General features: G+C 42.9%; 1 protein-coding gene and 2 pseudogenes across 3 annotated transcripts; 1 reads left to right on the forward strand and 2 right to left on the reverse strand.

The window, feature by feature from the left end:
- Window positions 1-22,302: 22,302 nt before the first annotated feature.
- LOC308524772 (proliferation-associated protein 2G4-like) lies at window positions 22,303-40,933 on the reverse strand (annotated as a pseudogene). The gene is made up of 2 exons: window positions 40,847-40,933; window positions 22,303-23,652 (listed from the first exon to the last, which is right to left on the reverse strand). The product of its transcript is annotated as a proliferation-associated protein 2G4-like (transcript).
- Window positions 40,934-88,245: 47,312 nt separating this feature from the next.
- Window positions 88,246-214,567, forward strand: CCDC3 (coiled-coil domain containing 3; the record flags this gene model as incomplete). The annotated part of the gene is made up of 3 exons (XM_081094874.1): window positions 88,246-88,625; window positions 90,975-91,149; window positions 212,634-214,567. 3 exons carry the CDS (start codon window positions 88,246-88,248, stop codon window positions 212,907-212,909), a joined length of 831 nt encoding a protein of 276 aa, XP_080951000.1. The 3' UTR covers window positions 212,910-214,567.
- LOC308528081 (ankyrin repeat family A protein 2-like) lies at window positions 126,913-129,592 on the reverse strand (annotated as a pseudogene). Its single transcript has 2 exons — window positions 129,461-129,592; window positions 126,913-127,811 (listed from the first exon to the last, which is right to left on the reverse strand). The product of its transcript is annotated as an ankyrin repeat family A protein 2-like (transcript).
- Window positions 214,568-288,358: the final 73,791 nt, after the last annotated feature.

A 288,358-nucleotide genomic window follows, 5' to 3' on the forward strand; every position in this document is an offset into this window, starting at 1 on the left:
TCATCTCCTTCAGTTGCCTGTGGGAGTGGAATTCTTGCGATACCCTGAAAAAAAGAATTTTCTGAGACTTGCACAGGAGAATGAGTGATTTTTATTTCTGTGGAATTACATCCCTGAGTTTCCGAGGTCCCATTTTTCTTTGTCCAGTCATTTAAAAAGTGTAACTGAGGTTTCAGTAGAGCTAAAATCAGAGGCAGATGTCCAGAGTTTCCTTTCCATGTTGGAGTAGTGTTGAGTCAACATCAGGCTAGTTCAGCTTGTGTTTTCTGCTGCAGTCCATTAGTCCACCATGTGTGGGGGTCACAGGGCTACAAGGCTATAAAGGAAACATGGGCGAGTGCAAGGAAGCCAAGAATGAGCCACAGTCAATAGACACAAGAGCAACAAGAGAGAAAACTCCTTTGTTTAGGAGATTATGTATTCCCAAATTTTTGCATACTTGCAGTGGCCATGCCATTCTGGCCAACCATCTATGTCCCTGGGTTTGACTGATAGGCAAGTACCTTCCAAATGTCACCCCAACTTTACTGGGCCTGTGTCTGTCTTCCTTTTGTTAGACCCCTTCCCCTAGTGTTTTGTAGGGAATAGGCTGGTGGTTCCCGAGGGAGTGCAAAGTTGTGGCTTCTTGGCAGGCCTGTAATGGTTGGCTTTCCTGTTTTGCCTTTCCTATCTACACTAATAAAAGAGAAACATGCAAATTGGTGTCACTCTGCTACACTCACCAGCCAATCAGATGAATATGCAAATTAACCCAACAAAGATGGTGGTTAATTTGCATACGTAGGGGCCCAGTGGCCTGGGTCCCGGGAACATCATCGGCACCCAGGTCACTCCGAGGTAGGCCCTGTTTGGGCTCTGAGCAGCATAGGAAGGGCCTGAGCCAGGGGGCTCCTGGGCAGGGGCGGAGCCAGCCAACAGAGCTGCGGGGGGGGGCCCCTGCCCAAGCCTAAAGCCTCGGCCAGAGGCGTCAGGCCTGGGTGGGGGGTGGAGATGGCAATCGGTGTGAACTACAGAGGAAACACCTTTTCTGATCGCTCATTGGCTAAGCTGTATGCCACTGGTAATATTTTTAGTAACTTGGGTAATAAGAATCCAAAAAGGTGATCTAGGGTTTTTCACCACACTCCTGGTGAAAAAAACGAAGGTCTGTTGCTGGAGGGCTAAGCAATGTCATATCCTGCCCTAGCCGGTTTGTCTCAGTGGATAATGCCTCAGCCTGCCGACCGCAGGGTCTGGGTTCAAGTATGACCAAGGACATGCACCTAGGTTGCAGGCTCCTCCCTAGCCAGGGCCCAGGTCAGGGCTCATGCAGGAGGCAACCAATCAAAGTGTTCCTCACAGTTTGATGTTTCTCTCTGTCTTTCCCTTTCTCTTCCACATTCTCTAAAAATCAGTGGAAACATATCCTCAGGTGAGGATAAAAAAATAATAAAGAAATGTCATATCCTATGAAAAACACATCTTGAAAATGCCTAAAGAAAGTTGTCATTTTTTCATGGTGAAGGGACTAAAGTCTGTGTTGATGAAAAATCCTTGGTGGCTGCGGTGACTGGCAGTGGCTGCAGCAGCGGGGTGATGGGGCTGGTGCCTTCCCCTGATCAGCCTGGTCGCCTCCCATTAAGGCAGGCCAGACTGCAGCTTAGGCCGCTCCCCAAGGGGATCAGGGAGCGGGCCTAAGCCGTTAGTAGGACATCCTCTGAGGGCTCCCAGTATGTGAGAAGGGACATGCTGGGCTGAGGGACCCCTCCCCCCACCAGTGCACGAATTTTGTGCACTGGGCCCCTAGTTATTAATAACTAGGTAATTACAGGGGGACTCAGACTATTGCATGCACAGGGTGGCCCATAAATCACTTTACCATTTATAAATTTAATAACATTTTTGGCACTAACTTTTTTAAAAATTTATTTTTTCAGATTTTGAAAATTTGTTCCCTGGAAATGTAGTATGGAAAACTTCACAATGGAGCAACACATAAAAATCATTGAATTTTATTTTGAAAATCAGCACCCCATTGTTCTAACACAGACAACATACATGTGCTATTTCCATGTCAGAAATCCACCCACAAAACCAGCAATATGTCACTTGGTTCAACGTTCCAGCAATAGGGGTCTGTTAGTTAGCCTTGATCTGGAGATCACATTTGTACATGTGCAGGAAAAGACTGAGTGTGTGCAGCAGAGCATTCAGGAAGAATCAGCAAAGTCCACTCAGAAGACGGTCTCCCGAGCTTGGAACCTAACAGACTTCGTTACAGTGCATGGAAACAAATTTACACATGTACCCATACAAGGTGCAGTTGGTGCATGAATTAAAGCCCAGGCTTATCCAGCAGCCTAAGGACAACATTGAGGAAGAAATCCAAATGCTGGAGCCAGTTATAATAAGAGCCACCATGGAAAATGCCATAGAAAGAGCCTGTGCTTGCAACGCAGAAAATGGAGGTCATTTATGTGACATTTTTCATACATAGTTTAAAAATTCCCATTTTCTGTACTTTATATTATAAAAAAATAAATAGGAAAAATTATCAAACAAAAAATTTATTCAATTTTTAAATGGTAAAGCGACTTATGGGCTACCCTGTATAAGCTCTGACAGGTCACTTTGCTCTTACAGATATCTGGCATCTGCTTGTGTGAGAAGTGAGGTTGCAGTAAAGGCTTCCACCAGAAAGAGGCTCTGGCTTAGGGTCTAACCTGCCACCAATTTGCAGCCTCAGCAAAGTATCTTGGGACAGAGGAACAATGGCTCTGCTGTATGAAAAGCCAGAGCACAACATGTGTGCGGTGTGTGTGTGTGTGTGTTGGGGGCAGGGGTGGGTGATCTTCCTTCTTCTCCTTTGTCCCACTTCTCTAAATTGTGAAACAGTAAACTCACTGGGAAGGAGTCCAGTGTTTATCCTTTAGGTGATTGTTGGTCCTCTGTGAATATTAAATAAAGATAATGTATTACTACTACTACTTATTAATTACTTCCTACTCCTTTCCTATTATGTATACACAGAAGCTTAGTCCCTGCCACTTTTTACCAAGTCAAAGCAGAGCATAGATTACATATTAAATCCTTGTTTCCTTGTTTTGCTGTAAAAGTGTTAAAAGTTCCTGGAACAAATTTTTCTGATAAGTATTAATTAGCCAGAGCGAGTGATTTGGGAAAGTAATCACGTAAGACACTACCATTCTTTGTCATGGTCTGAAAAGCATTATCATTATCTTCCCTGTGTGCTTGAGGAGTGAGAAATAGCCTGGGTATCTCATTTTCTACATAGTTTCTTGCGTCTGATTAAATAGTTTATCTGTCAGTGTTGACACATGTGATTTGTCTTTTTTCCATCTCAGTTTTTGTTCAAAATGAGGTGTCTCACTTCTCAGAAGTGCATGATGGAGTGGAGGGCGCAGGCCTGTGTGTCAGGCTACCTGAGCTCAGCCTGAAAGGAAGGGACAGATTGCCCTGGGCTTGACCTCTTCATTAATGAGGTGGAGGGGCTGGGACAAATGATCTCTTAGATTCCCTCCAGCTTGAAAAAATAGGAATTCCTTTTGGTCCATTATATTTGGTGTCCTATTTTAGTGGATGCCAAATTACCTTAATTTCAGGCATCTTTACTTTTGTATTAATCAGGGTTCTTCAGAGAAACAGAACCAACATAGTATATATGTATACTATATACTATGTTATATATAACTAGAGGCCCGGTGCATGGATTTGTGCACCGGTGAAGTCCCTTGCCCTGGCCTGTGGGTATTGAGCCAAAACCAGCTCTCTGACATCCCCCGAGGGGTCCTGGATTATGAGAGGTCAGTTCTCAGCTAATTCACCCCAGAATCAGGCTCTCTCCTCCCTGGTTCCAGGTGCATCACCCGAGAACCACAGCTGCCAAGTCACCGCAGCTTGGCAGCTCCTGCGTTGAGCATCTGCCCCCTGATGGTTAGTGTGTGTCATAGCTACCAGCCGTTTGGCTGGTTGGCCGGTCACTTAGGCTTTTATATAATAGACTAGAGGCCTGGTGCACGAATTTGTGCACCAGTGGGGTCCCTTGGCCTGGCCTGCACCCTCTCACAATCAGGGACCCCTTGGGGGATGTCAGAGAGCCTGTTTTGGCCCGATCCCTGCAGGCCAGCCCAAGGGACCCCACCAGTGCACGAATCCATGCACTGAGCTTCTAGTATGCATATAAGATCTTTGCTTAATCTCTCTCTGCCCTCCCCTCTCCCCCTTCCTTCTGAGATTCATCAGTCTGTTCCATGTTTCCAAGCCTGTGGTTTCTGCTTCTGCATTGAGCATCTGCCCCCTTGTGGTCAGTGTGCATCACAGCTACTGGCCAGTCAGTTGGCCGGTTGGTGGTCGGCTGGCTGGCAGGCCGGTTGCTTAGGCTTTTATATATATAGACCAGGGGCCCAGCACATGAATTTCCTGCACCTTGAAAGAAACTGTTGGCTGCGATGCAGCAGTGGGCACGGGGCGGGTCTTGGTCTATCCTCCATGCCCCCATCCAGACCCTCCCATCGTAGCCCCCAGTCCCTGTCTGCCAGCAGCTTCACTCTGGCTGCCACCGCTCCCACGTACTGACGACACTGGCCCCACTCTCACCTGCTGATGGCGCGGAGCAATTGGGGCCGGTACCAGCAGCAGGTGCGAGCGGGGCCAGTGCTGTCAGCGGGTGCAAACTATGGCTGCTGCCCCGATCGCCCCTCAGGAGCAGGGGGATATAGAGAAGCCCTGAGGGGCAATTGGGACCGGCAGTGCCGCTCGCACCCTCTGACAGCATGTGGGAGCAAAGAATTTTCAGTAACCACCAGAGGCTCACCCCAATGACAGCAACCAACGACCCACCTTGGTCTGGCTCTCCTGCTCCACCATCCTGCCTTGGTTGGTGCCCACCATGTTCTGTGCACATGCCCTGGTGGTCAGCGCACGTCATAGTGACTGGTTGTTTTGTTGTTCCGCAGTTCGATCTATTTGCATATTAGGATTTTATATATATAGACTGGAAACCCAGCATGCGAAATCGCTTGGCCCTGCCACTTGCATGGCCTTGCGTACTTGCAGCCCCACCCACCCTGGTGCGCCCCACAGCGCTCGCAACCCTGCCCATCCACGTGCGGTTTGCTGTGCTCACAGCCCTGCCCACCCGCACTGGTCTTTGGTCATCACGGTGTTAGGGACACTCGGTTTTTATAATATAGATTATAAGGAATTGACTTGTGTAATTATGGAGGCTGACAGGTTCCAATATCTGCAACTGGCAAGCAGGGGACCCCAGAGAACTGAGACTGTAGTTCTAACCCAGAAGCCAGCAGGCCTAAAACCCAGGAAGCCTGCAGGGGGAAAAAACTAATGTCCCAGCTCAAGGCAGTCTAGGCAGAAGGAAATCCCTTTTATTTGAGTGAGGGTTAGCCTCTAGTTCCATTTAGGCCTTTAACTGATTAGATGAGGCCCACCCATTAGGAAGAGCCATCTGCTTTATTCAGTCTTATCAATTTAAATGTTAAGGTAATCAAAAACCACCCTCACAAAAACACCCAGAATAATGTTTGACCAAATATCTTGGTACCGTGTGGCCCAATTCTGTTGAAACATAAAATTAAACATTGTACACATAAAATTAACCATAGAGACTAATTTTATGCTTGGCTAGTTAAATTGTCACAAATGATTTTGCAATTTTAAAAGTACCATGTTTTCATCAGAAAATGTATTCATATAGGCTTTCAAATAGACTACAATAAACTTGGATATAAAATCTTGGATTGCCTGTGACCTTTGCACCCACAAACCTCAGCATTCCTCTCACCAGGCTACATTAACCCTTTTCTGGTCTTGTGCATAGAGTTCCCATTTCCTCTGTCATAGGCCAATAGACAGTTATTAAATTTATATACATGTTGCCCTGATGAGCAGTAATACAGGTTTCTCGGAGGTTGGTCTTCTCAGATCTTCACAACTAGATGCCAGGGACACACTCCTCCCACTACCTACCCCCACTCCAAGGTCCATGGTTCAATTCTCCAGCAGATATGGCTTTAAATCTTGCAACTACTACCCATTGTTACTCTCAACCTCATTCGTTTCTCTTTCTGGTTCCAGTGGGAACTAAGGGAGAAAATGACTTAGATTACACAGGAGTTATTCCATTGTGGAATTCCCATAAAGCAACGATTACCAAGTTAATTTTCTGTGAACCCAGGGAGGCAGAAAAATGTCCCAACCAAAATACAAGTCTTGCAGAGACAGTTGGATATTCATGGAATATTGTGGCAATGCGGGCCAAGTTTTGAAGAAATGGCTGTGAAAACTCCAAGATGAAGGTCTACTTGTGAACTTGGAAGTACTGGAGGCAGTATTTCCCACATAAATCTAGAACTTTCCCATTCATTGGGTCTTATTGTAATTCTGAGAAGCTGTTCCATAGAAACAAAGGAAGAGTTTCTGTGAATCGTTTTATAAAACAATTTTCTGTCTCCTTTGGCTCCCATCTCGTGAATTTTTAAATTCACCTTCAGTACAAAAGTATAGTTTGGTTGATTTAGGCTTGGTTGGCTCAAGTGTACTTTCTTTGTGCGCGTGTTCATGAAATGTCACCCAGTGACTGCTCTCTTCCCTCTGCATCTTTTCTTTCCTGCTCTTATCCTTCACCTTCCAATCTCTATTTGTCTCTTCAATCTTTCCACTGGAAGACTATATGATACAGCAGTAATACTTTGGTGTGCTTTCAATGTAGCCTTTTTCGTTTAAGATTATTTCTAATTTTGTAATAAAAACCTTGTCTGTTAAATGAATTTCAGGGATCCACAGCCAGAGGGATTTTTTTTTAGGATTGAGTGCTTCACAGTACACTTCATATCAGACATAGAGGGGGCTGCCATCTCAGCTGCAAAAAATTCATGTACAGTCTTTGGCTATCATGGAAAGGGACACACATTAGGGAACTTTTAAATAGGTGGGGTGGGCAGAATTTCAGGATGACTAGATGTGACAGGTGAGAAGAGGAGAACTGTGGAAGACAAGATTTTCTGCCCTGGGTGACGACTAAATAGATGTAGGACCATTAACTGAGTTGGGATGGGCAGCAGTGTTGGCAGGAAGACAATAACTTCCTTCTGAGAAACTTAAAATACCTGTGGGATAGGCATGTGAAACAGCTGTAGGATAGGTGTGTGATGTCTACTACTATTTGGGAAAATGGGCCTGAGCCTCAGGAGAGAGATTAGGCTTGGAAATATGGCCTTAGGATTCATCCTTAGAGATCTCATCTCTGAGGGCTGAATTATAGAGAGTTCCTCCAATTTGAGAGGTACTGAAAAGAAACAAAAAGTTGAAGAGCAAAGCAAAGTGAGCAGCCAGAGAGGAAAAAAGGAAACTGTGCTGTGTCCCAGAGGCAAAGGAGAAAACTTGTAGAGAAGAAGGGGGCCATTTAAATCGTCAAAGTCTATAGAGCCATCAGAAGGACGGGAGCAGAGAAGTAGGTTTGAGATTTGGAGACTTTAGTCAATCAATTCCCATTGACTTAAAAGTGTAAAAGGTAACACTAAGTTGTTTGTGTTCTTTTTAAAAAAAATATGTTATTGATTTTTTTAAGAGAGAGAGAGAGAGAGAGAGAGAGAGAGAGAGAGAGAGAGAGAGAGAGAGACATTGATGTGAGAGAGAAACATCAATAGGGTGCTTCTGGTACACACCCCAACTAGGGATTGAACCCTCAACCTGGGCATGTGCCCTGACCAGGAATCGAACCAGTGACCTTTTGGTGCATGGGACAATGCTCAGCCAACTGAGTCACACTGGCCAGGGCCATTTGTGTTCTGTATGTGACTAAATATGTTCATAGTGTTATATAATAAGCTCATTATGTAAAAATTAGTTTTTAAAGAGTGGGCCATTATATGTAAGCTGAGATGACATTGTTCATATGGTCAGCTATGTTTTTGTTGGGCCTGAATCAGACCCTGGAGAATTTGAGAAGAAAATTTGTTCTAAAATAATTGTATAGGTAGCTCAATATTCAGTTAATAATAAAAAAATGCTTTTCTCTTTCCCATCTTGTCTCCTTGATGCTGCTTAAGGCCTCATTGGCTCTTTTGTCTAATTTTTTGGAGATAGGGGCAGGCAGGTGAGAAGCAAACTGTCTTGTGATATTCATTCATGTGCCATTTCTGGGAGATCTGTAGCCTCGTTTTCATCCCTGCTTCTCATGTGACCTTTGAAGATCAAAAACCTGTTTCTGAATATGATTCATCCTACTTGTATGCTTGTGCTAATTACAGTTGATATGGACTCTGCTGCATTTTAAGGGATACCATCCTATGATGTCCCTTTCTTGTGTTTATAAACACTGGTTTGCTCAATTCATATTTCCCCCTTTCTTTTTGCTTTAAGATTTGTATCTCTCCTATGGAATTGGAATCTTTCCATTTTCAGAACATCATGTAAATCCTTCTCAACACTATTTCTAAACTATGAAGTCTTTTTATGATAACTAGGAACCAACACTAATAAAAATTGACTAAATGGCAAATAAGCCTGCCCAAACTTACCTTACATAAATTTGCTAATATGAATTTACTGTGGTTTAATCTTGCTAGGACTTGGCTGAGCCGCTATGTACAGTTGTGCAGGCTACCCAGAGGCGCTTTGCCATAGGGGGTGAATGCATGCTGTAGTGCAGTGGACATTTTGGAGTGGGGTTGCATCTTCCCAGGGGAGCAAGGCCTTTATCTAATTATACAAAGGCCCTGTATCAATCAGTGAGTCCTGGATTTGATCACTTCACACAGCTCCTCAGCCCATGATGCTGTCATGAAAGGAAAAGGGCGGTAGAGACCTTGCCCAAATAGTCTTAATGTGGAGACGCCGAGAAGGTCTGGAAGAACATATACCTCTGACCGCCAGGTTCCAGTTGTACATTCCAGCCCATTACAGAGTCCACAAAGGTGTTGCAGCCATGGCTCTTCTGCTCTATGTGATCAGCTGCCTGTCCTAGTTTCTCCACTGGCACTCATATGTGGAATCTAATGAACAAAATAAACTGATGAACAAAATAGATCCAGAGACATAGAAGCATGGAACAGACTGATGAACTTCAGAGGGAAGGTGGGGGTGGGAAAGATTAACTGGGGAACTTATATGCATATATACATAGCCCATGGACACAGACAATAATGTGGTGAAGGCGTGGGAGGGGTGGGTGTGAGGCAGAGGGGCCAATGGGAACAAACAAACAAACAAAGGGACATCTGTAATACTTTCAATGATTAAGATGAATTTATAAAAAATAAAAAAAACCCATTACTAAATTAGTAAGGCCTCTCTTGGTTCCACTTTTCTCATTACAACCACTTTTTCTAGCTCATTTTCTTTGAGCCCTAACATCTTTAAGTGACATTTGACCCTCTGACTTTCCAATGTTTTATGGTATGGATAAAAAAAGGCCACATACTAACCCTGACAAGCGTAGGGGAGGCCTGCATGGTGGGCCTTACAAACTCAGAGACCTAAAGTAGCCACATAGGATTGTCTGAACATAAAAATTCCTAACTAAAAGTGAGCCGTGGCAGGTAATCACATCCTAATCACACCCTTGGAATGTCAGCACAATCCCCCTTTTTAAAGAACTTCCCCAGGGCACAATCTCCCACCCTGGGAGGAGACCACAGAACCCCTCATCGTTATCTTGTTTCCAGAATACCATCTCTGTGTGCTGTAAAGGTTAAGTAACTAATCTATAATCACCAATGTAAAAGAAGTCTCTTTGTTTTAATCTTTGTTCAGTCTCAGAGGTTTCCCAGATTTGCTTTCCCCTGTTCCTTCAATTTACAACCAATGAATTTTATGTAACCCCTGTTTTATGTCTCCTCCTTTGCTTCTAATGTATAAAATGAGATGCAAAACTGCCATTCTCTGGAGCATTTCTCAATCCGTTGAGATTTTGCTTCCTGGCAATTGTCAGTCTGGCTCAAACTCATAAAAATTCTCTATAGGTTTGGACATTTCTTAGTTGGCAATGGGAAACTCATAGGTTTTTGGCCTGAAAAGGTAAAAAGGCTCTGTTAAACAAAATTTAGGGGATTCCTTTGTCTCCTTTAATATGCTGTCTTGCATTATTCACATGCAGTTCAGTACTTTTTTTGACCAGCTGCTAAATGAAATAGATGTGTAATAGGGTGTAGAATTGTTTTTAGCAGTAGAGCTGACATTTCAAAGTTGCTAGCCATTTCTATGTGGTGTGGGGACACTGAGTCATCTTGGAGCAGGCCATTTTTATTCTGGGATGGGCCATTGGAGTGGACGGTTTGAGTTCCAGAGCTTTAAGGTTTTGGGGGTGAGTGGTCACTAGCACCCTTACGAATTTTCTCTTGAGAGCTGTGATGCACCTTGACCCAAATCTAAAGGTTGCCAGGGTGGTCCTGGCAATTTGCCTGGAAGCCAAAGAGCTTTAGTGGTGGAGAGGGGATATTGACATTTCAATCCTTCCTCTGTTTTGTTAGAGTCTTTGAGGGGGCTCAGAAAATAGCCCTCTACCTCCCTGCCTGGCTTCTGAAATTGAGAAACAAGAAAAAAAGAGAAAGGTTGATGATAGGTTAACATTTTCCTCTATGTGGGGATAAGGGCTTGGTTGGAAGGTGTGGCTTATCCATTGGAGAACTTGGCCTGCTAATGCTGAACTCCAGAATTTTACAGCCCTATCCCCCCAGGAAGGGTCCCATTCCCAGCTCCTACACCCCTGCACTCTGAAGGAACAAAGCAGAGCTTATGCTCTTTGGGCAGCTCATTCCCAACAGGAAGGACTCAGGGGATGGAGGTGGGGGTGGAGATAATGTGCCATTTATTTTTCCCAAATTTACCAATCAGATAAGTCAAGTCACACGGTGGGTAACTCCCAAGTTCAAGTAAATAAATGGGCAGAGAGATCCAGGAGGTTGGCGCCTATGAGCCTGCCTACCCTCCTTCTGGTGTGCAGGAAGATGTGTCCCCCTAAAATTTTTAGCATAACTAAGGAAGCAGGTAGACCTAGGCTACGGTAACCTGGAGTGGGGGGAGCTTTCTTTGCACAGCAGGCAACTGATGCTGTGACTGTTGTTCCTGTCCCAGACACCCCAACATGATGGGGCCATTAGGGGAATGGCTGTGCGTGTGTGGCTTGTAGCATGTGACTCAGGTAATACTGAGGAGACAGGCACCCTTGCCTCCTGCAACCCATATTGTTGAGCCCATAGTAGCCTCAGCAACCCTTGGTTTCCACTGTTTCCTGGCATAGAACTGGTGTCTTTTAGCGGGAACACCGTGAAGGTCGGGCCACTGCTCCTGCGCTTCTATGTAAAATGACATTTCCTGGGATGGATAGCTACCCAATGTAAGCATGTCTGGGGTTCTTAGACCCTACATGAGATAGAAACTCTAAGAATGTTAGAATGGGCTGTTGACACTTAGGGGGATGGGAGCTTAAATACTAAAGAAATGCCACTTTTTGTACCTCAAGATGGTATAATGGGATGCACACTTACAGATACTCACCCTTAAATTGTTTAATTGACCCTCTCTGCTACATGTGACACCTGTGACCATATGCTTGGCTTCCATGTGATTTTCATGCTGCTCTGGGTGCTCCCTTGCAGCTGAATGTGTGTTCCCAATATTCCTTCTTAGCACCCTTTAATGCTTAATGCTTCAATGTTCTCCTTCCCCACCCTAGACAATCTTACTCACTTTTACGTTTCTAGACCCCTCCCCAAGCTTCAGATCTCTGTAATCAATTGCTTGCTGGCATTTCAAAATCAACATGTTATATATAATCCCCAAATTCATGATCTTGGCCAAACTGGCTTGTCCTCTCTATTCTCCATGTCAATTCATGTCATTGACATTCACTCAGTTGTGTATGTCAGAAAATTTGGAGGCACCTCTGACTCTTCCCCGCAAATGCCCCTTTTACTTCTTAAGCTTTACTGAGGTTATTTGCATCTCTGCTTCCATCAGTGGTGTGCTGGTAAATGGTTAACCACCTGTTCTGTGAGGATGGGGGTGGGGGTTAAGCCTTTATTTGTAGCTTTTATTAGTTTCTGTAGAGTAAATATTACTACCATACCTGATTACAAGATATCAAAGGTTTAATATTCTCTCCCTCCAATTCCTGAAAAAGTAATTGGCTTTTGTGAGATGGTAAAGGCCATCTCCAGTCCATACTGGCCCAGCCCTCATTGGTGCTTGCTCAGCCTGTGGCCCTTGCTCCAACCTTCTCTCCCCTCAGCCATTCCGTAGCTAGCTGCCAAAGATATCTCAGCATGACACGCCCCTGCTGAAATGCCCTGATGGCTCCCTGGGTGACTCAGCCCACGCCTCTTATCAGCTTACCGACCTCTTGGTGACACATTCCTGTCTATCTCTCCTGTGTCATTTCTGGCTACCCTGCGGGGTTTCCCTGTCCACATTGTATGTGTCTTCCCTCCTTGCCCTTGTGTCTGCCCACTCCCACTCCCACTCCCTGTGTCATCTCCTGGCTCCTGTTTTTCTTTTTTGAGTCTCAGCTCAGCTGAAACCTCCTCCAGCCATTTTTCAGGTTGGGTTGGGTGCCCCATCCCTGTGTGTCTATGAAGACCTGAGCAGGCTTTGCTCACTGCACTTACAACTTTGTACTTCTGGGGTTTTGTCTGTTTGTTTGCTTTGTGTTTTTTTTCTTAATAGTCTATATGCTTCTTGAGAGAGACATCATGTTTTGGGGTCCCCCCGCAGCTTTCCTAAGACAGTGGCTCTCTCATTGAAATCAGTCAATAAATGCTTCTTAATTACCAAGGTGTGTGTGTGTGTGTGTGTGTGTGTGTGTGAGCGTGTGTTTGGAATGTGGTGGGGGCTAACAGTTGTCCATTTGTCTATTGCATAGTAACCAACCCCCCCTCCAACACACACACACACACACACATACACACACACAACTTTTGGCTTAAAACTATTAAAAAACAGAGACCAACTTTGAAAATTTCCTGAGCAGATGAAACTAGTTAAGTTATACAAGCTAAGCGTAATTTAGCTGATTTTGCAAGTCTAACATGACCAGGGTCATTTCTTACGTAAGCCTCTGGAAATCAGAAGCAAAACTTGGACTATTTCCCAAGGTTGATATGAGGTAACTGCTGACCAACTCCCTATCAGTTAAGAAAATTCTAATAACCAATTCCTGTAAAGAATAAACGGTGATTGCTGTCTCACTAGATAGGCTGCTTTATAGCAATACACCTCTGAGCGTCATTCTACTAGTATGTTTGAGTTGGAGTGCTCCTGGTTTGCAAACTGTCTTTTGGTGTGCATTCACCAAACTTTTAATTTTACTAATTTTGGTGTGCATTCACAAAACGTTTAATAATTTTACTAATAAATTTTTACTAATTTCTATTTTGATGATTTGTTGCTTTTATTTCTGAACTTTTGATAAGATTTTTGGCAGATTTTAGGTCAAGAAAAAATATGCATGAGGTTTTTAAAATTTTATTATTATTATTATTATTATTATTATTATTATTATTATTATTATTGTGTGTGTGTGTTTTTAAACTATACTATTTTCTTTCCTAGTTCCTTTAGGTCCAGATCTCTGACATTTGAATGGATTCCTCTTTTACTTTCCCCCCATTTGTCACAAGATAACATCATCATCAATAATTTGCAACAGTTGAGTAATTTTTTGGCATACTATTTCAAGCAATAGACTTTTTTATAGCTTCCAAAATTATTTGTTTTATTATAACCATTATTCTTTTCTTTCTTTTTTAAATTGAATTTCTTGGGGTGACATTAGTTAATAAAACCATACAGGTTTCAAATATATAACTCCATAACGTATCATCTGCACACTGCATTTCTCTTTCTGCCACCATTTATCCCCGCTTTGCCCACTTTCACCTTCAACTACCCCTCTTTCCCTCTGGCAAGCACCATACTGTTGTCTGTGTCTGTTGTTGTTTTTTATTTTTTTTACTTAATTCCTTCACCTTTTTCACCCAACTCCCCAACCTCCTCCCCTCTGACAGTCTGTTTCTATATCTTATTTGTTCATTTATTTTGTTCATTACACTCCACACATAAGTGAAATCATATGGCATTTGTCTTTCTCTGACTGGCTTGTTTCACTTAGATAATAATCTTCAGTTACATCCATGCTGTTGCAAAAGGTAAGATTTCCCTTTTTATGGCCGAAAATATTCTGTTCTGTAAATATACAACAGCTTTTCTATCCACTCATCTATGGATAGGCACTTAGGCTCCTTCCAAATCTTGGCTATCATAAAGAATGCTGCAATGAACATAGGGGTGCATATATTCTTTGAATCATTGTTTGGAGTTTCTTCAGATATATTCCTAGAAGTGGAATCACTGGGTAATAAAGCAGTTCCATTTTTAATTTTTTTAAGGTAACTCCATACTGCTTTCCAGAGTGGCTGCACCAGTCTTGTATTCCTACCAACAGTGCATGAGTTTTCCCTTTTCTCCACATCTTTGCCAACTCTTATTGTTTGTTGATTTATTAATGATAGCCATTCTGACATTGTGGTTTTAATTTGAATTTCTCTGATGACTAGTAACGTTGAGCATCTTTTCATATGTATTGGCTATCTCTATGTTCTTTTTGGAGAAGTGTCTATTTAGGTCATTTGTCCATTTTTTAATTGAATTGTTTGTATTTTTGGTGTTGCATTATTTAAGTTCTTTATAAATTTTGGATATTAATCCCTTATCAGATGTATCATTGGCAAATATGTTCTCCCATTCAGTGGGCTGCCTTTTTATTTTGTTGATGGTTTCCTTTGCTGTCCAAAAGGTTTTTAGTTTGATATAATCCCATTTGTTTATTTTTTCGTTTGTTTCACTTGCCTCTCATGTATCAGAAAAAATATTGCTCCGCAAAATGTCTGAGATTTTACTGCTTATGTTTTCTTCTATGACTTTTATGATTTCATGGCTTACATTTAACTATTTAATCCATTTTGAGTTTATTTTTGTATATGGTTGTAAGGAGGTGGTCTAGTTTCATTTTATTGTACATATCTGTCCAATTTCCCCAACACCATTAATTGAAGAGACTGTCTTTACTCCATTGTATATTCTTACCTTCTTTGTCAAATATTAATTGACCATAAAGGCATGGAACTATTTCTGCACTCTCTATTCTGTTGCATTGATTTATATGCCTGTTTCTATGCCAGTACCATGCTGTTTTGATTACTATGGCCTTATAGTATATTTTGATATCAGGTAGCATGACACCTCCAACTTTGTTCTTCTTTCTCAAGATTGCTGAGGCTATTTGAGGTCTTTTTTGGTTCCACAATAAATTTCTGGAATATTTATTCTAGTTCTATGAGATATGCCGTTGGTATTTTAATAGAAATTACATTGAATCTATAGATTGCTTGGGGTAGTATGGACATCTTAATGATGTTAATTTTTACTATCCATGAGCATGGTATATGCTTTCATTTATTTGTATCTTCCTCAATTTCTTTCTTCAATATCCTATAATTTTCCAAGTTCAGGTCTTTTATATCCTTGGTTAAATTTATTCTTAGGTACCTTATTTTTTGTTGTTGTTGCAATTGTAAATGGGATTGTTTTCTTAGTTTCTTTTTCTGATAGTTTATTATTGGTAGAGTACTTTCTATCAGTCTTTATGCAATTTCTACTTTCCATCCTTGGTTATCAGGTTCTCTCTAGTTAGTCTTCTGTTGATTTTTCAGGGTCGTTTTCCTGTATTTTAGTTGTATTTCCAGTTTGGTCCTGGGAGAGTGTCAGTGTCGCTTTCACTTACTCCACCACTATTTTTAAAAAATATTTTTATTGATTTCAGAGAGGAAGGGAGAGACAGAGATAGAAACATCGATGAGAGAGAATCATTGATCAGCTGCCTCCTGCACGTCCCCTACTAGGAATCGAGCCTGCAACCCAAGCATGTGCCCTTGACTGAAATTGAAGCCAGGAACCTCTAGTCTGCAGGCTGATGCTCTACCCACTGAGCCAAACCAGCTAGGGCTCCACTGCCATTTTAAATCTCCATTTCATTATACCTATGTTTCTCTCTATTTATTTACTTATTCATTTTTATTTTTAAAAATTATATTTTTATTGATTTCACAGAGGAAGGGAGAGGGAGAAAGAGAGGTAGAAACATCAATGATGAGAAAGAATCATTTGTTGGCTGCCTCCTACCCACCCTCTGCTGGGAACCAAGCTTGCAACCTGGACATGTGCCTTGACTCGGAGTCAAACTATTACCTCCTGGTTCATAGATCAATGCTCAGCCACCAAGCATACTGGCCAGGCTCTTTCTTCTTTTCAAAGAAGTCCCTTTACAATTTCTTGCAATAATGGTTTAGTGGTAATAAACTCCTTTAACTTTTTTTTTTGTTTTGCCTGGGAAACTCTTTTTTTTTTTTTTAATATATTTTATTGATTTTCTACAGAGAGAAAGGGAGAGAGATAGAGAGTTAGAAACATCGATGAGAGAGAAACATCGATCAGCTGCCTCCTGCACATCCCCTATTGGGGATGTGCGCGCAACCTAGGCACATGCCCTTGACCGGAATCGAACCTGGGACCCTTCAGTCCGCAAGCCGATGCTCCATCCACTGAGCCAAACGGGTTTCGGCGCCTGGGAAACTCTTTATTTCATCTTTAATTTTAAATGATAGCCTTGCTGGATAGAGGAGTCTTGGTTGTAGATCCTTGCTTTTTCTCACTTGAATATTTTATGCCAGTCCTTTCTGGCCTGAAGTGTTTCTGTTGACAAATCAGCTGACAGAGCTATGAGAGCTGAGAGCTCCCTTGTAGGTTACTGTCTTTCTCTTGCTGCTTTTAAGATTCTTTCAACCTTTATAATTTTAATTGTGATGTGTCTTGGTGTGGACTTCTTTGGGTTCATCTTTTTGGGATTCTCTGTGCTTCTTGGATTTGTGTGTGATTTTCCTTCACCAGGTTAGGAAAGTTTTCAGCCATTATTTTTTCAAACAGGTTCTTGATCCTTTGTTCACTCTCTTTTTCTTTCTGGTACCCCTGTGATGCAGATGTTGTTACACTGGATGTTGTCCCAGAGGTCCCTTAGACTTTCCTGTTTTTTTAAAAATCATTTTTTCTTTTTGTTGCTCTGCTTTGGTGTTTTCTGTTATCTTGTCCTCTAACTTACTGATTTGATCCTCTACTTCTTCTAACCTGCTGTTGATTCCTTCTAGTGTATTTTTTATTTTAGATATTGTATTCTTCATTTATGAATGTTTTTTATACAGTTTCTATTTCCTTTTTTTGTTAATCCTCACCTGAGGATATTTAAAAAATTGATTTCTAGAGAAAGAGTGGAAGGAGGAAGGAAAGAGAGAGAGAGAGAGAGCGCAACATTGACGTGAGAGGGACACATCGACTGGTTGCCTTCTGTACATGCCCCCACTGGGACTGAGAAACCTGTAACTGAGGTATATGCCCTTGACTGGGAATTGAACCTGAGACTCTTTGGTCTGTGGACTGATGCTCTAACCACTGCACAAAACTGGGCAGGGCTCTATGTCCATCACTTTAAGTTCTCAGTGAGATCATCCATTTTCCCCTGAAGGTTCTTGAGCATCCTTACAATAATTGCTTCAAACTCTGCATTTGGTATATGGGTTGCTTCCATTTTGTTTAATTCTTTTTGGGGGAATTTCTCTTGTTCTTTCATTTGGGGCATATTTTCTTTGTCTCCCTATTTTGTCTGCCTTTTTGTGTTTTTCTCTATGTATTAGGTAGATCTGCTATGAATCCCAAATGTGTTATGATGGCTTTATGATATAGGTATCTTGTGGGGCTCAGTGGTGCAAGTTTTTATATCACCTGAGCTAGGTGCTCAGGAATGTTTCTTGTGTGGTTTATGTGCTCCCTCTTATTGTAGTTGACACAGCTCAATGACTATCTGAATGTCTGCCTAGAGCTTCTCCAGAAAAAGAGCACACTAGAAGTCTGTTAGATTCAGCCAATGGAATCCCTTTCTGTTTGGCAGGTTAGTGTCACCAGTAGTTGGAGGTCTGGATTACTGCACTCCCCAGGCTGGTGCTATAAGAATAGGAGTGCACGGCCCTGGGAAGATGGTGCCTGATGGTGTTGTAGAATAGGAATTCAGGATAAGGACCTCAGTGGCTGACCTTCCAGATCTCTCCTTGGGGCCACACCAGCCAGATCTTCTATTTATGACTTCCATATATCCTGGGAGTTTCCTTGCCTCTACTAAAGCTCCAGGTGAGTGTCCAGGTGGTGTTTTGGCCCTTTAAGAGAGCACCTGGGTTGCTAGCAGACTCCCTCTTCCAGGTGGACAGAGTCCCTGCTGATTTTCATTGCCAGAGGCTATGCAGGCTCCTCTTTCTGACCCCGCTCTGGGTTGGGGACCCCTATGTGGGGTTAAGACCACATACTGCTCAGGGGGGACTTTTGCAGATGAGATATCTCTCTGGATTCTCAGCTGCCACACATGGGTGCAGAGGCCTGCCCTCTTTGTGTCTCCACCTTTATTACCAGTTCCTATGTGGCTTCTTCTGTAAATCTGTGGTTATAATACTTCAGCTTTCCTTCAGTTGGTTATTCAGGTTGATTGTTTTGTAATTTAGCTGTAAATAGGGTTTGACACCAGATGAGATGAGTGTAGCTTCCACCTATCCCACATCCTTCTTGGAATCTTCTAGATGCTAAAAAAAAAACAATCCCAAAACTTAAAAAAATATATATGTTTTTATTGATTTTTAGAGAGAGAGGAAAGGAGAGGGATAGAGAAATAGAAACATCGATGAAAGAGAAAGAGAAAGATCATCAATTGGTTGCCTCCCTAATGCCCCTTTCTGGAGATTGAGCCCACAGCTGGGCAGGTGCCCTGTCCAGGAATTGAACCGTGATCTCTTAGTTCCTGGGTTGACACTCAACCACTGAGACACACAGGCCGGGTAAGACAAGCTTTTTGATGATGATAAAGAAGTCATAAAAATGACCTTTAAGGGTTTGGCAACTAAGCAGAAAAGATACTCAGCCAGCAATCTGAATACTTGGGTTCAGATCCTGGCTCCATTGTTTAATAGTTACTTCACTTCTATGAGCATGTGTTCTCATCTGAAAAACAGATAACACCTGACTGATCACTTTCTAAGATCATAAAAATCAGCTAAGCTACTATACACCAAGTGCAATGTTTCACTCTCCAGACACACCAGAGGAATGCAGCCAGCAGAGTGGGCGAAGACACTGGATCTGGATTATTGACTGTTGCCCTGGCTAGGTTTTTATGACACTGTCTCTCTTGGTTCTCTTCGTGCTTTCCTCAGTGATCCCTCCTCCTATTGATCTCCAATGGAAGGAGTTCTCAGGTCTCCATCCTGGGCCCTACCCACTGTCTACGAGTCTCTCTTCAGGTGACCTCAGCATGTCTTTAAATCCCATCTATCTGTTGATGACTCCCAACATTATATCCCCATGTCAGACCCCTTCTTTGAGTTTCATACTGGAATGTCCACTGTCTCTTTGAGATGCCACCACTGGGATGCTGCACAGGAAGCTCCAATGTAACTATACAAAAGCAGTTCTGATGGCGTCTTGTCCAGCAATGCCTGGGATGCCATCTGAGCCCACGCACCTTGTTCTTCATTTGGCTTTTCTTTAGGTCTTAGTGAACTTACATTTCACCTTCTCTGACTTACTTAAGGGGGGATCAGTCTCACAATTATTCTGTCACTTCACCTTGCTCATTTTCTTCATTTCACTTTTCACATGCTCTACAATGTTCACTTGACTATTATTGGTTATCCTTTCTAGAATTTTAGCTCCATGAGGGGACAATGTCTCTTATTTACTTTTTTATGCCCAGGGCAGGTAAAATGCCTGACCCATTGCAGCTGTTCAGCAAATATCTGATGAATCAATGAAAGGGTATCCAGAGCAGGGTCACCTAATCTTGCTGATGTAATTCAATCTGTTTTATAATATTAGTAGAATTTAATGGAATATAAGATAATACACTTGGGTCCAGCTGGTGTTGCTCAATGGTTGAGTATTGAACCATGAACCAGGAGGTCAGGGTTCGATTCCCAGTCAGAGCACATGCCTGGATTTTGGGCTCAGTTCCCAGTAGGGGATGTGCAACAGGCAGCCAATCAATGATTTTCTCTCATCATTGATGTTTCTCTCTCTTCCTCTCCCTTCCTCTCTCTGAAATAAATAAATAAATAAATAAATAATAAATAAATAAATAAATAAATAAATAAATAAATAAAAAAGATAATATACTTGGAAGAGCCTGGTCTGCTACCTGGCACATAGTAGGTGTTTATTAAATACTATTAAATTTAAATTAAGTATTAATTCCTTCTCCCTTTTCTGGGCTATACATAATAAGCATATAATGTGCATCCAAAAGCTCTTAATCAAATCAGATGCACATACCATAGTTCTAAACTGAGTGTACCAACTATAGAACTTATTATATGTACAGAAGCGCTGGACTGAACTTTCAGAGACAACTGTAATCATGTTTATCTTGATTCATATTAAAGTTTGAGATCTAGTTATGTAGAATATACATTAAAGTACAGTACTGTGTGTATTAGTCAAGACTCTCCAATCAAAAAAGACAATAGAAGATTATCTATCTTTCTAAAATCTATAGGGTACACTGGCAGGTTGGAAATTCAGGTAAGACTTAAAGTTGCAGTCTTGAGTGAATTCCACAGGATAGCAGCCTGGAAATATGGACAGGGATTTAATGCTTCAATTTTGAAGAGAATTCCTTTTACTTTGGATGAGGCTCACCACATTATGAAAAATAATCAGCTTTACTCAAAGTTACAGATTTAAATATTAATCATACTTAAAATATATCTTCACAGAAACATCAAGACTGCATTTTGACCAAATAATTGAGCATCCTGTCAGACATCTTAACACATAAAATTAACCATCACACTGGGCAAATATTTTAATGATCAATTTTAAGAAGACTGCTGAAGTGGTCTGGCTCAGTGATTGAGTGTCAACTTATGAACCAGGAGGTCACAGTTCAATTCCCAGTCAGGGCTCATACCCAGGTTGTAGGCTTGATCTCCAGTAGAGGGTATGCAAGAGGCAGCCAATCAATGATTCTCTCTCATCATTGATCTTCCTATCTCTTTCTTCCTCTCCCTTCCTCTCTGAAATCAATAAAAATATATTTTAAAAAATTTAAAAATAAGATTGAAATATTCTAATATTTCTTCAATTCTAGGCTAGGTTTCATGGAAAATCTATAATACAAAATCTTTATTCTTTCCTGAAACCTGCAGGAGTTTATTGATTTGTTTTTCTTTTTTTTAGTGTCACACTCTATTCTCTTTTGTGTGTATGGTTTTTTTTTAATGAGAAAATCCACATTTATTTCAACTCCATGTCGTTTTCAGTTTAAAAACCTCCTAAGTTAGCAGGAGCCCTAGTTCCCTGGGACAGCATGCCAGAGGTGCTGAATGAAATTCATCACCTTTCTCTCCAAACCCCTAGTAGTTCATCCAATTCAAGTCCACACAGCGTAGAAAGCCAGGAGTTGTCTCTTCAGTCAGTCTGCTCCTCTGGTTCCTGACCTTTCTTTCAAGGGAGGGAGGTCAAAATATTTCATACAGGGAACAAAACCACAGTTGAGCTTTCAGCTCAGGTTTGTAAGATGGAGCAAGGGAAGACCCCACTGACTCCAAAGAAATGAACCGATTAAAATGAATTCCTCCTTTACAGTTTTTTTTTTTTTTGGGGGGGGCGGGGGGAGTCCTACAGAACAAAAATGACTATAAAGATTTACAAATGAGGATCCGTTGCATAGATGAGAATCCCCTGGTAAGTGCAGGCTCCAGCTCCTAAAAAAAAGATGGGGCCTGACCAGATAGCCTGGATCAGAAAAGGAACCTACCACATGTGAATAAAACCATCTGAAGAACAGCTCCTCTCTACTTTGGGTCCAAATAAAATACTTACGGAGAGTGGGAAAAGAGAGGAACAAGCCCCAACAGAAGAGAAAATGCTGACATCAGAGTGTGTAAAAATTACAGCTCAATCTTTAATGGTGGTAGCTCCTTTAGCCTCCTCCCTGTTTTGTTGTAGGGCCGTAAACCTTTACCAAGCAGACAGTAGTAGAAAAAGGCTAGAAAGAGGGGCTTGAAGACGATGGATTTTGATTCCTGATTTTATTGTTCAATTTCTCTTTTCTAGTTAAAGTAGTCTTCGGTGGCTGGGAAGCCTGGCCTCCCAAGACCAGAGCCAGTTGGAGCTGGTTCTTGTTGGAAGGGGGTTGGGTGGGGGACTGGGATTGGGCAGGGAGACCCCTGATGTGCTGGTGGTCCTGGGTGGAGAAGAACTGCACTTCACAGAGCCTGGGGTGTGGTGGGAAGGGGATGAGGCAGGAGCGGCTGGCTGGGGAGATGGGACCCACCTCAGTCCCCAGCTTCATTCTCTTCTAATGTTTCCCCACTGGTGGCATTCTCTGCAGTCTTGGAGGCCTTTTTTTTTTCTTTTTCTGGGTTTTCCGACTTGCAGGACTCTGGAGGAGGGCCTTTAGCTCTGCATCCTGGACCTCCTTGTCAGACTTGTAAAGGCCAGGCTCAAAGGGACCACTGGTTGTCTGCATGGGGCCACTCGGCATCAACAGAACTGTAAATTTAAACTGGGCAACAAATTCTCCCTCCTTCTCATAGAGAACATTAAATGGCTGCAGCAGTTCATGTTTGGCGCATTCCACCACACCCATCCGGGCCTTCTTCTCATCTTCAAATGCTCTAAAGTAAACGGCATGGCATCAAAACGCCTTCCAACCTCACTGAAGAAGGCACGTGAAGTTTTCATTTTCAAGCCATATTGTTTAGAAGGATCTCATTTATAAATGGTGGCTCTGTCCTGCATCCTTGGCCTTGCCCTCTCCTGAGCTGACCAGAACATCCACAGCATATACTTCATGTACCTCCAATTCAGCTTCCTCATGGTCCTGCTTCTGCTGGTCTGTGGGATTCTGGATAATGGTTTTCTCTCCATCGACGACATGCTGCTTCAATTGGTGTGACAGCATACCTTCGATTGGCGGGCAATTAAATGAATGGGCAACTTTCTGCCAGGCTTCGGGCACTTGTGTGTTCTGGTTTCCAGGTTTGACCAGGCGTAGGGCAACTTCTGCACAAAGGTGAGCTGCCTTAATGACACCTGCTTTCCTCCCTGTCACCTGGGTCCACTGAGCCACACCAGCCACAAAAGTGTCAGCCACATTAGCGATGAAGCCATCCACATGGACCCCAAGGTCAATTGTTACCAAGTCACCTTCCTTGAGAATACAGTCCTGGTCGCTTTTCAAAGGGGAGAAGTGACACACACAGTTATTTACTGAAATACTGGTGGGAAAGGCAATACCTTTCTTCATTTCTTTTCCTTTCTTGGACATTTTCCCTGTCTCTTCCATAATCATGGCATCACCTTTCTCACACAGGCTCAGCACGACACACCTGAGCAGGATGTTTCCACCAAAGACAGAAGTCCCCGGTTGGTGCTGTCTCCCCCCATCTTATACTTGGTCACGACCAAGTCCTCAGCGATAGTTACATCTTCCCGCCGCCACCACCACTGCAGCCTTGTTCCCTTAAGCGGCCGCCTGGGTCTCCCTCCCTAGCCACAAGTTGTGGCCAGAGCCCCTTCGATTCGCGAGGAGAGCGAGAGCAAAAGCGCGAGCAAGCAAGGGAACGGTCGGGCTGAGGCGCAGGGCACGCTAGGACCTCTTTTGTGTGTATTTTAATCCTCACTGAGGATATATTCTTTTCCATTGATTGTTAGAGAGAGTGAAGTTGTGGGAGAGAAACATCAATGTAAGAGAGACGAATCAGTTGGTTGTCTTCTGCACATGCTCAGACTTGGGCCACGGAACGAACCTGCAAATGAGGTACCTACCTGCCTTTGACCAGGAATAAAACCTATGACTCTTTGGTGCCCGGGCCAACACTCTAATCATTTAGCCACACTGGCCAGGGCTCACCCTCTTATTCTTAAGAGATTTAATACTTTGGAGGTGGGAAAGGGTTCTTAGTTAGAACTTTATTTATTTACTATTTTTTTATTGGAGAGAGAGAGAGAGAGAGAGAGAGAGAGAGAGAGAGAGAGAGAGAGAAACGTCAGTTGGTGCCTCCCATACATGCCCCAATGAGTAATGGAACCCAGCATAACATAGGTATGTGGCCTGATTGGTAATGACCCCGGGACATTTTTGGTGTATGGGATGATGCTCAACCAACTGAGCCACCTGGCCAGGTCCTAGTTAGGAATTTATTAATCACTACCTACCCAGACTGGGCAGTATAGAAATAGCTCTCTCCTCAAAATAAAGACATGTGTGTGTCACATTCCCCCATCTCAGATATTAACTGCTTATAATTTCATTTAAAAAGCCACAAAACAAAACAAACTAAAGCATACTAATTCCAGAGCTCTGATCACTATGCTGGATACTAATTGCAATGATAAAGAAAATGTGGCTTCTGCTTTCTAAGTTTTTTTCTGGTTGTCACAAGGCCCCTTAATTCTCAAGATTTGTTTAACTAAATAAAACAAAGCCACTTTATGAAACTGCAAAGGCATGACAAGGAGTAATAGGAAAGACCCCTTAGTGGAGGAGAACCAAGATGATCATGTAGGTACATACTGGTACTTGCTGCCTCCCACAACCACATCAAAATTACAACTAAAATACAGAACAACCATCATTCAGAACTGCCTGAAAACTGGCTGAGTGGAAGTCCTACAACTAAAGAAGTAGAGAAGAAAGCACATGGAGACTGGTAGGAGGGGTGGAAGCCTGGAACTTGCTAGTCCGACACCCACGTGTGGGCCTTGTTTTTAATTGGAAAGGATATCTTAGCTGTGTAGGTATCCTGTGAAGAGCAAGACCCACACCAGCCCCCCAGCCCAGGGTTCCAGAGCTGGGAAGAGAAGACCCCATAACTTCAGGCTATAAAAACCAGTGGGGATATGGCTGAGTGACATGGAGGCTGCTGGAGTTTCAGTCAGTTCCTCTTAAAGGGCCAGTGCACAAACTTACTCAGACTTGCTCCCTCTGAACTCCATTGCTGGGGCAGCAGCTTGGTCGGGGGATAAGGAGGGGATACAGGGACAGACAGGGAGGAACTAGATTGTATGGCCTTAGAGCAAGAACTTGGGTGTGGCTTTCTCCAAGATAAGGGTGTTTGCAGGGTCATTGTTCCTATGTTGACACCTCCCCCATCAGAGAGCAGACTGGCAGCCATACCTGAGTTTCCATCAGCATGGCCCACACTGTTTGCTCCACCCTGGTGGTTCCCTGAGACCCTGCCCCATCCAATTTGCAGGCCCACCCAAGCTGTTTGCAGTAGCTTTTCCATATGAATGGCCAGTCCTGGCTCAGGCTTCAGACTTTGCTAAAATCTCTTAAACAAGCACCTGGTGTCATCATACCCTATACCTATCAATAAGAGGCCCAAGACCTGTCATTAGAAGCAGCCTGCCTTGCTTCACAGCTTGGCCTTGCCTGGTCACTTCTAAGCCCAACACAAGTAGCAGCCATCTACAAATCACTCTGTAGCTCCTGTTGGGTGGCCCCAGGCAGTGGCTGTCTTTGCATCTCCTGGGAGGCCCCAGAGCCAGTGAACCCGGTGGACAGCTTCAGACCATACCAGATTAAAATTCTACACATCTATGAGCAATAATCTCAAGGGGCAGACTCAATGAGCAACAAAACCCCACTGAAGCAAGTCCTTCTCAATAGGGGTATCTCTTGCACAGCAGCTCTTCCACTGTAGTCGCATCTGGTCCTCATAGCCAATTGGCCTGGAGGCCAATTCCTTCTAGTGATGCCAATAGTAATCATAGCTCAGCTACAATAAGACTGTGCACATGGACTACACAGGGACACACCTAGAGTGCTGAGCTCAGGTGACTGGGGAGGCTGAGCCACTGGGTCCTACAGGACACCTACTATGCAAGGTCACTCTACCAATTCCAGGAGACACATAAAAACAAACACAGGGAAGCAGCCAAAATGCAGAGACAAAGAAACACGTCACAAATAAAAGAACAGAAGAAATCTCCAGAAAAAGAACTAAATGAAATGGAAGCAAACAAACTACTAGATACAGAGTTCAAAACAATGACTATAGGTTGCTCAAGGATCTTAATGAGCGCTTCAATGGACTTAGTGAGAATTTCAAGAACCTTAGTGAGAACATCAAGGGCATGAAAAAGGACCAATCAGAAATTAAGCATACACTAACTAAAATAAGGAATAATTTACAGGGATTCAACAGTAGAGTAGAGCATTCTGAGAATCAAATTAATGATTTTGGATATGAGGAAGCAAAAAACACCCAATCAGAAGGACAAAAAGAAAAAAGAATTTAAAAATATGAAGATAGTCTAAGAAGCCTCTGGGACAACTTCAAGCATACCATCATTTGCATTACCAGAAGGAGAAGAGAGAGAGCCAGATATTTAAAACCTATTTGAAGAAATAATGACAGAAAACTCCCCTACCTGGACTTATAAGTCCAGGAAGTGCAGACTCCCAAACAAAAGGAACCCAAAGAGGCCCACACCAAGACACATCATAATTATAATGCCAAGGGTTAAACACAAAGAGAGAATCTTAAAAGCATCAAGAGAAAAGCACTTAGTTACCTACCAGGGAGCAACCATACGACTATCAGCTGATTTATCAACAAAAACTATGCAGGCCAGAAGGGAGTGGCAAGAAATATTTAAAGTGATGAATAGCAAGGATCTACAACTAAGATTGCTCTACTTAGAAAAGCTATCATTTAGAATTGAGGGTCAGATAAAGAGTTTCAAAGACAAGAAAAAGCTAAAGGAGTTCATCACCACCAAACCAGTATTACATGAAATGTTGAAGAGTATTCTTTAAGAAGAGGAAGAGGAGGAAGAGGAGGAAGAGGAGGAGGAGAAGGAAGAAGAAGAGATAAAAAATATGAACAGTAAAATAGCAACAAATATATATATATCAACAATTGAATCTAAAAATAAAAATAAACGAACAAGAAATTTAATGAACAAAATACACTGATGAATAAAATAGAACCAGTGGCCTGGAAACATGGAAGAGACTGAGGAGTCTTAGCGGGAAGAAGGGCGGGCTGTGGGGGGAAGGTGGGATGAGATTAACCAAAGTGCTTATAAGCATATATGCATTACCTATGGACAGAGACAATAGGGTGTTGAAGGTCTGGGGCCAGATGGTAACTGGGTGGAAAGGGACAATGGTGGGGAAAAAGGGAGACATCTGTAATACTATAAACAATAAAGATTTTTAAACAAACCCTTTAGCTTCTGAGATATTTACTAGAAGTTGGATAGATCTGTTATAAAATGATATATACTATAGCATTGTTCCAGCAGGAAACAATTAGTTCAGAACAGATCCAGGTATGTAGTGATGCTCATTGTCAAATCTGATTTTCCCAGCATGTGACTGTGTCCACTAGATGGCTCCAAAGGACTCTCTGCAGCTAGAATGCACTGGCTTCTATTCAGAAAACATAAAATGTATTTATGTAAGGCCAGCATCTTAAACAAAGCATCTTGTCTGAAATCTTCCTTTTTCTCTATGTTAGTGTGACATATGGATCAAAATAAGTGGACATAGGAATGGTTTTCTCCCATGAAATGTGGCATACTAATAGTGTGGAATAATGGAAATGTAGGTCAAACACAGAGACAGACCAGTAAAAAGACACTCAGACACAGAGTTGACAAGGGAAACTCTCCGTGTGAGTGTGTGTATGTGTGTGTGTGTGTGTGTGTGTGTGTGTGTGTGTGTGGTGTACTCATGCTTCTGAGATTAAACAGTCAAGAATGGAAATGATAAAAATACTTCTAAAAAAAGGTAAAGAGAAAGTATTGTAGGAAAACCTATAAAGAAAATAAAAAGTTGGAGAATATGAGAGAGAGTCCTCAACTGAGCAGAAGACTAGGAACTTGATTTAAAAGTTTTAATATGGAAATTCCAGAAGAAAGGTAACTTGAGTTTTAATGAATTTTATGTAAGTGAAAGCTTAGGGAAAAAGACACCAAATCATCTAGAACCAATTTAAGGGAATTTCTTCATTTCAGGGGAATGTAACTTATTGTTCACAAAGAGTATTCAGTACCTGCTGGGGAAGCTGACAGTTGTATGGGCGCGCCCTTGTAGGTAACTAACTGCTTTTCTCTTGATGCTTTTAAGATTCTCTCTTTGTGTTCAACCCTTGGCATTTAATTATGATGTGTCTTGGTGTGGGCCTCTTCGGGTTCCTCTTATTTGGGACTCTGTACAATTCTTGGACTTGTAAGTCTATTTCTTTCACCAGGTAAGGGAGTTTTCTGTCATTTCTTCAAATAGGTTTTCAATATCTTGCTCTCTCTTTTCTCCTTCTAGCACCCCCATAATGTGAATGTTGGTATGCTTGAAGTTGTCCCAGAGGCTCCTTACATTATCTTCATATTTTTAAATCCTTTTTTCTTTTTGTCTTTCTGATTGGGTGTTTTTTGCTTCCTCATATTCCAAATTCTCAAAAATCCTCTACTCTACTGTTGAATTCCTATAAATTATTCTTTATTTCAGTTAGTGTATACTTAATTTCTGACTGATCCTTTTTCATATCTTTGACATTCTCACTAAGATTCTTGAAAGTCTCACTAAGTCCCCTGAAGCTCCCATTAAGATCCTTGAGTAACCTTATAACCATAGTTTTGAACTCTATCCAGTACTTTGCTTGCTTCCATTTCTTTCATTTGTGACATCTTTCTTTGTCTCTGCAGTTTGGCTGCTTCCCTGCATTTATTTCTATGAATTAGGTAGATGTGTTATCTCTCCTGGAATTGGTAGAGTGGGTTTGTGTATTAGATATCCTTTTAAATAGTCATTTCAGATGATTCTGATGCAGAAGATTAAGAGAGATCTCTTAGAGAAACATTGCCCTAAGCAAAGGCAGGATTGGTTAATCAGAAAGGCCTTCAACATGGTCAGTGTGGCTCAGTGGTTGAGCATCAACCTACGAACCAAGAGGTCACAGTTCGATTCCTGGTCAGGGCACGTGCCCGGGTTGTGGGCTTGATCCCCAGTAGGTGATGTGCAGGAGCAGCCCATCAATTATTCTCACTATTGATATTTTTCTCTCTCTCTCCCTTTCCCTTCCTCTCTGAAATAAATAAAAATATTTTTTTTAAAAGAAAGGCCTTCAAACTCACGTCTCCATACATTCATTTATTCTTTTATTCATTCATTTTCACTCTCCTAAAGACATCAATTCAACAAACATTTCTAAGGCCTTAGCATTGTACTTGGTGATGTGGGACATAGTAAATATAAAGAGATTCAGTTCCTGCCTGAAGGGAACTTAGACATCTATCTCAGGCACTAGATTTATATATATCAATATCAGATTTATTTAATATATATCTATAAGGAATTAGATAGATAATATATGTATATGCTTATTGGTATTAGAAATACATGCCCATATGGATCGGGCATTAATCTAATATAGTATGTCCTCCAAAAATATATACACACACTTTGAATAATTATAAAGGCAGTGATTATTAAAATACATTTCATTTTAAAAACTGAGCTGCCAGCTGTCAAAGTGTGTGTCCATGTTTGGGACACCCTGTATGTCTAATGCTGATGTATATATGTGAATGGCAATGTCAGGTGGTAAGTTCTGAATTTGTAGAAGGGATGAAGAAAGTGTTGAAGGGATTTAGAAGGAAATCATGTTAGTGTGAGATAGTGTGATGGGAAAGGAGGAGCTGCCCTTGTAGAGGAGCGGGGGCACTGTCCAGGCCCTGAATGATGAGAAGCGAGTGGGATATTTGAGAGGAAGGAAAAGTATTAGCTTTCTAATATACTTATTAAGCAAGAATGTTATTTTATTTTATTTTTTTAATTAAATCTTTATTGTTCAGATTATTACATTTGTTCCTCTTTTTTCCCCCCATAACTCCCCTCCTCCCAGTTCCCGCCCCACCATCCGCCCTCACTCCCCACCCACTGTCCTCATCCATAGGTGCACGATTTTAGTCCAGTCTCTTCCCGCATCCCCCACACCCCTTTCCCCCCCAAATACAGTCAGTCCATTCCCTTTCTATGTCCCTGATTCTATTATAATCAACAGTTCATTCTGTTCATCGGATTATTTATTCACTTGATTCTTAGATTCACTTGTTGATAGATGCATATTTGTTGTTCATAATTTGTATCTTTACCCTTTTCTTCCTCTTCCTCTTCTTAAAGGATACCTTTCAGCATTTCATATAATCCTGGTTTGGTGGTGATGAACTCCTTCAGCTTTTCCTTATCTGTGAAGCTCTTTATCTGACCTTCAATTCTGAATGATAGCTTTGCTGGATAAAGTAATCTTGGTTGTAGGTTCTTGGTATTCATCACTTTGAATATTTCTTGCCACTCCCTTCTGGCCTGCAAAGTTTCTGTTGAGAAATCAGCTGACAGTCGTATGGGTATTCCCTTGTAGGTAACTGAGTTTCTTTCTCTTGCTGTTTTTAAGATTCTCTCTTTATCTTTTGCTCTTGGCATTTTAATTATGATGTGTCTTGGTGTGGTCCTCTTTGGATTCCTTTTGTTTGGGGTTCTCCGAGCTTCTTGGACCTGTAAGTCCATTTCTTTCACCAGGTGAGGGAAGTTTTCTGTCATTATTTCTTCAAATAGGTTTTCAATATCTTGGTCTCTCTCATCTTCTGGCACCCCTATAATTCTGATGTTGGTACGCCTGAAGCTGTCCCAGAGGCTCCTTACACTATCCTCGCATTTTTGGATTCTTTTTTCATTTTGCTTTTCCGGTTGGGTGTTTTTTGCTTCCTCGCATTTCAAATCATTGACTTGATTCTTGCGCTCCTCTGTTCTGCTGTCGGGAGTCTGTATAATATTCTTTATTTCAGTCAGTGTATGCTTAATTTCTAGTTGGTTCCCCAATATAACATCGAGGGTCTCATTAGTTTTCTTGTAGATCTCATTAAGTTTATCGGCGGCTTCTAAACAGTTCTTGAGAGACCTTAAAAGTGTGGTTCTGAACTCTATATCTTCCATTGACAATTTTGTCCTGTTTCTTTGTCTCCGCATTTTGTTATGCTTCCTTGGTGCACCCCCTAGTGGTCTTTGTGCGCAGTCTTATAAACCTTGATTGTTGTAGCTAATTCCAGGGAGGGTTTGACCTCCAGGCCAAGTGGCTATGAGAATCAGCTGTGTCAGCAGTGAGAGAACTTCTGCCCTCTAGGGAGGTGCTAATCTGGCGTTTGCCTGAGGCTATCCGGCAAATGCCTCTGTGCAGGGCTTGGGCGGGGCGGGTCGCACAGGATCAACAGGGTGGGCCGGAGAGAGCAGTGATGGCGGCTCTCAGTCCTGTCCCCAGGGGCTCTGCCTCTCTGAGTCCCAGCACCCGCTGCAAAGCTCGGAGAGAAAGCTGCACTCGCTCTGACCGAAGCTAGGCAGTCCCGCTTCTCCCGTTTGAGTCTGGGTCCCTAAAGACTCGCCCGGATCTGGAGCTCAGAGTCTGCGACTCCCTCCCGATTGAAAACGCCAACCGCGCCCTCCGCCGCCAGCCCGCTCCTCGCGCGCACTCCGCACCTCAGAATTTGACTTCAGCACTGCGCCTCCTCTGAGTGTCCGTATGCGTTTCTCTTTCCTCCTAGTTGTAGGACTTCCACTCAGCCAGCGTTCCAGTGGTTTTGGGTGATGTCCGTTCAGTCTTTTAGTTTCACTTTTGAAATAGTTGTTCAAAGCAGCAAACTCCGGCGTTAACCTATGCCGCCATCTTGGTTCTCCAAGCAAGAATGTTATTAACATCTTTAAGCCAATATGAAAGATAGCAAGGTGGCAAAGCATGACCAGGGATTGAAGCTATCATCTTGTTAACTACACTCAAAGGAGAAATAAAGGATAAGAGAAGCCAGAAGTTCTTGAATTAGCAACATCATCTTCAATACCCTGATGCCAACTGGGCCATTTTTTACTTTAATAAATTGATAGATGATAGGAGTGCTTGACATAACATGTTTATATTATACTAGAGGCTCAGTACATGAAATTTGTGCATGGGTAGGGTCCCTAGTGGCTGCAGGCTGCTGGATGCCGGCTGGAGCCTCCCTTTCCTGCTGCTGGCTGCCAGCTGGGGCCTTCCTTTGCTCCATGCCACTGCCTGGTGGTCAGCACACATCATAGCTAGCAATCTAACTCCCAGTAGGTCGAACTCCTGAGGGGACACTTTGCATATTAGGCTTTTATATATCTACTAGTCACCCGCTGCACAGATTTGTGCACGTTGAAAGGAAATTAATTAGAAGTTGGCCAGCAGGGTGGGACTGGGCAAGATGGGCCAGACACGCCCTGGAGCCAACCTCTTGTAGTTCCTTCCCGGCATCTGCAGAGTGAGTGGGGTCCCTCTTGCAGGGGGGTCCCTCACCTGGCCTGTGGGGATAGGGCCAAAACTAGCTCTCCAACATCCCCTGAGGCAGGGGTCCTCAAACTTTTTAAACAGGGGGCCAGTTCACTGTCCCTCAGACCATTGGAGGGCCGGACTATAGTTTAAAAAAAAAACAAATTCCTATGCATACTGCACATATCTTATTTTGAAGTGAAAAAACAAAATGGGAACAAATACAATATTTGTATTTGCATGTGGCTCGCGGGCCGTAGTTTGAGGACCCCTGCCCTGAGGGGTCCCAGAGTGCGAGAGGGCACTCTGCAAAGTTGTTGTCATACAGGGTGTAGAACACAAATTCAAGTGTGCAGTAAACCAGATTCAAGGCCAACAGTGCCCAAGATACAACATAACCCACAGCCCCGTGAGGAATCAGGCTCTCTCCTCTCTGGTTTCAGGGTGCATCACTCGAGAACTGCCACTTCCAAGTTACTGCAGTTTGGCAGCTCCTGCATTGAGCGTCTGCCCCATGGTGGTCAGTGCACATCATAGTGACCGGTTGGATGGTTGAACACTTAGCACATTAACCTTTTATATATATAGGAGATATATATAAAAGCCCAGCGACCGGTATGGTGGAATGACCAGAATGACTGGTGGCTATGATGTGCACTGCGGCAGCCAACCAGCTTGATCCAGGCCCCCATCGCCTCCCACCTCACAGCCAGCCTGGTCCCGATTGGCCCTCAACATCCCGATCAGGGGCGGGGCCAGCCAACCAACTGTCTTCAGCCCCTTCCCCCCGCCGGCCCGGCCCGATGGGCCCCTATTGGGGTGGAATGGCTGAACCCCACCCATGCATGAATTTGTGGTGCACTGGGTCTCTAGTATAGATATATTTCTGTTTTTCTCATAGATTCATATCTATTTCATCCATCTGCTTTCAAAAGTTAAAACTATGATTATAAGACACATGAAGTGTATAGACAATTTGCACCTTAGGACTGTTTGAGGCTGAGGGAGAAAGAGTAGTCTAATTAAAAATCAATTTTTATTTAACAAAGAGATCTGTATTCCTTAAATTTATGCTATATTTGTCTATCTCATTACATGAAAGAAATTTAATCTAGTTATCTTGTTCTTTGTCTCTAGCTCTTCTTGCTAACATCTTACAAAGCATCAAAAACAAAATATCTAAGCAATTTTGTCTGAGTTTCCTCTGAGCATTGCTAGGTCTGATTAAATTATTGAATTGATACCCCCTCTCCTGGGATACTAACCTTTAGATCATTTCTCAACTGACATTCCCTTTCACTTAGGCCACATTCCATTTGCTAAGACCATCTGGTTTCCAGATGACCTAATCCTATATAATAAAACCCTAATATGCAAATTGACTGAACAGCAGAATGACTGGTCACTATTACGCACACTGACCACCAGGGGACAGACACAGGATCTGCCCCCTGGTGGTCAGTGTACTCCCAAAGGGGGAGCACCACTCAGCCAGAAGCTGGGCTCATGGCTGGCAAGTGCATTGGTGGTGGCAGGAGCCTCTCCTGCTGCCTCTGCTGCAGGCGGGTGGTAAGGAGCAAGGGGTCCTGGACTGTGAGAGCACCAGACTGCGAGAGGGATGTCTGACTACCGGTTTAGGCCCAATCTCCAGTTGTGCACAAATTCGTCCACTGGGCCTCTAGTAAATTTATAAGTCCTTACCACTTTTGGCCTCATGTATTCCTCCTTCAATGACCCTAACAAGCATGTAGACAGGTGGTATTACTATATCGCCATGCTAGATGGGAAAGGGCCAGACTCAAGCCAGACAATTGGGTTTTTAATCTTACATATATGTCACTTACTATCTGTGTGGCTTTGATAAGGTTATTTAACCTTTATGTATCTTGGTTTCCTTATCTATAAAAAGGACATAAATAGAAGTTCTTATGATGATTAACGGATCCATACATATAATGCACTTGAAATAGCCAAACCCATAGTAAGGGATTAATCCATGTTAGCTATTGCCATGAACTCTGATGTTGAGAATGGTACACAAGTGCAAATTTCATGGGATTATAGGTAGACTGAGAGGTATTATGTTAATGTATAATGTATATATTTATACATTATAATATGTACTATTAATTTATATTAATATAACTAATTTAAACAAATAATTTATATGTATACAGTTTTTTAATTTATAAATAAATTATATTAATATGAAAATTATTCAACACTCCACCAAGAATCTTACCTAATAATAGACAAACATGTAAATTGACTGTCCCTCCGATATGCTCACCAGCCAATCAGGAGAGCATGCAAATTAACCCAACAAAGATGGTGGTTAATTTGCATACGTAGGTGCCCAGCTGCCTGGGTCCTGGGAACATCATCGGCACCCAGGTCACTCTGAGGTAGGCCCCACCCCATGTGGGCCCTGAGCAGTGTAGGAAGGGCCTGAGCCAGGGGGCTCCTGGGCAGGGGCGGAGCCGGCCATCAGAGCTGCAGGGGGCCCCTGCCTAAGCCTAAAGCCTCAGCCAAAGGTGTTAGGCCTGGGCCGGGGGGCGGAGCCAGTGATCGGAGGGGTCTGGGGGGTCCCCTGCCAAGGCCTGACTCCTTGGCCAGAGGTGTCAGGCTTGGGCGGGGAGCTGAGCTGGCGATCGGAGGGGTCTGGGGGTCCCCTGCCCAGGCCTGACTCATTGGCCAGAAGCGTCAGGCCTGGGCGAGGTGCTGATCTGGCAATCAGAGGGTGATATGGGTTGATGCCTCTGGTCGAGGCGTCAGGCCTGGGCGGGGGGCCGAGCCCGCGATTGGTGTGAACTATAGAGGAAACACCTTTTCTGACTGCTCATTGGCTAAGCTCCCTGTATGCCACTGGTAATATTCTTAGTAACTTGGGTAATAAGAATCCAAAAACGTGATCTAGGGTTTTTCACCACACTCCTGGAGAAAAAAACGAAGGTCCACTGCTGGAGGGCTAAGCAATGTCATATCCTGCCCTAGCCGGTTTGGATCAGTGGATAGAGCTTCGGCCTGCCCACGATAGGGTCTGGGTTCAATTCTGACCAAGGGCATGTACCTAGGTTACAGGCTCCTCTGTGGTCAGGGCCCAGGTCAGGGCTCATGCAGGAGGCAACCAAAATGTTCTTCTCACTTTGATGTTTCTCTCTGTCGTTCCCTTTCTCTTCCACATTCTCTAAAAATCAATGGAAACATATCCTCAGGTGAGGATAAAAAAAATAATAAAGAAATGTCATATCCTTTGAAAGACACATCTTGAAAATGCCTAAAGAAAGTTGTCATTTTTTCATGGTGAAGGGACTGGAGTCCGTGTTGATGAAAAATCCTTGGTGGCTGCGGTGACTGGCAGTGGCTGCAGTAGCGGGTGATGGGGCTGGTGCCTTCCCCTGATCAGCCCGGTTGCCTCCCACAAAAGGAGGCCAGACTGCGGCTTAGGCCCACTCCCCAAGGGGGGCAGGGAGCGGGCCTAAGCCATCAGTAGGACATCGTCTGAGGGCTCCCAGTATGTGAGAGGGGGCAGGCTGGGCTGAGGGACACCCCCCCCCCCCCCCGCCGCCACCCAGTGCATGAAATGCACCGGGCCCCTAGTGCATAATATAAAATCATATGGCATAGGTTGTAGAGAGCACCTGGGAAGGCACATGGGCATTTCTTTAATTATTGTCAGCTGAATCCAGTGGCCTTTGGCAAAGCCACATCCTGGAAACACGCTTTGCCAAAAGGCAAGGAGTGCTGTCAGCTTGACCTTCAGCCCAGGTGCCAGGAAATGGGTTTTGTTATTTAAATCCAGCAAAGCACCAGGAATGAATATGACTCTGGCCCACCCAAGAATGCACATAATCTCCTTTGTCTTGACTTTTAGTAAAACTTCCTGGTTTTGCTGTATAAAATAAACATGCTGTATTGGCTCTGGGTCCCTGTCTCTGTCTCTCCATCAGAGGACAGTGGTCCCAGCTGGCCCCAGCTTTTTCCTTCCATCTCTGTGTCTGTCTCTTTCTTTAATTTTCTCAATTCCCAGCCTCCCCTACTCAGGAACTGGACTGCTCTCCCGCTGTGCTGGGTGTGGAGAAGAGAGAAATATTTACAATAGGTATTAAATATGAGACTAGCAAGGTAGAGACATAAAAAAGAACTGGAGAAGAATTTAGTACAAAAATGCATCCATGATCTCTTATGTATATGCAAAGGGTGATCACACATTTGCCTCTAAGGTTTCTGCTAACCATTGCAAACCTGATAAAAAGAGGTCAGTTGTTCAAGAGAAACATAATTACTCACACAATTAATTACACAATTAAGACCAGAGAGGATACTCCCTACAGTCATCTATCGGATGAATCTGTGTAATATAATAAAAGACGTTTTCAACATCTTTTCAACAAATGAGCCAAAGTGTTTCACAGGGCTGCTCCTGTAACATTCTTCAAATTGTCACCCAAGCGCATGTCAGCAAAAGCAGTTATATGAGAAATGGAATTGTGTGACCCAGGTGCCCAGCTCTCTGTTGATTCTGCTTTATGGAGAGAAGGATTTTGGAATGCCTGGAACACCCATAGCTTAAACTCATTCCTAGTTGCTTGATTTCTTAAAACACTCAAGACTGTCCTCTCATTTCATCTTTAGAATTAAACCTATTTTACAGATAAAGAAACTGAACCTGCCCTAAGCGGTTTGGCTCAGTGGATAGAACATCGGCCTGCAGACTCAAGGGTCCCAGGTTTGATTCCAGTCAAGGGCATGTACCTTGGTTGTGGGCACATGCCCAATATGGAGTGTACAGGAGGAGTTAATCAATGTTTCTCTCTCATCGATGTTTCTGACTCTCTATCCCTCTCCCTCCTTCTCTGTGAAAAATCAATAAAGTTTACTTAAAAAAAAAAAAAAGAAAAGACACTGAACCTGAGAATGGTGGGACAGCTAGGAAATTTGAGGGGAGGATTTGACCTGCTAACTCCCAAACTCTCCCTAGCCTCTGGCCTTCATTCCCAGACTTCTAAGAACCCTGTTCCCTCTGCCTTATGTCCCATTCCCTTTTCTAATCAATTATAATCTGATTTTTATTTCTGCAACTCCATTGAAATTTCTCTGGCAAAAGCTGTGAATGATTATATGCTTATTGATTTGAGAGAGAGGGGGGGAGGGAGGGAAGAGGAGAGAGACAGAGAGAGAGAGAGAGAGAGAGAGAGAGAGAGACAGAGAGAGACAGAGAGAGAGAGAAAGAGAGAGAGAGAGACAGAGAGAGAGAGAAAGAGAGAGAGAGAGAGAGATCAATTGGTGCCTCCTATACACACTCAGACTGGAGATTGAACCAGCAACCTAGGTAATGGTCTTACCTAAAATGAAACCCTCAACCTTTCGGTGTATGGGACAATACTCCAGCCAGCTGAGCCGCCCAATCAGGGTGTGAATGATATTTTTATTGTCAAATCTGGTGACCCTTTTCTCAACTTTTTTGGGGTTGTTGTTTAGTTTGAAACAATTGTTCCGTTTTTGGCATTCTGTCTTCTTCGGCTTTTGGAGCACTCATTGCTCCTCGTCCTCCTCCTGCTTCCTGTTTCCCAGGGAGCCACCTTTGGTCCTCTCCTCTCTCACTCTATGCATTCCTGCAGGAGACTCAGTCCTCTCTCATGAAGTCAGCTGCCATCCTGGAAACATTACTTCCTAAACTTACACAGTAGGGTCACATTTTGTATGAGGTTGAGTTCTAAGGTCAGAGTCTGAGGTAAAAAGTAAGACGTGTTCATTGTTTTTTTCAGTTGAATAAGAGATAAGACAGCAGGCTCAACTTGGGAGCCATTATATAGGAAATAAGATTTCTTTAAAGACCAGAACTATATTCAGAGTGTTGATGTGTTCATATTGTGAGGACAGGTAAGGGAAATGAGACCGTATGGAGGAAGAACAGGTTTACACATCCCATTTCATAGTCAGTTTAGAGTCTACAGCCATGGGGTGAATTGGCAGAAAGAAAAAAAAATTATTTATTTATTTATTTAAGACCAAGTACACACAGGTTAATTTACATATGTTAATGTGACTCCATGTGTCCCTACAAACTCTCACTGTGTGCCTGTTAGCCATTGTCATTTGGTTGTCCCATAAGATTTCAAACTCAACATGTTTAATATTTAATTTATTGTGTTTACATCACACTGTTTTAATTATATGTAGCAAAATATCCACTATTATTCCTGTAACAAAGATACTCCCAAGTTTTAATGGTTTAACCAATAAAATTTTGTCTCTCATCTGTGTAACAGCCCAAAGTAGGTTTTCTGGGCTAGGAGGTGGGGGTGGGGAGGGTGAAATGGTTTTCTGGGCCAGGAGGTGGGGGTGGGGAGGGTGAAATGGTTTTCTGGGCTAGGAGGTGGGGGTGGGGAGGGTGAAATGGTTTTCTGGGCTAGGAGGTGGGGGTGGGGAGGATGAAATGGTTTTCTGGGCCAGGAGGTGGGGGTGGGGAAGATAAAATGGTTTTCTGGGCCAGGAGGTGGGGGTGGGGAGGATGAAATGGTTTTCTGGGCCAGGAGGTGGGGGTGGGGAGGATGAAATGGTTTTCTGGGCCAGGAGGTGGGGGTGGGGAGGGTGAAATGGTTTTCTGGACTAGGAGGTGGGGGTGGGGAGGATGAAATGGTTTTCTGGGCCAGGAGGTGAGGGTGGGGAGGGTGAAATGGTTTTCTGGGCCGGGAGGTGGGGTTGGGGAGGGTGAAATGGTTTTCTGGGCCGGGAGGTGGGGGTGGGGAGGGTGAAATGGTTTTCTGGGCTAGGAGGTGAGGGTGGGGAGGGTGAAATGGTTTTCTGGGCCGGGAGGTGGGGGTGGGGAGGGTGAAATGGTTTTCTGGGCCAGGAGGTGAGGGGTGGGGAGGATGAAATGGTTTTCTGGGCTAGGAGGTGGGGGTGGGGAGGGTGAAATGGTTTTCTGGGCTGGGAGGTGGGGGGTGAAATGGAGCACAGGAGGACCTCTCCACAAGGTCACTCACACCCTAACCTTCCTCCCCATCTTTAACTTGTTCTTCCACCAGTATTTCGTGTCTCAGTTCCCTGTTTTGTGAAATGGGCCAACATTAGTACTCTTCGAAGTGGTTGTTGTGAAAATTGAGATAATAATCTGTGCAAAGCAATTGGAATGCGCCTGACTTAGAGTTGACGCTCAAAAGTTGGTTAACTATTGCCCAGCTAGTGTGTCTCTGTGGTTGAGCATGGACCTATGAACCAGGAGATCATGGTTCGATTCCCAGTGTGGTCCCCAGTGTGGGGGGCTCAGGAGGCGGACAATCAATGATTTTCTCTCTCGTCACTGCTGTTTCTCTCTCACTCTCTCTTCCTCTCTAAAATCAATGAAAGTATATTTAAAATATAAAATAAAATAAATTGGTTAACTATTATTGCTCTTAATTAGTTGCAGGATTTCATCAGCCACCAAGTTGCACTATGCTAGAAACTCTCTTCTCTCGTTACTGACTCTCATAAACACACATATTTATGTTTCTTTAAATGCAAGAAATAGGTTTCTGATATAGAAATCAAAACAGTTGGATTTGGTTTTTTTTTGAAAAGAAAGCAAAAGCCACTCTCCCTGGGGATCCAATGGGCCATGTAATAAGACTATGTGGTTGTGTTAGAACTCTTAGTTGAAAGGGATCCAGAAAAGTTTTCTTGTCCCCTCATTTTAAAACAGAGGAAACTACAGCCCAAGTAATGACAGAGCTGAGACTCAGTTCTAGTTTCTTTTTTTTTTTTTAACTCCAATCAAATGACTCCTTCCTGTGTAAACACCTTCACATAGTCTTCTTGATTTTCACCTCTTAGTTTAATTTCACAGATAAGCAAACTAAGCCAAAACCAACCAAACAACTCCTCTCCTCATCTTCACAATCTTTGGTTTGTGTCTATTAAATGAAGATGCTGCTGTATGAATTCCCCCTTATCTCCTATGGTTACCAAACCACTTAAGTTTCCAGAGTATTTACTACCAGGTAAATTCTGATTCTCCTAGCCTGGTTACTTGGATCCCCAAGCCCAGTGCCATCTCCTTTCCTGATTTTTACTCTCAGCAGCAGATGGCACTGTGAGCAAGTCTGGGAAGATGTTTTCCTTCCTCAGGGAAAGTTGAGGGAAAATGTCCTCAACCCTTCCTTGATTTTATAGGCATGCTCACCTTCCTTTTTCTGGGTCAGAGTGCTCACAATGAGTGCGAGCTGTGTACTAACAAGAATAAGTAACACTGTGTGTATAATTCATATGGTCTGGGATGCTGTGGCTGCTGATTCATCATTGAACTTGCTTTCACTCTTCCCTGGGCACACAACTGGACTACATTTCCTGGTGTCTGTTGTTGGATTTGGCCATGTGACTGAGACATGACCAATGGAATTGATCTGCACCATTTCCAGGCCTGGCTTATAAAAGTCTCCTGTGCTTTTCTTCTTTACTAGCAGGATGTCAATGCTCAGGATGACCGTGGAAGTCATGGGCCAATGGTGGCAGAGTTGCCACTATGCCAGGTTCCTGAATGACTGCATGGAGGCAAGTACCCCATTGACTTGGACCCACATCAGGGAGTTACATGAGTAAAAATTAAATTAAAATGTTAAGTCACTGGAATTGTGGGCTTTGTTGTTGCAGTGATTAACCTACCTTTACTGACACAAAATTAACTACTGAAACCTCCCTGCTCCATGTGTTGTTCCTGGGGAAAATGTTTAATGATATTTTATCAGAAGCATCCAAGTTTCTGCACAATAGGGTGTCTTTTTTCCACATTAGACTCCAAAGGGGAAGTGATTGTTCTTTGTCAAAGAGGGTCTTAAAGGCCTCCACCCTCAATTGTTTCAATAAAACAAAGAGCTTGATCTGCAGACTGGAAGGCAGGCAGCTAGCAGGGAGAACGTAGATTAGCTCAGGATAAAGACAGACTGAGCCTATATCATGTGGTCAAGTTTGTTTCTAAGTAAATCAGGTACCTAACAAGTTACCAAGCACAGTGGAGTGAAGTAAGTCCTTCAGTAGAAATAAAGGCACTGTCATAACCACTCAGGGTGGGAAGATTGTCTTTAATGCGGGCCACCAGCAATTTCTCCCCTCCCTGTATACACAAGCTTCTCCTACATCAAGGGGTGGATTCTGTCTCCCCTGTTGAGTTTGGGCTGGCCTTGTGACTTGCTTTTGCCAACAGAATGCAGGGGAAGTGATGTGGTGCACAGGCGCTTCCATGGTTTTGGAACTCGACTGCCATGCTGTGAGGAAGCCCATCTGAACTGTGTAGGAAGAGGGCCATGTGGGGAGACCTCAGAGGCCCCTGACAATGGCCAACACCAACTAACTGCCTGTCATCGGAGTGAAGTCTTCTTGGCTGCTCTGGCTCAGCTAAGCATTTAAGCCAAATGCAGCGGCATAGATGACCACAATCCAAACCATGTGGAACAAAAGAATTATTGATGTAAGTCCAGCCAACCCATAGAATCATGAGAAATACTAAGTCATGTTGTCAGGCACAAAGTTCTGGGGTAGTTTATCATGTGTCAGTGGATAACCAGAGTACAGGATAAATGCTCTTCAGCAAAAGGTAGATGCTGCAGGCCTGGCAGGAAGTAGAACACGGTGGGGCAGAAAAGACAAGCATTTAGCAATCAGTCACTGTCTCCTAATGCAATTTGTTAGGCCAGGGGATTCAAAGACCACTGAGATGCTATCACTGCTCTCATGGAGCGCCTAACAAAGCTGAGGGAGACTTTCAACATTTAATAAATAAATAAAAAGCTGAGGTAGGGGGCAAGCTCAAAGGGGTCAATGGGAGAAAAAACAGACATATGTAATACTTTCAACAATAAATTTTTTTTTTAAAAAAGCTGAAGGACACAGAAATGCAAACAAACAGCTAGTTATTGGAGTTGTATTGAGTAGGGGACCAAAAAATGGAAGAAATCCATTTTTTTTATTAAAAATTTAAAAAACATATTTTTATTGATTTCAGAAAAAAAGGGAGAGGATGAAAGATAGAAACATCAATGATGAGAATCACTGATAGGCTGCCTCCTGCACGCCTCTTATTGGAGGTCAAGCCCACAACCTGGGCATGTACCCTTGACCGGGAATTGAACTGTGGCCTCCTGGTTCATAGATTGATGGTCAACCACTGAGCCATACTGGCTGGGCAGCAATCCAGTTTTTCGTTGTTGTTTATTTTATTTCTTATTAGCAATCCATTTCTTAAAAAAATATTTTTTATTGATTTCAGGGAGGAAGGGAGAGGAAGAGAAAGATAGAAACATCAATGATAAGAGAGTCATTGATTGGCTGCCTCCTGCACTCCCCCCACTGGGGATTGAACCCATTACCCAGGCATGTACCCTTGATCAGAATCGAACCCGGGACCCTTCAGTCTACAGGCTGATGCTCTATCCGCTGAGCAAAACCGGCTAGGGCAGCAATCCATTTTTAAAAGCTTAAGCTGAGTTTACAGGTGAGTAGGATTTGTTGAGTCGCTGAAGGGGATTGCAGGAGAGGCGCAAAAACATTCAGCGTAGGGGTGACCATGCTCAGAGGCATGGAGTGGTGAATCGTGGTCGAAAGAAGGAAGGGAAGCAGTCTGAAAAGCTGGGCTGAGAGCAGGCAAGCCAGGTGAGGCCCCACTTCCGCAGAGTTTCCTTACACTCCACGTGCTGCCTGGCTGTGCCAAGACACCGGGAGTTGTGCAAGCTTCACGCTTGCCCAAGGGGCTTACCAGGGGCAAATGAAGCAGCTCTCACTTTGGTCTGAGTGGTACACAAATGAAGTGTCAGGTTCAGATTTGTAAGTGACAAATGAATCAAAAATCAGCATTCCTACTTGGAAAAATGGTAATCCTGTTTCTACCACCTCCGACTTTTCTCAAAAGCATAAATTTGGGCTCTGTATTACATAAATCAATTGTCGTCTGAGGATATGTTTATTGATTTTAGAGAGAGAGGAAGGGAAAAACATTGATATATGAGAGAGAGCGAGAGCAAGAGAGAGAGAGAGAGATCTGTATGTGCCCCAACCAGGGATCAAATCCACAATCTAGCTATGTGCCATGACCAGGAATCAAACTCACAACCTTTTGGTGTACGGGACAACACTCCAACTAACTGAGCCACCTCAGCCAGGCTTTATCAGATGTTTTATCTCTCTGATTTTAACCCTTTGACCTACAAAGCAAAACAAAAGTTACTCTACTTGCACTCTTTAAAGATTGCTGGTATTTAAGAAATAAAAATGAGTTATCTTTCTGAGAATGGAGGGGTAAAGCCTTGACCCCTGATCCATCTCCTATTTTGGAGGCCAGGAGTGTCCAAATTGGGTACACAAGTAAATCCATTGAGGGCCAGGAAAAAAAGCCATAGAAACTTTATTATTTATTTATTTATTTATTTATTTATTTATTTATTTATATTGTGGTAAGAACAGTTAAGTTAACATGAGATCTATCCTCTTGACAAGTTTTTTTTTTTTTTCTTTAAATATGTGTTTATTGATTTGAGAGAGACAGGGATATGGAAACAGCAATGTTGCCTCCTGCACGCCCCCTACTGGGGATCGAACCACAACCCAGGCATGTGCCCTGACTAGGCATCAAACCCGCCACCCTTTGGTGTATGGGACAATGCTCAACCAACTGAGCCATACTGGCAAGGGCTCTTGACAAGTTTTTAAGTGCATAATGCAATATTATTAACTATAAGCACAATGTTGTACAGATCATGTAGTGATTGCTTTTTATCTAAGCCGTACTTCATATGTTATCAGTATAGATGAATAGCTTACAAATAAGAATATGTATATGGAAAGTTCCTGATCAAATCAGGTAGCAGTCAACAAAGTTTGAAGAGTATACCGTCCTAGTAGCTTGCACCTTCCACGCTACTGCTGAAGTCCCATAATTGGGGCCCTCCTAGCCTTCCCCTCAGGTGAGCAGCTTCATACCTTCCTCAGGAGGAACCTGGGAAATGAGCCTCTCTTGTCGCATCCCCCAGCATATTCCTTGGCTCAGTCTACTTCTGTTTTGTCTTGTCTAGGCAGAACTTTTTAGTTCTGAAGTCTGCTCCTCCCTAGGTGAGAACTTTCTGTGTAGTCTGACGATACCATCATTTCCCTTCCACTGTCTCCCTCCCTCTCCCTCTCCCTTTGAGTTTGAGGCACTGATGCTCACCTGCCCCAGTACACCACCTCCTCTAGCACTCAGCTCCCCCTTCCACGCCAGCCTGGCCTCCAGGTATCTATAATCCATCCTCAACAGGCAGTGCCCGCCGTGGGGCAGCGTCTCCCTGGTTTTGGAGGAACAGTGATAATACAGCGATACCAGTAGTGACAGCTCCCACTTGGGTGGCTGCTGGGTGCCTGCGTTTTGCATGGTAATCTTCCACTCTCTGTAAAAATCATTGGAAAGAATATCTTCCGTTGAGGATTAACAACAAAAACCTAATTTGCAGTCTATTTGTAGATAGGTAGAAAAATAGATAAAATAAGTTGTTTGCAAATACTTGAGGTTTATTTGGGGAAGAGTCAGAATTAAAAAGAAACTCCAATGTCTAGAGCTTTGTCTAATTGCATATTACTGACATCACTCTTCTCAAAGCCCAGGGCTGAGAAATGACCAGGGGTTCTGCCCTCTTATAGATATTGCTTATGTAAGCTTTTAAATACCAACATCAGCCCTGGCCAGGTAGCTCGGTTGGAGTGTTGTCCAATGAGCCAAGGTTGCGGGTATGATCCCTGGTCAGGGCACATACAGGGAGCAACCAATGAATGCATGAACAGGTGGAACAGCAGATCCATGCTTCTCTTTCAAACTGATCAGGGAGGCGATGTGGATGCAGCGCTGCACTGGCCTGTGGGCAACACTTCCGTCTGTCCCTAAATAAGACTTCCAGTGCACAGCCACATTCACAGGCTGAAAATAGGCTCACCACCCCCACCCCCAGGCACATCACAGCCATGACCATGACCAAGAATGTTTCCCTCCACCTTGCCTCATAGCCAAGGCCACACCTGGACCCATTTCACATTTCCACCTTTCAGGTTTGCGGTTGCCTGTGCAGCAGAATCAAAATGACAGATTTATGCAAGGCTGCGGGTTTGGATCAGCCACACGTTTATTCTCTGCTTCTCCTCACCCTTAGTGGCTACCTGGAAGAGCTGATGGGGAGGAAAACGTTGTGTGTGTTTTTTCAAACCCACCACAGCTGTTCTCCACACCTGGATACATTCAATCAACCTCGAAGTCGGGGCTGGGAGTCCTGGTTGGCCCATTTCCCCGACCCAGGACAGGGACAGATTGGTGATTGCAGGTTAGAAAACCATTTCCCTTCCAGATGAGCACCCAGATGATGGTCTGGCTGCGAGTCACTAATTGCTGGGCTCTTCAGGGTGGCTTTCTCTGAATTACAGCCTCCAGAACCGGAACCCTTGCCTGTATCACACTTTGCTGCTCACCTTCTCACACTGCTGGCAAACCATTCGATTTCTGCGACCTTTGTCTTCCCATAAAAGGGATTTGAGGGGATAATTCTCCAAGAAATCTCAAGTAGTTTTAAGATCAAAAGCTTGTTTTGGTTCTTTATTTCACTTCTTCCAGCTATTCAGGGTTTTGTTCTCCTGCGTTTGTGGAAGCTCATAAAAATGCATTAGTTATTCCCAGCTTTACAGGTGAGAGCAGAGGTCTTCAGAGGGCAGAGTGGATTCTGGCTGAGAGGAGGCCAGAAATCTGTGCTGTTTCCTCCATCCAACTCGCTTGTCTGAGCAGGCGCGCAGAGTGAATGATGAGCAGAAATGCTCCATGGTTTGTTCTTCCATTCCAAGAAGAGAGGTGCTCGAAGGCTCACTCTCCAACCTTTTTTTCTCCCCAGTAGGTATGAGGGAATTGTTTGAATTTTGAGCTCCAGTCAAGATTAGAGAGTCTGCCTGGCCATTGACCTATGAACAAGGTTAGGGTTTGATTCCTGATCAGGGCACATGCCCAGGTTGCAGGCTTGATTCTCAGTAGGGGCCATGCAGGAGGCAGCCAATCAATGATTTCCTCTCATCACCGATGTTTCTATTTCTCTCTCCCTCTCTCTTCCTCTCTGAAATCAATAATAAAAAAAAGAATACAGAGTCTAAGTGGATCTTCACTCTAACCAAAATATTCAGGACTTGCCTGCTGGCGTGGCTAAGTGGTTGAGAATCGACCTATGAACCAGGAGGTCATGGTTCGATTCCCAGTCAGGGCACATGCCTGGGTTGTGGGCTCGATCCCCAGTTGGGAGTGTGCAGGAAACAGCCAATCAATGATTCTCTCTCATCATTGATATTTCTATCTCTCTCTCCCTCCCTGAAATAAAGATATATATATATATATATATATATATATATATATATATATATATATATATTTTAAAAAGAAGTAAAAAAGTTCAGGACTTGTGTGTAGAATAGTGACTCATTCCTAACTTGCCGTCTCCTTAGTGGATGAAAGGAAAGGATAGCAGGGGCTTCACTTTGTGTGTCTTCAGTGGATTAGAGAGCTAAGACGTCCCAAACCACAACTCAAGTCAGGTAACCTGACCCTCATTCCTATGCAATAAAGAGCTCAGGAGGCTTCTCTCCCCAGCTGTGACACTGGACATTAGTATGCTCATCCTGTCATTGTTATATAGCGAACTCTGCAAATTTTGCCATGAAAAGATGAAAAATTCAAACCTGATGGTTAAAATTCATGTGGCTCTGGATGTAATGAAAAATAGTTGCACAGTCACAATCTTCCTCTTACGTACACACACACACACACACACACATGCCCCACTCATATATGTTTGGAGTTTTACTTTCCTCTGCTTTGATTATAACCCTATCTTGGCTTGTTCTGTGTTATCAATGACCAGGGGACCCAGAAAGACAGCTGGAGAAGCACCAAGCTGCCCATCCACTTGGGGATGTTTGAGAGTTGGTCATAATTCTTAGGAGACACCTCAAGCTCATGGCTGCAATGGGTGTTGCCCAAAGTCAATAGCACAGGAACCTTCCTGCCATACAAAAGCCCCACCTAAAGATGGGTGGCATCAATAGGAAACTACAACAGAAGATAATGTTTCCTGGGTAGGTAACAGACTCCATGGAAACAAACCAGTTTCAGGTCTTGGTTCCTCTGGAGTGTTTTAGGGAAGTCCATGTTTGTCAGGCTGCATAGGCAGGACACAGGAGATTGAGGTTGGGGCTTCAGGGCCAGAGCACACTACTAATGTCCCTTTATATATAACTACTAGAGGTCCAGTGCACAAAATTTGTGCACTGGGAGGGGGTTCCCCTCAGCCCAGCCTGCACCCTCTCCAATCCAGGACCCCTTGGGTGATGTCCGACTGCCGGTTTAGGCCACCGGCAGTCGGACATCCCTCTCACAATCCTGGACCACTGGCTCCTAATTGCTCACCTGCCTGCCTGCCTGGTAACCCCTAACTGCCCCTCCCTGCCAGCCATATCACCCCTTAATGCCCCCCCTGCTGGCCTGGTCACCCCCAACTGCCCCCCCCATTAGCCTGGTTGCCCCCAAATGTCCCCCTGCCGGCCTGGTCACCCCTCATGGTCCCCCCCGTCGGCCTGGTCACCCCATGCAGCCTGCTTGCTCAGTCGTTTGGTCATCCCTCACTAACCCCCTGCCAGCCTGGTCGTAGGCAGCCATCTTGTGAAGGTGTGACAGTCAATTTGCGTATTACCTCTTTATTATATAGGATGTGTTCTTTGGTGGGGGATGGGGAGGTTGGGGAGCAGACTCAAGGTAGTTTGGGAAATTCTGCTTTAAACAAAGTTAATCAGGTTTCTTTAGCCTTTACTATTCAGGTTTTACTGCAAATCTCTAAGAGGCAGAAATATAATATGGAACTTTTCCCAGACTTATTTTGACCTGGAGCCTTCACTGGGAATCTCTAACATGTCAAAGAGCATTAATGTCCTACATAACCAAGTTTGGAGGATATCATTTGGAGAAATCAGGGAAGTCCCAGCTGTCCAGGGTCACTCACTCCATGGAGACTCAGCTCCCAACCCAGTAGGGACATCCCATGGTAGTGGACATCATACTGGGGACCCACATCCTTGGGGAGCGCATGAAGGCTTTCCAAGGGTACATAGTACACGGATTTAAAAAAAAAAATTCTAGGCCTACCACCTCCATGTGCACACTTTCCTAAAATAGCTCTGCCAAGAGCTGAATGGCAATGCACTATGCGAAGGGAACAGAGGGTTTCCCACCTGTCCCCCTTTCACAACCCCCATTTCATAAAAGCAAGAGGCTCCTCTCACTTCCTCTCATCTTAGCATGGTGCGTTGCCCCAGGGGCGGCACATCTCTGGGATGTCAGACAAAATGCTGTTTTTTGAAAACATGGATGAGTCTATTGATTGAGTAATACTTTTTTTTTTGTAACTCAGATAATTTCTAATATTTTGCTTTCATGAAGATTGAGGGAACACCTAATTGAGTTGTTAGAGAATTGGATCATTAAAATAATTTTGATGATAGATCACTGAATCAGAAGGAGCTCTGTAATTGACATTGCTATGATAAAATTCCTTTCATTCTCATCTACTTACTTAAAAAAAAATTTTTTTTATTGATTTCAAAGAGGAAGGGAGAGGGATAGAGAGATAGAAACATCAATGATGAGAGAGAATCACTGATCGGCTGCCTCCTGCATGTCCCCTACTGGAGGTTGAGCCAGCAAGACGGGCATGCGCCCTGACTGAGAATCCAACTGTGACCTTCTGGTTCATAGGTTGACGCTCAACCACTGAGAACACTGTCAGGCTCATCTACTTACTTTTATGAAAAAGGTTTTATAGTGTTAACAATAATTGTAACAACAATAATTGTAAAATGGGAATAATGTTGATGAGGATCCCATCTATAGCAGTTTTTTTAATTTACTTTTTATGCTTAATAATCCTATATAATAAAAGGCTAATATGCAAATAGACCAAACTGCAGAATGACCGGTTGCTATGTTGCGCACTGACCACCTGGGTGCAGATGCTAAATGCAGGGACTGCCCCCTGATGGTCAGTGTACTCCCACAAGGAGCGCGCCACTCAGCCAGAAGCCCTGAGCTGGGCTCATGGCTGGTGAGTGTAGTGGTGGTGGCAGGAGCCTCTCCCGCCTCCGCAGCAGCGCTAAGGATGTCCGACTGGGCCTCTAGTCATTTATAAAAGTGTTGTTTTGATAAATTACAAATGAATAGTGTCTACAATGGTAATTCAGTCCAGAAATATCTCTTCACTACCTAGAGCTGTACAGTCACAGGAAAAATTTTAAATTAATTAAAGTGTGCAAGATTACTTTCATGTTATATAGATTCTAGAGGCCTGGTGCATGGATTTGTGCACTGGTGGGGTTCCTTGGCATGGCCTGCACCCTCTTGAAATCTGGGATCCCTCAGGGGATGTTGGACTACCAGTTTTGGCCCAATCCCCTCAGGCCCAACCGAGGGACCCCACCGGTGCATGAATCCATGCACCGGGCCTCAAGTATGCATATAAGACCTTTGGTTAATCTCTTCCTGGCCTCCTCCCTCCCCCCTTCCCTTTGAGATTCATCAGTCTGTTCTATATTTCCATGCCTGTGCATTGAGCGTCTGCCCCCTAGTGGTTAGTGTGCATCATAGCTACTGGTCGAATGGTCGAATGGTCAAATGGTTGGCCAGTTGCTTAGGCTTTTACATATATGGATTTTTGCTGGGTGATCAATAAAAAGATTTCAGGCATAAAATATATCACATTATCATAACATTACTTGGGGAGAGTGGAATGGAAATACAACTTTAAGGAGTAAATGAAATAACTTTTTGCCTATTAAACACACACTTGTTGGTGTATATTTAGAGTGGGTTATGGTGGATACCAAAGTGCTATGGTATGGAAACATTTTGTTGTTGTTAATTCTCACCTGAAGATATTTTTTCAATGATTTTTTTTTTTAGAGAGAGTGGAAGGGAGGGAGGGAAGGAGACAGAGGGAGAAAGAGAGAGAGAGAGAGAGAGAGAGAGAGAGAGAGAGAGAGAGAGAGAGAGAAACATCAATGTGAGAGAGACACATCAATTGGTTGCCTCCTGCATGCACCCTGAAAGGCGGGGTATTGAGCCTGTGCCCTCGACCAGAATTGAACCCGGATCCTTCAGTCTGAGGCCCATGCTCTAACCACTGAACAAAATCAGGTAAGGCACAACTATTTAAACTTTTAAAGACATGTTTTAGATGTTAATTTAAAAGGCTGTAAGAAGATATGCAATTTTAAATAATTATTTTTTCTACTTTGTTTTTATTTTATTTTTTTTTAAATTTATCCTTATTGTTGAAAGTATTACAGATGTCCACTTTTTTTCCCCATTGACTCCCCTTCTCCCCACTCCCATCCCCTCCCCAGGTCTTTACCCCACTATTGTCTGTCTCCATGGGTTATGCATAAATGCATGTAAGTTCCTTGGTTATATCTCCCCTTCCCCTGAAAATCCTCAGTCTTTTCCATGCTCTCATGTCTCTGGATCTATTTTGTTTGTCACATAATTTTGTTCATTAGATTCCACATATAAGCGAGATCATGTGATACTTGTCTTTCTCTGACTAGCTTATATCACTTAGCATAATATTCTCCAAATCCTTCCATGCTGTCTCAAAGGGTAAAAGATACCTCTGTTTTTGTAACTGCATAGTATTCCATTGTGTAAATGTACTACAGTTTTTTGAAAATATATATTTATTTATTTCAGAGAGGAAGGAAGAGGGAGAGAGAGATAGAAACATCAGGGATGATCGCTGCCTCCTGCACACCCCCTACTGGGGATTGAGCCCATAACACAGGCATGTGCCCTTGACAGGAATTGAACCCATGACTCCTCAGTCCACAGGCCAACACTGTATCCACTGAGCCAAACCAGCTAGGGCTGTCCTACAGCTTTTTTATCCACTCATCTACTGATGGGCACTTGGGCTATGTACAGATCTTAGCTATCTATCTATCTATCTATCTATCTATCTATCTATCTATCTATCTATCTATCATCTATCTATCTATCTATCTATCTATCTATCTATCTATCTATCTAAAACCCTAATATGCAAATAGACCAAATGGCGGAACAACCAAACAACTGAACAACCAGTCACTATGATGTGCGCTGACCACCAGGAGGCGCATGCAAAACATGGCAGGCATCGGCAGCAGGCTGCAGAGCGTGGAACATGGCGGGTGCCGGCCGTAGTGGGATGGTGGAGCAGGTGAGCAGGGGTGCCAGACTAAGACAGGGCGCCCGTCATTGTCATCGGGGTGAGCTTCTGGTGGTTCCTGAAAATTCTTTTCTCCTGTGCACCATGGTCCTGCCCAGTGCTTGCACCTGCTGCTGGTGTGGGCCCTGCTCACATCCGCTGCGGGTGCCGGAGCTACCACTCACACCCGCTGTTGGCACCTAGTGCCTTCAGCGGGTGTGAGTAGCTGCTGCTGGCCCTGATCGCCCCTGAGGGCTTCTCCACCTCCCTGTGCTTCTGAGGGGCAATTAGGGCAGCAGCCACCGCTCGCACCTGCTGCTGGCGCTGGTCCCAATTGCTCTGCGCCAGCAGTGGGTGCGAGCGAGGCTGGCGCCATCAGTGTGTGTGGGAGCAGCTGCAGCTGGGTGTGGCTGCTGGCAGACAGGGGACGAGGGGCTGTGGCGGGAGGGCCCGGGTGGGGGCATGGAGGATGGGCTGAGATCCGCCCCTATGCCCAACGCAGCCTCGTGGCCCACAGTTCCTTTCAAGGTGCACGAATTTGTGCACTGGGCCCCTAATTGTAAATAACACTGCTATAAACTAGGCAGTATACATTCTTTCTGATTGGTGTTTCTGGCTTCTTAGGATATATTCCTAGAAGTAGATTACTGGGTCTAATGGCAGTTCCATTTTTAAGTTTTTGAGGAAACTCCACACTGTTTTCCATAATGGTTGTACCAGTCTGCATTCCCACCAATAGTATAGGAAGTTTTAAAAAATTATTTTAAAGTGTAATCAAGAAAGAAATTGAAGGTCTCGCATCCAATAGCATGTAAGGAAAACAAAAAGGTAGGAATCCAGAGATGACAATATTTGGCTTAAGTCAAGCTTTGGGCTGCTCTGCCTTGCATTCACTGCACACTGCTGTCTCCCTTTGCTGTCCCTTTAGTTTGGCATCCTTGTCTATCTAGGTCTAGGTCCCTCAACTTCCAATATAATGTCCCACATGACCGCTAATCTCCTCCTCCCAGATGTGGTACTCATTTCTTTCGTGCTTTATAATAGACCATGTGGACTTGGCTCTGAGACTACTTCATGGGACTTGTCCCAGGGGACGTGACCCCTTCCCCACACTCCTCACCTTATTCTTGCCCCAAATCCCACAAACACTCAGATGCCAAAGTTGGTCTTGGTTCCTTGTCCACTTACCACCATCTCATTAATTAGCATTAATTTGTAAATTTGTAGTTTTCAAAGTGCTTCCCTCTTTATATTATCTAATTTATGTCTCACCACAACCTGCTGTGATAGATGAAACTGGGGCTCAGAGGATTTAAGGATTTGCCTGTGATTATGCAACAAGAAATGGCGGAGTTGATATTTGCATCTAGATCATCTGCCCTCAAATTGTATACTTTATCCACAACATCTCACTGTCCCTGGGGAGTCTATTTTGGTCGAAGGCCAAAGCAAACCAATTGGGATCTCCTGAGTCTGGGGTGGCCCACTTCTCAGCTCTGGGGTTTCCCTTTGGCATCTCCTTCAAGACTGTCCACTAGACAGCAAAGCAGAAATCAACACATTCACATGCTTAACTCAGAACAAGATATTATGGTATGGAGCCAAGATGAGATGAGTATAAACAAACATTCACATAAAAATGTGCAAGATTTTCCATGACGGGTGTTTTAGTCTGTATTGTAGTTGTACTAGAAATAAGACTTGGTCAGATGTCAAAATACCAATTATCTCGCTTTAGTTTTGATTTTTAATTAAAGACACAGACTTTCAACTTACCTCAAAGGGCCCAAATTAATAGGGGTTTATGGCTAAATAAGTTAACTTTTTGCTTTTTATGTTATTTTTGAAACATTTGAGAGTGGTGTGGAGAGAGAGAGAGAGAGAGAGAGAGAGAGAGAGAGAGAGAGAGTGTTAGTTTTATTGTATTCAGGTTGCTAGACATGCATGTTGGAAAAAAATTACTCCATTTTTGGGACATGGTTTTTTATTCCTCAGTGAGGTATTTCACTGAGGATGAGCCCTCAAGAATATTATAAAGTTACTAGGATTCTCTAGGTCTTAAAGGAGTAAATCTGTAGATGAAAAACAGTGAATGATTTCAGGCCACATGGTGCACAAGGAAATACTTTACTAAAAGGACAACAGCACTGTAAACAGCTCAAGGTCACCTTCAAAGACCACCTGGAAGTTCAAGCGAGCAGGTGGCCAGGACTTGAGCAACCTGGAACTTATTATACCTGTCCTCCTTGGATGGCTCCAGCTGTGTACTTGTGAGTACTATCAACTTGCTGCATAGTCAGGCTCCATTGATAGCTGGGGCCCACTGGCTTTTGTCAGAGTCATTCTTGGGCTGGCAAACATGTTAACACAAGTTGACAGCGTTACAAATATTAAATTCTTGCGTTGAACTTAAAAGCAAATCTGGGTGAAACAGTGGGGCCTTTCCCAAGCAAATTCTGGGTATCCTTAAAAACTCACAAATGATAGCCTCCATGCCAGCTCCCTGTCCATTCCAGGTTCTCAAATATCCTCATCATGCTCATGAGTAGGGGACAGATCACCTGAACGAAGAACCTCATCTCTTTGTGACCGAACTTTCAGAGGCCAGTATGTACCGACTACCACACTGAGAAGGAAGTTAGAGGTCACTTCCCAGTCAGTGTAAATGACCAGCCAGGGTGCTACTGGCATTTGGGGCAGGAAAGTCTTTTCCTGTGAAACTTTCTTGTGCAGGGAAAATAGCATCCTGGTCCCTACATATCAATAATGAATCCACTAATTATTGTGACAACTGAAAATTGCCTCTCCCATGGTTCTACATATTGGGGGAGAGAAGAAAAATACACCGCTTTCAGCTGACACTGCTGTTTGCAGGAAGGACACCTTGGTCCCTGGAGGGGGAGTGGCTTGCCTGAGTTCATAATGCAAATTGGTAATGAAGTCAGAATTTTACTCTGAAGAACTGCTGGTTACCAGAGGAGAGGAGGTTTGGGGGACTAGTTGAAAAAAGTAAAAGGATTGAGAAGTACAGATGGATAGTTACTCAATAGGTGTGGGGTGTAAAGTACAGCATAGGGAATATTTCCAATAATATTGTAATAACTATGTTATGGTACCTGATGGGTACTGGAAATATCAGGGGGAACACTTTGTAAAGTATATGATTATCTAACCAAAATGCTATACACCTGAAAGAATACAAAGTAATGTTGAATGATAACTGTGATTGAAAAAAATATTAATATTAAAAAAAGAAAAAAGAAAAAAGAATTCTATTCTCAGGTATCTTCTTTTATTTATTTTTTTAAAATATGTTTTTATTGACTTCAGAGAGAAAGAAAGAAGGAGAGAGAGATAGAAACATCAATGATGAGAGAGAATCATGGACCGGCTGCCTCCTGTACCCTCCCCTCCCTCACTGGAGATCAAGCCCACAACCCCGGGCATGTACCTTGACCCGGAATGGAACTGTGACCTCCTGGTTCATGGGTCAGTGCTCAACCACTGAGCCACACCAGCCAGGCTCTGAAGTCTCTTGAATCATCCTCCTGCTGTTATCCACCTATAAAGTAGGAATTACTTTATTAATTACTAAATTAATAATTTAGAAATTACTAATTATTAATTTAGGAATGACTAATTAATTTACTATTCATGGCCAGTATTTGTGAAATGTGTTAAAGTCCTATACAAAAGATACTAAATAACTACCGCAAATTATTTATGTATTTATAGCTCAAGGCACCATCAGCAGGAGTACAGATTTTAAAATAATAATTTGAATTGGAATCCATTCTGGAAGTACTTTTTGTAAGAAGACAGATCAGGAATGGCTAGAAGAATGCAACTGCACTGAGACTGACAGTCCCAGAGGGCAGGTCTAGAATATTCTCTTGACACGACAGTGCTGAGCACCACGCCTGGCACGGAGCTGACAGCCGGCAGTGTTTGTTCATCTGCACTGACACACATGCCTGTTAGCATTTGAGCTGCTCTCCCAGAAAGTTTGTCAAAAAGTGTCCCTTGAAGTTTCACTTCTAATTACTGCGAGGGCTCTTGTTTAGGCTCCCCTGGATTGTGGTGAGGAAGCTGGACTCTCAAAATAGCCCAGATTGAATGGGTACATGTGCAGGATGTGGCCCAAGCATGCCATTGGTACTGCTGGGTGGGGTGCATAGAACAGGCCTGCTTGCCAGCTCATGAATCCCTCCCTCCCAGAAGCTCTAGCAGTGTGAGCAAGATGCTGCCTGCCAAGGGCTTCGAGCTGCCTGGAACAAGGTGCGGAACAAATAGCCTTATTATTTTTGCTAATCTGCAGCTCCCGGGCTCTGCGTCTGGAAATACAAAGAAAGGAATGGGGCTGGGTAGACAGAAGCAAGTGTACCTGAGCACCGCGGGCTGCCGTTTGCTCCGTGCCTTTCCATCAGGAGACACTAAGCCTCTGCTTCCAAGCCTCAGCAAATCCTATGCATTTGTCTGAGAGGAGCTTCCTCTTCTGGAACATAGATGCTACATTTTTTTTTATTTTTTTTTATGAAACAATTAACTTTTGTTCCGTCCCAGCAGAGTTCCTACCCAGCCCCAGGCTGCTTTTCCTATCTGAATTGTGGTAACACTATTCTCTCCTCCAGCTCTGTCTCAAATCTGTTAGAGACCTCCTTGGAGAAAAGCTGTTTCTTAGGGTTCTAAGTTGTTAGTTTCATTCCTCCAACTGGATCCGGGCAGAAATAGGGCAGGATAGGCACTCAGGTATATGCCCGCCAGTTTCACTAAATTTTGCAATGCAGAGTGTCCCCAAGATTCAAGGGTGCTCCTTTGGAAGTCTTAGCTGCCAGGGAGTTCAAAGCTTAGAAATGGCTTTGCAATCATTTTGTAAGCTCATTCCTGATAATGGCTCTGCCTGCCAGCTTGCTGATAGACCAGGTCACTGGCCTTTGCAGCTTTGTTTTCAAGTTTGACAGAAGCAGAACTCGTATTGAAGCAGCATTTATAATTCTTTTAAAAAATGACCAAGATTGCCATAGAAACTAAAGGCAAAATGACAAAACTCCAAGGTGGGGGTGGGCATCCTTTGCTTAATTGGTTATGAAGGTATGTGAAAGGAACAGAAAGTTCATGCCTGGTAAAATGATTGATCTGATCAAGAGGAGGAAATGAAAGAATAGGCAACACACCCTTCAGGAGGCCCAGACCAGCACTGTTGAAATCATTGGCTCTGTGGAATTGTCTTTTTAAAAAAATTTTTTTTTATTATAGTCTTTATTTTTACCTCCCATATTTTTTCTTTAGTTAATCCTTACCTGAGGATATTTTTTCCTTTTTTTTTTTTTCTTTTTCTTTTTTTTTTTTTTTTGGTGAGAGTGGAAGGGAGAGGGAGAGACAGACAGAGAGAAACATTGATGTGAGAGATACACATTGATTGGTTGCCTCCTGCATGCACCCTGACCAGGGCTGGGGAACCTGCAACCAAGGTACATGCCCTTGATGGTAATTGAACCCGGGACCCTTCAGTCCACAGGCCGACACTCTATCCACTGAGCCAAAATGGCTAGGGCTGGAATTGTCTTGATTATAGAGTTTTAGTTACATACCTCTAAGATTTTTTTTTAAATATATTTTATTGATTTTTTACAGAGAGGAAGGGAGATAGAGAGTTAGAAACGTCGATGAGAGAGAAACATCGATCAGCTGCCTCCTGCACATCTCCTACTGGGGATGTGCCCGCAACCCAGGTACATGCCCTTGACCGGAATTGAACCTGGGACCCTTCAGTTCGCAAGCCGACGCTCTATCCACTGAGCCAAACCGGTTTTGGCAATATACCTCTAAGATTTATGCTGGGGTAAAAACAACAACAAAAAGTTATGTTACATTGACTATTATGTGATTAAATAGAATCGCTGAGGAGAAAAACAAATGATTAGCATATATGCTTTTTGGCTAGATTTTAAATCCTGTTAAAAAATATCACCTGAGTTTCATCAAGGACTAAGTTAAAATGTAGAGTGTTCCCTAAGTTTCAGTGAATTCAGTCACTTCACATTTTTTTCTGTCACTATGTAGAGAAGACATATCCCAGGTATTCTTTATATATATATATATATATATTATATATATATATATATATATTATATATATATATAATATATATATATATATAATATATATATGTATATAATATATATAATTTATTGATTTCAGAAAGAAAGGGAGAGGGAGAGATAGAAACATCAATGATGAGAGAGAAACATCTATTGGCTGCCTCCTGCACTCCCCTCACTGGGGATCGAGCCCACAACTCAGGTAGGTGCCCTGATAGGGAATTGAACCATGACCTTCTGGTTTAGAGGTTGATGCCCAACCACTTAGCCACACCGGCCAATATCCCAGGTATTCTAAGGGCAGACAGTGTTATAAAACATGAGGTCCTCTCATTCTCGAAAGTTTTATTTAAAACTTAAACACGTAGGAGAGAACAAAATTAAAACTCTATTTGAAAAGTGTACTTTTGTTCCAAAATGTTCTTTGTAAAGATTATAGGCCTTTCAGAACTAATTCCTATAGATCTCTAATACAGAAGCAGCTTGAAAAAGCTGTAGGTTATTAAGGCTTCATGAGGAAAGTACTATTGCATATAATTTCAAGCCACACCTAGTTATCAGTGTCTAGTTAGAATGCTGGTGGAGAATGGCCATTTAACTCTTCTTTATGAGTCAAGTAAAAAATAAAGATATATCAGGATAAGGGATGATGTTTTGGTTCTGTTAAGATAGTGCTATTTCCAGGTGCTATTTCAGATTTAAAGCAGAATTCAGAAGTACTAAAAATGAGCTAGAACTTGTGGGTTGATAATAAAATTGTTTTTCATCTCCAGTTTCTTCAAGAAAATAATTATCCAAGTACATTTTCTCAAAGTTTTGGTTTGAAGATAAAAGCCAAGCCAGGGTTCGAGCAATAAAATTTGGCCTCAGGGTCAAGGTCTCTGTTAAGGCGTAACAGAGGGGTATCTCAAAGATCATCTCAGCTAGACAAGAAGACCTCTAAGAATCTTAAGATTATTTCCCTCATAGTACTCTGATTTGCAGCCCCAAACAGAGAGAGGACTGTCTTGAAGATATTTGTGTCATTTTTCTCTAATAAAGTGGATAATAATTCATTTATTTCTTTATTTTAATCCTCACCTGAGGATATGCTTTTTTATTGGTTTGAGAGAGAGGAAGGGAGAGAGAGAGAGAGAGAGAGAGAGAGAGAGAGAGAGAGAGAGAGATTGGCCATGTAACATCGATCAGTTGCCTCCCATACACACCCTGACCAGGGCTTAAACCCGAAACTGGGTATGTGCCCTGACAGGTAATCAAACCCATGACATTTCAGTGAACAGGACAACACTGCAACCAACTGAGGCACACCAGCCAAGATGAGTGGATAATCATTTGATACATAGAAAACTACAAATTTTTAATATACTTATATTAATGTACATTTAAAAGATACAGACAATTCAAAATGAAAAGATGCCTCAAAACCCCCAAACTTTTATGGAGAGGAAGCAAGCTGGGAAGGAAACTCATCTACAAACCTGGGTCATTTCTTTTAGGGAAAAAATATATTGCAGAGAACAGAGCTTAGAGCACAGAGAGTAGAGGTAAGAGCCACAGAGAATCTATAGGAAACAGAAATGGGCCATAGTAAAAAAACTGGCTCCATGTGCCTGGCTGTATTTAAAAATTGCCATGGACCAGGAAGTGCTGTATGCCTTCCATTTTCAACATTTTCAAGTGGGAGTTTGTATTGCAGTTTTCCTGTTCTTGCCTCCTATTGTATGTGGGGTGTGTGAGGAATAAGAAACTTGTCCTTTTTGCTCTTAATGCTTCAATTTAAGAGCAGTTGCACCCAAGAGACCTTGGTTGCATTTGGACCTGATTTGGATGGTAAAGTTCTCTACCTGATGCCATAATAGGATAAGACTTGTGGAGTTTTGAAGGGGTAAGTATATTTTGCATGTGAGAAAGATATGATCAGTTAGAGGCCAGACAGTACCTTTGTGAGCCTCAGTGAACCTCATCTCCTGGTTTCCAGACCTTTGTAAGGTTCCCTCCCTCTCGGACTCTGGGTTTGGCCATGTGACTAACTTTGGACAATGGGACTTTAGCCACAATTGGAGAGTTGATGAGCACATGCATTTGGGGCTTGTTCTCTTGGAACAGTACTCCCTGAAAGCTAGACACTGAGCTATGTGAAAGCCCAAGCATCATGTGGAGAAAAACTGAGGCCCCAGAAAACACTTCAAACTAAGCCCCAGCCAATGGCCAGCACCAACTCTTAATCATGTGAATGAGGCCATGTTGGACTTCCTGTTATTCCATCATCCTAGCCAATAACACATGGAGCAGAAGAACTACCAGATCAAACAATAGAATTGTACAAAATATTAGTATTATTGTTTAAAATTATTAAATGTATGTGTGATTTGTTGTAAAGTAATAGATAAGCCAGAGAGGTGGATAATAATTTTTTGATAAAATTACATAATATTTTTTACCTCACATATGAATTCTGCCATACAGTCACAAAAAGGGCTTTATGTAAAATACTCAAGAGTTTATTTAAGACTCCTGGGCAGCGAGCACAGGCACGGCGACCTCACCATCTTGGGAAACGGAGCTGCTTGAGACTGGTATCCTGGCCTCAGCACCACCCAGTCTGATCTCGGACGCATACCAGGACCCTGCAGCCACTGGGGACAGAGTCCTGTGACCACAGCTACAGACCTGCGGACACCAAAAGTTCAGAAATCCCCGCGGCAGATCCGTGAGTAACAGAGCCCATCCCCCCTTCCTGCAGGCATGCGGGCAGCGCCAGAGTAACTAACTGATAGACCCACCCCTTGCCGGGGCCTCAGCGCTCCAGGAACTTTAGCCTGGAAGTGTGCGAGCACCTTGGAACTGATCCCGCGTAGGGCCCGCTTCTGAGCCCTGGTCTGGGAGCAAACGCGAGAACCCCAGGTACTGAGACTGCGCGCACTGCAGGCTTCGGAGCCCTGGGCTGGGAGCAATCGCGCAAACACCGGGAATTTGTCCCGCATAGCACAGGCCCAGGAACCCCGATTCTCTGGGCAGGAGGCAGCACCAAACACCAGTGACTTGACTGTGTTTCTTTTCACCTGCGCCTGAGATCCTGATTTCCTGTGCATTCATACTAAGAGCCAGTGACTCCAATTCCTGGTGCAAGGGCACACAGGGACCCTGATTCTCAAGGCAAGGTCACGCGAAGCAACAGAGACTCTGATACTGGATTCTGGGGAACTCTGACTCCTGGCGCACGCTAGGGGGCTCTGGTTTTCAACACGCTTCAGGGGGGTCTCTGTTTCAGCACGGTGAAGGCAGGGTCCCTGGTTCGAAGGGTGTGTAGGAGGCCACATTGAGCACTGACAACACTGACTCTGAGAGAGCCTGGTTCCCACCAACCCACAACAACCACACATCTTAGTGTCAGAGCTCTTCAGTGACACTAGGGTGGTGGGAGGCTCCCACTGCACACGGCCCAGGCCCACGCAACTCAACGTTTGAACCATCAGGAGATAATCAGAATGAAGAGACGAAACAACACCCAGAGGAAAGACAATGAGGAGTCACCAAGAAAGGACATTAATGAAGTTGAAGCATGCAACATGACAGAAAAAGAATTCAGAGTAATGGTTGTACAATTCATTCACCGGATGGATGAGAAAATCAACAACCTATGCAAGAATCAGGAAGAAATGAAAAGTGATATAGCTACAATCAAAAACACCATGGAAAGTTTCAACAGCAGACTAGAAGAAGCAGAGGACCGAATTAGTGAATTAGAAGATAAGGCAGAGAAACAAGCTCAATCTGAACAGCAACTGGGGAAAAAAATTAAAAAGCAGGAGGAGAGCCTAAGGGAGCTTCGGGACAACATGAAATGAAGTAACATACGCATAATAGGGCTGCAAGAAGGACAAGAAGAGCAGCAAGGATTAGAAAATCTATTTGAAGAAATAATGTCAGAAAACTTCCCAGATATGGGGAAGAAAAAAGTTACACAAGTACAGAAAGTCCCAGGCAAGATGAACCCCAAAAGACCCACACCAAGACACATCATAATAACGATGGCAAATGTACAAGACAAAGACAGAATCTTAAAGGCTGCAAGAGAGAAACAGAGAGTTACCTACAAAGGATCCCCCATCATATTATCAAATGATTTCTCAACAGAAACACATCAGGCCAGAAAAGAATGGACAGAAATTTACAAAGTGATGCAAAGCAAAGGACTGAATCCAAGAATACTCTATCCAGCAAGGCTATCATTCAAAATTGAAGGGGAAATAAGAAGCTTCACAGACAAAAAAAGGCTAAGGGAGTTTATCACCACCAAGCGAGCAATGCAAGAAATGCTAAAGGGACTGGTGTAAAAAGAAGAACTAAAAAGCTAAGAAAGAAAACAGCCACACAAAAATATAGAAATGGCTACAAACAAGTACCTTTCAATAATAACTTTTAACGTTAATGGACTAAATGGTCCAATCAAAAGACATCGAGTGGCTGAATGGATAAAAAAACATGACCCATATATTTGCTGTCTACAAGAGACCTACCTCATTAGAAGGGACTCACACAGACTGAAAGTGAAGGGATGGAAAAATATCTTTCAGGCAAATGGAAATGAAAAAAAAAGCTGGGGTAGCAATACTTATATCACACAAAATAGACCCAAAGTGAAGGCCATAACAAGAGATAAGGAAGGCCACTTCATAATACTAAAGGGATCAATACAACAAGAGGATATAACCCTGATAAACATATATGCACCCAATGCAGGAGCACCCACATACATAAGAAAACTCCTGGAAGATATCAGGGGAGAGATTGACAACAATACAATCATAGTAGGGGACTTTAATACACCACTGACATCACTGGATAAATCCGCTAGACAAAAACTCAGCAAAGAAACAGCAATCCTAAATGACTCACTAGATCAGATGGACTTAATTGACATCTTCAGAACACTTCACCCCAAAGCCACAAAATATACATTCTTCTCAAGTGCTCATGGGACATCTTCAAAAATAGACCACATATTGGGTCACAAACAAAGTCTCCCCAAATTCAAGAAGATTGAAATCATACCAAGCATCTTCTCAGACCACAAGGCTATAATATTAGAAATAAACTACAATAAAAACAACTCAAAATACTCAAACACTTGGAAGCTGAATAGCACGTTATTAAATATTGATTGGGTTACCAATGAGATCAAAGAAGAAATTAAAAACATCCTGGAAACTAATGACAATGAAAACACAATAATCCAAAACCTTTGGGATGCAATGAAAGCAGTCCTGAGAGGGAAGTTTATAGCTCTACAGGCCTATCTCAACAAACAAGAAAAAATGGTAGTAAATCATCTAAATCTACAGCTCAAAGAATTAGAAAGAGAGCAACAAGAAAAGCCCAGAGTGAGAAGAAGGAAGGAGATAATAAAGATTAGAGCAGAAATAAATGACATAGAGACCAAAAAAACAATACAGAAAATCAATGAATCAAAGAGCTGGTTCTTTGAAAGGATAAACAAGATTGACAAACCTCTAGCCAGGCTCACCAAGAAGCAAAGGGAAAGGACCCAAATCAACAAAATCAGAAATGATAGAGGCGAAATAACAACAGATCCCACTGAAATACAAATGTTTGTTAAAAAATACTATGGACAACTCTACTCCAACAAACTAGACAACCTGGAGGAAATGGACATATTCCTAGAAAAATACAACATTCCAAAACTTAATCAGGAAGAATCTAAAAATCTCAATATGCCAATAACTATGGAAGAAATTGAAGCAGTCATCAAAAAGCTTCCAGCAAACAAAAGCCCAGGACCAGATGGCTTCACAGGGGAGTTTTACCAAACATTCAAGGAAGAACTAAAACCTATCCTCCTCAGACTACTACAAAAAATCCAAGAGGAAGGAACACTTCCAAGCTCATTCTATGAAGCCAGCATCACCCTAATACCAAAACCAGGTAAAGACAACACAATGAAAGAGAATTACAGACCAATATCCCTCATGAACATAGATGCCAAAATCCTCAACAAAATCTTAGCAAATCGGATCCAGCAGTACATCAGAAAGATCATACACCATGACCAAGTAGGATTTATCCCAGGGATGCAAGGATGGTACAATATCTGAAAATCAATAAACGTGATACATCACATACACAATTGAAAGAAAAAAACCACATAGTCATATCAATTGATGCAGAAAAAGCACTTGACAAAATTCAACACCCATTTTTGATAAAAACTCTCAGCAAGGTGGGAATTGAAGGCTCATACCTCAACATAATAAAAGCCATATATGACAAACCCACAGCCAACATCATACTCAATGGACAAAAACTAACACCATTTCCCCTAAGAACAGGAACAAGACAGGGATGCCCACTCTCACCACTCCTGTTCAACATAGTACTGGAAGTATTAGCCATTGCAATTAGACAAGAAGAAGAAATAAAAGGCATCCAAATTGGAAAAGAAGAAGTAAAACTGTCCTTATTTGCAGATGACATGATATTATACTTAAAAAACCCTAAAGACTCCATCAATAAACTATTAGACTTAATAAAAGAATTCGGCAATGTAGCAGGATACAAAATTAATGCCAAGAAATCTATGGCATTTCTATACACCAATAGTGAATGTGCAGAAAGAGAGACTAAAAAAGCAATCCCATTTACCATCGCACCAAAAAAATTAAGCTACCTAGGAATAAACTTAACTAAAGAGGTAAAAGACCTCTTCTCAGAAAACTACAGGACGTTGAAAAAAGAGATAGAGGAAGACATAAAGAGATGGAAGAACATACCATGTTCTTGGATTGGTAGAATCAACATCATTAAAATGTCCATACTACCCAAAGCAATCTATAAATTCAATGCACTTCCCATTCAAATACCAATGGCATATTTCACAGACCTAGAACGTACTCTCCAAAAATTCATCTGGAATAAAAAACGACCCCGAATAGCTGCATCGATCCTGAGAAAGAACAAAGTAGGTGGGATCTCAATACCAGATATTAAGCTGTATTACAAAGCCACTGTTCTCAAAACTGCCTGGTACTGGCACAAAAACAGACATATAGATCAATGGAATAGAATAGAGAGCCCGAAATCAGCCCCAACCAATACGCTCAATTAATATTTGACAAAGGAGGCAAGAACATACAATGGAGTCAAGATAGTCTCTTCAATAAATGGTGTTGGGAAAATTGGACAGATACATGCAAGAAAATGAAACTAGACCACCAACTTACACCATACACAAAAATAAACTCAAAATGGATAAAGGACTTAAATATACAACGGGAAACCATACAAATACTAGAAGAATCCAAAGGCAACAAAATCTCAGACATATGCCGAAGCAATTTCTTCACTGATACAGCTCCTAGGGCATTGGAAACTAAAGAGAAAATAAACAAATGGGACTACATCAAAATAAAAAGCTTCTGCACAGCAAAAGAAACCATCAACAAAACAACAAGAAAACCCACTGTGTGGGAAAACATATTTGCCAATGTCATATCTGATAAGGGCCTAATCTCCAAAATTTATAGGGAACTCATACCACTTAACAAAAGAAAGATAAACAATCCAATCAAAAAATGGGCAAAGGATCTAAATAGACACCTTTCAAAAGAGGACATTCAGAAAGCCAAGAGACATATGAAAATATGCTCAAAGTCACTAATCATCTGAGAGATGCAAATCAAAACAATGAGGTACCATCTCACGCCTGTCAGACTAGCTATCATCAACAAATCAACAAACGACATGTGCTGGAGAGGATGTGGAGAAAAAGGAACACTTGTGCACTGCTGGTGGGAATGCAGACTGGTGCAGCCACTATGGAAGACAGTATGGAGTTTTCTCAAAAAACTGAAAATGGAACTCCCATTTGACCCTGTGATCCCACTTCTAGGAATATATCCCAGGAAACCAGAAACACCAATCAGAAAGGATATATGCACCCCTATGTTCATAGCAGCACAAGTCACTATAGCTAAGATCTGGAAACAGCCTAAGTGCCCATCTGTAGATGAATGGATTAGAAAACTGTGGTACATCTACATGATGGAATACTATACTGCTGTAAAAAAGAAGCAACTCTTACCATTTGCAACAGCATGGATGGAACTGGAGAGCATTATGCTAAGTGAAATAAGCCAGTCAATGAAGGAAAAATACCACATGATCTCAATCATTTCTGGATAATAAAGACCATTATAAAGTTATGAACAAAAATAGATACAGAGGCAGAGCTGCCTCGAACAGACTGTCAAACTACAGCAGGAAGGCCGGGGAGGGTGGGAGGGCAGGAGGGGGGTGGGTAAGAGATCAACCAAAGGACTTGTATGCATGCATATAAGCATAACCAATGGACATAAGACACTGGGGGGTAGGGGAGGTCAGGGGAATGTCAAGGGCAGGGGGAAAAAAAGAGACATATGTAATACTCTTTGTAATACTTTAAGCTATAAAAAAATAAAATTAAAATTAAAATAAAAAAAGAGTTTATTTAATTTTTCCAAAGTGCTTTGTTAATCCTTTGATGTTTGAATCTCTTTATTTCTAAGTATCTTTTATGTAATCATTCTTGTTTATTTTCTCTTCTTCAATTGTTAACTGGCCAAATTGTGCTATATTTACATTTATTATTGGCTTGGCATCTATTTCTTTTTTACATTTAAAAAAATTATTGATTCTTGGAGAGGGAGAGAGAGGAAGGAAAAGAGAGAGAGAGGAAGGAAAAGAGAAATAGAGATAGAAAGATAGAGAAAAACATTTATTTTTATTCCACTTATTTATGAAATTATTGGTGGATTCTTGTATGTGCCCTGACTGGGGATTGAACCCACAAGTTTGGCATATTGGGATAATGCTCTAACTAACTGATCTACCTGGCCAGGGCCAGGCTTGGCATCTTTTTCAAGAAATTCTGAAATATTTTTTCAACTTCCTGAAATCCTGCATCTGTGAAATATTTACAATTTCTTTTCACAGTGACTTCTATTATATTTGAATTTATTATCTGCTATAATGTTGGTGGGATAGATACTAATGTCTTAAAAGGAAGGTTATTTGGGGATTAATTTTGTAAGTGGTCAGTTTATTAATAAATAGTTTTGCTTTATGATGACTTTGCTTCTCTTAACCAATGAAGATAATGGACACTTAGATAGTGAGGGGGCCCCTGTAATACTCTACTTATAGCTGAGCAGGCCCCAGTAACAGACAATGCTGAGCTTTCTGGCAAAAGCTGAGTTGAAACATGTAATTTAGGCTTATGGTCTAAGAGAAGCTTCCTACTCTTCACCCTGAATCTAACTCTTGGTACAACCCAGTCAGGTATGACTTGAAAGGGAAGAACTAGGGAAAGGTCTAGACCTCAGGCTTATTCTAGCATGCCATTAGAAGTGTGGGAGAGGTAGAAAGCAAAGACAAATGCTCTGAGAATTCAGTTTCTGCATAGTCTGCAAGAGGAGGCTGAAGGGAGTGGTCTATCCACCTGTGTTGTCCTAAAAGGAATCATTAGTCTGCTCCCTGGCCAATGTGACCTAGTGAATGTCCTGGGCTCTCATTAATACGATTAGTAAATTTTCATCTCTTATGAGAGGGAGGATGGAGGAAGAGGAAGGTAGAAATATTTAGGAGTAGGAAAAGAGGACTGAAGACTCCCATTTGTGTATAACATACATTTTATTTGGGAGAATCTACCCATTGAGTGATAGGAGGTTGGGAAATCATAAAGCAGAGAAAGGAGGTAGGTGTTATACTATGAGGGCAGGTCACTCTGTATTTCTGTCTTCATTCTGCCCAGTGGAAAGGAGAAAAGAGATTTGAGCAAAGGAACCACACCTCTAGGCAGAATTGCTTTAGCAACAGACCAAGAGAAGCTGGTCACAGGATGAGCTCTTGTCCAAGTTCAAGTTCTCAGAACTTATTGCTGAAAAAAAAAAAAGCTGCATGATTTTTTAAAGCCAAGTTTTACTAAAGTCTGAATTAGGAGGGAGCTGCCTTTAAAAGATGATTGAAGTAGAGCAAGAAACTCTTGTGTGACAATCTGGAGATCAGTGCAAGATGTGGTTGTGATTGAGAAGAGCAGAAAGATGGGGAAGAATTGATGGTACCTCAAATTAGCTTATTCAAAAAAAAATATTCCAGAAGAGTTATCTAATTTTATTGGCAATTATTATTCTTAGCTATTTCCACAAATAGAACTTTTACAGCTGTATTATATTAAAGCCATAATCTACTTCTCAAAGCCCACATGAATTAAATATATGATAAGAGAACATTTAAACTGAATAAGCAGTTTTAGTGCTGAATAAACTGGAAAAAATGCCTGAAAGCTGAAGTTGTACATTTTTATGTAAAGATATATAAATTCATTTATTCACTCATTCAACAAATATCGAATGTCTTCTCAATGCCAGTCATCATATCTAGTGTTCATTTACTAATGCAGGTTGGAAAACTTACATTTAAAATATTTAAAGTGGGGTTACTGGCACTAAGTCATAATATTTTTAAATGGAACAAGGTCAGTAATGGAAAATTTAGGCAAAGCAGAAATTCTTCTACAAAGAACTTTAGCTTAGGTATAGAAGTTGCTGAAATATTGACCACATTAAGCCTTTGCAATGACAGCACAGATAGAAAGATTAATAAATGCAGAGTGAGTGAAAAATCATTTAGACAAAAAATACTCTAGTTGTGATGTCTTTGTGGTTTTGCTATAAATGAACCAGTTGGACTCTTTCTTGATGCAAAAAACAAAGGCTTTAATCAGCACCAGTTTTATTTACATTTCAGAGCAGTCTTTATTAACCCTTTTAATGCAATAATTTTATTATAAATATGAGAATATTCAAATTTCAATATTCATCTCACTTTCTGTTCATTTCTTAACAGTCATCACAATATCCTACTAAGCTGAAAATCCTGGGAGATCTTTCCTCAGGAATAAGAGGCCATTCCTCCAGCACGCTTTTCGACAGTGTTTTAACTCTTCTATGCAGCTGGCAAGAATATTGAACTAGCAAACTGAAAACACACAGTGGTATGTATGCTTGGTGTGTTTATAAACTCTCCCATGCGTGCTATTCTATTAGCTTCACACATTCCCCGAGCAGCTTCTGATGAGCTGAGCTATCAGGCAAGTGCTCAGACATGCAAACTGGTCTGGTGTGCACAGTTTGTGAATTTCCAGCTGAATATGCCCAGCTGTGGGTCTCCCCTCCAGCTGGAGGGGTCTTGCCTTCTAAGAACTGTTCCACTCGATTTGCTATGGCTTCTATCATCTCCCTAGGAGACTCCATTTCCTGTAAGAAAGAGCCACTTACTGACAACATGTCAGGGACACTCGGAGCAGCTTCATGATAATCACACATATTTCCTCTCCCACCCCTCTCCAACTGTGGCTTATTTCTTTGTTCTTTCATTTCATTATGAGGAAATGGATGCAAAAAAGAAGGTCAATGAAACCCACCTTGCTCTCAGTCTGAGGGTCGGTTTTCTAACATGTAAAGGGAAGCTTGGCTTCTTAGAGACCTGAGACCTTGTGCTTAATCTTAACTTTGTCAGTTACACATTGAAATGAAGGTGTTCAGAGGATGTTGAATAAGATTTTCAAGCCGTTATTTCCCAGGTATAGGTTTCATCTCCAAAGGCAAGTTTTTCTCTTTCAGATTTATTAACTGTAGCAACTTGAGTATTGATGGGTGTGTACTCCAAGAAGGCATTCATTGCTGTAAACTCAGGGCCTAGAATAGTGTCCAACACATAGTAGTTGAAGGGTAAATGCTGAAAGTGATTTATTAAAATGTAAATGTTGAATGATGACTTCAGAGGGTCAAAATGCTCAATCATGCCTAGTAGTATCTAAAAAACTATGCAAGAGGATGTTGTAAATTTGGTTTGATAGACTTAAAATTACATCAAGAATTTTTAGTCTCATCTTGGTTACTTGAAAAAATCAACTAGTCCCCCTATCTCCATTTTGCCAACTGTGCAAGGGGCCCTTGACAGTGTCTTCATCATGACAGTAGAGGAGGAAGTAAGCATAGTGCTTAACCAATGTGCTCATAACCTACCAAAGATGGACCCATTTCAATGGGACATTTGTCAATCCCAAACTTAGCTCATTCTTTCTCTGAAATGCAGATGCTTAAAATGGCATAGTTTAAGATATCTATCAAGAGTTTAGGTCCCTGATTTCTGTCCTCAACTGACAGTACAGAATTGTGATGGACTCACAGTCATTGGAAAGGTCTTTTAAGCTAAATATTGGTCTCCATATTGCGTGAATTTGGAACTATCATAGACAATGGCTACATGTCCTAAACCTGATTCTGAAAATGTAGCAAGTAGGAATGTGCAGGGGAAGAAAAATGCAGTTGTCTCTCAGCCGTTGCAGAACATTCCTTTTATAGAACAAGACTCCAACAGAGTTTTAACATACAAAGTTCTCTTATAAGAAGGAGGACCCATCTGGGAGCCAGAGGATCCCAGGCAGGGATTCCTAACCCTAAGCCCTGTTCCCAGCACCCCAACAGCCTGCAGTTATGTGACCCTGGACAAGGCATTTAACCTCCTGGGACTGTAGCTTCTTTATCTATAAAATAACATTGGCTTCCTGCCTCCCAAGGATACCAGAAGGAAGAACGAGTTAACATTTATATAGGAGCCTCCAAGAAAGGCACCGCACGAGTAGCGAATGTGATAGATTAGGAAAATGTCTTTAATTTTTAATTTGTTGGTCTCTGGTCTGCGTTTCTGGACCTATTCCCCATATCTATGCAGTATTATAATAGAAGACAAGCATAAAAGAAAGTTCTAAACTGAATTCAGGTTCAGATAAAGAAGCTAATTCAGGTGGGATAACTGAATCATAGTTGCTAGGCTTTTTTTGTTGTTGGTTTGCTTGTTTGTTCATCATTTAACTTTGTAGAAAGGAGATGTGTGGGAGATAACTTGATTGCTCCTGGGAGAAGTATCTGTCTTTGGACTGTATCTGTATTTAGACAACAGACAGGCACTGCTACTGGAGAACAGCAATAGGCATAGATGGACGGGCCACAATTTGGTCAACTCCTGGAGGGTAGGAATTGTGTCTTATGTGTCTTATATCTCCAGCACCTTTCCACTACCTGACATATAGCTACTACTTAGTTTGTGTTTATCTAATGCAGTGGTTTTCAAATGGTGTGCCACAAAAATTTTGAAAACATGCAATACCTGACTATTTAGCCAGGTACACTGACCTCTTTTCCCTAATATTGTTAAAAAACTGACAACAGCTAACACAGCAATAGCTGTCTGGTGTGAATGAATCAAAATTGTACTTATTTTTTTGTCAGATCAGCAAAAATAATGTTTAAAATTTATTTTTGTTTGTTTAAAGTATGACATACAGTATTACATATGTCTCCTTTTCCCCCCATTGACCTCTCCCTGGCCACTCCCAATCCCCAGCACATGCCGTCAGCCCCCGACTGTCTGTGTCCATTGGTTATGCTTATATGCATGCATACAAATCCTTTGGTTGATCTCTTGCCCCTCCTCCCCTCCCTTCTCCCCCCCCCCCCCCACACACACACTCTGAAGTTTGACAGTCTGTTTGATGCTTCTCTGTCTCTGGATCTATTTTTGTTCATCTGTTTATGTTGTTCATTATATTCCACAAATGAATGAGATCATGTGATATTTATCTTTCTCCGATTGGCTTATTTCGCTTAGCCTAATGCTCTTCATGTCCATCCATGCTGTTGCAAATGGTAAGAGTTCTTTCTCTTTTACAGCAGCATAGTATTCCATTGTGTAGATGTACCACAGTTTTTTAATTCACTCATCTGCTGATGGGCACTTAGGCTGTTCCAAATCTTAGCTACTATAAATTGTGCTGCTATGAACATAGGGTGCATATGTCTTTTCTGATATATGTTTCTAATTTTTAGTAACATGAGATGAAAATTGCCAATCTAATGAATAAAATGAATAAATTGAATGCATCTTCATTCTGTGCCCCTTTTCCTTAAGTAGATTGGGAGTAATTACACCATCTTTGCAGAACTGTTGTGAGGGGTAGATGAGTAATATGTATAAAGTGCCCAGCACACTGTCTGAAACAATTTTGGGGCACACAGGCATAGTACTTGTTGTGATGACTTTTAGCCCTCTCACCACTAATGCCAGGGACACAGGGCAGTGCAGTGGCCAAAGCATGGATAAGTACACATTCTGGCCTTGGTACTTATAAGGGGGAGAGCAATGATTTAACCTTTTTGGAACTCGGTTCCATATCTGAATGAAAGGGTGGTTAAATTTGATTTACTTAACAGCTCAATGTCTAGAATATAGATCAGGATGGTAAAGGATCCAGGATATCTTTAAAGATCATACATAAGGGAAATACATAAAACATTTATGAAACACAGTGACTGACCCTCCAACTACAACCAAGGTCAAGACATGGACTATATAGCCAGCACCCCAAGAGCCCAGCATGTGCCCACAGATCATTTATTTTTTTATTTTTTTCCCACAAATCATTTACACTCCTCTGTGACTTAGCATTATATCATGTACATGTCAGTTAGAATGTTAAAAATAAGTTTAATTGTGATAAACTATTCAAATATATCAATGTACTACAATTTATAAACCACTCTATGATGGTTGGCAGCTTGTGTTGTTCCTACACACTATTTTAAGTTCTTATAAACACTTATCTACACTAATAAAAGACAAAGATGCTAAGTGATACCCAAGACAAAGATGCTTTGCTATACCCAAGCCACACCCACCAGCCAATCAGAGTGACTATATGCAAATTAACACAACCAAGATGGCAGCCGGCAGCCACGGAGCTGGAGCAAGCAGGAGGCTTGGTTGCCCCGGCAATGGAGGAAGCCAAGCTTCCCGCCTGCTCAGACAGGCTGTGGCCTCCACAAAAGGCAACAAAGTTTCAATTATAGATGCTAAATAAATCCCAGATATCTGCTTCCAGCCAGCCTCCACTGGGAGCTTGGGTGGCTAGGGGCTGTGGCTAGCCTGCAAACAGCCATCAGCCCCTCACCCAGGCTGGCCAACCACCCCAGAGGGGACCCCTACCGTGAAGGGGCTGTGGCTAGCCTGTAAACAGCCACCAGCCCTTCACCCAGAATGGCCACACCCTCATGGTGTGAGAGTCCCTGCTGGGGGGCTTGGCCAGCCTGTAAACAGCCTCAGCCCCTCACCCGGGCAGGCCAGGCACCCCAGCAGGGACCCCTACCCTGAAGGGGCTGTGGCCAGCCTGAAAATGGCCCTCCGTCCCTCACCCAGGCTGTCCAGGCACCCCAGTGGGCCCCCCACCCTGATCCGGGACACCCTTCAGGGCAAACCAGCTGGCCCCCACCCATGCACCAGGCCTCTATCCTATATAATAAAAGGGTAATATGCAAATTGACCCTAACAGCAGAGCGACTGGGAATCACTGGTCACTATGGCACACACTGATCACCAGGGGGCAGATGCTCAATGCAGAAGCTGCCCCCTAGTGGTCAGTGTGCTCCCACAGGGGGAGCTCTGCTCAGCCACAAGCCAGGCTGATGGCTGCCAGTACAGCGGTGGTGGTGGGAGTCTCTCCTGCCTCCTCAGCATGGCTAAGGATGTCCAACTTCAGCTAGGCCTGCTCCCCGCTGGCAAGTGGACATCCCCTGAGGGCTCCCAGAGGGATGTCTGACTGCCAGCTTAGGCCCAATCCCCTGGGGAGCGGGCCTAAGCCAGCAGGTGGTCATCCCCCGGGGGGTCCCAGACTGCGAGAGGGCATAGGCCAGGCTGAGGGACCCTCCCAAGTGCACAAATTTTTGTGCACCGGGCATCTAGTACGAACTATAAGTGTTTTATTCTTCTGACATGGCTGATGCTTTTTGTACAATGACCACACTGTTTTAAACATTATAGCAATACACTATACTTTAATATCTGGAAGGGAAAATTATTCTTGCCAATGCTTTTTTGAAAACTTCTTGGCTCTTCCACTTATTTATTAATTTTTTTCTCAAACTTACAGAAAAGTTGCAGGTCCAGTTCCAATGAATTTTCGTCTGGAACCACTTGAGAATAAGTTACTCCATGATGCTCTACCACCTGCAAACATGTTAGTGTGTATTTATCACAGTCAAGGGCCTAGGAATTGAAAATTAGCATTGATATATTATCCTTATCAAAAGTTCAGACTCCATTCATATTGTGCCACTTGCCTCAATAATGCCCTTTGCAGCAAAAGGATCTAGTTCAAGATCATGGGTGGAACTTAGTCTTTTGGAGTTTTATTCCTCCTTCAATCTGTAAAAGTTGTTGGATATTTTATTGATTTTTGTGAATTTCACACAAAGAGCATAGGTCAGTTATTTGTAGAATATTCATCAATTTGTGTTTGTCTTATATTTTTTCATGATTATATTTGCACTAGAGGTCCGGTGCACGAAATTTGTGCACAGGTACTAAGCCTGGCCAGCGATCAGGGCCAATAGGGACCTTCGTTCAACGTCACCTCCTGGTGGTCAGTGCACATCATAGCGAGTGGTCAAACTCCCAAGGGGACAATTTGCATATTAGCCTTTTATTATATAGGATTATACATCTTCAGCAGGAATAGAAGTGACACTGTGTTCTCATTGCATTCTATCAGGTGGCACATGATTTCAATTTGTCCCATTACTCAGAATGTTTACTTTGATTAAGGTAGTACCTTCCAAGCTTCTCCAACTATAAAGTTGTTCTTTTTCCCTTTGTAATATATAAATATTTTGTTGTGAGCTATTTGTTACTATGTAAATATCTCTAAAGTCTTCTCTCTATTCATTCATGTATTACTAGTGTGGATTCATGATTTCTTACTTTATTCTATAAAATAAGAAATTAAGCTTATAAGCAATTATTATCATTATTAATTGTAATTGATCACAGGATCCCCTTCAGGACTGTGTGTGTGTGCGTGTGCGTGTGCGTGTGCGTGTGCGTGTGTGTGTGTGTAAATATGTCCCAATTGTTCTTTGAGCCCTCCCTTAGTTTTTGTCATAGCAATATTGCTGGTTCATCTGAGAATTTTCATGTCCCCCCCAACCCCCAACTAATCTGTGGAATCAAAGAGCTATTTCTCCAAAGAGCCCTGGTTCCTTTTAGTGGAGAATGATATTTAGAATGAGTGTTAGGTGCTCTCATTGCTACAGGAGTGTTACTGCCTAAGTCCTCTCAGTGGACAGAGTGAGGGAGTGTACATATGTATATATCAGGGTGTTCCAAAAGTCTTAGTGCAGTTTTAGGCTTTATGAACTTAAAAAGTACAAATTCACAAAAGCATCATTGGGAAATTTAGTGGTTTATAGTTCTTTACACTTAATTTTGTGAATATTAAAAAATTATTTTTTTAATTTTAAGGTTTCATTTGTGACAGTTTTATGAAGAAGAATTTCTGAGACCAGTGACTTAGTATAGGAGGTTCTCTTGTTTGGCCATTTCTTTCACCTGATCTATTTCCATTAGATTTTTTTCTTGTGGGATCATATCAAAACTGTAACTTATGCATCAAAACATAATTCTTTTAACAAATTAGATAACCTAGATAAAATGGGCAAAATTCCTAGAGCACAAAATACCACAACTGACTAAAAAAGAAATGGAAACTATGAATGGATTCATAAGTAAAGAGATTGTGTCAGTAATCCAAAAACTTCCCATAAAGAAAAGTTCAGGAACACATGCGTTTCACTGATGTATTCTACCAAACATTTAAAGAAGAATCAACACCGATTTTTCTAAAGTTAAAGAGAGGATACTCCCCCATCCATTCTATGAGGCTAGTATTACCCTAATACCCAACCAAACAGAAGAGAAATCACACAAAAAAATGAAGCTACAGACCAATGTCTCTTATGAATATAGATGCAAAAATCCTTAAAAAACTAACACTATCAAAGTGCCCGGCTGTTATGCCTCAGTGGTTGAGCGTTGACCTATGAACCAGAAAGTCATAGTTCAATTCCCAGGCAGGTTGTGGGCTTGATCCCCAGTGTGGGGTGTGCAGGAGGCAGCCAATCAATGATTCTCTCTCATCATTGTTGTTTCTGTCTCTCTCTACCTCTCTATTCCTCTCTGAAGTCAATAAAAAAATACTATCAAAGAGAATTCAGCAACATATGAAAAGAATGTATACTATGTCCAGGTGGGATTTATCCCAGGATTGCAAAGTTGGTTCAACACATGGAAATCAATACACCATATTAATAGAAGTAAAGGATAAAAATCACAGGATGGTATCTTTAGAAAAAGAAAAACATTTGGCAAAATCTAACACCCTTTATGAAAAAACGATCGACAAATCAGAAATTAGAAATAGGAGGGAACATCCTCAATGTGGTAGAAGGCACCTATGAAAAATCCACAGCTAATATCATAGGTAATGGCGAAAGACTGAAAGCTTCCTTCCTAAGATAAAAAAAAGTCATGAATTTTGCTCTTGTCAATTTTAGTCAACATTGAATTGGAAGTTATAGCCAGGGTTCTTAGGCAAGGAAAAGAAATAAAAGGGATCAAGATTGGAAAAGAAGGAATACTACATTTGCTGATAACATGATATTTTATACGTAAAATCCTAAGGAAAAAAGTGGCCATGATGAATAGAGGCTACACATTTACTCAACAACATGGACTCACCCTCACCAAGGCCAACCTCGCTAACACCACTACAGAGGGCCTGCTATGTCCGCAACAGGGACTAATGTTGATTCCCTAATACAGTCCCATTCACTGGGGGAAACAGTCAGCCACCTGGTGGCAGGGTGCTTACAATTGGACCTCTTCCATCTTGGAGGGGGCAGATGTTTGTCCTCACTGGAATACATATATTCTGGACGTGGGTACACCTCCCCTGACCCACAATGCTCTGCCAGTAGCACTATCTATGAACTCACAGAACACCTTACCCACCCACTGTCATGCTATTTCCCATGGCATTGTTTCTGATCAGTGATTTCCATGGCATTGCTTCTGTTACAGCAAAGGGAATGCAGCAATGGGCTCTTGGCCATCCACTTGTTTTGTTATCAGAGAATCAAACTCCTCCCTCACTCATGGGAGTGGGGTTAAGGTTCTTGGGGTCCCACTAAAATAAGTTTCAGAAGCCCACATGGGAGATTGAGATGTGGAAAAAGGCTTTATTTGCATGAAGTTACATTCCTTGGGCTCTGAGGTGCCCTGCCCCTGAAGCCAGCCCTGAAAGAGGTACAGCAGAGCCCAAAGAAAGGCCAGTGTTTAGAGCTTCCATTCCATGTTGCAGCCAGGTATAGTTCAGTATCCACGCTAATTAAAGTCCATTAGTCTATTGTGTGGAGTCCGACATGGCTGTGAGCCACATGGGCAGAAGGGAGTGCACCCTGCCACAGGAGAGCCAGGAACCCAGTGTGCCAGAGAGAGTAAAAACCAAGAGGAGTGTGCTTCTTTGTTTAGATGTTTAAATACCCAGGTTTCTTGGGCTTGCAGTGGCCATGCCTATTCTGGCCACTGACTAACTCCCAGGTGTGACTGACAGAAAGCACTTTTCCAGGTTTCTCAGACCTTACTGGGCATGTGTCTAAACTGCCTTTGTCCAGTTCTTCTCCCCATCGATCAGCGGGGAACAGACTTGGAGAGTGTTAAATATAGATTTTTGGCAAAGCTGTATAAATGGCATATCTATATCATTGTTTTACCTTTTCTTCTTTCCCGTTAAGTAATAACTAGGTTATTATAACAGTATCAGTTTTACCACATACTCAATCATCTACTAGAAGAAGCCATAAGGCATATTTTGATAGCATATTAATATAATTTAATGGCTTATTGAAGACTCAGTTATTATGTCAGTTGGGAGTCAACATCCTGGAAGGATGAGGTGCTATCTTAAAGGAGACTCTACATGCTTTGAAACAAAACATTATACGGTGGTATCTCCCACATAGCCAGATCATACTGTTGTAATGAACCCCGCGAATCACAGAAGGACACCTCAAGAAGTCGAATGAAAGAGTCACATTTATTGCAATCCGGGACTATGAGGGGCCATTCCCCAAATCTCATAGTAACAAGGTGGTCGCAGCTCCAAGGTTATATAGGGAAAAATCACAAGGTATTGATTACATCCCAGGGTTTGGAATGAGGACCCTGGTTTGCACAAAGCAGTTACAGAAGCGAGATTGAGCCGATTAGTTATCTACAAAGATTAATTATAGTTTTTGGGCCTTGGGACCACTGAGTTGACAGAAACACATTATCTAGAGCCCTCAGGTCTGGAATGAGGAACCTAGTTTGCAAAAAAGCAGTTTACAGAAACACATTATCTAGAGCCCTTGGGTAACCTGGGTTAAACTTAGGCATGTTATCTAAATTACAGTTGTGGGTCTCCGGATCACTGAGTTGATAGAAACATATTATCTAGAGCCTTCGGGTCTCGAGACCACTGAGTTGTCAGGAATTCACTATCTAGAGCCATCAAGGCAATTTAGAGTAATTGTGCTGTCCTGGTCTTGGGACCACTGAGTCAGCTGGAACGCATTATCTGTGGCCACTAAAACAATTTAGGATAATTGTGCTGTCCTGTTTCCCAGGTACAGAAGAATGTGCTTTCTAAGACCAGTATGACCCCAACCCATGGGATATTCACATTACAATCAATAAGGCATTTATGATTTATATAATTCAGAAAATCAAAATAACCTATCCATTGTTAAACAAAGCAAATAGGTACCATACTTCAATATGAGTTTTAGAATCAAGGGTGGAAGCAACTTGTCTCACTATTAAGCCCAAAAATGCACTCGTAGAATTTTTGCCTCCCATCCTGGCTACCTGGAGCTCTGCTTGTTTGCCTTTCTCAATCCCCAGAAAGGAGCTGCTCACCAGGGGACACATCCATGACTCCAGGTAAAGAACCCCAGTCTGTGAGGTGCTCTGCCAGAACTTACAGAGGAGAAGAAAAGCATGCCTGTTTTGCCTGTGAGGAATTCAGGCAAAGGACAATCTCTTAAAGGGCTTGCTCCTGGAAAAGACATTCTGGGTAGTTATTGGAAGAGTTTTGATTCTAAGTTTATGCAAAAAGAGAGAAAACAGGTATACATACTGATTTTTATTTATTTGCTCACCTAAATGGAAAGAAAAGTCAGTGTTTTAAGGTCTGTCGAAGTGGACAAATCTTTTCTAGGACTCTGAGACACTTGAAGATTCAATTAAAAAGAAAAACTTTCTTACTACTTTGTCTGCATAAGTTATAGCATAGGACTAAAGTTGAGTAGGGCTGCCACTCATACAGAATTAATGCTGGTCCTGTTACACCCTCACTTACCAATCACTAGTGATTACGCTAAGGTTATTACTATTGTGGACAAAAAGGGGCCACATGCTAATCTGAGAAGCTCAGGGAAGGGAAGCCTAGCAGCCTTGCAAACTCAGAGACCTAAAGTAACCAAAAAGAATGTTCTTAAATTAATTTAAAAAACCCAAACATGTTTTTATTGATTTTAGAGAGAGAGAGGAAGGAAGTGATAGAAACATGGATGAGAGAGAAACATTGATTGGTTGCCTCCTGCCACCTCCCACTGGGAATTGAGCCTGTTACCTAGGCATGTGCCCTGAGTCGGAATTAACCGGCAACCTCTTGATCCATGGACGATGCTTAACCAAGTGACCCATACTGGCTGGGCTGAAATGAAAACTTTAACTAAAAGCAATTTATGGCAGGTATTCATGTCCCAGGTTAGAATCTTCTCTGACAAAAGTCCGTCTTACCAGTACCTTAATTAAGCCTGTCTAATGTCTTTTGCATCTAAGACAACATTCCTTTGGAATGTTGGGGTAACTCCTCTTTTTCCAGACCCCTTTAGGGCGCAACCAATACAGCAAGTCAGACCAGAAATCCTCTCATTGTTATTGTTACCATGTTAATTGTTGACTGTTGACTATCTTGACCCACCTAGGTAAAAGATGTATGTGTCTGTCATTGTACTTTTCATCCAATCCCAGAGGTTCCCCCTACCTTTGCTTTCTCCCACCTCCCTAATCTATCATCAATGGAGTTCAAGTAACTCACTTATGCCTTCTCTTTTGGTTGTAATGTATAAAATAAGGTGCAAAACTGCCATTCTCTGAAGTATTATCTCAGTGTGTTGAGATTCTGCTTCCTGGAAATTGTCAATAGTTTGTCTCAAATAAACTCACAAAAGTTCTTTACAGCATCAGTTCTCAACCTGTGGGTCGCGACCCTTTGGAGGTCAAATGACCCTTTCACAGGGGTCGCTTAAGACCATTGGAAAACACATATATAATTATATATTGTTTTTGTGATTAATCACTATGCTTTAATTATGTTCAATTTGTAACAATGAAAATTCATCCTGCATATCAGATATTTACATTACAATTCATAACAGTAGCAAAATTACAGTTATGAAGTAGCAACGAAAATAAATTTATGGTTGGGGGTCACCACAACATGAGGAACTGTATTAAAGGGTCGCGGCATTAGGAAGGTTGAGAACCACTGCTTTACAGGTTTGAATGTTTCTTTTTTTTTTTTTTAAGGCATGTAAGAAACGTTTTATTTATTTATTTATTTATTTATTTTTTTAAGGCATGTAAGAAACGTTTTATTTTTTTTTATTTTTTTTATTTTATTTATTTATTTATTTTTTTTATTGCTTAAAGTATTACAACGGGTATTACATATGTGTCCATTTTATCCCCCCGCCCTAGACAGTCCCCTAGCCTCCCCTATCCCCCAGTGTCTCATGTCCATTGGTTATGCTTATATGCATGCATACAAGTCCTTTAGTTGATCTCTTACCCCCCTACCTCCTGCCCCCCAACCCTCCCCGGCCTTCCTGCTGCAGTTTGACAATCTGTTTGAGGCTGCTCTGCCTCTGTATCTATTATTGTTCAAAAGTTTATAATGGTCTTTATTATCCATGAATGAGTGAGATCATGTGGTATTTTTCCTTCATTGACTGGCTTATTTCACTTAGCATAATGCTCTTGAATGTTTCTTAAGTTGACACTATTTATATACTCTACTTAGTATTAGAAAAAGGGCCCAGTTGCATCTTTAAAACATTGCCTGCTTTGCCCCTATTCTAGTGTTGTAGTTAAGCTCATGGACTCTAGAATCTGAGGCCAAGGTTTGAATGCTGGCTCAGCCACTTTCTAGCTCTGTGATCTTAGGTAAGTCATTTAACTTCTTTGTGTCTGAATTTCCCTGTCTATAAAATGCGGATAATAGTGATATCCACTTTGGAGTGTTGGTTAGAGAATTGATTAACATAACATATGCAAAGTCCTTACAACATTGCTTGACCCATAGTAAGCAATGAATAATTGTTAGCAATTGTTAATATTATAATTTGGCAATGATTGCTCTAATTCTTTTGATTGTTGTTTAACCTTACCCAAAGGTATTTTTTCCATTGCTTTTTAGAGAGAGAGTAGAAGGGAGGGAGAGAGAAACATCAATGTGAGAGAGACACTTCCATCGGTTGCCTCCTGCATGTGCCCTGATAGGGGCCAGGGAATGAACTTGCAACCCAGGTACGTGCCCTTGACCAGGAATTGAACCCGAGACCCTTTGGGGCATGGGCCAGTGCTCTAACCACTGTGACACACTGGCCAGGACCTTACTCTAGTTCGTTTTGCCAGGAATATAAACCATTTTATATCTCTTCTCTCTCTTTCTCTAGCAAACCTGCAGGACACCTGCTAAATAACTGTGAGACAGGTCAGTAAGCCAGGACAAGTAGAATAAGGAAACTGAGACAAATAGTTAAAGAGCAGTTAGTAGCCATCTAGAAAATCTAGATGCCAAGCAATTTTTAGTCATCTAGTAAATCCTATTTTCCCTAAATCAGGGACACTAAAGAATAAATGATTTGCACTTCTCCCTAGCCAGAGGGTAAATAACTTAAATCGCCCTATTCAGGGAGGTAGCAGAAATCCAATAGTGACATTTGCCAACCACACTTAAAGACAGATGAAGTTAAGAGAATAAACCTCATTTTGGTACATCAGCATAAAGCTGATGAATATTCTATTGAGATCCTCCCCGAAGACTTCCCCTAAATGCCCAGCCTTTAAAACCCCTCCAAAATGAAGGCCCAGTTTGCTATCTCCCTCCCAAGAGCATGCCTGCACCCTCTCCCCTGCCTTTTGCATCTCCTGAACTCCAGAGGACCCCACAAGGCTTGTAACCAGGGCCCCCTCGACAGCAGCAGTTCATCCCAGACTAACACCCTGACCCTGTCCCCAAGGCCCCTTTTCTCTGACTTCCCAGTGAGCCAAAGCGGACCATTCTAGGCTCATTTCCCCAGCCGTCCCTTTTTTCAGTCGTCCCCAGCTTTAATCAATGTCCTTTAAAATTCACCCGCACTCGCGTGTGAAATTTTTCCTGCCGGCTGGCTAGGCAGACTCATTCAGAGCCAGTCCCCTTCCTGGTAACAACTGCCATGAACTGAATTGTGCCCCCCTACCCTCAAATTCATATGTTGAAGCCTTACCCCCCAATGAGACTGTATTTGGAGTCTTTAGGGAGGAAATTAAGGTTAAATGAGGTCACAAGGGTGGGGCCCTAATTCAATAGGGCTGGTGTACTTATGAGAGGAAGGAAGAGACACCAGAGCTCCTCTCTATACAGGCGCGTGAGGACAGGTAACTATCTAAAAGTCTAAAAGCGTGACCACACCAGAAACCACCTCTGATAGCACTTTGACCTTGGACTTCCAGCCTCCAGAACTGTGAGAAAATAAGTGTCTGTGGTTTATGCCTGGAGACCGTGGTATTTTGTTATGGAAGTGCTAGCAAACTGAAACAATGACATGGAAACTTCCGAATTCACATATTAAATGAGAGACAAATGAGCAGTGCTGTTACCCTTGAATACAGTTACAGGTTGTATGAAGCCTGGTATCCGAGGGGCAGGTGCGGGGCGGGTCACAGCAGGGATTCATACGCCATCAGGACGGCTGTCCTCTTGTTTCCCTCTAACCATTTTTTCAACAAAATGTATTGAGGCCTTCGGCTGACCCACAGGTGAGCAGGGATTAGTTTGCTCCTGTGAGGAGCTCTCACTGTTATTTCTTTCTGTTTTTAGGCCCATCCCAGAGGATTTTGTAAGAATAAGAATTTGGATGATTGAGTCACCAGATTCTAGACCAGTGGTTCTCAACCTTGGCTGCACATTAGAATCACCTGGGAATCTTTTTAAAATCCTGATTTCTGGGCCTCATCCTCCGGAAATTCTGTTTCTTTGTTATGGGGTGGGGCCACAACATTAGTAACAAAGAAACAGAATTTCCGGAGGATGAGGCCCGTAAATCAGGATTTTAAAAAGATTCCCAGGTGATTCTAATGTGCAGCCAAGGTTGAGAACCACTGTTCTAGATGCATGTGATCTATTGTCAGCTGTGGCCTTTCATTCCTACACTAGCTGAGTATCACTGGCTGTGTTGTCAGTAGAAGCAGAGTGTCCACTGGTGGAAGTGGGGGATCCTTTTTCCCACTGGGTGCTGGGGGATCGGGTGCTTATGATATCTTGAGAAAAATAATTCTCTAAGACTCCAACAGGAGAATGAGTGATTTTTATTTTCATGAAATTACATCCTTCAGTTTCTTTTAAAAAATACATTTTTATTGATTTCAGAGAGGAAGGGAGAGGGAGATAGAAATATCAATGATGAGAGGGAATCATCAATTGGCCCCTGCATGCCCCCTACTGGGGATTGAATCTGTAACCCAGACATGTACCTGACCAGGAATCAAACTGTGACCTCCTGGTTCTTAGGTCAATGCTCAACCACAGAGCTACACCAGCCAGACCATCCCTCGGGCTCGTAAGTCCTATTTCCAGGTCTGAAACCAGTCCTGGAAGAGGTGCAGCTGAGGATTCAGCAGAGCTAGAAGCAAGGCTAGTGTCCAAAGTTTCTGTTCCACAGTGGAGCTGGGTCCAGTGTAGTATTAGGCTTGTAAGTCCACCAGTCCATTGTGTGGGCAAATGCAGGGGAGCATGCCCCCTGCAGCAAGAGGGCCAGAGCCGAGTGGCACCAGAGAGGGAACTCCTTTGTTCAGGAGCTTAAGTATGGAATCTTCCCCAGCTTGCAGTGGGCATGGCTATTCTGGGCAAGGACCTATTCCCAGGTATGATTGACAGACAAGCACCCTCCCCTACATCACCCAGACGTTATTGGGCATGCGTCTAAATTGCAGCTTCCTTTTGCTCCTCTCCTGTTCTTAATAACTGGGTTAATTACAATGATCAACTGGAGTCCTGATCATTCCACTTCTGGGGATGCCCAGACCCCTTCCCCTCATGTCTTCCAAGTCCCCTTCCAGGTCTTCTTCCTTCCGAGTCCCTGCTCCGAAGGGCTGGATCGTACCCCAGAGTTGCCTTTCAAAACTTAGTTCATAACAAGCATGCATCCATGTATTCATCTTAACTGGAGTTTGAGAGATCTCAGGAAGGAGATTTGGGAGTCGTGGGAGGTGAGGTCCAGCTTGGAATCTTCTCTCCCACTTCGGTAGCCTCTGTTTTTGCTTATCTTTCTTTCCAGAATCCCCCAAGAATTCATTTCCCTCCAGTGCATAGAAGAATTCATTTGGGTCCAAGGCTCCAACTTGCAGAAACCTTAACTCATAAGCTGCTTGCAGAACAATTGCCTTCCATTTTAAGGCAATTTTGCTTATACGTTTACTATACATATATATTAGATATGATATCATGATATATACAGCAACTTGTATATTACATATGCATATTTATGTATGATATACATACATATTATAAATATCTACTTATATAAAAACCATGGGTGGTGTTCATCACATACAGATGAACAGCCAAGACCGAGCGGAAGGAAGTCAGTCCTACAGGGGTTGTCTTGGCAACGGCTGCGCCCTCCCCCGAACTGTTTCCCGGAGCTGTTTCCTATAAGCTCAGAGTTTGAGGCAGGAACCCGCCCTGGGAGCGTGGAGGCAGATCTTTCTAAAGTGTGCTATGCCAGCACAGGGTGAACCTGAGTGGGGCGGCTGAAAGGCTTAGAAAAGACAGACAAGAGAATGAAAGCTGGGTCTCGGTGGGACGCTGCTTCTCTGAGAGACAGCCCCACGCCCACAGCCATGCCTTCATTTTATAGCAGATGCTATGAGGCAAAGTAAGGGTGTGACCAAGATGTTTACAAATGTTGGGGCCCAACCCCAGCAGGTCGAGGGGTTCCCAAAGGTGTGGACAGAGTCGGCAAAGAAGGAATGACACTGAGACAGTGTTCAGTTGATCAGCAGCCTAGCCAGGTTCTCTCGCCAGGTTCTCCAGCCAGGTTCCGTCTTTATTGTCCTGCTACATCTGTATTTATACCAGTTGATTTGAATCCTATCCATTCTATTCCAAAGGTTAGGGCGTTTGTTAATCTAGTTCTGTTGAGTTTAATCCCGTCTAGGTTAATCTCTGTGTTCCATTATAAGGGCTATTCCAAGGTCACTGCTCTACTGATAAGCTACAAGGAAATGACTGAAGGAGATTATCCTACCCAGTAAAGGTTATGTCCTCCCAGCCTCGCTACTTGCTTTCCCTGGGACTGCCCTGTGTCAGTGAGTCTCCCAGGGGTATAGGCTTTGGTGCTTTCCCTGGTGGGCAGACCCCTGGGAATGTGGGCCCAACAAGTCCCAAATTTATTGCCAACAGTCTTAGTCCAAGTTCTTCATAAGTAGTACATGGTATTTCTGTAACACTAGGGGGTTTCACTGATTTATTCTCTTCCTTAGTTCTGTTAATCCCTAACTCCAGGGAAAAAATCCTCACCTGGGGAAACAACCTTTCTCGGAGAGGTGTCCTTGGTTAAAACACATAGTGCTAAGAAGGGGAGCAAACATATTAAGAACAGTATGCCATATACGCCAGGTCCCTTGAAACATATGCTGTGCAGATGTTTCTTCCCTGCAGCGACTGTGTCAAGCAGCAAGGATGGACCGGCTTCTGGCATACAAACATTCTCCTGGGTTTCAATCCTACTCAACTACATGCACCTGAACTCTATCAAGCCCACATCACTCAGGCACGTGGGGCCATGTGTTGAACCATAGGTTCAAACTTACAACTACAGCTGTTGGCTATAATTGTGCTGGGAGGGCCCTGCCCTCCAAGCTGGGACTTGCACGTGGCAATGAGAGGACTGTGCCCTCTCATCAGTCCAAGGCTTGAACCTGTCCAAAACACTGTAGTGGCTCCCCACAATAAAGTTTTAATTCTGTTTCTTTGTTACTAATGTTGTGGCCCCACCCCATAACAAAGAAACAAAGGAAATTTTCCCCATCGAATTTCTGAATAGTATTACTCCTTCAGGAATGCCGTGTCATAAATTAAAATTGAAAGTGGGTGCAATCATCATGCTATTCAGAAATCTCAATAGTAAATGGGGTATTTGTAATGGTACCAGATTTATTGTCAAAAGATTATGACCTAACATTATCGAAGCTGAAGTATTAATGGGATCTGCAGAGGGAGAGGCTGTTCTGATTCCAAGAATTAATTTGTCCCCATCTGACACTGGACTCCCATTTAAATTGATTCGATGACGGTTTCCCATGCTGCCAGCATTTGTGATGACTATTAATAAATCACAAGGACAACTCTAGACAGAGTAGGCATGTTCCTACCTGAAGCCGTTTTTGCACATGGTCAGTTATATGTTGCTTTTTCTTGAGTTTGAAGAGCATGTGATGTTACAATTAAAGTTCTAAGTACTTTGTCACAAAAGAAATTAGTCAAGAACTCTGAAAGTGTTTTCACTCTTAATGTGGTGTACTGGGAGATATTAGAATAAGTTTAATCACTTTATCAGTCATTGTTTGCATCACCGTTGTTTTTATATCATGTTTTTGTTGTTTTCATATCATGTTTTTGTCGTTTTTATATCATGCCTCTTTTGTTGTTATATCCTTTTGATACTGTTTATTTATTAATAAATGTATATATTATTTTCATATACATTTTACTAATTTCCTTTCATCTCTCACACTTCTATTGTAGAGAAAGGGCAAATAGCAATATTAAAATATCTCTGCTAATTAATTCCCTTTTTAAAAAAATATATTTTATTGATTTTTTACAGAGAGGAAGGGAGAGGGATAGAGAGTTAGAAACATTGATGAGAGAGAAACATCGACCAGCTGCCTCCTGCACACTCCCCACTGGGGATGTGCCCGCAACCAAGGTACATGCCCTTGACTGGAATCGAACCTGGGACCCTTGAGTCCGTAGGCCGATGCTCTATCCACTGAGCCAAACCAGTTAGGGCAATTAATTCCCTTTTAATATGCATGAATTTCGTGCACCGGGCTACTAGTATTTATAAATAACAAGCATCTCGTTTTTCTTCTTTTCACTACATTACAAACAATAAGGCAATTAGAGATAAAAGGAACTGCCAAGTTTAGAGATAAAGATAGAACTGTCAGAGTCTGGCTCTCCTCAAGATTCACCCATTGCCTTGTGAAAAGCTGTTTGGAATTGACCCCCAAATTTGTTTGTTATGTGGAGAGTGTTGAGAATCTGGAAGCAGGAATTATGTAAATTATGTACTTTTAGAAACATCAGGGTAAAATGGCTTTGTTAATCTTTTATTATGGCTTTTCTAAGATCATGATTAAATAATGAGAAAGAGAGAGAGAGAGAGAGAGAGAGAGAGAGAGAGAGAGAGAACGTTTATTAGTTCAATCGAATTTCCTAGTTAACCCCTGTGAAGGTCAAGTCGGATTTGATTTCTATGTATTTTGAGTCTAAATGAACTACATAGGAAACATAAAATGAACGAAGAGTAGTCATGCTAAGGAGCAGCAATGATTTTAAGGATGCCACGCGCTTGGAACATGCTTTACTTCTGGAAAGCTTTGCCCCAGTGCCAGAGTGGGGCGCAGGAAGAGGGCTGGGTGGTGTTCCCAGCAGTGACTTTTTCGGGGCGCTATGCACCCCCTTCTAAACACCGCGCCTGGCGGAGCGGCAGCCCCTGCGGCTCCGAGCTTCCTGCGCGTCCCTGGCCCCGTCCCCCGCGCCCGGCCGCCTCCCCGCCTCTCCCGCCGCCGCCCACGCCCCCGCCGCGAGGGGCCGGGCAGGAGGCGGTGGTCGGCCCGCCCCGCGACCCTTTTAAAGCGTCCCGTCCCGGGCGCGGCGGGGCTGGCGAGCCTGGCGGCCGGGGAAGCGGCGTGCGGAGCTCCCGGAGCGGCGCGCCGGGCCCAGTGCCCAGGACTGCCTTTCCCGGGCCGGGCGGGCGCTCCGAGTTCCCCGACGCCCCCTGCGCCCCACTCCGCCCTGCGGGTCCCGGGGGCCCGGCCATGCGCCCAAGCTAGCGCGCCCGGGGCGCAGCGCCGACCGGGGCCGCCCCGCCGCCCGCCGCCGCCGGCATGGGGGTGCTGCGCCCGCTGCTGCTCGCCGCGCTCTGCCTGGCCGGCCGGCTCCGACCCGCCCGCGGCTGTCAGCTGCCGTCGGAGTGGCGACCCCTGAGCGAGGGCTGCCGCGCCGAGCTGGCCGAGATCATCGTGTACGCCAAGGTGCTGGCGCTGCACCGGGAGGTGCCCGGCCTCTACAACTACCTGCCCTGGCAGTACGAGGCCGGCGCGGCGGGGCTCTTCTACTCCGCCGAGATCGAGATGCTGTGCGACCAGGCGTGGGGCAGCATGCTCGAGGTCCCCGCCGGCTCCAGGCTCAACCTCACCGGCCTGGGCTACTTCTCCTGTCACTCCCACACGGTGGTCCAGGACTACTCCTATTTCTTCTTCCTCAGGTGAGCCCGGCACCTCGAACCCACACCACCCCCTGTGCACCTCTGGGTGGCCTCCCGAGGTCACAGTTACCTGGGGCCAGGCCAGGACTCCCACAGAATCCTGCCCCTGCCCTATGAGAATATGCCTTGGGGTCCTCCCCTTACTCTTTATTCGACGTCTCTACGAAGATACCAGGTATCTGGCTAAGGGTGGTTAGAAAAGAGGAATTTCTGTACTTCATGCAAAGAAGATGTTTCAGGCAAACGCCCAAGGGGGTTTCCAATACTTCCTTTGAGTCAACTTAAAAGAAAAAACAAAACTGGATTCAGTGGGAGTAGCTTGGGCTGATGAGGAAGAAAAAGAAAAACCTTTGAAACCAGACTGTTGGAATTCTGGTTCTGCTCCTCCTGATTTTGTGCGAGTTACTGACCTCAGAACCTCAGTATCCTCACGTCAGTCATGTGAAAAGCAAGGCTGATTGAGACTAAAGCAGAGTAACTGCTGGAAACACCTGGTGCAGGTTAGCTGCAGGGACAGTGCACTCTCTTCTCCCCACCTGCTTGAATGTCAGGATGTGACTGATGCGGAATGCAGACCGGCTGTCCTAGTTTCACTCCTATTCATCGGGACCAGTCTCATATCAGCTGCCGACAGACCTCAGTGCCACGCTATTCAAAATAGCCAAGATTTAGGGAGGGGGGTGGGCTTCTGGGGGTAAGACCCTGAGTCACAGTGCTTCAAAGAAAATGGAGGTGAATCAGGCAGGAGGCCCTCTCTGATTGGAGACTCCTGGAATCTTGTAAGGTTCCATGAAAGTTGGCCTGTGGTCCAGATGGAGTGCATGTGCATAAGAATTCAGTCAAGGGGTTTGACGGAAGCCTGAAACCCGAGAGCAGCAGGTGGAACCCTAAGTGCATTGGTTGTTTCCGATTGCAATAGGAGAGTGATACAGAGCAACTGAGAGAAACATCAAAATGGAATCTAACATCTATATTCAGAGAGTGAATTAACCAAAGTTGTGATTGGTACTGCTTCTAATCTGCCCAGTGTGTGAAGTAGCAATAAAGATATTTGAATGACTGTGACCTGGGTCTGCAAATTCACTTTGAGCTTTTGAGATTTCTCTGAGACGGAAAACAGTAAGTTCCACAGAGGGCGTCCGTAAGCCCCTGGCAACACATGTTTTCCATATTGGAGCCAGAATATCTAAGTTTAGAATACATGCGTGCTTTGTTTTGGCGTGAGTGGGTTAGCTAGATTCAGTTGAATTTTTTTTCTCATTGCTGGGGAAATATAGTTTCTAAATAAAGTCAGTGTGGACTGAGACTGTACCTTTCTTATACAGGAAAGCTTAACTCAGATTTTTCATATTTTTATTTAGGGAAAACACTGAGAATCCAGCTATAAAACTACACAACAACACAACTTTTTTTTTCCCCAAAGGAAAAAGCCGGAGTACTTGAGTAGACATCGTTTGTTTGTTTCCCCCCCAACTTTATCATGAAATAGAGTTTTGACCACTGGCTCTATGGTGGTCAGCCAACTCTTTCATCTTCTGCTCTGATATATTTACAAAGAGTTAGGGCAGAAATACAGAGTCAGTCAGTAGTCTGATAGGATCTCCGTTCCACAGGGCTGTGTTGTCCTAAGTGTGTAACAGCTGCATACGAATCATTCCTGCTCTGTCATTCGGGGACCCACTGGGACAGATTCTGGTCAGTTCTCAGTGGGAAGTGGCAGTGGAGACAAACTGGTGAGCTGGAGTGTGACTTCCATCACCCCTTTTCCTTTTCATGACTTTGTCTTTCCGACAGGCTACTACACTAGGCTCTATAGAAATGTTAGCTAACATTTATGCTGCACTCACTGCACGCCAAGTGCGTCACTCACATTTCCTAATGCAGCCCTTACACGGCCACTAAGGAGTAAAGTGCTAATATCCTGTTTTTCCAGATTGGAATACGAAAGCAGAGAATTTTAAAAATGTGTTTCATGCCAGGCAGAAGATAAGTAGTAAGGGCAGGATTTGAACCTGGGCCATTCCAACTGACCTTCCTTTCACCAAGAAACAAGAAATACTCTCTATGAGAAGGAATGCTCCTTGGGAGATACGTAAGTGGGCAAACATACACGCAAGCACACACTTTCCCCCCTGCCTCACCCAAAGCCATCTTTTTGAAAACTTTAAGAATAGATGCATGTACCTGTGGCAGAGAAGTAATTAGAAACAGTAAGTCCTCCGAGGAGAGCTGTGTGAGACATTGTTGTGTAATTGGCAAGACTGTCAGTCTTCTCTGACTCTTGATTAAAGCTGGTACACCCCATAAAGTGTTTCTTCTACGTCTGCTTTTTTCCTCTTTCCTCACTAGGATGGATGAAAATTATAATCTCTTGCCTCACGGAGTCAATTTCCAAGATGCCATCTTTCCAGACACTCAAGAGAACAGAAGGATGTTTTCCAGCCTTTTCCAGTTTTCAAACTGCTCCCAAGGGCAGCAGATGGCAACTTTCTCCAGTGACTGGGAGATGCAGGAAGACAACAGGGTAAGAACTGGCTGTGCCCTGCGCAGCAGCAAAATAATAGAACGGCCACATCTCGTATGAGTTTTGTGACCAAAGGAGTCAAGAATACTCTTCCCAAAGCCCAGACCAAAGTATTACCCTCCCTGCCAGCAGTTAAAAAACAGCACTCAGAAACCTCGGGTTCCTGAGGCTTACTGTTGGCATGGGGTCCCTCACAAAGTGGGGGGCGGTATGGGAGGAGGGCTGCACACTGCGCCTCCGTTTCCTCTTCCGTAAAATGAAGACAATTGTGACTTCTACATGCTAGGTCTGATGCGACATGATTCACTGTGTAAAATGTGTAAATATGTACAGCCCTTAGTGTAGTGCTTGACGGGGTGAGCACGCTACACACGTGAGCCGTTGTGACTGTCATCATCATTATTATTGTGCTGGTGTTGTTATTGATAGCACAGGCCTCTAAGAAATTTTCTAAGAAGAAAGAAATGTCCTTAAGGAAATGAAATGGAATAATTATCATAGCTAACACTTCTATGATTTTTCACAATAGTTGTTAAGGCATAGCCAAGGTGGTTGGGAAATGTAAGGGTCAGGATGATTTGGGGGATGAAAATATCAAAGGGATCTTCCTATCTGGGGCAGATGCCAGAGTTGTGGGGAAATTTTGAGGACTGTTCCTTTCCCAAAGCAATGCAGATGGGCTGATTGTGGAACCAGGCCAGTCCCCTGCCTGAGACTTTTTAAGGAAGGTGACAGACTGCTGAAGAGAGTTCTGCTGTGGGGATGTGGGTATCTCGTGGGAAAGGGACTGTTATATGAGTTAATGAACATGTTTGGGGGCTTCCTTCCTTCCATCTTCACGTGATGGGTTTGGGCGAAGTGCTCTTCTTTGGTGCATTGTCCTACGGTAGCTTCTTGTTCTTCCAAACTTCCTTATCTTCTGCCCAGGGCTCCCTGGCGCCTGGAGGCCTTCTTCATGCTCTTGCACAGAAACTGTTAGCGTGATGGGCTGGTGCCCAACTAAGGAAAACTGTCTCTTTTTACTTCCTGGATATTACCAAGAGGTTCTTCCCTTAGACCTACTTTATTAACAGCAGTCTAGGATTCTCTAACCCAGTGGTTCTCAACCTTCTGGCCCTTTAAATACAGTTCCTCATGTTGTGACCCAACCATAAAATTATTTTCATTGCTACTTCATAACTGTAATGTTGCTACTGTTATGAATCATAATGTAAATATCTGCTATGCAGGATGGTCTTAGGTGACCCCTGTGAAAGGGTCGTTTGACCGCCAAAGGGGTCGTGACCCACAGGTTGAGAACCACTGCTCTAACCTCTCCTCCATGGTTTGTCAGAATTTTCTGAACACTCGTCCTATATTTTGCTTCCAACATGGTCCCAAGTGCCTGTTTCTTCCCCCTTTTTAATCTGCACCAGCATCCACTCCACACTGGCCTGGACCTGCCAAGTGTAAGCCTGAATATCCCCAGCCCGAGTCAGGTCTTAGCACATTCCAAATTTTTTTAGGCTCGGCCGTTTGATTCTCCTTTTTGTAGGAGTTTTGCTTATACTCCTAGATCCTTGATAACGATAAATTTATATCAAGAGATCAGCTATTATTCCAAAAATATCTTAGTAGCTTAGTTCCAAATTCTTTGGCTATATAACTTATTAGTCCTATGGTCACATAATGAAGCTATTAACATTTCCTGGAATTAGATTTTCCATCATCTGAAAAAGCAGAACAATAGGACTGTTGAGAATTGCTTCAATGTGAAGGCAGCCCTATTTCTGGTGGTCAGAGGTTGGTCTTGGGGAGAAGTCCTTTTGGCCACTTAGATAACAAATGGAGGGCGTGCTGGGTGGCTCTGAGGAAGTCAGAAGCTTTGGGGGAGGAAAATAGTTGCTCTGGCTCCTGCATAGCTGCGTTTAGAAGTTAGATCTGATGTATTATGTACTTTTCAACTCCTCTTGAACCCCTTCCGCTTTATCGCTGCCCACTATGAAAGGTAGCACATCAGAGATAAGTTAGCTAGCTAGTTTAGAATTTTATTTTAAACTAAAATTAAGTGTCCTTTTGGGGCCAGTATTATGATTTAAATTTTATGATGCTCCTTGAGAGATTTTTATGTACTCTGGAGTATTTAAAGTAGTTGTGAATTGATGATTTCAGAGTTGGATGAGGAATTGTGGATAATTACTTGTTCTTTTCTTCAAAAGAATGCTAAACTTTTCCTGCCTTTTCTGTGTGAAGGTGAGCATCACATTGTCTCACCCAGGATGAATATATTATGTCAGATGCAGTCTGTGTTTTTCTCCTGGTGGTCCTTATTTAGGGAGGGACCAGAAGAGCTGTTCAGGTCACATTTTTATTCCAGAAGGAATAGGTCTGAGGACACTTTTGAAAAATCAGAACACACGAATGCTTTGCATGGTCCGAGACCATTATAAATGGGCTGGCTGTTGTACACTACATGCCTTTCATGTATTATGTGCCGTATCTTAGATTACAAGATCGACGAGTTCTTGGGCTTTCTAGTGTTTATGCTGTTGCTCTCAGCTTCCAGTCAGCTCTGACAGTGATCTGGCCTATGGTTGTGAAGGCATCTTTTATTCTCTTCACTGATAGTTCTCACTTTATCATGGGGTGGGAGTGGGGGGTGGTAGGTGACTCTGGAGTCAATCCAGAGGTTAAGAAGTAGAGGAGGGAAGCTTTTGTGATGTACACCCAGGGCCACATTCACCTCATCCTCAGCAGCAAAATCCTCCCACTCTCTGGTCCCACCTCAAGCGTCCCGCCCATGCCTCAGTAATTAGAAACATAATCTTTCAAGAGTCGCCAGGACGTCAGCAGTGTTACTGAGTGTTCAGTGCTGCTCTGGTTCAGTGTCTTGGTGCTAATGGGACCTTGGGGATGTCTCTGGCAAGTTGGAGCATCCACTAGATTTCCTGGCAGGATTCTCTCCACACCAGCCAAGGACATCTTTCTTTCTTCTTTTCTATCCTGCTGTGTGAGTATAACTGTCAAAACAAAAGTTGGATATTTTCCCTTCTCTGTAAGTACTGTCCCCTAGGACCAAGACCCAGACTGGCCCATGCTTGTCTAGGTCTGTCACAGAGTGTCATGGGATTGAAATAAAATTTGTGAGAGTCCTCTGCCATCTCTGTTCTCTCTTTTTCAGAATTTGGAAGGATGGGGGAGTTATTGTCTGAGCTGCATTAGAAGGAACATACATTTGTAATCTGAAAGTCTAGATCAGCGGTTCTCAACCTGTGGGTCGCAACCCCTTTGGGGGTCGAACGACCCTTTCACAGGGGTTGCCTAAGACCATTGGAAAACACATATATAATTACATATTCTTTTTGTGATTAATCACTCTGCTTTAATTATGTCCAATTTGTAACAATGAAAATACATCCTGCATATCAGATATTTACATTACGATTCATAACAGTAGCAAAATTACAGTAATGAAGTAGCAACGAAAATAATTTTATGGTTGGGGGTCACCACAACATGAGGAACTGAATTAAAGGGTCACGGCATTAGGAAGGTTGAGAACCACTGGTCTAGATGGCTCTGCCACTTCCAGAGGAATGACCTTGGGAAGGGCCCTTCATTTCTCACAACGTCTCTTTTCTCATCCGTAAAATGCTACAACGTATATACTATCTAAAATTGTTGTAAGGACCTAACTAATTAGAACATATTTGAAAGGGTGATGGAAGGGTTTATTACTATAAATTGATCATTTTAAAGCAAGACTTCAAAATGTCATATTTTAAATGACATATTTTAAAAATTAAAAGCTTCCTGTTATTTCCCAGGGGAGTGGCAGAGTAGTGGCACCGGTGGTGATGGAACGTGTACTGGGGATAGGAACAGTGACAGACAAGCCATCATATATGCCTCCATTCATCTAAAAGAATTTATTGGATTCTATGAAGGGAGAACTTAAAAGAAAACTCATATACTGAATTATAAACAGATGACATACTCATATGGATTCTCAAATCTAGAAGTCAGTAGAGATTTTCTCCACTTCTGCCTCCCATCCACCCAGTTCTCACCCACCCCCTAAACAGTAGCTGCTGTTATTATAAACATTTGTTAAGTATTTTCATCCAAGCAATAATGCAGACATGTATTATTTGCCACCTTTTAAAAAAATTTAAATTCTTTTTTGTTGAAAGTATTGCATATGTCTCCTTTTCCCCCCATTGATCTCTCCCACCCACTCCTGCCCCCCAGCACATGCCTGAGGTTTAGGTTTTAACATACGAATTTTGGGGAATACGAACATTCAATCTTACAGCACTAATGTTGAACATCTTTTCATATTATTTGCCACCTTTTTAAAACATATTTTTGATTTCAGAGAGGAAGGGAGAGGAGAGGAAGAGGGAGAGAGAAATATCAATGATGAGAGAGAATCATTGATCGGCTGTCTTCTGCATGCCCCACACTGGGGATCGAGCCCTCAACTTGGGCACGTGGCCTGACAGGAATCAAACTATGACTTCCTGGTTCATAGGCTGACACTCAACCACTGAGTAACACTGGCCAGGCTTATATGTCATCTTTTTAAAACTCAATTTTTTTAAAAAAAATATATTTTATTGATTTTTTTACAGAGAGGAAGGGAGAGGGATAGAGAGTTAGAAACATTGATGAGAGAGAAACATCGATCAGCTGCCTCCTGCACACTCCCTACTGGGGATGTGCCTGCAACCAAGGTACATGCCGTTGACCGGAATTGAACCTGGGTCGCTTGAGTCCGCAGGCCGATGCTCTATCCATTGAGCCAAACCGGTTAGGGCTGTCATCATCTTTGACACAAACGGCAGCGCACTATACTTTGCTTTACCTTGCTTTATTCGCAAGGATGTCTTGATCTTTCCATATGAATGCATACAAAGTTGCTTTAAATAGCTGCATAGTATTCCATCATATGGATGTGTCACAATATATTTAACCAAGTTCCCTACTGATAGGGAATTAGGTAGTTTCCAATACATTGCTGTTATAAAGAGTGGACATGCAAATCAATAAACATGATACATAATCTAAACAAATTGAAAGACAAAAATCACATGATCATATCAATAAATGCAGAAAAAGCATTTGACAAAATTCAACACCCATTTTTGATAAAAACTCTCACCAAAGTGAGAATAGAGGAATCATCTCTCAACATAATAAAGGCCATATATGACAAACCTACAGCAAACAGCGAATCAGTGGGAAACATACTCTTAGGAAAAACCATTTCCCTAAGAACAGGAATAAGACAGGGATGTCTGCTTTCACCTCCCTTATTCAGCATAGTACTGGAAGTCCTAGCCATAGTAATCAGGCGAGAAGAAGAAATAAAAGGCATCCAGAGAGAGAACCAAGATAGTGGCATAGGTAAACGTCTATACTCACCGCCTCCTACAACCACATCAAAATTACAACTAAAATACAGAACAACAATCATCAGAACCACCAGAAATCTGGCTGAATGGAAGCATACAATTAGAGAAGTAAAGAGGAAAGCACATGGAGACTGGTAAGAGGGGTGGAAGTGTGGAACGGGCTGGTCCGACATCCACGTGTGCTGTTTTTTTTTTAATCGGGAGGGAGATTGTCTCTGAAGAGGTCTCCCCTGAGGAGCAAGGGGTCCAGTCCCGCACCAGACACCCAGCCCAGGGCCCCAGAGCTGGGAAGAGAAATTCCTGCAACTACAGGCTATAAAAACAAGTGCGGATTGTGGCTGAGTGACACGGAAGCTGCTGGAGATGTAGGTGTTCCATTTAAAGGGCTGGTACATAGTTTTACTTGGGCTCCCAGCACTGGGTGGCTTTGGGGGACCCAGACACATATGGGGAAGAACTGGATTGTTTGGCATCGGGGTAAGAACTTGGGGGAGGCTTTCTCCCATATGGGAGTGCTGGCAGGCGTTATTGTTCCTGTGCTAGGACCTCTCCTGTCCCAGGGCTGACTGGCAGTCATATCTGAGTCTCCATCAGCCTGGAGCATGTTGTTTGCTCCACCCTGGGGATTCCCTGAGACCCTGCCACATCCAGTTTGCAGTCCCACTCAAGCTGTTTGCAGCAGCTTTTCCATATGAATGGTCTGTCCTGGCTCAGGCTTCAGACTTTGCTAAAATCTCTCAAGCAAGCTGCAACTGGTAACAGTGTGCCCCAAACCTGTCAATAAAAGGCCCAAGATCCAACACTAGCATGAGCTTTCCTTGCTTCAGAGCTAGGCCTCACCGGGGCACCTGCAAACCCAATACAAAATAGCGATAGCAGCCATCTGCAGATCTCTCTGTAGCTTCGGCTGGGTGGCCCCAGGGAGTGGCTGACTTTGCACCTCCCTGGAGGACCCAGAATCAGTGCACCTGGTGGACAGCTTCAGACCATAGCAGATTACTACACATCCACAAGCAAAACACTCAAGAGGTGACTCAGTGAGCACCAAAGCTCTATCAAGGCAAGTCCTGCTCCATATGGATATTTCCTGCACAGCAGCTCTCCCACTGTAGTTGCAGCTGCTCCCCATAGCCAATTGGACTCTAGGTCAACTTCTCCCAGTGACTCCAAGAGCTATCAAGGTTCAACTACCATAAGACTGTGCATAACCCACATAGGTGTGCACCTAGAATGCCTAGCTCAAGTGACTGGGGAGGCTGAGCCACCAGCCCCTAAGGATACCTACTACACAAGGCCACTCTACCAATTCCAGGGGACATAGCAGCTCTACCTAATACATAGAAACAAACACAGGGAAGCAACCAAAATGCGGAGATAAAGAAACATGTCACAATGAAAGAAATGGAAGCAAATGAATTACTGGATACAGAGTTCAAAACCATGGTTATAAGGTTACTCAAGGATTTTCATGAGACTCTCAAGGATCTTAGTGAGAATGTGAAAGACATGAAAAAGGACCAGTCAGAAATGAAACATAACACTAACTGAAATAAAGAATAACTTACAGGGATTCAATAGTAAAGTAGAGGATTCCAAGAATCAAATCAACAATTTGAAATACGAGGAAATAAGAAAGACCCAATCAGAAGGGCAAAAAGAAAAAAGAATCCAAAAATATGAAGATAGTGTAAGGAGCCTCTGGGACAACCTCAAATGTACCAACATTCGCATTATGGAAGTGCCAGAAGGAAAAGAGAGAGAGCAAGATATTGAAAACCTATTTGAAAAAATAATGACAGAAAATTCCCTTACCTGGTGAAAGAAATCAACTTCCAAGTACAAGAAAATCGACTTCAGAGTGTCCCAAACAAGAGGAACCCCCAAAAGCCCACACTAAGACACATTATAATTAAAATGCCAAGGGTTAAAGACAAAGAGAGAATCTTAAAAGCATCAAAAGAAAAGCAGTTATTTACCTACAAGGGAGCGGCCATATGACTGTCAGCTGATTTCTCAACAGAAACTTTGCAGGCCAGAAGGGAGTGGCAAGAAATATTCAAAGTGATGAATATTAAGGACCTACAACCTGATTACTCTACCTAGCAAAGCTCTTATTTAGATTTAGGGGTCAAATAAAGAACTTCACAAACAAAAAGCTAAAGGAGTTCATCACCACTATTTCAACACTACATGAAATGTTGAAGGGTATTCTTTAAGAAAAGGAGGAAGAGGAGGAGAAGGAAGAAGAAGAGATAAAAATATGAACAATAAAATAGCAACAAATACATATCTATCAACAATTGAATCTAAAAATCAAAAATAAATGAACTAAATAAACTGGTGAATAAAATATAATCATAGACATGGAAACATGGAACAGACTGATGAATCTCACAACAGGGGAGTGGGGCAGGAAGAGATTGACCAAAGATCTTGGACACAGACAATAGGGTGGTGAAGGCCTTGGGTGTGGTGGGAACAGGGTGGAGGGGGGCAATGGTGGGAAGAAGGAGGTGCATCTGTAATACTCTCAACAATAAAGATTTTAAAAATGGCATTCAAATTGGAGAGGAGGAAGTAAAACTCTCATTATTTGCAGATAACATGATTTTATACATAGAAAACCCTAAAGGCTCCACTTAAAAAACTACTAGATTTAGTAAATGAATTTGGCAATGTAATAGGATACAAAATTAACACCCAGAAACCAGCGACATTTTTATACAACTAGAGGCCCAGTGCACGAAATTTGTGCACTAGTAGGGTCCCTAGCAGCTGCCGGCTGCCGGCTGGGTACTCCCTTCCTTTCCCCGGCTGCCTGCTGCTGCTGTGGACTGGGGCCTCTAGGCCGCTGCTGAAAAGGCTGTGACCACGAGGGATTTCAGGGTGAATGGACTGCTCCTGCTCCTGAGTTCACTGCTGCTCAGCCTGAGGTTGCAGACTGGTCTGAAGGTGCAGGTTCCCACTGTACCCATTCAGAAGTTTCCTACTGAAAATGAGCACTCAGCTGCCACTGAAGACTGGTCTGCAGCCCCCACTGCTCAGGTCACCGAATGGGTAGGAACAACTACTGAGTGGTCCTAAGCTGTTCTTCCATAAACTCTTAACAGAATGGAAATAAGGTTGATGGAAAATAAACAGTTTCTAAAACATAAAAAAATAAAACGACAATGAGGAAGCACCTCACACCTGTCAGAATGGCTACCATCAACAAATCAACAAATGACAACTGCTGGCGAGAATGTAGAGAAAAAGGAACCCTAGTACACTGCTGGTGGGATGCAAACTGGTGGAGCCATTATGGGAAACAATATGGAGTTTCCTAAAAAAGTTAAAAATGGAACTGCCATTTGACCCAGTGATCCCACTCTATGAATATATCCTGAGAAATCCAAAACACCAATCAGAAAGAATGTATGCACCCTTATGTTCATAGCAGCAGAATTTATAATAGCTAAGATTTGGAAACAGCCCAAGTGCCTATCAGTAGATGAGTGGGTAAAAGAGCTGAGGTACATCTACACAATGGAATACTATGCAGCAGTAAACAAGAAGGATTTCTTACCCATTGAGACAGCATGGAGGGAGTTGGAGAGTATTATGTTAAGTGAAATAAGTCAATCAGAGAAAGACAAGTATCACATGATCTCACTCATATGTGGGATCTATGAATAAAATAAACTGAAGAACAAAATAGATCCATAGACACAGAAGCATAGAACAGACTGTGGATTCTCAGAGGGAAGGCAGGGGAGGGTAGATGGGTCGGAAGATTTCAACCAAAGAACTTGTATGCATATATGCATAACCCATATACACAGATAGTAGGGTGGTGAAGGCCTGGGGCAGGGAGTGGGGGCAGGGTAGAAGGGGTCAATGGGGGACAAAAGGGACATATGTAATACTCTCATCAATAAAGATTTACTTAAAAAAAAGGAGTGTGGACATGTATGGCATTATTCATACATCATTTTGTGGGATTGTTGAATTCAGTCTTTAGCAAATACTTATTGGGTATCTACTGTGAAGGAGCTACTGTGTTATATACTAGAGATTCTTTTTTAAAAAATATATTTTTATTGATTTCAGAGAGGAAGGCAGAGGGAGAGAAAGATAGAAACATCAAGGATGAGAGAGAATCATTGATTGGCTGCCTCCTGCAAGCCCCCCCCCCCCCCCGGCAATTGAGCTCATAACCAGGGCAGGTGCTCTCACCATGAATCAAACTATGACCTCCTGGTTCATAGGTTGATGCTCAACCACTGAACCACACTGGCAGGGCTAGACACTAGAGTTTCAGTGTTGAACAAAATACAAATTCCCTGATCCATAAAGCTTATAGTCCTAGTGTTGGTGATTGACATAATCAAATGACCACATTAATGACTTTATAATTTCAAATAAAAAATGTTCTAAAAGAAAGAAAAGAAAGAATCAGGGAGTTTGACCTAAACTTAGGGATATATAAAGCCTTCTCTGTTGCATTGATACTGGAGCTAAGAAATGCTGGATAAAGAGGCATTGGGGGAGATGAGAACAATCCAGAGTAGGACAGTATGTGCAAAGGCTCTGTGGTAGCAAGGTACGCGGTGCCTTTGAGGAAATGAAAGCAAGCCTCTGTGACTGGAGCAAAGGGAGTGAATGAGATGAATGAGGAGAGAGCATTAGATAGGACCAGACCATGAAGGGACTGATAGGTCTTGGTGAGGATTTGCGTTTTGTCCTAACAGTAATGAGAAACCTTTTATGTTTTGATAGCAACAAGTGATAGAATAGAATTTACACTTTGAAAACACTAACTGGATTGGAAGGGATGCAAGTGATGTAGTGAGAACAGGTAGGTTGTTAAAAAGCTACCAGATAGATGCTGGACTATGGGGGAGGCAGTGGGAATGGAATAAAGTAGGCAAATTTGTGAGATTAGTAAATAAAATCAGTAGGTGTTGATGATGGTTTGGATTTGTGGGGTAAAGGAGGCAGTCAAAGATAATGCCGGTGTTTTGGCATGTAAACTATGCCAGGACCAACACTGAGAAATGGGAATAGGTTTGGTAGGGGAATTCATGAGTCTAGTGTTGGATGTATTGAGTTGAGGTGGTTGGGTCTATAAGTTTGGAGTTTTGAGAAGGGTGCTGAGTGGAAGATATACCTTTGGAACTGAACAATAATTTGATGTCAGTTGAAACTGGATCAAATGAGATTTCCAAGGGAGAGGACGTAGAGAGGAGTAGAGATCTATTGTTGGACTGAGCCTTGTGGAATGCTATGGCTGGTTGAGAAGGAGCAGTCAGAGGTAGAAGGGGGATAGGAAGAGTCCTGGGCACAGCATGTTTCCAGAAGGATAAGTGATCAACAGAGCCAAAAGCTGTTGAAGTCAAGTAAGATGAGGACTAAAAACCCCTCAACTTTGGTGGCCTAACTGAGGACAGTTTCCATGGAGGGAGGGAGGAGAATCTAGATTGTGAGGGTCTGAGGCGTGTGGGTGGACAAGAGGATATGGAGATGGATATGGAGATGGTGAGAGTGGACAGCTCTTTCATGAAGTTTGGCTTTGGGTGGATTAATACATACACGGCTGTAGGTGAAGGGTGCAGAACCAGTGAGGGAGGGGTTTTGTTAGGTTTAAAGATGGCAGCCATTCTAGTTAAGCCACCTTGGTCCCTGTTTTCTCATTCTTCAGACACTGTCTAACCAAGTAGACTAAACTACCCAAAGGCAGGGATATCTGTTTTGTTTACTGTTGTATATTTGGTGGGTTTTTATGGTGCCTCTCACATTTGTTAAATGAATAATGTCTCTCATTCAGGGAGCTCTGAAGTCTAAGCAGGGCTCTTCTCTGCTCCTCCCTCCTCCTTCCCCTGCCTCCTCTCTTTCCCAAGTGATGTGGTGAGAACAGGTAGTGGCTGTTATAAAGTTACCAGATAGATGCTGGACTATGACAGAATCAGTGGTGGGGGTGGGAGTGGTGGGGAGGGGGAGGAGCAAAGTAAACAAAATTGAGAGAGATTTTTATAGGTTACTATTTAAAATCCACATGCTGTAAAATTTACTTTTTTCATGTACAGTTATGAATTTTGACAAATGCACATGGCTGTATATTCACAACTACAACCACGATACAGAAAAGTTCCATCATCACAGAAAACCTTCTATGTGTCACCCCTTTATAGTCAGACCCTCACCCAACTCAACTTCTGAGAACCACTGATTTGTTCTCCACCACTAGTTTTGCATTTTCCAGAATGTCATATGAATGGAATAATGCAGTTTGTTAGTCTGTTGCATTTTTTACTTTGACCTTTGTTTTTTACTTATCAGGATGCTCTTGAGATTCGTCCATGTTGTGTGTCAATAGGTCACTTCTTTTTATTGCTGAGAAGTAGTCTATTATAGGAATGCACCACAGTTTCATATCTTTACTTACCAGCTGAGATATATTTAGGTTGTTTATAGTATTAGGCTACTGGAACTTCTATAAACATACATGTGCAGGTTTTGGGTGAACATGAATTCCAGTTTCCTTTGGGTTTGCTGAATCATAGGTAAATGTATGTTCAACTTTATAAGAAACTGAAACACTATTTTTGAGAGTGGCTCTACCATTTTGCATTCGCATTAGCAATGTGGGAGCACTCCATTTCTGCAACCTCATCAGTATTTGGTGTTAGGTAAAAAAAAGTGGACATTCTAATGGGTGTGTGGTAGTATCTCATTAAAAAAAAAGATTTCAGATATAGGTGGGATCATATGGTATTTGTCTTTTTTGTCTGACTTATTTCACTTAGCATAATGCTCTCAAGGTCCACCCATGTTGTCCAAAAGGCAGAATCTCCTTCTTTTTAAAGGCTGAATAATATTTCATAATTAATTTCTTTAGCCATTCACCTGTCAACAGAAACAGGTTGTTTCCATATCTTGGCTATTGCGAATAATGCTGCAATGAACATGGGAGGGAAAATGTCCCTCACCCTCACCTAATGATTTCTTTTTTTGGGTTATATACCCAGAAGATGGATTGATGGTTATTATGGTAGTTCCTTTTTTAATTTTTTTTGAGGTAACTTCATACTGTTTTCCATAGTGGATGTACCAATTTACATTTTCACCAACAGTGCACCAGGGTTCCGTCTTCCTCACATCTTTGCCCACATATGTAATCTTTTATTTTTTTGGAAAATGGCCATCCTAACAGGTGTGAGGTAATATCTTATTGTGGTTTTGGCTTGCATTTCCCTGATGATTAGTTGGCTATTTGTATGTCTTCAGATCTTCTGCCCATTTTTAAATTGGGTTATTTGTTTTTTTTGCTATTGAGTTGTATGAATTTCTTATATATTTTGATTATTAACCCATTACCAGATATATGTTTTGCAAATATTTTTCCCATTCTGTAGGTTGCCTTTTCATTTTGTCGATGGTTTCTTTTGCTGCATAGAGTCGTTTTGATGTAGGCACTTTGTTTATTTTTGCTCTTATTACCCTTGCATTTGGTGTCAAATCATTGCCAAGACCCATGTCAGGGAGCTCACTGCCTAGGTTTTTTCTAAGAGTTTTATGGTTTCAGGTCTTACATTCAAGTATATAATCCATTTTGAGTTGATTTGTTGTGTACGGTGTAAACAGTGGTCCCACTTCATTCTTTTGTATGTGGTTGTTCAGTTTCCCTGCCATTTATTGAAGAGACTCTTTCTTCCCCATTGTATATTCTTGCCTTCTTTGTTGTAAATTAACTGGCTACCTATGCATGCATTTAATTCTAGATACTCAATTCTGTTTCATTGACCTGTGTGTCTGTTTTTATGCCAGTACCATACTGTTTTGGTTACTGTAGCTTGTAATATAGTTTGAAATCAGGAAGCATGATGCCTCCAACTCTGTTCTTCTTTCTCAATATTGCTTTAGCTATTCAAGTTATTTTGTTTATTTTTTTGTATTCCATATGAAACTTAGAATTATTTTTTTAATTTCTGTGAAAAATGCCATTGGAATTTTGATAGGGACTGTATTAACTCTCTAGATTGCTTTTGGATTCTAGTAACTTAGAATCCAAATTAATATTGCTAAAATGTTCCTATATTACATTTAGCAAATACTTATTAATTTTATATTAATTAAATGATATTAATTTTTCCAATCCATAAGCCTGGGGTATGTTTTCATTTATTTTTGTCTTCTAAAATTTCTCTCATCAATGTTTTTTTAAAATATATTTTTATTGATTTCAGGGAGAAAGGGAGAGGGAGAGAGACCGAAACATCAATGATGAGAGAGAATCATCCATCAGCTGCCTCCTGCACGCCCCCCCACTGGGGATCGAGCCCACAACCCAGGCATGTTCTCTGACCTGGAATTGAACCATGACCTCCTGGTTCATAGGTCGCCACTCAACCACGGAGTCACACTGGCCAGGTTCTAATTAATGCTTTAAAGTTTTTAGTGCACACATCTTTTTATCTTCTTGGTTAAATTTATTCCTAAGTATTTTATTCATTTTGATGCTATCACAAATGGGATTGTTTTCTTGATTTCTTTTCAGATAGGTCATTGTGGGTATAAAGAAATGCAATTAATTTTTGCATATTGATTTTGTATCCTATAACAACTGAATTTGTTTATTAGTTCTAATGGTTTTTTGGGGGGAGCATTTAGGGTTTTATACATAAAAGATCATGGTATTTGCAAACAATTCAATTTCTTTAGTAGACAGGACTATTCAGGTTATCTATTTCTTCTGGCCTGTGCCACTACTGCAGTGCAGACCTGGGGTTGGCCTTAGGGCAAGGCTGGGTGAGAGAAAACCAGGGACTTTCTCCATACTCTCCAGTACACTGGAGCCCTCTTGCTGGGTCTTCTGGATAGATAGGGGATTTTTCCTGGAGATTTTGCTGCATAATTCCATGATTCATCCTCATTTGTTCAGGTCCTATTGCCTTTAATTATTTAGTTTTCAGAGTCCACAGGTAGTTGCTTTTGGTATTATGTGCAGAGGATTTTAATTGTAATCAGGAAAAGTCACAGGATTCCAGCTTACTTCATCTTGACTGGCACTGGAAGTTGATGTTTCTTTTTGACTAGGCCCATTAAGAACATTTGGTCAAACTTGGGTAGAATATACTGCAGGGAAGGAAAGAACAGTAATCATTTCTGATTATCAAAAGCAAATGGGAATGGGGAAGATGATTTGTAGTTTTTAAAGTGAGGTTTGGATGAAGACAGTTAGAACTCGGTTTATCGAGATCTTCTGTGCTGCCCTAGAAGTATTTGATTTAAAATGTCCCTGGGAAGTGTCACTGTGGGGAGCAAGATGGCGGCGGTATAGGCAGACGCATCCCAGGTCATGTCCCGGAGCAAATGGAGTGAGCAGCTGAAACTAGTAACATCCACCCCGAATTGGCGAAATTGCTCAGCTGGTGAGAAGGTTTGCAGCCGGGAAGAGCAGAACTCCCCTGGAAAGGTTAAAAAAACCAGGGATTTGGGAAGGAAAGTTTGCCAGACCTCTGAACCCAGAGAGTTTGAGGGAGACTGCATGGCAGACAGCCGCATCCCTTGGGACAGGCACAGCCCCTGACGGGGGGGGGGGGGGGGGGGGGGGTGGAAGGAAGGAGAACCGTGGGATTCCTGGCGCCGCCAGGGGAATTGAGAGCTGGGTTCTGTGATCACAGAGGACTGAGCCTAAAGGGGGCAGCCTGAAGAGCTGACCAGACCATGCAGTCCTGGTAAGAGAAGAAGCTTACAGAAACCAAGCCTTTCCCGTTTCCACGGCCAGCGTTTGTTTGTTTGTTTTTACTGAATCCTGTTCATGGGACATTTCGGATACAGACACTCACCTGTGCTGAAGAGAGGGAGAGTGTGCGGAGGAGTGGAATCTGGGGAGAGACTGAGGAGAGAAGGGGGGCCGGGAGAGGTGGCAGCGAATTGAGTGCTGAGACACCCCCGAGCCCAGGTCTGGGGCAGACATTCTCTCCAGAGAGTGAGACTCCTCCCCCCAGCCCCCAGGCAAGGAGCACAGCCACACCCAGATTCCACCCTGTAGGAGATCAAGGATTAAAATAACCTGATCAGTCCCTGGGAGTTAACAGGGTCTGGCCTATAGAGGGATTTTCAATCCCAGCAACAACACAGCCCCAGTAACTAACTATTACGCAGCCAGCTCTGGGCAGTGAACCTCCACTGGACAGAGAGGCCCTATAGCCTCAGAGGCCAACCCCAGAACACTGCCACCCAGAGGCTGACCCACAAACTGACTCTTTGCTAAACACAAAATAAGGCAGTCTGGGAAACAAATGCGGCTTGCTTTAAAATAAGGACTGTGGTTTACAACACAGAGGAACAGTGTATCGCAGGGAAACTCAACACTCTCCTGAATACCTGGCAGGTCTAAGGTGAGCCACACTGAAGAATAGAAGAACCAAAGGACCTTCACTACTGCAATTTTTTTTTTCTTTTTTCACCTTTTAATTACAAAACCAATTTTCTTTTCTTTTCTTTTTCTTTTTTTTTCTTTTCTTTTTTTTTCTTTCTTCTTTTTTCCATCACCTGATTTTACCCTTTTAATTACTACCTTCTTATTTTTAACCAGTATTATTACTGCTACCATTTTACCATTTTTTTTAAAGTGCCATTTTATTTTCTCTTTATTTTATTTTGGGATTAGTGTTCTCCATTCTATTTTCATCGTTATATTATTGGTTGTTTCTACTTTGCATTCATCTCCAGGGAGCTGTTGCTGGAATTTGTTGGGATTAATGGCTGTTCTATAGGAGTATTCTCCTCATATAGAATAAGTCTCCTCTCCTCTTCCACTTCATTCTCTCTTTTCACTCTTTTTTTTTCTTTTCTTTTCTTTTCTTGCTTTTATTTTCCCCCCTCCTTTTTCCCAGTTTCATTTTTGCACTCCTTTTTTGGTCCCTACTTTTCTTTTCTTTTTTCTCTTTTATCTTTTTCTTTTCCCTCTTCCTTATCCCCTAATTCTCTTAATTTAGGTGGTCACCTTTATTTGGGGTTATTAATATCATGAATATATTTGTGTATAGTGCCTGGTACGTGGTGCCTTGTTGTGTTGTATTTTGTGCCTTTAAATCAACGCAGCAGATCCAAGCAGCAGCAACCTCCTGAGCACCAACACCCTCTGCTGAGGAACAGCAGCTGTACGTGAAACCTCGCCCCACCAACCAGAAGAGCCACCACAGCTGTGAACAGCACCCACCAGAGGAGCTGCTGCCAACTGAAGAGCAGCTGCTACCGCAACTGCCCGAAGAGCAACCACAGACCAAGGAGTCACTGCCACCAAGGGAGCAACCACTGAACGACTCAACGTCTAGATATATCAGTGAGATCAAACATGGGTAGACAAAGAAACCCCCAAAGGAAAGAGAAGGAGGACTCTCCAGAAAAGCAGCTAAGTAATACAGAGGCATGCAACATGACAGAAAAAGAATTCAGAATAAGGGTCCTAGAGTGCATAAACCGGATGGAGGAAAAAATCGACAACCTCTGCAAGAAGCTAGAAGAAACAGATGAAAAAATCAACAACTTAAGTAAGACCCAAGAAGAAATGAAGAGTGATATAGCTGCAATGAAAAACTCCATTGAAAGTATCAACAGTAGACTAGGAGAAGCGGAGGACCGAATTAGTGAATTAGAAGACAAGGAAGCAAAACACACCCAAACTGAACTGCAATTGGAGAAAAAAATTAAAAGACAGGAGGAGAGCCTAAGGGAGCTTTGGGACAACATGAAACGCAACAACATACGAATAATAGGGGTACCAGAACAACAGAAGGATGAACCAGGATTAGAAAACCTATTCGAAGAAATAATATCAGAAAACTTCGCAGAGGTGGGGAAGAAAAAAGTCACACAAGCCCAGAGAGTTCCAAACAAGGTGAACCCGAAAAGACCCACACCAAGACACATCATAATTACCATGGCAAACGTTCAGGACAAAGAGAGAATCTTACAGGCTGCAAGAGAGAGACGGAAAGTTACATACAAGGAATCTCCCATTAGATTGTCAAATGATTTCTCAACAGAAACACATCAGGCCAGAAAAGAATGGACAGAAATTTACAAAGTGATGCAAAGCAAAGGACTGAATCCAAGAATACTCTATCCAGCAAGGCTATCATTCAAACTTGAAGGGGAAATAAGAAGCTTCACAGACAAAAAAAAGGCTAAGGGAGTTTATCACCACCAAGCTAGCAATGCAAGGAATGCGAAAGGGACTGGTATAAAAAGAAGAAATAAAAAGCTCAGAAAGAAAACAGCCACACAAAAACAGAAATGGCTACAAACAAGTACCTTTCAATAATAACTTTAAACGTAAACGGACTAAATGCTCCAAACAAAAGACATCGAGTGGCTGAATGGATAAAAAAACATGACCCATACATCTGCTGTCTACAAGAAACCCACCTCATTAGAAGGGACTCACACAGACTGAAAGTGAAAGGATGGAAAAATATCTTTCAGGAAAATGGAAAGGAAAAAAAAGCTGGGGTAGCAATACTTATATCGGACAAAATAGACCTCAAAGTGGAGGCCATAACAAGAGATAAGGAAGGCCACTTCATAATACTAAAGGGATCAGTACAACAAGAAGATATAACTCTGGTAAACATATATGCACCCAATGCAGGAGCACCCAAATTCATAAAAAAAACTCCTGGAAGATATCAAAGGAGAGATCAACAACAATACAATCATAGTAGGGGACTTTAATACACCACTGACAACACTGGATAAGCCCTCTAGACAAACAATCAGCAAAGATACAGCAATCCTAAATGACTCACTAGATCAGATGGACTTAATAGACATCTTCAGAACACTTCACCCCAAAGCCAGGGAATATACATTCTACTCAAATGCTCATAAGACATATTAAAAAATAGACCATATATTGGGTCACAAGCAAAGTATCCACAAATTCAAGAAGATTGAAATCATAAAAAGCGTCTTCGCAGACCATGATGGCATAATATTAGAAATAAACTACAATAAAAACAACCCAAAATACTCAAACACCTGGAAGCTGAATAGCATGCTATTAAATATTGATTGGGTTACCAATGAAATCAAAGAAGAAATTCGAAACATCCTGGAAACTAATGACAATGAAAACACAACAATCCAAAACCTATGGGACACAATGAAAGCAGTCCTGAGAGGGAAGTTTATAGCTCTACAGGCCTATCTCCAAAAACAGGAAAAAATGGTAGTAAATCAGCTAACTCTACAACTCAAAGAATTAGAAAGAGAGCAACAAGAAAACCCCAGAGTGAGCAGAAGGAAGGAGATAATAAAGATTAGAGCAGAAATAAATGACATAGAGACCAAAAAAACAATACAGAAAATCAATGAAACCAAGAGCTGGTTCTTTGAAAGGATAAACAAGATTGACAAACCTTTAGCCAGACTCACCAAGAAGCAAAGAGAGAGGACCCAAATAAACAAAATCAGAAACGATAGAGGCGAAATAACAACAGACCCCACAGAAATACAAATGATTGTTAAAAAATACTATGGACAGCTCTACTCCAACAAACTAGACAACCTGGAGGAAATGGACAAATTCCTAGAAAAATACAACATTCCAAAACTCAATCAGGAAGAATCTAAAAATCTCAACAGGCCAATAACTATGGAAGAAATTGAAGCAGTCATCAAAAAGCTGCCAGCAAACAAAAGCCCAGGACCAGACGGCTTCACAGGGGAGTTTTACCAAACATTCAAGGAAGAACTAAAACCTATCCTCCTCAGACTACTACAAAAAATTCAAGAGGAAGGAACACTTCCAAGCTCATTCTATGAAGCCAGCATCACCCTAATACCAAAACCAGGTAAAGACAACACAATGAAAGAGAATTACAGGCCAATAGCCCTCATGAACATAGATGCCAAAATCCTCAACAAAATCTTAGCAAATCGGATCCAGCAGTACATCAGAAAGATCATACACCACGACCAAGTAGGATTTATCCCAGGGATGCAAGGATGGTACAATATCCGCAAATCAATAAACGTGATACATCACATAAACAAATTGAAAGAAAAAAACCACATGGTCATATCAATTGATGCAGAAAAAGCATTTGACAAAATTCAACACCCATTTTTGATAAAAACTCTCAGCAAGGTGGGAGTAGAAGGATCATACCTCAACATAATAAAAGCCATATATGACAGGCCCACAGCCAACATCATACTCAATGGACAAAAACTAACACCATTTTCCCTAAGAACAGGAACAAGACAGGGATGCCCCCTCTCACCACTCCTGTTCAACATAGTACTGGAAGTGTTAGCCATTGCAATTCGGCAAGAAGAAGAAATAAAAGGCATCCAAATTGGAAAAGAGGAAGTAAAACTGTCCTTATTTGCAGACGACATGATATTATACATACAAAACCCTAGAGACTCCATCAAAAAGCTACTAGACTTAATACATGAATTTGGCAATGTAGCAGGATACAAAATTAACCCCAAGAAATCTGAGGCATTTCTATACACCAATAGTGAACTTTCAGAAAGAGAGATTATAAAAACAATCCCGTTTACCATCGCACCAAAAAAATTAAGCTACCTAGGAATAAACTTAACTAAAGAGGTAAAAGACCTCTACTTAGAAAACTACAGGACGTTGAAAAAAGATATAGAGGAAGACATAAACAGATGGAAGAACATACCGTGTTCATGGATTGGTAGAATGAACATCATTAAAATGTCCATACTACCCAAAGCAATCTATAAATTCAACGCACTTCCCATTAAAATACCAATGGCAAACTTCACAGATCTAGAACAAACTCTCCAAAAATTCATCTGGAATAAAAAAAGACCCCGAGTAGCTGCAGCAATCCTGAAAAAGGCCAAAGTAGGTGGGATCTCAATACCAGATATCAAGTAAAAACAGTAAAACAGTAAAAACAGTATTTCATGGAGAAAGCCACTATTTCAGCTCAGAACTCAGTCACACAGTGCTTTCCCTTGACAACCATTGCTGGGGTCCTGCCCCAGCAGGTCCAGGGGTCCCCAAAGGTGTGGACAGAGTCGGCGAAGAAGGAATGACACGGAGGCAGCGTTCAGTTGACCAGCATGGTTGGGTTCTCTCGCCTGGTTCTATCTAGGATCTCCAGTCAGGTTCTTTCGCCAGGTTCTATCGCTAGGTTCTCCAGACTGGTTCTGTACAGGTTCTCCAGCCATGTTTGGTCACCAGGTTCTGTAGCCAGGTTCTTCAGGCAGGTTCTATCCAGGTTCTCCTGCCATGTTCTGTCTAGGTTCTCCAGCCAAGTTCTGTAGCCAGGTTCTGTTCAAGATCTTTTGCCATGTTCTCTTGCTAGGTTCTGTCTCTAGGTTCTGTGTCCTGTTGTCTTGTTACATCTGTATTTATACCAGTTGATTTTAATCCTGTCAATTTCTATTGCAAAGGTTAGGGCGTTTCTTATCTCCATTCCAGGGAGTAAAGATTATATAGCTTAAGCGTGATTGTTTGTAGTTAAAGTGATTACCCGCCTGGCACTTAGTTAAGGGGTTTTATTCCCTCCCTAACTTCAGGGAAAAATCCCTACCTGGGGAAACAACCTTTCTCGGAGAGGTGACCTTGGTTAAAACACATCGCGCTAAGGGGAGCAAACATATTAAGAACAGTATGCTATATACGCCAGATCCCTTGAAACATATGCTGTGCAGATGTTTCTTCCCTGCAGGGACTGTGTCAAGCAGCAAGGATGGACCGGCTCCCGGCAAACCATTGTACTTTGAAAAGCAGCTGGGGTGCTTTATGTGTGCTTCTGACCCTTGAGTAAACATGAGTAAAACATGTTTACTCAAGGGTCAGTGTTTAATGAATGATTTTTACTGTTTCATCAGGGACATTCTTAAATTAAATTGGCTTTTCTTTTTTCCCCACACAAGGCACTGAAGAATATAATGCCTATTAGTATAATTTGCTGTCACTGCCTTGACATGCTCTATGTGCCAGCAGTTTTACTCACCTTTGTTTTTGCACCAATAGTGCAAATGTCAACACAGTAAAAAATACATCTTAGTATTATTCCAAAAATAGTTTTGATCTCACGAACCCCCTGAAAGGATCTCAGGATCCCCCAGAAATTGTAGACTTCAAGAACCACTGCTGGAGACCAACTTGGTGATAGGAGAATGGTACAAGAGGTGGTGTTACTTGAGACAAACACTCAAAGTTAGGGGCCATTTCACAATCTGAGCTATGAAAGGGGGATGTGTGACCTCATAATGGGGCCCAGAATTTCAGAAGACATGGAGTAAACATTGATTGGGATGATTTCAGCCTTTGGGCTTCTAACATTGAGAATAGTGGGAAATTGCCTAGCTAGAGTTAGACCAGATTGTAGAGGGCTGTGGATACCTTTGGAAAGAATCCAGTGCTGGGATTCAGGAGAATCTGGATTCTAATCTGGACTGTCCTTACTAACTAATATTAATCTTGGGCAAATCCATTCACCTTTATGGATCTTTGTTTTTTTTTTTAAACATATTTTATTGATTTTTTTTACAGAGAGGAAGGGAGAGGGATAGAGAGTCAGAAACATCGAGGAGAGAGAAACATCGATCAGCTGCCTCCTGCACACTCCCCACTGGGGATGTGCCCGCAACCCAGGTACATGCCCTTGACCGGAATCGAACCTGGGACCCTTCAGTCCGCAGGCCGATGCTCTATCCACTGAGCCAAGCCAGTTAGGGCAACCTTTATGGATCTTTGTATTAAGCACGTAAAACATTCTCAATAAATGTTTTGTTTGTTGAAATTAAATGATTTTATCTCTGGAAAATCATGTGGTAATATTTTATTTTTCTGAGGGTTCTACAAACACTTTAATTATTTCTGATATTAGTAATCACAGTTAAGTGAACTGAGGCCTGATAAGTGAAATGGAATGTGGGTAGACAGTGATAGGACTAAAAGTGAGACCATGGTCTCCTGACTTTAAGTCCATTCTATTTTTGGCTCACTGGTCTTCTGCCTCCTACACTGGAGAGGCTCTCTGCTTACAGAGTAACTGTTACTTCCCTGACCCACTTCCTACCTGCTTTCCTTCCTTTATCCAGCTGGTCTGGTTTTGTCCTCCAATTATGATATTAGTACACACTTTTCTTTGTGTCACTTACCACAAATAATGAATTATGCAAATATTGTTTTAATATCTATGGCCTGGAACCAGGGTGTAAATTATATATAAACTCCTTATTCATCATTATATTCTCAAGACCCAGCAGGATTCCCTCACATAGCAGGCACTCATACCAATGAAAATACGGGGATTATTACATATCCCATGGGTAGTGTGGGCAATAAAGCTCTAGGAAGTCAGAGCAGGGAGGGAGTAGAGAGGCGCTGAGTATTCCAGGAAGATCTCAGAGAAGAGGGGGGCTTGATCTAGACCTTGTAAGATGACTTATACTATTTTCACGGTGCTTTTAAGGTTTCTATGATCATGTAATTCATTTATTTCTTAGGTGAAGGCTATTACTCTACTCTCAGGTTGTCATTACTAGGCCATTTGTTTGGCCAAATAGAGCCAGAGCTGTGAAGTAGGTAGGGTGGTGGACTTTTTCTTCCTTCCTGCCTTCCTCTATGCATATTTATTGAACACCTACTATGTGTTAGGCACTGGGAATACAAAAGAGAACAAAAGTAAACCTTTCTCTTCCCTCCTAGAACTTACGTTGCAGTGGGATGAGGGAGAGACAGGCAATACATCAGTCAATGAAACAAATGTCAGATAGTGATAGGTGTTTGGCAAAGAATTAAAAGAAAGTAATATGATAGGAACTGGTAACTACTTTGGTTGAGGTGAGAACACACTGAACTTTGAATGACACATGGCCAGCTAAACAAAGGTCAGGCAGAAAAGCATTCCAGGTAGAAGAGAAAACCAATGCTACTGGCCAAGACAGATGCCTGGCACACTTGAGGGTTGGAAAAGTATGTGTGAGCATTGTTGGTGGAGGAAGAATGGAACAAGATGAATTTGGAGAGGTGAGCAGGAGCCACACCATTTAGAACTTTCTAAGCAAGGATAAGATGTTTAGATCTTTGTGCTTTGGGAAGCCATTGAATGGAGTGATATGATCTGAGGACTAGAGGCTCGAGTGAGGGAATAGATAGTAGTGGTGCTGGGAGAAATGCCTGGATTTAGGATATATTTTGGAAGTGGACATTTTCCTGTGTTCTTCCAATTTGTCCTTGATCAAATGTCTTTTAAGACATTTATTCTCTGTCCTCTTCCTACAGGGCTTCAGCCACTTCCAAGGTGTTGGCTAAACACCACATCTTGTGCTGCAAAACGTTACACTTCCTTTGTGAAGATTTGAATTTTAATAATGAACCTTCTTAAAATTAAGTTTTAATGTGGCGATTTGCAACTTGGTAGGGCTTTTGAATGAGTCTTGGGTTCTAAACCTGAATCAGTATCAACTGTGACTTTGGAAATCACTGAACATTCTGAACTCAGTTGCCTTACCTGTAAAATGGGTCTAATTATATCTACTATGCCTCATTCACAGCACTGCATTGAAATCAACTGAAATGACATTTGAAAGTACCAAGTAGTGGTTATGTGTGAAACGTTTGTCATGGTTCATATATCTTCACATGTATCCATTCTCCTTCATAAGAGTAAGAATAAAAGACCTTAAGGCAGACCGGATTATATTCCATCAACAAGGATTTTTGAGTACCTCCTACATTCTTAGCATTGTGTCATGTATTATGGAGAATACAGTAGAAGGGCACCTGGTGTTTGAACTCCAGTATGTAGTTGGAGGAATACAATTAACCCACATGGGAAGATGGATACTGCTTCTGGGCCTCATGAGGAGGGAAGGATTAGGATAGGTGGAGGGAAGAGAAGAGGGTGAATTCAGACAGAGAAGAGCAAGAATGAAGATCCAGAGATGATAGTTGAGGTGCAGGGAGGAAAATAGAGGACCAGTGAGGATACATATGTGGTCCACACTGGATGTTCTAGACTTGTTTTTTTTAATTTTTTATTAATTAAATCTTTATTGTTCAGATTATTACATTTGTCCTCTTTTTTCCCCCTATAACTCCCCTCCACCCAGTTCCCACCCCACCCTCCTCCCTCACTCCCCACCCACTATCCTCATCCATAGGTGCACCATTTTTGTCCAGTCTCTTCCCGCATCCCCCTCATCCTCTTCCCCCCCAAGAATAGTCAGTCCATTCCCTTTCAATGCCCCTGATTCTATTATAATCACCAGTTCATTCTGTTCATCAGATTTTTCACTTGATTTTCAGATTCACTTGTTGATAGATGTGTATTTGTTGTTCATAATTTGTATCTTTACCTTTTTCTTCTTCTTCCTTTTCTGAAAGGATACCTTTCAGCATTTCATATAATACTGGTTTGGCAATGATGAACTCCTTAAGCTTTTTCTTATCTGTGAACCTCTTTATCGGACCTTCAATTCTGAATGATAGCTTTGCTGGATAAAGTAATCTTGGTTGTAGATTCTTGGCATTCATCACTTTGAATATTTCTTGCCACTCCCTTCTGGCCTGCAAAGTTTCTGTTGAGAAGTCAGCTGACAGTCGTATGGGTACTCCCTTGTGGGTAACTGACTGTCTTTCTCTTGCTGCTTTTAAGATTCTCTCTTTGTCTTTTGCTCTTGGCATTTTAATTATGATGTGTCTTGGTGTGGTCCTCTTTGGATTCCTTTTGTTTGGGGTTCTCTGCGCTTCCTGGACTTGTAAGTCTATTTCTTTCACCAGGTAGGGGAAGTTTTCTGTCATTATTTCTTCAAATAGGTTTTCAATATCTTGCTCTCTCTCTTCTTCTGGCACCCCTATAATTCAGATGTTGGTACGCTTGAAGCTGTCCCAGAGGCTCCTTACACTATCTTCGTATTTTCAGATTCTTTATTCATTTTGCTTTTCTGGTTGGGTGTTTTTGCTTCTTCATATTTCAAATCGTTGACTTGATTCTTGTGATCCTCTGGTCTGCTGTTGGGAGTCTGTATAATATTCTTTATTTCAGTCAATGTATGCTTAATTTCTAGTTGGTCCTTTATCACAACCTCGAGGGTCTCATTGGATTTCTTGTAGGCCTCATTAAATTTATCGGCAGTTTCTAGAAAATTCTTGAAAAACCTTAAAAGTGTGGTTTTGAACTCTATATCCAGTAGTTTGCTTTCCTCCATTTCTGTCATTTGTGTCCTTTTTCTTTGTCTCCGCATTTTTTATGCTTCCCTGTGTTGATAAAGTGGTTTTTTGTGCTAAGTGTCCTCTAGGGCCCAGTGGTTCAGCCTCCCCAGTTATCTGAGGAGGACACTCTTGGTGCCCCCCTTGTGGGCTTTGTGCAGAGTCTTCTTGCAGTTAAGCCTTGATTGTTGTAGGTATCACTGGGAGGAATTAACCTCCAGGTCAATTGGCTGTGAGAATCAGCTGTGTCTACAGTAGGAGAACTTCTGTGCTGAAGACACCCTTATGGGGCAAGACTTGCTTCAGTGGGGCTTTGGTGCTCTCTGAGTCTGCCCCCTGAGTGTGTCCTTTATGGTTCCGCGAGCTGCAAACTGGATGGTTCCACTCTGACCTCTGGGTACACTGGCTACTGGATTTCTAGGGAGGTGCTAATCTAGCCTCTGCCTGAGGCTATCCAGCAAAAGCCTCCCTTCAGGGCTTGGGCAGGGCAGGTCCCATGGGATCAACAGGGCGGGGCTTGCAGTTATGGCTGCTCTCAGAGGCCCAGCTTCTCAGTGTCTTGGCAATCGCTGCAAGCCCCTCTGAGAGAAAGCTGCCCTTGAGTTCCGACCGATGCCAGACAGTCCCGCTTCTCCCTTATGAGTCTGGGTCCCCAGACTCGCCCAGAACTGGAGCTCAGAGCCTGAGACTCCCTCCTGATTGAAAACGACAACCGTGCCCTCAGCCGCCAGCCCACCCCATGTGTGCCTCTGTACCTTAGTATTTTACTTCTGCACTGTGCCTCCTCTGAGTCTCGGTATGCTTTTCTCTTTCCTTCTAGTTGTAGAATTTTCACTCAGCCAGCCTTCCTGTGGTTCTGGATGATGTCTGTTCTGTATTTTAGTTGTATTTTTGAAGTGGTTGTTCGAGGCAGCAAACTCCAGTGTTTCCCTATGCCTCCATCTTGGTTTTCCCTTGACTTGTTTTTGAGTATGGGCATTCACAGTAAGAGGAGAACTCCCTCCTACACATAGAGGGGATGGTTTGTTGCTGACTGTGCTGGCTGTCATTTCTTTTCTACTTTTGCCATCAACTATGAATTTTATTGAAACACAGCAATTATTCTTAAACATTGACTAATGCTTTACTATATAATTACTGAAAAAAAGACTTTATTTTGGAGTAAATATAGATTCAGTAGCAGCTGCAAAGAAATGGAGAGAGGTTTTCGGTACCCTTCCCTCATTCTCCCCTATGGTGAACATCTTATATAACTATAGTACAATAACAAAACCAAGTAATGACATTGGTAAAGTCCACAGAGCTAATTCAGGTGTCACCAGTTATACATGCACTTCTCCACCCCCCCCCCTCTCTCTCTCTCTCTGTAGAATTTTATGTGGATATATATTTTCATCTTTCTTTGGTATATACCAGTGGTCGGCAAACTCATTAGTCAACAGAGCCAAATATCAACAGTACAATGATTGAAATTTCTTTTGAGAGCCAAATTTTTTAAACTTAAACTATATAGGTAGGTACATTGTTATTAACTTAATTAGGGTACTCCTAAAGCTTAGGAAGAGCCACACTCAAGGGGCCAAAGAGCCGCATGTGGCTCGCAAGCCGCAGTTTGCCGACCACAGGTATATACCTAGGAGTAGAATTGCTGGATCATATGGTAACTCTATGTTTAGCCTTTTGAGAAATTGCCAGTGTACAAGGATTTTACTAGTGTGTAAAACTCTAGACGAGTTTGTCACATGTGTAGCTTCCTGTCACTACCACCTCAATCAAGATATAGACTGCCCTATCACCCCAGGGCCTCTCGTGCCACCCCTTTATAGCAACACCTTCTTCCTCGCCCATTCTTAAACCTTGGTGGCCACTAATTTGTTCTCTCTAGAATTTTATTTCAATGGTTGTATAGGTAGGACCTTACAGTACATAGCTTTTTGAGATTGTCTTCTTCACTCAGCAAAGTTCCCTGAGGTTAATCCAAGTTGTTGTCTTTCTTTTGATTGCTGAGTAATATTTCTCATTATAGGTGTGCCATCCTTTGTTAAATCACTCGCTGAAGAACTTTTTTCTGCTAGTTTCTAGTTACTAGCTATGGTGAATAAGCTACTTTGAACATTCATGTATAGGTTTTTGTATGGACTTAAGTTTTCATTTCTCTGCAGTAAAATGCCCAAGGTTGTCATTATTAGGTCATATAGTAAATCAATTTTTTCATTTTAAAAGAAACTTCCAAACTATTTTCCAAAGTGGCTGGGTCATTTCTATTTCCACCAACAACGTGCGATCCAGTTTTTTGCATTGTTGCCAGCATTTGCTATTATCACTTTTTTTAGCCATTCTGATAGGTATGTAATACTATCTCACCATGATTTTAAATCTTTTTTTTTTCATTGAGATATAATTCACACACTGTAAGACTCACCCTTTTAAAGTGTACAATTAAGTACACTTTGTTCACTGGTATGTGCAACCATCATCATTTATTTCCAAAGCATTTTCATCCCTCTAAAAAGAAACCCAGAACCCATTACCAGTCACTCCCAATTCTGCCCTCTTCCCAGGCCCTGGCTGCCACTCACCTTCTGTCTCTAGGGATTTGCCAATTTTGGACATTTTCTATAAATGAAATCTAATAAAAGAGAAACATGCAAATTGACTGCACCTCCGCTATGCCCAAAGCCATGCCCACCAGCCAATCAGAGCGACTATATGCAAATTAACACAACCAAGATGGCGGCCTGTGGCCACGGAGATGGAGCAAGCAGGAGGCTTGGTTGCCCTGGCAATGGAGGAAGCCAAGCTTCCCGCCTGCCCTGGCTGCCTGTGGCCTCCGCTCAAGGCAACAAAGTTTCATTTATAGAAGATAAATAAATCCTAGATACCTGTTTCCAGCCAGCCTGCACTGGGAGCTTGGGTGGCTGGGTCGGTGGCCAGCCTGCAAACAGCCATCAGCCCCTCACCCAAACTTGCCAGGCACCCCAGCAGGACTCCCCACCCTGAAGAGGGTGTGGCCAGCCTGAAAATGGCCCTCAGACCCTCACCCAGGCTGGCAAGGCACCCCAGGGGAGACCCCTACCCTGAAGGGGTTGTGGCCAGGTTGCAAACAGCCATCAGCCCCTCACCCAGGCTGGCCAGGCACCCCAGCGGGGACCCCCACCCTGAAGGCTGTGGCCAGCCTGAAAACAACCCTCAGTCCCTCACCCAGCTGGCCAGGCACCCCAGAAAACCCCCCACCCTGATCTGGGACACCCTTCAGGGAAAACCAGCCAGCCCCACCCATGCACCAGGCCTCTATCCTATATAATAAAAGGGTAATATGCAAATTGACCCTAATAGCAGAAAGACTGGGAATGACTGGTCACGATGACACACACTGACCACCAGGGGACAGATGCTCACTGCAGAAGCTGCTCCCTGGTGGTCAGTGCACTCCCACAGGGGGAGCTCTGCTCAGCCACAAGCCAGGCTGATGGCTGCCAGTATAGTGGTGGTGGTAGGAGCCTCTCCCACCTCCTCAGCAGTGCTAAGGATGTCCAACTGCAGCTTAGGCCTGCTCCCCACTGGCAAGTAGACATCCCCCGAGGGCACCTAGGCCACCAGAGGGATGTCTGACTGCCAGCTTAGGCCCAATCTCCTGGGGAGCGGGCCTAAGCCAGCAGGTGGTCATCCCAAGAGGGGTCCCAGACTGCGAGAGGGCACAGGCCAGGCTGAGGGACCCCGCCCCCCGAGTGCACAAATTTTTGTGGCCTTTTGTGTTTGGCTACTTTCACCTAATGTTCTCAAGGTTCATCTCTGTTGTAATATTTTACTGTATAGGTGTACCACATTTTTCTTATTCATTCATTAGTTGATGAACACTAAGTTGTTTTCACTTTTGCCTATTATGAATAATGCTGCTGTGAATATTTATGTGTAAGTTTTTATGTTGATAGATATTTTCATCTCTCTTTGGTATATACCTAGGAGTAGAATTGCTGGATAATATGGTAACTCTATGTTTAGCCTTTTGAGAAATTGCCAAACTGTTTTTCAAAGCAGCTGCACCATTTCCCTTCCCCACCAGCAATGTATGAGGATTCTAATTTCTTCACTTCTTGTCCGCCATTTGTTATTTTCTGTCTTACTGAATCAAGCATCCTAGTGGGAATGAAGTAGTATCTCATTGTGGTTTTGATTTGCATTTACTAAATGACTGGAATGTTGAACACCTTCTCATGTGCTTACTAGTTGTTTGTATATCTTCTTCAGAGAAATATCTCTTTAAGTCCTTTGCCCAGTTTTTTTTTTTTTTACATTTTTTAAAATTGATTTTAGAGAGAGAGAAAGGGAGAGGGAGAGAGAGAAATATTGATATGAGAGATATCGATTAGCTGGCTCCTGCATGCCTCCTACAAGGTGTCAAGCCCACAACTTGGGCATGTGATCTGACGGGGAATCAAATCAGCAACCTTTTGGTGCATGGGACAACACCCAACCAACTGAGCAACACAGGCCAGGGCTAATTGTGTTACTTTTTATTATTTCTTTTTTCTTCTTATTATTATTTCTTAGTGTTTTCATGTGGACATGGAGGCTAAATGTGTTGACTGTCCTTGCAGAGGCTTTACAAAGGGACATGAATTCCTTACATATCTTGGACACTAGACCCTTATCAGATATATGATTTACAATCATGTCCTCCCATTCGTTGGAGCATGGTTACCATCTGCATTGCCTTTTCAGTGAAATGTCTCTTCATGTCTTTGGCCATGTTTGTCATCTCTTTTCACTAGAGCTATGGCTGTAGACATTTTCCTTTATAGTATAAGTGAAAAGACTTCAAACTCTTCTCTGCAGCAGCACTAGGAAGGAGCAGACACAACTGTTAAGCTACTCACAGCTATAGATATTTTCTCATTGTGATAAAACAATATAACATGAAACCTACCCTCTTCACAAATTTTTAAGTATATAGTACAGTGTTGTTTACTACATGCAATTATACAGCAGATTTCCAGAACTTTTTCATTTTGCATGACTGAAACTCTGGACCCATTCAACAGCAATTCCCCATCCTGCCCCTTCCCAGTCCCTGCCAACCACCATGCTACTTTTTGCTTCTATGAGTTTGACTACTTTAGAGACCTCATATAAGTGGAATCATTTAGTGTTTTTCCTCCTGCGACTTCCTTATTTCACTTAGCATGAAGTCTTCAAGGTTCACTCACGTTGTAATATGTGACCATAGCTGTGGATTTGATCCATGCTAGTCAATTCTCATTTTTAATAATCTCATTTTGATAATCACATGATCTCACACAATTCAGTTTCTCCATCAGCAAAATGGATTACAGTAGGTCCTTATGGTATGGAACTTTGAGGGTAATCAAACTCAGAGCTTTGTAAATAATTGGTACTCGGGTTCTGCAGATAGCCTCCTGTATTCCGTCAGGTATAGCTCCTGTGCCCAAAAGTCAGAAGTCAGCAGGAGAAAGTTCTCACTCTGGTTTGTTGAAGAGACTTCACTGAGTATCTTTTTTCTTCCTTAATTTTGTTTATTTTCTTGCATAATAACGTTCAGTCCTGAAGCCTTTCTAGAGCACTTCAGTTCATAAACACTGGGATGGCGAGGGAGGAAATCAAAATGAAGTATGGTCCTCCCTGAGGGGTCTTCTATGATCCCAAAGAGGATAGTCCTCCAGCCTCCACCTGGCCTCATGAGGCTCCCCGGTTCTTGGAGTTACTATGGAGATGTGCTCCAGTATTAAAAGGAAATTAAACAAAGCAATCTGAGAGTCTTGCCGGCTAGAAAATAAAAGTTCTCACTTTTGTTCCTGAAGTCTGTGGTTGCTTTCTTCATTTAATTCTTTTTCAGTGTTTCATTGTCCCCAGGTAGACTTGGAGGTTGAATGTGTTGTCCTTGCAGAGGCTTTGCAGAAGGACATAGAAGTGTGTAAGATCTCTGGCCATTAAGCTGTGGTTTTAAATATGAAATGATGATCATTATCTCCTTTCTCTCTTGGAAGCAGAACATCTGTCACCATCCGAGCTCTCTCTGTGGACATCCTAGCTCATGCAAACTTCTCTTGGGAAGGGGAAAAGTGAGTTTGCCTTTATGCTTTCTTCTTCCCCACACTCCTCTACCTTTCTGTAGGCCCTACACTTTTGCATCATCCTGTCCCTTTGCCCAACGGCTTCAGCTCTCACCTTTCTCAGCCTGCACTGTGGTTTTGCAGACAAGCAAGGACATATCTGGGCCCTGATCACAGTGGCTACAGCAAGCACTGCCTGTGTATCCTGGCAGAGGAGATCTCCCCTGTCTCCCCCACACTGCTCTGGCTCTCACTGGACAGACCCTCAGGGATGGTGTCAAGCATCAGTTCCCTCTGGCTGGTTCTCATCTTTCTTTTATTTAAATCGGTTGTGACATCTGGCAGAATCATGCTTCCCCCCAGGGCCTGGGCAACCCCAGATGCTACCAGCATGTTCCAAGGTCATTGTCTTCAGAGTGCACACAAGGCCATTCCATTTACTTTGTACAGACACAGGATGAAGAATGCAGGGCCGGGGGGAGCTGGGAAGTCAACTAGTTCAACCCCTTAATGCCACATCACAAAATGATTTTACAGGAAAACAAAAACTCCACAGCTACAGTTGTTAGTGGTTAGCGTGTGGCCTGGTGCTGCTGTGTTGACTTTAAATAATCATAATTGCAATCATAAGACTATTTAAAAATGTTAGTAGAAACCAGCATAGGGTTCCAAAAGTGTCCAATCCTTTGTTATAGCTTTGTAGTAGCAAAACTGTCATACTGAAAGTCAGAGGAAGTGGACCGACACATACATACCTATAGCTGCATGCTGACATAAAAGGGAAGGGAAGGGCATTCTTGCACGGTACCAGATGGCAACACTGTAGGTGCTTTCTTTGTTATTTCTATTTATTTGATCTGAGAAGAGGGTCCTTTTCCATTTCCTTATTCTGTGACTGCAGAGAAGTGTCGATTTCTGTTTTCTGGGAAATGGTTGTAGCTGTGTTTGGAGACCAGGGTGGTCTCTCTGTGCTGTCTGTCTGTCTGTCTGTCTTTCTGTCTTGTTTTCCTCTCTGGGTTCTCCCAGCAGACCCCAGGTTGCCCACCTGCCTGATGACTCCTGCCTTTCTCTTTCTCAGTGTCCCATTCTCCAGGCCGCACATATTTCATTTCCTGACCTGTGCCATGTAACCAACCCCAAGACTGCTAGACATTTGAAGTTGATCCCAAGGAATAATTCAGGTTAAAGTGGTAAAGAGTAGCCTTGGCATTATTTATTACCATTCCATAAACATTTGCATTTTAAAGCTTTTGATCCCTTAAGTGAAAAAAAAAAAAAGTGAGTGCAACAGGCCATTCAAGAAAATAGCTTTTCTTTTCTGGATGATGCATCAAATCACTCAAGCTGTATAGTAGGCAGCATCCATATTCCATCCATGCACAAGCCCAGGCCAGTCTCTTCCTCTGTCCTGTTGTCTAAGAAAGGCTATACCCACATTTACTCCAGGTGTTTCATGAGTATTTATATGTCCTTAATTAGGTCATCATAAGCTACTAGTGAAAAGGCATCAAAAATCCAATTCTTTTCACAATCAATAGGAACTTAATATGTGTTTATCAAAGATGAAATATTACTATGGCTGAAGGAGTCAGCAATACCAGGTATACTGGTTGATAATGCGGATTTTTTTCAATAGATGGAGTTGCACATGTTCATATATATGCGATTTGATATGTATGCTATTTTGTTGTATTGACAGCAAGCTTCAAAACTTCATATGTCAAATTTGCTGAAGGTGTTAACATCATAGATATTTTTACCTTTAAAAATGTCGAATTTCATGCCAAAAAAAGAACATTTGTGGGAGGTTTTAATTCATTATTTTATTTTGAAGAAAAGTGTTGCTGAAAGTTATCGTATACTTCGGGAAGCTTATGATGAACATGCTCCATCTCAAGATACTTGTGAATGCTGGTTTAAATGCTTTAAAAGTGATGATTTCAATGTGAAAGACAAACAACGTCCAGATCAACAGAAAAAGTTTGAAGACCAACAATTACAAGCATTATTGGATGAAGATGCGTGTCAAACTCAAAAACAACTCGCAGAAGGATTAAATGTAGCTCAGCAAACAATTTCCGATCGTTTACAAGCAATGGGAAAGATTTTAAAGGAAGGAAAATGGGTGCCACATCAACTGAATGAGAAACAAATGGAAAACCGAAAAGTCATCAGTAAAATGTTGCTTCAAAGGCTTGAAAGAAAGTCTTTTTTGCATTGAACTGTGACTGGCGATGAAAAGTGGGTTTATTTTGAGAATCCCAAAAGCACAAAATCATGGGTTGATCCAGGTCAACCATCAACATTGACTGCAAGGCCAAATCGCTTCAGAAGGAAAATGCTCTGCGTTTGGTGGGGTCAGGGAGGTGTGTGTATTATGAGCTTCTAAAACCAGGTGAAACCATTAATATTGATCGCTACCGACAACAAATAATCATTTTGAACCACACTTTGATCATAAAATGACCAGAATGTTCCAGAAGACATGGAAAAGTAATTTTGCTTCATGATAATGCACCATCACACACTTCAAAACCAGTTAAAGACACGTTAAAAGATCTTGCCTTGGAAGTATTAACCCACCCGCTGTATTCACCAGACCTTGCTCCTTCAGATTAGCACTTGTTCTGATGGCACACGCACTTTCTGAGCAGCACTTCAAAACATACAAAGAAGTGGAAAATTGGGTCTCTGAATGGTTTGCCTCAAAACAAGAAAAGTTCTATTGGGATGCTATCCACTAATTACCTGAAAGATGGGGGAAATGTGTAGCTAGCGATGGACATTATTTTGAATAAAGCACTGTTGATGTTTCTCTTGAAATTATCATGTTTTCTTGGATTACAAAATCCGCATTATTAACCGGTACACCTGGTAAGTCTTTCCTAGTGTTTGAGAACTGCTTATAAAGCCTTATTGGAAAGGCCCTCTGAAGGCTTGGTTTTTGTGTTAGAAAAAACACTAATTAGTTGAAACCCTCCAGTGAAGGTCATTGCTTTTCCCTCTAGCCAATTCACGTTGCAAATATGTTCCTCTCAGGGCCGGGATTTTATGCTTACTGGGGAGACCTGTCCCCAAAATTAGTGTCAGTGCTCTCATTGTCAGCACTGCACTCAGCTACTAGCTCTATGGGGCGTGGATTTGCTCTCTTCCCTTGAGAAGCTTTATGGACCCTGGTATCGCCAGGCATTTATGGATGCCAAGAAGAAACGTAGAAGGCACTGCTTACCTTCTGGTGGACACTGAAAAGAGGTGGGTACCATTGGATCAGAGCCCACCCTGCAGGTGAATCCAAACGAATTCTGTGACCCTCGGCAAGTCATGCACCTCCTCTGAGCCTCCACTTTTTCTATAAAACTGAGGTATTTCACAGGATTATTTTGAGATTTAAAGACATATTCATGCAAAGAGCTTGGCACAGAGTACGGAGTGGCCAGCTGGTGAATGGGACCTCTATAATTTGGTAAAGTCCCAAATGCATTTTGCATTTGCGGCCATTGAATTGCCATCTCAGAATGGTGTGTGTGGGGGTAGTCTTTCAGATCAAGAAATTTGGGCTTCCAGGTGTACATCTCTTTATTGTTTTAAACTGAAAATGTACTTTATTTATTTACAACATTTTGTAAACATACTGTGCATTTTTAATTCAATAATAATTTTTTCTATGGATTTATAGCAAACTCTATATAAAGTTAGTAAATTAATACAAGAGTGAAGATGAATAGAGTAGAGTAATTCCTGAAAATGTTAAATTATAGCACTCAATACAAAGACAGGTAACTATCTGTACCATAAATATTTACATACCACAAAAATTTTATTTATCATTTTAAATATGCTATAAAACACATTTACAAAAAAGCATCAACATTAATTTTATTATAAACCAATGAATTACTCAGAGGAATATTTATTAAAACTTACTAAAAATCAGTAAATATTGCACCTGAGTTAAAAACTTATAAGCAAACAAAGCTATTGTTTATAAGGGCCAAAAAGTAAAGGAAATGCCTGGGAATCCCGGGTACTGTAGGCAAAAAAAAAAAAAAAAAAAAAGTAAAGGAAAGGGCAGACAACAGTTTCTGAAGACTGTCTACTCCTTGGTATTTTGAACAGCTCCCATAAATGTGACTCAGCAACCTGTTGGACGCTTCTACAGCTCAGGGCTACAGCTAAATCCATAGAAATATATCCAGTGTCGGTTTCATTTGTTGGGTCAGCTTCATTTTCTAAAAACATTTTTACACATTTCACATGATTTCCATGTACAGCACAAAGCAAAGGTGAGCCTACAAAAGTGCCACAATCAAGCAGAACTTTGACAATATCTCTGTAGCCGTTAGGACAGGCCAGGGACAGTGTAGTCTCTCGACCTTTTCCTAGAAGCTGGGGATCAGCACCCTTCTGAAGTAGAAACTCTACTACAGCTATTTGCCTGTGTACTCCAGCCCACATCAGAGGAGTAAATCTGTCTTCATCCGTGTGATTGACATCATTTTCTTGTCCCATACAAGTGGCAAATAGAGCATCTCTCACTGAGCAGCCAACTGTTGGACAGATAAAGAATTGCTAACAGAGGTGTGGTTGAGACCTCATTTCTTCTGTGTCTACTGGTTAGAGTAACTGACTGTTTTGTGGGTGAGAAGTGCTTTGTTGTAGAGGGACTGTAGACATGCCTTCCTTGGATTCCTGGAGGAGATGTATGGATATTGCATTCAGCTTTAAATAGGACGGAAGCCACCTCCAGGTCAGAGTTTACTTGCTCTTGAATATTTTCACTATCCTTTTCATAAGGACTTCACAGATCGAGAACACATGTTCATATCAGATCAGTGAGGCAATATGAATTTCATTCCATGACAACACCCTGAGCTGATGCTTCTGCATTTGACTCCAGCTGATGTCCTATTTTAATGCCAGTTGGACTATAACTGTTGGGACACTCTTCCATTATCAGCTGGGCTTCGTGTCCAGATTTGCTGATGTAGCATGCTTTCAACTGTAGTTTCAGTAATGTAAACTTCTTCATAAGTTTCCCTTGGTTTTATAACAGTGGTATCCAGTGTATTCTTGGAGTTTGGATATTAAGAAATATCTGCAGCGGGCAGTCATGAGGCAGCAGGCGAAGGCCCACCCGGTGGGAGCGCAGGGCCTCACAACCACCTTCCATAGCCAACAGCAAGCGAGCAGGATCTTTTCCATTTGGGGTCACCAATTCACCGTAGATACTCAAGTCCCAGTTTGTTTTGATTGTGATGTCACTTCCGGTTTCTTCTTTTGTTTATGGCTAGAAAGCATTCCACATCCTTGTTGCAGCAGCCAAGAGGATCTCCAGGTCCTTCCCGCCACTGCGCTTTGCTTTGCGATGCTTACTGCCCGGGTACTACAGAGACGCAGTCATTTCTGTGGACCACTGAGTCACTGGGCAAGGCCCAAGTCACGCCCCCAGGTCACATCTCCTCCTCCCCATCTAGGTGGTCTCATTTCAACTCATTGGAACCTGGGGAAATTAAATTTTGCACCTGAAAATTTGGATTTGGTTAACCATATCACCCTTGTAACATGATTAAAAGATGATAAGAATGAAATGCTTTGAGGCCTTCCTGTAAGAATTTCTGGCTAAATGCACAATGTCCATTTCTTCTGTCAACTGTCAGGGGGCACCCCTTCTTACCAGAGTGTGCTAGTAAGAAGACTGTTAGTAGGACTTGTCAACATGATGCCTGGCAGGTGGGCACCTGCCTGTTCTGAGCGCTCTGCTGCAGGCCTGGCCATCACAAAAGGAGGCGTGTGAGTCCCAGGACCATTGGAGGAGTGGCTCAGTATTGATTTGCCCATCATTCCTCTAGTTGGAAAACAACCAGGGTGAACTGATTTGGTGGATTTGTTTTCTCTTTAAGCCTTTCTCTTCAAAGGCTGCTGAAACCCATCATGTTCTTGCTCCCTGATAAGGCTCAACTAATGCGCAGTAGGTGGAGTTGGGGCTGAGCAGAACATGGGAAGGTTCTTGTCTATTCAGAACTTGGTCTGGGGCTTGGTGCAAAATGAACCTTGGTTGTTTCCATTGGTGGGTGTGGGAGGCCTAGAAGGCCTCTGAGCCCTCTGAGGTGATATGGGCAGAAGACTGGAAGACCCTGAATGGAAGACATTTATGAGGGGATCGGCCTCTGCTTTCTGCTGGGTCAGGGGCCTGGGGAGAGAGTGTGAATGGTGAGATCAAAGCCCACAGCACCCAAAACAATTTAAACCTTAGGATGGGACCCATCAGAGAAGCCCACGAATGACTAGAGCAGAATCAGGCATAGACTTGACTCCTGACCTTACCAGCTGTTTGACCACTGGGAATCCCTTAACAGGGGAGTCTCAGACTCTTCATTTGTCATGGGACATACAAGGAAGACATGAAAATACTTACCTGGAAGGGTTGAGGATTTTATGAAACAATGTATATAAAACACCAGATATTACAAGTCTGTGCTAAGGAGATAAAGATCTGGTCATCAAATCTTCATCCCTGGGTAGGATTTGAGGATCTGGTTGTGCCATGTGCTATGTAGTAAGACCCATCCAAGAGGCTGAAGGACCAGAGGCTCACAGAAAGCCCTCCAATTAGACAGTGATCTAGGATGATGGACACTTACCTTGTTGCTCAGGGAGGTGGGTGCCACTGCTGGTGGGCCAGCACCACAGGGTGCCCATACCCTCAGGGCCAAGTTGTCTTCTTCCTTGATACTCTGACAAACGCTCTCAATAGCAGGTTGCCAGGCTCCCATTTTGTCATATGAAATGGCATTTCCCAGACAAGTTGGCCTTTTCTTCTTGGCCATTCAGAGTGATAGCTGTGTCTTGGAGGCCCTGGGGACATTTTTCAATACTGGCTGTGGGATCAGTTTCCTAATCTAAAAAATGAGGTAATAATAGAACCTACTTCATAAGGTTGTTGGGAGGGTTGAATGTATTAATTCATGTTAATTGCTTAATGTACTTATAGTAAAGGCTCAGTAAATACTGGCTGTAATGTTATTACTATGATTATTCTTTCTTCTACTTTCTTCTCCCCCCTACAAATCTATCCTTTCCTTCCATCCCATACCTTTGATTTGGGTTCCAAAATGTTTCCAGGAAGAGCAGGGGTTTGCTGGGACTGTCATGTGGAAGCTATGTTCATCCTGTCCTCATCTCCCACCTGCCCACCTCTGTTTTGACCCACTGAGCCAGCCCACTTTTCTTCCTATGTGCCTGGCAGCTGCCAGGTCTTGCTCTCTGTGAGGTTGGTCCCTACCATTGCAGGAGCTGGCAAGAGAATGTCCTTGTCTGACCTTGAGGATTGGGCCTTGGGGGCAAAGGGGAGAGGAGCAGAGCCTTGGGTCAGGTGTGCACAGGGTTTCTCTGGGGCAGCAGCAAGAACTCTCATAAAACACTACCAATTCCTTTCATGGGATTTAGGGTGGAGATCCTACCACTAGGAAAAATTAGGCCTCTTGACCCTGACTATCTCATTTGCCCTTCCTTTTCCCCCCAAATATGGGAGTGTCCTGGTGGCCTGGGGGTACACACAGCTTGAGTATTCCTGACTCTGAGCTTAGCTTCTGGCTCCTCTATGGCTCATATGGAGTTCACGGTCCTCCTCCACACCCTTGGCTTCCAGTAGCGCTTGTTCCAGCCGGGCCCTAAGGCCCTGTCCCCTCTCTCTCCCTCTTCTGTGCCATCTGAAGGATGTGATGAGGTGGAGGTTAGGTGAATACAATGGCCACATACAAGATTTCCCAATTCCGTATAGTTGAAATCGCTACACTGTAACAAACCTACCATCAGTAGCTCCATCCCCTCAGCCAGTGGAGATACTGTAAAAACACACTAGGAGAGGAAAACAGGAGGAGAAAAATGTGGCCAGTCCCTGCCAGTGGGACAGTCACTTTGGCAGCAGTGGAACTAACCTCTGACCTTTGCTCAACTGTCCTATCCTTGTGCTCTGTTGATGAAGCCCCTCGTGGAACCGCCAACCGCCAATGGCTTGGCCAGCTCCAGAAAACAGCCCGTCTCACAAATGGAAACTCTAGACAGGAAGTTTGGAAACCTTGCCCTGATTTCTGCATGGGATGAGATTTTTTTCACTATACCCAGCAGGCCTTTCCTATCAATATATTTCATTTTGGTGGCTTAGGGACTTTAGATTTGGGACACTCTGTTCACCGCCTCTTATTTCCCACTATTGGAAAGCTATTGACCATGCTGTTACCATCTTTGACCTTTCTGGAATGCTGCCTAGTTCTCGGGTGCTTTCATTTCTCTTCTCTTTTGACCTTCATACCCACAGATGTCACGACAGATGAGTACGTGGAGGTACAACCCACTCAAGGTCACAGAGGTTGTTAGCAGCTAAAGAAAAATAATTCAGGTCCCCTAATGTCTGGCCTGGTTCCCTCATACTACTTGGGGAAAAGCTGGGGTCATGTGCAAGGGGCCTTGGGAATATGAGACCTGAGTCAGGTTTACCTGGAAGCCCAAAGACCAGAAATATCTCGATTTATTGTGCTTTGCAGATACTGTGTTTTTACAGATCGAAGGCACAACCCTCCACCAGCAAAAAGATTACAACTCCCTTTATTGCAGTATCTGCTTTATTGAAGCATCTGCTTTATTACAATGGTCTGGAACAGAACCCACAACATCTCCAAGGTGTGTCTGTACAGTAGAGGTTGGGTAAGGTACAGTGCGTGAGAGACATATACCTTCTCATTGAGATGGAGGCAGCAACAGCTTTTTGGTGGCAAAACCCACCATATAATTGCTGCTTTTGACCATTCTGGAGACTTCCATATTGCAAGAGCATAGTTGGCCCCCCCTTACCTTTTCCTGCACGGACAGTGCTTGTGCAGACAGGCAAGAGTTGGTGGCATTCCCCAAAGACACTCCTTCAGGACTCAGGAAAGAGGCCAGGCCGTGTGCTGCTGCCTGTTTCCCTGTCCTTTCCTGTTGCTCAGAAATTGCTCAGGAATGGTCTCAGGAGAGTCCTTGGCTGGTCTCTGTGGAGCATCCTCCCTTCAGCCATGCAGCTCACCCTATGGATTGGACTGCTGTAGTGGGCTCCATACTAGGACTCAGGGCTGGGGCAGGGCTTGCACTGTGTTATGATGTTCTGTCTCTTGCTTCCCTAAGGGCAGATCTCATCTGTTCTCCTTTCCCTGATGATCCTTCAGACTGTTTATTAACAAAAGAGACCTCATGTCTTTAAGAGAGAGCTTTGCTCTCTCTGTCTCCTCCTGGCCCCTCGCAGAGCACCTGGCACAGAGTAAGGGCTCTCTAAATGGTAGCTCAATAAATCACAGCCCATTGTTCTTATGATCTCCCTTATTCCTTGGAACTCCAAAAGCAAGGGGATGATGTTCCCATTTTATAGACGAGGAACCAGGTTTGAAGAAGCCTGCCTAGTCACACAGTCAGTGAGTTGGTGTGAACCCAGGCTTATCTATATCCCCAGTTGGGGCTCTTTCTGCTATACCAGCCTATACCCCTGCTGCCATGTTCACTCCAAGTCAAGCTGATTTCTGGGATTCCTCATTTTAAAAGAGTCTGGAATGTGACTTGGGGTCTAAGTAGCTATGGGACATGGCAAGAACTACGAAGGTATCAGAGCTCCAGCTTAGAATGGGACATGGCTTAGGGTAGGGAGTCAGGTCCAGCAGAAAAACAAGGCAGAAGCCAACTGTGTGGCCTGTACCTGTAGCAGAGATTAGGGGGACTTGCCTCTGGCCAGCTTTAGAAATTGGGGGTGAGGTGTAAATGAAGCCCAAGTACACTATGCATTCTTAGAGTCTAAGCTTACTTGGCTGTAAGCACTATGACAAAAATAAAACAACAAAAGCAAAGCAGCATCACAAGTGAAGTTGGGGAGAGGGGTTGCATTCAAGGCTTTGGGGAGGAACCATGAGTGTGGATGGGTTTTTGGATGGTGTGAGGTGACAGTTTGATAGTGAAGATTGCTGTACTGCAGACAATGGGGGTGAGAAGTGGGGAGATAACACTTCCAGCCTGGGAGGTGATGGTTGCAGCTGTGAGCGGGAATGAGTCCTTCTTGGAGGAGGCAGGAGAGAACCAGACTTAGGGGTTTGACTGCAGTGGGTGGAAAGAGGGACAAGACTCTGCAGAGAGGGAGCCATGGGAGACGGTGGGAGAGCAGGAGACTGGAGGGTGGTGGGACACATGTGCAGAGACAGCCAGGAGGGAGAGAGCAGCAGTGCCAAGAGCTGAAATTCAAGGTGCAGAAAGGACACTGGATTGGGGAAGGAAGAAGTCATTGAGGACCCCAGGGAGCTGTGTCCTACTTTTCCACATCCCCACCTACAATTGCACAGTGAGAAGTTGTGCTCTGAGGGAGGGATCTGAGGTCCCCAGGGAGTAACTTGTGTCCACTGTGCAGGACCAGTTAAGGCAAGAAGATGTCCTGGTTCATTTTAGAAAAGATACCAGCCACTGTGTTTTCTGCCCAGGCCTTGGTTCAGTTGACCACAGTGGTCCCTTTCCTGCCCATTTCAGTAACTTAAGAGTTTACTCTAACACAAAAAATGAAAATAGTCTACCAGGCCCCAGGGACAAGGAAGGTGGCAGGCATCTGAAGTCAGCAGATGGCTTGGAGTCTGATTCCACATGTTGACAGTCAAGGACTCTTCTTCTTCTTTTTTTTTTTTTTAAATATGTTTTTATTGATTTCAAAGAGAAAGGGAGAGGGAGATAGAATCATTGACTGGCTGTTTCTTGCATGCCCTCTCTGGGGGTTCCAGCTCGCAAATCAGGCATGTGCTCTGACTGGGAATCGAACCGTGACTTCTTGGCTCAGCCACTGAGCCGGGCAAGGACTCTTCTTTCCTTCAAAATGAAATGATTTGGTAGATTTATGTGTTGAAATAATTAGCCTTGACACTACACTGCTAAGTAGACATTCCCTATTTAAACTGTAGACACCAAGAAGTTGAGAAGTAGAAGGGTTTAATGAGTTGCCTGACTTTGCAAAGTGCTTTATAATTGCTTAGTTTATTAGTTTGTGGAGCGACTGTTAAAGAACTTTTAAGAGTCTCAAATTTGGGTAGAGACATAGTACTTAAGAATGAAAAATAGGTCATTAAAATAACAAAGGAATCAATATAATTATCTTCTCTGCCTGGCAGAAGCCTCCAAAACTCAGAACAATTAAAGTTTGGGCTTCCAGTAAGTTAGTCTCTTTAATACATGGCATCAAAGCCAATAAGTTGTGTAGGATGCTAATGCAACCTTACAGCGCAGAACTGCTATGTTGTGGGGAGGTGGAGAGAGGTGGGTCCACATCCTGCCCCATCTTTGCTAAGGCACTCAACTCATTGGACTCGGAGCATTGGAGGAAGTTGAGAGGGAAAGAATGAACAGAAGTGTGGCAGCTAGAGATCTGGAAAAATGTATGGACAAGATCACTTAACATTTCTGGGTCTCAGTTTCCATGCCAGAGTCCTCTTGGGGCAATAAACCTTCCCTTTCCTCCAGGTTTGTTGAGAAGGCTCAAGGAGATAAGATACAGGATAGGGCTTCAGTGCCATCAAGCACTATACACATACAGGTATGGCAAAGTCTCTCCATTTTTAGAAAATGGGGTTTCAGCAAGTTCAGTAAGTAGCCACCAGCCGCCTCCCCATGTTCTGATTTAATTGCATTGAAGATTCCTTTTAAAAAAAATGATGGAGATGTGTTTGGAAAATATGGTTCCTACCTACAGGTGAGAGGGCTGTTACCCAAACTCAGGATTTGCTGGTGTTGCCCATCCAGGCAGGCACAGGTGGCCCTGGAAAACCACAGCACATGGCCTTGGGCTCTGACACTAACATTTTCAGCTTTGATGAGAAGACTTGGCCCAGAGCTCCAAAGAGGACAAGGAGAGAGGGTGGGACTGAGCAAAGCATGTGCAGTTCCTGTTCCTAATCCACCGGTCTGGGTTCACTCCCTATTCCCAGGGCGGGGTGACTGAGGGGCCCTGGAGAAACCAGAGACATACCTGTAATGAAGAACCCACAATACAGAAACTAGATGGCAGGGAGGCGATTTCTCCCAACAGATATTGCCATTTAGAAGGAACTCAGCCTCCGTGAGCTGATGCTATGGGCTCTGAATTCATTAAAACCCATTTGCAGATCTTTCCACTTCCAGATGTTTCCTGTCCATAGACCATGGCAGATATATTGAGACATTGCTTTAGGAACATCTGGAGAAAGGTTGGCAAAGAGGACATATAAATAAGATGCTTGGATAGAAAATTTCCATTCTATACTGGAGACTTACTGATGTGTGGACACTAAAAATGAACTCTTTGCTTTCATAGAATGCAACGATTTCTCATCCAAAGTGAATTATATTTAGAGTCCCACTTGGGTGAGGTGTACCTTCATGTATCGTTTTACAGCTCGTATAGAGTAATGAAGCCTTCTCTTTGGCGGGGGTGGGGGGTGGAGAGAGATATCTCTGGATTCCTCTTTTTATTTATTTTATTAATATATTTTATTGATTTTTTACAGAGAGGAAGGGAGAGGGATAGAGAGTTAGAAACATCGATGAGAGAGAAACATCGATCAGCTGCCTCCTGCATTCCCCCCACTGGGGATGTGCCTGCAACCAAGGTACATGCCCTTGACTGGAATTGAACCGGGGACCCTTGAGTCTGCAGGCCGATGCTCTATCCACTGAGTCAAACCAGTCAGGGCTCTGGATTCCTCTTTATAGCTGAAATCTCCACAGTGCTGGTGTCCACAAGTTAATGAGTTGTGATTGCACGAGAAAGCAAACATTAATAGTTAACAGATTACTGCTATATTTATATACTTTGACTACAATGGCTAATCACTTGGTTTTACCAAGATGAACTGTTAATGCCAAAACCATTAGAATTTAACAAAAAATGATTACCTATTTGCCTTTCTTAGGGCTTATGACACTTTCAGTGACTTATACCTATAATCTCTCACACACAAACAAAATCTAACAATCATTGGGAGTAGGAATAAAAAATATATATATTGAGCTCTAGTTGATGATTTGCTAACCATTATTTCAAGATTAGTTGTGATATGACAGTGTGTGTGTGTGTGTGTGTGTGTGTGTGTGTGTGTGATTATAAAACTATATGAGCATATAATGTACTATAAAATGTTGGTGTTTGGAATTCCTCCTCTTAGCACTTCTTTTCAGTTTTATGTATAAGCTTTAGAGGAGTGGTTCTCAACCTTGGCTGCACATTAGAATCACCTGGGAATCTTTTTAAAATCCTGATTTCTGGGCCTCATCCTCCAGAAATTCTGTTTCTTTGTTACTAATGTTGTGGCCCCACCCCATAACAAAGAAACAGAATTTCCGGAGGATGAGGCCCAGAAATCAGGATTTTAAAAAGATTCGCAGGTGATTCTAATGTGCAGCCAAGGTTGAGAACCACTGCTTTAGAGTCTAATGTGTGCATGTGGTTAGGACATTTACTAAACCTGATCGTAGGTAAGTCACTTGCCCTCTTAGCCTCTTTTTAAAATCTGTACAGTTAATTATAGCATTAGGAATGCCTTAGGCTGCAAGTAAGAAAAATCTGGACTCAGCTAATAAAACATTTGGGAAATGTATTATCACATGAAGTAAGAAAGCAAAAGCTCCAATAGTTTCAGACACAGAATCAGGTCTCTGGGTGCCCTCTGGTTGACTCTCTGGGCTTGGTGCTCTCTTTATGGTGCCTCTGTCCTGAGGCTATATTCCCTCATGGTTGCAAGAAGGCTGAAGCAGTTCCAGGCATCAACTCCAGACCCATCTAGATCCAAAAGAGGGAGATACTCTCTCTTCCTCTGTGGCTTTTATTAAGAACAACAAAAACAGTATTCTCACAAACAGATTCCCCCTTCCCACAACCAACTGACTTTCTTTTTCATGTCACTGGCCAGAAATGTGTCACACGCCTGTACCTGGTGGGCCTACTTGATTAGCTTAGACCAGTGGTCGGCAAACTCATTAGTCAACAGAGCCAAATATCAACAGTACAATGATTGACATTTCTTTTGAGAGCCAGATTTTTAAAACTTAAGCTATATAGGTAGGTACATTGTTATTAACTTAATTAGTGTACTCCTAAGACTTAGGAAGAGTCACACTCAAGGGGCCAAAGAGCCGCATGTGGCTCACGGGCTGCAGTTTGCTGACCACGGGCTTAGACCAATAAGGACCCATCTCTTAGCCCCTCCTGAAGTAATGGCCATGTGGAAAAGGGTGAAACTTAATCAAAATTGGAGTTTATTAGAAACAGAAGAAGAATTTAAACAACAAAATAAACCCTATAGGATTCTTGTGAGGAATAAATGAGATAACCTATTGTTTAATGAGGGAACATATATAAAACTCTTCAAACAGTGCTTAGGACATGGGAAGTGCTATATATGTATTAGTTTACTGTGATAAATAAATGTCTCATTGGTAAGTCTCTGAGTTCCATACCAATATGAAATAGTAATATAACTGGTGTTTTATTAGAGGTAAAAGGAAACAGATGGATGTCAAAGATAAACAAGAGAGGAAATCTAGCTGATGCTCAGAGGCAAAGAGGAGACAGTGAGCACTTGGCCCATATTTGGGCATAGTCTTTATACTGGGAGGAGTTAGGGCAGCCTTCTAAGTAAAGGAAAATGATTGCCCAATGTGTTAATGAATTCCAGTCCCAATGGTCTCTTCTTTCCCACAGCTATTTTTTTTTCACTAGTTGAAAGTGGCATTTAACTGCTGAAGTATTTTTAAAACAGCTGGCGGTCTCTTAAGCAAATAAAAAGTTTAGATTTTATTACTTTTGATGTGGGGAGAACAGAGGTGGAAAATCGTGTGTTGTGTGTCTCTGTATGTAAATTTAAATATCTGTTTATGAAAAACACACACATTTACTTATAAGAAACTATATAAAAGCTATAGCAATCCTAGCCAAGGAAAAGTAACAGAAAAAAAATTGGCTTCTTGAAGCTTTTAGCTATAACTAAAAATAAACTTCCTAGTTCATGTTTGAAACATTACTCAAGAAAAAAATTTACTCTGTGTATCCTGAATGACTTTAGAGTTCATTTGTCATTCCGTGTGAGTTCAAGAAGGTCCCTGCTATATCTGATGGCATTTTATACCATTTGAGACACGCTTTTGTTCTGGCCACTTGATATGGCATTTTATATGTAGCAAGTGACAACTGTAAAACTACTTGTTCATGCCTTTAAAAGAGAAAAGGAAGATGCAGTTTTAAAGGTAAAAGCTTGTTTCACTTTAAAGCTTCAAGCTTTATTTTGATAGCCTTGAAGAGACTTGGAGGTTTGTTGATTGTTATGTATTTTTCTTAAATACAAAGCAAATTACTTTAAAGAGAGCGTGTCCATCTGATTTGTCATATCAAATCCTTTTCCTTCAGGGAAACCAAAGAAGACACAGAGAAATCTTGGAGCTCTTAATTCTGGCATAAAAACAGCATTTCTGTTTTCATTCTTCTTGGCCTTTTATCAAATTTTACTTCCAACCTTCTCAGAAAGCAACGTTCCATTATTTATAATCAACCTTGTAAAGCTGATGTTTGCCAATTCTCTCTGGTTTGGCACTGAGCATCTACAAGTCCAAATTATAATTTCTTCCTTTACCAGAGATTTTCAGTTCTTCCCACTCATACCTCCTCATAGGAAAATGATTGCCCAATGTGTCAATAGAGGGGTCAGAAGGGTATTTTCTATATTTCAGAGTACTGTCTTTGAAGTGAGACTGCAGCAACCTGCAGAGCCTTGTGGAGAGGATTGAAATGGAAACTACTGATTTTAGCAGATTACTTGGCATGGGAGATCCTTTCTGCTTCTCTGGTGCTATGGGCTTCAGCTGCATTAACTTCCTAATGCAAAGTCCTCTTTTGGACATCAATCTAATGGACTTCACCAGCTGTCCTGAGTTGCTCCGGGCTTGAGAGCAAATACTGCGCAGGGCAAGGATATATTTATGTACAGTGATCACAGAGCCTTCAGGAAAAAGCAACAGAATAAACACCCAAATGATGTACACCAACATCTTTTCAAAGGCTCACAATGACCATATCTACTCATAGATTTGTTCTGTAGACTGTAGCTAGGATAATTTAAGGCAGGTGGAAGCTTTTCCCCCTTTCTCCACTTTTCATGTTCCTTGACTTTATTCTTCTTTCAAGGAAATGTTAATCTTCAGGAAGGAGTTCCTCACCTGCTGTTTCCTTTCCTGAGGCATTCTCGGGAACAGCAGGTTTAGTGGGTAGCAGTCACTTGGGCAGGCAGCCTAGTGGTGTGTATACTGTTACTACTCTTGTGCCATTGATGTGGAAACTGAGATGCGGTGGGATTAAGCCACTTACTCAAGCCACTGAGCTAGTGAGGCCACAATCTGGGCTGGGGCTTGGGTCTGTGGGATTTCAAAACCATGCTTGTGTGTAGCATCACTCAGAGCTGTTTCTGGGTGGTGGCGCTGTCTGCTAACTCCTTAAAGGATACTCATATTGTTAAGTGGAGGTTGTATTTCTAGGTTTCTCCCCTGCTGTTAGACACTTCTGTTCCCCCTTCTGCCTCCTCTCCTCCCACTGAGATATCATATTCTAAGAATACCACCCAAACTGTAAAGAGTAAGAAAGTTGGAAGGTTACCCCAAACTCCCTTTGCGTTTGTGCAGGCACTTTATACCTGCAGAATGCTTCCCCATTTCCTGTCCTCCTTGGTTTGGTCCATAGGGCTCCTTCTGGGTGTCAGGTCAGAAGTCTCAAGCTGGGGGCGGAGCTTGGGCAGCAGTTACTCTGGATCTGTGTTGACTGTTCCAAACCCTCGACTCTAGGGAAGGGTTGTGCAGCCCTGACCCCTTCAGGGGCCTCCTGGCCATTTCCCACACCTCCCCACTGCCAAGTTCCTGCCACACCTTGTGTTCCGACTCTGCATAGTTTGTCGTTGTGGTGGGAATGCTTCTTGAGCCTGTCACAAAAACACTAGAGTATCACATTGAATATTATGGGTTTTGGTCTATTGGATTCACATGGATCAAGTCTGGAATATATCACATTCTAAACCTCTGTGCATGGATGTGCCTTCTCTGGGCCAATAAGAAGAGGAACCTGGAACCCAGGGAAGGGAATTTCCACCCTCTGAGGCACCAGGACCCAGACACATTCTCATGTCCTGGTCTTTCTCCATTCTGGCTCCCTTCCTTAGCTCCTCTCCCCCTCCCCAAACATACACAAAGGAAGGACAGACACAACAGATATTCAAAAGACATATGTCTATTCTTTTCATTGCTTTCCCCCTCAAGGACAGTACAGTTATGTTGAGAAAACCCTTAAGAAAGGGGAGAAAATTTTAATTTTCCTTGGGTCTCACATGCAAGCATTCTGAGTGCATGTGACACAGTGGTAAGCTTGAGCTGGGAAGAGGCTCCAGCCTTGGGTTTGACCCCGACCAGCCCTGAGATCCAGGCCATATCATTAACCCTCTCTGGGGCTCAAGCTTTTTTACTGTAGCCTGAAGGTACCTTTCAGCTCTGAAATTCTGTTGTTTGAGCAGAGGAGATACTATGTCCAGAGGGATGGTTTCTCACAGGCTGATACTTGGCTCACCCTGATGCTGTATATTTAAATAGTAGAACTCTTGTCTAATTAGTATTTGAGTGTCTATGATAAGCCAGGCACTGTGTTAGGAAATCATAAAGCATATTTCTATTCTTTGCAGCTTGTAATGTGGTGGATGAAATGGCAGTGGGGGCCATAGCTAGTTTACAATGAAGTGGGGCAGCTATAGTAATCTATTGGTTAGAGTCTAAGATTTAATTCTTCAGCCCCTCATGTATGTATATCTGCTGTTTCTGTCTGCCTCTTGCTTTTGGCAATGGCACCCCGACTTTCCTATGGCCACCCTTTCCCACTGGATTGATCACATTCCTGTGATCTTGGCCTGGCCAAGAACTCATATCCTGGCTATGGTCAGTAGTTAAAGAAATGGGCAGAAACCTAAGCCAGGCCAATTAGACTTTTGTTGTAACTATAGGAACAGAGCCTCCCAAGCTGGAAAAATGTATGCTTGATGCTGCTTCTGGCCGTCTTACCATGACAGGGGGCAGACCCACTGAGATGAGGTTGTCACAGGGAGAAGCAGAGCAGAGGAGGAGGGAAGGGCTGCTGATGGCACTGTCAGCTCACCTGAGTCCAGCTCTGCCCACATCTAAAACAAGGCCAGGACTTGTCAGTCATGTAGGCCAGCATACGGATCTTTTTTCCCTGCTGAAGTTTTAGATGAGTTGGTGTCACTACGATTGAGTCACAGTCAACACTACTGTTTAGGCACTACTGCCTTCCTGCCACGTTCTCTGGGCAGTCCTTTAACCAGTTAGGATGCAGTTGACTTCAAGACCTTACCCAAATCAGCGTAAATGGCGTGGGTCCAGGATTGGTACTTACTGTCACCAGAGCCACAGGTTGTCAGGGTCCTGGCACCTGCTGGGTTGCCCTTAAGTTTGTCCCTGTATGGTACAAAGTTGCAGTTCTAGAAATGGCTTTCTCACAGGGCTGCTTTATCCCAAATGATAATTTCTCCCAAAATTTCTTCATAGTTTTGTATTGTTGGGTTTCTTCAGTTTGTTTGCTTTTTTTGGTTTCATTTTATTATTATTATTTTTAATTCTCCCCTGAAGGTATTTTTCAATTGGTTTTTAGACTCAGTGGAAGGGAGGTAGGGAGACAAAGAGAGAGAAACATCGATGTGAGAGAGACACATCGATTGGTTGCCTCCAATATGCATCCCAACCAGTGCTGGGGATCCAGCCTGAAACCCAAGTATGTGCCCTTGACTGGAATTGAACCCGGGACCCTTCAGTTTGCTGGCCAACACTATATCCACTGAGCCAAACCAGTGAGGCCTGGTTTTGTTTTATTTTAGATCAGAAAGAAAAAAATTCTACTTGCAGCCCTTTAGCAGAGAATTGGCTTTATGTTTCTGTTAAAGAAAAACTAAGTCTGACACTAGTTAAAGGTGGTAAAGACAGATTTCATTCAGTGTTACTGAAGGAAGGGAAATGGACTTAAGTATCTATAGAACTAGGCTCAACTCTGATCCATGTAGAAGTGACTGGGAGTTTAAAAGGCAGAATTTGGAGCAATGAGTAAAGGCTCGAACAGAGACGGGGAAGTGGAAAATTACAAAAAGCAGGTAGGTTGGTCAGTTTTATGAGGCCATCTGGGTTTGCTAACTGGTGCTTGTTGAAGTTAGGCTCCTATCCTCCTACAGAGACTGGGAGACAGGGGTCCTGTCCTTCCTGATGATGACATTTCAACAGAATGGCTTTTAGGTCCTTGAGAAGGGCACTCCTGCATTGTAGGAGAGATGTGGACATCTCAAAGAGACAGAGGAAGGATTCACAATTGTAAATTTTTAACAAAAATGCTTTTTAAGAAAAGGGAAGACAGGGCCTCTCAGGTTGTTGGCTGGAAAAAACTGTAAATTCTATTGGGAGCCTTGAATTTTTTCAGACAAGAACTCAAGGTGGCTGTGTCGTCCCAGGAGCATGGCCTTAGGCTGCAGGAAGCCATGTTAGAGTTTGCTCAAGTCACTTACTAGCAGTGGGGTGGGGTAGACAGAATTGTTTGTGCCAAAACTTGCAGTTCTGTTTTTAGTTGTGTTACTCCTCACCTGAATATTATGGTTCCATTGATTCTTAAAGAGAGTGGAAGGGAGGGAGAGAGGCAGATAGAGAAACATTGATGTGAAAGAGACACATTGATTGATTGCCTCCCACACACATCCTGACTGGGGCTGGGGTTTGAGCTTGCAACCAAAATATGTGCCCTGGACTGGAATCGAACCCAGGACTCTTTGGTCCGAGGGCCAACGCTCTATCCATGAGTCAAACTGGCCAGGGTGAAAGTTGCAGTGCTTATAGGCCAATGTTGAAGCCTCGTTTGGAAAAAGGCTCAGAGGAGCTGACTACAGTATGGTCAAGGAAAGAGTGTCATTTCCTTGGCCAGAATTGCATTATCAGACCCCGATCAACCAAGCCACCAAAAGCTCTTTAGTGGCAGAAGAATTTTAACATTTCATTATTAGTTTAGAGTCTAACCGTGGACTCACCTTCTAGAGCTGGGAAGGGCATTTTCTCTGAGCCCAAGACTGGGAGGGAGGTGACAAAATCAGGGTTCCATGGGCAGAAAGAAGGGGATGAGGAGTGGTTTGGGGTCTACACTGGGTTCCTGTGCCAACTCCCCAGCTGTGATGATGGGTAGAGGGACAATTATTGTCCATCTTAACCATAATCTTGCTCCATAGAAATGCCAGATGGAGAAAAATTGGTCTGAAGAGTATAATTTGTTTAGTTCTCTCAGAGATAGCCCAGTATAGCTTGAAAGGCACAGAGTGATGGAATAAGAAAGTTTCTTGCCCTGGCCAGATGGCTCAGTTGTTTGGAGTGTCATTCTGTACACCAAAAAAGGTTGTGAGTTCAATTCCCAGTCATGACACATATCTAGGTCGTGGGTTTGATCCCCAGTTAAGGTGTGTACGGGAGGCAAACAATCAATAGTTTACTCTCACATCAATGTTTCTCTCTCTCTCTCTCTCTCTCTCTCTCTCTCTCTCTCTCTCTCTCTCTCTCCCCCTCACCCTTGGGTGAGGATTAAAAAAAATAAAGTTTCTCTTTTTTATTTAAAAAATGTATTTTTATTGATTTTAGAGAGGAAGGGAAAGGGAGAGAGGGAGAGAGATAGAAATATCAATAATGAGAATCATTGATCAGCTACCTCCTGCATGCCCCCTACTAGGGATTCTGCAACCTGGGCATGTACCCTGACCAGGAATCAAACCTGTGACCTTTTGGTTCATAGGTTGATGCTCAACCACTGAGTCACACTGGCTGGGCTCTTTTTTATTTTTGACCATGGAGATGGCGGTTTGGCAGAACAGCAACATAGTGGTTACAAGTCCCTGAAACAAGGATGAAGTTATTGAATCTGGGTCTTGGTTACAAACCAGATAATTCACAGTGCTCACTTCGAACTTACTTCACTCTCCTCAGTCCCAATATCCTGCCATAGTAACTGCAGATAGGCCTAGAGATCACTTGGTTTTGCTTCAGAAAGGTGGTATTTTCAGACAAAAATCAGCATCTAAGTGATAGAGTGGAGGGAGGAGTGGAATACTAGTCAGAGGGTTTTCTTAAGCAAAATACTACAGGTTGCCTAACACATATTTCTTTGTAAAGTGAATTATATTTTATCTGCATCAGGACAGCTTGATATGTAAAAGCCTCTTATACTCACCCTTTATGGAAATGGAAGTAAACAATATTGGTGACTCATAACTCTATTTGGTATACTAAGGAGACTAGATACCAGACACATCTGAACAATTGCAGAATTATTCTAAAACATTTTAAAAATAAATAAGTAATCAAAACAGTTGAAGCACAGCTTGCTGTTGTGTGTGGTCTATGGTGATTGTGTGGAGTACTGGGCTGGGAGTGACAAGTGGTGGTGGCTAGGTGGCCAGTCTCCATGCGGAAAACAGAGAGGCAGATGGCAGTGGACATTTGCAGGCCTATCATCGAAGTCTCATGGGTGACACGTGCATCAAGACTGTCTGGGTGCCCCCCGGCCAGCATGGCTCAGTGGCTGAGCATTGACCGATGAACCGGGAGGTCACAGTTCAATTCCCGATCAGGGCACATGCCTGGGTTACGGGCTTCATCCCCAGTGTAGGGTGTGCAGGGGCAGCAGGTCTATGATTCTCATCATTGATGTTGCTCTCTCTTTCCCCCTCTCCCTTCCTCTTTGAAATCAATAAAATATATATATTAAAAAAAGAGACTGTCTTGGTCCCTTACGTGTTTTCATTTATAGCAGTGGTTTTAGAGTGTTGGATTATAATTTGGCAAATATATATTACATATCCCATTCAATAATTTGTATCATGGAAAGAGAAACAAAACATTTCAAAACAAAACCATTTGGGTTGGATGAAGTCTTTTACGATGCTGTGTGTGTTTGGAGTCAGAATATCCAAATTCTGATGACTTAGAGCAGGTCAGAAAATGGGCGTTCTACTACAGCGTTTGTTTCCCAAGTGAAGATCTTCAGACGTTACATAGCATGATTTCCCCACACTAGACCAGAGATCAGCAATTGGGCCCACAGGCCAAATCTTGTCAGCTGGTAGCATCCAGCCCACTGCCTATTTTTGTATGGCTCCCAGTTAAGTTTGGTTTTTACATTAAAAAAATTTTTTTTGAGACTCATGAGAATTGTGTGAAATTCAAATTTCAGTGTGCGGACGTAGATCAGGCTTTCTGGGCTCGCAGCTGGGTGGCCATTGCCTATGCATGAGGCTGCTTCGGGGCCCGGGGCCCTGGAGGAGGGGTTGTCAGAGGCCGTGTGGCCTGCAAAGCTGAACGTATTTACTAACTGGCTCTTTCCCAAAAGCACTTGCTGACTCCCGCTAGACCCTTTCAATGGCTTCTGTTATTCTCCTCTTCCCACATAGGAGGTCCTTTCTTGGGGGTCAGTCCTTTTGAACAGTCCCTCAGCTGAGTGGCTGTGAGATCCCTGAGGCTTTTTGGAGCCACAGTCCCACAGGGTTAAAACCTGAGTGAGGGGGGAGGGGGCAGGGTGGAGGTGGGCAAAAGGAGTGGGGTCTGGGGATCATCTATAATAGCATCAACAATTAAAAATACTTAAAAAACAAACAACCTGAGTGAGCCATGTGCTTAGCTCCTTATCCCTCAAGTCAGCATGAGGCTCAGGAGAAGTTCCCTGCCCACGTTCACACAGTGGGTGCTGAGGACAGACTAGTAAGTGCTCCATGGTATGCCTGTGAGAAGGGGATCAACCACTTCCTATTTTCCTCTCGCTTCAGTCCCTATCAGTACTTTACTTGCATGTGTATATTTTAATCTTTTTCTTTTACTTCTTCAGTATTCCCCACATATGTACTCCTTAGGGATGCGATGAGACAGGCTAAGGGTGGGCAGAGGGACCCAGGAGGATTATCATTCGGATCAGAGGTGCAGCGTGCACACAGTGCAGAGGTTGCATGGATGAGAACTTGCTTCACTCTGCAGAGGTTGGGGTTAAGAACCGTGATCAGGGATGGCTTTGAGGAGGTTATACCTGACTTGGGCTCTCAAAGCAGACAAGGGACACGGGATATGCAATGGCACCAAGCCATAAAACACTTCCATGCATTTGTAGACTTTAAATAAGTTCAACATTGCTAAAGAATACATTTCAAGATGGGGTAGAGGGAGGGAAAAGGTATACCTAGAAAGATAGGCAGGAACTCAAGTATAAAGAGATGGCATGGGCCCGGCCAATGTGGCTCAGTGGTGAAGTGTTGACCTATGAACCAGGAGGTCACAGTTCGATTCCCAGTCAGGCACATGCCTGGGTTTTGAGCTCCATTCCCAGCGGGGTACATACAGGTGGCAGCTGATCAACGATTCTCTCTCATCATTGATGTTTCTATCTCTCTCTCCCTCTCCCTTCTCTGAAAACAATATATGTATATATAAGATGGCACAGGCTAGTTTAGAGCTTCATCCAGCTGATGCCATCAGAACATTTCAAGTAGGAGATGAATAGTCTTAGTTCTGCTTCTAACTAGTTCTCTCAGTGCAGCTGAGGATACTTATTGCATCTCCAGGCAGGGTTAGCTAAGTGTCAGTAGTAATTATTGTTGAGTTTGGGGATTGTCCTCATTCATTACTTCATTAAATTATTCATTCAACTAATATTTATTGAGGGACCACTTTGTGCTGGGGACTGTTCTAGAAACTGAGGACAGAGCAGTGAGCTGAATAAAGCCTTTTCCCCCTGGGGCTCACACCATAACTAGCTATTTTGGCTGTTCATTGTTTGGCTACATAGAAGGTTTGAGGAGGACCACACGGGCCTGTTTTTTGGTTTTACTGGATTTTAGCACACTCATTGTGGCTCTGATCTGTGTATGGCCTCAAGAAGTCATTTCCTATTTTGCACCTGTGTTTCTTTACCTGTCAAATGGGCATAATCATGGCCATCTTTGGTGAACACAGCAGGAGACTGAATCAGAGGTTGTGTAGATGAGGGTCGAATTAAAAAGAGGAGTTCTCAAGAGAACACAAAGTATCCATTCTTTATTCAGTCTTGGCTTAAACCATTTTTGGCTATGGCTTGCACAAAGAACATTTTAGATCCAAACAGATGTTTCACAAAATTATGAAAGTGATGCCCTGATACTCTGTCTATTCTATCGTGCTTTATTTACAAATGTTGGTAGAGACCTGCTACATTGATTTCATAGTCCACTGCACCTGGATCACACACAGCCTCTGGGCTAAGAAAAACTGCCGTAAGTTGAACATTCCCTGCCAGCAGGGTTTTAGACATTACTTCCTTCTCGCATTTCTTACTGAGTACTTGTTGATGGATTGTTTCAGCCTCTACTTGGCCTTTTATAACCTAACCAACTGTTCACAGACTGAGCCATGGGTCGCTCAGTCTGTATTACCAGGGAACCAGTCATGCATACCCCCTATACTCTGTGCATGAGGTGACCCTGTCATCATCATTCCAGTTGAGCATTAACTGGAGTCAGATATGGTGGGTGGAAAGCCATCCATCCCCCCTCATCTCCCTGCCTCCCCGTTTCTTCCACAGGGTCTTGCTGTCAGCTCTGAATAAATGATCATGATGGGACACCTTTCCCCAGAGAGAACCACACGTCTGAGCTTGTGCAGCCAGCTCTGGTTGGGGTGCATGGGTTCCTCTAAGGAAGGGTGAGGAGGTGGTAGGTTTAGAAATGTTTGTCTTCCCTATTCTAATATGTACAGAAAAGCCAGGATAAGGGGGAAAATGACTATCAAATGCATATTTTTCTAGGGTTCACCAACTCCAACATTTAAAGCATTTCACATTGTTTGTTTTGATAGAGAAGACTTCTGCTGGTTGCCCCGGAGCGGATCTCAGTCCCAATGGCTAGAATCTGAGGGTGATGGAGGATTGCCTTCCTTTAGATTCTGGCTTAGTGTCTCAGCAGAGCTGTGCCCCTTCTTTATTCTCAATTGAAACAACCTGACTCCTCAGGTTGATTCGCTCTTGCTCTTAAATATACTAGTACAGTGGGGCCTTGACTTACGAGTTCAATTCGTTCGGAGACCGAGCTCGTTAAGGAGCTTGTTAACTCAAATTACTCTAGATGCAAAAAATGCAAAAAATCAGCCAAGAGACAGCTGGTATCTCAAAAAACTCGTTAGTCGGGACACACGTAAGTCAAGGCCCCACTGTACACTGCTTCGGGCTTCCTGGGGTGCTTTGGAGAGAGTTTTCTGTTAGATTGAACTCTGAGGTCTGAGGCCCTATTGATCATATTTAGTTTATTTATTCATCCCACAAGTCTTTTCTCTCCTCCCCTATTTCACTAACTGGTGAAATAGGTCTTGATTCTCTAGAGTTGGAGTGCAAGGAATTGGGGGAGGAGAGGTGAAGGGAGTAAGAAAGGTCTTACTTAATTGGTACTATATGAAACTGGATTAGTGCTTTCTGGGCCAGACTACATATTTGGTTTTTAAAAATATTTTATTTTTCAATTACATATGTCATACAATATTATTTTACTCTCAGGTGTACAGTATAGTAATTATATATTTATACTAGAGGCCTGATGCACGAAATTCGTGCATGGTGTGGTGGGGAGTCCTCAGCCCAGTCTGAACCCTCTCCAATCCGGGACTCCTTAGGGGATGTCCGACTGCCTCTCGCAATCTGGGACCGCTGGTTCCTAACTGCTCGCCTGCCTGCCTGCCTGATTGCCCCTTATGCCTCTGCCTGCCTGCCTGATCGCCCCTAACCGCCTCTGCTTGCCTGCCTGATCACCCCTAACTGCTCCTCTACCAGCCTGATCATCCCTAACTGTTCCCTTGCTGACCTGATTGCCCTTAACCACCTTTGCCTTGCCCCACACCCAGGACCCAGGATTCTCCCCTCTGGCCTGTCGCAGGCACATGGGACATGGCCATAGCCACCCAGGACCTGGGCCAGCTTCACCCGAGCCAGCTGCAGCCACAGGTGCCTGGGACCATGGGACATGTGGATTGTCCCTCTCCAGGGCCGCAAGTATAGGCACAGCCACTGGCGCCTGGGACCATGGGGCGGGCAGCTTGTCCCTCTCTTGGGCCGCATTCTGGCTGGTCCCCATTCCTCTCTCGTGAGCTCATTTGTGCCTGGCTGCTTCCCATTCCTCTCTCCCCAGTGTTGAGTGTCTGAGCCATTATGGCATGAGGGTGTGATGACCATTCGCATATTAGCTCTTTATTATATATATTAATTTATGAAGTGATCACCCCCATAAGTCTAGTTCCCTTCTAACACCATACCTAATTATTACAGTATTATTGACTATATTAGAGGCCTAGTGCACGAAATTCATGCGGGGAGGTGGGGAGGGTGTCTCTCAGCCTGGCCTGCACCCTCTTGCAATCCAGGACCCTTTGGGGGTTGTCCAACTGCTGGTTGTCGGACATCCCTCTCGCAATCTGGGACCACTGGCTCCTAACCGCTCACCTGCCTGGCTGCCTGATCACCCCTAACCATTCGCCTGCCTACCTGATCACCCCTAACCCCTCGCCTGCCTGCTTGATCGCCCCTAACTGCTTGCCTGCCTGCCTGATCACCCCTAACTGCCTCTGCCTGCCTGCCTGATTGCCTCTAACCCCTCTGCCTGCCTGCCTGATCACCCCTAACCACTTGCCTGCCTACCTGATCACCCCTAACCCCTCGCCTGCCTGCTTGATTGCCCCTAACTGCTTGCCTGCCTGCCTGATCACCCCTAACTGCCTCTGCCTGGCTGCCTGATTGCCCCTAACCACTCGCCTGCCTGCCTGATCATTCCTAACTGCTCGCCTGTCTGCCTGCCTGATCTCCCCTAACCACCTCTGCCTCAGCCCCCATACCCGGGACCCAGGCTTCCCTCTTCTGGCCAGCCGCAGGCAACCAGGACCCGGCTTCCCTCCCTCTGGCCGACCACAGGCACCTGGGACCTGGGCCAGCTTCCCCTAGGTCGGCCTCAGGCACCCGGGACCATGGGTGGCTTCCCCCGGGCCAGCCACAGGCACCCAGGATTGCAGGCAGCTTCCCCCGGGCTGGGCCCTGGCTTTGTCAGGAAGGACATCCGGTCTATCTAGTCTAATTAGCATATTACCCTTTTATTAGTATAGACTAGCGGCCCGGTGCACAAAAATTTGTGCACTCGGTGGGGAGGGGGGTCCCTCAGCCCAGCTTGTGCCCTCTCGCAGTCTGGGAACCCTCGGGAGATAACGACCTGCTGGCTTAGGCCTGCTCCCAGGCAGAGGGCAGGCCCAATCCCTAGGTGCAGCCCCTGGTCAGGCTCAGAGCAGGGCTGATTGAGGAGTTGGGGCACCGCCCCCTGTCATGCACAGAGCAGGGTGGATCGGGAGGTTGCGATGCCACCCTCAGTCACGCTCAGGGTAGGGCCGATTGGGGGGTTGGGGCGCCTTCCCCTGTCACGAACAAAGCAGGGCGGATAGGGAGGTTGTGGCCCCGTCCCCTGTCACACACAGAGCCGCAGGGCAATCAGGGAGTTTGGGCACTGCCCCCTGTCACTCACAGAACAGGGCCCATCAGGGGGGTTGGGGCTCCGTACCCTGTCATGCACAGAGCAGGGTCGATCAGGGGGTTGGGGAGCTCCCCCCTGTCACGCACAGAGCAGGGCCCATCAGGGGGCTGAGGAGCTCCTCCCTGTCACTCACAGAGTAGGGCCGATAGGGGAGTTGGGGCACTGCCCCCTGTCACACACAGAGCAGGGCGGATCAAGGGGTTGGGGTGTGGGAAACTTTATTGCCTTCAGTATCTGATAAGCATAGACAGAGAACTCCCCAAAACCCCCCGAAGGCTGGGTGCCTTTGAAGCCCTAGCAAAGCTTGGAGCTAGGCACCACCTCTGTTTGTCCAGACAGTGGTAGCTGAAACTACTCCCCCATTTATTATTATGTAAATCCTTGCTGATGGGCTAGTCTGCTTGTTACTAGGGGGTCACCTGCCTAAGGGCTATGCTATGGGTGCATCCCAGATCAATAAAAGCTTGGTGAGGCCTGAGCATGGAGGAAGTCCTTCGGGACTTGCCGCCTGGTTCCCCAATATTGCAAAATTATCTCTTGTCTTTTTCTCTCATTTGCTGTGCGGCTCCTCTTTCAGATACCGAACCCTACTCCACGCAGAACGTGGAGGAAACACACTCAACATTGGGGCGCCGCACCTTGTCACACTTAGGGCAGGGCTGATGGGGAGGTTATGGCTCTACCCCATCACACACAGAGCAGGGCCCGTGGGGGGTGGTTGGGGCGTCACCCTCTATCACCCACAGAGCAGGGCCGATCAGGGGGTTGGGGAGCTCCCCCCTATCAGGCACAGAGCAGGGCTGATCAGGGGGTTGGGGTGCCTTCCCCTGCCATGAACAGAGCAGGGCGGATAGGGAGGTTGTGGCCCCACCCCCTGTCACACACAGAGCCGCAGGGCAATCAGGGGGTTTGGGTGCTGCCCCATGTCACGCTGATCCCGGTGCCAGGAGGCCTCGTGGCTCCCCTGATCCCAGTGCTGGGAGGCATATTACCCTTTTACTATATAGGATAGAGGCCTGGTGCACGGGGGGGGGGGGGCAGCTGGTTTGCCCTGAAGGGTGTCCTGGATCAGGGTGGGGATCCCACTTGGGTGCCTGGCCAGCCTGGGTGAGGGGCTGATGGCTGTTTGCAGCTGGTCACACACCCTTCAGGATGGGGGTCCCCACTTTGGTGCCTGGCCAGCCTGGGTGAGGGGATGATGGCTGTTTGCAGCTGGTCACACACCGTTCAGGGTGGGGGTCCCCACGGGAGTGCCTGGCCAGTCTGGGTGAGGGGCTGAGGGCTGTTTAAGGCTGGCGGGTGACTGAAGCTCCCAACCGCTCCTTTTTTTCTTTTTTTCTTTTTATTCTGGGCCAGCTTTAGCTCTGAGGCTTGGCTCCAGCTATGAGACCTCCGCTGCTGAAAGCAGGTATCTGGTTTGTTTGGGTTCTATAATCGAAACAGTTTCAACTCCAGCTCTGAGATCCCGGCTGGCTGAAAGCAGGTTTCTGGGGTTTTGTTTAGCTTCTATATTTGTAACAATGTTTCAAACTGCAAGCTCAGAGGCCAGCAAGGCAGGCGGGGAAGGTTGCAAGCCTCCGTCACTGAAGCAAGCAAGCCTCATGTTCTCTTTAAGCTGCCTGGCTGCCGGCCGCCATCTTGGCTGGCAGTTAATTTGCATATCACCCTGATTAGCCACTGGGAAGGGTAGCAGATATATGGCTAATTACCATGTTTCTCTTTTATTAGATAGGATTATCTATTCTGTACTTTGCATCCCCATGACTGTTTTCATAACTGGCACTTTGTACACCTTAATACCTTCCCCTTTTGAGCCACCACCCACCCCCCACCCCTCTCCCAAACTGTGACTGTGAGTTTGTTTCTGCTTTGTTTGTTCATTTATTTCTTTGTATGTGTTTTTAGATTCCATATGTAAGTGACATCATATGGTATTTGTCTTTCTCTGACTTATTTCACTTAGCATAATACCTCCTAGGCCTTCTAGGACCATCTATGTTGTAGCAAATGGTAAGGCTTCAATCTTTTTTATCGCTGAGTAATATTCCACTGCATATATGTACTACATCTTCATTATTCAATTGCCTGTCAATGGACACTTAGGTTGCTTCCATATATTGGCTCTTGTAAATAATGCTGCAGTGAACATAGGGGTGCATATATGTTTTTGAATTAGTGTTTTGGATATCTTTGGATAAATACCCAGAAGTGGGATTGTTGGGTAATATAGTAGTTCTATTTTTAAAATTTGGAGGAAACTCCATACTGTTTTCAACAGTGATTGTACTAATTTCTAATCCCACCAGCAGTGTATGAGGGTTCTGTTTTCTACACATCCTTACCAACACTTTTTGTGTGTTGATTTGTTGATGGTGGCTATTCTGACAGGTGTGAGGTGGTATCTCATTGTGGTTGTAATTTGTACTTCCCTAATGATTAGTGACTTTTTCCTCTTTTTTGGGGGGGTGGGGGAAGAAGAAGGATTTATGTTAGTCATTTATTCCCAGTAGTAAAATAAGCATCTGATCAGCACTTGCATGTAGTGTGTTGGGGGAAAATTGTCTTGTTAAGGTAACAGGCCTTCTGTTTGTTTTATATGCCCCTTGAATCAAGAAATCAGAATGGTTGGAGAAACCAAGATGGCAGCATAGGTAAACACCGGAGATTGCTGCCTCGCACAACCACTTCAAAAATACAACTAAAAGATGGAACAGACATCAGCCAGAACCACAGGAAGGCTGGCTGAGTGGAAATTCTACAACTAGAAGGAAAGAGAAAAGCATACCGAGACTCAGTGGAAGTGCGGTGCGGAAGTAAAATACAAAGGTGAGGAGGTACATGTGGAGAGGGCTGGTGGCGGAGGTCACATTTGTCTTTTTCAATCAGGAGGGAGTCTCAGGCTTTGAGCTCCAGTTCTGGGGACCCAGACTCATACGGGAGAAACGGGACTGTCTGGCATCGGTCAGAACTGGAGGGAAGCTTTCTCTCGGAGGTACACGCAGTGATTGCCGGGGCCTCTGAGGACAGGACTGGGAGCAGCCATACTGCTCGCTCCACATGCCCTGTTGATCCCCTGGGACCCCTCCCCGCCCAAGCTGTGCATGGAGGCTTTTGCATATGAAAGGCCCGGCCCTTTGTAATCTTAAAATTACTTAACAACCTGCAGCTGCCCCAAGGCCCCAGGGCAAGTTGCATTGCTTTACAGGTGGCTTCTGCTGGGTAGCCTCAGGCAGAGGCTAGATCAGGGGTGGGAAAAGTTTTTGACTTGAGGGCCACAATGGGATCTTAAACTGGACCAGGGCGCCGGAACAAAAGCATGGATGGAGTGTTTGTGTGAACTAACATAAATTCAAAGTAAACATCATTACATAAAAGGGTACGGTCTTTTTTTTTAAGTTTTATTCATTTCAAACGGGCCGGATCAGACCCGTGGGCCGTAGTTTGCCAACGGCTGGGCTAGATTAACACCTCCTTAGATCCAAGAGCCAGTGTACCCAGTGGTCAGAGTGGAACCATCCAATTAAAACTTCGCAGATCCATAAACTCAGGGGGACAAACTCAGGGGGCAGACCCAGTGAGCACCAAAGCCCCACTGAAGCAAGTCTTGCCCCATAAGGGTGTCTTCAGCACAGAAGTTCTCCCACTGCAGACACAGCTGATTCCCACAGCCAATTGGCCTGGAGGTCAAATCCTCCCAGTGATACCTACAACAATCAAGGCTTAACTACAGCAAGACTGTGCACAAAGCCCACAAGGGGGTGCATCAAGAGTGTCTACCTCAGGTAATTGGGGAGGCTGAGCCACTGGGCCCTATAGGACACTTAGCACAGAAAGCCACTCTATCAACACAGCGAAGCATAAAATATGCTGAGACAAAGAAACAAGACACAAATGATAGAAATGGAGGAAAGAAAACTACTGGATATAGAGTTCAAAACCACAATTTTGAGGTTTTTCAAGAATTTTCTAGAAACCGCCGATAAACTTAATGAGACCCTCAAGAAATCTAGTGAGACCCTTGATGTTATGATAAAGGACCAACTAGAAATTAAGCATACATTGACTGAAATAAAGAATATTATACAGACTCCCAACAGCAGACTAGAGGATCGCAAGAATCAAGTCAACGATTTGAAATACGAAGAAGCAAAAAACACCCAACCGGAAAAGCAAAATGAAAAAAGCATCCAAAAATACGAAGATAGTGTAAGGAGCCTCTGGGACAGCTTCAAGCGTATCAACATCTGAATTATAGGGGTGCCAGAAGAAGAGAGAGAACAAGATATTGAAAACCTATTTGAAGAAATAATGATAGAAAACTTCCCCTATCTGGTGAAAGAAATAGACTTACAAGTCCAGGAAGCACAGAGAACCCCAAACAAAAGGAATCCAAAGAGGTCCACACCAAGACACATCATAATTAAAATGCCAAGAGCAAAATACAAAGAGAGAATCTTAAAAGCAGCAAGAGAAAGAAAGTCAGTTACCTACAAGGGAGTACCCATATGACTGTCAGCTGATTTCTCAACAGAAACTTTGCAGGCCAGAAGGGAGTGGCAAGAAATATTCAAAGTGATGAATAGCAAGAACTTACAACCAAGATTACTTTATCCAGCAAAGCTATCATTCAGAATTGAAGGTCAGATAAAGAGCTTCACAGATAAGGAAAAGCTAAAGGAGTTCATCACCACCAAACCAGTATTATATGAAATGCTGAAAGGTATCCTTTCAGAAGAGGAAAAAGAAGAAAAAGGTAAAGATACAAATTATGAACAACAAATACACATCTATCAACAAGTGAATCTAAAAATCAAGTGAATAAATAATCTGATGAACAGAATGAACTGGTGATTATAATAGAATCAGGGACATAGAAAGGGAATGGACTGACTATTCTTGGGGGGGCGAAAGGGTGTGGGGGATGCGGGAAGAGACTGGACAAAAATCGTGCACCTATGGATGAGGACAGTGGTTGGGGAATGAGGGCGGAGGGTGGGGTGGTAACTGGGAGAAGGGGAGTTATGGGGGGAAAAAAAGAGGAAGAAATGTAATAATCTGAACAATAAAGATTTAATTAAAAAAATGAGAAAAAAAATAAATCAGAATGGGACAATACTTTGTTTTCCAGAGACTAAATCTGTAGTCTTTCTTATAGTCTAAGACTCCTGATCCTTTTCTTCTGGTATACCCATTACACCAAAGCAAAGCCATATGTAGCCACAAGAGGAGCAGGTTAATGTGCTGTAACTATGAAGATATCGAACAGTAGGAGAAAATGCAGTCTCTGGTCTTTTGTCCCCATCTCTCCATTCCTTTCTAGAATAGCTTGGCTTTATTCGAGCCTCTTTTCATATGTCTATTGGCCATCATATGTCCGTATTAGAGAAGTGCCTATTCAGGTCCTCTGATCATGTTTTAATTAGATTGTTTTTGTTTTGTTTGTTTGTTTGTTTGGTGTCAAGATGTATGAGTCCTTTAAAATTTTGCATATTAACCCCTTATCGGATGTATCATTGGCAAATATCTTCTCCCATTCAGTAGATTGCCTTTTTGTTTTGTTGATGGTTTCCTTTGTTTTACAAAAACTTTTTAGTTTGATGTAGTCCCATTTATTTATTTTTTCTTTTTTTTCTTTTGCCTGAGGAGACATAGCCAAAAAAATATTACTAAGAATGATGTCAAAAAGTTTACTGTCTATGTATTCTCTTAGGAGTTTTATGGCTTCATGTCTTACATTTAAGTCTTTAATATATTTTGAGTTTATTATTTTATACTAGAGGCCCGGTGCACAAAAATTTGTGCACTTGGGGGTAGATGGTCCCTCAGCCTGGCCTGTGCCCTCTCGTAGTCTGGGACCCCTCGGGGGTGACCACTTGCTGGCTTAGGCCTGCTCCCCGGGGGATTGGGCCTAAGATGGCAATCAGACATCCCTCTGGCAGCCCGGCAGCCCTCGGGGGATGTCCATTTGCCAGTGGGGAGCAGACCTAAGCTGCAGTCAGACATCCTTAGCACTGCTGAGGAGACAGGAGAGGCTCCCACCACCACTGCTGTACTGGTAGCCATCAGCCTGGCTTGTGGCTGAGCAGAGCTCCCCGCTGTGAGAGTGCACTGACCACCAGAGGGCAGCTCCTGCATTGAGCATCTGCCCCCTGGTGGTTAGTGTGTGTCATAGTGACCAGTCATTCCCAGTCTTTCTGCTGTTAGGGTCAGTTTGCATATTACCCTTTTACTATATAGGATAGAGGCCTGGTGCATGGGTGGGGGCTGGCTGGTTTGCCCTGAAGGGTGATCCGGATCATGGTGGGGGTCCCTCTTGGGTGCCTGGCCAGCCTGGGTTAGGGGCTGATGGCTGTTTGCAGCTGGTTGCACCCCCTTCAGGGTGGGAGTCCCCACTGGGGTGCCTGGCCAGTCTGGGTGAGGGGTTGAGGGCCGTTTTCAGGCTGGCGGGTGACTGAAGCTCCCAGCCTCTTTTTTTTTTCTTTTTTTCTTATTCTGGGATTTATTTACCTTCTATAGCTGTCACTGGAGCTGAGAGCCGGCTCCAGCTCTGAGGCCTGGCTCCAGCTCTGAGGCCGTGGCTGGCTGAAAGCAGGTATCTGGGTTTTGTTTGGCTTCTATAATTGAAACATTGTTGCTGTCCTTCTTGCCCCAGCTCTGAGGCGGTGGCTGGCTGAAAGCAGGTATCTGGGTTTGTTTAGCTTCTATAAATAAAACATTGTTGCTTCCAGAGCTCAGAGCTGAGCTGTGGCAGGCAGGGAACCTTGGCTTCCTCCATCACTGGAGCAAGCAAGCCTCCTGTTTGCTTCAGCTGTGTAGCTGCCGGCCGCCATCTTTGTTGGCAGTTAATTTGAATATCCTGCTGATTAGCCAATGGGGAGCTTAGCAGAGATATGGTCAATTACCATGTTTGTCTATTATTAGTTAGGATGATATAAGGAAGTAATTCAACTTCATTCTTTTGCATGTGTCTGTATAGTTTTCCCAATACCATTTTATTTTTTTAAATTAAATCTTTATTGTTCAGATTATTGCAGTTGTTCCTCTTTTTTCCCCATAGCTCCCCTCCACCCGGTTCCCACCCCCCCCTCCACCCTCACCCCCTCCCCCCCCGCAACTGTCCTCATCCATAGGTGCACGATTTTTGTCCAGTCTCTTCCCGCATCCCCTACACCCCTTTCCCCCCAAGAATAGTCCACTCCCTTTCTAAGCCCCTGATTCTATTATATTCACCAGTTTATTCAGTTCATCAGATTATTTATTCACTTGATTTTTAGATTCACTTGTTGATAGATGTGTATTTGTTGTTCATAATTTGTATCTTTACCTTTTTCTTCTTCTTCCTCTCCTGAAAGGGTACCTTTCAGCATTTCATATAATACTGGTTTGGTGGTGATGAACTCCTTTAGCTTTTCCTTATCTGTGAAGCTCTTTATCTGACCTTCAATTCTGAATGATAGCTTTGCTGGATAAAGTAATCTTGGTTGTAGGTTCTTGGCATTCATCACTTTGAATATTTCTTGCCACTCCCTTCTGGCCTGCAAAGTTTCTGTTGAGAAATCAGCTGACAGTCATATGGGTACTCCCTTGTAGGTAACTAACTGTTTTTCTCTCGCTGCTTTTAAGTTTCTCTCTTTGTCTTTTGCTCTTGGCATTTTAATTATGATGTGTCTTGGTGTGGACCTCTTTGGATTCCTTTTGTTTGGGGTTCTCTGCGCTTCCTGGACTTGTAAGTTTATTTCTTTCACCAGGTAGGAGAAGTTTTCTGTCATTATTTCTTCAAATAGATTTTCAATATCTTGCTCTCTCTCTTCTTCTGGCACCCCTATAATTCGGATGTTGGTACGCTTGAAGCTGTCCCAGAGGCTCCTTACACTATCTTCGTATTTTTGGATGCTTTTTTCATTTTACTTTTCCGGTTGGGTGTTTTGTGCTTCTTCGTATTTCAAATCTTTGACTTGATTCTTGCGATCCTCTAGTCTGCTGTTGGAACTCTGCATAATATCCTTTATTTCAGTCAGTGTATGCTTAATTTCTAGTTGGTCCTTTTCCATGACCTCAGGGTTCTCACTAGATTTCTTGCGGGTCTCACTACATTTATCGGCGGTCTCACCAGATTTTTTGATGGTCTTGCTAAATTTATTGGCGGTTTCTAGAAAGTTCTTGAAAAACCTTAAAAGTGTGGTTTTGAACTCTATATCTAGTAGTTTTCTTTCCTCTATTTCTGTCATTTGTGTCCTGTTTCTTTGTCTCCACATTTTTTATGCTTCCCTGTGTTGATAGAGTGGCTTTCTGTGCTAGGTGTCCTATAGGGCCCAGTGGGTCAGCCTCCCCAATTACCTGAGGTGGATACTCTTGGTGCACCCCCTTGTGGGCTTTGTGCACAGTCTTGTTGTAGTTAAGCCTTGATTGTTGTAGGTATCACTGGGAGGATTTGACCTCCAGGCCAATTGGCTGTGAGAATCAGCTGTGTCTGCAGTGGGAGAACTTCTGTGCTGAAGACACCCTTATGGGGCAAGGCTTGCTTCAGTGGGGCTTCGGTGCTCACTGAGTCTGCCCCCTGAGTGTGTCCTTTATGGATCTGAGGAGCTTCAATCTGGATGGTCCCATTCTGACCACCGGGCACACTGGCTCCTGGATCTCTAAGGAGGTGTTAATCTAGCCTCTGCCTGAGGCTACCCAGCAGGAGCTCAGCTGTGAAGCAATGCAAGTTGCCTTGGGGTCTTGGGTGAGCTGCAAGTTTGTTAGGTAATTTTCACATTGCAATGGGCTAGGCCTTTCATATGCAAAAGCCTGCGCACAGTTTTGGCAGGGCGGGGTTCTTAGGGGATCAACAGGGCAGAGCAAGAGCTATGGCTGCCCTCAGAGGCCCCGCTTCTCAGTGTCCCAGCAATCGCTGCAAGCACCTCTGAGAGAAAGCTGCCCTCGAGTTCTGACCGATGCCAGACAGTCCGGTTTGTCCCATATGAGTCTGGGTCCCCAGAGACTCGCCTGGAACTGGAGCTCAGAGCTTGAGACTCCCTACTGATTGAAAAAGACAACTGTGTCCTCAGCTGCCAGCCCTCTCCGAGTGTGCTTGTGTACCTCTGTACTTTACTTCCGCACCGCAGCTCCTCTGAGTCTCGGTATGCTTTTCTCTTTCCTTCTAGTTGTAGAATTTCCACTCAGCCAGCCTTCCTGTGTTTCTGGCTGATGTCCGTTCTGTCTTTTTGTTGTATTCTTGAAGTGGTTATACTAAGCAGCAATCTCTGGTGTTTACCTATGCCACCATCTTGGTCCCCCCCCCCCCCCCCAGTACCATTTTAAAAAATATATATTTCATTGATTCTTCACAGAGAGGAAGGGAGAGGAATAGAGAGTTAGAAACATCCACAAGAGAGAAACATTGATCAGCTGTCTCCTGCACACCCCCTACTGGGGATGTGCCCGGAACCAATGTACATGCCCTTGACTGGAATCAAACTTGGGACCCTTCAGTTCACAGGTTGACGCTCTATCCGCTGAGCTAAACCAGTCAGGGCACCAGGACCATTTTTTAAGAGACTATCTCTACCCCGTTGTATATTCTTACCTCCTTTGTCATAGGGTGAGTTTATTCTTACCTCCTTTGATCATATAGGGTGAGTATATTTCTGGGCTCTCTATTCTGCTCAGTTGATTTATATGTCTGTGTTTATGCCAGTACCATGGTATTTATGATTACCTAAATAACCTTGTAGTATAGTTTGATACCAGATAGTGTGATACCTCCAACTTTGTACTTCTTTCTCAAGATTGCTTTCGCTATTTGGTGTCTTTCATAGTTTCATATAGATTTCAGGATTATTTGTTCTAGTTCTGTGAAAAATGCCATTGGTATTTTGATTGGGATTGCATTGAATCTGTAAATTGCTTTGGGTAGTATGGGCATTTTAGTGATGTTAATCCTTCCAGTCCATGAGCAAGGCATATTCTTCCATTTATCTGTATTTTCTTTAATTTCTTTCTTCAGTGTCTTTAATTTCTTTCTTCATTATCTCATAGCTTTCCAAGAACAGTTTTTGTTTGTTTGTTTGTTTTTTTACTTCCTTGGTTAAGTTTATTTCTAGGTATTTTATTCTTTTTGAGGCAATTGTAAATGAGATTGTTTCCTTAATTTTTTCTGATTGTTATTGGTCTATAAAGATGCAACTGATTTCTGAATATTAATTTTGTCTTCTGCTACTTTACTGATTTAATTTATTAATTCTAATAGTTTTTTTTTGGTGGCTTTTAAAGGGTTCTCTTTATGCAGTATCATGTCATCTGCAAATAATGAGTTTTACTTCTTCCTTTCTAATTTGGATGCCTTTTCTTTCTTTTTCCTATCTGATCGCTCTGGCTAGGACTTCCAATACTATGTTGAATAAAAATGGTGCAAGTGCACATCCTTGCCTCATTCCTGATCTTTAAGAAAAAGCCTTAAACTTTTCACCACTGAGTATTTGGCTGTGGGTTTATCATATATGGCCTTTATTATGTTGAGGTATGTGCCCTCTATCCCCACTTTACTGAGAGTTTTTTTCATAAATGGGTGTTGGATTTTGTCATATGCTTTTCCTGCATCTATTTATATGATCCTTCATTTTCTATGTGGTGTTTAATGTTGATTGTTTTATGTTATTGAGCCGGCCTTGAATTCTGGGAATAAATGCCACTTCATCATGGTGTATGATGTTTTTAATGCATCACCGAATTCAGTTCTATATTCATTTGTGATATTGGCCTATAATTTTTTTTTTGTAGTGTTTTTGTCTGGTTTTAGTATCAGAGTAATCTTGGCTTTGTAAAATGAATTTAGGAGTCTTCCCTCTTCATAATTTTTTTGGAATAATCTGAGAATGATCAATATTAATTCTTTGACTGTTAAAATTCACTGTGAAGCCATTTAGTCCAGAACTTTTGTTTGTTGGAGTTTTATGATTACTGGTTTAATTTCATTAGTAGTTCAGGTTTTCTGTTTTCTTTCTGATTCAGTTTTATAAGATTGTATGTTTCTAGGAGCATTTAGTCCATTTGCATTTAAAGTTATTATTGATAGGTATGTAGTTATTGCCATTTTATTAATTGTTTTCTGATTGTTTTTGTAGTTCTCTGTTCCTTTTTTTGTTTGTTTGTTTTAAATAACTGTTTTTATTAAATTTCTCAAATCCTCTTATAAATCTCAAACATACTCCCAAGTTTGGCTTAATAGAACAATATATATATATAATTGTTCAATATATATATATAATTTTTTAAAATAAATCTTTATTCAGATTATTACAGTTGTTCCTCTTCCCCCCCATATCTCCCCTCCACCTGGTTCCCACCCCACCCCCTGCCCTTATCCTCCCCACTGTCCTCGTCCATAGGTGTATGATTTTTGTCCAGTCTCTTCCCACACCCCCTTCTCCCTGAGAATTGTCAGTCCACTCCCTTTCTATGCCCCTAATTCTATTCTATTCACCAGTTTATTCTGTTCGTCAGATTTTTTTATTCACTTGATTTTTAGATTCACTTGTTGATAGATGTGTATTTGTTGTTCATAATTTGTATCTTTACCTTTTTCTTCTTCTTCCTCTTCTTAAAGAATACCCTTCAGCATTTCATATAATACTGGTTTGGTGGTGATGAACTCCTTTAGCTTTTCCTTATCTGTGAAGCTCTTTATCTGACCTTCAATTCTAAATGATATCTTTGCTGGGTAGAGTAATCTTGGTTGTAGGTTCTTGCTATTCATCACTTTGAATATTTCTTGCCACTCCCTTCTGGCTTGCATAGTTTCTGTTGAGAAATCAGCTGACAGTCGTATGGGTATTCCCTTGTAGGTAACTGACTGTTTTTCTCTTGCTGCTTTTAATATTCGCTCTTTGTCTTTTGCCCTTGGCATTTTAATTATGATGTGTCTTGGTGTGGTCCTCTTTGGATTCCTTTTGTTTGGGGTTCTCTGCACTTCCTGGATTTGTAAGTCTATTTCTTACACCAGGTAGGGGAAGTTTTCTGTCATTATTTCTTCAAATAGATTTTCAATATCTTGTTCTCTCTCTTCTTCTGGCACCCCTATAATTCGGATGTTGGTATGCTTGAATTGTCCCAGAGGCTCCTTGCACTATCTTCATATTTTTGTATTCTTTTTTCCTTTTGCTTTTCTGGTTGGGTGTTTTATTGCTTCTTAATATTTCAAATATTTGACTCGGTTCTTGGGATCCTCTAGTCTGCTGTTGGATCTCTGTATATTATTCTTTATTTCAGTCAATGTACGCTTACTTTCTAATTGGTCCTTTATCATATCCTTGAGGGTCTCACTATATTTCTTGGAGGTTTCTAGAAGATTCTTGAGTAACCTTATAACTGTGGTTTTGAACTCTATATCCAGCAGTTTGCTTTCCTCCATTTTTTTCATTTGTGACCTGTTTCTTTGTCTCCACATTTTGGCTGCTTCCCTGTGTTGATAGAGTGGCTTTCTGTGCTAAGTGTCCTATAGGGCCCAGTAGCTCAGCCTTCCTAATTACCTGAGGTGTACACTCTTGGTGCACCCCTTTGTGGGCTGCGTGCACAGTCATGTTGTAGTGAAGCCTTGATTGCTGTTGGTATCACTGGGAGGAATTGACCTCCAGGCCAACTGGCTGTGAGGACCAGTTGTGTCTACAATGGGAGAACTTCTTTGCTGGAGACACCCTTATGGGTCAGCACTTGCTTCATTGGGGCTTTGGTGCTCACTGAGTCTGCCCAGGTTTTTAGGTGGAGAAAGGCCAGGCCATTCATATGCAAAAGCCTCTGTGCGAAGCTTGGGTGGGGTTGTAAATTGGGTGGGGCCTGGTCTCAGGGAATCACCAGGGTGGAGCAAACTGCAATGGCTGCCAGTCTGCTCTGCCTCAGAGAGGTCCTGTGGTCTGTGTCCCACGGCCCCGTGCAGGAACAATGACCACTGCAAGCACCTCTATGAGAAAGCCACCCTCATGTTCCGGCCTGATGCCAGACAGTTCAATTTCTCTCCGTATGAGTCTGGGTTCCCTGAGTCTCGCCCAGAACTGGAGTTCAGATCAGTCAGGAGCTTGTATCTCCTTCCTGATTGAAAAAGACAACAGTGCACCCAGCTGCCAGCCCCTTTTGTGTGCACCTCCATACCTCCACACTCCCACACCTCTGCACCTCCTACTGGACTCAATGCACTTTTCTCTTTCCTTCTAATTGTAGAATTTCCACTCAGTCTGCCTTTCTGTGGTTCTGGATGATATTCGTTTTGTCTTTTAGTTGTAGTTTTAATGTGGTTGTGCACGGCAGCAAATTCAGGTGTTTATCTATGCCGCCATCTTGGTTGTCTCTTCTACGTTCCTTTCTTATTCTCTTGCTCTGTTCTCTTGTTAATTTTGATTACTTTCTATAATGTTGTGTTTGGCTTCCTTTCTCTTTATTTCTTGTATATCACTTGCAAATTTTTGGTTTGTGGTTATTATGTGCTTCATATATACCAAGCTATGTTTATGGCATTCTGTTTTAAGTTGATGGTTAAGTTCAAACACATTCTAAAATCACAGTGGTTTTTGCTCAACTCTGCCATGTTTATATTGTTGTCATTATTTTTTATTTCTTTTGTGTGTATGTTTTTGTGTCCCTTAATCTATTGATGTAATTACATATGATCTTCCTCCTTTTGCCGTTTAACCTTTTAACTAGCTTTATAGATGTTTGATCCTGCTTTTACTAAGTGTTTGCTCACAGATATCTTTGGGAATCTGGTGTATACAATGAACCCTCTCTTAGAAAAATACATTTATATATGCACTATACGTTCATTCATTATCTGAAGCCCACTCACAGAACAACAGGGGTAAGAGATGAATAATTCCTACTCAGGGATCAGAGACCAGTGCTCCCTAAATGCAGCATCTCCCTGTCCTCCCACTGGACAACGTTAGATAAACCCTGTCATGTTCACAGATTCCCCTTTATAGAATTCCATCAGCTGTTCCCTGTTGTTGATCACATCTTTCTTCAGAACTGGTAATGCCAAAGGTTAGACTATTGGCTCTTTATCCTTCAGTTCTGCCATATTTCGATTTAGTGCCAGGAGACAAGGGAGAGGGTAAATTGTCTACCTCTTATGTACACTTGACTCATAGTCTTACTTAGTTTAACCCTCACCACCAATATAGGAAGTAAATGGGATTATACATCAAGGATCTAAGAGGTGAAGTGATTGGACAGTAATGCAACTAGTTGATGGTTGAGTAGTATTCAAACTCAGCTGAATCTGACCCCAGACCATCTGTTATTTTTGCTATACCAAAAGCCTCACACTGCTTTTTCCCTTTTGACTAGGGAAATACTCTGACCCTAAAGTGACATCTGGAGATATCTAAGCTCATCCATTTTGTGGGTTTTATTAGTGTAACTCTCAAAGGGTCATGTGATTTTGAAGTCCTTGCAGACCATTTTATTGTGGTCTCCTAAGTACCAATCATGTATTTGAAATGCAACCATTATCTCCCCATCACATTTCCCAACTATACAATCTCATTCCCAGGAGAAATAGTAAACTTGGGCTTGGTTTAGGGAATAAAACCATTCAATTACTCTTTTTCCAGATGCCTTATTTTTCTTTTTGCATCATTGCTTCTGTAACTGAAATAATATGATGTATTTTGAGCTATTTCCTTTTCCATGTAAAACATCTGCCAACAGGGTCCTGTTGTCAGAAAAATCAGCGTGTTCAGACATTTATGTCTGAGGTTTTAACTCAAAAGTAAAATCAGAGATGGTGGAGGCTCTGGAATGGGCATTAATCCACCCTGGCAAGGTTTATCTTATTGTTCAAGGCTTCCAACCTTCTTTGATGAACTGTGCTAGTATCTAGCAACCTATGTGCTAAGGAAATTCTTAGGATCAACCAATTAGTTAATGTTTTTATTAAATCACTAGAGGCCCGGTGCACAAAAATTTGTGCACTGGCGGGGGAAAGGGGGAGGGAGGTGTCCCTCAGCCCCACTTGTGCCCTCTCACAGTCTGGGACCCCTCGGGAGATAACCACCTGCTGGCTTAGGCCTGCTCCCTGGGTGGCAGATGGCAGGCCCGATCCCTCGGTGCCTGCTCCGCCTCCCTGGGTCGTGCACACGGCAGGGCTGATCCAGTGATTGGGGCGATGCCCTGGGTCGTGCACACAGCAGGGCCAATCCAGGGGTTGGGTGCCGCCCTGGGTCATGCACACGGCAGGGCCGATCCAGTGATTGGGGCGATGCCCTGGGTCGTGCACACAGCAGGGCCAATCTGGGGGTTGGGGTGCCGCCCCGGGTCCGATCGCACACAGGACGCCTGGGCGGGCTGGCGGATTGTTGCTGCCCTGCCTGGCCTCCCTGGGTCGGGTTGCACATGGGATGTCGGGTGGGCCGGCGGATCACTGCTGCCCCACCCAGCCGCCCCTAATCGGGTCGCACATGGGATGCCCGGATGGAGGCCAGGTGGGCTGGCTGATCGCTGCTGCCCTGCCTGGCCACCCCGGGTCAGGTCGCACATGGACGCCAGCCACCCCGGGTCACAGGTAGCAGGCCCGGATGGCGGGAGGGCAGGCGGGATGGCGCTGTCCCGCCCTGCCTGCAGTATGCAAATTAGCTGCCATCTTTGTTGGCAGTTAATTTGCATATTACACTGATTGGCCCATGGGAGGCATAGCGAAGGTATGGTCAATTACCATGTTTGTCTATTATTAGATAGGATTGGCTGTATAAAGTTATTCTTTTGTCACTCTTTTTTAAAAATTATTTTTATATTTATTTATTTATTTATTTTATAATTTTTATTTCTTAAAGTATTACAAAGTGTTACATATGTTTCCTTTTCCCCCCCTATTTTCTCACTCTTAATAGGATTGACCAGGCTTTTATTTCATCATCCTCTTAGGGAATTATTATGATTTGTCCAGAACCTCTGCTGTCATGCAATAATTTTTCTGCATAGCTTCTGTGGAAGAGAGACTGATCTTCCCAGAGTGTCTAATTTATTCTTAGAGGTCAGCTGATAGATGGGTAGAATTGATCTACTTTTAACATTTTTTACAAACTAATCTTCATTATAAAATATAAAGCTTCCTTCTCATGCAGCTTAAAAATACTGCTGGTCAGATGAGCTGGACAGTTAAGCCCTGGGGTAGGAACTTACCTTACTCAGAAGGACCTCTTTCCTATTGGAACGGGGAGATTAGAGGACACAGATACACTTAAGGAATGGGGAGGAAAGTTGAGGAGTCCTTCTCTCTCTGTGCATGTGTGGAAGCCTTTACTTCTCTATAGTAGGAAACAGTTGTCTGCTAGGAGTGAAAAGAGAGATTAAGGAAAAGGGGATTTGAGGAGAGTGTTTAAAGCTAGAAGTCGCTGTTGCAAGGAATAGAAAGAGAGTTGACTTGGGACACATAAAGGAATGACACAGCAGAGTTAAAGTTGGAGATGCTGAATTTGTAGTGGGAATAATCTCAAGGGTAGGAGAAGAGTATATAGACTATTGCTTAGATCTGTGGCTGGTGTATCATGGAGTGTATTTATTGAAAGGTCAAGAGGGCAGGGACATTAAGGGAATGAATGAGAACATAGTTGAAGTTACAAATCATTACTTTTCTCATCTATTAAATAAACATTTATTAAGCAACCATGGGAGACAGAGTGGCTGGGTAAGGAAAGAGGTGAATAGAGAAATAAATGGATACTTTCAGAGAAACCAGAGGTTCGGGAGATTAGAAACTTTTTTTTTTACTTAAATCTTTATTGTTCAGATTATTACATTTGTTCCTCTTTTTCCCCCCCATAGCTCCCCTCCTCCCAGTTCCTGCCCCACCCTCCGCCCTCACTCCCCACCCACTGTCCTCATCCATAGGTGCATGATTTTTGTCCAGTCTCTTCCCGAATCTCCCACACCCCTTTCCCCACCAAGAATAGTCAGTCCATTCCCTTTCTATGTCCCTGATTCTATTATCATCACCAGATTATTTGTTCACTTGATTCTTAGATTCACTTATTGATAGATGCATGTTTGTTGTTCATAATTTGTATCTTTACCTTTTTCTTCTTCTTCCTCTTCTTAAAGGATACCTTTTAGCATTTCATATAATACTGGTTTGGTGGTGATGAACTCCTTTAGCTTTTTCTTATCTGTGAAGCTCTTTATCTGACCTTCAGTTCTGAATGATAGCTTTGCTGGATAATGTATTCTTGGTTGTAGGTTCTTGGTATTCATCACTTTGAATATTTCTTGCCATTCCCTTCTGCCCTGCAAAGTTTCTGTTGAGAAATCAGCTGACAGTCGTATGAGTATTCCCTTGTAGGTAACTGAGTTTCTTTCTCTTGCTGCTTTTAGGATTTTCTCTTTGTCTTTTGCTCTTGGCATTTTAATTATGATGTGTCTTGGTGTGGTCCTCTTTGAGTTCCTTTTGTTTGGGGTTCTCTGCGCTTCCTGGACTTGTAAGTCTATTTCTTTCACCAGATAGGGGAAGTTTTCTGTCATTATTTCTTCAAATAGGTTTTCAATATCTTGGTCTCTCTCATCTTCTGGCACCCCTATAATTCTGATGCTAGTACGCTTGAAGCTGTCCCAGAGGCTCCTTGCACTATCTTCGTATTTTTGGATTCTTTTTTCCTTTTGCTTTTCTGGTTGGGTGTTTTTTGCTCCTTTGCATTTCAAATCTTTGACTTGATTCTTGCGCTCCTCTGGTCTTCTGTTGGGAGTCTGTATAGTATTCTTTATTTCAGTCAGTGTATGCTTAATTTCTAGTTGGTTCTTCATCATAACATTGAGGGTCTCATTAGATTTCTTATAGTTCTCATTAAGTTTATCGGCAGCTTCTAGACAGTTCTTGAGAGACCTTAAAAGTGTGGTTCTGAACTCTATATCTTCCATTGACAATTTTGTCCTGTTTCTTTGTCTCCACATTTTTTTTATGCTTTCTTGGTGCACCCCCTAGTGGTCTTTGTGCGCAGTCTTATTGTAGTTAAGCCTTGATTGTTGTAGTTAATACTGGGGGGATTTGACCTCCAGGCCAACTGGCTGTGAGAGTCAGCTGTGTCTGCAGTGGGAAAACTGTCCTCTGGGGAGGTGCTAATCTAGCCTTTGCCTGAGGCTATCTGGCAAATGGCTCTGTGCAGGGCTTGGGCGGGGCGGGTCGCACAGGATCAAACAGGGCAGGCTGAGGGAGCAGTTATAGCTGCTCTCAGTTCCGTCCCTAGGGGCTATGCCTCACAGAGTCCCAGCAACCGCTGCAAACCTCGGAGAGAAAGCTGCCTTCGAGTTCCGACCGAAGCCAGACAGTCCCGCTTCTCCCGTTTGAGTCTGGGTCCCTAGAGACTCGCCCGGATCTGGAGCTCAGAGTCTGAAACTCCCTCCCGATTGAAAACAACAACTGTGCCCTCCGCCGCCAGCCCGCTCCGTGCGCGCACTCCGCACCTGAGTATTTCACTTCAGCACTGCGCCTCCTCTGAGTCTGGGTATGATATTCTCTTTCCTCCTAGTTGTAGAATTTCCACTCAGCCAGCCTTCCTGTGGTTCTGGATGATGTCCGTTCTGTCTTTTAGGTGTACCCTTGAATTGGTTGTTTGAGGCAGCAATCTCTGGCGTTAACCTATGCCGCCATCTTGGTTCTCTCGGGAGATTAGAAACTTAAGGTGGTTGAGGACCAACAAAGGAAGTGAGGACATGAGAAACTGGAAGGATTGTAATGGAAGTCAGTACTTAAATAGCTCTGTGTGTAAGCCATTCATTATTCTAGATTCTTTGCACACATTAACTCACTTAATTCTTATAGTAATCTTATGAGAAAGACTATTGTTATTCACATTTTAAAAATATGTTTTTATTGATTTCAGATAGAAGATGGGAGAGGGAGAGAGGAATACAAACATCAATGATGAAGGAGACTCATTGTTCAGCTGCCTCCTGCACACCTAATAATGAGGATGGAGCTTGCAACCCAGGCATGTGCCTTGACTGGGAATTGAACTGTGGCCTCCTGGTTCATAGGTTGATACTCAACCACTGACTCACACCAGCTGGGCAAGTTATTCACATTTTTTGAAAAAAAAATATTTTTATTGGCTTCAGAGAGGAAGGGAGAGGGAGAGATAGAAACATCAATGATGAAAGAGAATTATTGATTAGTTGCCTCCTGCATGCCCCTTACTGGGTATCGACCCCACAACCTGGGCTTGTGTCCTTGATTGGAATTGAACCTGGGACCCTTTTGTCCACAGGCCGATGCTCTATCCATTGAGCAAAACCAGCTAGGGCTATTCACATTTTATTAGCATGGAAAGGTTGAATAACTTGTCCAAGGTCTTCCCTTGCCCAAGGTCTCCCACCAGGGCAGGGAAGAGCTGGGATTTGAACCCAGTCAGTCTGGCATTAAAGCTTAAGCTTTCCACATTGTACCATATTGCCTTTAGGACATCGTGGTCAGAATGGGATGCAGAACATTAGAGGTGAAGTGGTTCCAAATGATAACCCAGTATTGGAGATATCCATAGGAGAAAGTAGCTAAAGCCAGGTAAGGGTAAAGCTCACTGGAGGCAAGACTGGTGGATGCATTATCCATGTAGTTACGGATGCCACATTTGGAATAATGGAAGGAGTGTAGGGAGAGAAAACTGTGTGCTGGGGCAAAAAGCATTCACATGTGTAGGCTGGTGATTAGAAGGCTAGTCAATGGCAAAATGAAGAGGTGGAGATGGTGATGTAATGAGATGACATGAGTCCCATAGCTCCAGGATTATTGTATGCTAATGGGGGGAAAATAGTGTGGAAATGCTATTGTTGGGGGAGAAAAATGCTAACCCCTCTTCCCACTCCTGAAGCTTATAGGACTAGGAAACTGTGCTCTTGGGTAAGAGCCAAGTTTTAGCTAAGTAGGCAGATGGAAGGAGAATTCTCCATGTGAATTGAAGATGTTTGGGGATTTATTTTCTATACTGTAGAATTCTAGGAATTTGGGAGGGAGATTTGGGGAACCTATATCAGAGGCAAAAGAACACAGAAGAATTTGGAATGAGAGTAGGGCAAAGATGGGAGATTGAAGGAGCCAGCATTTTTGGTGATGACTGAGACACCGGCAGAATGTTTGCCTTCAAGTTTCCATGTAAGGCCCTGGTATAACGTTGTGTGGGCCTCTGTGTTGGTCAAGGTCCTAGGTAGTGGCCATTGTCCAAGGGGACCAGGTGGACCTTCCATTTGAGCCAGGCCTGTGAATGTGCTTTCCACAAGACCATATATATATTCCCTTAGCCACTATGACAAGCTACGAATGGGCTTATTCTGAGTCACTCCCCATCCCCGCCCAATAGGGATTTTTTAACTGTTTCTGTGCCATACAGCTCGTTGACAGTCTGGTGAAGCTTATGGACCACCTTTTACAATAATATTTTTTAAATGAATAAGAACCTACAAGGGAAACCAATTATATTTAAATAGGTTATCAGAATATAAAAAATTTGTGATATAAAAATATACTCTATTAACACTTTACAGTATAAAATAAGAACTATCAGCAGATCTAATACCTGTTATAATTTCAAAATAATGGTGAGCATAAGTAATATGTTAAGATATAATATGAGATGAAGATATCTGTAATATCTCACTGGTGATAAATATCAGGGACTGATAATACTGCTGTCACTTGTTGATCATATGCATAACAGAGGCAAATGCTATTTTTCAGTTAGAAATGAGTGAAAATAAATATGTAATAGATTCCCAACCAAATCCACATAGTCCCTAAATTCTACTCACAGCTCTTTGGGTGGTGGGGACCCCAGGTTAAGAACCCCTGCATAGAGGAAACACACACGTAGGACCTAATTCTTGATATACGGATGGTTTAGAATTTCTGATTTTTCCCCATTTCACCTTCTCTAGTAAATAATTAGTTAGAAACTAATTATTCATAAAGGTTTGTGAATACATTATACTTGCCAGGGCTTTAAATCAATCACTATGTGCCTCTCACTGCATAGAGTGTGATTTGGACCAGAGCCTGGGACAGACTTGTGTCATTGAAGTTCTCACTGAGGCTTCACTCTAAAGAGCCCACCTGGCTCTGTGCTCCTGATCTCCTCACACGGACTTGCTCAACATCAGCACCGTGGACATTTGGGGATGGGAAATTCCTTGTGGGGGACTGTCCTGTGCATTGTGGGCTGTATCGCAGCATCCCTGACCTTTGTCCACTGATGGCAGTAGCATATACCCTAAGTCATGTCAAACAAAATGCTGCCAAACAATGTCAGTTGTTCCCTGGGGGTAGAGTGCCCCCATATGAGAACCATTGCTCTAGAACAGTGATGGCGAACCTATGACACGCATGTCAGAGGTGACACACGAACTCATTTTTTTGGTTGATTTTTCTTTGTTAAATGGCATTTAAATATATAAAATAAATATCAAAAATATAAGTCTTTGTTTTACTATGGTTGCAAATATCAAAAAATTTCTATATGTGACACGGCACCAGAGTTAAGTTAGGGTTTTTCAAAATGCTGACACGCCGAGCTCAAAAGGTTCGCCATCACTGCTCTAAGACATGGTTTCAGTTGTTCACCCAGGAGCAGCAGCCACATCCCTATTGTTCACTATTCTGCCCACATCAAAATGACATCCCACCCTCTTAATGCCATATTGACCTATTACTAGCAATGCAGAGAAATGTTTACAGATGAAGGAGAACTCTCCTAATGCTTTCCCTCAGAATAATATCTGATTATACTCCTCTGTTAAATGTCAGCAAATGGCTTTTGTGACATATAAGCTTTCGAGTGCACACTGCAAATAGGTAACCTATTATCACTGAATAGGAAAGAAGCTGAAACATGTTAAACCATTTCGTAGAGGAACTTGACAAACACTTCTCTTGGAAAGCCTTTTTCAAAGGATGAGAGGCTATTTGATGCCGACGATTTGGCTGAAGTTCTTCCTGGAGCCTGAGCTTGATGACATCCGGAATTTGATTCTCACTGTGCAATTATGGAAACTACAAAGTCATCCTCACAACTTGCTCCCGAGTTAGCATCTCCCATTATAATATAGGTATGTGCACAGTAGTATTATTTGAAAATGAACATAACTATTAAACATTATTGCTTTCCCATTTATATTCGAAGACTGCTTTCTAATACTCTCCATCTCTCATCTACTCATTACAAAAAGAAATTTCAGGGGCCAGGTCAAAGACAGAAAATCATTTCCCTGTCTAGCTTTTTCTCTGATTGTGTCCTGCAGAATATAGCCTGACTCCTTCCCACTTTATTTAGCTTGCTTTTGTATAGTATTTTACAGTTTTCAAAGACCTTCCACATACATTTTCACATTTGACATCCCCCTCAAGTCTATCAGACTGGCATCATTACTCCTATTTTAAATATAAAGGAACAGCTTCAAGAGGTAAAGGTTACCAGCTCAGCATCAAATGGTGTCGGATTGTCTGAATGGGGTCAGTCTTGAGGCATGTTTGTATTATGGACCAATGGAGAAGGGGTAAAAATCAGTACTGTGGTGCCAGGAAAGGTGAGGGGGTCTTTGTGGGTCACTGTGGCGTTGAATGTCATGTGGTTGACAATGATAGAGAAAATCTGTGGCAGAGAGCGGCAGAGTAGGCTTAAGTCCCATGGACACTCACCAGCATTGGGCACGTAGGTGTCATCCATCAATGCCAGGATTCAGGTATCAAGGGAAAATGATAGAGCCACTAAAGCTGAGGCAGCTGCCTCACGTCCTCCTCACAGCTATGTTTCTGTGGAATTCGTTCATCAGAGCACCTCACAGCTCTCCCAGCTCATCAGTGACCTCAAGCTTAGGCAGAGGCAGGTTCGGTATTTTGTCTAACACAGTAATGGCGAACCTTTTGAGCTTGGCGTGTCAGCATTTTGAAAAACCCTAACTTAACTCTGGTGCCATGTCACATATAGAAATTTTTTGATATTTGCAACCATAGTAAAACAATTTTATTTTTGATATTTATTTCATATATTTAAATGCGATTTAACAAAGAAAAATCAACAAAAAAAATGAGTTCACGCGTGTCATAGGTTCGCCATCACTGGTCTAACATGACAGGGTACAAAAATAAAACTCAGAGTTGGGCAGGGTCCTGTTTAGGCAACATTGAACTTTAGAGTCATTCTTTAGTTAGATGGTCCCAGTTGGCCTGGATCCTTGCTGTATCAGTCAGGGTTCTCTATATAGGTTCTCCAGAGAAACAGAAATAGAAATAGTTCTAAATTTTGTATTTCTAAAAATGTCTATATTTCTAAAGAAAGTCTACAATTTGCTGTCTGCAAGCTGGAGGAAAGCTGGTGGTGTAGTTCAGTCCCAACACAAAGGCCTGAAGACTGGGGAGGTGATGGTGTAAGTTGGATCTGAGCCTGAAGGTCTGAGAATTGAGGGGACCAATGTGTAAGTCCTGGTCTGAGTCTGAAGGCCAAGAACCAGAAGAGCTGATGTCTGAGGGTAGGAGAAGATGGATGTCCCAGCTCCAGCAGAGAGTGAGAACTTGCCCTTCCTTCATCTTTTTGTTCTATGGTCTCTCAAAGGATTGAATGAGGCTTGCCCACAGTTGTGAGGGTAGATCTTTAGTCAGTCTGCTGATTCAAATGCTGATCTTTTCTAGAAATACCCTCACAGACACACGCAGAAATGTTTTACCAGCAATCTGGGTATCCCTTAGCCCAGTCAAGTTGACACAGAAGATTACCCATCACACTCATTAAGGTCAGCCAGGTGGCTGCAGAGCTGTTCTTGTTTTCTTTAGGGTGTGTGTCAAAGAAGCTGCGTGTGATAGAACCCTAACTGTCCCCTCACTTTGGATGTTGGAATGTCTTCATTGGAATAAGAGCTTTGTTACATCAGAGCCAGCTATGCTAGGGGATGACTGAACTACACAGTGTTGCTCCAGCGATGAAGTGATGGTCAGAGAACAGAATACCTGGATACTTTCCACTGCACTGCTCCAGGGCTCCTGTGCAGAATGCCTCCTGCAGGGAGGCAGATCAGGTGACTTGGATGAATGTTAAGACTCAGCTGTTGGTATAAATTATGTACCCCAAACAGGAATTCCAGAGGGAGGTTACTGAGATTATTCAACCTCTCTTATTGAAGAGGCAAGTTTTTTTTGGTTTTGAACTTGTTCTTTTTAAAATTTTCTTATTAAATTGATTGGGATGACATTGGTCAACATGAACATATAGGTTTCATGTGTGGGTTTCTTTGTTACAAGATCTGTATATTGCAACATATGCCCACCACTCAAAGTCAAATATCCTATCACCATGTATTAGGACTCCCTTCTCCCCGCACCCTCTTCGCTCTGGCAACCACCACACTGCTGTTCGTGTTCATGAGTTTCAGTTTTGTATCCCACATGTGAGTGAAATCATATGGTTCTTAGCTTTTTCTGAATGACTTATTTCACTGAGCATAATGTTCTCAAGGTCCATCCATGTTGTTGCAAATAGTGCTATTCCATCCTTCCTTATGGCTGAGTCATATTCCATTGTGTATATGTGCCACGCCTTCTTTATCCAGCCCTCTATCGAGGGACACTTTGGTTGTTTCCATGTCTAGGCCACAGTGAATAATGCTGCAGTGAACATAGGGGTGCATATATCTTTTCAAATACATGGGGTTTCTGAGTCATATGGTAGCTCTATTCTTAATTTTTTGAGGAATTGCCAGAATGCTTTCCATAGTGGTTGTTTCAGGCTACAATCTCACAGCAGTGAATGGGGGTTCCCTTTTTCCCACAACCTCTCCAACACTTGTTATTGCTTGTCTTGTTGATAATGGCCAGTCTAACAGGTGTGAGGTGGTATCTCATTGTAGTTTTGATTTGTATTTCCCTAATTGTCAGTGAAGTTGAACATCTTTTCATATATCTATTGGCTGTTCGTATGTCTTCTTGGGAGAGGTATTTTCAGGTCCTCTGCCCACTTTTTGATTGGCTTGTTTGTTTGGTGTTGAGTTTTACAAGTTCTTTATGTATTTGGAAATTAAACCTTTGTCAGAACTACTGTTTGCAAATATCATCTCCCATCTGGTTGGTTGCCTGTTTGTTTTGTTGTCAGTTTCTTTTGTTGTAAAGAAGCTTTTTAGTTTGATATAGTCCCATTCATTTATTTTTGCCTTTACTTTCCTTGCGTTTGGGGTCAAGTTCATAAAATGTTCTCTATGACCCAGGTCCATAAGTTTGTTACTGTCAGAGACAGCAAGAGCACTGTTGCTCTGAGTTGCTCTGAGTCCTTATATTCTTCTAAATTCTCCTCGACTATACCAAGTACCAGGACAGGCTCCTTCTCAAATCCTGCCCACTGTACTAACTGTTGGGTCTGAGCCCCTCTGTCTAGGGCTGCACCTTCTTGGACGCCACGTCTTAGACGGAGACACCGTGAGGAGTTGTGGGTGTATAAGAATGAATCTTTATTGCAGAAGCCAGTGGCCATGTTGCCATCAGACAAAACAGTCCTTCACAGCAATCCCATATAGATAGCCGTACACCGGCTGGTAAATACATATCTTTCCCACACAGTAGTAGCAGTCTCTGTACCCACAGTTGTTATCTAAGCAGCCGCATGCTGCCCCCTAGACTCACTGCCTCACATCGTAGTGGCTCCTGAATTGTCTGCCGCAGCAGCTTCTCCAACCTCTCCAGCCTTACATAGTAGCCACATCCTCTGTGCCGACCTCAGCTTCTCCAGCACACTCCTCTGCCCAGCACACTGGCTGGTCCCTGGAGCCTCACATAGTAACTTATCTCCAAACTTCTCTCCCAGCACACTGGCTGGTTAACATGGTAGCTGCATCTGAGCTTTCTATGAGCTCTTAGCTTTACATTATAGCAGTACTAGCTCTCAGCTCCTTCTGAGCTCTCTAGCCTTAGTAATATACTTTGAATACTACTAAGACAAAGGAGGCTAGTTGCCACTATGACATCAATCATTTGGCTATAGAAGGGCACAGCATACCGTGAGATTGCTGTGGCCTTGCAGCTGTGTAGTCTTTGGACATTTCTGGTTAAGATTCCCATGTTCAGAGTGGCCTTGGCCATCTGGCATACTAACAGCAAAGCCTCTGTGCTCTAATTAGCTTTGCCTGTCTGGTATCTCTGGCATGGTTCACACAGGTACCTATATTTTCTTTTATGTAACTTACTAGAGGCCCGATGCAGGAAATTCCTGCAAGGGGCTTGGCCCTCGCAGCCCTGGCTGCCTCAGCCCTTGCAGCCCCAGCTTCCTTGGCCCTTGCAGCCCCAGCTTCATCCAGAAGGATGGTCGTCCGGAAGGTCATCTGGATGGGCATTCTGCTGTTCGGTCTAATTAGCATATTAGGTCTTTATTATATAAGACTAGAGGCCTGGTGCATGAAATTTGTGTATGGGGGGTTGTCCCTCAGCCCAGCCTGCACCCTCTCCAATCTGGGACATCCCTCTTGCAATCCAGGACTGCTGGCTCCCAACCCTCACCTGTCTGCTTGCCTGATCTCCCCTGACCCCTCTGCCTGCCTGCCTGATTGCCCCTACCTTGCCCCCCTGCTGTCCTGATCACCCCTACCTTGCCCCCCTGCCAGACTGATTGCCCCTAATTTGCTCCCCTGCTGGCCTGATTGCTCCTAACTGCCTCTGCCTCAGCCCCAGCCTAAGCCACAGTCTGGCCTCCCTCTGCAGGAGGTGACCTGGCGGATCAGGGGAAAGTGCCACCCCCATTACCCCGCTGCTGCTGCCACTGCCGGCCTGAGCCTGGGCCCTTCACAGCCACGCCTCGGCCCTTCACAGCCACCCACGGCTGCCTGAGCTTTGGCCCTCACAGCCGCTGCAGCTTTATCTGGAAGGTCGTCCAGAAGACATCCACCCTAATTAGCATATTATCCTTGTATTAGTATAGATTGTTTCGGGTCTTATATTTAGGTCTTTGATCCATTTTGAGTTAATTTTTGTACATGGGGACAAACTGTAATCCAGTTTCATTCATTTGCATGTGGCTTTCCAGTTTTCCTAGCATCATTTATTTATTGAAGAGACTATCTTTACTCCATTGTATGTTTCTGGCTCCTTTGTTGAAAATTATCTGCCTATATACAGTACATGTAGTTTTATAGTTTGGCTCTCTATTCTGTTCTATTGATCTGTGTGTCTGTTTTTCTGTTGTGGCCAAGTGCAGTCCTGGAAAAGAGCAGGAAAACAGATCGCTAATAAAAAACTGGAATTGGTTCATTTTAACTCACTGATATGTCCTACTGAGGATGTCAAGCATGGTTATTCCTAAAAGGACTGGAGGGAAACGGAGCAAAAACTGCTGAGGAAAGGCAGTCATGCCACACTTTCTCTTTCTTTCCTTTTGTTGTATTCTCCTTTGTGCCTGGGGCTTTGCTACCTCCCCCCCCCCCCCCTTAAGATTTTGGCTTTCCAAGCTCTCTAAGAGAGAACAAAGTTTGGGTTTGCTGTAGGCAAGTGTTGGAAATGGTTCCTTGGCGGATTCACCTCAAGTGCCTTGAGCCACACTTCTCATGAGCACCTCCTTCAAGCTCTGATTATTTTGTATTAAGCATATTTGAACAGCATTGTGATTTCATTTGCTTGGCTGTGTTTGAACACGCGGAGGCCCTGGGTGTGCACACCTGCATTCCGTGATGGCTCCCATGCGCCCCAGCAGGCCTTGAGGTTAGAAGAAAACAAACAGTTACTTATGACTTGGCAACGTTCTTTTCCTTCAGACCTCGGGGCCCTCTTTTCTCCATTTTAGTTACTTTTCTGGATTGTACCTGTCATATGAGATTGATAGAACCTATGTGTCTTGTTAGTGCTTTTGAAGTGGAGATTGAATTTCACTTGAAGTTGACTTGAAATAAGTCTTTGCTCCTGATGATTCTAATGGGGTCCCTGGATTCAGATGGAGTTCAAATTGTCTTATATAGATTTATCAATCTTTTTGGGCAATGAGATGTCTTTGGAGTGTTTTGAAACAGAGTATGTATTAAAGAAATCACTTCCAAAATTCCATATTACTGTTCTTTATATAGTGGTAATAATCACCTCTGGAAGAGATTTTTATATCAGAAACAGCTCTTTTTTGGTTATTTTGTAGCATAAATAACCCAGTTTCTCTTAAGAAATCAATGGCTTAAAAAGTAAGGAAAAAAGGTTATTATACCATAAAAGAGATTTGGGAGTTATAACAACCAAATGGCAAAATATGGGCCTTATTTGAACAAATCAAATTTGAAAAATAATCTGTGAGGCAATTATTATACTGGGTATTAACTAATATTAAGGAATTATGATGAATTTTATTGAGTGAGATAAAGGAATGGTGGTTATGCTTTTTAAAGTGACCTTGCAGCTAGAGAAGCTTATGAAAGTATTCACAGGTGAGATGATGTGTTATCTGGGATTCCCTCTAAAATACTCTTCCAAAAAGTAGTTGGGGAAGGGCCAGTGATTAGATGAAACAAGAGAGGCAAAATGCTGGGAACTGTTGAAAGTGGATGGTGATGAGTATATGGAGGTTCACTATACTAATCTCACTAATTTTATGTTTGTTTGGAAATTTCCATAATAAAAAAGGGATCTTTCAAAGATTTCTTTTCTGGGTGAACATGGAAAACAGGTGGGAAATATCACATCCGCTGATATGAAGACCAGGATGCTGAAGTATCTTTCTTTGCTGCTAATACTGTACTTTGAAAATCTTAAATACTTTTTTTCCTTAATAAAGGTTTATTTTTTATTGTTGTTGACAGCATTATAGATGTCTCTCATTTTCTCCTTTTTGATGCCATCCACCCAACCCCTGCTCCACCCCAGGCCTTTCCCATACTATTGTCTGTGTTCATGGATTATGCATATATGCATATATGTTCTTTGGTTAATCTCTTCCTGTATCACCACCCTCCCCCCCCCCCCCCCCCCCCGCCTCTGAGATCTGTTATTCTGTTCCATGCATTCATACCTCAGGACATAATTTGTTTGTCAGTTTATTTGTTCATTAGATTACACATGTAAGTGAGACCATATGATACTTGTCTTTCTCTAACTGGCTTATTTTGCTTAGTATAATACTCTCCACATTCCTCCATGCTGTCGCAAAAGATAAGAGTTCCTCCATGCTGTCTCAAAGGGTAAGAGTTCCTTCTTTTTTGCATAGTATTCCATTGTGTAAATGTACCACAGCTTTTTTATCCACTCAATTACTGATGTACACTTGGGCTGTTTCCAGATCTTAGCTATTATAAATAACACTGTTATGAACATAGGGGTGCAAATATTCTTTCTGATTGGTGTTTCAGGATTCTTAGGACATATTCCCGGAAGTGGGATCACTGGGTCAAGTGTCAAGTCCATTTTTAATTTTTTGAGGAAACTCCATACTGTTTTCCACAGTGGCTGCACCAGTCTGCATTCCCACCAGCAGTGTACTAAGGTTTCCTTTTCTCCTTATCAGCACTTGTTTGTTGATTTATTGATGATAGTCATTCTGGCAGGTGTGAGGTAATAACCTCATTGTAGTTTTAATTTGCATCTCTCTGTTGACTAGTGATGAGCATTTTTTCATGTCTATTGGCCATCTGTGTGTCCTCTTTGGAGAAGTGTCTATTCAGGTTCTTTGCCCATTTTTCAAATGGATTATCTTCCTGGTGTTGAGTTGTATGAGTTCTTTGTATATTCTGGAAATTGACCCCTAACCAGATGTATTATTGATGATTATGTTTTCCCACATAGTAAGTCCCCTTTTCATTTTGTTGATGGTTTCTTTTGCTGTGTAGAAGCTTTTTAGTCTGATGTAGTCCCATTTGTTAATTTTTGCTTTGCTTCCCTTGCCCTAGGAGATGTAGTGGTGAAAATACCGTTAAATGAGATGTCTGAGATTTTACTGCCTATGTTTTCTTCTAGGATTTTTTGGTTTTGCAATTTACATTTAATTACTTTCTCTATTTTTGAGTTTGTTCTTGTGTGTAGTTTAAGTTCGTGTCCTACTTTCATTTTTTTGCATGTACCTGTCTAATTTTCCCAACACCATTTATTGAAGAGACTGTCTTGACTCCATTGTATGTTCTCACCTCCTTAATCAAATATTAATTGAGCATATTGGCATGGGTCAATTTCTGGGGTTTCTGTTCTGTTCCACTTGTCTATATGCTGTTCTTGTGCCAGTATCAGGCTGTTTTGATTACAATGGCTGTGTAATATAGTTTGATATCTAGTATTTTGATCCCTCCAACTTTGTTCTTCTTTCTCAAGATTATTGTGGCTATTCAGGGTCTTTTTTGTTCCATATAAATTTTTGGAATATTTATTCTAGTTTTGTGAAAAATTCCATTGGTATTTTAATAGGGATTGCATTGAATCTGTAGGTTGCTTTGTGTAGGATGGACATTTTAATGATGTTAATTCTTCCAATCCATGAATAAGGCATATGTTTCCACTTGTTTATATCTTCCTCTATTTCCTTTTCCAATGTCCTATAGTTGTCTGAGTGCAGATCTTTTACCTCCATGGTTAAGTTTATTCCCAGGTATCTTATTTCTTTCTTTGCAATGGTAAGTGGGATTGTTTTTTTTTTTAGTTTCTTTTTCTGAAAGTTCATTATTGGTATATAAAAATGCTATTGATTTCTGGGTGTTATTTTTGTATCCTGCCATTTTGCCGAATTCATATATTTAATCTAGCAGTTTTTGTGTAGAGTCTTCAGTTTTTGTTTTTTTTTTTGTTTTTTTTTTTTGTTTTTTAGTACAATATCATGTCATCTGCGAATAATGACAGTTTTACTTCCTCTTTTCCAATTTGGATGCCTTTTATTTCTTTTTGTCTGATCGCTGTGGCTAGCACTTCCAGTACTATGTTGAATAAGAGTGATGAAAACAGATATCCCTGTCTTGGTCCTGATCTTAAGGGAAACACTTTTAAGTTTTGCCCATTGAATATGATATTGGCTGTGGGTTTGTCATATGTGGCCTTTATTATGTTGAAGTATGATCCCTCTATTCCCACTTTGCTGAGAGTTTTTATCATGAATGGGTGTTGGATTTTGTCAAAGACTTTTCTATGTCTATAATACTTGTTCTTTTTTTTACAAGATGGAATTTCTTTGGGGGAAGTGACTGTTTTATTTATCTTTCTAATGCCTACAGTGCTAAATAAATGAGTGCTAAATAAATGTTCCCTAAGTTTGCTACATGCATTTTTTTGTTTTCAGTGGTGAAAACATTTATGATTATAATGACTTCAGCTGAGCTGGGGCTTGGTGAAATGTCCTCTGTTTTCTTGAGTAATACTTCATGTCCTCAAGTCTACTTTCCCTACTGTCAATATAGCCACACCCACTTTCTTATGCTGAGTGTTTCCATGATATACCTATATATCTTTCCTATCCTTTTACTTTCAAACTGTTTGTGCCTGTATTTAAAGTTCATTTCTTATATATAGCATATAGTTGGATCTTAGTTTTATATTCAGTTTTCTTATGTCTGTCTTTTTAATGAGTGTTTAGTTCATTCATATTTAACAGCTGGGTTTAAATCTACCGTCTTACTATTTGTTGTTTTCTACTTCTATCTGTTATATAACTTTTGTTCCTACCTTAATAGAAAGAGAGGATGCACAGTGAAGAAATTAGTCTCCTTCCCTATGGGTAGATGCAGAATTCCAGGAGCATCATTCATATCACATGGTTTGAGAAGCGTGTTCCTGGAGCACAATTCCAGTGCTCCGTGAATGAGGCTCTCTAGAGTGGGCATCGTATCAGCCTGCCTGCCTTTCACTGCACCTCATAGTGAAGACTGCTGTTGCCTGAGAATCATAGGTTTCATTCAGCCACAATGCTTGGCCTACTTGAGAAACATATGAATGGTTTTAAATACAATGGCTTTAAATACATGGCTCCAGCAGTTTCTTAGGCTCGGAATTTTTTGTTGTTAATCCTCACCTGGGAATATTTTTCCATTGATTTTTAGAGAAAGAGGGAGGGAGGGCGAGAGACAAAGTGAGAGAGACACATCGATTGGTTGCCTCCCGCACATGCCCGGACCTGGGCTGGAGATCGAACCTGCAACCGAAGTATGTGCCCTTGACCAGAATCAAACCTGCCACCCTTCAGTGTGCGAGTCGACACTTTATCCACTGAGCCAACCAGCTAGGGGTTAGGCTTAGAATTTGATGATCACTACCATTGCACACAGTCCTGTGCATGGAGTAGGGACCAGCTTATCACCAGTTCACAGCTCTCTGCACTCCACCTGTGCTCCCTAGTCCATAGCATGGATTGATGTCCTTGTTTGGGTTTCTTCTCCTGACTGTCCACCTGTGTTCACCCTACCCAGTATTCTAGTCCCCACTCAGGACTGGAGCACTGTCCTGCACTCTAAGTGAGTCACCAAGTGCCCGGCTGTCCTGTGCTTCTGCCCAATCTCTCTCTTGGGCATAGCATCTCAAATACCCTACTACACCTGCAGATGTTTCCTCTGCAGCCCAGTAAGGCCTCGTGAGGCCTGTCCAACCCTAGTAAAAGCTGGCCTTATAGGACTTTCCAGCTCTTCTCCCTATTCCTTTTTGCCTCACACATAAGGTTTGAGCTTTAACAGTCCTGGTCAGACCAACCCTAAAGTATAGGTAGCGCTCCGCTCTGGAAACTACGTTAGGATGGACGTGTTGGAGGATTCTAGACCATGACGATTGGAGGGGTCAGACCATGAGGGGTCTGGAAAAAATGTAATGTGAGAAATGATCTGGGGAGCTGAAATGTTTACCCTGGGATAGAGGAGGGTTAGAGAAGATAGGACACTGTGCACAAACTCTCGGCATGACTTTATTCGGTGTGATTCCAGAAGCAAGAGTTAAAACCATTTCTATTTTGTTATAAGGCACATAGGTATATTTACCTTTGGATTAGGTATTTGTGATGGGAAAAACAAAGCAAAACATCACAGTGGGTTGGATGCCAGGCATGGGCAGAACATCTTGCCGTGGAGGCTGACTGGCCACTTGTGAGGAGTTGCTGAGGGTTTGCCTTCACTGGGTGAGAGGTTGTCAGCAGTTATCTTGAAACATGTGACTCAACAGGGGTGAATTTTGAAAACATTCTTTATTAATAGTGGGCCACAAAGGATTTTAAAGAGGGAAAAGGAGATCTTATGATTTATTGTCTAGAATCAGTTAAACTACTTATTGAATTTAAGCCAAAGAGGCAAACAGTACACCCCAGTTTGGAGACCTTCATAGCATTCCCACTGGCTGGATTTCTCAGCAGCTCAAAGCATCTATACAAGCTTTGCTTCCTAGTCCCTCTCTGAATCCCTTTCCCACCTACCTGCTTCCTGATGGAGACCCACTGGTCTGACCTAGGCTTGTTGCTCCTAGTTAGGATCTCCTGAGACCAGGTGTTTCATTAAGACCATCTGTGCTTTCCAAACCTGCCTATTTCCCTGGATAGGATGGGTGGCTTCCTCTTCTTCAGCACCTAGAAGCTCTAAAGCAGGGGTCCTCAAACTTTTTAAACAGGGGGCCAGTTCACTGTCCCTCAGACCATTGGAGGGCCAAACTATAGTTTAAAAAAAACCTATGAACAAATTCCTATGCACACTGCACATATTTTATTTTGAAGTAAAAAAACAAAATGGGAACAAATACAATATTTGTATTTGCATGTGGCCCGCGGGCCATAGTTTGAGGACCCCTGCTCTAAAGCAGTGGTTCTCAACCTTGGCTGCACATTAGAATCACCTGGGAATCTTTTTAAAATCCTGATTTCTGGGCCTCATCCTCTGGAAATCCTGTTTCTTTGTTATGGGGTGGGACCACAACATTAGTAATAAAGAAACAGAATTTCTGGAGGATGAGGCCCAGAAATCAGGATTTTAAAAAGATTCCCAGCTGACTCTAATGTGCAGCCAAGGTTGAGAACCACTGCTCTAGAGCTTCAGGCTAACTCCATCCTCTACACCTGTGCTCAGTGTTACCTGAGAGCTGCTCTCGGTTGTCACATCTGGTTCTCACTTTCCAGAATTGCAAGTCTTCCTTGAAAGTCTCTAGCCACTCTCACTGTATTCTCTTCCATTCTTCTCCATAGTCCCCCACACTCCTGAGACTCAAGTTGAACACATATTTTGGGGATTCTCACACACATACACATACACACACACAGGACATGACCGGTTGAAAGCCATAATGACATTTAGAGGCAGATGTCAGGGATTTTGAGATCCACAGAAAGCAGTGCATTAAGAGTAGGAAACGGAGTGGTTACCCAGGCCCTGGAGATCACAGCTGGCTGTTCCACTTAGCCTATTCTCAGAATCATCAGGGTCTAGATATTCTTAGGCTGAATGAAACATGACAGATTGGCTGCCATAGCAACACAGTTTTAAAACCTGTTTTGGCAACAGATTTTCACTTCAGAAGGCGTTCTAGGATTTCTACTTCAACCCACAGGCATAGGATTTCCTAAAACATACCAAGAATTTAATGAGCTTGTTTCTGCTCTAAAGTCTTTGCAGCCTTTCAGTGCAATGCTTTTTGCGGCGTAAGCCACTCTGTGTGGCAAAGTGTTTAAAGACAGAATTGGAAATATGGCTTCTTGACAGTTTTTTGGGGGATTGGGAAAGGTTCTAAAAACTCAGAGCTTCACTTGTAGGTTGCATAGCCAGAGCTAATGATACCAGCTGCTTAAAGTAGACAGTGAGGAAGTGACAATTCTATAGCATCTGAAAGCAGTCTCCTTGGAGGCACAACACTGAGCTCACAAATGAATCCCACACCAGACCGAGTGTCTCTTCAGTCTTCCAAAGGGAGGACATTCCACTCTCCCTGGTTTCACTGCAAAGGGCAGCTGTTCCTGAAGGGTATTTGCATTGCTGAGTTTAGGCACCCTTATCAGTGTTTGCAAAGACACACATGGCAGAGGAGGTTATGTCCACAGACTGTGTGCTCAGAATAGACGTGTTGACTTGTAAAGCTTAACAGACAAAGGCGTATTGAGTACCCACTCATTCCAGGCATAGAGAGGGTGGCGAGTGATGGAGACCAGAGGGAAGACACACATGTGGCCTTCAGAGAGCTCATCTTCGAGCATAGAGGTGAAGACAAGTATGTACATGACCGGGATGTGTATCCCAAAGGCAAACCCATCTACGTACCTTATAACAAAATATAACATAATTGGTCTTAATCCTTGCCTCTCCAAGATAAAAGGCAAAAAGGGAGGGCCCAAGCGCCATGGGAGTCCAGAGGGGGTGGATTCCATGCAGCCAAGGGGCCCAGGGGAGGTTTGGAGAAGGTGGCATCAGAGACTGGCCTTGGAAAGGGTGTTGTTTAAGGGGTGATGGTGGGAGACATGCCTGGTGCAGGGACAAAGACTCAGAAGTGATGCTCGGGGTTTGTTTAGGGAACAGTGAGACTAGTTCAGGGTGCCTGTAAGTTAGTGCTTGTGAAAGAGTAATGATGTCACATCCGGAAATGGAGTGAGGCCTGTCTCCTGGGGCTCCGGTTGAGGTTTCTGAGCAGAGAAATGACATAATGCAAGTGTGCCGGCATGTGCTCCCCAAGGAGGGGACGTCACCCAGAGATTCCTTCCTTGATAGAAAATTAAAGCTACAGATGGGGGCCAAGTGACGTCTGTGGAAGGCCATTCTAGTCTGGTTTCGTCTACTCAGTCTCTTTCCTGTGTTCTGAGGTTTTCAAAGCCTCCAGATGGTCTGCTTCCCCTGACTGACTTTTAAAAATAAGTGATTTATTCTTCAGACCTGTCAAGGGAGTGCCTTTCTTATCTCACTCACCAAGGGGAGGCCAGGAAAGGACATCCCGCGTTTGTCTGCTGAACCTTTGGCGAGTATCAGAGCAAGAGTGTGTTTTCCAGACGCCAGGCTCCCTTCCAGGCTGTAAACCGGCTTTTGGGATCATCCTTCTATACACTCCATGCTACGGAGTGTGACCTCCAAGAGGGCATTTTCGGCCAGACTCAGCCATAGGGAAGGGGGGAAAAACAGGAGTATGTTGGCCCAGACGATAGAGCACCAGACTCCTAGTTTCCACCACTTCCTGGGATAATGTAAACGTTCTGGGTTCCCATGGAAGGCTGGAGCGAGGAGGCGGTGGAGAAGGGCGTGCGGGAAGAAGGAAATGAGGGAGAAGGACAGTGATGGAGAGGGGACACTGGAGAGGCAGCAGCAGGTCAGGATAGGCTCAGGGAGAACGTGACCATCGGCACGTGATGCGTCGTTGCGAGAAGCCTCATTTCCAGTCCTCACAACCCCCCGCAGTGGGATATCCGCGGCCTGATTTTGTGGAGGTTGAATAGGCCCCTGAGGTGTGGTCAGCGCTCAGGGCCACGCAGCTGCTGAAGAGGCCGAGCAACCCAGGGCGTGTGGTTCCAGTGTCTCCTGAGCTGGAGGAGCCCGAGGAGGAGGAGGCTGGCTGTGGGGCCTGGCGGAGGAGGCCGGGGCGCGCCTGCGGCAGAGGCTGAGCCCTCGGGCAAGAGGTCAGCTGCGCCAGGAAGGAGGCCCCGGGAGCCGCCAGAGTGGGGGCCACTCAGGAGTCCGCATGTGGTCAGCCTGCAGGCTTCATTCACAGGCACAGCGTCTCTGGTCACAGCAGAGAAGCACCTGGGGAGGTGGTCATCCGCTTGTAAGGGCAGCCGTGAACAGACGGTGGGAGTTGGGGTGCAAACACTCAGGGAGGCCAAGCTGAGGCCTGGAGGTGGGTGGTGGTGGTGGCCGCACAGGAGTGTGAATGCTCCGAGTGCCAGGGAACTGTGCACATAAACATGGTTAAAACGGCTAATTTTGTGTTCAGCATATTTTACCACACACACACACACAAAATTATATAAAAAAAATAAGGTCTGTCAGTGAAGTCTGTCAGTGGGCAGGGCTTCCTGGCGGTAAGTTCGTTCAGTAAGGGACCCCGTTGAGGGAAACGGGCAGCCGGCTGCCCACCCTGGGCTGACCTCACAGGACACGTGGGCAGCCCTGGGCACAGGGTCACAGCACAGAGGTGGCGCTGGCCACAGAGGACGTGTAAAGTCTATGCGTCAGAAGGTCACCTTCTCAGGGACTAGAGGGGAAGTCGATGTCCATTAACTGAGTTTTTAAAAGCTGGAGATGCCATTCTTCCTCACTTAAGTTGCCGCCTTAATTCGTTTTAAATTGAATATCCAGATTGTTTGCGCGTGGGGTTATGGAAGAGGATGAGAAGGCAGTCATCTGGAATGGTGGTTGTAAGTTTTATTTTTTGGTAACTAAAACCTCTGTGTCCCCGATACACAGTATCACCTGTGGCTTGCCTGGGGTTTTCTGAGCGTTGGAAGGTGGGTTCTGTGGGGGGTACGCCCTCTGCGTGCTGCCAGAGTCAGGGAGAGCTGCAAGGAAAAGCAGAGGCCGGGAAACCTCCACCTCAGCTCTGGTTTGCAAATAAAATCCCCTCATCTGAGGGGAGTCAGGAGTCCATCACAGAGCTTAAGAGCCTGGGGGCACAACCTTTCAAGTAGATGGTCTGATTTCAAGTTCAAGCTCCATCACATACTACAGAGCAAGTTACTCCAGCTCTCTGAGCTTCATTTTTATAATCTTTGAAGTAGGGAAGGTAGTACAACCTACCACGTGGATTGTGTCAGAATTTAATAAGAAAATGTGTCCAAAGCACCTACAGTGCCTGGCACATAGTAAATGCTCAGTTAATGGTAGTTGTGCTTTCTCAAATGCAAGAATATAGTGAAGATCAGGTCCCAAGTGTGAGCATCTTAGTGCCTTGGGTAAATGACTACTGCCACCCACAACCGGGAACCAGCTCTGATGGTCATGTCCCCAGCAATTAGCATGCTTAGAACTGCTCTTGTGGGATGCTGGGTTGGGAAGCCTAGATTCTTTGCATGCCTGGTCAAGCCCCCACTCTTCCCTGAGCTTGGCTTTTCTTACCTAAAATGGCCTCTGCAAGTCCTTGTGACGCCTGCAGGGCCAGGAGTTAGTCACAGCACATCTCCCTGGGGGCCCAGTGCCCGTGCTAATAACCAGGCATCTGTGGGGGCTGAGTGTGTGCTGAGCGCCTGCATAAGGAGCCGAGTGGCCTGTGGCGCCAAGGCGCGATCAAGAGAAATGCAGTCCTTGAGCTGATAATCCCGTCAAAGAGAACGGCTCTTACACTATTTACTCATTTCCACTTTCGTGAGAAAAACAGGTGTGAATATATTATCTGTACAAAAATGTAAGCATTACAGAAAAAAACACAGCTTCCTTTTTACGCTCAGTCTCAGACCCTCCCCAGAGACAACTATGCGACATTAAAGATGCTTCCTGACTCTGACCAAGGCTTTACATACTACATTACACCCTTAAAAATAAATAGTTATAATAACAGTATATGATTATCTTGACCACTATGCTGTACACCTGAAACTAATATAAAATAATATTGAATATAAACTGTAGTTGAAAAAAAATAAAAGAGAGAAAAAGACAAACATGGATCTGAAAGAGACACATCGATTGGTTGCCTCCCACAGGTGCCCGGACCAGGACTAGGGATCAAACCTGCAACCCAGGTAAGTACCCTTGACCAGGAAGCAAACCCACGACCCTTCAGTGGGTGGGCCGACGCTCTAACCACTGCGCCACCGTCTAGGGCTAATTTATACTTCTTAATTCCGTCTCCTTTTTCATCCAGCCTCTCAATCCACTCCCCGCTGGCAAAACATAGTCTATCTCTGTACCTGGGAGTCTGTTTCTGTTTTGTTTGTTCATTTATGTGGCTCTTTAGATTCCACATGTAAGTGAAATCATATGGCCTGTCTTTCTCTGCCTTATTCAGTCAGCATAATACCTTCTAGGTCCATCTGTGCCGTGTAGCCATTCCCTTCTGGAAGAACATGAACGTCGTTTCCACTTTTTCAATCTTATAAGCAATTCTGCAGTGACCATCCTTGTTTGTCCCCACTAGGCACATCTGTGCATATTTTCCTAGATGGGTAATGAGAAGAGCGGAAAATACAACTTTTATAGGTTAAATGCAGAATGAAACATAAAATTTTATGGCTTTATTCCCTGACTTGGAATAAGACAGAGATAGAACCAAGAGTGTATATAAGAAAAAGTAATGAGCAGGAAGACAGATCAGAAAAGTATGTACTTTGATCTATTTTTAAAATTGTCATTATCAAATAGTAGTGTATAGTTTTTGATCCATTCAAAATATGTGTAGAGTTGCATACTTTCCATACTATAATTTCAAGACTATTATAGAATCCTTCTGGATTTTAAAAATTTTGGCCAAAATTTTTTTGAGAAAGAGGAATATCCTATCACATATTAAACCTAACGTAATAAAAGCCACATGGGTTTGGTATACTAACCCACAGCTAACCAGTATGAAGTATGTCCAGGCAGACCTGAGTATAAGTCAGAAGCCTAAGGAGGAGGGTATATAACCTGTGGGGAAGGGAGGGTATCTAATAAAATGTGGAGGAGTACATTGATTTGCTATTTGGAAAAAAATTATATACTTATATCACACCCTGTGGGAGTCACAAGGACTTGCAGAAAAGCTAAATAAGTTCTAGTAAATTAAAGAAATAAATATGAAAAATCAAACCTTAAATTAGTATACTTTTAGAAAACAATTTGGTAACATTCTTAGAAATGTTCACTAAATCGAATTATCTAATAATTTTACTTCCAATTGTCAACCCTAAGGAAATAATCCTGATAAAGAAAAATGTGCTGTTTTATTTTCTTTAACATAAAAGAGTACAATGTTTAGAAATAGCCTGTGTGTCCAACAAAAGGTATGGCGAAGTAAATTAAAGAGTAATATAGTTGCAGACATTAGAATAATGAAATCCTTGTTTTTTTTTAAAAGAAATTGAAACTTAAAAAAGCAAAATTGAAAATAGTGTGTTTATAACCAGGTTAAAACAATCATGCCAGTAAAAAAAGTAATGAAGGTTGTATTTGAGTGGTGAAATAATAGGTGACTTTTTTCTATTTTTCAGTAGTCCAATTTTTAAAATAACTAGCATATGATAGTTTTAGAATTTATTATTTCATTAACAGTGACTCTTTTGAGCACTTATTGTGGTAAGGCACTCTGTTAGGCAGTATAGCAGAAGAAAGGCAATTAATCATTAATAAGTAAACCTGATAATTTGCAGCTATTAGGGCCACAAGCAGAGTGCTGAGATAGAGTCATTAGGAGACCCCCCCCCCCCCCGGAAGGTAGGGAAAGATAACTGAGGTGACACAAGAAACAGAGGATGAGAATTAGCTTGCCATACAGCATCGTGAACAGCATCCCAGAAAGATGGAACAGCAAACTGCTGAAGAAGTTGCTAGGAATAACTTAGGTTATTTGTATAATGGAACAAGAATTAAGGCATACCTATAACTCACAGCTAATACCTATTTTTCATTTGCTACAGAGTCTGTTCAGAACCTTGCACTGGGTGGGGGGGGGGGGTGGTGGTGGGGGGGGGGAGGGATTCTGTAATCTAATGCCTTCATATGTAAATTTTGCCCTGACCATGTTATTGAAACTTTCAAGTTTGCGAGGACTTGTGCCAGATACCAAGCCAGAAAGGACAGTCTTGCCCTGATCGGTTTGGCTCAGTGGATAGAGCGTCGGCCTGCGGACTGAAAGGTCCCAGGTTCGATTCCGGCCAAAGGGCATGTACCTTGGTTGCGGGCACATCCCCAGTAGGAGGTGTGCAAGAGGCAGCTGATCGATGTTTCTCTCTCATCGATGTTTCTAACTCTCTATCCCTCTCTCTTCCTCTCTGTGAAAAATCAATAAAATATATATTTAAAAAAAAAAAAAAAAAGAAAGGACAGTCTTTGAAAGTTGGCAGAAACATGTCACTTCAGTGCTTTAGTATCCATTTGCCATTTGTTGTTTCTAAGTTTCTCAATAATATTTTTCCCTAATAAAATATTAATTGAGAATTGATTCTGGACATGAGGTTATTGACAGAGCCCAACCATATGTAAGAACGACAGTTAATATTTAGTGGCTTTAAGGCTTACCAAGTGAATCTGTGCATATTCTGAACAATATTATCAGTATCTCTACTTTGTGAAAGAAGAAAAACAGCTGCGAAGCCAGCAGTATCAGAGCCAGGTTTGAAGTGAGGTCCTGCTAAACTCCTCTCCCAGCTCTTATTTTCAAATTAAATTTATTGGGGTGACATTAGCTAATAACATTGTATAAGTTCCAGGTGTACAATTCTCTAACACATAACCTGTATATCGCATTGTGTTCTCACCACCCAGAGCCTGTCTCCCACCCCTTTCCCCTCGTTAACCACCACACTACTGTCTGTTTTATGAGTTTGTTTGTTCATTTGTTGCTTTCTGTTTTATATCCCACATATGACTGAAATCATATGGTTCTTGTCCTTTTCTATCAGACTTATTTCACTTAGCATGATACTCTCAAGGTCCATCCGTGTTGTCATAAATGGCAGTGTTTCATCTTTCTTATGGCTGCATAGCATTCCATTGTATGTATGTGCCACATCTTCTTTATTCATTCATCCATCGAAGGACACTTGGGTTGTTTCCATGTCTTGATTACTGTGAATAATGCTGCAATGAGCAGAGGGATACATATATCTTTATGAATGAGTGTTTTCAAAAATTTCAGGTAGGGACCCAGAAGAGGGATTGCTGGGTCATATGGTAGTTCTAGTCTTAATTTTTTGAGGAACCTCCATAATGTTTCCATAGAGGCTGCACCAATTTACATTCCCACCAGCAGTGTACAAGTGTTCCCTTTTCTCCACACCCTTGCCAACACTTGTTATTTCTTGTCTTATTGGTAATAGCCATTCGAACTCATGTAAGGTGGTACCTCATTGTGATTTTAATTTGCATTTCTCTTATATCTAGTGAAGTTGACCATTTTTTCACATGTCTCTTGGCCATTTGTATGTCTTCTTGGGAGAAGTATATGTTCAGGTCCTTTGTCCACTTTTAATTGGATTTTTTCATTGCTGTTGTTGAGTTGTATGTATGAGTTCTTTGTATGTTTTAGATATTAGCCCGTTATCAGAGGTGGTATTTGCAAATATATTTTCCCATCCTATTGGTTGACTTTTTGTTTTGTTGATGCTTTCTTTTTCTGTGCAGCTTTTTAGTTTGATGTAGTCCAATTAATTATTTTTTTTGTTAATCCTCACCTGAGGATATTTTTTCATTGATTTTTAGAGAGAATGGAGGGGAAGGGGAGAGGCAGAGGGAAATATCAATGTGAGAGAAACTCATTGATTGGTTGCCTCCTGCACATGCCCCAACGGAGTTACGTGCCCTTGACCAGATTGAACCCAGGACTCTTTAGTCCATGAGCTGATGCTGTATCCACTGAGCCAAACTGGCTAGGGCCCCATTCATTTATTTTTGCTTTAACTTCCCTTGCTTTTGGAGTCAAGTTCACGGAAGCGTCCCTGAGGTCCACAAGTTCAGTGCCTATGTTTTCTTCTATGTATTTTTTTTATTTTATTTCCGGTCTTATATTTAAGCCTTCAATCAAATTTTGGGTTAATTTTTGTCTATGGTGTCAAATAGTGCCATTTCATTCTTTTGCATATGCAGGGCCACCTGTCTTAATTCAGTAGCAGAAAAGCCAGTATCTGGGTTTGAAAAATATCTCCTAAACAGACTTTCAGCTGAGTCAGGCCCTGAATGTGGCCGTGTGGACAAGTCATCAGTCCCTGCGAAGTAAACAGGAGCGCACTCACAGCTCGTAAATCTCCATCACATTCCCCAGCAGGGCGGGTGGCAGAGCCCTTTGGGGTTTTCAGCCAGTGGTGACCATGCCAGGAAAACACACAACCATCAGGAGGAAAAGTGAAGCCTAGTCCTTAGCTGCCCTTTGCAGGAGAAGGGCTGGCGACTAAACCCCAAGTACTTGGAACCCATGACCGTGAGAGGCCCCAGTGAAATGGACATCAGATCAGAAGGGGCTCAGGCCAACAGTGCTGGTGGAGAGAGAAGGGGTGGAGCAGGCCAACCTTGGCTCTGGGCCAGTTTTCCTATAGGCTTCCCCTCCTTTATGGATCCCAGTGGTCCATGGTCCAGCCTTCCCAGTCTCAGCAGCTTCACTATATGCACTGAGATCTGATGGGACTGCCTTGAGATCACCCTGGGCGAGTTCAGAGCTCCACAGGGTGAAATGGAAGTTTTGACTTAGCTAATGACCTACTACTGTTCCCTGGGGCAACAGCAGTGACCTGAGGCATGGAGCTTAGAAAGCCAATCAGTGGCTCAGTGCACCTCACTCAGCAGTGAACTTGGTCCCCATCCCCATGAGTAGCACATCTGTGAACTGCTGGGTTTAGAGGAGGAGGCTACATCATCAACCCGTTCATACTTCCTCTCCCATAGCTCAAGATTCCCTGGAGGCTGAGTACACACACATCAGAAGGCCAGTGGGCAGATCTTTACAGAATCCTGAGGTTCCAGTGAGCATGAACAGCACCGATCCCTCCGAAGGGAATTCCCGCATCAGCAAGTCTGTAGCGGGCCTGTTTCCTGCCTGCTGTGTTCATGGGAGGGAATCCCAGCCCTGGCTGACTGGCCAGCTAGGGACTGAGATGCCTAAGGGAGCTTTGTGCAAACATTCAGAGGCCTTAGAGGTAGAAGATATCTTTCAGAGGCTGTGACTGTGGTTCAGAGAGGACCATGACTCAATAAGCTCACTCACTCATCAGTGGGACTGGATGGAGGTGCCCCTCTACTGTGATGCTGATTCTCTGGGATCCTAACAAAATAAAATAGCTTCCTTCTCACTCTACCTGGCAGTCTTTTCTCCACTGCACCACGGAAAGTGCTGGGGACTGAATGAGAGCCCTAGGATTTGTGTTTCAGTATTTCCTCCCCTCAGTAGTAGGTCTAGAAAAGCATTGTGGGTTGGAATCAGTATTCTGTGGCCTAGTGCTTCCCAGTCTTCTACATCATAAACAACGGAAAATTATATTTGAAAAACTCCCTGGGTGAGATGTAGATTCACCCACAGAGGCTCAGAACTTAGACGGAAATGCCACAGAATGGGACAAGTCCAGTTCCTGTCAGTGAGGCCACATGCATACAATTGAGTGATAATAATATATATAGAGAGAGCAGTGGGATGCAATAAGAAAGTCATTCCTTTTGACAAGTGGTGATTAAAATATCTTCAAATTAACTTATTTAAAAAGTTACTAAACTCCTGTCCTCAGGCCGTTTTCAACTATAACAGTAAGATTTTTGTTATGGATATTGAAAAAATTCTTTGGGAAAAATGCAGCAGGCTGCCCATAGCTGAATGGATTGGCTGGGGGCTTGGGGCACCTCCAGGGCCAAGAGGATCAAACATCTCTGCAGCCTGTAGTCCGTTCTTGTTGTCTGTTGGAGGGCTCTGCATAGTCAGATGAGATTTGGGGTAAAACAGAGTAACAGAGGTTTACATAATCTAGGACCAGTGTGCAGTGACAGATATGTTAATGAGCATTACAGCAAAGGGAGACATAATATGCAGCATTTCTGAACTTTTTTTGACCAGAAGAACTCCTTTGTCCCCATGCAAGCATCTCAGAGATGAGTACTATGTAGACCCACGTTGGGCAATACTTTGTAGTTGATTTATCTGAAGATAGAAATGTATTTCTCTGTAACTGAACTTAACCAACAACCTTTCTTTCCACAATGGTGGGAAGAGACCCAAGGCAGTGCAGTTTTTCCTGGTTTTAACAATGGTCAGTTCACAATTCATGCTTTGTCTAAGAATGGTCCCCTTCCTCCCTCCTCTCTGCAGCCTCTGAAATGTGATCCCATCTCCCAAGTTTACCTATATTTTCTGTAACCTGGCATCACCCCTCTAAAATTCACTGTCTTTTCTCATCTCCATCATGACCTGCAACCTTTGTGGGATTTGGTACAGGGCTATACAAACTAATCCAGTCAGGGGTGTAGGGAGACTATAGAAAACAAAAGCACTAGTTTTAGTGATGTTGAAAGCCAGTTTCTGATCTACCCAGAACAAGTAGTCAAAACTGATTTTCTTCTTGGGAAACAGGACTTCACAAGGATCATGGGGAACTTAACACCCACTTTCCAATGGTAGCTCCTCCTTCTCCGTTTGTTGCCCATTTAAAAGTCATTGAAACTTATTTCTGTTTCAACCTGCATCCCTCCTCCATTAATTAAATGCTTACTGTGTGTTAGGTGTTGTATGAAAAGATGAAAAGATAGAGCCCTCGTAAAGATAGGCTTATGGTCTAAGAGAGAGTGAGACTTGCTAATGAGCACGATGCAATAAATTTGACAGAGGAATCGGGATAGTTAACATGGCCCTGCCTGGAGGAATCAGGGAAGGCTTCAAAGAGGATGTGACCCTTGAACTGAGATTTAGAAGATAAATAGAATTTCATGAGTTAGATTAAAGTGTGAGGATTGTGGGTTGGTAGAGATTTTCTAAGCAGGACCTAAATACACATGCAAAGGTGCAGCCAGTTGAGAGAGTCAGGGAGTAGCAATTTGATCAGGAAAGCTCAAACTCAGAATGAATAATCTATAATAATAAAAGGGTAGTATGCTAATTAGACCAGATGTCATTCCAGACGTTCTTCCTGATGAAGCCAGGGCTGGAGGGAAGCCAGCCGGGTCCCGGGTGCCTGCTGGCGGCAGCTGGAGGAGGAAAGCCTGGGTTCCAGGTGCCGGCAGCCAGGGGAAGGAAGGCCTACTCTTGCATGAATTTTTGTGCATCAGGCCTCTAGTAATATAATAAAAGCTCCATTTATTGTTCACTCTATGCCAAGGCTAGGTCAAACGTGCTACCTGTAGCATCTGACTTAATCTTCAAAGCAAATCTGGGCAGAGGCATTATCATTCCTGTTGTGTAAATGAGGAGACTGAGCTAAGGTAGCTTCACTGACTTATGAAGGGCCCCACCGGCAGATAATGGGGGAGCCAGAAAGAGTCATATTGCCTGATTCTGAACAGTTTTGCCCATGTTCCGACCCCAGATGCTAGATAGCCTCCTGCTTGCTGGGGCCAAGTGGTGGGAGGGGCGCTCTGGGGTCAGTGCTGGGGGGCAGAGGGATGGGGAGCACTCCCACCCCAGCTCCCTCCTGACTTCCTGCTTGACCCCAGTCCCCGCTCTCCTGTTCTCACTCCCCTCACCTTCCAGCCACAGTCCATCTGGGCACTCTCTTCCCCTTCTGCTGGGCTCCTGGCACAGGGAGACAACTCTAGCTTTTGGGTGGAGCAGAGAACCAGCTACCAAGTCAAATACAGTCGCAGGTTTCTCCAGAGTCCTCAGGAGAACTGCCTTGCTGTCACTTCTGTGGTTTGGAAGCTTTTTCAGTAGCTCTGGGTGCCATCCAGCCTGGTGGGGCTGAATCCGTCAGGAAACCATTGTGCACTACTTGAACCTGCTGCCACCTCCTCACACATCTGTCTCCGGGCTGAAGACAATGGCGTGGAGCATTTGGGCTGAGGCCTGGGAGCTTTCCACCAACCCCCGAATACCCGAATCACACGTAGAATGAAGGAATGTTGGTGTCTGCCCTCGGCCAGGTCAGAAAACAGCGCAATGTAAACTTTACAGAACTGACAGAATGCAAGTCTAGAATCACTGATCCCCTGATCTTCACATTGATCACTGATCTTCGTGGGCCGTGCACATTTGTAGGTTCTAGAAAGTTTATCTGTCCAGTTGCTGGGGAAGCATTTTAGAAATAGTTGCTAGTCATTTTGGAAAGAACTGTTTTGTTCATCTCTATCTGGAGGCTTGAAATTGGCAGCAGTCTGTTGAGATGGAGTCAAAAGGATCCTTGCTGACAGGGATTGTTGAGAACTTGAGCTAAGACCTGGCAACCAAAAGCAATAAGGACAGATCAGTGTTTTCAGAGTAGAGTGAGAGAGGTGAGGTGGGCGCTGAGGGTCCTGGGAGCCTCTGGTGCCAGGTGTTTCCCTGTCTCTTTACCCTCCTTTCATCCTTTGGCTCTTTCCCTTCAAATTCATCCAGTTGTAGCCTTGGCATCTCCCCTTGCTTTAAGCCCCTCCCAAGGTTAGGGTTTAGGATTTTTTTCCCCCTGTAAAGTGCCAGGTAGTAACATTTTAGGCTTTTGGGACCAGACTGTGTTGCAAGTACTCAACTCTGCCATGTGGCATGGAAGTAGCCATGACAGCATATAAACAAATGAACGTGGCTGTGTTCCAATTAAACTTTATTTGTAAAAGCAAGTGTTGGACTGCATTTTGCCATAGTTCACTAACCCCTGCTCTAGATTTTGATCCTCTCCTTTTTCCTCCCTTCTCTTTTTTTGAATCCCAATAATGGGAACAAGTGTTTAAAAAGGCAAGCTGTTTTGTCTATGCTGTTGCTTTCGGACTCTTCCACTCATTTTTAACGTTTCTGAAAGTGCACTTTGTCTTGCCTTTATAGGTGGTGATTTAAGTTGAAAGCATTTGCGAAGGCAATAATCCTTTTGAGCATTTAGTAGGTTTGCTGTTGTGAAATAGTAATTGTTACTATACTTTCTGTTTAGCTAGGTATGGAGATTACCAGTATATTGCAGAATAATTCAGGAAAACTTTCCGCAACACACAATGCCAGGCAAGGAATAATAAATGCTTCTTGCTGGAATGAATGAACATATGGAAGCTGAAAATGTTAGAAATGATTTCTTTACAAATCATTAGAGACAACTGTATATGGTCCATTTACCTTTCATGATGTTGATTGTGTATGTTTCCTGGGCAAACCAGAGAACACACAGGAAACTTTTAGGTAAAGGTATAGGTGAGACACCCTCCATGGGTTTGTCCTGTCATAGGAGACAGGCATCGCCCGCCCCCCCGCCAAAAAAAAGACCACACTAAGATCACTCAGCCTCACTGATGCAAAAACACCCATCTCAGCACCCTTCCCATTGGCTCGTGGCCATAAAGAGAGAGGAAGATTAACAACTGGGATCTAGTCTTGCAGTTCATGGCGGTGAGGCCCAGCCACCTGACTCAGCCTCCCAGCTTCCAATTCAGTGCTCAAGGGAAGTGTACAAATGAAGTCTAGGAAACAGTCATGTGAAATGCCAAAGGGAACACGATAGAACAGAAAATCCAATGATGGCACGGTTCTAATTTTGCTTAAAATATTATCTCTACTCCTAAAAAACAATTCCAGGAAGAATATATTAAAATGTCAACAGTACCTCTATGTGATAGAATTAGGTGACTTGAATTGTCCTTTTTTTTTTTGTCTCATAATTAAAACAATTTTTTACAATGAATATGTGTTGCTTATGTAGTTTCAAAAGGTGTTATTTAAAAAGATAAGGAGTGGGTATCCCAGTCTACCTTTTTTCTTACTGAGAATAAGAGAAGAGGCTCCCCTATGACAACCTTCTCACCCCCCTGCAGCAAGCACTCTGTCGGGCGCAGGCAGGGGCTTTCCAGGGAAAAGCAGACTGTCACAGGCGGATGCTGGGGTTGGGGGAGGGGGAGGTGGGGGGTGGGGAGGGGTGCTCAGACATCTGACAGGCATGTGCTTCTCCTCCTTAGCCAATTGGCACTGGTGTGACTCGGGCCCGAGGAAGGGCTGTACATTAGGAATCTGTTGCTTCGGGCCCCCTGATGGGGTCATTTGTTTCTCTTGGGTTCCTCTTCAAAAGAAACGTGGCAGTACCTGTTTCAGCTTGGCCTGGCCTTTCCCCTCCTCTTCTCAGCTTATTAAAAGGTACAACAAAGCTAAATAAGCAAATAATGTCTTGAATATATATATATATATATATATATATATATATATATATATATATATATATGAAGTTTTCTAAAGAGATTGATGCCATTTGGAAAGTATTCCACAGAAAGCACAGTTTCTTGAAGAAACACACCTATTTGAAAGTACAGCTCTTGTGTGGAAATTCCTGCTTTCTCGATGAAAAAGAATTTTCTTTTGAGGCAATGGTCAGGATTCAGGGAGCCCTCCTTGAGATACTGTTGTCAGTGGCTTCATCCTATTATGGGTTGCCCTCAATTCCTAGGGCCTAGGCAGGGGTGGGCAAACTTTTTGACTCGAGGGCCACAATGGGTTCTTAAACTGGACCGGAGGGCCGGAACAAAAGCATGGGTGGAGTGTTTGTGTGAACTAATATAAATTCAAAGTAAACATCATTACATAAAAGGGTACAGTCTTTTTTTTTCTTTAGTTTTATTCATTTCAAACGGGCCGGATCCGGCCCGCGGGCCGTAGCTTGCCCACGGCTGGCCTAGGGTCTCCCTACTTGTGACAGCCCACTTTTCTGCGGAGATGAAGACCGTGGGCTCACTTAAGGTCCTTGGTCACTGGACATGTTACTAAGAGTCCTTCTGTGTCTTTCGCTGCTATTCAAACTTTACCCCTATCAAAGAGAGGCTGTGGGGATTGAGAATGACATATTTCACTCAGATCTTTAGTTGTCTAATCCAGCTCAAGTTAATAACTACACTCTCCTCACTCCCGCAACCCCCAACCCACACAATACACACTTCCAAGTTGACCCTTCAACAACATGGGTTTGAACTACACAGGCCCACTTATATGCAGATTTTAGAAAAAGAACTACCTGTACTATTTTCAGTCTGTGTGTGGGAAACTGTGGATGTGAAGGGCCCACTGTGTTTATTGTTCAACATTTTATACAGGGGACTTGGCACCCGTGGATTTTGGTATCTGAGTGGGGTCCTGGAACCAATACCCTGTGGATACCAAGAGACAACTAAGTTTTGGGGGAATCAAAAGTTACATTCAGATTTTTCACTGCACAGGGGTTGGTACCCCTAACCCTTGCGTTGTTCAAGGGTGTCTCCTGTTCCCTTTCTTTCTTTCTGAGGGGGCTCATTTGTCCAGAAGAAGACAGTGTTGCACTTGTGGTCTCCCCCAGAACAGTGGCAACCCCAGGAGGCCACAGCTCTTTAAATGACAGGTATTTTGGGAACATTTAACTTGATTCGGATTGTATCCCTAAAATGGCCAGGGCGACAAGGCTACAAAGAGCAAGGTGGAGTTGTGCTTCAGTGAGTGTATGCCCCATGCTGTGTGGTGCTTGGTATGTACTGTATGGGCAGCTGTAGGGGCACTATGGACATGGGAGCAGGAAAGGTGATGTGCCCCTGGAGAGCCTGTGGAAAGTGTCATGGAAGGGCCCACGGATGGTTACCGCATTGCCAGACAGAGGCGAGGCAGACAGGCCTCCAGGAGGAAGGAAGAGTGTGGCGGGGCCCGGAGATGGAAAAGAACAGGATTATTGGGGACAGCCAGGAGACAGGTTGCTTTGGGCATAAAGTGGATGAACAGAGGGATGAAAAATGAGACTGGAGATCTAGGCCAAGTCTAATCACAAAGGCTAAGGGTTTTAAAAGATGCCATACTAATGACCAACATTTAGTGGACACTTACTCTATCGTCGTCCACTCAGACACCAGCACAGGGCTGCCATAACAACATTCCACAGATTAGATGGCTTATAAATGGGATTTATTTTTTCACGGTGCTAGAGGCTCGAAGTCCAAGATCCAGGTGCCAGCATGGTCAGGTAAGGGCTTTCTTCGAGGTCGCAGACTTCTTTTTTTAAAAAAAAAAAAAAAATATATATATATATATATATATATATATATATATATATAATTTTAAATATATTTTATTGAGTTTTTACAGAGAGGAAAGGAGAGAGATAGAGAGTTAGAAACATCGATGAGAGAGAAACATCGACCAGCTGCCTCCTGCACACTCCTCACTGGGAATGTGCCCGCAACCCAGGTACATGCCCTTGACCGGAATCGAACCTGGGACCTTTCAGTCCGCAGGCCGACGCTCTATCCACTGAGCCAAACCGGTTTCGGCTTAAAATATATTTTTACTGATTTCAGAGAGGAAGGGAGAGGTAGAGAGGGATAGAAACATCAACGAGAGAGAATTGTTGACCAGCTGCCTCCTACATGCCCCCTACTGGGGATTGAGCCCAAAACCCGGGCATGTGCCCTGACCAGAAATCCAACTGTGACCTCCTAGTTAAACCACTGAGTCACACCGGCTGGGTGGGTCTCAGATTTCTTATCTTTATGTGGCAGAAGGGGTGAGGGAGCCCTGTGGGGTCTCTTTTATAAGGACATTAATCTCACTCATGAAGGTTGTGCCCTGAAGACCTAATCACCCCTCAAAGGCCCCGCCTCCAAATACCATCACATCAGACATTAGGATTTCAACGTATGAATTTTGGTGAGACATTCAGACACCAGCACAGGGTATGGTTCTGAGTACTTCACAAGTAAAGCGCATTAAATCTTTGAAACACCCCGTAAGATGGGACCATGATTCTCCCATAGCACACATGAGGGCAGTGAGTGCTGCAGGCCGGGTCCTCTGGGAAGCAGACTGAGCTGAGTAGTGTGCAGGAGGTTTTTGTCTTCTATTGAGTGCTCCCGGGTTCAACACCCGAGGGACGGGAGGGAAGGAGAGGGAAGAGCAGGATTGAGCAGTGGGAGAAGCTGGACTGCGATGCAGTCTCACCAAAGGCCATAGCCTACCTCAGGTGTGCTCCGAGGCTGGGGGACCCTTCAGAAATGATCCAGGCTGGGAGGAGGGCCCTGGCTTTCATATCCTTGGTTAAGCAGTCATTGGCTTTGGACACCCCGGGAAGGAGGTATATGGGAGCGAGGCAGCTCTCTTAAGTTAGGGGTAGTTTCTGGAGAGAGACTCAGCTGAGGGCTGTCAGCATGCAGGGAGCTGGGGAAACAATGACTTTACTCCCTCAGGGGGTCTTGCAGGTGCAGCAGAGATTCCACTATCATAGTGATGGCGAACCTTTTGAGCTCAGTGTGTCAGCATTTTGAAAAACCCTAACTTAACTCTGGTGCCGTGTCACATATAGAAATTTTTTGATATTTGCATCCATAGTAAAACAAAGGTTACCGCGCCTGGCTAGCTCAGTCGGTAGAGCATGAGACTCTTAAAACAAAGGCTTATATTTTTGATATTTATTTTATATATTTAAATGCCATTTAACAAAGAAAATCAACCAAAAAAAATGAGTTCGCGTGTCACCTCTGACACACGTGTCACAGGTTCACCATCACTGCACTATCATAAGCTTGAGAAGCTACCCAAGGTGACATTGCTCCTCAGTGGAAGAGGCAGGACTCAAACCAAGGCAGGTGACTCTTCTCCATGTTACTACATTGCAGGGTATATGTTGAGGATCAATGGATATTTCTAAGCAGCGGTAATTTGCAGCTCAAGCCTTACTTTAGAAATCTTATTCCTTTTTTTTATGGGGAAAGTTATAAATTTTATTAAAGAATACAAAAGGTTTTCCTAAACTATACAAATTCAATGAAATGCCCCAAATCCCGAAAGTATTAAGAAAAAATACAGAGATGCAAAGGAGTATAATTTTGAAAAAGAACAAAAAGAGAGGACCTAACCCACCAAATATTTCAAAATCACTCATAGTTTTTTTAAAGTGTGGTTTTAGCATAATGGCAAACAAATGGGTCAGAATATAGCCCAGAAACAGATTCATTTCTACATGGGAACTTGGCATTCAATAGTGGTGGTGTCAGAAATCTTGCGTGGAGAGATAATTTACTCAGTAGTGTTTGGGAAATTGGCTAAAATATTTGGAAAAATTAAGATACAACTAGGTTCTGACCTAGGATATAAACACAGGAACTTGGTCAAGTTTAAAGAGAGATAGTAGCCACACAGCGGGTAAAGCCAGGATCACTCCCTGAGTTTTATGAGAATATCTGTGTCCCAGATTCTCTTTTAATCCAGAGAGCAACTTTCATCCCTTTGGAGAAAGGCTATAACATGCCTTTTACCCTGAGCTCACTTAATCATTTCACCTATGGCCCAGACCTAGGAATAATTAAAAAACCACTCTAGGCGACTGGCATGCATGCCTTCACATCTACATATCAGTTTCTGTGTTTTACACGTTGGTGAGATCTCAGACTATTACAGTCCTAATAACCATGGTGTTATGGTTTTTTGCACACAAAAGACTGGAAGCAGCAAATTAAAATTAGAGCATAGGGAATGAAGTGAAGTGCAGGCTCAGAGTGAGGTTTACAATAAGAATAGGCAGTGGGAATTGGCACAGTTATTTAGTTGCATAAATCTTGTTTCCACCTCAAAAACAGTGATTCAAGTCTTAGAGAAATGGTTCTCAAGCCTAGCTGCTTATTAAATTACTGAGAAGCCCTTTTAAAAAAAGTGATGCCCAAGCCTCCATCACAGAGACTCCTGTCTCATTGGTCTGGGGTGGGGTGCAGGCATATACATTCATATAGTTCATATACATTTCCTAGGTGATTCTAATGAGCAGCCGGGGGGCGGGGGGGATCCACTAGCTCCGTGGTCGGCAAACCACGGCTCGAAAGCCACATGCAGCTCTTTGGCCCCTAGAGTGTGGGTCTTCCACAAAATACCGCCACACTCATGGGGCCAAAGAGCTGCATATGGCTCACGAGCTGCGGTTTGCCGAGCCTCAAGTTTGCTAACCACTGCACTAGCTTAATGGTTTGGGGCCAGTGGTGAGCCCAGACCTATAGGCGCTTTTGCAGGCCCTTATAGCTCACCATGATAATGAATGATGGTTAGGTTGACAGTGGTTACCAGGATTTTCTTTTAAGAGGAAAACACTTTGTATATTAGAAGTGATTTTAACAGAAAATAAGATAACCTAGAACTAAATGATATAGAGACACATATTCAGGTCTTGTCAAAGAGAGAAATCTGGAAGGAACTGGTGGAATGAGGCTGGCACCCAGCATCTCTGGCCTTCCTGACCTGCCCCCCTGTGGACCAACAGCTATCGTACCCACCGATCACCTGGGGATCTTGTTACCATGCAGATTCTGACTCAGTAGGTCTGGGAGGTCTGGAGATTCCGCAGTTCTCACGAGCTCTAGGTGATGCTGACGTAGCTGGGCCAGGAACCACAGGTAGCAAGGCTCTAGCTCACACTGATGGCCAGGAACCACAAGTACAAGGCTCTAGCTCACACTGATGGCCAGGACTCACTCACAAGCCCCTCCTTTGGAATCCAAACAAGGAGGATGGCTTCCTCTTGCCTGAAGAATGAATTCTGTGGGGGCTCTTGATATCTGGAACCACTGCCCCAAACCAGTGGCTTTCCTGAACTGAAGTAAGGAGTTCACCCATCTCTTCTGTTAACCATCCCCTGCTCCCACGAGGCAACTTTATTAGAGGGCCAGCGACTGTGAGTTAGATACAGGCTTAGAGCATTGAGTGTGGGCCATTCATTACAAAAGCGTGGCAATAAGATGGCAAAGGATGGCAGATTTCATGGGTCAAACTCCAAACTGGATCCAAGTCAGGACATGAAAGTATCAGTTACAGAGTCTATTCTGAAAATTACTCAAAATAATTACTTTGTGGTACTTTCTACATGAAACAGCCACTTGATTATCATCAGGTAGCCAGCAGACTAATAAACAAAGCATTGAAAGGAATATACAACTCCAAAGTGAGGCTGAGTGGCTGTAGGGCCCTAAAAGGGGTGGATACCATGGTGGAGAGGCTCTCCTGTCTGAGATCACACAGCTGCCATTGTTTCCCCTGTTGTGGAATTTCCTTGGAGAAGGCTCAGGTCTTCACAGAAGCTGCCCAACGAAACCCCAGTCGTCCTTCTTCCCTTTGCAGTTCCTGGGACCCCTTTGCAAATAATTTTCTAAATCCTCTACAATGATGATGCATTCTCTTGCCCTCGTGAAATTGCAGAAGATACTGTTTTTTCAAAGGCGGGGATCATATTCCCAGAACATTCAGGAGTGTAGCCAGTCTAATGGGTGTGATTCTTGTTATTTGTTTCTTTGTGGCCTCTTTAGAAAAGCAGAGCAAGTGCTGATGAAATGGGTAGACCTCTAGAGCCAAAGATGCTGGGTGCCAGCCCCATTCTGGGTCCTGGAGCCATGGATGTGGCTGAGTCAGTGGCCCCATGGCTCTGAGTGCCCCCTTCCATTGTCACATGAAGCCACCCCAGTAGTACTATTTAAGTGGTACTGTTTAAGATGGACTTGTTACCACTTTTGTTCTCAGAGCTCAGGACTGGGCTAAGACCTTCCCCACAGAGTATATTACCATCTGATCTTGCTCCCAGTGGCTATCTGGGTCTTTGTTGTCCAGAGATCAGCTATTAGGCTAATTTTCACTTTCACGACATTTCCAAAGACCACAGATTATTTTTTTGGTGCCTTCTCAGAGTGACTTTCTTCCCCTCCTGGTACTCCTATGATGTGAATATTGTTACATTGCACAGTATCCCACAGTTCCCTTAAGCTGTTCTATTTTTAAATTTTTGTTGTTGTTGTTATTCTCTGAGTGATTTTTTTCTAGCCTGTCTTCTAATTCACCGACCCAATCTTTGTCTTCCCCTAATCTGCTGTGTATTCCTTCCAATGTGTTCTTTAAAATATATAGATAGATGATAGATAGATAGATAGATAGATAGATAGATGGATTTCAGAGTGGAAAAGAAAGGGAGAGAGAGATAGAAACATCAATGATGAGGGAGAATCATTGATTGGCGCCTTCTGCACGTCCCACACTGGGGATCAAGTCCGCAACTTGGGCATGTGCCCTGACCAGGAATTGAACCATGACCTCCTAGTTCATAGGTTAACACTCAACCAGTGAGCCATGCCAGCTGGGCCCAATATGTTCTTTTTTAGTGCTGTCAATTTCTGACTTGTCTTTTTTTCATAGTTACTATATCTTTTCTCATGCTGTTGAGCATTTTTGCCATCATTATTCTGAACTCTATATCTGATAAATTTCATATTTTCATTTCATTTAGTCCTTCTTCTGGAGAATTCTCTCGTTCTTTCATTTTGGGCTTTTTTGCCTCTCCAGTTTGCTGTTATTTGGGTTTATGTCTATGTATTAGGTAGATCTGCTATCACTCCCAATTTCTAATACTGGACAATGCCAGATGCTGTTTCTGACTGACCCTGAGTACCCTGTTTGGAGCTATCAGCAATCCACAGCTTGTGGCTCCCCCTGCTGGGATGTATGCCTTTAGAAAGGACCAAGATTTGCACCAAGGTCTGCTTTTCCTAGCTCCAGGCCCCGAATTAGACCAGGCAAAGACTCAAAGCCTCCAAAGATCTGCCTCTGCCTGCAGTCTGATTATTATTCAGTCATGATTAGCCTCAGATATCAACCACAGGGTGGGGCGAGAGTTTTTCCAACAGGGTGTGCAACTGCTTCTGCCTACAAGATGACTGTTATTCTCAGTCACTTAATGGGCCTCAGAAACTCCATAGGGTGGGGCAAGGGGTTTTCAATAGGGTTTGCCAACCCCCCCCTGCCCCCGCTCCCCTTGCAAAAGCTACCTGGATGGTAGAGGCCAGAGAAACATTTCCTTTGCAGCAGCAGTTGCCAACTGTTCAGACCTCATGGACCACAAGTGGTTGGTAACCACTGCTCTGCAGTATGAGAGAATGACTCAGCACAGGAAACGGAGTGTCTGCCTTCTGAGCTCTAACCTTAGAGCCCACAACCCTGGCTTCTGCTCACACAGCTCCAGTCCATTCTGCCCTCCCTCTGCCAGAGCCCAAGGTGAGTGGCTGCACACGAAATTTTGTGTGTTGCCCTTAAGAGTGTGCCTGCATTTCTAGCCATCTCTCCCTGGCAGATAGCACCCCTGCTGCTTTTTTGGGACTGGGGAGCCCAGCTTGGGATTTAGGCCCCAGAGTTCTCAGTAGAAACCCTCTCCTCTTCCTCCTCCCTACTCCCCCCCACCCCCCCAACTGAGATATCTCTCTGGAACTTCAGCTGCTGTCTGTGGGAGCCCAGGCAGCCCTTTTGTGCCTCTGTACTTCCTACCACTCTCCATGCAGTCTCCACTTTCCATCCTTGCTTATCAGGGTTCTCTCTAGCTCAGCCGTGGGCAAACTACGGCCTGCGGGCTGGATCCGGCCCGTTTGAAATGAATAAAACTATTGAAAAAAAAGACTGTACCCTTTTATGTAATGATGTTTACTTTGAATTTATATTAGTTCACACAAACACTCCATCCATGCTTTTGTTCCGGCCCTTCAGTCCAGTTTAAGAACCCATTGTGGCCCTCGAGTCAAAAAGTTTGCCCACCCCTGCTCTAGCTAGTCTTCAGTTGATTATTCAGGATGGTCTTTCTGTATTTTAGTTGTAGTTCCAGTTTGGTCCTAGGATCATGCCAGTGTAGCCTCCACTTACTCTGCTGCCATTTTGGAATGTTCTTCTCCTACTTGATTTCTATTTTCATACTATTGTGGGTAGAAAAGATGCTTAATATGATTTCAATCTTCTTAAATTTATTAAAACTTGTTTAGTGGCCTAACATATGATCTGTCCTGGAGAATGTTCCATGTGCACTTAAGAAAAATGCTGTAGCTTTTGATGGAATATTCATGATATGTCTGTTAAGTCCATCTATTCTAATGTGTTACTTCAGACCAGTGTTTACTTATTGATCTTTTGTCTAAATGATCTATATACTGATCAATGTAGGGTATTAAACTACCCTATTATTGTATTTCTATCTGTCCTTTTAGGTATTAATATTTGTTTAATACAGGAGTAGGCAAAAGTAGGTTTACAGTTATGAGTATGTGAAAGTTTATTATTTGTATTATAACTGTAAACCTACTTTTGCCCATACCTGTATCTTTAGGTACTGCTCTATTGGGTGAATAAATATTTACGGATGTTATATCCTCTTGTTGGATTCATCCCTTTATCATTATTTAATGCCCTTCTTTATTTTTGTTGTAAAGTCTTTTTGTCTGACATAAATGTAGCTCAGTCAGTTTTATTTTGATTTCCATTTGCATGGAATATCTTTTTCCATCCCTTTACTTTTAGTCTGTTTATGCCCTTTAAGCTGAAGTGAGTTTTTTATAACCAGCATATAGTTGGATGTCTCTCTTTTTATTTTATTATATATTTTTAAAATATATGTTTTTTAAATTGATTTCAGAGAGAAAAAAAGAGGAAGAGAGAGAAACATTAATGATGAGAGAGAATCATTGATAGGCTACCTCCTGCATGCCCCCTACTGGGGATTGAGCCTGCAACCTGAGCATGTGCCCTTAACTGGAATCAAAACCCAGACCCTTCAGTCCGCAGGCCGATGCTCTATCCACTGAGCAAAACCATCTCAGCCACTCGGTGTCTTTTGATTGGAAAATTTAATCCATTTACATTCAAAGTAATTCCTGGTTGGTATGTACTTATTGCCATTTTGTTCATTGTTTTCTGGCTGTTTTGTACCTCCTCTGTTCCTTTCTTCTCTTGCTCTCTTCCTTTCTGATTTAATGATATTCTGAAGAGTATGATTAAGATTCCTTTGTCTTTTATGTATCTACTATAGGCTTTTGCTTTGTGGTTACCCTGAGGTGTACATAAAACAACTTATATTTATGTCTATGTTAAGTTTATACCAACTTATTTTCAAACACATTTTAATGCTCTTTTTGTCCTCTGACACACATTTTATTTTGTTTTTGAAGTCACAATTTACATCTTTGTATCTTGTGTATTCATTAACAAATTATTGTAGATATAGTTATTTTTACTACTTTTATCTTTTAACCTTCATAATGGCTCTATATGTGATTAAGCTGTCACCTTACTACAGTTAGGCATCACTTAAGGACAGGGGTACATTCTGAGAAATATGTTATTAGTGATTTTATCATTGTGCAAACATCATGGAGTACACTTACACAAACCTAGAGGGTACGGCCTACTACACATCCAGACTATATGTCCATTACGTCAATCTGTACAGTATGTTATTGTATTGAATACTATGGACAATTGTAACACAATAGTAAATATTTGTGTATCTATACATATCTAGACATAGAAAAGATGCAGTAGCCCTAACTGGTTTGGCTCAGTGGATAGAACGTCGGCCTGCGGACTCAAGGGTTCCAGGTTCGATTCCGGTCAAGGGCATGTACCTTGGTTGCGGGCACACCCCCACTAGGGGGTGTGCAGGAGGCAGCTGATCAATGTTTCTAACTCTCTATCCCTCTCACTTCCTCTCTGTAAAAAAATCAATAAAATATATTTTTTTAAAAAGAAAAGATACAGTAAAAGTACAGTATAAAAGATAAGAAATGGTACACCTTAATAAGGCACTTACCATGACTGGAAGTTGCTCTGGGTGAGCGGTGAGTGAATGTGAAGGCCTAGGATATCACTGTACACACAGGCTACACTAAATGTATAACAAATAAACCTTAGCTTATTTTAACTTTTTTACTTTGCTCTTTTGTAGTAATACTTAGCATAAAACACAAAGACATTGTGTAGCTGTACAAAAATATCTTTTTTTTTTTACCAATTTCTTCTATTATTTATTCCATGTATGAACTAACAAAATATATTTTCTTTATATCTTTATTCTATGAGCTTTTTTCTATTAAAACTTTTTTTGTTAAAAACTAAGACACAAATCACACACATATTAGCTTAGACAGTGGTCGGCAAACTGCGGATCGCGAGCCACATGCGGCTCTTTGGCCCCTTGAGTGTGGCTCTTCCTAAGCCTTAGGAGTACCCTAATTAAATTAATAACAGTGTACCTACCTATATAGTTTAAGTTTAAAAAATTTGGCTCTCAAAAGAAATTTCAGTTGTTGTACTGTTGATATTTGGCTGTTGACTAATGAGTTTGCCAACCACTGGCCTAGACCCACACAGTCAGAATCATCAATATCACTGGCTCCCAGCTCCACATCACGTCCCACTGGAAGGTCTTCGGGGGCAACAACATGGAGCTGCCATCTCTGGTGGTAACACTGCCTTCTGGAACACCTCGGGAAGGAGGTATCACTCTTTTCGGAAACAGGTCCATCATGGTTTGCTGGGTTCGTTTTTTCATCATAGATGATGCAACATGAACATTCCTCTCTATTAATGAAAACCTTTTGGTGTTGGGGGGTCCATGTTTTCAAACTTTTTAAGGAGCTTCCTGAGGACTACAAAAGCTTCTGCTAAGCCCTCCACTGTGAGTTCTCTTGAGGGTTCTTCCTTTTCTTTTCCTGCAGTTTCCTTTTCTCTTGCCTCTTCTTCAGCAATGCTTTCCTGTTCCCCATGAGTCAGTTCCTCAGGAACCAGCTCTAGGAGCTCCTCACTGTCATCCTCACCCACAGCTTTGATTTTTGCAGGCACCTCATCTTTGGCAAACCCCTTGAAGTCCTGGATGAACCCCTTGAGTATCTTCTTCCAGATGCCATTCATACACTCTTCGGTCACATCATTCCAAGCCCAAGCAAGGGTGCTGATTCAGTCATAGATGTTACAATCCTTCCAGAATTGCATCAGTATCTTCCTCAGTTGCAGCACTGGCCTGGGTAAAGTTTCTCCTCAGGTGTAGTAGGCTTTAAAAGCTGATCCATTGTTGGATCAAAGAGGTGCTGTGTTTGAAGGAAGAAACACTAGTTTGATATTGGGACGAAGATCAGTAAAAGGTGGGTGTCTGGGGGCAGTATCCACAATAAACAAAATGTTGAAAGGTATGTTATTCCCCCCATAATACTTCTCCATTTTTCTGGCATAACAACTCAGGAGGGCATCTTGGAGGAGAAGCTAGGTCATCCATGACTTCTTAGTGTGCGTGTTTGTGGATATGCTCGAAGGCCCTGGGGTTGGTTCTCACTGTGCCAGATCACAGAGGGTTTCAATCTGTGGCCTACAACATTGCCCCCACTGAGCCGAGTGGGGTAGCTGGTTAAAAACTGTTCTCTACTTTCTACAGTCCTATGGGATCTGCAACCATGCCTCACTGGCTACCAGAACCAAGTGATCAAGGAGTGTCCCCTGGGCACAGTCACAACCACCGGGGCACCCAGTGTGTGCCCAAGCTCCTCGCTGGTTGGTACCAATCATCTGGAGCAAGGCAGAGGCCGAGCCCACAGTATTTGGAGGAGTTTGCAGAAGGCCTCAGGGTGTGAAATTAATTAGAAGCTTCTTGGGCTGCAACTTTAAGATAAGCAAGTAGGCCTCCTTCACAGAAAGCCTGGGTGCTCTTTAGTCCGCTGCCTCTGTGCTGGGCCCTGGGGTGGGCGAGTCCATGTGGGAGCCCTGTAAGAACCGCTTCTCAGCTCGCTGTAGCCTTGTGGACACAAGCCCCACTGGCTTTCCTTGGGGATTCATCTCCCAGGTGCAGATTGTAGAAGTTGGAACCCTCCTCATGTGGTTCAGACCCTTCACTCCTTAGGGAGAAGCATGGAGTTGTGAGTTCCCTTCCCCACACCAGGGGTTTATGACAGCCTTGTGGATCGGCCTCTCTCTCCCATTTCAATGTGGGGTTTTTTCCTTCCCATCTGCCCAATGAGTAGGAGTCACTCATTTAGTTATTGGGTTTCTTTATAGGAAACTGTTCTGTATGTAGCTGTACATTTGGTGCATCTATGGAGGGAGGAGAGTTTGGAATTCTCCTATGTCACCATCCTGAATCATAACTTATGGCTTATGTTTTTGATGATAGCCATTCTAAGGAGTGAGGTGATACCTCATTGTAGTTTGGATTTTAGTTTCCTTGATGATTAGTGATGTTGCATATCTTTTCATATACGTGTTGGCCGTCTGTATATCTGCTTTGAGGTCCTTCACCTGAGAGGGACTGCAGCCAGTTCATGGACCACTGCAGGCTCCACAGCTGGGACTGAGGTCTGTCTGATGCAATAGCAATTCATTGTGGCTCTAATTTGCATTGATCTTATTATGAGGGAGGAGGCTAAGATGCCCTTCCCATGTTTAAGAGAGGTTTATAATACTTTCCCTGCGAACTATCCATATTCTTTATGCATTTTTCTGTCTCTGATTTTGGTCTTTTACTTCTTGATTCACTGAAGCTTTCTTTTTTGATAGGAATGATAAGTATTTAGAATATCCTTGTAAAACAAGATTATCTAAGGAACTCAAGTATAGAAAGCACAGGAGGGGTGCTGTGTATGTTTGAGGTCAGGGCGGGATCCACAGGGTGAAACTGAGGAAGGAGTCATGAGGGGTGTCCTTGTGCTGGAGTCAGTGCTATGGGTGATATTAGGGTCTGTGTGGCTGGGCACGCGGGCTGACCTGGGCCTGTTTCCTGGAGCTCACCTGCCTCTCCCTCCGTGGTGTCTATCTCCCCAGCTCATGTGCTCCTCGGTGCAGAAGGCCCTGTTTGAGGAGGAGGACCACGTCAAGAAACTGCAGCAGAAGGTGGCCACGCTCGAGAAGCGGAACAGGCAGCTCCGAGACCGGGTGAAGAAGGTCAAGCGGTCTCTGAGGCAGGCGCGGAAGAACGGCCGCCACCTGGAACTGGTGAACCAGAAGCTCAGTGAGAAGCTGGCGGCCACAGCGGGAGCCCTCCCACACATCAATGCCCTCAGGCGGGAACCTGCAGGCAGCACCTACCTGCTGGGATAGCCGGGACCCCACGGCCTCAGCCACACTGCTGGGTGCATTGCCTCTCTCCAGGGAATGGAGGGTGATGACGGTGTTGGACATACACATATTTCAGATCTTGTAGAAGATACTTTTACTATGCACTTGGTAGTGTCTAGCTGGTTTAAAGGGGAAGTCTTGTTGCCCCTACCTGGCCTGGTCCCAGACACAGTGCTTTGAAGTCCAGAGGTGGCAGCATCCTCGTGGCTGTGTGCTTGCCTAGGGCCTGTCCTCAGCTTCTGGGAGCAGCCTGCAAAATGCAAAGAACATTTTAGACTTTCTAAATGTATGAGACATCACAGAGCTTGGGCTTATTTCAAAAGAGAAGGTAGTATGGTTGTAGCTCCAAGCTACAGAACAACTACTAGTTCTGAGGAGTGATCTGAATCATGTCATAGAACCATCTGATGTCTCATTTTCTGACCTTTGGAAGAGGATGCTGGCCTTGCTAAGCACTCAAGGATGCCTATAAGTAACAGGTGCAGGGTGTCCCTCCTCTGGCCAGCATTTTCTCACAGCTGAGGCACATTAGGCTTAATGAGCTCAGCACAGGTAGGGGAACTGAGTTGGGCAGTAGGTCATTAAAAAGAGAAATTATACCCAATTTCCAATACCAGCTTTAATCAAGAGAGACATGGCCTTTAGGGTCCTATCAGGTTTCATCACACCACAATCTCAAGTTGGAAAACCTGAAGTTATACTTTTCCCTTTCTAAATTTTAACTTTTGTTTGCTCAGTAATTTCTTTCAACTTTTCCAAATTCAAGGTGAGCTGACTTCTGTAAAGACACCTCCTTACGTATTGGGGTCAGATGACCTTACCTTATTCTCATCCAGGTTCCCAAAGGGCTTGCTCCAGGTGCTCCGATCTCTTGCTTCTTTATGCAAACACTTGCCACCCGCCAGGACTGACCGTGCCCTGGAGTAATGTTTGTACATTCGTGCACCTATAGTGACTGCACCTGTACACAATCAAAACACTCATCCTCTTGGGCTAGAAACCTTTTTACAGTCCTAGAAGTAAAAAGTAGAGTGTTCAGTATAACTGCCATTTGAGCTCCTGACTTAGGCACATTGAATCAAGCCCCAGTTGTGTTAGTGAGAGGTCAGTTGAGGGTCCTCTCTTGGTTATCCTCTATGGCTGGACCTCCAAACTACATTTCCCTCCCCCGCTTTTCCAGAGAGAAGCTTCTGGCCCTTCACTGGGGGATCAGCTGCCCATAAACCACCCACGACAGTACAGGCCCGATTACTGTCTTTGACATTGGCAACGGCAGTTACTGTAAGATTTCAGTTCTACTGGCAACCAGTCTCGGGGGTGGACTTTGTGCCACTTGGGTCTTGGTGGCAGTCTCCTGCCCTGGACTGAATGGCATTGGAACTTTTTGCTCAAGGGCACTTCATTTCCAAGCTTCTGCCAGCACTTTATTAGCTGTATATTTCCTAGTGGGGTACAAGAGAAGGTGCATCTTCTAGATTAGTCTTCCTGGGGACATTTCCTTAGGGTGGTTTTGCTTTCACAGAAGGGAATGACAAGCCTAAGGATGATTTATAGTTGTGTTTGCAGAACTGTGGAAGCTGGGTCTCTACAGCTGCAGTATGTTCTCCTTTTTCAATAAATACGCGTAATATTTCAGTCATAAAAGTAAAGCAATGTGTTTCTTTTGGGTCAGGGAGATGTCAAGATTTGGCCTGGAAAGGCAATTTAGATCCTCAGAGGGGGTGGGGGTAGGGGCATGTGTGAGTAACACCTGGGGCATTTAGGACACCCAAGCTTAAGCCTCCTTTGCTTTCCCTGTTGGGATGTGGCCTAACCCTGTCTCTCTCGGGGTTTCCATCTCTCAACACACCTGCAGAAAAGCAGAGCTATCCTAGCCTGCTCCTCAGAAACGATGGCAGCTTCATTAATCAAAGTCATCAAAAGCATACCCAGATCAGTTGCCAAAGGGGATTCCCCGGGTCCCTGTTATCTGCTGTGTTATCTTAACCATAGTCCTTGCCACCTGTTTATTACATTAGTAGGATTTTTTAAAAATAAAGAGAGAAAAGAATCTAAGCATATCACTACAGAAAAGCATCAAATCAAAAAAGAAGAGAGCAAATAACTTCTTCCATTTGGTTTGTTGTCTTTTTGTTTTGTTGACAGTTTCTTTTGCTGTGCGGAAGCTTTTTGATGTAATCCCATTCACTTATTTTTGCTTTTGCTTCCCTTGCCTTTGGGGTCAAGTTAACAAAAGTTCCTCTAGGACCAAAGTCCATAAGTTTAATGACTATGTTTTCTTCTGAGTAGTTTATTGCTTCAGGTCTTATGTTCAAGTCTTCAATCCATTTTGAGTACTCACACTACTCAACAACAACAAAAAAATAAATCCAATTAAAAAATGGGCAGAGAACCTGAATAGACACTTTTCCAAGGAAGACATAAAGAGATGGTCAACAGACATATGAAAAGATGTTCAACATCACCAGTTATTAGGGAAATGAAAATCAAAACCACAATGAGATACCATTTCACACCCATTAGAATGGCTATTATCAAAAAGACAAGAAATAAGTGTTGGAGAAAAGGGAACTTACTACATGTTGGTGCGAATGTAAATTAGTGCAGCCACTCTGAAAAACAGTATGATGGTTTCTCAAAAATTAAAAATAGATCTACCATATTATCCAAGAAATCAATATCTTGGATATTTACTGCCCAAATATGAAAAAGCATATTTGTAAATATATATGTGTCCCTATATTCATTTCAGCATTATTTACAATAGCCAACACATGAACCAATCTATGTGTCCATTGTGGATGACTGGATAAAGAAAATGTGATATATACATATGTGTGCATACACAATCCTACAGTGTGTGTGTGTGTGTGTGTGTGTGTGTGTGTGTAATGGAATACTACTCAGCCATTTAAAAGATGAAATATGGATGGATTTTTAAGAGTATTATGCTAAATGAAATATCAGATAGAAAATGTCAGATAAAATCATATTTCACTCAATTTCAGGTGTATAAGGTTCCTGAAATCTGTTCCATGCTTCCATGCCTCTGATTCTGTTTTATTCATCAGTTTATTTTGTTCCTTAGATTTCTTGTTCATTTTGATTTTTAGATTCGATTGATAGATATATTGATAGATTATGTAAAATATAAACAAAAAGTACCAAATGAAATAATAAAATAAACAAAAGCAAACTCTTAACTACAAACAAGAGGAGGGAGGTTACCAGAAGGGAAAGGAGGAGGAGCAAAGTAGGTAAAGGGATTAAAATATATGTTAATATGCCGAAACCGGTTTGGCTCAGTGGATGGAGCATCGGCCTGCGGACTGAAGGGTCCCAGGTTCGATTCCGGTCAGGGGCATGTGCCTTGGTTGCAGGCACATTCCCAGTGGGAGATGTGCAGGAGGCAGCTGATTGATGTTTCTCTCTCATCGATATTTCTAACTCTCTCTCTCCCTTCCTCTCTGTAAAAAAAGATCAATAAAATATATTTAAAATATATGGTAATAGAAGGAAACTAGACTTTGGGTGGGGGCACAACATACTAGTAGAATACACAGATGTTGAATTATAATCTTGTACACATGAAAATTGTTTAAAATCTTTTTTAAAAATATATTTTATTGATTTTTACAGAGAAGAAGGGAGAGGGATAGAGAGTTAGAAACATCGATCAGTTGCCTCCTGCACGCCCCCTACTGGAGATGTGCCCGCAACCAAGGTACATGCCCTTAACCGGAATCGAACCTGGGACCCTTCAGTCCACAGCCCGACGCTCTATCTGCTGAGCCAAACCGGCTAGGGCTAAAATCTTTATTGTTAAGAGTATTATAGCTGCCCTCCTTCCCCCTGCCCATTGACCCCCTCCACCTGATTCCTGCCCCACCCCAGGCCTTCACCACCCTACTGTCTGTGTCCATAGGTAAGATCTTCGGTTAATCTCTTCCTACCTCCTGCCCCCTTCCCTCTGAGATTCCCCAGTCTGTTCCATGCCTTTGATTCTGTTTTATTTACCAGTTTATTTTGTTCATGAGATTTATCGTTCATTTTGATTTTTAAGTTCAATTGATAGATATGTTGATAGATATGTATTTGTTGCCATTTTATTGTTCATATTTTTTAAATCTCTTCTTGTTGTTCTTAAATAATACCCCTCAACATTCAGATAATACTGGTTTGGTGGTGATGAACTCCATTAACTTTTTCTTGTTTGTGAAGCTCTTTATCTGGTCCTCAATTCTAAATGAGAGCTTTGCTGGGTAGAGTGATCTTGGTTGTAGGTCCTTATATTCATTACTTTGAATATTTCTTGCCACTCCCTTCTGACCTGCAAAGTTTCTGTTGAGAAATCAGCTGACAGTTGTATGGGCATTCCCTTATAGGTAACTAACTGCTTTTCTCTGGATGCTTTTAAGATCCTCTCTATGTTTTTAACCTATGGCATTTTAATTATGATGTGTCTTGCTGGGCCTCTTTGGGTTCCTCTTATTTGGGACTCTCTGTGCTTCTTGGACTTGTAAATCTATTTCTTTCACCAGGGGAAGTTTTCTGTCATTATTTCTTCAAATAGGTTTTCAATATCTTGCTCTCTCTTTCTCTCCTCCTTCTGGCACCCCCATAATGCTAATGTTTGTATTCTTGAAGTTATCCCAGAGGCTCCTTACAGTTTCTTCATATTTTTTTCACTCTTTTTTAAATTTTTTAATTTTTTTATTGCTTAAAGTATTACAAAGAGTATTACAAATGTCTCCTTCCCCCACCCCCCCTTAAAATTCCGCCCCAACCCCCCAGTGTCTTGTGTCCATTGGTTATGCTTATATGTGTGCATACAAGTCCTTCGGTTGATCTCTTACCCCCTCTTCTTGCCCCGCAACCCTCCTTGGCCTTCCCGCTGTAGTTAGTCTGTTCGATGCAGCTCTGTCTCTGTATTTATTTTTGTTCATCAGTTTATAATGGTCTTTATTATCCATAAATGAGTGGGATCATGTGGTATTTTTCTTTCATTGACTGGCTTATTTCACTTAGTATAATGCTCTCCAGTTCCATCCATGCTGTTGCAAATGGTAAGAATTCCTTCTTTTTTACAGTAGCATAGTATTCCATTGTGTAAATGTACCACAGTTTTCTAATCCATTCATCTGCTGATGGGCACTTAGGCTGTTTCCAGATCTTCGCTATGGTAAATTGTGCTGCTGTGAACATCGAGGTGCATATATCCTTTCTGATTGGTGTTTCTGATTTCTTGGGATATATTCCTAGAAGTGGGATCACTGAGTCAAATGGCAGTTCCATTTTTAACTTTTTGAGGAAACTCCATACTGTCTTCTATAGTGGCTACACCAGTCTGCATTCCGACCAGCAGTGCATGAGTGTTCCCTTTTCGCCACATCCTCTCCAGCACGTCTTTTGTTGATTTGTTGATGATAGCCACTCTGACAGGTGTGAGATGATACCTCATTGTTGTTTTGATTTGCATCTCTCAGATGATTAGTGACTTTGAGCATGTTTTCATATGTCTCTTGGCTTTCTGAATGTCCTCTTTTGAAAAGTGTCTATTTAGTTCCTTTGCCCATTTTTTGATTGGATTGTTTGTCTTCCTTTTGTTAAATTGTATGAGTTCCCTATATATTTTGGAGATTAGACCCTTATTGGTGATAACATTGGCAAATATTTTCTCCCATGCAGTGGGCTTTCTTGTTGTTTTGTTGATGGTTTCTTTTGCTGTGCAGAAACTTTTTATTTTGATGTAGTCCCATTTGTTTCTTTTCTCTTTAGTTTCCAATGCCCTAGGAGCAGTATCAGTGAAGAAATTGCTTTGGTATATGTCTGATATTTTGTTGCCTTTGGATTCCTCTAATATTTTTATGGTTTCCTGTCTTACATTTAAGTCCTTTATCCATTTTGAGTTTATTTTTGTGTATGGTGTAAGTTGGTGGTCTAGTTTCATTTTTTTGCATGTATCTGTCCAATTTTCCCAACACCATTTATTGAAGACACTGTCTTGACTCCATTGTATGTTCTTGCCTCCTTTGTCAAATATTAATTGAGCATATTGGTTTGGGTCGATTTCTGGGTTCTCTATTCTATTCCATTGATCTATATGTCTGTTCTTGTGCCAGTACCAGGCAGTTTTGAGAACAGTGGCTTTGTAATACAGCTTGATATCAGGTGTTGAGATCCCACCTACTTTGTTCTTCTTTCTCAGGATCGCTCCAGGTATTCGGGACCTTTTTTTTTTTTATTCCAGATGAATTTTTGGAGAGTTCATTCTAGACCTGTGAAATATGCCATCGGTATTTTAATTGGAAGTGTGTTGAATTTATAGATTGTTTTGGGTAGTATGGACATTTTAATGATGTTGATTCTACCATGAACATGGTATGTTCTTTCATCTGTTTATGTCTTCCTCTATCTCTTTTTTCAACGTCCTGTAGTTTTCTGAGTAGAGGTCTTTTACCTCTTTAGTTAAGTTTATTCCTAAGTATCTTAATTTTTTCTGTGTGTGATGATAAATGGGATTTTTTTTTTTAGTCTCTCTTTCTGTAAGTTCACTATTGGTGTATAGAAATGCCATATATTTCTTGGCATTAATTTTGTATCCTGATACATTGCCGAATTCATTTATTAAGTCTAATAGTTTTTTGATGGAGTTTTTAGGGTTTTTTATGTACAATATCATGTCATCTGTGAATAAGGACAGTTTCACTTCTTCTTTTCCAATTCGGATGCCTTTTATTTCTTCTTCTTGTCTAATTGCAATGACTAATACTTCTAGTACTATGTCGAACAGGAGTGGTGAGAGTAGGCATCCCTGTCTTATTCCTGTTCTTAAGGGAAATGGTTTTAGTTTTGCCCATTGAGTATGATGTTGCCTGTGGGTTTGTCATGAATTGCCTTTATTATGTTGAGGTACGATCCTTCTATTCCCACCTTGCTGAGAGTTTTTATCATAAATGGGTGTTGGATTTTGTCAAATGCTTTTTCTGCATCAATTGATATGACTATGTGGTTTTTTTCTTTCAATTTGTGTATGTGATGTATCACGTTTATTGATTTTCAGATATTGTACCATCCTTACATCCCTGGGATAAATCCTATGGTGTATGATCTTTCTGATGTACTGCTGGATCTGATTTGCTAAGATTTTGTTGAGGATTTTGGCATCTATGTTCATGAGGGATATTGGCCTGTAATTCGCTTTCATTGTGTTGTCTTTACCTGGTTTTGGTATGAGGGTGATGCTGGCTTCATAGAATGAGCTTGAAAGTGTTCGTTCCTCTTGAATTTTTTGTAGTAGTCTGAGGAGGATAGGTTTTAGTTCTTCCTTGAATGTTTGGTAAAACTCCCCTGTGAAGCCGTCCGGCCCCAGGCTTTTGTTTCCTGGAAGCTTTTTGATGACTGCTTCAATTTCTTCCATAGTTATTGGCCTATTGAGATTTTTAGATTCTTTCTGATTGAGTTTTGGAAAGTTGTATTTTTCTTGGAATATGTCCATTTCCTCCAGGTTGTCTAGTTTGTTGGAGTAGAGTTGTCCATAGTATTTTTTAACAATCATTTGTATTTCTGTGGGGTTTGTTGTTATTTCACCTCTGTCATTTCTGATTTTGTTTATTTGGGTCCCTTTTCTCTACTTCTTGGTGAGCCTGGCTAGAGGTTCATCAATCTTGTTTATCCTTTCAAAGAACCAGCTCTTGGTTTCATTGATCTTATGTATTGTTTTCTTTGGTCTCTATGTCATTTATTTCTGCTCTGATCTTTATTATCTCCTTCCTTCTGCTCACTCTGGGGTTTTCTTGTTGCTCTCTTTCTAATTCTTTGAGATGAAGAGTTAGATGATTTACTACCATTTTTTCTTGTTTTTTTTGAGGTAGGCCTGTAGAGCTATAAACTTCCCTCTCAGGACTGCTTTCATTGTGTCCCATAGGTTTTGGATTGTTGTGTTTTCATTGTCATTAGATTACAGGATGTTTTTAATTTCTTCTCTGTTCTCATTGGTAACCCAATCAATATTTAATTACATGCTATTCAGCTTCCAAGTGTTTGAGTGTTTTGGATTGTTTTTATTGTAGTTCATTTCTAATATTATGCCATTCTGGTCTGAGAAGATGCTTGGTATGATTTAAATCTTCTTGAATTTGGGGATACTTTGCTTGTGACCCAATATGTGGTCTATTTTTGAAAATGTCCCATGTGCACTTGAGAAGAACGTATATTCAGCGGCTTTGGGGTGAAATGTTCTGAAGATGTCAATTAAGTCCATCTGACTTAGTGAGGTATTTAGGATTGCTGTTTCTTTGCTGATTTTTTGTCTAGAGGATTTATCCAGATTGTCAGTGGTGTATTAAAGTTCCCTACTATGTTTGTATTGTTGTCAAACTCTCCCTTGCTATCTTCCAGGAGTTTTTTTTTTTTTTTATGTATTTGGGTGCTCCTACATTGGGTGCATATATGTTTACCAGGGTTATATCCTCTTGTTGTATTGATCCCTTTAGTATTATGAAGTGGCCTTCTTTTCTCTTGTTATGGCCTTTACTTTGAGGTCTATTTTGTCAGATATAAGTATTGCTACCCCAGCTTTTTTTTTTCATTTCCATTTGCCTGAAAGATATTTTTCCATCCCTTCACTTTTAGTCTGTGTGAGTCCCTTCTTCTGAGGTGGGTCTCTTGTAGACAGCAAATGTATGGGTGATATTTTTTATCCAGTCAGCCACTCGATGTCTTTTGATTGGAGCATTTATTCCATTTACGTTTGAAGTTATTATTGAAAGGTACTTGTTTCTAGCCATTTTTATTTTTGTGCCTGTTTTCTTTCTTACCTTTTTATTTCTTCTTTTTACACCAGTCTCTTTCTTGCATTGCTGGCTTAGTGGTGATAAACTCCCTTAGCCTTTTTTTTTTTTTTTGTCTGTGAAGCTTCTTATTTCCCCTTCAAGTTTGAATGATAACCTTGCTGGATAGAGTATTCTTGGATTCAATCCCTTGCTTTGCATGACTTTGTAAATTTCCGTCCAGTCTTTTCTGGCCTGATGTATTTCTGTTGAGAAATCATTTGATAATCTAATGGGAGATCCCTTGTATGTAACTTTCTGTCTCTCTCTTGCAGACTTTAAGATTCTCTCTTTGTCCTGAACATTTGCCATGGTAATTATGATGTGTCTTGGTGTGGGTCTTTTCGGGTTCATCTTGTTTGGGACTCTCTCTGCTTGTGTGACTTTTTTTCTTCCCCACCGCAGGGAAGTTTTCTGACATTATTTCTTCAAATAGGTTTTCCAATCCTTGTTCTTCTTCCTGTTGTTCTGGCATCCCTATTATTCTTATGTTCATTCGTTTCATGTTGTCCCATAGCTCCCTTAGGCTCTCCTCCTGTCTTTTAATTTTTTTCTCCAATTGCAGTTCAGTTTGGGTGTGTTTTGCTTCCCTGTCTTCTAATTCGCTAATTCGGTCCTCCGCTTCGCCTAGCCTACTTTTGCAACTTTCCATGGTGTTTCTTATTGCAGCTATACCACTCTTTATTTCTTCTTGATTCTTACATAATTTATTGATTTTTTTCATCCATTTCTTCTTTTTTTTTTTCTTTAATTAAATCTTTATTGTTCAGATTATTACATTTGTTCCTCTTTCCCCCCCCCCATAACTCCCCTCCTCCCAGTTCCCACCCCACCCTCCGCCCTCACTCCCCACCCACTGTCCTCATCCATAGGTGCACGATTTTTGTCCAGTCTCTTCCCGCATCTCCCACACCCCTTTCCCCCCCAAGAATAGTCAGTCCATTCCCTTTCTATGTCCCTGATTCTATTATAATCAACAGTTCATTCTGTTCATCAGATTATTTATTCACTTGATTCTTAGATTCACTTGTTGATAGATGCATATTTGTTGTTCATAATTTGTATCTTTACCTTTTTCTTCCTCTTCCTCTTCTTAAAGGATACCTTTCAGCATTTCATATAATCCTGGTTTGGTGGTGATGAACTCCTTTAGCTTTTCCTTATCTGTGAAGCACTTTATCTGACCTTCAATTCTGAATGATAGCTTTGCTGGATAAAGTAATCTTGGTTGTAGGTTCTTGGTATTCATCACTTTGAATATTTCTTGCCACTCCCTTCTGGCCTGCAAAGTTTCTGTTGAGAAATCAGCTGACAGTCGTATGGGTATTCCCTTGTAGGTAACTGAGTTTCTTTCTCTTGCTGTTTTTAAGATTCTCTCTTTGTCTTTTGCTCTTGGCATTTTAATTATGATGTGTCTTGGTGTGGTCCTCTTTGGAGAACCCCATCCATTTCTTCTTGATTCTTACATACGTTGTTGATTTTTTCCTCCAACCTGTTTATGCACGCTAGGACCCTTATGCTGAATTCTATTTCTGACATAGTGCATGCCTCTGTTTCACTTAGCCACTTTTCTGGCGCTTTCTCACTTTCTTTCCTTTGGGGGTTTCTTTGTCTACCCATTTTTGGTCTTACCCACTGATCTAGATGTTGAGTCATGCAGGGGCTGCTACTTGGGTGGCAGTGGTTCCTCGGGCTGCAGTTGCTCAAGTGGTCACAGTAGTGGTTGCTTCTCAGTTGGCAGCGACTCCTCTGCTGGGTGCTGTTCACAGCAGTGGTGTCTCCTCTGGTTGGTAGGTGAGGCTGCTCACACAGCTGCTGTTCCTTGGACAGGGGTGGGCTGTTCACGTGGCTTCTGCTCCTCGGTGGGCTAGGACTGCACACGTGACTGCTGCTCCTTGGATCGGGGCTGGCTGCACGCTGCTGCTGTTCCTCAGATGGGGAAGGCTGCTCGTTAGGCTGCTGCTCTTTGGACAGGGGCAGGTTGCTTACAGGGCTACTGCTCCTTGTATGGGTGCAGGCTGCTCACGCAGCTGTTGCTCCTCAGATGGGGGGCAGGCTGCTTGCATGGTTGCTGCTCCTCGGGTGGGGGTGAGCTGCATATGTGGCTGCTGTTTCTCAGATGGGGGAGGGATGCTTACCCAGCTGCTGCTTGTTGGGCTGGTGCAGACTGCATTTGGCTGTTGCTCCTTGGACCAGTGTGGGCTGCACAGGGCTGCCGCTCCTCAGATGACCTTGGGCGGGGGCGAGCTGCTCGGGCGGCTGCTGCTCCTTGGGCTGGATTGAGCTGCACGTGCAGCTGCTGCACCTCATACAGGGGCTGTCTGCTCACGTGGGGATGAGCTGCTTGTGTAGCTGTTTCTCTTCAGGCAGGAACAAGCTGCACGTGTGTCTGCTGCTCCTCGGATGGGGGCAGGCCGCTTACCCAACTGCTGCTCGTCAGGTGCAGGCTGTGTGTGTCTGCTACTCCTCAGACCAGTGTGGACTGCACAGGGCTGCCGGTCCTCAGATGTGAGTGGTCTGCTTGTGTGGCTGCTGCTCCTTGGACTAGGGGAGGCTGCTCGGGCGGCTACTGCTCCTTGAATGGAAGCGGGCTGCTTGTGGTGATGCTGTTCCTTGTATAAGTATGGGCTGCTCACACTGCTGCTGCTTTTCCTATGGGGCAGGCTGCTCGTGCAGCTGCTGCTCCTCAGATGGGGTAGCGGGCTGCTCACACAGCTGACAGCTGCTGCTCCTTAGACTGGGGCAGGCCACGTGAAGCTTCTGCTCTTAGGCCTGGGGCAGGCTGTTCATGGGCCTGCTGCTCCTTGGACTGGAGTGGGCTGCTCATGTGTCTGCTGCTTGCGTGATTGCAGTGCCCCGGGCTAAGGTGTTGGGCCAGTCAGGGGGGAGCACGCTTCAGAACTGACAGGAGCCTGCGCCCAGGGTGGCTGGAGATTTGATGACCGTGGGACCCCAGCTGAGGTAGCAGGTCCTAGGCAGGGGTGTCTGTAGAGTTCCAGGTGTTATCTAAGGACACCCTGGGTGGGGGGTGAGACCTGGTTCCCAGTTACAGCAGCTCTGCCCTTATAGACGCTAGGCTTCTGGGGACAAGCTGGCCTCCTGGAACTGCTTATACAGTAGCAGAGGCTGCCTAGTTAGGTGAGCCCATTTAGCCTGACCCCGAAGGCCCTGTGGAATCTATCTGTGCCTCACTCACATACACACACACACTTCCCACATGACCACACACTCCTCTTTTGGTCCCTCACTGACTCACATTCTCTCCCTCACTGTTGCCTTCTTCCTGCCTCTGTAGTTGGGTCTGGGGTGTTATTGACCCGTTTGTGGATGGAGTTTCCTCTCTAGGTGTCTGGTTATGAGGCTCACTCTCTAGCACCTGGCCAGACAGGATAAAATTCACTTAGACAAGACACAACACAAAGGGACCAAAGCACGAATGCACTGATGACAATAATAACCCTATTATCAGTGACCGCCTGAGAAAAGAGGATTAGAGGTGAGAAAAGAGCATAAGTGATATCGAAGAGAGTAAAAAAGATAGGAGAGAAAAGAAGAAGGAAGAAAAGGAGATTATATATATATATATATATATATATATATATATATATATATATATATTATATATATTATATATATATGGGGAAAACACCCCAGAACCAATACATAAACAAACAAAACAAACAAAAAATAATAGTAATAATAAAAATAAAAATACAAACACCAAACCCCCAGCAAAGAGGATGGGGGCAGAATCTATAGATGCTGAACTTATATATAGAAGATAAGGTTAAAAGTTGGATGAATATGGGGAGGATCTCAGTTCAGTATAGAGGAAGTAGAAAGGGGATGGATGGATAAGAGGAAAGAGAACAAGAAAAAAATAATAAGTTTATAAAAAATTTGATTTAAAAAATGTTATAAAAATAGCAAATAAAAATAAAATAGAGTGATGGAAAAATAATGTGAAAAGAAACAGAAAATAAAGCAACAAACAAAAACAGGAACAAAACAAAAATAAGAGATAACAAAGTAATAAAAAAATAAAATAAAAATGAAAAAGTGAAGTGTTCCTTTGGCTGGCTTAAGATCCCAATCTTCTGTACTATAGTGTTTCTCTTTAGTCCAGCCCCTTTGTGCTCTCAGGGACTATTTAGTTGTGTGTGTGTGTGTGTGTGTGTGTGTGTGTGTGTGTGTGTTTAAATCCTTTTTACCGTTCAGGGCGGAATCTAGATGTGGCTGTATTAGTTGCCTGGATAATGGAGGGTGGGGGCTATCTCTTCAGGGCAGAATGGCTTTCCCAGGCTCAGGAATGACTCAGCACCACTCTCACTGCCACTTCTCCTGGATCTCCCTCTCCCCACAGATTCCACAATTCTACACCTTCTCCCACGATCCAGCCATGGGTAAGTGTCTGTATTCGAAAGGTCCTATGAACTGGGCTCTATGAAGAAAGGCACAAGCCACAGAGGCTGGAGAGGCTGCACCTCTGCGCACTTCTCTCCTGCCGGCACTCTTCAGCTTTTACTGACTGTGGACCCAGATCTAGAAGCAGTTCTGTGTACCTTTTTTCCCACTGCACCTGTCCCAAGGGACGCGGGCCAAGCCGGTGCTGTGTGGATTCCCTCTGATCCTCAGGGCTCACCGTTCTGGCCGATTATCCTTCCCAGAGCCTTCACTTTACCTTTCTCCGGGAGTCCTCTGCCTTTCCCAGCTCAAACTGTCTCCCAGCTGAATCTCCCCTGCCAATTTGGGCTGGATATTACTGGTTTCAGCTGCTCACCCTATCTTCTCCGGGACAAGGCACGGGACACTGTCCATCTATACTGCCGCCATTTGTTGCCCTCGATTGCAGGCTTGATCCCTGGCCCTGGTCAGGCTGCATTACTCTGTCCCACTCTTTTTTCTTTTTGCTCTTTAGATTGGGTGCTTTTTGCTTCCTCATATTCCAAATCATTGATTTGATTCTCTAAATCCTCTACTCTACTATTGAATTCCTGTAAATTTTTCTTTATTCCAGTTAGTGTATGCTTAATTTCTGATTGGTCCTTTTTCATGTCTTTCCAGTCTCACTAAGATCCTTAAAAGTCTCACCATGATCCTTGAGTAACCTTATAACTATTGTTTTGAACTCTGTGTCCAGTAGTTTGCTTGCTTCCATTTCTTTCATTTGGGACATGTTCCTTTGTGTCCACATTTTGGTTGCTTCTCTGTATTTGTTTCAATATGTTAGGTAGAGCTGCTATGTCTCCTGGAATTGGTAGACTGGCCTTGTGTAGTAGGTGTCCTGGAGGGCCCAGTGGGTCAGCCTCCCCGGTCACCTGAGCGGAGAACTCTAGGTGTGTCCCTGTATGGGCTATGTGCACAGTCTTGTAGTTGAGCCTTGATTGCTGTTGGTGTCTCTGGAGGAGATGACCTCCAGACCAACTGGCTGTGAGGACCAGTTGCAACTACAGTGAGAGAGCTGCTGTGCAGAGCGTGAAGTCCAGCTGTGAAGCAAGGCAGTCTGGTGCTAGTTCCAGGTCTTGCGCCTTTTATTGATAGGTTTGGGGCATGCTGTCACCAGCTGCAGGTTGTTTGAGAGACTTTAGCAAAGTCTGAAGCCTGAGCTAGGGGGAGCCATTCATATGGGAAAATTGCTGCAAACAGCTTGGGTAGGGCTGAAAATTAGATGGGTCAGAGTCTCAGGGAATCCCCAGGGTGGAGCAAACAGTGTGCTTCAGGCTGATTGAGACTCAGATATGGGTGCCAGTTAGCTCTGCAACAGGGGAGGTCCCAGCACAGGAATGATGACCTTTGCCAGCATCTCTGTCAGGGAGAGAGCTGCCCCTGAGTTCCTGCCCTGATGTCAGTCCAGTTCCTTTTTGTATGCATATGTGTCCCCCAGTGCCTTGCCCTGGCACTGATGCTCATAGGAAGTGGAACCTTGTAAGTTTAGTTCATGTGCCAGCCCTTTAAGTGGAACAGCTGGGTCTCCAGCAGCCTCCATGTCACTGAGCCCCAATACACACTGGTTTTTACAGCTCATAATTGTGGGGAATTCTTTTCCCAGGTCTGGGAGCTTGGGCTCATGTTCTGGTGTGGGGCTGGGACCTCTTGCTCCTCACAGGCAGCCTCTGCAGAAATGATCTCCCTCCTAATTAAATAAATGCCACATGTGGGTGTTAGACCAGCCCATTCTGTGCCTCCCCCACCCCACCAATCTCTGTGTGCTTTTTTCTTTACTTCCCTAGTTGTAGGACTTCTATTCAGCCAGTTTTCAGGTGGTTCTGAGTGATGGTTGTTAGTTGTAATTTGGATGTGGTTGTGGGAGGTGGCGAGTACAGGTGTTTACCTACACCACAATCTTGGTTCCTCCACCCCCAAATTTTTAATTAACCAATGTTATGCCAATAAATTTCATTTTAAAAAAATGTAACTAAAAATAGAGCAAGACAAGAAAAAAAGAACAAAAAAACTACAAAAACAGCCAGAAAACAATGAACAATATGTCAATAAGATACCTATGAATTTACTTTAATTATAAATGGACTAAATTCTCCAATCAAAAGACAGAGTGACTGTGTGAATTAAGAAAACAGGATTCACCCTGGCTGGATCAGTTGAGTATCAACCTATGAACCAGGAGGTCAGGGGTTGATTACTGGTCAGGGCACATGCCTGGGTTTTGGGCTCAATCCCCACTGGGGGGCATAGAGGATGAAGTCTATCAATGATTTTCTTTTATCATTGATATTTCTCCCTTTCCCCCTCCCTTCCGCTATCTGAAATCAATGAAAAAATATTTCCTTTTTTAAAAAATAGGATTAATTTATGTACTACATATAAGGAACTCACTTCAGCTTTAAGGACACACACAGACTGACAGTGAAGGGATGGAAAAAGATGTTCCATTAATTGGAAACCAAAAAAGAACAAGGTAGCAATACTTATATTAGACAAAATAGATTTTAAGACAAAGATTGTAATAACAGACAATGAATGTCATTACATAATGTTAAAGGGGTCAATCCAGCAAGAGAATATAGCATTTGTTAATATTTATGCACCCTACTTAGGAGGATCTAATTATAAAAAACAAAGGTAGAAATAGCGATATAATAATAATAGGGGGCTTTAATACTCTACTTTCATCAATAAATACATCTTTAGAGAGAAAATCAATAAGGAAACATTGAACTTAAATGATACATCAGGCCAGATGGACTTAGCACACATTTACAAAACATTCCATCAACAGCAGCAGAATATACCCTCTTCTCAAATGCAAATGGAATATTCTCCAGGACACATCATATGTTAGGCCACAAAACAAGTCTTAATAAATTTAAGAAGACTGAAATTATTTCAAGAATTTTTCTGACCACAATATTATGAAACTAGAAATCAATTTTACAAGAAGAAAATTGGAAAATTTACAACTGTGTAGAGATTAAACTGAACAATCTTGAGACAATTTTAAATAGAAATGTAACATACCAAAATTAAGGGGATACAGCACAAGCAGTTCTAAGAGGGAAGTTCATTCATAGTGATAAACATTAAAAACAAGAAATATCTTAAACAACCTAACTTTACATTTTAGGGAACTAGAAAAAAAAAGAACAAAGTCTAAAGTTAGCATAAATATAAAACCAGAAGCAAATGACAGAGACTAAGAATGCAATAGAAAAGATCAATAAAACTGAGAACTTTTTTTTGGTTAATCCTCACCTGAGGATATTTTTTCTATTGGTTTTTAGAGAGAGCGGAGGGAAGTGGGGAGGGAAGAAAGAAAGAGAGAATGAATCAGGAAAGAAAGAGGGGACATTGCAACTGATACCACAGAAATGCAAAGGATCATAAGAGACTACTATGAACAGTTACATGCAAGAAAATTGGACAACCTAGAAGAAATAGATTCTAAGACATACAAACTAGAAAGACTGAATCATGAAGAAATAGAGAATCTGAAGAGATCAACTATAGAAGGAGCTTGAGTTAGTAATAAAAAAACCTCCCAACACACAAAAGTTCAGAACCAGATGGCTTCACTGGTGAATCCTACCAAACATTTAAAATCCTATATAATAAAAGGCTAATATGCAAATAGACTGAACAGCAGAACGACCAGTCACTATGACATGCACTGACCACCAGGGAGCAGACAGTCAATGCAGGAGCTGCCCCCTGGTGGTCAATGTGCTCCCACAGGGGGAGCACTGTTCAGCCAGAAGCCGGGCTCATGGCTGGGGAGTGCAGCAGTGGTGGCAGGAGCCTCTCCCACCTCAGCAGCAGTGCTAAGGACCCCTTGGAGGATGTCTGACTGCTGGCTTAGGCCCACTCCCCAAGAGGAAACAGGCCGGGCTGAGGGACCCCCCCCCCCCCCACACACACACCCAGTGCACAAATGTCGTGCACTGGGCCTCTAGTTGAATTAATATTATTCATTCTCATACTCTTTCAAAACATAAAAAAGGAGGGAACACTCTAAATTCATTTTATGAGGCCAGCATTACTCTGACAAAACCATAAAAAACCTATAAGAATATTATAAGACAATATCCTTGATGAAAACATGCAAAAAATACTCCACAGAATATTAAAACTGATTATATTAAAACCAGATATTACATTAAAAATAAAGTTAAATTCAACAATATATAAAAAGGGTTATACACCATGATTAAGTGGAATTGATTCTGAAGATGCAAAGATGGTTCAACATCCACAAATCAAACAACACGATACACTACATTTACAAAATGAAGGATTAAAAAAATCATATGATCATTTCAATAGATGCAGAAAAGCATTTGATAAAATTCAACATCCATTCATAAAAACTCCTAACAAAGTGGATATAGAGGAAAGTACCCTAACATAATAAGGCCACATGTGACAAGCCTACAGCTAATATCATACTCAGTGGTGAAAAGCTGAAAGCTAAGATGAGGAAGGAGACAAAGATGCTCACTCTCTTGCCCTGACCGGTTTGGCTCAGTGGATATAGCGTTGGCCTGCGGACTCAAGGGTCCCAGGTTCGGTTCCGGTCAAGGGCATGTACCTTGGTTGCGGGCACATCCCCAGTAGGGGGCGTGCAGGAGGCAGCTGATCAATGTTTCTCTCTCATCGATGTTTCTCTCTATCCCTCTCACTTCCTCTCTGTAAAAAATCAATAAAATATATATATATATTTTAAAAAAGATGCCCACTCTCACCACTCTTATTCAACAAAGCACTGGAAGTCCTAGCCATAGCAATTAGGCAATAAAAAGAAGTCAAAGGCATCCAAATTGGTAAGAAAGATGTAAAACTTTCTCTAACTGCCAATGACATAATATTTTACATAGAAAACACTAAAGACTACACCAAAAATAAAGTTAAAACAAATTCAGTAAAGTTGCAGAATTGAAAATCAATATATAAAAATCAGTTGTGTTTGTATTTATAATAATAATAATGAACTATTCAAAATTATTAATCATCCATGTATGCCTTTCATTTGAACCATTCCTTCAAATAAATTAATTTGGTACCCTATCCCCCAAGAGATATAAAAATTAAGAAAATAATCCCATTTACATTTGCACTAAATTAATAAAATACTTAGGACTAAGTTTAACCAAGGAGGTGAAAGATCTATGCTGAAACCTTTAAGACATTGATGAAAACAATACACAGCTAAATGGAAAGGTATTTAATGTTCATGGACTGAAATAATTAATATTGTTTAAATGTCCATACTATCCAAAGTTATCTACAGATTTAATGCAATCCCCATCAAAATTTGATGGCATTTCTCAGAGAAATAGACTAAACTAGATATCATCCAAAGTAATCTTGAGCAAGGAGAACAAACTTACAGTAACCAAAACAGTATGGTACTGAAATTAAAACAGACACATAGATCAATGGAACAGAGTAGAAAACTGAAGAGGTAAACCCACACACTTAAGGTCAAATAACTTATGAGAAAGGAGCCAAGAATATACAATGGAGAAAGGATAGTCTCTTCAATAAATGGTGTGAAAACTGACCAGTTACATGCAAAAGAATGAAATTTGACCACTATCTTACACCATAAACAAAATCAACTAAAAACGATGGATTAAAGACTTGAATGCACGATCTGAAACCATGAAACTCCTAGGGAAAAAAATAAGGGGAAGTTTCTTAACATTGGTCTTGGCAATGATTTCTTGAATTTGATACTAAAAGCAAAAGTAAACAAGTGGGACTAATTCAAATAAAAGCTTCTGTACAACCATGGAAACAATCAACAAAATAAAAAGGCTACCAATGGAATGGGAGAAAATATTTGGAAACCATGTATCTGATTAGGGGTTAATATCCAAAATACATAAAAATTCATATAACTCAATAGCAAAACACAAACAAACAAAACCCCAAACAATTTAATTAAAAATGGGCAGAGTATTTGAATAGTTTTCAAAGAAACATTCAGATGTAAGAAAAGATGCTCTGTATCACTGAGATATCACCTTACACCTGTTAGAATGGCTCTTCTCAAAAAGAAGGAATAATAAGTCATGACAAGATATGAAGAAATGGGAAATTATTCACTATTAGTGGGAATGTAAATTGGTGCAACCACAATGGAAAACAGTATGGAGGTCCCTCAAAACATTAAAAATTGAAATTCCAGGCTGGGTGGAGGAAGGTAAAGGGGGGCATGTGGGGGACATCTGTAATACAGTCAACACTAAATATATGTGTATATATTTATTTTTTAAAATTCCATATGATCTAGCAATTCTACTTCTGAGTATTATCTAAAGGAAATAAAATCACTATCTCAAAAAGACACATGCACATCCATGTTTATTGCACATCCTATCTAATAAAAGAGTAATATGCAAATTAACCATCACACCCTCACTCCCTCACTCTGTCATTCCATCACAAAGATGGAGGCGGCCACGAGCTGGAGTGAGCGGAGGCTTGGTTGCCTCTGATGATGGAGGAAGCCAAGCTTCCCGCCTGCCCTGGCCTTCCCTGAGCTCCACTCAAGGCTACAAAGTTTCAATTATAGAAGATAAATAAATCCCAGATACCTGCTTCCAGACACTGTGGCTTCCTCTCAAGAGGGGCTGTGAGCCTCCCATTGCCAGGGACAACCCAGGCTTTGATTGGGATCAAGGCTACAAAGTTTCAATTATAGAAGTTAAATAAATCCCAGATATCTGCTTCCAGCCCATGGCCATGGCCAGCCTGAAAATGCCCCTCAGCCCCTCACCTGGGCTGGCCAGGCACCCCAGTAGGGACCCCAACCCTGAAGGGGCTGTGGCCAGCCTGAAAACAGCCCTCAGCCCCTCATCCAGGCTGGCCACACCCCCATGGGGTGAAGGTCCCCACTGTGGGGCTTGACCAGCCTGCAAACAACCATCAGCCCCTCACCCAGGCTGGCCAGGCACCCCAGTAGGGACCCTCACCCTGAATGGCGTGTGGCCAGCCTGAAAATGTCCCTCAGCCCCTCACCTGGGCTGGCCAGGCACCCCAGTAGGGACCCCAACCCTGAAGGAGCTGTGGCCAGCCTGAAAACAGCCCTCAGCCCCTCATCCAGGCTGGCCACACCCCCATGGGGTGAGGGTCCCCACTGGGGGGCTTGACCAGCCTGCAAAGAGCCATCAGCCCCTCATCCAGGCTGGGCAGGCACCCTAGCAGGACCCCCACCCTGATCTGGGACACCCTTCAGGGCAAACCAGCTGACTCCCACCCATGCACCAGGCCTCTATCCTATATAATAAAAGTGTAATATGCAAATTGACCCTAACAGCAGAACGACTGGGAATGACTGGTCACTGTGACACCACACACTGACCACCAAGGGGCAGATGCTCAATGCAGGAGATGCCCCCTGGTGGTCAGTGTGCTCCCACAGGGGGAGCTCTGCTCAGCTACAAGCCAGGCTGCCAGCTGCCAGCACAGCGGTGGTGGCAGGAGCCTCTCCCGCCTCCTCAGCAGCACTAAGGATGTCTGACTGCAGCTTAGGCCTGCTCCCCACTGGCAAGTGGACATCCCCCAAGAGGTCCCAGACTGCGAGAGGGTACAGGTCAGGATGAGGGACCCCCCGAGTGCACACATTGTTGTGCACCGGGCCTGTAGTCTATATATATAAAAAGCTAATATGCAAAATGTCCCCTTGGGAGTTTGACCAGGAGATCGGGAGTTTGATTGCTCAGTATGACATGCACTGACCACCAGGGGGTGGCATGGAACAAAGGAAGGCCCCGGCCGGCAGCTGGCAGCCAGGGTAGGGAGGCCTTGGCCAGCAGCCAGGGGAAGGGAGGCCCCAGCGGCAGCTGGAAGGAAGGCCCCGGCCAGCAGCCAGAAGGCCCCAATTGGCCCTGATTGCCAGCCAGGCTTGGGACCCTACCCATTCACGAATTTTGTCCACCGGGCCTCTAATTTCTTATAATAGCCAAGATGTGGAAACAACCTAAGTGTCCACTGACAGATGAATGGATAAAGATGATGCATGAATACATGTAATAATATTCAGCCATAAAAAAATAAGGGACTGCTGCCATTTGGGACAACATGGATGAACTCTGAGGCCATTATGTTGAGATAATTTAGATAGAGAAAGACAAATACTGTATATTATTATTTATATGTGGCATCTAAAAAAGTCAAACTTACAGAAACAGTGGGGAGTGGAGAAATGGGGAAGTGTTGGTCAAAACTTACCAACTTTCAGTTATAAGATGAATGAGTCCTGGGGATCTGATGTACAGCATGGTGACTATAGTTAATAACATTATATGAGATTAAATATTAAATGTTCTCACCTCAAAAAAAGTAATGGTATTCATATGAGGTGATGGAAAGTATTAGCCACGCTATGGTGGTAATCATTTTGCAATACATAAGTGTATGAAATCAACACATTGTACACCTTAAACTTACACAATGCTATATGTCAATTATATCTCAATAAAGCTGGGGGAAAAGAGTATCAAGTGTCATCCTTGAAAGGAGGTGGCCTTCCTCTGAAGGTCAGAGATGAATGTGAACAATACTGCCACTGAAATATACTTCTGATTTCATTGTGGTATGAGGGCCTAGGAAAGATCAATGTAGCAGTATTCACATTCCAGAGACACAGTGGGTATTTAATTAACAGAAAATATGACCAAGGAGGATATCTAAATGACTGATCAATCATATATATATATATATATATATATATATATATATATATATATATAGAGAGAGAGAGAGAGAGAGAGAGAGAGAGAGAGAGAGAGAGAGAGCCTGGCTTGAGTCTGTACTTCTGGGAAGTTCATAGCCCTTCAACCTGAGACAGTTCATAGAGCTCCTTGATTTAAGGGGAGATCAGGAACTCTTGAAGAAAGACTTTGTGGTAACATCACAGAATAACATACATCTTCCTAGTTGTCTACCAAGAACCTGTAGGTGTCCACCACTTTAAATGTGCACCAGAGAAAGGGAAATATAAAACCTTTCTGGGATTGGATAACAGTTATGGGCTATTCCTGAGCCAACAGTCAAAGGGGATGCTAATGGAGGCCCAATAGTAAATGGTGTTCTGGCCCAAGTCCATCTCACAGTAAATCTCATGGGTCTGTGTACCCATTCTGTGCTTTCCCCCAGCTCAGGAATATGTAGTTGGGACAGACATTCTTCACTGGAGGATGCCCACATTAGGTCCCTGACCCCTTGGATTAAGGCTCCTATGGCAGAAAGGTCAAGAGAACACCTGTAATGCTAAAGTATATAAACAGTAAACCAAATAGAATCCATGAGAACAGTATCTCACCAACTGGGGAATATTAGTAGAGATAGGATTTATAAAAAGGAACCAACTGAACATTCTGGAGTTGAAAAGCACAATAATTGGAATGAAAAATTTGCTGTAGGGGGTCAGCAGATTTGAATAGGCAGAATAAATAATCAGTGAACTTAAAGATAGGTCAATTGAGATTACCCAGTCTGAGAAATCTGGGTAATAATAAAGAATGAAAAAATGAATAGAGTATAAGAGGCCAGTTGGACTCCACACGCTAACCACACACTACTTACTGGGGGTCCCAGAGGAGAAGAGTAAAAGAAAGGGACAGAAAGTAGATTAGTGGTTTCCAGATGCTGGGAGTGGGTGCAGGGTTTGTTTTGGGGTTATAAAATGTTCTGGAATTAGATAGTGGTGATGTTTACACAGCATTGTGAATATACTAAAAACCATTTAATTATGTACCTTACAGTGGTTAAATTATGAATTTTTGGTAGACAAACTTTATATCAAAAAGAAGTCATCATCTCAGTTCCTCCTGGTTTTCCTCCCTCATTATACCTCCTGATTCTAAGCCACACTGGGTGTGATTCAACCAGCACCAAATGTGTTTCTTATACCATTTCCCTGCCTTTTCCTTGGTCTCTCTTTGTCCTTCTATCTCAGAAAATCTTTTCAAAATCTGCTCAAAGCCTATTATGATTCTCCTTTCCTATAGCAACCCTTGCAATTCTTTAAAATGTTAGAGTCTGGAAACTAGATAGCTATTGAAAAGCCTTGGGTTTTCAATAAGTTAGTCAGAGAAATATAAATATCACATGATCTCACTCATTTGTGGAATATAATGAACAACATAAACTGATGAACAAAAACAGATCCAGAGACAGAGAAGCATTGATCAGACCATCAAACCTCATAGGAAAGGCAGGGGAGGGTGAGGGAGAGGGGGAGAGATCAACCAAAGGACTTGGTTGCATGCATATAAGCCTAACCAATGGACACAGACACCAGGGGGGTAAGGGCATGAGCAGGAGTTGGGGGTGGGTGGGCAATGGGGGCATAAGGACACATATGTAATACCTATTACATATGTGTCCTTATGTAATACAGAAAAAAATAAAAAAATAAAATACTTCTATATCAATAAAAATAATCCTATATAATAAAGAGGTAATATGCAAATTGACCATCACACCCTTGCACAAGATGGCCGCCCCCATGTGGTCAAAAGATGGCTGCCACAAGATGGCCAGCAGGGGAGGGCAGTTGGGGGCAACCAGGTCAGCAGGGGAGGGCAGTTGGGGGCGACCAAACCTGCAGGCGAGTGCAGTTGGGGGCGACCGGGCTGGCAGGGGAGGGCAGTTGGGGGCGATTGGGCCAGCAGGGGAGCACTTAGGCGTCGATCAGGCTGGCAGGGGAGTAGTTAGGGGGTGATCAGGCTGGCAGGCAGAAGCGGTTAGGGGCAATCATGCAGGCAGGCGAGTGGTTGGGAGCCAGCAGTCCCGGATTGTGAGAGGGATGTCCAACTGCTGGTTTAGGTCCGATCCCACATCTCCCAAGGGGTCCCAGATTGGAGAGGGTGCAGGCTGGGCTGAGGGACACCCCCCACTCCAGTGCATGAATTTTGTGCACTGGACCTCTAGTAATAATAATAATAATAATAATAAAGAAAAAAATAGAAAAGCTTTGGGTTATCCAGGCCAATCTCAACTGGAAACTTTTATAAAGAATCATTTTTTAAAGTTTGGTAAAAAAAATATAAAATTTGCTATTGTAGACATTTTTGGGTGTATGTCTCAGTAGTGTTAGCTATATTCACACTGTGCAAGAACTCAGTATCAATTATATCCTGATTTGTGGAGCCTTTCCTAATTGGAGTCAATTCTTCCTTCTGCCACGATCCTATAGCATGTTGGGCACCCTTCCATTTCAGTACTGACCACATTTCTCTATGGTTAGTTCTTGTGTCTGTCCCCATCACTAATTTGTGAGTTCCCTGAGGGTAGGAGTTGAGGCTAATTCATCTCTAAATTCTCTGCCCAGCACAATGTGGTACTAAAGTGCTTGCTGAAGAAGGAATGAAGGGGCAAAGAACGCAGTAGTATCATATAAGACCTGGAGACATAGGAGAGAGGCAAAGAATAACACTCTTCATCACCCACGCTTCCTCCTCTTCCTCTACATCCTGGCCTAACATCTTGCCTCATTCTTGGCCACGAAGAGGGGCCAGGAGTATTACTCAGTGGTTCTAGAGTCCTGTCAGCTGTTGGTCTCAAGGAAACTCCTACCTTCAGAGCAGTGTTTTCCATGGCTAATGCACTACAGCAGCTGACCTGCCATCATCCAAAGCTATCTGTTTTGTGTAAAGGAAGATTCAGGTTCCTTCTAGCTCCCAACTTTCCTGGATTATAGGACCTTGACAAATGCCATCTACGTGCCACCTTTACAATGAGCACAAGAAAATACGTGGCAAAATCCATGTTTGGTTATCTAGACACTATTTCTCCAGGGAGGTGATTAAAAAGCCCCTGGCTTTTCTCCTCCCTCTTTACCGCTGTGGCCAGCCCCTGCAAAACTTATTGGCTTGGTACCAGAGGCTGTGAACATAGGTGTAAAACTCTAATGAGTTTGTCTGCTGCTTTCTTCAACTTCTTTTTAAAGTTTTTTTTTCTGTATTGATTAAGGTATTACATATGTATTCTTATCCCCCCATTGCTCCCCCCCGCCCCCGCACCACTTATGCCCTCACCTCCCTGGTGTCTGTGTCCATTGGTTATGCTTATATGCATGCATACAAATCCTTTGGTTGATCTCTCCCCCTTAGCCTCACCCTCCCCTACCTTCCCTCTGAGGTTTGATGGTTTGATCGATGCTTCTCTGTCTCTGGATCTGTTTTTGTTCATCAGTTTATGTTGTTCATTTTATTCCACAAATGAGTGAGATTATGTGATATTTATCTTTCTCCAACCGACTTATTTCGCTTAGCATAATGCTCTCCAGTTCCATCCATGTTGTTGCAAATGGTAGGAGTTCCTTCCTTTTTACAGCAGTGTAGTATTCCATTGTGTAGACGTCCCACAATTTTTAATCCACTCATCTGTTGATGGGCACTTAGGTAACTTTTGCTAAAGCCTCAGGGAGGAGGCTCAAAAAGGAACTAAAATGAACCTTTTTGATTATCTATGTTTTTGCAATTAACCTTGTTCCCCATTCAGGACCATGAGTGGCTGTGTTGTGCACACCCTGTGAGATGAAGCTCCGATTGCCAGATGGCTGCCATGAGCTAGATGGCCTGGCATTGCATTTCTTCCTGTCCAAAAAGATGAGAAAATTCAAACCAGACACTGAAATATCCTTTTCTTGTATTAAAAACAGTTCTCAGTTGTGTAGATGGGTTCTCTGAGTGTGAACTTCAATATGTCTGAACCTCTGACTGCAGAAACAGAGACAAAACTGCCATTCTGAAAGTGCTGGACAATTACATAACGTGACTCTAAACTAGTAGTCTCAACCCTGGCTGCCCATCACAAAGGAGTGGGGGCTTAAATAACATGCCCGCCAGCCTCCCCCTCCTACCCGAATGGGGCTTCTGCATCAAAAACAAAACAAAACCCTTTTCATATGATGGTAATCAGTAGCCAGGACTCAGAAACCACTACTCTGAGGGTAAAACAGGTCATTTATCTTCAGAATAAACATTTATTCTGGGAGAAATTGTTTTGGAGAGCCCCTTCAAAACAAGGATATAAATCAAGGTAATTGAAGTAGCTCTGAATATTGATAAACTGATCCAAATGCAAACACTAGACTGATATATTAGCTATCTACTACTTTGTAACCAATTAGCACAAACTTAGTAATAACTGTGTGATCACTAATAACAGTAAAACTGTGACATAATTTATAGACACATCTTTATCACTGTCTCTACCATTTCCATGGCTGGGCATTTTTTTTTTATTGTTTTATTGCTTAAAGTATTACAAAGAGTAGTACATATGTCTCCTTTTTTCCCGCCCTTGATAATCCCCTGGCCTCCCCTACCCCCGTGTCTTATGTCCATTGGTTATGCTTATATGCATGCATACAAGTCCTTCGGTTGATCTCTTACCCTCTCCTCCTGCCCCCCCAACCCTCTCCGGCCTTCCCACTGTAGTTTGACAGTCTGTTCGAGGCTGCTCTGCCTCTGTATCTATTTTTGTTCATAAGTTTATAATGGTCTTTATTATCCATAAATGAGTAAGATCATGTGGTATTTTTCCTTCATTGACTGGCTTATTTCACTTAGCATAATGCTCTCCAGTTCCATCCATGCTGTTGCAAATGGTAAGAATTCCTTTCTTTTTTACAGCAATGGCTGGGCATTTTTATGAAGGCCAAATAACTGTCAACCCTGGAGGTAGCTGAAAATCACAGAAGCACTGATAAGTTACCTATTGTCTCCTTGATGTAGTCCAATGTCCAACTTCCAACAAAGAGTCTATAAGAGTCCATTAAGAGCATATAGAAATCCAGGGTAAAAGGGACGCTAAGGATTCTGCAGGCCAACTTCCACCGATGCTCAGATCCCTTCTTTTGCTCTCTTAGTTCTTGTTGCTACAGTAGAATGCCATAGTTTAGGTGGCTTAAGCAACAAACATTTATTTTTCACAAATCTGGAAGCTGGGAAGTTCAAGAACAAGGAGTCTACAGATTTGGTGTCTGTGAGAGCCCTTTCCTGGTTTACAGATGGCTGTTTTCTCTCTATCCTTTCAGGAAGGAGAGCAGAGAGTGGAAGTAGCTCTCTGTGTCTCTTCTCAGGTCATTAATCCCATTCATGAGGGCTACACCCTCAGGACATAATCACCTCTCAAATGCCCTATCTCCAAACCCATCACACTGGGGATTGGAGTTTCAACAAAGAATTTTTGGGGGACACACACATTCAGTCTATAATACTCTCTCTCTGATGGCTCAGGGACACATGAGGAAACTTCCAACGATGGAGAGAATAGTTCCTGAGCTGAAGGCCATCATTGTGAGAGGAAAACAATGATGGCCTGAGTTTTATTCTTGTTCCTTGGACATTTTTTCTCTATGATGTGGAAATGATTTAGCTTCTCTGTATAGTTTCCCACCAGTAAATTTAAAGTCAACCAATCTATTTATCGATCATCTTTATATCTATACTAGAGACCTGATGCACAAAATTCGTGCAACAGACTCGTCCCTTGCAGCTGCGGTGGCTGCACTCAGCCCTCACAGCCAGGGTGGCTGCCCTTGGCCGGCCCTCGCAGCCCGACTTCTTCCGGAAGGTCGTTCAACTGTTTGGTCTAATTAGCATATTATGCTTTTATTATTATATATTTGCTTTCTAACACAGCCCCTGAAAAACAGAATTGATTTTCCTATCTTCCTAAAAGTCAAAAGGACTGATTTTTTTTTACAGTTGCTCAAGTGCTGGCCCTTTTGCACTTGTTATTTGAGGGTTTAAAACTCACTTTCTTAGTTCAGTTAGATTTTACTTTGGATTCCTCAAGGCAGTCTCTTTACTTAGAGTTAATAACTCAGACCCAAGTGTTTAGTTTGGAAGAGGGAGGCTATTGCAAATCTCTGGGTCACTCAATCTAAGGCCAAGTGGAAAGTTTTTCTAAGCATCCACTGGAGGGAGGGCCAGCCTAGCCCTTCCGCGGCTCTCCTCCAGGTACCCCTGTCAATGTCCCAGAGGCACAAGCCTTTCAGATCTACCCAGCTTGTCTGCTTGCCAAGAACTACACGCCCTGGGACTTCAGAGACAAAAGAAATACATCAGCCTGAAAGATTTTTTTTAATTTCCATAATTTTTTCTTGTTTTGATCATGAGCATCAGTGATGATAAGTAGAGTATTTGTCCTACCATCACAGAATTTCCATCCCACCCATCATTGAGGCTGTCCTCCCACCTGCACACCATGATGGGCAGCACACCAGTGGCATGCAGCAGGGTCACTATGGGGTGGAAGGCACTGAGGGTGGGGAAGCTACCACTGGCTTTCAGCTCAGGAAGAGCAGGAACGAATGGGAGGATTGTCTCATAGTCTAACTCCCATCCCACAGAAACTATTTCTGCTTTAAAAACCATATGTCAGCCATGTTTACACATTTTCAACCCATGCCATTGATCACTTGTTGATTTTACTGTTGCACTGGGATTCTCAAGGGTGGATTCTTATGCTTTAATTTTTGAAGGATGGTGGTGGTAAAAATGAACGTTATAACCCACAAAGCAGAACACACAGAAAGTAACTGCACAGCATTTCACAGAGAACTATCTTACATCTCTGAGGAAAAGGCTCTGCTCTCAGCTCATGTTTACTATTTTGGCATCGGACGCCAAGTGCCAACAAGCCAACAGGTTGTACACATCAGGCACTTCCCATTTTCTGGTTCTCAAATGAAATGTCAGCAAGGTTTTGGCTGGGAGGCTCACCAGCGCCTCTTTCCTGGCAACTCAGGCTGTAAAGATGTAAGCCCTCCCTTTTCCCTTCTGAAATACTGTGATTGATATAGACAGATGTTTCTAGAACTTTATCACACTAACTGTTTAGTGAGGAAGAGACAGTTTCTTTCATCAGACTAAAAAGAGACATAAACAATATTTCAAAAGAAAAAATTCTAACATCTCCCTGCATATGTCATGATTTATCTCTACCCATGAACTCTGACATCCTTCCTCTGGAATGATGGAGATTTTGCCAGGTTTCCTCTTGGCCTTTATGCCTCCCTATTGGCTAATTCACATGCATAAATGAATACTCTGCAGAACAATATGAGATCCATAGTTCAGATTAACAAATTTCTACCCCTCTTTATAATGTTTGTGCTACTTAATTGTGTACTTTCTTATTGGACCCACTGTGACCCTGTCTGTCTCTCAGGGGAGCTGGAGGACAGTCCTTGCTGAGACCCAGAGGCCCCAGGCTATTTCCAGCTTTCTTCTCAGGAGCAGACCTTGCACTTGGCTTCTCATCCTTTTCTCGGAGTAGCTGGATACGTGCTATATTCCCAGAACTCTCTAGTGTGTTGAGATTGAACGTAAAAATAGCCTTCTCCCCTGCAGGGGACATATCCTGATTAGAAATCTTAAAATACTTTCTCAATTTCTTTTTCCATGGAAGGGGCTAGATTTTCAACCAGGCAGTTGGCAAATAGCCACACGGTTTTCCAGTTTGCTGGCCCTGACATCTCATGAGAACAACTCAAAAAGCCTACAAAGATCTCTCGCCCCTGGAGCTGAGTGGGGAGTGGATCCACCACTGTGCTGGGATCCTATTCATAACAAGGTGCATATGCCGTGGTACTCGGTGAATGGTACAAATGCGCCTGGGCCTGTGGTTCTTGGAAATTGCTGTGTTGCTTGTCTATATGTTCTTTGATAATTATTTCCCGTGCAGTCTTTAAAAACTAATTCCTTAGACCTTATTTGTCTTACATAACTAAAAGTTTATATTCTTTGAATAGCAACTCCCTTTTTATCCCTCTCACCCCAGTCCCTGGCAACTACCATTCTACTCTTTGCTTCTATGACTTTGACTATTTAATTAAGAAGGTAGATCTCATTTAAATGTTTTTACCTAAACAAACAAAACAAAACCCATTCCTTGTCTTGAGCTGAGCTTGACGATCTGGAATAAGGCTACGCCAGCCCATGCTTAGAGCACCAGTGATATCTCAGGCAGGGGCAGCTCATTCACTTCTTCAACAAATATTTAATGTTTATTGTGCACCTACTATGTGCCAGTTGCTCTTATAATCCTGGCTAAGCAAGATAGGCAGGTTCTAACCATGGAGACTAATTCTCTCTCCAACAAAGGAAACAAAAACACATAAACTAATTTTAGATAGGATGGTTAGAGAAGGTGACCTTTAACATGAGACCTGAAAAATGAGAAGTTAGAAGGAGTCTATAAATACACATGATCTCTTAGGAAAGAGAAATGTTTTTTGGAATGTGGTGAGTGACTCTCAGTGTCTACTGAGAACAACATTTGATCTTGTTTTCCCTTCCTTTCCCCACACTTAAACTCCCTGTAGGCATCTAAGTAGACTGAGCTATACCTTAGAGCAGTGGTTCTCAACCTTCCTAATGCTGCGACCCTTTAATACAGTTCCTCATGTTGCGGTGACCCCCAACCATAAAATTATTTTTGTTGCTACTTCATAACTGTAATTTTGCTACTGTTATGAATTATAATGTAAATATCGGATATGCAGGATGTATTTTCATTGTTACAAATTGAACATAATTAAAACATAGTGATTAATCACAAAAACAATATGCAATTACATATGTGTTTTCTGATGGTCTCAGGCAACCCCTGTGAAACAGTCATTCAACCCCCAAAGGGGTCGTGACCCACAGGTTGAGAACCACTGCCTTAGAGGGAGACAGGAGAAATGGTGCCCCCTGCAATTGCAGGGAGGCATAACAACACACTTCACGTTGCTATGGACATCTCCTTATATCTTTAGCCTTGATCTTGCCATTGAGCTCCACACTCTCATATCCAGTTGCATATATGACATCTCCACATGGTAGTTTATTACACATCTCAAACTTACCAGGTCTAAAACAGAAGTCTGATTTTCTACTTGAGACTCCCTTACCTCAGCAAATGGCAACAATATCTACCCAGTTATATAAGCCCAACACATCCTGAGTCATTCTTGATTCTTTTCCTTTTCTCATCCACTCATGTAATACATCAGTAAGACCTGCTGACTCTTATCACCAAAATAAATCCAGAATCAACCTACTTCTCTCCTTCTACAAAGCCCCCACCATGGTTCAAACCCCCAGTGTCTGTAATGCCTCCTACAAGCTTCCTGGCTTCTATAATAATTTCCTCTACAATTAATTTTCCACAGCATCACCAGAGTAATGTTGTAATGCAAAGTCAGATCTTCTTAACTCCTTTGTGAACCTTCTAAGGGCTTTTCCTTGCCTTCACAATCCCCCCCAAACCATTGATCCACGCACTCCCCCCCCCCCCGCCCCAAGCCTATCTCAGACCATTCTCCTTGCTCCTGTTTCTCAACTGTACTCACTACTCTCCAGACACACTTGGTTTTTTATTCCTTGACTGTCCAAACTCACTCCAGCCTCAGAGCCTTTGTTTATACTATCCGTTCTGCCCTAGCACCTTTATCTTTCAGATATTTGCATGGTCTCCTCCGCCTTTAAAACTTGGTTCAGTTACCCCCTCAGGATGTCTCTCCCTGAGCACACTGTCTAATATATTCTCTAGGTAACTGCATTACTTTGTTTTATCTCATTCAAAGCATATATTTCGATCTGCAATTATCTTTTTTTTCTTTTTCCCATGGTATCCCCCACCCCCATTAGAAAATGAGCTCCAGGGAACCCCATCTGTTTCCTTTACTGCTACCCATTGAGAGTATCTTTGGCCAAACTCAAGAGAGAGAGAGAGAGAGAGAGAGAGAGAGAGAGAGCCCCCAAATAAATAAAATCATAAATGAAAGAGAAGTTACAACTGAAAGCATAGAAATACAATGGTATTTTAGTTCATTAAAAAGTACTATAAATAATTATATGCCAACAAATTTGACAATCTAGAGCAGTGGTCAGCAAACCGCGGCTCGCGAGCCACATACGGCTCTTTGGCCCCTTGACTGTGGCTCTTCCACAAAATACCGGCTCTTCCACAAAATACCAACTTCTGCGCATGGGCCAGGAAGTTTCAATCTCACTGTACATGCGCGCCTGCATGTGGTATTTTGTGGAAAAGCCACACTCAAGGGGCCAAAGAGCCGCATGTGGCTCGTGAGCTGTGGTTTGCTGACCATGGATCTAGAGGAAATAGATAAATTTCTAGGCAATATAATCTTTCAAGCCTGAATTAGGAAGAAATACAAAATGTAAATAGATTAATTACTAGATATGATATGGAAGCAGTAATAATAATAATAAAAAAAACTCCCAACAAATAAAAGTTTGGAATCAGACAGCTTCACAGGTGAATTCTACCAAACATTTAAATAAGTATTAATACCTATCCTTCTTGAACTATTTCAAAAAATTGAAAAGAAAGAAATGCTTCCAAAATCATTCTATGAAGCCAGTATTACCCTGACACCAAAAAAGGACAAAAACATTACAAGAAAAGAAAATTACAGGCCAATATCCTTGATGAGCATATTAGGAAACCAAAGAAAAATAAATAAATAAAACACACACACACACACACACACACACAATTAGGAAACCAGAGTCAACAATACATTAAAAGTATTATATACCACTAGTGTCCTGGTGCACAGATTCATGCACATTGAAAGGAAATTAATTAGAAGAAATATTTTAATATCGCTATTTGCCCTTTCTCTATAATAGAAGTGTCAACCAAATTCATAATCGACAATGACAGATCAAAACACATGCGTGTGATTGGTGCCAGCAAGAGCTTTATATGTATCATGCATGTGCAAGTCAACTTAGCCTTTTATATATATACTAGAGGCCTGTTGCACGAAAAGATTCGTGCAATAGGCCTGGGTCCCAAGTGCCGGAGGAAAACTGGTGCCACTCCGGCCGGAGCCGCCTTCAGTCTTCGCTCCACCGCTTCTTGCCTATGTATGCAAATTAACCGCCATCTTTGTTGGCAGTTAATTTGCATATCTTGCTGATTAGCCAATGGGAGGCGTAGCGAAGGTATGGTCAATTTCAATCTTTGTCTATTATTAGTTAGGATAGAATAAACTTGCTTAATTAGACCTGTTTTCTGATTTAGATAAACTTTTTCCTGCCCAGTGAAGCACCCCAACTTCTCTTTCAGGTAATTGTCAGCAACACAGCAGTAAATATCAACACGAAGCAGATTATTATTATAGATCACACAGAGAGAACAAAGGGTAAAATATTGAACTGCAGCAGTGTTTGACTCTATTCTGCACAGTGAGAAAATCTGAAGTCATTTTCAAGGTCCACCATTTCTTACTTCTTTTCAGTCAGGTCAAGTTTCTAAACTCTGTAAATCTCCGTTTTCAGGCTAATGAAAAGAAAATAGGATTCTACTGAGTCTCCTCTGTACCTACTCCAGGACTTCTATGAGGATCAAATGAGATTAGGCATGGAAAACACTTCACAGACATTTGGTTAAAGTGTAAAATGTTTCCACCTGGTTATAAAGCAAGTCATGTTTCTGGGCTGAAGAAACTCCAAGGAGGCTAGGAGAGGAAGCTGGGCTTTGCTACGTGACATCATTATGTGGTGCCCACTGTTTCCAGGCTTGGGTGGGCTGTGGGCCGCATTTTGTGCCATGGCTGCATGGATGCATCGGCTGCGATTTGGTGGGCTGTTGCTCTGGGGTGGTGGCAGGGCCTGTGTAACACTTGGGGGAAGCCGAGTATTGCTTTGTGGGTGCCAGGTCCATGCTGCCATTTCTCTGTAAATGGTCAATGCGTGTCATGGCAGCTCCTGCATTGAGCATCTGCCCCCTGGTGGTCAGTGCACATCATAGCAACTAGTGGGATGGGCAGAGGGAGACTTAGCATATTGGCTTTTTATATATATAGATGATCAAGTGGGATTCATCCCAGGGATGCAAGGATGGTTCAATATCTGTAAATCGATCAACATGACCCATCACAATCACAATATAAAGGATAAAAACCACATGATCATTTCAACTGATACAGAAAAAGCATTTGACAAAATTCAACATTTTACATGATAAAAATTCTCAAAAAAATTGGTATAAAAGGAACATATCTCAACATAATAATGGCCATGTCTGACAAACACATGGCTAACATCATATTAAAAGGTGAAAAGTTCTAATCTGTTTTCCTATGATCAGGAACAAGACAAGGATGCCCACTATCCCCACTTCTGTTTAACATAATACTGAAAGTCATAACCATGATAATCAGACATAAAAAAGAAATAAAAGTCATCCAAATTGAAAAGGAAAAAGTAAAACTCCTATTTGCAGGTAACATGATACTACATATCAAAAACCCTAAGGTCTCCACTGAAAAACTATTAGAATTAAACGAAATCAATAAAGTTGCAGGATACAGAAGAAATATACAGAAGCCTGTTGCAATTCTTTATACCAATAACAAACAATCAGGAGAAATTAAGAAAACAGCCCTGTTTACAATTACATTAAAAAACATAAAATATCTAGAAATAAATTTAATAAAAGATATGAAAGACCTGTACTCTGAAAACTGTAGAACACTGAAGAAAGAAACTCAGCAGGATACAAATAAATGGAAGGATATGCTCATGGATTGGAAGGATTAATATTGTTAAAATATCCTTACTGTCTAAAGCAATATACAGATTCAATGCAATCTCTATTAAAATACCAATGTCACCCGGCCAGTGTGGCTCAGCTGATTGAAAGTCATCCAGTCACCAACAGGTTGCTGGTTCAGTTCCTGGTCAGGGCACATACATGGGTTGTGGACTCTTTCCCTATAGCGGGCATGCAGGAGGTAGCCGATCCATGTTTCTCTCTCATCGATGTTATTCTATCTCCCTGGTTCTCAGGCCTTCAGAGCTGAATGGGAATCTACACCATTAGCTTGCTCTCTGGCCTTCAAACTACACCACTGGCTTTCTTGGGTCTCCAGCCTATAGATGGTAGATTTGGGGACTTCTCTGCCTCCATATTAGAATGAGCCAATACCTTATAATACATCTCTTTATCTAGACACATAGATATAGCTATAGCTCTATATTCATCCATCCATCCATCCATCCATCCATCCATCCATCCATCTGTCCATCCATCCATCCTACTGGTTCTGTTTCTCTGGAGAATCATGAGTAACACATTAATAAGTACTACATGCTCACTTCTTAGTCATCCTCATCTCCTGGTGAAACCTATATTGCTAAGTTTAAAAAAGTAAGAATTTGCTTATTTGCAAGTCTCTTTCTACTAAACACAGTTTATTTACATAAAATCCAAAAGAAAAGAATCGGGGGGAAAGGAAAGAATACTAAATTCCTAGGTCTGAGGCCTAAATGTGAGTCAACCCTGATTTCTCTAAAACTCTAATTTCTCTGGGATCACTTCTCTATAAACTAAACAAGGTTTTACCCCAGACCCAAATTTCTGCCTCAGATTTGCCAGAGCTTTACCAGCCCAAGTTCCATTGGATCAGCTTTCCATCTCCCTCTAATTATGAAATTCTGACTGAGAATCATAGCTTTCTTCCACCACAAAACTTATCTCATGCTTTATTCCTCTGTGAACAGATTTCCACCCAAGACTGCCAGAAGCTCTGAGCATGGGCCAAGTTCAGCAGACATTAAGGTCTTAGCGCTCCTCTCCATGTTCCCAGCTCCAAGCTGTCCATGAAATATCTCTACTCCCCCAGGCCTACCAGGCACTCGGCCATTCCTGCCATGCACCTGGGCTTGCTGACTTAGCTATCTTCTCTGCCATAAGCCCTGTGCCCACCTTGCACCTGGTGGCCCTGTCTGGAGCCCTCGGGATGACCTCCCAGCTCACTTCAGGTCCTGCTTCCCTCACACTGCTCAAGTGGGGAAGCCTTGATCCCCAGGTCAGTCACTGGAACCAGTGGCAATTTAGTGGGGAAAGGATAGGTTGATGACAAGGAATGTTGATGGAGACTTTTCAGTTAAAGGCTAAATCTTGGAGAAAAATCAAAAAGCTGTGATAGGTACCCCTCATACTAAAGCGAGCCAGCTGTAGTTTAGGAATCACAGAGTGGGATCAGCCACTCTCTGCACGGGTATCAAGGGCCATGGGAAAATGAGCCCAACTGTCAGTTGCCCAAACAGAAGCCCAAATGGAAAATAGAAATGCTAGTCTCCCTGTCTTGCTAGCACCCCAATCTTTGCCACTTTGCCTCTGAGAAAGGCAGGCATCCCTTTTTACCCCTACAGGCAGGCCCCTAGCATAATGGCATTGCCCAGATTCCTCAGTTTCCATTTCTCCCCTTGCGTTTCTCTTGATGGTGACAAGCTAGAGGTGAAGAGGTGGATAGTATTTTGTATCCAAGCCTTGGGTGTTGGAAGCTTCCCTTTACCTGGAGCCTTCTGCTTTACCTTTGGACCTCAGCTGAACTTCTAAGACAACAGGAAAGTCCCACCTCAAGATCCGGTTACACACAGCGACCTCTGGCCAATGATAAGCTAAATAGGGAGCAGGGATGATGCCTCCTCACTTTTTCTCTCTCGGTGTCTGACAGCCTCCCGCTGTGCCACTGCCCATGTCAGTGCACACCCAAGTCTTTCCTGCCTCCACGAACCTTCTATTATCCTGTGCTTCAACTTGAGTCTGTCCTAAAATGTCTGTGTCCCGTTTTCCTGTGCTTTGAGGCTTGGCACTAGATGTTAGGGGGTTTAACTCATAAGTTATTTACATTTTAACAGAGATCTGCTCCCAAGTATAACCGAAAGAATGGCCCTGAAAGTAAGAATTTCAGAGATAGTAACAGGTTAAGGGGCAAATATATTTGTAGAGAAGTTGAACTTTATTTTTTAAAATCTATTTTTATTGATTTCAGAGAGGAAAGGAGAAGGAGAGAGATATAGAAACATCAATGATGAGAGAGAATCATTGATTGGCTGCCTCCTGCATGCCCCATATTGGGGATCGAGCCTGCAGCCCGGGAATGTGTCCTGACCAGGAATCGAACTGTGACCTCCTGGTTCATAGGTCGACGCTCAACCACTGAGCAACACTGGCCAGATGAGAAGTTGGACTTTAAATGCCTTCCCAATGAGACTGTGTAGGCAGTAAGTACAGGTCGGGACAAACCCATTCATCATTTACAAAGAACACCAGTCAACTCAGAATGAAAAGCAAGCATCATTCTTGTCCATCTCTGTGCAGCCTCAGCTCCTTACTCCTGTGATGTCTCAATGCAGAAAGGAAAAGTTAGACTTTACTCCTGCTGGGGGATCCTTAGTGATAACTAGCACATAAGTTACAACGTTCGCAGAGCTTATGGAAAAAAAACAACACAACAACCCACAAAATCAACAGACTAGATCACTGAGGTAAATAAATATGTTTAAATTAGATGGAAAGTTTCTCCAGCCTCCTCTGAAATTGCTGTGGTTGCTTATTACAAGATTTGGGGTGATGAAGAAGGGTGAACACAAAGAAGGCCATGCAATGTGCATGGGGATCAGGCATGGTGCCCACATAATTTACTGTCCAAACTGGGGGACACTTCTGAGAGTGAAAAGGGCACTCGCTCTGACATACTTATGCTGGGACAACAGTTCTCAGCTGGGACTGTCCAGAGCCAGCCAAGACATAGGCCACCCTACAGCCTACGTGTGGCCACTATTAACATAGTAAGAACCCGCATGTTACATGGGTCATCATCTCCCCCACATTGCTTTAGCAACTCCAGAACCCACGTTAGCACCTGGAGAAGGGCTGGCAACTGAGAAGAGCATGCTCATGAAGTTCAAAATCACATGCTAGGGCAATGTCAACACTGGCTAAGATCTTTCTAAATGCTTTCAATGACTTTCTGTGTTTTTTTCTTCGTACAGACCATTCTTTATATAGCATTGAAGAATAGGCATGTGAATTTGAGGGTCCTTATTATGCAGAGGAGAGCCAAAGTCTCTTCTCAGTGGAGATTATAGCTAGAAGAAGAGCACTAATAGGTGAGCTGAGGCCTGGGCTCCTGGGGTTGAGTGGCTGTGAAAAGGCAGACATGTTGCTTTCAGAATAAAAGGACAGGTAAGAACAAAGTCAAAGAAGCCCAAAATGGAGATGATTTTTAGTGGTCACACCAGCCAAACAAGATATAGAGTTGGCAGGGAAGGAATAAGTGGACAAATTAAAAATGCCAAAGGGAAAAAGATACATGTTGGGAGAACTGGCGCTCAGTGGAGGCAGGGTCTACGGAGGTCCCTCCTCTACATAGCCTATCATTCCCCAAAGATGCCCTCACACATGATTAATTACTTCAGGAAATAATTCCCTTAAAGATCTGTCCTACCACTCTATGTTTTTTACAATGTGTTTTTAGCCTGTTTAGGAACCATATCTATAATTTGAATATCTCTAAGTCATCTAGAGACACTGGAAATAAAATACATATGTTCCTTTCATAAAACTCCCAGAATTGGAAGATTCTGTGAAAATCCATGAATTGGCACCTACTTCTCTGAGAATTCCAGAGGAATATTATGCTCCGTGAATTGCTCTCACCTTCTGCTTTACTTTGGGTGCCTCAGGGCAGCTCAGGAATGCTCTTGCAGATGGTTTCAGCTCTGTGGCTCATGTCACCCCTCACTGTCAACCTCTGTTACACAAGGAAGGATGCGGGGCAGGATGAGTTCTCTGCCTCCCTTACTTACTCTCTCTGTGCATCCCTCAATGGATCTCACCCCTGCCCACTGGGGTGGGATCCTTTTAGCGCAACAACACCCAGAACGAGGCTGTAGAGAGTGCCTGGGAAGGTGCATGAGCTGATAATTGGCTGAGTCCAGTGGCGTCAGCAGAGCCATGTCCTGGAAACATACCTTGCCAGAGGCAGGTATGTTGTCGGCCTGACCTTTAGCCCAGTCACCAGGGTTTCATTATCTAAGTACAGCCAGGCACAGGAATGGACATAATTATCCGGGCTCAACCAGGAGTGACAATTACAAAGAAGCCATTAGAATGAAGAATTTCAACTTGATCTTTAACCATGATTTTACATAATTTCCTTTGTCTTAAACTCTAGTAAAACTTCCTGGTATCATGCTGTATATAATAAATGCACTGCACTAGCTCTGGGTCATTGTCTCTCCATCCGAGAACAGTGTCCCACTGGGTCCCAGCTTTCCCTACGGTCTCTGTGTCTGTCTCTTTCCTTTTCTCAATCCCCCGTCGCCCCTATTCAGGACTCATCTGCTCTCTAGCCATGCTGATCATGGCCAAGAGAGAAAACTTATATCTGGCACCGGGAACAGGGACCTGAATACTGGGGAACTCTTAGCCAGGCAAGGGGTGCTCCAAGGAGTGCGTGCGCAACTCAAGAAGTGAGGTAAGGAGCGGATAGTAAGAACTGGGTGTAAAACATGGGAAATTCAGGGTCTCAGGAAAGAGATCTCCACTCTCAAATGCTTAAAACTATGCTCAAAGCTCGAGGGTGCTCTGTTAAGTATAGTCAAATTCTTGATTTCTTAAATTTTGTTAATGAAACTTGCCCTTGGTTTCCTGAAGAGGGAACCGTCAACTTTCAAACCTGGGAAAAGCTGGGAAAGCAGTTGCATGACCAATACACAGCAGAAGGTCCAGAGAAGATTCCTATTCCTACATTCACACTATGGTCTTTAATTCGTGATTGCCTTGATCCCACTCAAGAGAGTTTAAGGATGTCTAAGCAGGGTGTGGCCACGGCTTTACAGCCTACAGTGAGGAGTGCGAATCTCTAAAAACACCACTTCCCCCCTCTGGGCCACCTCCTCCTCCACCTGCTGCTCCTGTGATGGCAGTCAAAAGCCCTCCTGATAAAGATGTACCTTCTAATTATGACTGGGAACTAGAGTCTGAGGCAGAGCAGGACAAGTGTCACTGAGAGTGGGATGATTCAGATAATGAGAAAGATTTTGCTTGCAGTTTTACAAAAATGACCCTAGCCACCCAGCTTTTACAGCTAGAAGCAGGCGCGCAGCCGAAAGTAAAAGTAACGTCCCCACCAACGCTGTCTCCATTACAACAGACCTTACAGGAGGAGGAGGCAAGGTGAGCTGGAGAGGATATTGCAGGATTTTCAATATATCCTGTTATAGAGAGGCCAAACCCTACCAATCCAGAGCAGACCAATTCCAGCATGTCATAATTGCAAGAGTTTCATCAAAAGGTTGATGAAACTTGGGGACTCAACAGGGTTGAGTCAATGGCTAAAGGCATTTCCCCAAACCTGAATAGGATACATTAAATTGATTGCGGCTGCCAGACAGCTAAAGGGCATCTTAATCTACATGTTATTGCCTCCTACTGGCCAAACACCTGAACAGCAGTAGGCTAATTCCCCCATTCTGACAATGGATTCTGTACCAAACTCTGACCCTTTAAAGTGTATATCTCTGCCTTGCCCCAGGACAAATTGTGTTAATAAAAAGCATGGGGTCCTGGGGATGGAGAGAACCTAAGACCTTAGACCAGGGGTGGGCAAACTTTTTGACTGGAGGGCCACAATGGGTTCTTAAACTGGATCGGAGGGCCGGAACAAAAGCATGGATGGAGTGTTTGTGTGAACTAATATAAATTCAAAGTAAACATCATTACATAAAAGGGTACGGTCTTTTCTTTTTTTTAGTTTTATTCATTTCAAATAAGCTCAAAACAAACTGCGGGCCGTAGTTTGCCCACGGCTGCCTTAGACTTTAAGATCTTGGAGCTTAGCTCCTTTAGCTAAACTTCTCTGACCCCCAATGCCTTTCAAAATTATATTTCGTCTCCGGATTCTTTATTAGTCCCTGGACTCTTTAATCTATGCACAGCGCCTTCTCCAGATTCCTGAACCCTTCTTGATGCTGGGACAAGAGCACCAATACATATACTGCGAGTACATAAGCTTATTCCTTTTAAAGCCCTCAAGGAGTTTAACACCTCTGTTTCTATGTAGGCCCCCACTTCTTTTGTTTTGAGCTTATTTGACTCTGTGGCTGGCAAAGCTCTGCCTCCTCTTGACTGGCAAATGCCAGCTAAGGCTTGTCTCTTCCCTGGCGATTACCTAATGTGGAAATCCAATTGGACTGAACTTAGTGTGGAACAAGCAGCTAGAAATCAGCAACATGGTGTGCTAATCACTCTTGAAATGCTAGTAGGAATCAGGGCATATCAAGGCTTACAGGCTCAGATGACATTTCCTTTGCAAGCTTATCAGCAGATAAATATTTGTAGCACTAAGGCTTGGAGGGAGTTGCCCACTAAGGGAGAAAAATCCATGGACATTATAAAAATTAGGCAGGGGCCGGAGGAGCCCTATCAAGATTTTGTAGCGCAGTTGCTTCAGGCAGTAGGCAGAGTGGTTGGGGCTCCTGACGCAGGATCTCTGCTATTGAAGCAACTAGCTTCTGAGAATGCCAATAGAACATGTCAGGAGGCTCTGCGCCCCTACAAGAAAAAGGGGTCAATTTCTGATTTCATTAGTATTTGTGCTGATTTTGGGCCCACCTATGTTCAAGGAGTAACTTTAGTTGCATTAAAGGAGGGTCTGCAGAGTGACTGTTCAGAAGGCAAAGGGAAAGAAACTTGCTTCATTTGCCGGAAGCCAGATCACTTTGCAAAAGGTTGCAAGCAACAAGCCACTTCAGGGGGTCAGGGAAGTTCCACTCTTAGCCCCCTAGCTCAGCAGCCAGGTCTTTGTCCTTGTTGCGGCAGAGGGAAGCACTGGGCCAATGACTGCCACTCCCAGACAGACAGTGGTTAGCCTCTTGACCCACATCAGGGAAATGGCAAGCGGGGCCAGCTCTGGCCCTGCCAAATAGTGGGGGCACTGTCACTCACCCTGGCCAGCTGATCGACCCACTGTCAGGGACCTCTACCGTGCCACCACAGGGAGCACAGGATTGGACCTCTGTCCCACCGCCAAATATGTACTAACTCCCAATATGGGGCCACAGGAAATCCCTACTGGGATTTATGGACCATTACCTAAGGTACCATGGGACTTATTTTAGGAAGAAGTAGCTTAACCATGAAAGGGTTTCAAGTTTTACCAGGAGTAATAGATCAAGACTATACTGGAGAAATTAAAGTTATAGCACAGACAACAAGTACCATAAGTCAAGTTCTTCCAGAAACTAGAATAGCTCAAATTATACTTTTGCCTTATCATACAGCAGGGAAACTTCTCTCCACAGAGCCTCAGGGAGAAGGAGGATTTGGATCCTCTAATCAAATATACTGGGCACAGTTAGTTAAACAAGGATGCCCAGAGCTAGAATTGAAATTAAATGGGAAAACTTTCCTAGGAACCATAGTCATGGGGGCAGATGTTTCAGTGATTGCATCCAGGCACTGGCCCCCTGCATGACTTCTTAATACAGCCACTGCCGATCTACAAGGCATTGGGCAAGTCTCGCAGCCTCAACAGAGTGCACAGCTCATCAAATGGGAGGATCCAGAGGGAAATACAGGATATTTTGCACCTTATGTGCTTGATCATCTACCTGTTAACCTCTGGGGAAGGGACATTCTAGAACAAATGGGGGTATTACTCCTGAGTCCTAATGCTGTGGTTACAGCACAAATGTTAAATCAAGGATTTTATCCTGTTAAAGGACTAGGCAAAAGGCAGCAAGGCAGATTATCTCCTATCCCCACATCCACACAGCAAGGGAGAAGAGGGTTGGGATACAGGGAGCCACAGCCTTTTCATTAGGGGCCTTCGTCGTCTCTCCGACCCAAAAGACTGCTACAAAAATTACTTGGCTTTCAGACAACCCTGTTTGGGTTGATCAATGGCTCCTAACTGGAGAGAAGCTTCAAGCGGTGCAGATTCTAGTGCAAGAACAGCTTGAGGCTGGTCATATTGAGCCTAGTTATAGTCCTTGGAATACACCTATTTTTGTAGTTAAGAAAAAAATCAGGTAGGTGGAGTCTTTTACAAGATTTCTGAGCAATAAATAAGACCATGGAGATTACGGGACCCATTCAGCTGGGTTACCCTCACCTACTTCTATTCCTCTTAATTATGAGTTACTCGTTTTTGATTTAAAGGAATATTTTTTCACTATACCTTTAAATCCAGATGACTGTAAACGATTTGCATTTAGTGTCCCTGCAATAAATTTTAAGGAGCCAGTGAAAAGATACTGCTGGGAAGTGCTGCGCAGGGAAGGCTAACAGTCCCAGGCTATGCCAGGACTTTGTGGATGCAGCTCTCCACCCCATACGGCAGCAGCACCCCAGGCATACATCATCCATTATATGGGTGATATTTTACTGGCTCATGAGAATGTAGACACTCTTCATAAAGCTTTTACAGACTTACAACACTCTCTCTTAACAATGGGGCTGTGTATTGCGCCAGAAAAGGTGCAGAAAATTTCTCCTTTTCAATATCTAGGCAGTCTAATCGAGTGATGTACTGTGTGTCCTCCATGCTTACAAATTCAGACAGATACATTAGTAACTTTAAATGATTTTCAAAAATTGCTCAGGGACATTAATTGGATCCGTCCCTCATTAAAATTGACTACTGCAGATTTAGCTCCTTTAATATTCTTCAAGGAGATCCCTTGTCATCTTCCCCCAGACAATTAACCGCTGAAGCTGATGCTACTTTAACCAAAGTAGAAGCCGCCCTTCAAGCTGCTCAGCTTACAAGGGTAGATTTAGCTGCACCCCTTCAGGTGATAATTTTCCCCACTACTCTCACTCCCATAGGAGTCATTTGGCAGGACCCAGGAGTAACAGAATGGCTCCATCTGGCACACCCTCCGACTAAGGTGCTAACACCATTTCATGATTTAGTTTCTCAACTCATAGCAAAAGCACGGTACAGACTAGTTCAATTAGTAGGGCAAGAACCCTCCCTCATTATAGTGCCATTTACCATGGCACAGCAAAGTTGGCTATGGCAACACTCTGTTAATTGGCAAATGGCTCTTGCTAACTATACTGGTCAAATTGGTAGTCATTATCCTGCTAATACAATTTTACAGTTTTTGTCTGTTACAGCTTTTATCTTTCCAAAAATAGTTAAGCAGCAACCTCTCCCTCAAGCACTGACCATCTTCACTGACAGGTCCAGCTCAGGGAAAGCCAGATTTCATAGTGTAAAGCAGTGGTTCTCAACCTTGGCTGCACATTAGAATCACCTGGGAATCTTTTTAAAATCTTGATTTCTACGTCTCATCCTCTGGAAATTCTGTCTCTTTGTTACTAATGTTGTGGCCCCACCCCATAACAAAGAAACAGAATTTCCGGAGGATGAGGCCCAGAAATCAGGATTTTAAAAAGATTCCCAGGTGATTCTAATGTGCAGCTAAGGTTGAGAACCCTTGGTGTAAAGGATTCTAAGATATTTCAGACAAATTACTCCTCTGCACAACAAGTAGAAATCTAAGCTCTCATTTATGCTTTAAAAAATTTTGCCTCTGAGCCCGTCAACATCTACAGTGACAGTGCTTATGTAGTAGGGATGGCTATCATTATTAAAACTGCTACCATTGGGCATACACATTCTTAAGAGCTATTCCACTTGTTTACCACCTTGCAAAGAGTTATTAAAAAACAGCAGTTTCCATGTTTTATTGGCCATATTAGATTCCATTCTGGCCTTCCGGGTCCCCTGGCTGCAGGTAATGAGGAAGTGGATCACTTCGTTGTCTCGGTAGAGAAAGTCACTCCATTTTCCATGACACAGGCCTCGCATACCCTGTATAATCAAAATGCCTCTGCCTTGCACAAGGAATTCCATATTTCCCGAGAGCAGGCGTGCCAAATTGTCAAGCAATGCTCTCAGTGTGTTATTCACCTCCCTGTGCCAGCATTAGGGGTAAATCCCCGAGGACTTAAACCTAATCAAATCTGGCAAATGGATGTCACTCATGTGCCTGAAATTGGCAGATTTCAGTGGGTCCATGTCTCTATAGACACATGCTCACGCCTCATTTTCACTACTCCCCAAACAGAGGAAAGTGCAAACTATGTAATTAACCACTGCCTAGCAGCTTTTCCAGTAATGGGACAGCCCCTAGAGATAAAAAAAACAACAACAGATAATGGACCTGCCTATACTAGCTCTTCCTTTCAGCAGTTTTGCAAACAATACCAAATAATGCATAAAACAGGAATTCCCTATAATCCCCAGGGACAGGCAATTGTAGAAAGAGCCAATCAAACCTAGAAGACTCAGTTACAAAAACAAAAAGGGGGAGATAGGTATTATCCTACTCCACAGAATCAGTTAAATCATGCTCTTTACACTTTACATTTTTAAAATTGTGACCATGAGGGTCGCATAGCGGCCGAGAGGCATCAAGCTCCTGGTGCCATGGCATCTGCCAGTATGGCACAATGGAAGGATTTATAAACAGGACAGTGGAGAGGGCCAGATCCAGTAATGATGTGGGGAAGAGGCCACATTTGTATCTTTCCAGAAGTTGTCTCTAAGGTGCCAGAGCGAGCAGTGCATCACGACCATGGACCTGGGAGAACAGCTCATCCTGCCGTTCAAGAAGCTGAAGATCATGCCTCTGGTGATGATGCCAGCTCAGCCACCGGCCCTGAAGAAGGAGGAGAGCAGAAGGCAGGTGACCAAGGCCACCTGAGAAGCTAGTGTCCCCACATGGGGTCAACTGAAGAAGCTGACCATCAATGCTCAGCAAGTGGTGAAAGAACAGGGGGTTCAGGTAACCCCTTCCACCCTTTTTGTTGCTATGGTGGCGCTTGTCAGCTGCCAGGTAAGTATGGCTGCAGCAGAAACTTACAGACCCCCATTTGGTCAATCCAGCCACCTGGACCGGGGAACCAGTGCCAGTGTTTACTAACAACACCAATATGGTTGGGGGTAGCTCCGACAAGCACATAACCCCTTCTTCCCAAGGTGATTATACTTATAATGGTTTTAGTGGGGAGCTCCCTATTTGTTTATCTAAAAAGGGGACTTCAGGATGTTTGCAGCTTGGCCAAGAAAATAAGACGTCCTATGGAGGTGCGAACGTTGCTAATGTCACAGGCCCTTGGGATGTGGGAAAATATATTTAGACAGTTACTAAACTAGAATTTCCTAAGGCCACCTGATAAGCATCCCCTGCCACCCTACTGTTCTAATAGCACCACTATTGAGCTGGGAGCATTTCCTCAATGGCATTATTGTGCCAACCCTGTACCAGTGAGACATATTTCTGGCTCTGACTTGTATGTATTGGATTGGTCTCATAGGCTTGATGCTAAACGTCCCCATCACGAGCCTATGTCATCAGGAGGGTTTGTGGGTAGTGCCCTGACCATAGAAACAGGAGGTTAATCTTTGGCATTTAGCCACTGCCCTTGACTTTCTTAATTTTATTGGCTCTTCCTTAGCTCATATTAAAGGAGCTTGTTCATTGAGCCCTTGCTATGGTTTACAAGCCCCCACATACATTGGTGACTGGAAATGTGAGCATCACCAGATTAAACACCCATTATACTGTCCAATGCCATCACTGTAACCTTACCAGCTGTGTTTCCAGGCATAATCTGTATGAAGATATATTAATTTTAAAGCAACCTTCTTTTATTATGCTTCCAAACAATATAACAGGAAAATGGTATCATGATGTGGGCCTCCAGGCATTGCAGGAACTGCACAATCAGCTATCCCAGGAAAAGCATGCTTTGGGACTTATTATTTTTGGTATTGTTACCCTAGTTACTGATATCGCATCTGTTGTGACTGCTTCTCTTGCATTGATCCAAAGCATCCAGAATGCAGTCTGTTAATGAGTTAGCTCAAAACACCTCAGCTACATTTCATGATCAAGAAGATATAGACAAAAAGTTAGAAATAAAGCTAAATGCTTTGTAAGCTGTATTAATAGGACTAGGTAATCAATTAGAAAGTGTAAGGTTAGACAGCAACTGCATTGCCATGCTTTTACATTTATTTGTGTGACTTCAGCCCCTGATAACAGTTCTCTATGGGATCGAAGTAAAATCAAGATGCACCTACAGGTAACATGGCATCATAATAATATCAGTATAGACCTAGTGTGGCTACACAAACATGTGCAAGCCATTCAGAATAGTCATGATGAGATTATATATCTCCTGTGAAACTGGCAAAAGAATTGCTGGATGATTTAAAAGGATTTAATCCATGGAACATGTTAAAACACACCGACTGGCACCTAATAGGATTCCTTTGTGTACCACTAATGTTATTTTGCTTTCTTTCAGTCAGCAGCATGCTCCTGTGATCCCAAATTTGAAGGCTCCAATTAGATGTCCATAAGCTGCATTTAAAAAATAAAAAGGGGGAGATGTAGAGAGCACCTGGGTAGGTGCATGAGCTGATTGTTGGCTGAATCCAGTGGTGTCGGCAGAGCCATGCCTTGGAAACATGTCTTGCCAGAGGCAGGTATGTTGTTGGCCCGACCTTTAGCTCTGGTGCCAGAGGGTGGGTGGCATTATCTAAGTTCAGTCAGGTGCCAGGAATGGACACAATTATCTGGGCTCAGCCAGGAGTGACAATTACAAAGAAGCCACAAGAATGAAGAATTGCAGCTTGATCTTTAACCATGATTTTACATGATTTCCTTTGTCTTAAACTCTAGTAAAACTTCATAGTATCATGCTGTATATAATAAACACACTGCACTAGCTCTGGGTCATTATCTCTCTATCTGAAAACAGTGTCCCACCTGATCCCAGCTTTCCCTACTGTCTCTGTGTCTGTCTCTTTCCTTTTCTCAATCCCCCGTCACCCCTACTCAGAATTTGTCTACTCTCTAGCCATGCTGGTCGCGGCCACGAGAGAAAAGTTATAGTAGGCTACAGCCCTTCTAAGATGGAGGCAGGTATGGGTGGCCCAGACAGGGTAACACGGAAAGACTGAATCAGGCATCAGGTCAGCAGAAGAGAAGGATTAAAGGAAGGAGAATGAGCCCTGGCTGGTTTGGCTTAGGGTTAGAGCATTGGTCTGCAGACCCAAGGGTCTCAAGTTTGATTCCCAGTCAGGGACACGTACTTCAGTTGTAAGTTCCCCAACCCTGGTAGGGGTGCATGTGGGAGATGACCAATCAATGTCTCTCTCACATCATGTAGATGTTTCTCTCTCTTTCTCCCCCCTTCTCCTCTTCCACTCTCTCTAGAAAGCAATGGGAAAAATATCTTCAGGTGAGGAAGGAAGGGAGGGGAGGAAGGAAAGAGGGAGGGAAGGGAGAAGGGAGGGAAGGAGAATGAGAGCCACCAAGGAAGAAATGATGGTTTCCTGGAATCCATCCAAGTGGATACTGTGTATATGGAAAGTCACCTGACGAGGATGGTGACAGGGCACCTGGCAATGTCCTCTGAACTCCCTCTTGCCGGGAGCCAGTCCATCCTTGCTGTTTCAAGGGACCTGGCATATACGGCATACTGTTTTTAATATGTTTGCTCACCTTCTTGGCACTATGTGTTTTAACCAAGGTCTCAGAGAAAGGTTGTTTCCCCAGGTAGGGATTTTCCCCTGAAGTTAGGGAGGGAATAAAACCTCCTAACTAAGTGTCAGGCGGGTAATTAATCACTTTAACTATGAACAATCATGCTTAAGCTACATAATCTTTACTCCCTGGAATGGAGATAAGAAACGCCCTAACCTTTGGAATAGAGATTGATAGGATTGGAATCAACTGGTATAAATACAGATGTAAGAAGACAGAACGGAGAGAGACAGAAATTGGCACAGAACCTACACAGAACGTTCTCTAGAGACAGAAGAACTTTGCTGGAGAGAACATGGCAAAAGATCCTGGACAGAAACTGGCCTCAGAACCTAGAGACAGAACCTAGCAAGAGAACATGGCAAAAGATCCTGGACTGAACCTGACTACAGAAATTGGCAAGAGAACCTGCCTAGAACCTGGTGACTGAACCTGGCTGGAGAACCTGGACAGAACCTGACTGGAGAACCTAGCGAGGGAATATGGCTACAGAGCCTGGCTGGAGAACCTGGAGAACCTAACAAGAGAACATGGACACAGAACCTGGCTAGAGATCCTAAACAGAACTTCGCTGGAGATCCAGACCAGAACTTGGCTGGAGATCCTGGCTAGGCTGCTGATCAACTGAACGCTGTCTCCGTGTCATTCCTTCTTCGCCGACTCCGTCCACACCTTTGGGGACCCCTGGACCTGCTGGGGTTGGACCGCGGCACCCTCTGTGCCACATGATCAGCCCGTCCTCTTCCTGAAGGGGACTCAGCTACTGGGTCACAGCAATCAGCTCTGGTTCTAGTGGACTTCAAAACAGAATTTTCTTCCCTTTTGCCTGTTCATTATGTAAGATGAGGGATACCTGAAACAACCAGACAGGCACACAAGAGAGATGATTCAGAAATGGGAACCACTCCAGGGTGCTCCCAAGTCCGCCAGTAAACAAGCCCCTAATTCTCCACCTGTCATCTTGTCCCTTCCTGTTGGCAACAATATTAGGGTATTGCATATGGCCTTTGGACAAGAGAGGCTGTTCTGAAGAGACAGCAGAGTGGAAGCTGTGATAGATGTGGCAACTGGAATAAGAATCAGACTCCCTGTGTGCTTTTTATTCTCAGGTGGCTGGATTATCTCACAGGAGTCTGCTTTATATCTTGTATCTGATAGTCCTTTAGAGTGCACAAACATTTATATAATGCTTCTAGGGTGACGGGATTTACGTCTGGGCTGCCAAAGTTGAGACATAGTGATGGGTCACTATGGCGGGTCGCAGTGACCTTGTCATCTCTATCTACAGCTTGTGCAATAGAGTTTTAAAAATATGGAGAGTGTTCTGTTTATGATCTACATCAGTGGTTCTCTGCCTTGGTGGTACCTTGGGTGATTGTAATGTTGGTGGATAACTAACTAATGTTCTATACCTTCTCTTATAGGTGGGCTGGCCTCATTATCTCATCTCTCCTCCCTTCCCCTAAGCAGCTTCAAATTCTTAAGCCAAATTCAAATGCCAGGAAAAATGAAAATGAAAGTCTCGATTGCTCACCATGCAACCAAAGGACTAAGGTTACAAAACCCAATGGGTGGAACCTGCCTCAAGAAGACCCTTAGGTTTTCACTGGTTTGAATAGAACTTTGGGGGATCTGAAAGAAGGTAACTAAGCTACTTCTGAAAGCCTGATTGCCCAAAGGGGTAGCCGAACCTGATAAAGAGATAAGAGCAGATATAGAAAGTGAAGAGGAAAACTTACATGGGAAAGTGAGATCAGAGATAGACGCAGGAGATGTCACTTCTTAGTGATCTTTGAATATTGTCACCAGGTGGCCTGGCTGAAGACCTATGGAAAGGGCTGTTACTTGATCCCAACAGACCCTCCTCCCCTTCTTCCTTTGACTGCTAGAACTCCCCAGCTAAAGAGTACAATTCCCAGCCTTCCTTGCAACTAGGTGGAAGCATGTGTCTAAGTTCTGTCCAATTGGGATGAATGCAAGCGATATATGCAATTCTAGTTGGATACTGACATGGGAGCTGCTTTCTCATCACTTTGTCTCTCCTCTTCTGATTGGCTGGGGGTGGTGGGTTGATCTCTTCCTGACCATGCAGATAGAATGTTAGTGAGATGGTAAAGCAACAGGATTGGTGCCCTTATAAAAGAGACCCTAGAGAGCTCTCTTGCCCCTTCTGCCATGTGAGGACACAGCAACAAGGCAGCTGTCTATGAAGTGGGCCTTCACCAGACACTGAAACTGCTGGTGCCTTGATATTGGACTTTACAGCCTCCAGAACTGTGAGAAATAAATGTCTGTTGTTTATAAGCCACCAAGCCTATGACAGTTTGTTATAGCATCTTGAAGAGTAACCTTTTGCTTCCTTCTTTCCTTTTACCATTAGCATTCAATGGAACCTCAGAAGACACAGAAAGGGTTTTTGAAACTTGCCATCTTCTAGGACACTGTGCTGGTTGCAGAAAGTTTCCATAATGCAAGAGAATAAAATACACTGACTAGAAAGAGTGGACCCAGGACATTTAAAAGGATCAGAAGCAGGACAGTGGAACACAGGACCACATGCACAATCTAAGCAGAAGCTTCCCTCTCTTCTCACTGCCTGCTTGAGCCTCAGAGAAATGAAATGAATCTCTATCCTCCATCTTAAAATTACAGTTCAGACTGAAGAGAAAGGAAGTGATCCCAAAGAGGCTTAATGAATGTCAAGCAAAATTCATGCACACATTAACAGAAAGTAAGTACAAATATGTCCATTTTAACCATAAACAAGATATTGATGCTCATAGCACAACAACCATTCTAACAAACTTCAGAGAAGAGATTAAAAAAGAGGGAAATTTATAGCCTTAGATGCTTGTATTAGAATATCCAGGATATATAAAGAAATATGAAAAAGCAATGACAAAAAGTCTAAACAAAATAGGCAAAAGACTTGAACAAGTAGTTTAAGAGGAAAAAATTCAAATGGGTCTCATAACATAAGGAAAGGTGCTTGAACCCACAAGTAATTAGGAGAATGAAACTTAAAAACATCTATAATAATAAAAGTAATATGCTAATTAGACTGGACGCCCTTCCAGATGACCTTCTGGACGAAGCCAGGACTGTGAGGGCTGAGGCAAGCTGCTGTGGCTGTGACCAACCAGTGGGCGATGGCATTTGGGCGGGGCCTTCCTCTGTGAGGGAAGCCGGTACCAGCAGCTGGGGGAAGAAAGGCCTATTCTTGCATGAATTTCATGCATCGGGCCTCTAGTATAATATATAAATATACACCATTATTAAGGCAAAAGTTTAAAAGTCTTACAATAGCAAGAGATGGCAAGGATATCTATATATATAAAAGGCTAATATGCTAAGTGTCTATCTGAATGGTCGCTATAACATGCACTGACCACCAGGGGGGAGAAGTTCAATGCAGGAGCTGCTGTGACAAGCATTGGCCATTTACAGAGAAACGGCACCGCAGACCTGGTGTCCACAAAGCAACACTCGGTTTCCTCCAAGTGGGACACAGGCGCCGCCACCACCTGGGAGCAACAGCCCACCAAATTGCAGCCAATGCTGCCAAGATGCCATAGTGCAAAATGCGGCCCACAGCCCAGCCCAGCCCGGAAACAGTGGCTGTGGGTGCCGGGTAATGATGTCATGTAGCAATGCTCAGCTTCCTTTTCCTAGCAACAGGACATTTAACAATAAATGGCACCATGGACCTGGTGCCCACAAAGCAACACTTGGCTTTCCCCAAGTAGGAAACAGGCCCCGCCACCAACCCAGAGCAATAGCCCACCAAATCGCAGCCAACACTGCCAAGACCCCATGGCACAAAATGCAGCCCACAGCCCAGCCCAGCCTGAAAATGGTGGCTGTGGGTACTGGTAATGATGTTATGTAGCAACGCCTGGCTTCCTCTCCCCAGTGACTAGTCTCCTTTGAGTTTCTTCGGCCCAGGAACATGACTTGCTTTATAGCCAGGTGGAAATATTTTACACTTTAATCAAATGTCTGTGAAGCATTTTCCTGTGCTTCATCTCATTTGATCCTCACAGAAGTCCTGGAGTAGGTAGATAGGAGACCCGGTGGAATCCTATTTTCTTTTCATTAGCTGGAAAATGGAGATTTAGAAAGCTTAGAAACTTGACCCAACTGAAAAGAAGTAAGAAATGGTGGACCTTGAAAATAACTTCAGGTTTTCTCACTGTGCAGAATATAGTCAAACACTGCTACAGTTAAATATTTTACCCTTTGTTCTCCCTGTGTGATCTACAACAATAATCTGCTTTGTGTTGATATGTACTGCTGTGTTGCTGACAATTACCTGAAAGAGAAGTTGTGGTGCTTCATTTGGCTGGAAAAAGTTTATCTAAATCAGAAAGCAGGTCTAATTAAGCAAGTTTATTCTACATCTGTAAAAGGCTAAGTTGACTCGCACATGTGCAATACATATAAAGCTCTCGTTGGTGCCAATCGCACCCATGTGTTTCCATCTGTCATTGTTGATCATGAATTTGGTTGACACATCTATTATAGAGAAAGGGCAAATGGCAATATTAAAATATTTCTTCTAGTTAATTTCCTTTCAATGTGCATGAATTCATGCACTGGGCCACAAGTTGAGTAATAGGAATTCTCAAAGTTGCTGGGGTTTTATGTGGATTGAAATACTTTGGAACATTGATTGACATTATTAACTAAATCTGAACATGTGTATACCCTATGACCTAACATTTTCCCTTCTGGGGGGTATACTATCCTTCAGGAATGTGAGTGCATAGCCACCAGTACACATGTAAGACAATGTCATAGGCAAAAACTGGGCACAAACCAAATCCCCATTTCCTGTAGAATGGATACATACATTATAGTACGTTCAGTGGCATGCTGGCAGGTATTTAACAACTGAGTGGGGGAAGCTCTGATTTTCAGCATTTGACAATTTTCATGATGTAAATACTCCCACTATGGCCAATTTCTGGCTCCCAACATGCTGTCAACCAGCTTGTAAAATTCCGGAACACATAATAATCAGCTCTTTTGAGCCTATACCAGCCAGTCCCAGCAAATCACTGAATTGATACTACACAGCAATAAAAATGAATGAACCACCCTGGCTGGTATGGCTCAGTGGTTGTTGGTCCACCACCAAAGGGTGGTGGGTTTTATTCTTGGTCAAGGGCACATACCTGGATTGCAGGTTTGATCCCTGGCCCCAGTTGAGGCATGTGTAGGAGTCAGCCAATGGATGGATCTCTCTCACATCGATGTCTTCTCTCTCTCCCTTGCACTTTTTCTAAAAAAATCAATGGAAAAAGAATCCTCAGTGAGGATTAACAACAACAAAGAAATGAATGAACCATAGCTACACACACCAACATGGATACATCTCCCAAATATAATGTTGACCAAAAAATATCACAAAAGAGTACATAGAGTATGATTCCATTTATATGAAGTTCAAAATTGGCCAAATTAAATCAGAATGTTCATGGATGCATAGTTAAGTGGTAAAAGTATAACTAGCAGGGGAGAGATCATCACAAAGTGAGGATATGGCTAACTCTTCCGGGAAAAAGAACATTACATGTGAGAAAGAACATGTGATGGACTTTGGGGTGCTAGCAATGTTCTATTTCCTGACCTTAGTGGAGTTACATGGGCATTCTCTTCAAGTATTTGTTAAGTTATTTATACAGGTTGTATGCATCTTTGTGTGCGTAGGTGATCATCAGTGCTGGGTGGAGCCCATTGGTCCTGGCTCACACCAGCTTTTGAGAACCAGTCATGCTTTCTCTTTCCAACTCCACATTCAGTGACCTGTTAGCAGTTTGAAATCAGCCCTGGTGGGAATGTTACACCACTGTAACTATCCAACACCACAAGTCAGGACTTCTTCTTTTTCTGGAGAGCCTGTTCAACAGCACACCACTGTCTGAATGTAATACATTTTAAAAAATATGATCTCAAAACTGGCTTATTTAGGCAGATGTTTTTTGCAAGGCTGAATATGCTCAACCATTACAAAGCAAAGTGCATTGAAAAAATAAAAAAATACTAACATGACAAGATCCCTAGAATGAAAGAAGGCTTGAGAATTAGATGAAGAGAATGGGTTGGGAGAACCATAAGATATTTGGGGCTCTTAATTACACTGATGGTAAAATGAAGGGCCTTATCTAAGGACTCATTATCTTTCCTTATAGAAAATGTTCTTAGTGAATACTTTGCAAGATGGTAAAAGATATAGTGGACTGAAAACCTTTTCAGTCTAACATTCAACTTCACTGTCTCAGTAAATTTATACCAAAAGTGGCTCAAATCATTATACTATAGCAACTGTCTGGCAATATTCACACCTAATATTAATTACTAATAATTACTAATATTAATTACTGCTCCTCACACCTCCTATCCTAAATAAAAGCAATATTTTTCTGTCAAACTAAGTTGCCACATTGTAAACATCTATTATTTATTAACCAAATCCATTATTTTCAGATTCATATTTTAATGAAATGATAATACTTTATAATTACATTTTCCCCACTGGAATCCTTCTCCAAGAGTGAAAAACTTTATTAGTAATTAACTAATTAGTAAAACAATATTAGTAATTAACAGTCATAACTTACACAGCAGTAAAAAACAACAACAACATTGCAATCTTTATCTACATATTTATATGAGTCTATATTGTTAAAATTTTATAACTCTTATATTGGGTTATATGATATCACTTTTATTTTAGCTTTTCTGATGTAAAATAAAGTTTTTAAATCATTTACTATTAAAATAAGCATAAGAGTAAGTCTGCAGAGAAATGTTGGGCATGTGAATGGTTTCTTCAGAGAATGACCTTAGATCCTGTTGGGGGTGTGTGTAGAACCATAGTTCAGTGAAAAGTTTTTCACTCTTGGAGAAGGATTCCAATGGGGAAAATTTAATTATAAAGTATTATCATTTCATTAAAATATGAATCTGAAAATAATGGAGTTGGTTAATAAATAATAGATGTTTACAATGTGGCAACTTAGTTTGACAGAAAAATATTGCTTTTATTTAGGATAGGAGGTGTGAGGAGGAGGGGTGGGAGAGGTCCCTTCTCCAGTGCTTTTGACTCATTTGTTTTCATTTAAGAACTATGTACTGGGACATCAAAAATTACCATGGTTTTATTATTTTCCCACTGTTTATTGAGAGGAGCAATTACCTTGAGTAGAGTGGGATGGGGATGGCTGGGGGTAGCAGGGGGTAGCAGGGATTTCCCATACGAGGAAGCTCTATGGTTGCTGGTGACTGAGACACTGAAGTAAGTTCTGAATCCTTAGGTGGAATCTACATTACAGATATGTCAGAGCCTTGGGTGGTGGGTGTCTCTCCTCCAAGCTCTCACCCACCACTTTCCTTTCCCTTTCCACCAGCCTGGCAATCCCACACTGGTCCATCTCACTGCTAGCATATGCTTCTCAGATCCCAATTGGTTTAGACATTACTGGACAGGGTTTAATTCTGATTCATCATAACATAAGGTAAAACAGAGCATTTATTCATCACCATGTTTTAATACTTGTATTGCCAATGCCAGTTTCACCCCAAGATATCATGGTGATTACTGTCGCAACATGTTTTCCAGGAATCAGAGGAGAAAGAACTGAGTTCCACCTCTAAGGACTGTCAGAACGAAACCTAAGCCATCATAAGAAGAGGAACCACCACAAATGATTAAGGAACCTCTTTTTCTAGAAATCTCATTTTTATGTTTGCCCAAAAGTACATCTAAATATAAGACTAGAATTGGTTAGCGGCATGCAACTCTAGGTTGGCTGACATTCTATGGAATTATTTCAAACACAATCAAGGCAAACCAAAGTGTGAGGAAATCAAACCACATGCATTGTTGCTTCAGTCTGAGTTCGGATATTCCAAGCAACAGAAGAGAATTATTTCAAACTATTTTTTCAATTGAAGGTGATTTGTGGGAAGAAGAGAGCCATTTTTCAGAATTATTGGTGGGACTAATAAAAAACCAAAATACAGATTTCAATCCAATCTACATTTCAGTATTCTCAATCAGAATTTCTTGAAGTATAAGATAGGCCCTCTAGACCCCTCTCTCCAAATGACACACTAAAGACCTTCATCTCTCCTATAGGCAGAATCCCCAGCTGGATGGAAGAGGGCTAGCAAGATAGCACACAATTCCTTACCTAGTACTTAAATTCCCTGGCCAGCTGAACCCCTCCCCAACCCCCCCCCCCAAAAAAAATCAACTTCCCTGTTTCTGGAATCCTAAGGAGAGACTCTCTCTCCTGCTGAGATCATAAGCTATTAGGACTATGTGAGGTTGGAGTTACCAGGGTCCTCTTTCCATCTTTAGAATGTCCTGGATGGAGAAAAGAAGCAATAAGAAATACAAAGAGAAACCCTGAATACATCTAAATACAGCCCCAATACATGGGCTTTCAGTTATGTAAAACAATTAATTTCCTTATTGTTGTTGAATTAGTTTGAGTTTGGATTTTGTCATCTGTAACAAAGAGTTACGATTAATATATCTACTACAGTTGCCAGAATAATTAAATAAAATGCAGATGCCCAGTTGAACTTGAATAATATCTTATTATAAATATATTCCAAATATTGCATAACATATACTTATACTAAAAAATTCATTGTTTTATGAAATTCAAATTTAACTAGGCCTTCTGTATCTTATCTGTCAAATGTACATGGGAGATAAAATGAGTCAAAAGTATTTTTAAGAGATCTTGGTGCACATCTTGGTCCTTTCCAAAAGTAACAAGCCCCAGCAGAGGGAGCCACAAGCTTTAGATTGCTGATAGCTCCAAACAGGGTACCCAGAACCAGTCAAAAACAGCATTTGAAACTGTCCTGCACTAGAGATTGGGAGTCATAGAAGATCTACCTAATACATAGACACAACCCCTCAAAGGCAGCTAAAATGAGGAGACAAAAAAATAAACCCCAAATGAAAGAACAACTGCATTCTGCAGAAGAAGAGCTAAATGATATGGAGATAAGAAATTTATCAGACATAGAGTTCAAAATAATGATAGCAAATTACTATATTAACAGCATGAGAAAGGATATAGTAACTATGAAGAATGACATAGCACTAATAAAGAACATGTGGAAGGAATACACAGCAGATATGGGAAGCCAAAGATTGGGTCAGTGAATTAGAAGACAGGGTAGAAAAAAATCATTCAATTACATAACCAAAAATAAAAATAAAAAAGGAAGATAGCTCAAGGGAGCTGTGGAACAACATGAAATGTAAAGATATTTCCATCATAAGAGTACCAGAAGGAGAAGAAAGTGAGCAAGGGATAGAGAATATGTTTGAAGAAATAATGGCAGAAAACTTCCCTTACTTGGTGAAGAAAAAGTCACACAAGTTCAGGAGGCACAGAGAGTCTCAAGCTAGAAGAACCCAAACAGGCCCATGCCTTCACACATCATAATTAAAGGGCCAAAAATTAAAGACAAAGAGAAAATCTTAAAGGCAGCAAGAGAAAAGCAATTTGTAACCTATGAAGAAGCTCCCATAAGGCTGTCACCTGATTTTTCATCAGAAACTCTACAGGCCAGAAGATAATGGTATGAAGTATTCAAGGTAATGAAAAGCAAGGATCTGAAACAAAAATTACTATATCTGGCAAGGCTATCATTCAATATAAATGCTGAAATAAAGAGCTTCCCAGAAAAAGAAAAAGACGAAAGGAGTTTATCACCACCAACCCACACTGCAGGAAGTGCTAAAGCAGTGGTTCTCAACCTTCCTAATGCCGTGACCCTTTAATACAGTTCCTCATGTGTGGTGACCCCCAACCATAAAATTATTTTTGTTGCTACTTCATAACTGTAATTTTGCTACTGTTATGAATCGTAATGTAAATATCTGATATGCAGGATGTATTTAGGCGACCCCTGTGAAAGGGTCGTTCGGCCCCCAAAGAAGTCTCGACCCACAGGTTGAGAACCGCTCTGCTAAAGGGACTGTTATAAAGAGAAAAAGAAATAAAGAAAAACATAGACATGAAGAATCAAAATGGCAATAAGTAAGTACCTATCAATAATAATCTTAAATGAGGATGGATTAAATACTCCAAACAAAATACATAGGATAGCTAAATGGATATAAAAAAAAAAAACAACCCCACAATTATATGCTGTCTACAAGAGACTCACCTCAGAACAAAAGACTCATACAGGATGAGAGTGAAGGGATGGAAACATATTTTTCATGCAAATGGAAAGAGAAAAAAGACTAGGGTAGCAATACTCATATCTGACAAAACAGACTTCAAAATGAAGGCCATCACAAGAAACAATAAAGGTCACTACATAATACTAAAGGGATCAATCCAACAAGAGGATATAACCCTGGTAAACATATATGCACCCAATACAGGAGCACCTAAATATATTTAAAGTTTCTAGAGGACTGTAGGGAGAGATTGACAACAATATAATCATAGAAGGGGATTTTAATACCCCACTGACTTCATTGGATAGATTTTCCGGACAAAAAATTAACAAGAAAGCCCAAGCTGGTTTGGCTCAGTGGATAGAGCATTGGCCTGCAGACTGAAGGGTCCCAGTTTCGATTCCGGTCAAGGCAACATGCCTGGGATTGTGGGCTTGATCCCCAGTGGGGGGCATGCAGGAAGCAGCCAATCAGTGATTCTCTCTCATCATTGATGTTTCTCTCTTTCCCTTTCCCTTCCTCTCTGAAATCAATAAAATATATATTATAAAAAAATTAACAAGGAAGCAGTGACTCACTGTATGAGATGGATTTAACTGATATTTATAAAATGTTTTACCTCAAAGCTGCTGAATATACATTCTTCTCAAGTGCACATGGGCCATTTTCAAAGATAGACTACATGTTAGGGCACAAAACAATTCTCTACAAATTCTAGAGGATTGAAATATCAAGTTATCTTCTCAGAACACAATGGCATGAAATTAGAAATCAATTACAATAAAAACACTCAAAGACATTCAAACACATGGAGGCTAAATAGCATGGTATTAAACAATGAATGGTTGCCAATGAGATCAAAGAAGAAAAAAAACTTCCTGGAAACAAATGAAAACAAACACACAATAACCCCAAATCTCTGGGACACAGCAAAAGCAGTCCTGAGAGGGAAATTCATAGCACTACAGGCATACCTCAAAAAACAAGAAAAATCATCAATAAACTATTTAACCCTATAACTGAAAGAACTAGCAAGAGAACAAGAAAAGACCAGAGTAAGTGGAAGGAAATAAAAAAGATTAGAGCAGAAATAAATGGCATAGAGATTAAAAAAAAACAACAACAATACAAAAGATCAATAAAACCAAGAGCTGGTTCTTTGAAAAGATAAATAAATTGATGAAACTTTAGCTAGACTCATCAAGAAACAAAGAGAGAAGACCAAATAAATAAAATCAGAAATGAATGTGGTGAAGTAACAATGGACACCACAGAAATATAAAGGAATGTAAGAAAATACTATGAACAATTATATGCAAACAAGCTGGACAATGTGGATAAAAATGGAAAAATTTCTAGAAAAATACAATCTCCCAAAACTGAATCAGGAAGAATCAGAAAACCTGAATAGGCCAGTAACAATTGATGACATTACAGCAGTAATAAAAAATACTCCCAGCAAAGAAAAGTCCTGGTGGACAGCTTCACAGGGGAGTTTTTATCAAACTTTCAAAGAACAACTAATACCTATCTTCCTCAAACTATTTTTAAAAATTCGAGAGGAAGGAACACTTCCAAGCACTTTTTATGAGGCCAGCATTATCCTAATTCCAAAACCAGATAAAGACACTACAAAGAAAGAGAATTACAGGCCAATATCCCTGATGAACATAGATGCTAAAATCCTCAACAAAATATTAGCAAATCAGATCCAGCAATATAGTAAAAAGATCATACACCAGGACCAAGTGGAATTTATTCCATGAATACAAGGCTGCTACAATATTCACAAATAATTAACGTGATACATCACATAAAAAACTGAGATACAAAAGTCATATGATCATATCAACAGATGCAGAAAAAGCATTCAACAAAATCCAACATCCATTTAAAAAATATATATATTTTTATTGATTTCAGAGAGGAAGGGATGGAGAGATAGAAACATCAATGATGAGAGGGAATCATTGATCAACTGCCTCCTGCACATCACCTGCTGGGGATCAAGCTTGCAACCCAGGTATGTGCCCTGACTTGGAATCAAACTGTGACCTCCTGGTTCACAGATCAACGCTCAACCATCTGAGCCACATCAGCTGGGCCCAACAATCATCTTTGATAAAAACTCTCAGCAAAGTTGGGATAGAGGGATTATACCTCAACATAATAAAGACATATATGACAAACCTACAGCCAACATCATACTCAATGGGCAAAAACTAAAACCATTTCCCTTAAGAACAGGAGGAACAAGAGAAGGATATCTGATTTCACCACTCTTATTCAACAAATACTGGTAGTCCTAGCCACAGTGATCAGATAATAAGAGAAAATAAAAGGCATCCAAATTGGAAAGGAGGAAGTAAAACTGTCATTATTTGTATATGACATAATATTGTGCATAGAAAACTCTAAACACTTAAGTATAAACCAAAAAACTACTAGAGTTAATAAAGGAATCCAGCAATGTAGCAGGATTAAAAATTAACACCCAGAAATCTATACACCAGTAATGAATTCTCAGAAAGAGAAACTGAATAATCCCATTTACCTTAGCAACAAAAAATTAAGATACTTAGGCATAAATCTAACCAAGGACTTGTACTCACAAAACTAAAAGACATTAAAAAAAGAGATAGAGGAAGATATAAACAAGTGGAAGAATATAACGTGTTCATGGGTTGGTAGAATTAACATCATTAAAATGTCCATACTACATCCAAAGCAATCTATAGATTCAATGCAATCCCTATTAAATTACCAATGGCATATTTCACAGATCTAGAACAAATACTCCAAAAATTTATATGTAATAAAGAAAGATCCTGAATAGCTTCAGTAATCTTGAGAAAGAAGAACAAAGTTGGAGGAATCACAATACCAGATAGCAAGTTATACTACAAAGCCACTGTAATCAAAACAGCCTGCTACTGGCACAAAAATAGACATACAGGTCAATGGAACAGAACAGAGACCCCAGAAATCAATCTAAGACATTATGCTCAATTAACACATTGTATTCGGGAAACATATTTATACGTTTTACGTATTTATACGTTCTATCAGTGTAGTAGAGCGCGGGACACGTATTAATACGTTTTTTTATAGACTAGCGGTAGAATGCAAGTAACATATAAATACGTAAACTAAAGTTATCATAATTTTACTGAACGTTGCCATTTGCGCAAAAAATTAGCAAAAATGGCCTGCGCCACCTGTTAGCGCGCGATAAAAACTACCCGCAAACAATGTGTTAATATTTGACAAAGGAGGCAAGAACATACAATAGAGTCAAGACAGTCTCTTCAATAAATGATGTTGGAAAAACTGGACAGGTACATGCAAAAAAAAAAAAAAGAAAGAAACTAGACCACTAACTTACACCACACACAAGAATAAACTCAAAATGGATAAAAGACATGAAACCATAAAAATCCTAGAAAAAAACATAGGCCGCAAAATCTCAGACAAATCTCGTAGCTATATATTTGTGGATACATCAAACTGTGGCTCGTGAGCCACATGTGGCTCTTTGGCCCCTGGAGTGTGGCTCTTCCACAAAATACCGACTTCTGCACATGGGCCACGAAGTTTTGATCGCACTGTACGTGCACGCCCACATGTGGTATTTTGTGGAAGAGCCACACTCAAGGGGCCAAAGAGCCGCATGTGGCTCATGAGCCGCAGTTTGCCGACCACTGTCCTAGGGCAAAGGAAACTAAGGAGAAAATAAACAAATGGGACTACATCAAAATAAAAAGCTTCTGCACAGCAAAAGAAACCATCAACAAAATAAAAAGGGAACCCACTGTATGGGAGAACATATTTAGCAATAATACATCTGATAAAGGATTAATATCCAAAATATAAAGGAACTCATACAACTTAACAAAAAGAAGACAAACAATCAATTCAAAAATGGGCAAAGGACCTAACTAGACACTTCTTTAAAGTGGACATACAGATGGCCAAAAGACATATGAAAAATGCTCAAAGTCACTGATCATCAGAGGCAAATTAAAATGACAATGAGGTATCATCTCATACCTGTCAGAATGGCTACTATCAATAAATCAACAAATGACAAGTGCTGGTGAGGATATGGAGAAAAGGGAACCCTAGTACACTGCTGGTGGGAATGCAGCTTAGTGAAGCCATTATGAAAAACAGTATTGAGTTTCCTCAAAAACATTAAATATGGAACTGCCATTTGACTTAGTGATCCCACTTCTAGGAATATATCCTAAGAAACCCAAAACACCAATCAGAAAAAAATGTATGCACCACTATTTTCATGGCAGTTCAAATTACAATAGCTGAGATTTGGAAGCAGCCCAAGTGCCCATCAGTAGATGAGTGAATAAAAATGCTGAAGTACATGTACACCATGGAATACTGTGCAGCAGTAAAAAAGAAGGCTCTCTTACCTTTGAGTCAGCATGGAGTACCTGGAGAGTATTATGCTAAGTGAAATAAGCTAGGCAGAGAAAGGTAAGTATCACATGATCTCACTCATATGTAGAATCTAATGAACAAAATAAATGAACAAAATAGATCCAGAGACATAGAAGCATGGAACAGACTGTGGAATCTCAGAGGGAAGGTGAGGGTGGGTGGGTGGGCAGAGATCAACCAAAGCACTTGTATGCATATATGCATAACCCTTGGACACAGACAACAGGATCATGAAGGCCTGGGGTGGGGGGCAGAGGTGGGCTAGTAAGGGGTCAATGGGGAAAAAGTGGGAACATATGTAATACTTTCAACAATAAAGATTAAAACTATATATTTAAAAAGTATTTTTAATTTTTTTACTCCTAAGGGAGGAGATGGGTGACCTGGTGGATTTGGTGGATGCTCCGATGGAACAGTGGAGACCTCAAACATGAGACACATGAACAGAAAACTCACAACGCAAAGCAGAATGAGGCAAGTCCTATAGATATTAATATGGAGAAAAGATGAGGGCTATTTCTACAGAAGCCACAAACAGAAACATCCCATAGAATCTTCCTTCCATCCTCCCTGCTTTGTACAAACCAGAGGCAGAAAGGAACTCCAGGGCCAGGCTATTTTGTCCTCATCAGACCTATAAATGCTTTATCTGGGCCACGAGTCCCACTTTCCCCGTGCTCTGAATCATCTGAGGGAGCTTTAAAACCTCCCATGCATAGGTCACAGCCCAGACCAATGACATCAGAACCAGCAAAGACTCACAGGTGATTTCAAGGTGTAGCCACAGCTGAAAAGCATTGCACTAGAAGGCTCTGAAGAAGATTCAGCAAAATCGCAGGAGTTCAAACAAGAAGTGAGAAAGGCCATCCCCAAGCACTCACCCACCTCTGAGCAGCTACCAGAAGTGAGAAAATCATCCCCAGATGGGAATTAGCCTGCAGGCAGCCATCTGCTGGGACACTGTGGTGTTGGGCCTTCATTTCAGGCTTCCCACACGGGGCCATGTGGCTGGTGGGTGTTTGGGCCTCAGGCAAGTGGACAAGGTGGCCCATCCTTGCTCAGAGTCCAGAAAAAACAAAGCATCTGGAAGAGAGAATGAGTGGTTCATGCCTGCACATTCCTTGAACCAAGAGAAATCCCATCAGTGAGCTGAGGGGGTGTGATAACCAAGAACAGCCTTTCTTTCCTGCTCTCACTGTGTGCAGACAGCCCACCCCTCATGTCTAGATCTGCCAACAAGCATCCTGCAGGCTTCAGGTCCTTCCAAGGCTTTCTGCTCCTGGACCTCACCCCTAGAGCAGCAGACCTTCCTCAGCACCTCAAAATCACCAACAAGGCAACCTGGGGCTCCTCACCCCGCCCCCCCTCCACCCCCGAGTGGCCTCCCGCATTCTTCAGCCTGCCAACACAATCTCTGACCCATCACACCCCTCCGCTCCGAGGGAGGAAACCATGTCTGTTGACCAGTTTTAGGTTCACAGCAAAACTGAGAGGAAGATAGAGATTTCCCATATACCATCCTGCCCCCACACATGCACAGCCTCCTCCATTATCAACACCCCCCCCCACTAGAGTGGAGATTTATTACAATTCATAACCTAAATTTACACAACATGACCCAGAGTCCATGGTTTATGTGAGGGTTCACTCTTGTGGTGTATATTCTATGGATCTTGACAAATGTATAATGACATGCATCTCCCATTATAGTATCATACAGAGTAGATTCATTGCCTCCAAAATCCTCTCCTCCACTATTCATTCCTCCCTCGCCACAAGCCCCTAGCAATCACTGCCTCACCATGTGTATTCTTGATTACGTCCTCAAAGCTCCTGGTGCTTTTCGAGACATTCAGAACACATCAGATGCACACAATCAGCCAATGGAAAGAAAACATCTGGAACTGTCTCTGATTAAACTGACTTGGAACACTACCCCTTCCAGCTGTTAGGAATATCACTAGTGGAACAGGCACAGTTAAAACTGAAGACCTAGGGCAGTGGTTCTCAACCTGTGGGTCGCGACCCCTTTGGGGGTCGAACGACCCTTTCACAGGGGTCACCTAAGACCATCGGAAAACACATATATAATTACATATTGTTTTTGTGATTAATCACTATGCTTTAATTATGTCCAATTTGTAACAATGAAAATACATCCTGCATATCAGATATTTACATTACAATTCATAGCAGTAGGAAAATTACAGTTATGAAGTAGCAACGAAAATAATTTTATGGTTGGGGTTCACCACAACATGAGGAACTGTATTAAAGGGTCGCGGCATTAGGAAGGTTGAGAACCACTGACGTAGGGAATTATTTAATAATATCAGCAAGTCAAACCTTTATGCTGTTCGAGGATAAGAATGGCCCTTGCCCTCTTGCCATTCATCTCCAGCCTCTACAATTTCCACTTGTAACAAAAAACTAGGGGTGAGGCGGGGGAAGGGAGAGGCCCTGTAGCTCCCCCTAAGAGGGAAATCAACCCAGTAGCCTCCTACCATGATTCACTAGAAATCTGCTCAAAGTGGGAAGCTGTGGGTGGATGTTTTTAAGAGCATCACAAACTAATTCACAACCACTTTAGGACACTTTTCAAAAGCCATTTCCCTTCCTCTGGGAAGAACAGGATTGCACACATTTCCTGAGGTGGGTGGGTGGGGGGGCGGGGGGAACCCACCGTGGCCCCTGGCTCCTCTGGAACCACGTCATAATACCGTGTGGGCCGACGTCACCTGGGAATCACAGAGGGTAGCTTCTCTCAGAAAAGGAGGCGTCCGGGAAGAGCCCCAGTGGTCCAAAGAGAAAGAAATGGCTGCCCTTGCAGCCCCAGGGTCTTACCTTCTGGATGCAGGGTGTGGAGCAGCCCTGCCCGGCACCCCAGAGCCGCTCCTTCCTGACACTCATGGCTCGGGTCAGAGGGGGACTTTCTATGAAAAGCTCCAGCGGAGGGGTTTGTGCTAACAGCGGGAGCAGAGATTTGACCCTACTTCCTCTACCTAGAGACCGCATCTTCACCTTCAGTCAGCTGCTGCCTCTTCCTTAAAAAGCGTCTTTTCCCTCGACAGCAGGGGGCGCTGTGGGACCCACCAGCACCACTCCTCCTGGTTTGACTGTTCCACCCACCCCTCGGAAGGGATGGGAATTGAATTGAAAGTAGTTTAACCCAAAGGTACCATCAGTTTGGCTAGAAGAAATAGTGAGGACTTGTTAGTTGGTTGAGCAGCCAAACCCCTAATAGTTACTACCTGTAGTTTCTGTGCTTTATATGTAGCTCAGGTATGCCGGCCTCTACCGGATTTCACTCATGTTGGCTGCTGCCAGCAAATTGAAGTAAGTTCAAGAAAGACTGGACTCCCCTGTTGAAGACACACAAATGCTAGGGCAGTGGTTCTCAACCTTGGCTGCACATTAGAATCACCTGGGAATCTTTTTAAAATCCTGATTTCTGGGCCTCATCCTCTGGAAATTCTGTTTCTTTGTTACTAATGTTGTGGCCCCACCCCATAACAAAGAAACAGAATTTCCAGAGGATGAGGCTCAGAAATCAGGATTTTTAAAAGGTTCCCAGGTGATTCTAATGTGCAGCCAAGGTTGAGAACCACTGTGCTATGGCCTTGTTATTCAAGGTATGGTCTTGGACCAGCCACACCTGCGTCTCTTGGGAGTTTGTTAGACCTGCAGAACCTCAGATCCCATCCCAGGCCTATTGAATCATCATCTAGAGTTTAACACGATGCCCAGGTGTTTCACATGGCCTTTAAGTTTGAGGACTGCACCAGCAGATGTCCTTGCATTTCAATTATACGTCAAATGGTTCCCATTCTGTGCAAGCATTTTATCTGTACCCCTCTCCATTTTCACTTTTCATTTTACTTTTTCTCCACACGGTCACAAATGTCAATCAGAACACAGACTGGAAGTAGGAAAGGACATACAATGCCTGCTTTACCAAAGGCCCTTTGGCTAGTATGAGTTTCTCATCGTGTAATAGGCTTGGGTTTTTGACAATCACTAGAAGTCTGGATATTGATTACTAAGCATTTCCTCTCAAGGGCTGGAGACTGATTGCAGGGATTTTCTAATTCCTAAGCATTCCAAGCTTTGCCTGTGGATTGATGAAGTATGTCCTCTGCGTGTATTTACTACAGTGCTCAGTAGACATAGATCCCACTTTTGAGTAATAAAACACGAATTCATTTTTATAGCTTTATTGAGATGTAAGTGATATATAAAGAGCTGCACATTTTCATTGTGTACAATCTGATGAATTTAGACATATGCAACACACACGTGATACCATCACCACACTTAGGTGATGGACATATCCAATACCTCCCAAATTTCCTTGTGTCCCTTTGGTTTTTTTGTTTTGTATTTTTAGTAAGAAAATTTAACATGAGATCTCCCCTCTTAACAAATTTTGAAATGTATGAGATGATACTGTTAATACTGTGTGAGCACTATGTTCTACAGCAGATCCTCAGAAAGTACTCATCTAGCATAAATGAGACTTTATATACATTGAATAACAACTCTCCATTTCCCCCACCCTTAAACCCCCAACAACCACCACCATATTTTCTGCTGCTATGAGTTTTGATTTAGATACCTCATAAAGTGGAATCATGTAGTATTTGACTGGATTATTTTGCTTAGCACAGTGTCCTATTGGTTCATCCATGTTGTTGCAAATGGCAGGATTTCCTTCTTTTTTATTTTTTTTAATCTTTAAATTCTTTATTAGTTAAGGTATTACAAATGTGTCCTCATCCCCCCCCCCCATTAACCCCCATCCTCCCCCCCACCCCCACTCATGCTCTCATCCCCCTGTAGTCCATGTCCATTGGTTTGGCTTATATGCATGCATACAAGTCCTTTGGTTGATCTCTTCCCCTTACCCCCACCCTCCCCTACTTTCCCTCTGGGGATTAATAGTCTGATTGCTGTTTCTCTGTCTTTGGATCTGTCCCTGTTCATCAGTCTATGTTGTTCTCTATATTCCACAAATGAGTGAGATCATGTGGTATTTATCTTTCTCTGACTGGTTTATTTCACCCAGCATAATGCTCTCCAGTTCCATCCATGCTGTTGCAAAAGGCAAGAGTTCCCTCCTTTTTATCGTATTCCATTGTGTAGATGTACCACAGTTTTCTAATCCACTCATCTGCTGATGGGCACTTAGGCTGTTTCCAAATCTTAGCTATGGTGAATTGTGCTGCTATGAACATAGGGGTGCATATATCCTTTCTAATTGGAGTTTCTGGTTTCTTGGAATATATTCCTAGAAGTGGGATCACTGGGTCAAATGGGAGTTCCATTTTTAGTTTTTTGGGGAAGCTCCATACTGTTCTCCACAGTGGCTGCACCAGTCTGCATTCCCACCAACAGTGCAGAGGGGTTCCTTTTTCTCCACATCCTTTCCAGCACTTGTTGTTTGTTGATTTGTTGATGATAGCCATTCTGACAGGTGTGAGATGGTACCTCATTGTTGTTTTGATTTGCATCTCTCATATAATTAGTGACTTTGAGCATGTTTTCATATGTCTTTCGGCCTTCTGTATGTCCTCTTTCAAAAAGTGTCTATTTAGGTCCATTGCCCATTTTTTGATTGGATTGTTTATCTTCCTATTGTTAAGTTTCATGAGTTCCCCGTAAATGTTGGAGATTAAACCCTTATTGGTGATATCATTGGCAAATATGTTCTCCCATGCAGTGGGTCTTCTTGTTGTTTTGTTGATGGTTTCCTTTGCTGTGCAAAAGCTTTTTATTTTGATGTAGTCCCATTTGTTTATTTTCTCTTTAGTTTCCATTGCCCTAGGAGCAGTATCAGAGAAGAAATTCCTTTGGCACATGTTTGTGATTTTGTTGCCTTTGGATTCCTCTAGTATTTTTATGGTTTCCTGTCTTACATTTAAGTCTTTTATCCATTTTGAGTTTATTTTTGTGTATAGTGTGAGTCGGTGGTCTAGTTTCATTTTTTTTGCATGTATCTGTCCAATTTTCCCAACACCATTTATTGAAGACACTGTCTTGACTCCATTGTATGCTCTTGCCTCCTTTGTCGAATATTAATTGGGCATAGTGGTTTGGGTTGATTTCTGGGTTCTCTATTCTATTCCATTGATCTATATGTCTGTTCTTGTGCCAGTACCAAGCTGTTTTAAGAACAGTGGCTTTGTAATACAGTTTGATGTCTGGTATTAAGATCCCACCTACTTTGTTCTTCTTTCTTAGGATTGCTGCAGCTATTCGAGGTCTTTTTTTATTCCAGATGAATTTTTGGAACGTTTGTTCTAGATCTGTGAAATATGCTGTTGGTAATTTAATGGGGATTGCATTGAATCTCTTGATTGCTTTGGGTAGTATGGACATTTTGATGATGTTGATTCTACCAATCCATGAACACGGTATGTCCATCTGTTTATGTCTTCCTCTATCTCTTTTTTCAGTGTCCTGTAGTTTTTCGCATATAAGTCTTTTACCTCCTTAGTTAAGTTTATTCCTAGGTATTTTAATTTTTTTGGTGCAATGGTAAATGGGATTGCTTTTATAGTCTCACTTTCTGTAAGTTCACTATTGGTGTAAAGAAATGCCATAGATTTTTTGGTATTAATTTTGTATCCTGCTACATTGCCGAATTCATTTATTAAGTCTAATAATTTTTTGATGGAGTCTTTAGGGTTCTCTATGTACAGTATCATGTCATCTGCAAATAAGAACAGTTTTACTTCTTCTTTTCCAATTTGGATGCCTTTTATTTCTTCTTCTTGTCTGATCACAATGGCTAGTACTTCCAGTACTATGTTGAACAGGAGTGGTGAGAGGGGGCATCCCTGTCTTGTTCTTGTTTTTAGGGGGAATGGTTTTAGTTTTTGCCCATTGATTATGATGTTGGCTGTGGGTTTGTCATATATGGCTTTTATTATGTTAAGATATGATCCTTCTATTCTTACCTTGCTGAGAGTTTTTATCAAGGAAGGGTGTTGGAATGTGTCAAATGCTTTTTCTGCATCAATTGATATGACTATGTGATTTTTATCTCTCAATTTGTTTATGTGATGTATTATGTTTATTGATTTGCGGATATTGTACCATCCTTGCATCCCTGGGATAAATCCTACTTGGTCATGGTGTATAATCTTTCTGATGTACTGCTGGATCCAATTTGCTAGGATTTTGTTGAGGATTTTGGCATCTATGTTCATGAGGGATATTGGCCTGTAATTCTCTTTCATTGTGTTGTCTTTATCTGGTTTTGGTATTAGGGTGATGCTGGCTTCATAGAACGAGCTTGGAAGTATTCCTTCCTCTTGAATATTTTGGAATAGTCTGAGGAGGATAGGTTTTAGTTCTTCCTTGAATGTTTGGTAAAACTCCCCTGTGAAGCCATCTGGCCCCGGGCTTTTGTTTGCTGGAAGCGTTTTGATAACTGCTTCAATTTCTTCCATAGTTATTGGCCTATTGAGATTTTTAGATTCTTCCTGATTAAGTTTTGGAATGTTGTATTTTTCTAGGAATATGTCCATTTCCTCCAGGTTGTCTAGTTTGTTGGAGTAGAGTTGTTCATAGTATTTTTCTAACAATCCTTTGTATTTCTGTGGGGTCTGTTGTTATTTCTCCTCTTTCATTTCTGATTTTCTTTATTTGGGTCCTCTCTCTTTGTTTCTTGGTGAGCCTGGCTAGAGGTTCATCAATCTTGTTTATCCTTTCAAAGAACCAGCTCTTGGTTTTGTTGATCTTTGTATTGTTTTTTTGGTCTCTATGTCGTTTATCTCCACTCTGATCTTTATTATTTCCTTCCTTCTGCTTACACTGGGCTTTTCTTGTTGCTCTCTTTCTAACTTTGAGTTGCAGGGTTAGGTCATTTATTCTCATTGTTTCTTGTTTCTTGCAGTAGGCTTGTAGAGCTATGAACTTCCCTCTCAAGACTGCTTTTGCTGTGTCCCATAGGTTTGGATTGTTGTGTTTTCATTGTCATTTGTTACCATGATGTTTTTTATTTCTTCTTTGATCTCTCTGGTAACCCAGTCGTTGTTTAATAGCATGCTATTGAGTCTCCATGTGTTTGATTTTTTTGGATTGTTTGTTTTGTAGTTGATTTCCAGTTTTATGCCATTGTGATCTGAGAAGATGCTTGATATGATTTCAATTTTCTTGAATTTGAAGAGACTTTGTCTGTGACCCAATATATGGTCTATCTTTGAAAAGGACCCATGTGCACTTGAGAAGAATGTATATTCTGTGGCTTTGGGGTGAAATGTTCTGAAGAGGTCAATTAATTCCATCTGATCTAATGAGTCATTTAGGATTGATGTTTCTTTGCTTATTTTTTTGTTTAGAGGATTTGTCCAATGGTGATAATGGGGTGTTAAAGTCCCCTACTATGATTGTATTGCTGTCAATCTCTCCCTTGATCTCCTCCAGAAGATTTCTTATGTATTTGGGTGCTCCTATATTGGGTGCATATATATTTACCAGAGTTATTTCTTCTTGTTGGATTGTTCCCTTTAGTATTATGAAGTGGCCTTCCTTATCTCTTTTTATGTCCTTCACTTTAAGATCTAATTTGTCAGATATAAGTATTGCTACCACGGATTTTTTTCCGTTTCCATTCTTCTGAAAAACCTTTTTCCATCCCTTCACCATCAGTTTGTGTGCGTCTTTTTTTCTGAGGTGGGTTTCCCGTAGACAGCAGATATATGGGTCATGTTTTCTTATCAACTCAGTTACCCTATGTCTTTTGATTGGGGCACCTAATCCATTTACATTTAAAGTTATTATTGATAGATACTTGTTTGTTGCCATTTTTATTCTTTACCCCTGTGATCCTTCTTTGTTTCCTATTTTTTCTTTTTACAGCAGACCCTTTAGCATTTCTTGCATTGCTGGTTTGGTGGTAATAAACTCTCATAGTCCTTTTTTGTCCGTGAAGCTCCCGATCTCACCCCCAACTTAGATCGATAGCCCTGCTGGGTACAGTACCCTTGGATTCAGACCCTTCCCCTGCATGACCCTGCATATTTTATTCCATTCCCCTCTTGCCTGAAGGGTTTCTGCTGAGAAATCAGTCGCTAGTCTGATGGGGGATCCTTTGTAGGTAACTTTTTGTCTCTCCCTGGCTGCTTTTAAGATTCTTGCTTTGTCGACAGAACCTAGACACAGAACCTACACAGAACCTAGAGACAGAAGAACTTCGCTGGAGAGAACATGGCAAAAGATCCTGGACAGAAACTGGCCACAGAACCTAGAGACAGAACCTAGCGAGAGAACATGGCAAAAGATTCTGGACAGAAACTGGCCACAGAACCTAGAGACAGAACCTAGTGAGAGAACCTGGCTGAAGATCCTAGAGACAGAACCTGGCTACAGAACCTGGATAGAACATGGCAAGAGAACCTGACTAGAACCTGGTAACTGAACCTGGCTGGAGAACCTGGACAGAACCTGGCTGAAGAAACTAGCGAGGGAACATGGCTACAGAACCTGGCTGGAGAACCTGGAGAACCTACACAGAACGTGGCTGGAGATCCTAGACAGAACTTGGCTGGAGATTGTGGCTAGAGATCCTGGCAAGGCTGCTGATCAACTGAACGCTGTCTCCGTGTCATTCCTTCTTCGCCGACTCCGTCCACACCTTTGGGGACCCCTGGACCTGCTGGGGTTGGACCCCAGCACGTGTGGAAAGGCATGTTCGCGTTAGAGAGGCCTGGGCTTGAGTGGGAGCCCTGTCCCTGGACATCGAAGCGGAGACTTCCAGGAGGAGCGGCTGTGCGGCAGGATCCGCAGGCCAGCGCCTCCTGCACAGGGTGGAGGCCAACAGTTCGCGCTCATTTCGCCCCTGACGAGGGAAGGAATGGGGTTTCCCAGCGGGACCTGCTCTCCTCCTGGTTCTGATGTGCCCGTCCTGCATGTTCACCTCGCAGCTCGGGGGCCAAGGCTTCAAGCTCTCGCCCCCACGTGCATTGACCCCCATCACCTCGTCGCTCTGAGATCCTGGCTCCCAGAAACCGAGTCCCACCCTCATGTCACCGTGGCCAGTTTCCATGGCAAAGCATTGCAAACCCAGCATTTCCTCCATCCCTGGAGAATTTTCCAGGGGATGCTTACAAGGAATAATGTTCAAACCCTACCCGCCCCCCCCCCCCCCCCCGCCACCTCCATTCGTCACATCCACACCCGAGTCCGCCTTCGGCACAGTTCTGCTCCCATGGCGAGGCGTCTGTCTCTGCTGGGTACCACTCACAGCACCCAATTCACTGCCTCCAATCTCTCCCACTTAGGTTCCCCCAGGAACTCCAATTTGTTCTTGAACATTCCCCTAGATTCCAACCCAAACACGATGCCAAGGCATTTCCTGCAGCGCTCTCCAAGAGAAAGATTTTGTTGAATAAACTTTTCTACATTTGCCTTAAAAAAAAAAAAAGATTCTTGCTTTGTCGTTGGTGTTTGCCAATTTAATTATAATGTGCCTTGACATCGGTCTTTTGGGGTTCATCTTGTTTGGGACTCTATGAGCTTCTTGGATTTGTGTGAGTTTTTCTTCCCTATATCAGGGAAGTTTTTTGTCATTATTTTTTCAAATAGGTTTTCTATTCTTTGCTTAGTTTCCTCTCCTTCTGGCTCCCCTATTATTCGGATGTTGTTTCGTTTCGTGTTGTCCCAGAGTTCTCTTAGGCTCCCTTCCTGCTTTTTAACCTTTTTTCCCCAAAGCTGCTCTGCTTGGGTATTTTTTCCTACCTTGTCTTCTAGCTCACTGATGCGGTCCTCTGCTTCTAGTCTACTGTTGATGCTTTCTATTGAGTTCTTTATAGCAGTGATGTCATTTTTCTTTTCTTCTTGGTTTTTCTTCACTTCCTCTTGGTTCGTACACATATTGTTGAATTTGTCTTCCATTCTTTTCATCCATCATATGACCATTTCTCTGAATTCTGTCTCTGACAGGTTGCTTGCCTCCATTGCCTCCATTTCGTTTACTTCCTTTTCTGGTGATGCCTGTTTTTCTTTCATATGCGGGCTGGTCCTTTGTCTCCCCATGATCTCTCTTCTCCAGGTGTTTGGTTATGTAGTTCTCTCTCTGCTTTCCGTGAGGAGAAGCAGGGCTCCTCTGAGTCCACGTAGTCACGCTGCTTGAGATCCGGTGTTTCCGGGTTAGTAGCCGATCTCTGGATGCTGTGGTTGCCGGGTCTTTGGATGTATCCCTTCTATTATATTCTTAATATTGCATTCAGAAAAAAACTAAGGAGCAGATCCAGGGCTTTCTGTAGCAGGAAAAATAGGAAGAGGTCAGGTCAAGGATCAAGCCTTTATGTGTGGTTGCAGTCTCTTCCAGAAGTCTCCCCAGCCGGGTGAGTTCCCAAGACACTCTCAGGAATGGTTTAAACATCATCAAGAGAAAGTCTGGAGCTGAAGCCCATCATGTCCCTCGATGCTGGTGCCAACATGCTGTCAGTCAGATACCCTCAACTGGAGTATGGCAGGCCAGGAACTTCTGGCTTTTTATTCTCCCAATGTGTAGCCTTCCCCCACAAGATGATTGATGGCTGGAGGATGAAAAGTATCAAACTCCTCAAGATTTCCTAGTAGTGTGACTGTGAGCCAGTCCTTTACTTCTTCGAGTCTCCATTTCTTCACCTGCATTTCCTTAACGAGCCACTTGATGGCTGCCAGCGTCGTGGGCCTGGCCTGGGGCAGGCGGTAGCTGCGTGGGCAGGACACGGCACGGGATGTTCCCTCCTTTTTTTTAAAAGCTGAATAATATTCCATTGAATGTATATACCACATTTTCCTTATTTCCTTTTAAAAATTCATGTTTAAAAGCTTTTTGTGCTGTCTTAATCGCTTCTACTTGCTAGTATGCTGTGTTCCATGGAAAGAGGCCACATTCTTCAAGAGTTTGAGGACCATTGCTCTAGTGGCATGAAGCTCCAAGCTCTCTCTTGAGATCCTTAACCAAAAAAAGACATTTGACATATTTCCATTCAGTTGTGAGTTTTTAAAGGGTCAAGTGTTTATTAAGAGTTAAAATAAATACTGACATTGTTTTAC

Source organism: Myotis nattereri, assembly GCF_964212035.1.
Source record: "Myotis nattereri genome assembly, chromosome: 1".
Taxonomy (NCBI): Eukaryota; Metazoa; Chordata; class Mammalia; order Chiroptera; family Vespertilionidae; genus Myotis; species Myotis nattereri.